Genomic DNA, 218,280 nt, shown 5'->3' with positions numbered 1-218,280 from the left:
TTTGTGAACGGGGCTAATAATTGATACAGCAGCGTTTTGTGTGCTTGCCCCAGTTCATCAGTGTAGGTCATTTGAAGCTTATAAACATAAGTAAGAGCTTAAAGGAAAGGAGGAAATAACATGTCATTCTATTTGAAGGACAACAGGGTATCTTTGGAAAAGCAGTCCCACTTGGGCTTTTCAGCTGTGTCAGACTTGAACCTATAAATCCCTGGAGTACGGACAATTGGTGACAGAGTTGGGAGGAAACAGTTACTACTCAGTGATGACTTCCATTTTTGTACTCACCCGTGATTTGTGTAGGCCATGTTCCAACTGGCTTTTTAGTAATAGAAATCCAGTGCAGTATAAAATGTATCACGTTTGAAGTTCTAATCTAGTCTGTTAATCTAACTGAAGTTGAATTTTTAAAAAGTAATAAAAAGTCAATGTTCTTCCCTTGGATGCTTGCTTTCTTTCCTTTTTGAAACAGATGATCCAAGCATAAAGGATAACCCATTATTATTGGCACGCATATGAAGAGATTACTAATAGCTTTCCACAATTAAATAAAGCAGGGGTCAGCAAGCTTTCTGTAAAAAGCCCAATAGGAAATATTTGAGGCTTTGAGAGCCATACAGTCTGTGTCACGACTGCTCTACCATTGTAGCACAACAGCCATGGGAGACAGTACATCAGCTAATGAGCATGGCTGTGTTCCAGTAAAACAACAGAAACAGCCAGCAGGTCATAGTGTGCTGACCCCTGAAACAAAGGATTTAAAATTTGAGATTTGGGTATTTTCCCCAACTTCATACTTTGAGGGAAAAAAATACACAGAAAATGGGAAGAATGGTATAATGAATAAGATCTGTCTTTTTAAGAAATGATTTTTTTCTCTCATTACCATTCTTTTGCCTTTCTTTGTATACAAACTCTGACACCAGCATTCAAACTCCTCTGTCCCTGTCATTCTCCTGATTGAGAATACTTTGTATTTGTCTAGTACTACTGTTGCACAACAGTTTCACTTGTGTCCTCTCACAACTGTCCTGTGAAGCTGATAGCATAGGCAGCTAGATTTTAAGAAACTAGAGCAGCTAAAGAGTTCCTTGTTTTTAGCCCAGAAGTAATCAAAATTAGGTCCTATTGTTTTGACGGCTGTAACTGTAAAATGGGGATGTCACTTTTCCAGCTTGTGGAAGAGGTATTCATAGAGGTCACGCTGGAAATGAGTGTTGTATAGCAATGGATGGGGTTATTTTTATTGTACTACTAATACATCAAAAGTAGCGGCGAACTTCTCCAAGTCTATTTGTAGTTTTTTTGGTCTTTAGTTTTAACTGGTTATTTAAATTCTTGTCAGCCTCCTTGACTCTTTTCTCCCCCTGATTTTATTACCAGCTCCAGTTGACACCTTACTTGAAAATTCCTGTTAGCTGCATAGTTTAAATTGCTGCAAATTTGAGTACTTTAAATATCTTTAGTGGGCACTTTTTTCTGGTTGGAGAACTAGGAGTTTAATAGAGGAAACTGTTACACAACCAACTTCTGAATTTCACAGTGAGAGCTTCTATTAAATAGCTAATCAATAGTTTAACATTAGAAGGGGAGGGAATAAATTTGTGTTGGGACACATGGAGTCAATGGTAATGCAGTCTAGAAATGTTTTTAAAGTTATGTTCAAGGTTTTGCATACTTAAGGTGGTAGCAGTTTCAAATTTTTTAAATGAAGGACACAGTTGTAGGGGGAATTTTGACATAAGTCATTTAAACTGGCCCATGTCACAGTTCTTATGGCTCTGGGTAAGCCACTAAATTATGGGACCTAACCGTGGAGGTCACTGAAGGGAAGAGAGAGTCCAAAGAGGGTCCAGAGAGTAAGACAGATCTGATACAGGTTAGAGACCCAGAAGGGTAGGACAGAAATACGTTAAATGTCATAGGTGTGGTAGCTGCTGTAATGTTGGCATGAAGATGCAGCCTGTGTAGTTACGAAGTTGTGCTCGGCAAAGACGTGGAGCAGCAAGGCCCTATTAGGATGAATGCAAGATGTTTAATGCAGTGTGAGTAGACATAATGGAGATGGCAAGAGCTCAAGGCTGGAATACACATGTAAGGACAGCCTGATGGTGGATGGAGGGCCTGATGTGCCACGCTTAAACGGGCTTAGGTAGGGATCCCAGCCACAGAAGGTTTTAAACAGCTGCTGAAAATCGTTAACAGTATGAAATAGTTTAAAAACTCAAATACTGTCTCAGTGGTCAGTTCATGTAACCAAAAATAAACCAGCAAATGAGAGTGCCCTCTACCCTGAAGGGTCTGCTCCCTGCCTTGGAGAAGGTGGTGTGTGGTAACCTGGAAAGGCATCAAGAGGAAGAAGGGACCTCTGCGGAGTAGTTATGGAAAACTCGGTAGGGGTGGAGGCGTTTGAGAGCTGCTGCAAGAGAGCCGTGGAACTCGGCATAGGGCGTAGCAGCAAAGAGTTGGGTGGATGACAGACATCTGACTGAAAAGGGACAGTTGTACGGACTTGCGATCATGAGCTGTGGAGGAGGAAACCCACAGATAACTAATGGAACTGAGTTGCGTGGCTTTAGATCCCAAAGCCTTTTATTCCAAATCTATCTCGTTTTTTTTTTTTTCCATGGAAATTAAAAAATACATTTATAAAATTTGAGCCCCGATTAGAGTTTAAAATATAAAAGTAGTAAGTGAAATCATAAAACATGAAGCTGAGAAAAAATATTAACCATCGCTTTCGATTGTTTCTAACTTTTCTGTACTATGACTCAGGTGGTTTGTTCATACTTGTTTGATAGCCTTTAAGATAGTATTCAAACAGGGCATCTGACGTAAAGATGCAGTCTGCTCATCCTAGAGCACGACTGTCTTCAAAATATTTGGGCAAAGAATGTTGGTGAGAAGCCTGGCAGCTACTCACGAGGTGGGGATTAGAGGCAATAAAAGCTCACAACCTCGGTGCTTGCACAAGAGGTCGCCTGTAATGTCTATTTTCCGGAGGAATTCCCTGCTAATGAGGCCAGTTGGCTGTTCGCCTAGTGCCATCTGGAGACCTGGAAGTGTCACAGAAGTTTGTTAGGCTTTTGAGATGTTGACGTTGTGGACTTGTCTACTGACAGGTGGTGACCTTCACTGGGTTAAATGCAGAGACCTATGGCGTTGGGTTTGACTCCTTCCAGTGTTAAGGCAGAAATGACATTCAACTCCTTCCCATACCTATTTAATGGCCACTTGGTCTTCCCTGCCATTTGGTGGCATCCATTCCCCTCCCGCCGTTCGCCTGCCCCAGATACTCCCTCCCCTGTCAGTTCTTGCCCAGTCTGGCTCCATCCTATATATATATGCCCATTTGATGAAGGCTCAGCATGAAACGGTCAGCTTACATTTCTAAGGGCCAAGACAAAACAGCCAGTAGTTAAACCTTTACTGGGTTGTAGGACTTGTCACCCTACTTATTAGATGATCATAATGCAAGAAATTCAGATTCCTGTGTAAAGCCCAGCTCTGGGCTCCCTGTCTGCTGTTTTGTCATTGGTGACTGTGAAACCATGTGGAAATCCCATAGGAAATCTTGTTCCTTTTTTCTGCTTGCAGTTTAAATGGAAAAAGGATTCTGCTGGGTGTGATGCTAACTACACATTGATGTATTTTACTTCTTAATGGGGCAATTTTGCTTTTGTAGAAAGGTTTTTGAAAAGCCTCTTGGTAATAGCATTTTTATGTCTATAAATCAAATTGGCTCAGTTTTAACAATTTTTACATTTAAGGTACAGCATAGGAGGGGGTTTCAAATATCTCTTGATTATTCTCACATTATTTGGGCATATGTTTTTAATTAGCAAAAAATTAACCAGACTTCAGAAATTGGTTGTTTTTATTCCATCAAGTTAATGGTGAATGGCTTATTTAATAAAACATGCCTGTAATTTAACACAAATAGTAGGTATAGCTGTTCGTTTGTCAGTCTTTTTGCCTGTATGAAGCGTCTTGCACTGTTTTCCTAAAGGATAGGGTCACGTAGAGGGGAAATCCGTCATTTTAAATCATTATTTTCTAAGCCACTCTATCACCAGCCATACCTTAGGTTAGGTGGTTACTGCAGCAAGCGCCAGTCACGGCTGGACGAGGGAATGTGGAGAAAGCTGAGAGGATCGTAATCGTCGGGTTTTTTCTGCGCCAAAAGCGACCCAAAGAGAAGATTCGCTTCATCCCTACAAGGAAATGATTCTCCGAAAAGCACATAGCGAGCTGGTCGTAGTGGGAATCGTTCGCATTGGGTTTCTGGTCCGGCGCCCAGAGCTTTAGCCACTGCCTCCTGTCTTCACCCATGTGTGCACCGGGGAGTTGTAAAGTGAATTTTGAGAATAAAGCAAGGCGGGAAATCCAGCCTTGATCTTCAGGAGCAGCGTTGAAGGGAGGGTGGGCCAGAGGCGCTGTAACACCCAGAGAAGGGCACCCTTTGCTCGGTGGGAGCTCGGCAGGCCCTGGGTCCTTGGCTTCAGCTTCTGCACCTCGCTCCCCTTCCTCCGAAGTTGCGGAGGTGCCGGGAAGAGGAGGGGCCTCGCTTCGGGCGCCCGAGTGATTGGCTGCCCAGGGCCCCTGGCGAGGGCTGTGCGGTCCAGCCCGGGTGGAGAGGGGCGGAGCGGCCACTGTTCCAACCACTGCCACAGTCGCAGCCGCCGCAGCCTCGGCCGACGAGCAAGTAGCTCCGAGCAGCGGCTTCCTAGGCGCGCGGACGCGGACCGGGACGCCGCGCTCTGGGGGTTCCGCGCCCGAGCCATGCCCGGCAGCCGCGCGTAATCGCCGTGACCGGTTGCCGCCGACCCGATTCTGTACGCGGTCCCTCGCCCCAGAGTCCAGCTTTTGGTGCACTCAGCTCCCTTGGTCTTGGCCGGCCGCTCGCAACCATGCCCCGTGTGACTGCGCTCGGGGCCCTTGTGCCATTGCTGCTGCCTCTCCTGCTACTGCTGCTGCCGCTGCCCCGCGACGCCGGGGGGCTCGGGGAGCGCTCGGACGCCACCTGGGACTCCTCGGCGCTGGAAGGCGAGGAGAGCGCGGAGCAGCAGCTGGAGCATTACCATGACCCGTGCAAAGCCGGTAGGTGCTGCCGCCGGGAAGTCCGGCACAAGTTTGCCTTTGAAATGCAAACGAGGTAGTGGGCAAGCCAGCGCGGCAGTCTGTGGGGGCGGGTCACCCTTCCCCTCCGCTGAGTTCTCCGGGCTCCCCGGGAAAACAATGCCCCAGAGGGACTGCTTAAATACCTCTCCGGCTGGGACGTCCTGGCCCCTGGTGTGCGGCGCGCACCGGGTGGCGGCCGCGGGAATGTTCCCAAAGTGTCCGAGGCCGAGAGGGCGCCCAGGAGCTGGGGCGGGTCCCGGGGTCTCCTGACAGCCAGGTGGTCAGCACGGGCCACCGCCGGACGCGCTGAGCTGGAGCAGAGGGGAGGGAACAGGGCTGGGCGCAGCGTTCCCAGGCTTAGACGGAGTCTCTGGTTCCGATTTCATGACATTTGTAAGTTTCACGCAAAGTTTCCCAAGATCTTGTGGTTACTCTTGGGAAGAGAGTTTAAAAAGGGAAAAGCTTCACAGCGGGCAAAAGGAAAGCGATAGCCGATGGAGAATGAGCATGACTCGAGTTGCTGCAGACTTCCGCGTAGCCTGCTCTGAGGTCGCGGCTGGGGGTCGTCCTGGGCGGGCAGAGATGGAAGCCGTCAGGTGTTCTAATCCGGACAGGAAGCCGCGCCCCGGGACGCGCGGGTGTTTCTGGCGCTAATCGCAGCCCGGGCGCTGCAGCTTGTTTCCCCCTAGGGGCTCGTGTGTCCCAAGGGTAGCGGCTTCAGCCGCTGCAAAGCCCGAGCGCATGTTCCAAAGAAAGCCTTGGGTCTGGGGCAGTTCCCAGCTGGAACCGAGGGGTGCTCACACTCCCCAAGGGGTGCTCATACTCCCGAGAGGGTTGGTCTGAAGCCCGCCGAGCAGCTCCTGGCCCGGGGCCGCGGGTAGCGGTGTTTATCTGTGGGCAGGGTCCGGCTGGTTCTGTGGGCGGCCCGCAGAGACGAGCGGACCGAAGGCAGCTCGCATCCTCCACGCGCAGAAGGGCAAGGTGCTTTACTTCTGTTGAATGAGGGCGTGCCGTGAGCCAGTGTGGGCCCCGTTCCCTCACTCCCTGAAGAGGCTCAGTCTCCCTCTAGTAGGCTCAGTTTTCTCTTCTGCATTGGGGAAGTAATAATTGTCGGAGGATTCAGATAATTTATGGGGAAATTCTCTGCACATGGAATAATGATGAAGACACTGCTTGTGGTGTTGTTACTGCAGCCAGTGTAGTCTAGGCTCTGAGTTGGACAGGTCAGAAGTCGGTGAAATCTGGGGCAGACCAGGTTACTCCGAGGCCAGAGAACCTAGGAGAGTGTGAGAATCTTGTGGAGGGTGCCGATCAAACCAGGCTTGAGGGCCTGGGCTTACCCTGAAGGAAGATTTCTCCAGAATAATAGTCCACTGCTGTACCTTGTGGGGTTTCTGAGTTAGGAAGGAGGACAAAGAGTTGATCCCTGGGTAATTTGAGAGAAAATCCACAGGTAGCATGTCCTGACTGAGGTGTCTCGGTTCCTCACTGGACCTAGGTCCCAACCAGGCTTGAAGAGCATCTGGAGCACTGAATGGTGGCCTTGCCTGAGAAGAAGGACACTGAGGATACAAAACTGGGGTGGGGGCTAAATGGAGTAGATCAGCCATCGGCCATCACCTGCACCTGTCAGAACCTGGATTTTACTGGATGTGAACCAGGGGCCTGTGGGAGGCAGTGTGGGCCTGGACTGGGGTAGCAGTCAGTGTGCCAGAGAATGTATCGAGCTCCTCTAGGACGCTGAGTGCTCATCTGGGCCCTGTGAATCTGGGTGAAAGAGATACAGGTCTTGTCTGGGAGCTCTCCAGTTGCTGATCTCAGCTTTGTGGAATAACACTAAGGCAGCTTGGGGCCTCATTTTTCTCCAATAATTTTGGAGAAATTGCTAGATAACCAGGGCATGCATGTTCTGCGACTCTTCCCAGATGGGATGGGAAGGGCGGGCAGGGCTGGAAAAGTAGGTGTAGGGTTTCAGCCAGCTCTGAGCATCCTCGACAGCGGTCGTCCATCCTCCCAACCCCCTGACCTCTCCATGCCAATGCTAAGAGTGTCCAGAAGAGGGCGATGGCAAGGGAGACATCAATAGGCTCAGACTTCTGGAAATTCCCTGAGCAAGGGAACAGCCTTCTAAGGACAATAAGCAGTTCACCAAGGACTGGCATCTCAGTGAAAGGACGTGCCTCTCGGCTTGTGAAGAACACTGCCTTTGCTGGTTTTATATTCAAACCAAACCTTAAAGGGTAGCCTGTCCCCCTATCCCAGTCACATGCTAACCCCTGACTCCTCTTGGCTAGAGCTCCTTGCCTAGGACCTGCCTTGGGTCTTCAAATCTGAAACACCTCCCACTTGCCCTTCTTGAGCCAGGGGTCTCCATTTTGTGGAGGATGCAGAGTGCAGACAGAGAGTCTGGGGTCTGTTCCTAGCCTCTCAGGAGCTGTGTTCCTTGGCATGTTCCTCTCTGAGTCTTAGTTCCTCATCCATAGAGTGAAACTGTTGGACTAGTTAGGGTGGCAGACTGCCAGGTCCAGGGAGCTGGCTCCCTTAGTCCACATCAGCCCCGTTCACACCTTGCGAGCCCTTGAGTTTGTGCCCCTGGCTCCTTCTTTCTGTATGGTTCGATGACCTTTGCTTCCAGCTCGGGCTCTCAGAGGCTGACCAAACTGGTCAGTGTTCTGTCATTTACACTTTTACCATTTGCTCATTTTACTATTTACTCTGTCATTTACAAACTGTGTGACCTTGGGCAAGTCACTTGATTTCTCTGTGCCTTAGTTTCCTCATTCCTACTAGGTTAGTGTGCTTAGGACAGTACCTGACTTATAGTGAAGTACTTAATAAACAGATTTCCTAGAAACTTGTTGAAAGAACATCTTCATGCTGATCTTTGGAGTACGTTTTGAATTGTGAAATTTAAATTTACTAATAGACAATCTAATTGAGGAACTTCACTGGTGGTCCGGTGGTTAAGAATCCATCTTCCAATGCAGGAAACTCAGGTTCAATCCCTGATCAGGGAACTAAGATCCCACATACCTATAATCGAACAAATAAATAAATATATTTTTTAAAACCAATCTATTTAATGCTGTAAAAAGGAATGCTTTCGAATCATATGATCTTGAAATAGGAGTGGACCTGAAAAGTGCTCCTGACCTGGGGCTGGTAAGATGTGTGGGGCTTCATGGGTGTGGTCTCTGTCTGGTGGCCCATGGGTGTGCTGTTTGCTTTTCATCTGACGCTGCAAATGAGGTCAAGAGTTCGACTGAGTAAATTTCAAGACATCCTTTCAACCACCATGTCCCTGAGAACAACTTCTGCAAAGCTTCTGAGAGCTTCTCCAGCCTGCTTGCCCTCACTCATAATTCCTTAGCTGCACCCAGAGCCAGAGGCCTGGATCCTTATCCTGACCCTGCCTCTTACTCTTCCTACAGCCTGGAGCAAGTCCTTCACCTCTCTGTGCCTCAGTTTTCTCATCTGCAAAATGGGGATGGGGACAAAACTGCTTCTAGGGCAGACATAAGGCTAGTTGTAGCTGTATTTCTGAGAGGGCAGGGTCTCAGGCAGGACTTCTGTGTCGATAGATTGTTTAGGAGGTGATCCCAAGCAGCAGGGTGAGGGAGCAGGGCACGTATGACCAGGAAAGAGGAAATCCAATGAAGGAAGAGGAATCCAGGTAACTGCCTTAAGTTAATAGAGCCGTGTTCCCACCTAGCCGTGTTCCCACCTAGCCCTTCCATAAGTCCTCCCAGAATTATCTGCCCAGGAAACAGGAGGCTGGAACATTTATACAAAAGCTGCTGTTCTTCGTTGTTTGCTCCCTTTTCCAGCTTCTATCCCTGTGTGAAAAACCACCCAAACTCTGTAGTATGGAACAAGCGCCATTTGACTCTGTAGGTGAGTCTGTAGATACGGAGTTTGGAAAGGGCACAGCCGAAATGATCTGCCTCTGCTCCACAGTGTCTGAGCCTCTGCTGGGTAGGCGTGCAGGCTGAGGGTGACTTGACAGCTGGGAGCTGGCATCATTGGAGGCTCACTGGTTCTCTCACATCTGGCAGCTGAGGCTGGCTATTGCCCAGGGCCTCAGTTGAACTGTTGGCCAGAACCTGCAGGTGGCCTCTCTGTGTGGTCTCTCCATGTGGGCTGGTTAGGCTTCCTCACAGCACAGCAACTGGATTCTAGGTGCATGCATCCCAAGGGAACCAGATGGCCTCTGTATTTCCTCATGACCTTGCCTCGGGAGCTACGTAACATCTCTTCTGCCATGGTTACAAGCTCTCCCAGGTTCAAGGGACATGAACATAGCCCACCTATCCAGGGGAGGAGTGTTAAAGTCACATTGTTAAAAGAACATGTGGAGTGACTTCCCTGGTGGTCCAGTGGCTAAGACTCCATGCTCCCAATGCGGGGGGTCCGAGTTCAAGCCCTGATTGCTGAACTAGGATCCCACATACTGCAACTAAGCACATACTCCACAAATACTGAGCCCAGGTGTGCTCTAGAGCCTGCGTGTAGCAACTAGAGAAGCGGGTACACTGCAGAGAAGAACCCAACACAGTCTAAATCGATAAATAAATATATAAAACACCTTAAAAAAAAAAAAAGAGCATGTGGAATGGAGGATGTTGTTGCTGCCAGTTTGGGAGAATGTGACACTCCTTGAGGCATGAACTTCCCTGCCCTTCTGTATATGGTTGCCATGGGCTCTAGATTCAGAAAAAGTTCTCAAGTAGAAAAGTGGGAAGCCGTGCAGCGGATGCATGGGACTGAGGATCTGGGACTCAGGTCACCAGCAGTGTCTACCTAAGGCTGAAACAATATGCAAATACCTTGTAAACTGTAAAGTGCTGCATAGCCTTTTGGGTTCATAAAAGTAAAGTTGACAGCCAGCTTTACTTTTCAGTTGGTGGCTTAATAAATGCCAGGCCTTCACATATGATAAACATATATATTCCTCCATGAATAAATACAGTCAGCAGTCCCTGACGGCTAATGGCAGCAGAGCTGGGGTAAGGAGCCTGGCCTGGGAACTAATTCATTTCCCAGGAGCAAGTTTGCAGGCCTTCCTCACACTTTGAGACCTGACTTCTGCCTGGAATTTGGGGCCCCACTCCGTCTTGTCATTCTCTCCCAGAGACAGTGACCTTACATTCAGTTCCTCATTTGGGGGTCACCAGAGCCCTCTTTAAGATGGCCCTCTCTGGGGCAGCTCCTACCTGCAAGCCCTCACGTTGCTGATGTGAGGCTGGAATGTCAGACTGTGTGAGGCCAGTGATGGTTGTCCGCCTCGGTCACTGCTGTAAGCCCAGAGCCCCGCAGCACATCGCAGGTACTTGTCAATATTCATTGAATGAGGGAAGGATGATTCTGCCTGGCCCTGTGTGGCCTGGGTCCGCGGCTGAAGGACCCTCCAAGCTTGCTGTCAGCCTGGAAAGGGAAGCGGAGCCAGCCGGATGGGCAGCAGCCCCTCCTGAGAGAGCTCCAGGTGGAGAGTGGAGTCCTGGGCAGCACTCCCAGGGTTCCCTTCCTTCGTGGCAGGGGCACGCACCCCAGATTCTTAAGCACAGGTGTGAGGTTCCCGTGGTGCCTCCTAGAAGCCTGTCTCCCTGGCATAGCCTGTCCCTAGTGCGGGACCATCTCCCTGGTGCCCACCATCTCCCTGGTGCCCACCATCTCCCTGGCGCCTTGTCTTTCCCCAGGTGGCCACACCCAGGTGAGGGCAGCTGGCAGTTTTACAACTTTGCTTTTATCCCTGCTTGTCTTGCTGTCCTTGCTGATTCAGGCAGGTGCTGATTTGATGGAGTCAAAATATTCCAGAGCTGCATGGAAATGAAATGTTGATCTTTCCCTCTTCTCCAGGCAGGAGCTGCATCTAGTCCACCTTAGTTTCCAATTTTTTACCCCTAAAGTGCCCCAGGGCAGGGCATGAGGTGGTTAAGAGCCCTGGCTTTGACAGTTGATGGACTGGGGTGCAAAATCTGCTGCCGGTGCAAGGCTTTGTGACCTTTAGAAAATTAGCCTCTCTGAGCCTCAATTTCCTCCCTTCAGAAGACTGTAAATATTCATTTCTCAGGGTTGCCAGGGATTGAGTGATGCAGTGTTTGTCACGTGTTCAGCACTGTTTCTGGACAAGGCAAGAGTTCAGGGATGGGTATGCACGTCCCTAGAGCACAGAGCAGGTGCTCCCAAGTACTTCCTGAACTTGTGGTGAAACACTCCAGAGGAATTTGAATTTTTGTGATATGTGAACAAGTGATTTCATGTAGTAGAGTTAGTTAGAGATTCTTAAATTCAGATCTGATAATTATTGGCAAACAGCGTCTCAAAAGTAAGTGAAGGGTGAATTTTAGGAAAAAGTTGAGGATGGGCCAAGGCAGAGCTAGGGTAGGAAACACACTGTTTTGGCTTCTGCAGAGAGACACAGCTGCCCACGCTGAGGATTCAGCTAACCGAGCCGGTAGAGAACAGGTGGCCTTCAGGTGCCCAACAGAGCCAAGAGGTCCCAGCCAGGGCCATGACTCAGGCTAGGGCACAGCATCTGGGGGAGGGGAGGTCAGAGGGGAAGGCATCAGCCCCTTTTGGGCGAGGATGTTCCGAGAGCTGAAAGATAGCAAGGACACCACCCCATTGACCTCCAGTCCAGGCCCCAGGGCAGACAAACAGCTGGGACTGTCCAGATCCATTTTGCATCTGGAGACACACCCTCAGGCCGAGACCTTCTGCCCAACATTGGTGCTCCTTTGAAAAGGAAAGATATAAACATCTGAATGCAGAGTTCCAAAGAATAGCAAGAAGAGATAAGAAAGCCTTCTTCAGCGATCAATGCAAAGAAATAGAGGAAAACAACAGAATGGGGAAGACTAGAGATCTCTTCAAGAAAATCAGAGATACCAAAGGAACATTTCATGCAAAGATGGGCTTGATAAAGGACAGAAACGGTATGGACCTAACAGAAGCAGAAGAGATTAAGAAGAGGTGGCAAGAATACACAAAATAACTGTACAAAAAAGATCTTCACGACCCAGATAATCAAGATGTGATCACTGACCTAGAGCCAGACATCCTGGAATGTGAAGTCAAGTGGGCCTTAGGAAGCATCACTACAAACAAAGCTAGTGGAGGTGATAGAATTCCAGTTGAGCTATTCTAAATCCTGAAAGATGATGCTGTGAAAGTGCTGCACTCAATATGCCAGCAAATTTGGAAAGCTCAGCAGTGGCCACAGGACTGGAAAAGGTCAGTTTTCATTCCGACCCCAAAGAAAGGCAATGCCAAAGAATGCTCAAACTACCACACAATTGCACTCATCTCACACGCTAGTAAAGTAATGCTCAAAATTCTCCAAGCCAGGCTTCAGCAATATGTGAACTGTGAACTTCCAGATGTTCAAGCTGGTTTTAGAAAAGGCAGAGGAACCAGAGATCAAATTGCCAACATCCGCTGGATCATGGAAAAAGCAAGAGAGTTCCAGAAAAACATCTCTTTCTGCTTTATTGACTATGCCAAAGCCTTTGACTGTGTGGGTCACAATAAACTGTGGAAAATTCTGAAAGAGATGGGAATACCAGACCACCTGATCTGCCTCTTGAGAAGTTTGTATGCAGGTCAGGAAGCAACAGTTAGAACTGGACATGGAACATCAGACTGGTTCCAAATAGGAAAAGGAGTACGTCAAGGCTGTATATTGTCACCCTGTTTATTCAGCTTATATGCAGAGTACATCATGAGAAACGCTGGACTGGAAGAAGCACAAGCTGGCATCAAGATTGCCGGGAGAAATATCAATAACCTCAGATATGCAGATGACACCACCCTTATGGCAGAAAGTGAAGAGGAACTCAAAAGCCTCTTGATGAAAGTGAAAGTGGAGAGTGAAAAAGTTGGCTTACAGCTCAACATTCAGAAAACGAAGATCATGGCATCCGGTCCCATCACTTCATGGAAAATAGATGGGGAAACAGTGGAAACAGTGTCAGACTTTATTTTTGGGGGCTCCAAAATCACTGCAGATGGTGACTGCAGCCATGAAATTAAAAGACGCTTACTCCTTGGAAGGAAAGTTATGACCAACCTAAATAGCATATTCAAAAGCAGAGACATTACTTTGCCCACAAAGGTTCGTCTAGTCAAGGCTATGGTTTTTCCAGTGGTCATGTATGGATGTGAGAGTTGGACTGTGAAGAAGGCTGAGTGCCGAAGAATTGATGCTTTTGAACTGTGGTGTTGGAGAAGACTCTTGGGAGTCCCTTGGACTGCAAGGAGATCCAACCAGTCCATTCTGAAGGAGATCAGCCCTGGGATTTCTTTGGAAGGACTGATGCTAAAGCTCAAAATCCAGTACTTTGGCCACCTCATGCCAAGAGTTGACTCATTGGAAAAGACTGATGCTGGGAGGGATTGGGGGCAAGAGGAGAAGGGGATGACAGAGGATGAGATGGCTGGATGGCATCACTGACTCGGTGGATGTGAGTCTGGGTGAACTCTGGGAGTTGGTGATGGACAGGGAGGCCTGGCGTGCTGCGATTCATGGGGTCGCAAAGAGTCGGACACGACTGAGCGACTGATCTGATCTGATCTGACTTATGATGCTGGCTCTGTAGGTAGAGCTCAACAGTGGAGGCAGAAAACTCCAAGAGTGTCCCCAACTCTCACGTCAGTGGGACCCGTGTTTCCATCTTTCTCCTGCCCAGTGATACTGTAGTCAGCATCTTGCAGCCTCTGCTGGGGGTGGCATGTGTGTGGGGGAGTGTCCATTATTCCTCTGTCCAGCATAGAGAGAGGAAAGGAGGAGCCATCACAACAGCCTTCCATCTGCAGGGTGCCTGGCACCTGCAGGGCTAGGTCCTGGGTGCTAAGGAGCTAACTGCCAATCAGACCTCAGAACTGTCCCAGGAGCTCCTGGGCATGGCCTCCTCAGCGGGAAGATGCTCCTGATGGAAGCCGAGTGCAGACGGGCAGCAGCCCCCCACCAGGCAGCGCCTCCTGTCAGACCTGGACCTCCCCTTACCACTGCTTTTCCTGCCACTCTCGGGGTTCTCCCCATCCTGGGTTGTGGTTGTTTGAGCACCTGGCTCCTCGCCTGATGTTTGACCACCTAGCCTGTTGCTTTGGTACCCAAGCTTCAGAGTCAGGCTGACTTGTCTTTCCCTTTTCAGCTCTGTCACTTACTAGCTGTGAGAGCTTGAGCAAGTCCTGCAGCTGTAAAGCCTCAGTTTCCTCTTCTACATAATGCAGTTAATAGAAACTCCTATTTCACAGGCAGTTGTTGAATGAAAGGCAGTTGATACTGTGCTTAGCAAATAGAAGCACTCAATATTGCTATCATTTTGTGGCCTCCGAAACACCTGTCATGCGCATTAAATTGAATTACATGAACCACATCACTTTCTATTCCTCTTGAGAGCTCTGAGAGATGAGCCGACTCTGGAGACAAATTGCCTGGGTTCAGATCCCAGCTCTTGCACTAAATGACTTTGGGACCCTAAGCGAGCTGCTTAAGCTTTCTGGGTCTCCATTTCTTCACCCATAAAATGTGATTACTAATACCTACCACAGAGGGTGATTATAAGGGTTAGATGAGTTAATATAGATAAAGCACTTAGAATAGTACTTGGAACATGGTAAACTGAATATTTAATATTCAATAAATATTATTGTTTTTATTATTATCATTCCATAGAAATCCAGCAAGTTTTCAAAGAGCAGGAAACAACTGGAGCAGATGATGATTTCAGAGTTTTATGTTTCCTAATGATGCTGATGGCAGTAATTCTATATCCAGACCTTGCCCTATAAACAAACCTTCGATGGCTCTCATTGGCTTCCTTGACGTTTGGCTGGGTTGGGAGGTAGTTCCCTGTGCAGCAAGCCAAACAGATGTCCAGGTCTCACTCTAGAAGCCAGCCCTTGACTGGAGATGTGTGATTGGTGTTAATCTGAGCCTCCGTTCAGTCCGTGGTTCTCCCAGCTACTCGTCTTTCCGAAAGCATTCCTCCAGGGTCCAAATAGCCAAGATGCAAGCTGGATTTGGGCTCACATTGCATTCGATGGCAGTGCACATCCTTCTGGCACACATGGTCGAGCAATCTAAATAGAGGCTGTAACTCCACTGGGCTCCAAACCTTTGCCTTCTCACCCTTCACTCTGTTTTTCAAGAGGAAGAATAACAGCATTAACCCCCACAGTGGTTACAGCATTGCCTTAGCATTGTTTATAAAGCTCTTTTCCTTCCACTTTCTCCAGTGGTCTTTCAAAGAGCCAGGAGATGATCCAGGCACTCATGAGAGGTGCTCCGAGATCTTACGATCTTGTGGGTATTGCAGGATAGGTGTCTGCCCAGAGAATGCTGGGCAAAATGCTAGGACCCACACAGGACACTGAACTTGTAATCTGTGAGACGAACACTGCAAACACCTGTTCTCCCCTTGAAACCATGGTCTCTCCAACCCTGGAACAGCTTCCCTTCTCCTGGCTCCCCCACCCCAAATCAACAAGCATCTCTCACTGCTCATTCTGATGGTCATATTTTCCACTTGTTCCCCAGAGCACCATAACCCTCCACCTTCTCCCTACCCTCTTCTCTGTCCTTGGCTAACAACCCAACAAGGATGAGACAGTTCTGGCCTTCAAAGTATTCTTAGTCCCAAAGCAGAGGGAAGAATAAATGAATAATACAGGGTGTTGAAATGTATCTTTCATCCTCTCTGTTGCCCCATCCCTTTCCTACCAGGCCCAGATAAGTGCCTGGGGGTCAGGTCAGTTGAGGACAATGGGTCCAGCCACTCACCCCTCCCCAGAAGGAGAGGACTTCGATGGCCCATGATTTCCAAAGAGGCTCTGGTTGAGTGGCAGCCTGGGTGGCGGAGCAGAGCAATGAAATATCCTGTATAAGAGACTACTTTTGGCATCAGGCAGCCCATGGCCTAAAGCCTGCCTATGTCCTCATTGCTTGTGTGGCTTTGACTAAGTTTCTTAACCTCTCTGAGCTTCGGTTTCCTTATTGGGAAAATGATATGAAAACCCGTCAACTAGATTTGTTTGCAGATCGAATGAGGTAGTGAACAAAAAGTGTTTAGCAAGTGGTCATTAATTGTTAGCTCTTCTCTTTGCTATTATGATTACACCTGTTATTGTTCCCCATTTAAGAATTTCCCTATAAGTGATAATCTCTCTGTGGCCTGTGCAGGCTTATCTCTCCCTCTGCAGAGAGTTCTCTTGGGATCCAGAGTGTGCGGCAAGTGATAATTTATTGCTCCACAGCTCGCTTGCTCTCATCCATGAAGCAGGGAGCGGATAACAGATAAACCAAATGCATAGAAGCAGGTTTCTCATGGTGTCCTCTTAGCCCGCTCGTAATACAGTTCTGCCTGGATGCAAACATAGCAACAGGAACTGAGCTTTCCTGCTGATTGGTTACAGACCTATCCGTGATCACGCCACCCTCTAACCACTTCTGTCAATTACCAATAAATATTCTCAAGCTCGCCTGCGCGGGCGCTTGAGTGTTGATGTTCAGCCCTGAGTCTTTGCCCGCTCCGCCAGCTGGGCCACTTATCTCGTGGCTCATCCTGCAATTTGCACTGAGCCTCCTCTCCTTCCTCCCACCTGGGTTTCTGGCCTTGAGTTGATATGAGTCCTGCCTGAGCCAGTTTCCCACAGGAGCAGGCTACCTTCCTCCCTGACTCTTTATTATCTCATGCCTGGGTCAATTCTCCTTCCCGCTGAGCCGGCACTGGTTCACCGTCCTCTCCCCCTGGGCTCAACCATGGCTTGCTGGGGTCTGGGCCCCGTGGTGGCACCTGGTGGTGATGCCCATCCTGGATATCGGTCTCTCCCTGCTTCTCTCAGGCGGTCCCACCCAAGTCCTGCCAATTCTGTTTCCAAATTTCAGCCCATCCACTTCTCTCCCTCTTTACTGCCCCCGTTTGATCTGAACCCCACTGACTCCCACGTGGGCTACTGTGATGGTACCTGCACCCACCTCCCTGCTGCCCCCTGGTCTCCCAGTCTGTTTAGGACCCTCGATTTAGGTGTCCTTTCCCCCTAATGCCTTCCCAGGCCTGATCTCAATCATGTCCCTTCTCTTAAATCTCTCATCACCTTTTTTCCCTTGTACCACAGGTTTTACAATCAGTAACTAGGTATGGTCATTGGAGTGACTTTATCTGCTCAGTGTCTGTCTCCATATCAGACAATGAACTTCAAGGAGGAGACTCGTTTGGTTCCCCACTTACCAGTGCAGTGCTTGGCACATGATGAGTGCTCAACCAATAATTGCCAAATGAAAAACTGAGCAAATGCGATACCATAGAGATTTGGAAAAGGTAGCAGTCACTGTAAGACAATCAAGGAAGGCTTCTGGTAAGGGAGGTGATGAGCCCTGAGTTTGGCCTGGAAGGATGGATGGGATTAAAAAAAAAAGGGGGATTCAGGGGAAAGCATTTCAGGTAAAATAAACATTATGAGTCAAGACTAGGTAGCAGGAATGCTTTGAAGTTTCCTGGAGCTGTGGCATTACCTGGCTTACTCTGCTGGATACTAGTGACAAGATTGAAAGAGGTTAGAAACAGTGAAGTCAACCTGAGACATTTAAAACATGCCCCTTAAGCAAGGGGGAGCTATTGATGTGTTTTAAGCAGACAACCCTTGTAAGACAAGTGATGTTTAGGATCTGTAGAAGCAGGAAATAGGAGGACCACCAGGAGTTCTAGGCTTGGGAGCATGGAGTCCAGACTTGGGCCCCAGGAATGGAAAGGAAGGGAAGGTGGGGGAGAGATCGTGGCTCTGTGTGTAGGACAGGTCCCAAGCTGAGTTCTGCCTCAAAGACGAGTGAAACATAAATGAGTTCATCCAGAGATGCTCAGCAAGCTTTGGGGTGCTCTTGAGATGGGCAGGAAAGGGAAATTATATATATATTTTTAACATAAAACAGTTTTCTTAATTATACAGCAAATACACATCCACTGGAGAACATTTAGAAAATATAGAGAGAGCCAGCAAGAGTAAAAACTTCAGGCAATTCCATTGCCTAGGAGTCACTGTTGTTAATATTTGCTGTATAGTCTCCCAAAGGTTTTCCATGCATGCTACATATATTGTTTTGGACTGCTTGTATTTCACTTTCCCTTAGTACCATGAACCTTCTTCCGTGACAATAAAGATGCTTAGGTAATAAATGTACTCGTATAGCATCTATTTTAAGTTGTTTCGTATAGATGCACTTAGCGGCGGCAGCAGCAGCAGCAGCACCATATTTAATTTAATCAATCCCCTATTGTTGGACATACAGATTTTTTTCCCAGTCTTTTCTTTTGCTTTTGTAAATAATCATGCTGGAGTTATCCTTATTGCCTGATTTATGTGTATGTTTTAAATTATTTTCTCAGAAAAAATTCTACCCATTGAATTGCTGGGTCAAAAGTATAGATCTTTTAGGGCTTCTGACTCTTATTTTCAAATTGCCCTTCAAATTATATATATATATATTTTTTACTCTTTGTATCTCATTAAGATTAACATTAACATTTTTATATTCTAGGTTTTAAAGTCTTTGTAGATTTGATAAGAGAAAAATAATTTACATGTTTTTCAATTTGCATTTATATTATAATTGTATTTCTTTTTCAAATAATTTTGAGACTTTGAAAATATATTTTGGTCATTTGTATTTATTTTTCTGTGTGCATTTCCTATTTATGGGCTTTTCCCCTCCTTATTTATGGACTTTCTTTTTTCTTTCTGTTTATGCTCATTTTTCTAATTAGATAGTCATTTTTTAAACATTTTGCAGGAACCATGAAAGATTAAGACTTCAACCTTTTATCTGTCATGTTTGTTGCAAATAATTTTTGGAGAGAAGATTTTTGAAAAGCAGAAAGCTTATCCCATCTTTATTACTCACTTGCTCCATGGCGATGACTGCATGGCTCAGTCAGTTAAGATTAGGTTGAACTGCTAGTAATGAACCCATGTTAATTGGCTGTGGCCATCAGGATCCAGTTGGGAGACTGAAACCACATCGGTAATTTCAGAAGTAATTCAAAAATTTAATATAAGGATTATTAACTCGCAAAAGGGGATGACTACTAAAAGAGGCAGAGAGAACTTTAAAGAAAACAGGGATGGTAGATATAGGGAGCAATTATTAGGGAAGGAATATATTTGACAGAGGTCCCTCCGCCCCCACAACCCTCCCAGGCTGTGACTTAATAGGAAATGATGTGGCTGTGGCCCCCTGACAGCTGGAGAAGTTTGTTGAGATACTGCAGGAAAAGGCTGACAAGTGGGGAATTGCCCTTTGGAGTTTGGTCAAAACTCTGAAGGTTGGGTGCCAGTGGGTCTCCTGAGCACTGCTGGTGACCACTTTATAGGAGCAAGAAAGATGAGACCCCCCAGAACGAGGAAATCCCTTCCTCTTGTCATGTCCCTCTAGTGCCCTCTACTGACAAAAAACGTTTTCAGGGTTCGGATCCAGCACAAAACATAACAAGGGTGGATCTAGAGCTGATAAGCAATATATTGATAGCCAGACCCCTGCCCTAAACAAGCCAGAAGTTGCTTTCTCACTTCAAAGTCGGGAGTTCTGCTATCTATGACCAGGATGGCGGTTCTGCTCCAGGAAGTCCCCCAGGGTCTGCTCCTCCACTCTCCCTAGGCTGACGCCCTTCATGGTCCATGACAGTAGCCCAAGCTAAAACCATCACAAACACAGTCTGGAGATGGAAGGCATGGAAAAGAAAAAGGACAAAGAATGCGAGAGAAGGTTCCCAGGAGATGCCATCTGTTTTCATCTCATTGGTTGAAAGTTAGTCACATGACCACAGGTGGCTATATGGGATTCTGGGAAATACTTCTTCTGGAAGGCCTGGAACTGAACATCAGAGGTTGTGTTATTTAGGGAAGAAGCGAGAAAATTGGTGGATAATAAACAGCCTCTGCCACTAGAGCCCACACTTGCTGTACCTTTATGAAGAAAATTTAGGCAAAATCATGATATGCTTATGACCATTAGTGAACATTAACTAGACACACAAGCTGAGATCTTAGGGTAAAATCTTTTAGAATGCTTGAGTTGGAAGTCACCATTGAGATTATTTATTCTGTCTTATGAGAACCCTTAGGGCCTAGAAGGGCAGTAATGTGTCCAAGGTCACATGGTAGCTCCTGGCATGCCTGGAGGTGGACCCCAGGTCCCCTTCACTTTCCGCCTAGTGTTATCTGCCCACTCTCTGCACTGCTCAGGCTCTCCAGTGGCTTTTGTCTTCAGAATGAGTCCTGCTTAATTGCACTGGTAACTTAAAGCTCGACAAGAGATCATTCCACAGTGGAGATATCAGGGCTTATGAGATATGCCTGGTCCTGAAATCAGGCACGTAAGATGCAAAATTAGAGTCCAGGAACCCTCTGGCTTTTAGAACCTAAACTGCACCCTTTTCTGCATGACTTATTGGAGGCCATGTGAGCTTAGGCTATGGGAACACAGCAGGTGTGAGACCGCAGTAAGTCCTTTGCTGCTGAAATTAAGCGGTAAGAAGTGTTATCTTAGGCTAAAGTAGCCATTCACCTTGCTGCTGCTGCTGCTGCTAAGTCACTTCAGTCATGTCCGACTCTGTGCAACCCCATAGACAGCAGCCCATCAGGCCCCGCCATTCCTGGGATTCTCCAGGCAAGAACGCTGGAGTGGGTTGCCATTTCCTCCTCCAATGCATGAAAGTGAAAAGTGAAAGTGAAGTCCCTCAGTCGTGTCCGACTCTTAGCGACCCCATGGACTGCAGCCTACCAGGCTCCTCCGTCCATGGCAGGAGGAGCATTTTCATTTCCTCCATCCATTTTCTAGGCAAGAATACTGGAGTGGGTTGCCATTGCCTTCTTCGAGCCATTCACCTTACCAGTCAGAATGCCATCTTCCTATTTAGCCATGGAAATAATGGGAGGACTTTCTTAGAACAGGATATAAGATGGCAGCAGGAAACAAACTTTACCCCAGATGTTTCAACTGAAGAGATTTTCACGAAGGGGCTACTGTCAGAGGCAGGGTTAGGGAACAGAGAAGAGCACAAGGGACCCAGAGACTACCAAGTCTCCCCTGGGGCTGAAGAAACGGGAAGTGAGCTGTGTTACAGGAGCTCCAGCTCCTGTGCAGGAGGGTAGGTGCCTGAGTCACTTAAAGTATAGCTGATTTCATTTATTGTGTTAGTTTCACGTACACAGCATAATGATTTAGGGTTTGTTTGTTTGTTTGTTTGTTTGTTTTGCAGGTTATATTCCAGTATAGATAGCTATCAGACAATGGGTATAATTCCTTATGCTATACGGTGTATCCTCCTTGCCTATCTATTTTATATATAGTAGTTTTAATCTGGCACCAAAGTAGGGAGAAAACAGGGAAGAAATGCCTGCAGCTCTCTCCCCTCTTCACTCTGATCAGCCAGGGTGTCCTCCTGATTGAATGCAACCAGAAGCCAGAGAGCAGGGAGATGTGGAGGAAGCAGTCCACAGGCTCTGCCTTCCTGGGCACAGAGCAGGGCAGAGAGGGTGGAAATAAGTATGAAAAGGATAGCTTGAGTCAGAGCTCAGGCCTTGCTGCAAGTGTTCTTTTCTGTGGATGGAACTGTTTTTAGTATCTTTACAATATACATTTGTAAATGGCCAGGTGTGGCACCTCCAATGCCACTCCTTCTTTTAGGCCAGTGGCAGACATGACTAATTGATCACGGCTCCTTTTCCTGTGGGTCCAAGAAGTCACCTGTGGGCATGTGAGGGGCTTCCCAGTGGTAAAGAGCCCACGTGCCAGTTCAGGAGACCTAAGAGACTGGGGTTCGATCCCTGTGTTGGGAAGATCCCCTGGAGGAGGAAGTGGCAACCCACTCCAGTATTCTTGCCTGGAGAATCCCATGGACAGAGGAGCCTGGTATGCTGTAGCCTATAGGGTCGCAAAGAGCCAGACACAGCTGAAGGGACAGCGCACACACACACATGCACAGACAAGTGAGGTGAAATAGATTCGGAGCTGTAAAACTTAACTAGCCTTGCAGATATGGCCTATCTGCTCATGCCAAACCGGTAGAGAATCTTTTTTTCTGGAGAATTAGCTGAGCAGGTATTTCTTAAGCCAAGTGAGTCCTGCTTGGAACATGGATCTAAAGTGCATTGGTGCAAACTTACGGTAATATAGATAAAGAGGCAAGACAGAAGGTAATGTCTGCCTTGAGCAAGGTAGCTTCTTGGCTCCTCTGGAAAGTAGGATGATGCCAACCAAGGCAGAAAGCAAAACTGGGTGTTCTTTTGAGATGGGATCAGCTTTCAGAGCGGAGTTGCTCTGTGGTACCCATCTGTTTGTGGTGCTCTCCTAGGTCCTGACTGACCTTAAAAAGATTTTTGTTTAGTATAGTTGATTTACAGTATTGTGTTGGTTTCAGGTTTACAGCACAATGATTCAGTTTTTTTGCGTATTATATTCATTATAGGTTATTACAAGATAATAGGTAAATTTCCATATCCTATACAGTATATCCTTGTTGCCTATTTTATATATAGTAGTTTGTATCTGTTATTCCTCAGAGAAGGCAATGGCACCCCACTCCAGTACTCTTGCCTGGAAAATCCCATGGACAGAGGAGCCTGGTGGGCTGCAGTCCATGGGGTCACGAAGAGTCTGACACAACTGAGCGATTTCACATTCACTTTTCACTTTCATGCATTGGAGAAGGAAATGGCAACCCACTCCAGTGTTCTTGCCTGGAGAATCCCATGGACGGGGGAGCCTGGTGGGCTGCCGTCTATGGGGTCGCACAGAGTCAGACACGACTGAAGCGACTTAGCAGCAGCAGCAGCAGCATTTGTTATTCCTATACCTCTCATCTGTCCTTCCCTCTCCCCTGTTTGTTTTGTAATGATCTTGTTTGTAACCACAAGTTTGTTTTCTCTGTCTGTGAGTCTGTTTCTGTTTTGTACATACATTCATTTCTACTATTTTTTAGATTCCGAATGTAAGTGATACCATATAGTATCTGTCTTTGACTTATTTCACTAAGCATAATATTCTCTGGGGCTACCTACATTGCTGCAAATGGCAGTATTTCATTCTTTTTATGGTTGAGTACTATTCCATTGTATATGTATAAAATGAAATATCTTCTTAATCCACTCATCTGTTGATAGGCACTTGAGTTGCTCCCATATCTTGGCTATTGTAAAACAGCACTGCTACAGACATTGTGATGCACGCACCTTTTTGAATTAGTGTTTTCATTTCCACCCAGAAGTGGAATTGTTGGATCATATGGTAGTTCTGAGCTTCCCAGGTTGCGCTAGTGGTAAAGAACCCACCTGCCAATACAGGAGACCTAAGAGACGTAGGTTTGATCCCTGGGTCAGGAAGACCCTCTGGAGGAGGGCATGACAACCCACTCCAATGTTCTTGCCTAGAGAATCCCACGGACAAAGGAGCTTGGCGGGCTATGAGCCATAGGGTCGCACAGAGTCGGACACAACTGAAGCAACTTAGCATGCATGGATGCATGATAGTTCTATTTTTGTTCTTATAAGGAACCTGCATACTGTTTTCCATAATGGCTGCACCAATTTACATTCCCAACAATGGTCAAGGGTTCCCATTTCTCGAACATTTCTTATTTGTAGATTTTTTGATGATAGCCATTCTGACAAGTGAGAAGGGATACCGTATTGTGATTTTTGATGTGCATTTCTCTGATAATTAGTGATGCTAAGCATTCTTTCATGATTGACCTTTAATACAGGAAGTCCTATGGATTCTCAGGTCCTGCTGCTTTTCTGGTGTGCATGCTCAGACCCCTGAGTTCAGACTATAAGTGGCTTCGAATAGAAAACTCTTGGCTGGAACAAATGGCCAATGGGTTATGGACGTTGCCAGCATGATTTAGGACATAGATGGCAAATAGGTCCCAACTCACCTGGCATCTCCATCCATTTGTGCTGGCTGTCTGTAGACTGTGTTGAGATGGATATGAAGGCTGTGGCCTCCTGTCCAGGGCAGTAGGGCTGTGATTAGCTAAGGATAATTGCCCTGGGATAGAGGGGCTAAGAGGGGTGCATGTTTGTCTCATATTTGCCATCACTGGTTGATAGTCAGCAGATGTGGCTTCTAGATGTGATATTTTAAGCAAGTCAATTAACCTTCCTGGATCTTAGTTTCCTCATATGGAAAACAAGGGCATTGCTTGGGTGACTTTTAAACTCTCTCCATCTTAGAAATGCCATGATTCAAACTTGTTTATGTGTGTGTGTGTTCATGTAGAACCTGCAGCAAATCTGCTTGATCCAATTAAACTGTTTCCTTTTCCCCACCCATCTCTACCATATGCTTGAGTAACTAAGTTCTCCATGCCTATGAAGGCTATTTCCCCAGGCTGGAGCAGCTGGAGACCCTGGAGACAAGAGGCCTCCCATACTAAACAGATTCTCTTTTTTAATCTCAACCAAAAGATCCAGGAGGCATGATTCACAGGTCCTCTGGTTTCCTCCCCTCTGTCCTCTGCCAGCCTGAACCTCTCCCTCCTGCTCTGCAAACATGCCTGAATGCAGAGTCCTGAAATTTAGGTTCATGGTTTCAAAGTTCATGGTCCTGAGAATAAACAAAAAAACTATTGTGGTTGCATAGAGCTGCGGACCCCATTAACACCACCCCATGAATATTTATGGCGTGGAACTACAAAAGAACATAGAGGCCATATTGTATTTCCTAGAACTTTCTTTCCACCAGGTCCTTTCTCCGTGGGTCACTTTCATGTAAGCTTTGCTTATTTAGTTGCACACTTTAAGCCGATTAACTTTTCACTAAAAAAAAAACCCTCCCTGTTTGTTTGTACATACACTCCCTTGACAAAGATTCACAGAAAACTGCTTTAAACCTGGTAAATCCCTCTGCTGGAAACTTGACGTGAACTAAATGTGTCTCTGGGTAGGATTTCCCTGTTACCCTCCCCGCCTCTGGCCCCTCCACCCCACCTCAGCCTGTTCCCTGAGATGAATTCCAATGGTCTGAAGGCTCTTCCAATGGTCTGAAGACTCTTCCGGGAGTCTCTGCTCCCCTCTAGGTGACCGTCTTGTGGAGCATTAGAAAGGTCCTTCCTGAGTGGCAGATTATTGGGATGGACAAACAGTAGGTCCTGGGTAGATGCCCTGTGCTTCTCTAATAGAAATTGGAGTGAAATCAACATGACAGCCAGAGGGACCTGGAGACATCACCTCCACTGCTCTCCAGACTTCAGTGAGTGAGTCCCCTGTGGGGCTGGGCAGGATATGAACTTAACACGCATATTCCTGGACCCTGTCCCTAGAGATTCTGATTCCATAAATGTGGGCAGGGCCTGGGAATCTGCATATCAACCCTCTCCTTAGAGACTTCTAACACAGTGGTCTGTGGCCCTGCCTCCAGAATCCCTGAGCTAGTTCACTTGTCTCATTGTATGAGTGAAACAAATCCCACCAAAGGGAAAAGTGGCCTGCTCAATGTCACACGCAGCCTCCCAGCGCCCTCTTCCCAGGGTAGACCATGCCTGTGGTTCCATTACTGCTTTAACTCTGGCCTTTTATGTCCTGAGAGGCAGCTGTACTGTGGAACATTTGTGATTAGGACTGTGAGTGGATAATTGAAAAATAAACTTCCTGCAAGGCCAGGCCGTAGGTGTAGAAATGAAAATCAAGGACTGGCCTGGTTGATGGAGGTGAGGTGAGATGAGGTCAGGCGAGTACTTGCTGGAGGTCACTCCTATGGGATAAATCCGGGACCCTGTTGGTTTTGGAGTGAACCCTGGGAGGGGGCAGGCCTGTGGTCAGGATGGACAGGAAGGTGGTGGGGAGCCGGGCAGGGAATGGGTATCCCCCAGCTGTGGCAGCCCTCCCCGGGCCTCCTGCTCTCTGGGTGGTGGGAAGCAGTCCTGGGAGGGTGTGGCTGGGGACAGAAGGCAACAGCAGAGTTGAAGGGGCCTCCCTCTGACTGGCTGGGCTTCTGCCTGCCTCACAGACTCCCCAGCTCTGTAGGCTTCAAGCCAAGGGCCACTTAACATCCCCTGAATCCTCCCTCGAGATTCTCTGGATCTCAGGGGGACCACTGGGGAGAGGGTTGTGAAGGACCCTCTGGCTAGCCTCTTCTGCTCTCTGTCTCCTCCATTCACCCCGACCAGACTGTCCAGTCCAGGCTGGCCAGCAGCTCCTCTGGGAACAGAGCTTTTACCGCTGACCATGAGATCATCTCCCACCTTGCATCTCAGTTCTAGAAATAGGTCCCATATGAGGCAGTGAACTGGGCTCCAAGTTCAGAGCTGAGAGGTCTGTGTTCCCCCTTTCTCACAGTTGTAAGCTAACAGGCTGGTCATGAACTCCCCTGAGCCTGGCTTTCCCCGTGAAATGGAGCTGATGGTCTGTGCCCTGCCTTTTCCTAGGACTTCGGCGAGGAGTGTTCATTCACTCACTGGTTCCATATTTATGACTACGGAAGGTCCTAGAACTGAAGGTCCTTGCCCTCAGCAGGGTGTTGGGGTGGGGAAGAATGTGTGGGTGGAGGGGATGCAAACTGGGAAGTGCTGCACCCAGTGAGGGACTCCTGTGCCCAGTTCCACCTTGGGTGTTCTAATAGCGCTGGAGCTGCATTCCCTGTGTCTGAGCCTTCCTTTCCGCCCTGCCCAGGCCTGCAGTTCCTGCAGCCCTATCTCCTATCTCACTATCGTTGATGGTCCACATGACTGGTCCTCACTTCAGCCAGGCCCTCTCACCTGGATCCTTCTGCTCCTGCCCTGACAGTGCTGTTTCTCCCCTCAGGGTCTTTGCACATGCTGACTCTTTGACCAGCATGCTCCTGTCCCTTGTTATCCACTTGCCAGACTTCTGCCTACGTGTCAACCTCCTGTTCAAGTGTCACCCCTTCTGTGAGGTCTGCCACAGACTCAGCCCACCCCCGAGGCTGAGCTGGTCCCTCTTCCTCTCCACACTTCCATCCCTGCCTGAGCAGCAGGGGTCACTTCAAAGCAAAGATGGGAGTTAGAACTGAGATGTGGCCTGGAAAGTGAAAGTGAAAAGTGAAAGTGAAGTCACTCAGTCGTGTCCGACTCTTTGCGACCCCATGGACTGTAGCCTATCAGGCTCCTCCCTCCATGGGATTCTCCAGGCAAGAGTACTGGAGTGGGGTGCCATTGCCTTCTCCAGGGGGTCTTCCTGACCCAGGGATTGAACCTGGGTCTCCTGAATTCCAGGCAGATGCTTTAACCTCTGAGCCACCAGTGGCCTGGAACACTTTGCCTAATCTCTCTCAGCCGACTTTCCTCATCTGGAAAAAGAGCATGGTGATGCTGATGGCACAGAGTTGCAGCTGTGAGAGTGTGGAGAGCTTGGTATGTGGCTGGTGCTCAGGAAGTATCAGTCCTGGGACTCTCTTGGCAGTCGGTGGTTAAGACTCCATGCTTTCACTGCCAGGAGTGCAGGTTCAATCCCTGGTCAGGAAATTCAGATCCTACATGCCACGCAGCAAGACCAAAAAAAAAAAAAAAAAAGTTGTCAGTCCCTTTCTTTTCTCTTGGTCCAGAGAGAACAATTAGAACACTAGATTTGGATGAAACAGACCTTGAGCTCCCTGTCACAGGAGGAGAGGTGTGAGGAGAGGCCACTCAGGCATCACATGGTGGGTTGGACCCGGTAGCCCCTTCTGGTCCTAGGATGATTGCTGAGCAGTGCAGCAGTATTCACAGGTGTTCCTTAGGATGGAAGATTTGGTGAGAAGGAATGCCAGGGCAACCGCATCGGCAAATGTTGCATTCTCTTTCCCCTGGAGGGTTGTGATAATTTTGGGGAGCTTGCTCCTTGGAAGAGAAGCTATAACAAACCTAGACCGTGTACTAAAAACATGGTCAGAGCAAAGGTCTAGTATAATGTTGCACCCAGTATAGTCAAACAGAGGTATAGTCAAAGCTATGTTTTTTTCCGGTGGTCATATACAGATGTGAGAGTTGGACCATAAAGAAGGCTGAGCACTGAAGAATTGATGCTTTCAAACTGTGGTGTTGGAGAAGACTCTTGAGAGTCCCTTGGACTGCAAGGAGATCCAACCAGTCCATCCTGAAGGAGATCAGTCCTGGGTGTTCATTGGAGGGACTGATGTTGAAGCTGAAACTCCAGTACTTTGGCCACCTGATGAGAAGAACTGACTCATTGGAAAAGACCCCAATGCTGGGAAGGACTGAAGGCAAAAAGAGAAGGGGACGACAGAGGACGAGATGGTTGGATGACATCACCAACTCAGTGGACGTGAATTTGAGCAAGCTCCAGGAGATGGTGAATGACAGAGAAGCCTGGCGTGCTGCAGTCCACGGAGTTGCAAAGAGTCAGACATGACTGAGAGGCTGAACAACAACAACAAAAGGCTTTGAGAAGTACTGCAGTAAAGAAAGCTATTCATCTTATTTCGCTTTACTTCATTTTCTTTATTGCGGTATAGCTGATTTACAATGTTACGTTTCAGGTGTACATCATAGTGATTAGCAATTTTTAAAGATTATGCTCCATTTATAGTTATTATAAAATTTGACTGTATTCCCTGTGCTGTACAATACGCCCTTGTAGCTTATTTATTTTATACATTGTAGTTTGTGCCTCTTAATTCCCTACCCCTATCTTGCCTTCCCCCACTCTCTCTCTCCACGGTAACCACCAGTTTGTTCTGTCTATCTGTTTCTGTTTTGTTATATCTACAAATGAAGAAAGCAGTTTAAATAGCGTTGCCGAAGTTTGACCGGTGCTGGCTTAAATCTCGGGGATGAATTTTGGGTGAAGTAGAAAAAAACAGTTTGAAATTTCATGGCGGTTCAGTGGTTAGGACTTAGAGTTTTCACTGCCAGGGATCTGGGTGTGATTCCTGATCAGAGAACTAAGATCCTGCAAGCCATGCAGTGTGGCCAAAAAACATAAAAGAACCTGCCTATGAAACAGAAACAGAATCAGGGATGTAGAGAATAGGCTGGTGGTTGTCAAGGAGGAAGCAGGTGGGAGAGGGCTAGATGCAGACTGGTATAGAACGGATAAACAATAAGGTTCTGCTCTACAGTGCAGGGAACTATATTCAATTTCCTGTGATAAACCATAATGGAAAAGCAGTAATTAATACAAAATTGCAACTTGATGACACTTCAATAAAAATAAATTTTAAAAAGTTTTATTGTTTTGCCAGGCAAAGTTGGCCATACCTGACTAATACCTTCAACACTGTGTGTCTCACCCTGGAGGGGTAGTGAGGAGTCTCACAGTGTTCAAGGAGCGGGGCGTGATCAGCTCATGGACATGCTTCTGATTGGTTGGTGGTGATGTAATTGGGAGTCAGCATCATCAACCTTCTGGGATCTGGGATCTACGTGCTTGTGGGCAGCATCAGTGAATACAGTCTTCCTCCTGGTGGGGGTTTCAGTATCTGCAAAACAGCTCAAAGGACGTGGCTCAGAATATTATCTATAGTCCTTGAGAAAGAACTAAAGGTCCTTGGCTTTGTTTAATGGCTAAAGTATTATTATTTTGTCTTGCTTGACTGTTTTCCTTTCTTTCTGCCTTTTCTTACGTCTCTGATGAAATTTATACTTTGACTAAAGTTTTTCTACAGACAAAAGGCAGGTGGAGGACATGGGTGGTGGTCTATTCTGAGAAAGCCTCGTAGGGTCTGCTTGTTTACAATAGTGTTTATTACTAACGTCTTAGAATGTGAAACTTTGGGAGAAGTTGACTTGGTGGAGGGGGCTGTGATTTGGGAATCAGGAAGGCATTTTTTACTTAAAACACCCATGAAGCCTCATCCTGCCTACATGACCTTGGCCAATTCCTACCTCCCCTCTGGGCCTTCCTTTGAAGGTAATGTATAGGAGGCATTTATCCTGATCCCTGGGACAGAGTGCTGTGTGCTTCAGTCAAGATGCTGTGCTATGGGGACCCTGAGATGGGACCTTCTGTGATGGGCCTTTCCCTGCAAGGATTAGTTCATGGTCATCTTTTGCAGCCTTGAGTTCAGGCTCGTGGAATCAGATGGGGAACATGACATAACTGTAGAAACTGAGAGACTTTACAGTTATTTATTGTTATTACAGAAGTGTGCTGAAGCTGGCTCTTACCTTCGTGTGAGAGCTGAATGTACACATATCCTCCATCTCCATGTTCTGTGACCATGAAGTCAGCCACAGTGGGTGTATTTATACCAGAGAAATAAGACTTTCTTCTCCCCCAGCCAGTTGTTAAATATCAGCACATCCTTGATTATTTATCATTAGAAAGTATTTCTTTAAAATGTCTCTTTTATTTTTAAATTTATTATATAATAGCTTTACATTTTTATTTGACTACTTTCAAGGTTTCTATTTTTGATTTCTGAAAGGCAGTTTTCCAGTTGAATTTCATAATCTTTTCCTGATAGTCAGTGTCCAGAGCTTCATAACCAAACTCCACCACCAGGTGACAACTCCCTGAATTGCAGGTTGGAGGTCCACTGGGGTCAGCCAGGACTGGAAAATATGGCATTTTCTTTTTTAAAAAATTAATTAATTAATTTTAATTAGAGGCTAATTACTTAACAATATTGTAGTGGTTTTTGCCATACATTGACATGAATCAGCCATGGTGTACATGTGTCCCCCATCCTGAACCCCCTCCCACGTCCCTCCCCATCCCATCCCTCAGGGTCATCCCAGTGCACCAGCCCTGAGCGCCCTGTCTCATGCATCGAACCTGGACTGGCGATCTCTTTCACATATGGTAATATACATGTTTCAATGTTATTCTCTCAAATCATCCCACCCTTGCCTTCTCCCACAGAGTCCAAAAGTCTGTTCTTTATCTCTGTGTCTCTTTTGCTGTCTCGCATATAGGGTCATCATTACCATCTTTCTAAATTCCATATATATGTGTTCCAGTTCCAGTTACAGTTCAGTCTCTCAGTCATATCTCACTCTTTGCAACCCCATGAATCGCAATACACCAGGCCTCCCTGTCCATCACCAACTCCCGGAGTTCACTCAAACTCACGTCCATCGAGTCGGTGATACCATCCAGCCATCTCATCCTCTGTCATCCCCTTCTCCTCCCGTCCCCAATCCCTCCAAGCATCAGAGTCTTTTCCAATGAGTCAACTCTTTGCATGAGGTGGCCAAAGTACTGGAGTTTCAGCTTTAGCATCAGTCCTTCCAATGAACACCTAGGACTGATCTCCTTCAGAATGGACTGGTTGGATCTCCTTGCAGTCCAAGGAACTCTTAAGAGTCTTCTCCAACACCACAGTTCAAAAGCATCAATTCTTCGGCGCTCAGCCTCCTTCACAGTCCAACTCTCACATCCATACATGACCACTGGAAAAACCATAGCCTTGACTAGACGAACCTTTGTTGGCAAAGAATGTCTCTGCTTTTTAATATGCTATCTAGGTTGGTCATTTCCTTCCAAGGAGTAAGCGTCTTTTAATTTCATGGCTGCAGTCACCATCTGCAGTGATTTTGGAGCCCAGAAAAATAAAGTCTGACACTATTTCCACTCTTTCCCTATCTATTTGCCATGAAGTGATGGGAATGTGAAGTCAAGTGGGCCTTAGAATACATCACTACGAACAAAGCTAGTGGAGGTGATAGAATTCCAGTTGAGCTATTCCAAATCCTGAAAGATGATGCTGTGAAAGTGCTGCACTCAATATGCCAGCAAATTTGGAAAACTCAGCAGTGGCCACAGGACTGCAAAAGGTCAGTTTTCATTCCAATCCCAAAGAAAGGCAATGCCAAGGAATGCTCAAACAACCACACAATTGCACTCATCTCACACTCTAGTAAAGTAATGCTCAAAATTCTCCAAGCCAGGCTTCAGCAATATGTGAACTGTGAACTTCCTGATGTTCAATCTGGTTTTAGAAAAGGCAGAGGAACCAGAGATCAAATTGCCAACATCTGCTGGATCATGGAAAAAGCAAGAGAGTTCCAGAAAAACATCTCTTTCTGCTTTATTGACTATGCCAAAGCCTTTGACTGTGTGGGTCACAATAAACTGTGGAAAATTCTGAAAGAGATGGGAATACCAGACCACCTGATCTGCCTCTTGAGAAATCTGTATGCAGGTCAGGAAGCAACAGTTAGAACTGGACGTGGAACAACAGTCTGGTTCCAAATAGGAAAAGGAGTACATCAAGGCTGTATATTGTCACCCTGCTTATTTAACTTATATGCAGAGTACATCATGAGAAACACTGGACTGGAAGAAACACAAGCTGGAATCAAGACTGCTGGGAGAAATATCGATAACCTCAGATATGCAGATGATACCACCCTTATGGCAGAAAGTGAAGAGGAACTAAAAAGCCTTTGATGAAAGTGAAAGTGGAGAGTGAAAAAGTTGGCTTACAGCTCAACATTCAGAAAACGAAGATCATGGTATCCGGTCCCATCGCTTCATGGGAAATAGATGGGGAAACAGTGGAAACAGTATCAGACTTTATTTTTCTGGGCTCCAAAATCACTGCAGATGGTGACTGCAGCCATGAAATTAAAAGACGCTTACTCCTTGGAAGGAAAGTTATGACCAACCTAGATAGTATATTCAAAAGCAGAGACATTACTCTGCCAACAAAGGTTCGTCTAGTCAAGGCTATGGTTTTTCCTGTGGTCATGTATGGATGTGAGAGTTGGACTGTGAAGAAGGCTGAGCGCCGAAGAATTGATGCTTTTGAACTGTGGTATTGGAGAAGACTCTTGAGAGTTCCTTGGACTGCAAGGATATCCAACCAGTCCGTTCTGAAGGAGATCAGCCCTGGGATTTCTTTGGAAGGAATGATGCTAAAGTTGAAACTCCAGTACTTTGGCCACCTCATGCAAAGAGTTGACTCATTGGAAAAGACTCTGATGCTGGGAGGGATTGGGGGCAAGAGGAGAAGGGGACGACAGAGGATGAGATGGCTGGATGGCATCACTGACTCGATGGACATGAGTCTCAGTGAACTCCAGGAGTTGGTGATGGACAGGGAGGCCTGGCATGCTGCGATTCATGGGGTCACAAAGAGTCGGACACAACTGAGCAACTGATCTGATCTGATGGGACCAGATGCCATGCTCTTAGTTTTCCTTTCTGACTTACTTCACTCTGTACAATAGGCCCCAGTTTCATCCACCTCATTAGAACTGATTCAAATGCATTCTTTTTAATAGCTGAGTAATATTCCATTGTGTATACGTACCACAGCTTTCTTATCCATTCGTCTGCCGATGGACATCTAGGTTGCTTCCATGTCCTGGCTATTATAAACAGTGCTGCAATGAACATTGGGGTACACATGTCTCTTTCAGTTCTGGTTTCCTCAGTGTGTATGCCCAGCAGTGGGATTGCTGGGTCATAAGGCAGTTCTATTTCCAGTTTTTTAAGGAATCTCCACACTGTTCTCCATAGTGGCTGTACTAGTTTGCATTCCCACCAACAGTATAAGAGGGTTCCCTTTTCTCCACACCCTCTCCAACATTTATTGTTTGTAGACTTTTTGATAGCAGCCATTCTGACCGGCATGAGATGGTACCTCATTGTGGTTTTGATTTGCATTTCTATGATAATGAGTGATGTTGAGCATCTTTTCATGTGTTTGTTAGCCAAAAAGATAGCATTTTCATTGGTGTACATTTTAGATCTTTCCTATGGCCTATACACCCATGTTCTACATTTCTGTGAAGAATTACCCTGCTTGACCTTTTCCTTACAGCCATGACAGGCACAGAGGGGTAGAGGAGAGCCCGTGGCCCCAGGGGCATGGTCGCTGGAGGCAAAGCCTCTGGTGCTTTGAGTCAGTGCTTCTCAGACTTCACAGTGTACATGTTCCACCTGGGGATCCAGTTAACATGCAGCCTCTGATTCAGCAGGTTTGGGACAGGCCCTGGGAGTGGGTGTTTCTATCAAGTTTCAAGATGAGGTCAGTGCTGCCCATCTAGTGTGTGTGTGCTCAGTCGCTCAGTCGTGTCCAACTCTTTATGATTCCTTGGACTGTAGCCTGCCAGGATCCTCTGACTGTGGGGATTCTCCAGGCAAGAACACTGGAATGGGTTGCCAGTAGCCAGGGGTCGGTGGTGGAAGAAGCAAGTTACTCAAATGGTAGGAATCCTTCCTTCAAGAGTCTTCTCCTAGGAGGCTGATGGGTCTTGCCTTTTGGTAACCATTCAATAGCTGTGTGTTTTGAATGTGTAGACTTAGCTCATTACATTGTAAATACTGTTCAGCTGATATGTTGATTTCAATTATTTATTTGTGATTTATTTTGGTGAGAGGTTCAAAACCAACTTGACTTTTCCTCAAAGAGCTAACCCATTGTCTCCATGTAATTTACTGATTTTGATTAATCCCCCTCTTTCCACAACTTTGTGAGACCTCTTTTGTCATATATACATTTTCTTATATAGACTAAGGATTGCTTCCAGACTATTCCATGTTGCAGGTTCGTCTAAGATTTATAACGTATTTTCTTGTTTTATGAGGCCAGTCATCCTTTGGTACTCTTCTCCTTGACTTTTATCACCTAATTCTGCAAATGAACTTTAATATTCTTTTGTAAAATAATAGGAAAAAATGTATTGAACTTTTGATTAAAATATATTAAACTTACACATTAGTTCAGAAAGAATGTTTCAGAAACAGAGTATGTCTTTCTTTTCATGTCACTGTTTATAAGTTTTAGTAGAATTTTACAGTGTCAGCGTGGTACTACTTTTTTTTTTGGCTTTACTTTTCAGCCTGGAGGATCTTAGTTCCCTGACCAAGGATTGATCCTGTGACCCCTGCATTGGGAGTTTGGAGTCCTAATCACTGGACCAAGGAAGTCCCAACATAGGACTACTAGTTATGTCAAGGTTTTTCCTAGATATATGATCCTTTTTTGCTGCTATTTTAAACAGAATTTGTTATTTTATATTACTATATTGTATGTTACACAATATTTTATTTTATATTATTTATATTGTATACTTAGGCTTCCTCGGTGGCTCAGTGGTGAAGACACTCCCTGCAATGCAAGAGACACAGGAGATGTGGGTTCAATCTCTGGGTTGGGAAGATCCCCTGGAGGAGGGCATGGCAACCCACTCCAGTATTCTTGCCTAGAGAATCCCATGGACAGAGAAACCTGGTGGGCTACAGTCCATAGGGTCGTAAAGAGTCAGACACAACGGGAGCAACTGAACATGCATGTAGACGTGCACATATTGTATACTTACAATGGCACCCCACTCCAGTACTCTTGCCTGGAAAATCCCATGGACGGAGGAGCCTGGTAGGCTGCAGTCCATGGGGTCGCTAAGAGTTGGACATGACTGAGCGACTTCACTTTCACTTTTCACTTTCCTGCATTGGAGAAGGAAATGGCAACCCACTCCAGTGTTCTTGCCTGGAGAATCCCAGGGATGGAGGAGCCTGGTGGGCTGCCATCTATGGGGTCGCACAGAGTTGGACACGACTGAAGTGACTTAGCAGCAGCAGCAGCAATTAGCCACATGTGGCAATTTAAATTAATTAAAATAATATAAAATACTGAGGGGTATCTGCTTAGCTCTAGCATTTCAGCCTGACATGCTGACCGCTGGTAAAGGCTATACTCTTGATCCTTTGGCTTTGGTTGTCAATCATCCTCTATGGCCTGTCATGTTGACCTCAGGCCTCTGCTGTTCCACTGGCCCTCTTGACACCCTTGCATCCTCCCTAGGCATGTGGGAGCACCCAGAGTCCCAGACACCAGGTGCTGGGACCAGATTTGGAAGCACCCTTGGCCAGGTCTCTGGACATTGCCCTCCGCTCCCATTGTCCCATTTCCCCTGTGTGTGGTGGGTGGGCGGCTTCTAGACTTGCAGCCACACTGGGCTATACCTTGGGGAACTTCCTAAGAGCCTTGTGTGCACAGGCTCCCTCACACCACATGGCCCATTCATATCCTCTGATGTGGAAGGCTTCTTCCTACTCACCCTTCTGCTGATGGGGACTCCCCAGGTCATATCCAACTCCTTCCCTGAAGTAGCCTTCACCTTCTTCCCTCCCTGGGGCCACAATGGCAGAATAGATGCAGGAAACAAGACTCACTATCTATTGAAAATTTAATGTTTTCAGATATGCCTGTCATTTCAAAAGGAAGGAGACCTGGTTACTTCCCAGGCAGGTGGTTGGAGAATAATTTAGCCAGGCTTTGGGCATTGAACTTACATAAATAGAATTTGGAACACACTTTCCTTTCATTAATTTATCAATAAATATTTTGTGAGCATATTCTCGATGTCAGACATTGTTCTGGGCACTAGGGATATTTGTAGCAAAAAAAGTAGACAAAAATCTTTGCCCGCATTAACAGAGCTTCTAGTGGTACCTTGGGTCCTGGTTTTATGGTGGGTAGTTATTCAACCTGAGTTTTATGCATAATACTTTTTGCTCATCTTGAGAGTGGCTTGGTGACTATCTCCTATGGGGTTTAGAGCTAATGGCCTGTCCTCATTTTCTGATATGCCTTAGTCCGTTGGATAGAGACATAGTGACCATCCCTATAGAAGAATGTGCACTTTCTATTTCACATATAAAAAACCCTTAAAGGAGGGTCGAGAAGCTCTTTCTGGGTCTCAGATTTCATCTTCGGGTGTAGAGACTCAGGCTAGAAGACAGTTTTCTGAAGTTCCTCAAGGCTTTCATTCAACAGATGTTTCCTGCTCTCTATGCTGAAGATGGACCTACAGGACAGGCAGACAATCTTTGCCTTCATGAAACTTCAAAGATAGAAGTTAATTAAATTCTGTTGTGATGAGACCCCTGGTGGCTCAGATGGTAAAGAATCTGCCTGCCAATGCAGAAGATGAGGGTTCAATCCCTGGGTCAGGAAGATCCCCTGGAGAGGGAAATGGCAACCCACTCCAGTATTCTTGCCTGGGAAAACTCATGGACAGAGGAGCCTGGAGAGCTACTCCATAGGGTCACAAAGAGTTGGACATGACTGAGCGACTGAACGTGATGAGACTGTAGAGGAGAATTTCCAGTAGAATGGCCTGGCCCTAGGACTCAGAGCAGCTCAGGTGTGGTAGAACGTCCTGTGACTCTTCTGGAACAAGAGGACTCTCCAGTCTATTCAAGAGAGACCCACAAGTTGTCTTGGAAAAAAAACAGGAGACAAAAGCTTTGTCTAGTTGAGAGGAGAGGCTATTTCAGAAATGGACTCCCTCTGTAACTCCATGGATGCAGCCCTCAGAGTCCCTGCAGTCAGATGGAGCCCACCTCTGAAGATGGGAGCCTGGCAGGAGGCTCTGGTGGCATCCTTCTCTTGCAGGCAGAGCCCGTCCTGTGTGCTTGGCTCAGTAAATGTGTACGCCCTGCCTTCCTTCCTCAGTCTGCTCTTTATCGTGCCTTTCTGCTGGAGGAGGAGCCATAAACCCACAGTAGATACTGTGTTGACATGAAGTTGTGACCTCTGGGTCACAGCACCTGCCTCCAAGCTGACTCCTGAGCATTCTTGAGTTCTCGTATGGGGCACTGGTTGAGATCGTTGAAAGAACTAGGTGCAGAAGACCATGCACGTTGTCACTGGAGTCTGGGGTGATGGCTCCCCACTGTTGCGTCAGGCTTATTTTGAATATCCAAAGCCCATGTCTTCCCCCTTTGGCATTGGGATTTTCACTCTTGGCTCCCAGATGCATGTGGACAGATTCTACTGTACTAGTTCAGATGACAGCATAATGAGAATCGTCCTGGACTGGAGCCTTGGCTCTGTGAAATGCCTTGTTTAGGGACCTTGAACAAATCACTCAGCCTCTCTCCACATCATGCTCATGTCTATGGAATGGGATCAGAGTAGGACTGGAGATGACAAGCTGATTCTGGACCTCTCTTCTGGGGTACCACTTACTCTGGTCTGAGGCCTGATGTTGGGGAGCTTCCAGAGCCTAGTGCAGTGCTGGTGAATCATTCTAGGAGAGGCATCTAGGTGACAGGCAGCAGCCTTCTCGGACTGTGTCTTTGAGGGACAGGTTTCAGTCACTCAGTCGTGTCTGACTCTTTGCGACCCCATGGACTGCAGCATGCCAGGCTTCCCTGTCCATCATCAACTCCCGGAGCTTACTCAAACTCAAGACCATCAGATCGGTGATGCCATCCAACTATCTCATCCTCTGTTGTCCCCTTCTCCTCCTGCCTTAAATCCTTCCCAGCATCAGGTCTTTTCTAAGGAGTCAGTTCTTCACACCAGGTGGCCAAAGTATTGGAGTTTCAGCTTCAGCATCAGTCCTTCCAATGAATATTCAGGACTGATTTCCCTTAGGAAGGACTGGTTTGATCTCCTTGAGGGACAAAGGAGCTGCCTTTAGGATTCCAAGACAGCATCCGTTAGACAGAAGGGCAGTGTGTGAGATCAGATTTGGTGTCAGGGACCCTCCAGGACCACAGGAGAGGAGGCTAGGCTGGTGTGGGAGGGGGCTCTCTGGGTCCTGAGATGGACAGTCCGGTGACAGACCCTGTGGTCTTCCCAGTGTGTGCTCCCAGGGGCAGGCTGGGCCAGCCGCTTCTGTGGGGCTGTGGGTAAGGGCTGCCTTGGGCTGGGTGCTAGTGGTAAGTCAATGACCCCCTTGTGGGCGTGGGAGAGGTCATACCTGTTACAGCCTCTCCTGATCTCACTGTCCATCACCATTAATGGGAGCCATTGCTGAGGATCTTCATGTCTGGAAGGTGCAGCTCAGCTGAGCATCTTATATTTACCCAGTGGTGCCTGGTGCCAACTTTACTCACAGTATCTGACTTGATGCTCACAACAACCTTGTGGGGAAGCTATTATAATTATTTATTCTCATGTGAAAGATGAGGTAACTGAGATTCAGAGGGGCTATTTGTTCACGGTTACACAGGCACAACTTGGACATTTTGTCTCATTCAGTACTTCACTCTGAGCCAGAGCACCTATATGATGGCTTTTCTTAGTATAAAGTGAGATTTGCTGTATGAAATATGTGTACAGCTGGAGCCTGTCCTCAAGGCACTTGGAATCTGGTAGAACGGGAAACTGAGGAAGGAAACGTGGGAACTGAAAAAAGCCCGGGTTTGGTTGTTTTGGCTCTGCCACTCGCTGGCTGTGTGACCCCAAACAAGTCATTCTCTTCTCGGAATTTCAGTTTCTTCATCTATAAAATGGGAATGAGAAAGGTCAAGAATTACTGCATATGGACAATCCAATATTAATTTAAAGCATTATAGAATACACTATTCCTCCCCACACCCCCAGCTTCACTTCCTCTACCCCCACCCTTGCATTTGTGGGCTCAGTAAATATTTGTTAGGTAGATGCACAGACACAATTTAGCTCCTGTGGTCTGGTTGATGTGGTCTGGTTGGGACTGTTTTTCCTAAAGGAACACAGAGAAAGGCTGGCATGTTTCAGGAGTGGGAGGAATACTTTCATTCAGAGATATGGCTGTTGGGAGCTCAGTGAGCTTCACAGGAAAGGGGCTTCTGGATGAAGACAGAGCAGAGTAAGAGAAAGACAGGGAACCCAGTGAAAATTACAGTGACATGACTCCTCACTGAATGCTCCCTGAGGGCCAGGACCTGTCGTACCGAGTGTTTAACACACTTACTTCATTTAGTTCTTGCCAACTCTGCAAGGTAGGTAATTCTATCTCAAGATGAGGAAACCGAGGCTCAGCAAGGTCAAATGATATGTTTAAGGTCACACAGCTATCAAATGGCCATAACAGGATTTGAACCCAGGACTCCTCTGGCTTAAAATTAATGTTTTTAATCAACCTACCTCCCCAGGTGAACAATACAACACATGCAGGCTGGAAGTGATTTCAGGAAGAATTCCTTATGTGGGAAGCAGCCTGGGACTCCTTCCCTTTGAAGCAGGACTCCTGAGTGCTGGGCCTTGAAGGGCTGGAAAACAGATGGAGACCAAGGCGGGCTGAGGAAGCCCAGGAGGAGTTTCTCGGCAGCCCTCTGACTTAGGAAGCTCCCTTGCCCTGACCTCTGTTACTCTCTGGTTTGCAAACTGGTGTGTGCAGGGGTACCAGAGACTTAGAAAGGGCTGCACTGTGCAGAGAATTTAAGGGAATGAATATCCAGATTCTAAAGCTTCCACACAAGATTCTGTATTAAAACTGCTGGAGGGTGCCCTGGTCACGGTGGTCCCTCCCCAGCTTTACTGAAGAAAGCATCACTCGTCACTCATCCTGGAGTACAAAAGCCTCTGAGCACTAAAGGGAAAATGAGAAATGACTGCTCACAGAGCAGCCTTCTCTGATGATGAGTCAAGGTATCTTGGAAAAGGAAATGGCAGCCCACTCCCATATTCTTGCCTGGAGAGTCCCATGGACAGAGGAGCCTGGCAGGCTACCATCCATGGGTCGCAAAGAGGTGAACACAACTAAAAACAAGGCACTTTAGACCTGGCATTCTCCTGTCTTTTCCTATCTGTATGAGTCTCTGTCTAGGGGGATGCATGGTGCTTAGTGGAATATTTTGAATTCAAAACAACTGAAATAAGAGTTAACGACAGTGATTCTTTTAAGTATAACTGAAATGGTTTCTGAACTTTCATTATTTCAAGATATGTTGATAAAACCCAAGATGAATATTTCCTTGTTTTCTTTCTGATGTAGCATGTGCTATTCAATAAGATGGTTAAATCTATTTTACCAAATCACGTTCTGAAACATTTATTATAATTATAGTCAATCTTCATCGTATAAAATGTTCACTATTGTTTTTTTTTTTTTACTTCTTGTGAACAAAATTAAAAATGTATTTAAACTCATGGGGGGAAATCTTAAATGTTAGGCTCACAATATACATAAGGATATGTGGCTTTTAAAAATTATTTTGGGGACTTCCCTGTGGTCCACTGGCTAAGACTACATGCTCCCAAGGCAAGGGCCTGGGATTCATGAGGTCGCAAAGAGTCAGACACGACTGAGCAACTGATCTGATCTGGTCTGATCAGGGAATTAGATCCCACATGCCCCAACTAAGACCTAACACAGTCAAAAAATAATTAATAAATAAAATATTTGAAAAATTATGTGGGCACAAAAGCTTGAACATCATTGTGCTACTTCCTTGGCTTGTTGAAGTCTTCCCAGGTCCTGTTATATCCTCCCTTTGCCTTCTGCCCTCTTGCTTCTCTGTCTGCTCTCAGAATGTGAGGGGTGCTCCTGACCACACTGTGAAGGCATCATTGACAAGGATGTTTTTCCTTGGAGGAAAAGATGGCCCTGTATTGTGGACCTGTGCTAAATCTTCAGAAAGGTGAGAGGGGCGCAGGACCCTCAGCTGGAAACCATCTTTTGCTGAGCCAACTTTGTTACACTTTTTAACAAGGTGAAAAGAAGTGCAAATTTCAAAGGGTTAAGCCAATCAGTAGTTGTGCAAACCATCACCACAGTCCAATTTTAGAACATTTCTACTACCTGGAAAAATTCCTTCATGGCAACTTATAGTCTGATCTCATCCACACCCCCAGCCATAAGCAATCACTATTCCTTCTAGCTCTATGAACTTGTCTTTCTAGATGCTTCATATAAATGGAATCGTATAAGATGTAGTCTTCTGCATCTGGTTTCTTTCACTTAGCATGATGTTTTTTAGAATCACGTATTGTAGCCTGTGTCAAGACTTCTTTTTTTTTTAAGTTTGTTCTTTTTAATTGCTAGATAGTTTTCCATCATATATATAGACCACATTTTGTTTATCCATTCAACAGTTGATAGACATTTAGGTTGTGTTCAAGTTTGGGGCAATTATTAATAAGGCTCCTAGAGCCTGGCGGGCTGCAGTCTATGAGGTTGCAAAGAGTTGGGCACAACTGAGCGACTAAGCACAGCACAGCACATTAATAAGGCTGCTGTTAACATTTGAGTACATGTCTTTATGTGGACCTATATTTTCATTTCCTTTGTGGAGATCTCTAGGAGTGAAATTGCTGGGTCTTGTGATAAATTTAACTTTGTAGAAAAATGCCAAACACCTTCCTTAGGGAGTATACCATTTTATACCTCTGCTGGCATTGACTGAGGGTTCCCAGTTCTCTACACCATGAGCCTGAGTTTTAATCAGTCTTTGTTACTCAAAGGCCTTCTCAGTTTTTCTTTTACTGTTTAGTGATAAGAATAGGCTGGCTCTTCCAACTCCCCAAGTTCCTGATTTTCCAGATTCTCTCCATTCCTTTTCATTCCCACTATGAATTGCTTGATTCTTTTTTTTTTTTAACTCAACTTATTTAAACAACAACAAAATAAAAACAATAAAAATAATTTACCTATTTCTCCCACACCTGCCCCACTCCCTGCCTCTGGCAACCATGTTTGTATATATATATACATATAAGCTTTCATGTGGAATATATATATTCTGCATGTAAAAGAGATCATGTGATGTTTGTCTTTCTCTGTCTGACTTATTTCACTTAGCCTAATGCCCTCCACATCCATCCATGTTGTTGCAGCTGGCAAGACTTTGTTCTTTTTTCATGGCTGACACTTAACGTTGTTTCCATATCTTGGCTATTGTAAATAACGCTGCAATGAACGTGGAGATACAGATATTGTTTCAAGTCAGTGTTTTCATTTTCTTTAGGTAAGTACTCAGAAGTGGAACCGCTAGGTCACATAGTAGTTCTGTTTTTCATTTTTGGGGGAAACTGCCATATTGTTTTCCATGGCTTTTGTCGTTTAGTCACTAAGTCATGTCTGATTCTTTTGCAACCCCATAGACTGTAGCCTGCCAGGCTCTGTTTTCAGTGGGATTTCCCAGGCAAGCATACTGGAGTGGGTTGGCATTTCTTTCTCCAGAGAATCTTCCTGACCCAGGGATTGAACCTGTGTCCTCAGCATTGGAAGGCGGGTTCTTTACCACTGAGCCACCAGGAAAGCTTGTTTTCCATAAGAGCTGTACCAATTTACATGCCCACCAACAGTGCACAAAGGTTTCTTTTTTTTAATATTTATTTATTTGGCTGTGCTGGGTCTTAGTTGTAGCATGTGGGATCTAGTTCCCTGACCAGGGATCAAACTCAGGACCCCTGCACTGGGAGCTCAGAGTCTTAGCCACTGGACCACCAGGGAAGTCTCCACAAAGGTTGCTTTTTCTCCACATCTTTGCCCACACTTCCTTTTCTAGTGTTTTTGATAACAGCCATTCTAACAGACGTGAGACAATATTTCACTCTGGTTTTGCATTTTCCTGACCTAGGCCTTTAATCTTCAGTTCAGTTGGCCCCAGCCCTGTGGCTTTGATGCACAGATTTATTATCTGTTGTTCTCTCTCTACCAGTCCTGTCTCTTAGGCTCAGGGAGAAATTTGATTGGATGGACTATCTTTTCTAGAGTTTGCTACTTAGCTTCCAATACCCTCTGGGCCACTAGTAAATTCATTCTTTGATCTCCAGCTTAAATTGATACACTTCTATTTTTCCTTCCCAGCTGTCTTTTGGGGAGACATTGCCTTAGATGAAGAGGACCTGAAGCTATTTCACATCGACAAAGCCCATGACTGGGTCAAGCAGTCAGTGGAGGACATGGGACACAGCACAGGTAAGTACAGTGTCCCCTCCACCCCTGCCCTGGAAGGAAGGGCCAGGGGCTTGGACCCAGGTAGGTGTCCCCTCCGCTCCTGCCCTGGAGGAAAGGGCGGGGACTCAGACGTGGGTAGATGTGGACCACAAATCATTGGTATTTGGCCTGTTGGTCCAGGGCCCACCTGTCAATGGAAAACCAGAGGGACCACTTCTTCTCCATTGCAGGCTGGGAAGCTGAAATTTACCTGTCCTTCTAAGAAGACCTCCATTTGCCTCTTTATCCAAAGGTTCAACCCTAAGCTCAGAGACTTGAACTCAACACACGTTCTCAGGACTCTGGCCTCAGGGTCTGGCACTTCCCAAATGGAGAGAATTCCTAGAGAGGCTCCACTGAGGGCATGTGGTGGTGATGCTGATGCTGATTAGTAGTGGGAAGATGCTTGTGGGGGGAGATGGCGAGGAAACAGGGGTATTGTGCACTTGCTTGGCCTACAAACCAGGTGGAAATCCCCCCTGGGCCAGGAAACACTGACAAGGCGTATAAAGCTTGGACAACACCTCTCCCACCCTCCTTGCATGCCTTCACCTTGGGGTAAGCAGTGACGAGACTGGTTTCCTGAGTTCTCCTCACCCCCCTGCCCCCTGTACTCAGACGCCTCCCCTCTGTGGAATCTCCAATCTCAGAAAGAAGCCCAGGGTTCTGCATTGTGGAGATGATAGGCTGTGTGGCTGACAGTGACCAAGGCTCCTGTGTGCCAGATGCTACACTTTCTGTCCTACCTGTGACCCCTCTACCCACTCTCCTTTCCTTTCTTTTGAGGCTTTAAAAAATTGTGGTAAGAACACTTAACGTGAGATCTATTGTCTTAACAAAATGTTAAATGTACAACACAATACTGGAAACTACAAGCTCGATGTGATACAGCAAATCTCCAGAGCATTCGTCTTGCATAACTGATGACACTCTGCTGCTGCTGCTGCTGCTGCTAAGTCGCTTCAGCCGTGTCCGACTCTGTGCGACCCCATAGACGGCAGCCCACCAGGCTCCTCTGTCCCTGGGATTCTCCAGGCAAGAACACTGGAGTGGGTTGCCATTTCCTTCTCCAATGCATGAAAGTGAAAAGTGAAAGTGAAGTCGCTCAGTCATGTCCAACTCTTAGCGACCCCATGGACTGCAGCCTACCAGGCTCCTCCGTCCATGGGATTTTCCAGGCAAGAGTACTGGAGTGGGGTGCCATTTCCTCTCCAATGACACTCTACTGTATTATAATACTGGATACTTCCCTTTTTAGACCTCTCATGGGTCTAGTGCAGTGCTGGTAAGAGAAAGAGGAATAGCGTGTGGCCTCCACCTTCAAGGAGAGCTTTCATGCCAGGCAGACAGAGCTTAGACCTGGTCGAGCTCACTAACATCTCAGAGTTCAGTCTTCCTGTCTCTAAAATGAGGATGAAACCAGCACACCGGTCAGTAGGGGTTGGGAGGATTTACTCCAAAAGGAATGGGCTAACCTGGTGCCTGGCACATGGCATGTTCTCAGGCAATGACAGATGGAATCACTAAGGCACCCAGTCCAGGGGAATGAAACTGAAGCGTAGATAGATAAACTGTCATTCCTCCGGGCAAGGGTTACAACGAATCAAGAGCAGTGGGGCCAAGAAAGTCATCATGGGAATGGTCTTGTGTCTGGAAGGATGAATAGGAGTTCATTAGGTGAAGAATCAAGAAGAGACATTTCAGCCAGAGGAGAGACTGTGTGCAGAGACAGGGAGTATGAAAGGGGCTGCCTTAAGGAACAGAGGAAGTTGTGCATCACTGGAGGGTGGCTCTTTGGGGAACTATTGAAGATAGAGGCACCTGGAGAAGTTGGGGTAGATGATCGAGGTGCCTGTTGACAGGGTGGGTGGGAATGTGCCCAGAGTGGAGGCAACTCCCATGGTACCCAGTGTCTGTGGCCTGAGAGAGCTGGGGCTTTCCTCTGTGGGTGGCAGGGGTCCTGCCTAATGTTTCTTAATGGAAATGTAATTTGCTTATCTATGGCTGGGGGAGCTTGATGGAGTCCCCTCTACCACTGCTCTCAACATCCCATCTGCAGCCCTGAGGTTGCTGGGTTCCTGGCTGGATGCTTGGGTAGCCTTACCATGCCACTCGCTGGTGGTGACGGTGGAAGAGGGGTTGTCAGGGCCACCCCTTCCCCTCTGCTTGGTGGCATTCAAGAACATCCCCAAAGCCCCCCCACCCCCCCCACAGCTCAAAGATTCCACTAGAACTAATTTACCAATTCTCCATTTCAGCATCTCCTGGCACAAAAGGCCCTGGGATCTGTATTCATTTGGGAGGGAAGGCGAATACACTGTATTCATATTTCTCGCTCACTCACTCAATTATTAATTGAAACCTCTACTGAGTGTTCATTTTGTGCCAGGTCTAGTGCCAAATCCTGAGAAGGTATAGACTGAGGTGTCTCTTAAGGGTTCACCAGCTCGCGGAGGAAATAGATGCAAAACGAATGAAGAGTTAGAGGCAGAGGTCCCAGGAAGCACAGGGGGAGTAGGGACACCGAGAAGGGTGCCATTGCTGGTGTGGGGGAGTCAGAAAGGCTTCCCAGAGGAGGAGGTCCTGGGGAGGTGGACGGGATTCCCAGATTGGAGAAGGAGTCGAAGAGTAGAGAAGGACATTCCATACCGAGGGAGGGGTCATTCTTGGGGTGGGAAATGGGATGGCAACCTCTGGTGAATTGGTGATAAGCTCCCTTCTTGTCCAAGATCTGCTCCTTCTTTATGTGGGGGGGTGGTGGTGCGGTAGGACTGTGCTCAGCAGAGTGGGGGGCAACATGCCATGGGGAACATGAGCAACTGCAAGAACTAGGCCAAGCTCCACACAGGATGTAGGGCTGAGAGGAAGGCAACAGGGCAAAGGTTGTCAGGAGGTCAGGGGTCCTCATCGCCTGTGGCCGGAAGAAGGGAGTAACAAGCTTCTTTTGGTGTCTGGCTTTATGATTATCACTTCTTTGGATTTGAGGGGACCTCTCCTGTACGGTTTGAAAAGTCCATTTGAATGTTAAATGGGATTTCAGAACCCAAATTATTTCTCACACTGTTATTTACATGGTGTGTAAATTGCACCATAATTGAGCTCCAACCAAAGGAAGCATCTCTTCATAATTCTCTCATTCCAGCCCCCCCATCCCCGCCCCCTGCCAGATTCTTACTGGTGTCCTAGAGAAGTTGATCAGATTGTAAGTTCTGTGTGATTAATTTTTTCTTAATTTTCTTTTTTGCTATATTGGGCTTCCCTGGTAGCTCAGCTCGTAAAGAATCCACCTGCAATGCAGGAGACCCTGGTTCAATTCCTCGGTCAGGAAGATCTGCTGGAGAAGGGATAGGTTACCCACTCCAGTATTCCTGGGCTTCCTTTGTGGCTCAGCTGGTAAAGAATCCGCCTGCAATATCGGAGACCTGGGTTTGATCCCTAGGTTGGGAAGATCCCCTGGAGAAGGGAATGGCTACCCACTCCAGTATTCTGGCCTGGAGAATTCCACAGACTGTATAGTCCACGGGGTTGCAAAGAGTTGGACACAACTGAGCAACTTTCACTCACTTCACTTTTGTTATATTATTTTAGTACTTAAAACTAGGGAACCTTGCTATGGCCTGGGTTCAATCCCTGGTCAGGGAATTGAGGTCCCGTGAGCCATGCAACGCGAACAAAAAATTAGTGAACTTCACATAGCTCAGACATGCAGTATGATGTAGTTTTCTGTGTCCAGACCAAGGGGTGGAATATTTCCAGAGCCCCGAGACTCCCTCTCATGCCCCCTCCCAGCCAGCACCCACCGCACGGCAGCCGTTCGTCTGACCTCTCTCCACACGGATGCATTTCGCCGACGTGAATGGACCCGGGCAGTGTGTGCTGTTTGTGTCTCCTCCCCCTCAGTTTTGTGACTGTGGAATTTCCCCCATGTTGTGTGTGAAGCTCTGGTTTGTCCTCTTTGGTTCTTGTGCTGTGTTCTTCTGCATGAAAATACCCTGGTGTATTCATTATTCCATTGAGAGCCATTTGGACATTTGACGGTTTAGGGATATGATAACTGAAACTACTACTCACAGTCTTGTATCTGCCTTTCGGTGGACATAAGCACTCATTTCTGTTTATGTACCCAGGAGTGGAATTGCTGGGTCACAGGGTATTTGTAAGTTATTAGTAGATGCAGTCAGATTTCCCAAGTGGTTGCACCAATTTACAGCTGTGTGGGTACGTGTTGATTTGGAAAGCAGGCGGAGGTGACCATGCAGGACCCAGGGAGACCTCTGGGTCTTGGTCTTTCCAGCTTGGGGACCCCACTCATCCCTCCAGAACTGCACAGCATCATCATCATGAATGCTCAGGGTGGGTCCTCTCAGCAATCCTCCTGCTGTCCTTGGGGGACCTGCCATGGCACAGCATGGGGACCCAGGCTTGCAAATGTAAGTAAAAGACCTCAAAGAGAGGCTGGGCTGTGACCAGCCACCATGCCAGCTGAATGACCAGCTGCCCGAGAGTTGCCTGTCTGGGAGGTTGCCTGAAGGATGTGCAGGGAAGGGAAGCCTAGCAGCCCTGCTGCTGACTCCTTCATGGTGCTCTAAGGCTACCATGGTGAGCATCATGCTCTAAAAACCTGAGAATCTGTCTTCTCGTTCCTTCTCCCCTGTGAGCTGAGAGAGAACAGAGTCCACACAGATTCGACTTTGGATCCCCCAGAGGTGGCCCAGCACTTTTGTATCTAGAAGGTTGGAGAGAGAAGGAAGAAGTAGATGGAGACTGGCAGGCCCTGAATCATCTCCCAGGGGCCTTAGGGGTGAAAAGCTCCCACAGGGCATTGCTCTCAGGAGTGTAGTCAAAGCACTGGTCACCATCACTAGCTTTGACCTCAGACTGTCTGGGCTTGAATCCTTGAGCGGGGCCTCAGTATCTTCATCTGTTAAATGGGTAGAGTAATACTCCTCACCTTGGAGTGATGTTGTGAGGACCAAAGGAAAGAATACATGCAGAGTGCTGAGCACAGTGCCTGGCACATGAGAAATGCTCAATAAATATCAGCCCTTCCTGTTCTTCCTCATTGTTAGTAGTGGCATTTGTAGAAAGAACACTGACCTAGGTGGGTTCAAGGTTAAAGTAGAGGATGATGGACATTTGTTATGTGCAGGAGGGAACTTTGGGGGCTCGGGCATGAGGCTTTTGAAACATAAACCTTCCTGATATTTCCTCCTTCCCAAGCTAGAGATATATAGTTTTTTCTGGTGTGTTTTTATGCAAGGTTATTTTTATCTTGATTACTTTTCTCTGAGGGCCTATAGGACTTTGCATCTATGTAAAACAGTTATTTTATTTTCATAATGGGAATATTTTAAATTGTTTTTGCTGATTAAACTAATACCACTGGTTGTTAAAAAAAAAAAAAGTCCAATAGCTCAAAACTGTAAAAAGTATAAAGTGAAAATCCCCTTTTCTCCCAGCTTTAGGGGTCCGCATCAGGATCTGTTTGCTGGACCCCTTCCAGCCTTACTGCTCTCAGGTCATGTGAAGATATTTTTTAAAGATAAAAGGAATTTCGCTTAACACCCTCTTGTGTAACTTGCATCTTTAACACCATACCCTGGGCATCTTTTCATGTGGTATTTTGAGGTTGATCACATTTCATGTACAACTTTGCCACCATTTATCGAATTAATCTATACAGATGGACATGATGGCTGTTTTTCTTCTTTTCTGTAATGTTTTTTTGTTGTTGTTTTCTATTAGAGACATTGCTACTGTGAACAACGCTGTGCATAGATCTTTAAACGTTTGCTTTGGTTAAAAAAAAATTTAAAAGGAACCACACCTTTATCCGCTCTTTATACTTCCAAATGTGTGAAAGGATGTATTCTTAGACATCGGTTATCTCATTTCCAAGTTTGGGTAATTACCCCTGAGTTTTTGGGAGGGTGGGGTGGGAACAGGGCTAAATTCCTGAAGGGGGATGGGATGCATTGTGGCCCCAGATCCCTCCTTTCCCTGCTCTCTCCTGTGAACTTGGAGCTGCTTTCCTGGTTGCTGAATGAAACAGTGTCCTTGTTCTAGAAATGATCTGGTCTGCCTCGTTCTCTAGATGTGCCCTGTGTCCCAAATTCAGCCAGTTGCAGTGTCAGGACTAGAACCCAAGGCTTCCAGTCTCCCAGGCTGTGTCCTCCGTGGTACCAGCCTGTCCGCCATGTTGCCAGAAGGAAGGAATGGAAACCAACAGGGTGCATGTAGCCATGCCTTTGCTAGCCCTGGGAAAGGAGCTGGAGTCTTTCTGGACCAGGCAGTGAGCCAAGACCTTGTACCTAGGTGGGTTTGAGAGCCCACTCAGTGTGCTGGGCTGGCCACAAAAATAGCTGCTGAGGGCTCTGGGTCCCCAGAAGGGAGCTCCCTTGCTGGTCATTTAGGATCCTAGGCTATTGGTAATTATTTCTGATTAGATCAGTCTCCCTGCCTCCAGTTTCTGCTTCCCCATCCTGCTTCCAAGTGATCTTCCTGGACCTGACCTTGCAACCCATGTGCTAGATTGAATAGTGTTCCCCTAGATTTATGTCCATCCAAACCCCAGAATACAACCTTGTTTGAAAAGAGTCTTTGCAGATCTAATTAGTTAAGCATCTTGAGATCATCCTTGATTTGGGGGGCCCTGAGTCCAGTGACTAGAATCTTTATAAGAAGAGAGGACACAGAAGAACACAGAGAGGAAGACCACATGAAGAGTGATATAGCTACAAGCCAATGGACACCAAGGATTGTGGAGAGGTAAAGAATCCGCCTGTGATGCAGGAGACCCCGGTTCGATTCCTGGATTCGGAAAATCCACTGGAGAAGGGATTGGCTACCCACTTCAGAATTCTTGGGCTTCCCTGGTGGCTCAGCTGGTAAAGAATCCACCTGCAATGTGGGAGACCTGGGTTTGATCCCTGGGTTGGGAAGATCCCTTGGAGAAGGGAAAGGCTACCCACTCCAGTATTCTGGCCTGGAGAATTCCATGGACTGTGTAGTCCATGGGGTTGCAAAGAGTCAGACATGACTGAGCAACTTTCGGTTAATCACTTAATCACCACAAGCTAGGACGAGGCAAGGAAGGATTCTCCCCTAGAGCCTAGAGCAGAGGGAGCATAGCCCTGCTGACCTCCTGATTTCAGACTGCTGTCCTTTAGAACTGGGAAAGAATAGATACCTGTTTGTAAGCCACCCACTCTGTGGTAACTTGTCATGGCAGCCTGAGAAAACTGATGCACTGCTTTTTAAAACCCTTCCATGACTCCCCATCCCTTATCAGAAACATTCCTTATCTGGTGCCACAGGTCCTCGATGCTTTATCCACAGCCCACACACTCATTCCCTTCCCTCTCTTCATCCTCCAGCGAAACACTATGGCATCGTGTCTGTACAGACCCCCAGTGTCCTTCCTTCCAGTCTTCTGTCCCAGCTATGCCCTCTGCTCCAAGTCCCCACACTACAGAAAAAGAAATGAAGGTCCACAGACAACCAATGGCTTGCCCAGGGCCCTGTGACTGGGGAGATTCATGACACCCTTTCAGCACAGATGCTGGCTTTAGTGGCCACCTGGGTTGACAGTGTTGTTAATATCAACCTGATTTTGTGCTTGAGACGGAGAGAGTACTGTTCTTCCCCTCTGCCCATTTTCAGACAGTCCCATTCCCCCCACCATGAGAAGTGGCAGCAGCCTTTCGGATGTGTGTGGGGGTAAGGAGGCGAGAGTGCATTCTTCAGGGAGAGAACGTCCTTCTGTGAGCGTTTTATGTGCAGTGAGAAGAATGGGAGTTCTGGGCAGGCATGGGCCAAGCTGTTCTATGAATGGGGCCCTTGAATTAACATTGCAGAGTTTCCTAAAGCTGCTAATCGGATTAGCTGTGTAGTGAAGGAAGTACTTAGCGGGACACACACACAGTCACACACGCAGGCACACACACATTCTCCCATCCTTTTGCATCCTCTCTGATGTGGGCGTGCAGAGCCTGACAACCCATTTCTGAATTCTGGGATATCTCTCCCCCTAACCACACAAGATGTGGAGAAAAGGCCTGTGCTCTTGACTTCTTGGGACTTTCTGGTTGTTTGTTTCTGTCCTAAAGCGTCCAGGAAGTGAAGTTGAACATTCTCATCTTTGCAAATGTTTAGAAACTTGGAGAGGAAATCTCATCTTGCCGTTCTCTCCATCCGGGTAATGGATCTGATTTCTTGCTCTTTGTAATGAAGACTCTGGAAGGGGAAATGCCTTTAATTACTTACTGGCTCTGATGGAAGCTGACGTTTCCCGCCTTGCCTATTTTTGAGCCACTGGGCCATGTCCATCTCTTTTTAAAGAACCAACCTAACTCTTAACTCCTGCCATCTGTGTAGAATGTCCACATAAGCCCAACAGTTTGGGCGTTTGAGTTCAAAACAATAAATCAGCTGGAGAGAGTCAAAGATTTAAGTTAGGGTAACTTGCCTCCTCTCCTTAGGCCTTATCTCTCACAGATGGACCCCACAGAGCCTTCGACTCCTTGAGTTCCTTCTCCTACTTTGTCTGTGACTCATAGGAGAATGTGCTACCATCACCTGGTCTCAGAGTCTCCTCTGAATAGAGGGTCTCATGAAACCACATCCTGACTTCCTTCAAGCCAGTTTGAACTCTGTATTTGAGCTCTGGTGCTTCAAGCTGGAGAAAAGAGAGGAAGCAGAGGCCATTGAGCATTGAGGGGCTAAATTTAGGCACAAAAGGCTAAAGCGTACCCATGAGAGACCCACACATACCACACGGGTTCCTGGGCCCTGCCTTCCAAGGGACCCAACATGTCTCTGTTCCTGGACACATTTTTAGCTGTGAGGCCCTTGAGAGAACTTGTGAGTGGGGGTTGCTTTGAGCAGTCCCATCAACAGGCTGTGGTTTTTTTGACTGTCCTCCCATGGAGACATTTCCCATGCTGGGTAGACGTAGCTTTAGCTTTTCATTAATCTTTATTGGCAGTGGGCATGCTTGCTACTAACTGACCAGCATCCAGGAAAGAAACAGGGGCAGTGATGGCTCCCTGTGACATCCTGTAGAAGGGACGGTGTCCTGAGCTTATGGATGAATGGCAGGTTAGGCTTGCTGAGATGGAGACGGTTGTGTTCAAAACTGTCTTCTGTCACATCAGAAAACATCATCTGGGTGAGATCACTCTTGCTGGGGCCACTGGTTTAGAGGAACAAGAAGCTGTCGGGAGCAATCTTATTCATCCTTTCCACTATCTCCTCCAGAGCTTGGGAATAAGGTCTTGGGGACTTCTTTTTCTCTCTTTATATTGGACTTGATATTTTGTGCTTCACAAATTCCTCTGAGAGTCTGATGAGTATTTTCAGCACTTCTTTGAGAAAAAGATACATACACAGTTTTGCTTGCAGTTTTAAGAAGTTTACTCTGTGAATTCCAAGTTATGAAACTCAGGTCCTGTCTGTTTCCACTCTGTCAGAGATGTTCTCACGGGGACATACTGGATCCTAGAGCTGCAGGATAGAAAGGCATGGATGCTGGGGTCAGGCGGGCCTCCCTGGCTCTGTACTGATTAACTGTAGGAGTTAGGGGATTCCTTCCTTATTTGGAAATTGGAAATGTGGGGGAATGGGAAAGTGTGGGAGGTAAAGCACTCAGCCTGGAGTCTGAGGAATAGTAGGCGCTCAAGGAATAATACCCATATGACTATCTGTATGCTGGCTCCTGCCTTCTCATCTCCCAGCCCACCTGTGTCCCAGACTCCACACTCCCTAGATGCCTTGGAGTCGTTTCCTTTGCAGTAGCCTGCCTGCATGCCGCTGGGGTTTCTGGAGCTGGGCCTGCACCAGTGTCATTTGATCAGATCCTTGGATTTAGATCCCACCAGTCATGGGGAATCTCTATCAATCTCCAACATAAAGCCTTCCCTAGTCCACCTGAGTCAAACTCTAGGTCATGAAGTTGGCCAAACAAAATCTGAGAATGGATTAGATGTTGGTTCTTCTTTGATGGCAACAGCCAAAAGAGTAACTACTGTTTGTGGTGTGCTAATTGTCTTGTTTAGTCGCTTAGTCACGTCCGACTCTTTGTGACCCCATGGACTGCAACCTGCCAGGCTCCTCTGTCCACAGGATTTTCCAGGCAAGAATACTGGAGTGGGCTGCTATTTCCTTCTCCAAATAATGTCTTAAATGATCTCATTTAATCTTCATACAACAGCTCTATGTGGCAGGTACTGTTGATAACCTACAGATATGTAAGCTAATGTTCAGAGAAGTGTGTAACCTTTCTTTGATCACACAACTATTGGTAGAGCCAAGATTAGGACTTAACTTTGTCTAATGTCAAAGGTTGCTTTTAGCCTCCACACTGCATCGCTTCTAGAAATAGTTGCTGGCTTCACCACTAACCCTGTTACCGTGAGCTGTGAAGGCTTGGTTTCCCCACCACTACCTTTGAGAGGTGAAGATAGAAGACAAGGGCGAGTTCTAGGCACTTATGGAGCTGCTCTTCATCCTGCCCCCTGCCATCTCAGGTTGCTGTGTTCATGTTCAGTGTGTGCCTTGCTTTGCCCACCAAACTGTCAACAGCTGTGACTTCTCTTTGTTTGCTTTTGGCGCTCTCTCTTTAGTTCCAGCATCAGCCTGGGCACAGGGACAGTAGCAGACAAACCCTTGTGAGTTGAAGATGGAGCCTCAGGATTGCATGGTGGCCTCCTTGCTCCTCTGCTCCCGCAGGCCACCTGGGGTTAGGACTGTTCATTTGAATGTGGGTGCCTGGCATGGGATCCAGCAATGAAGAAAGGTGCATGCTCAGGGGTGGTGCTCTCGGGCTGGGCAAGCCCAGATCACCCTGCAAGAGTATCTGAAGAAGGTATCCTTTGGCCACATGGTCAGTAGCTTACCTTTACTGATACCTTCGTACAGAGCCTTGGAGTGGTCCTTGGGTCTTTTCCAAGCCAGAGACAAAGTGCCAGCCTTTCTTCCCACTCCTCCAGAGCTCCTCTCAGCTCTTTTCTTTGCGGATCTGAGCTCACCCTTCGCTGATGGCTCTATTTCACCCCTTCTCTTCCAGAGAGAATTTGCCTCGGCTCCCACAGTCTAGAACTTGATCTTTATAGCTGCACTGTGACTTAGGCATGTCTTACACTCCCCTTGGGTCTGCCCACAGCTCTGCTGAACGCTGTGTTCTTGGTTAAGAGTCCCTTTCCCTCTCTCTCCCTCCACTCCCTCTCTTCTTCCTTTAAGGACCAGATGCTAACTGGGAACCTCTTCTGTGCTCAGCACCAAGGGTACAGCTGTATCCACTTTTTCTTCTGCCATTAAGGAGATGGAATTTTAATGATGGGCGTGATTATGGTCCTGCTTTGGCAGTACTGCAGGAATGGGGCAGGCTGAGGTGGGGAAGGACCTGGAACCAAAAGACCCCATGGGTTTGGGGGCCCTACTGACTTCCCAGAGGAGGTGAGGTCCAGTGGGCAGAACTCACCCCTGGAGAGGTGTGACAGCTGTCATCAGGCAGAAGTCGGTATTGGGCATCCAGCCTGGGACCCAAGACCTGATGGAGAAGGCAGGAATGTTCGTTTGAGGCCAGAGAGCCAGGCAGACAGCATCAGAGAGGCCTGTAATAAAACTCACAGAGGGTTCCAGTGCCATGCTGGAAGCTGGGAAGAAAAGGCAAGGACCCTGGTTCTTCCGCAAAGTGGGTACTAAGGAGGACAAGAAGTCAGAGCCTTGGCCTGAGAGAATAAGGTGGGGACGGGGGTCAGACATTAAGCAGAATTCCTTAGATCAAAATCGGAGCCAAAGGCGATGTGCCGCTGTGACCCTCAAGTGTGGAGCCCAAACTCCCTAAATCCCCCCGCTTGAGGACAGGGCTGGCTCTGCGTGCAGTCAGCAACTGGAGAGGACTGGGGCGAGGAACCGGGTGAGGCCTGGCAGTTATTCCGCCCATAAAGTTTTCAATTTAGTGAGATGATTTGAGATGAAAAAGAGGCATCTGATAGAGTGCACATCTGCTCTTTGGGAAGGAAAAAAGAACACAACATAAGGATTCTATCATCTCTCTCCCTGAGGCCTCGTTCAGAGGCTGACTTATACCTTGGACTGAAGCCAGAGTTCTCTGTGAATTTGAAGTGTTGGGAAAAGTTAATTCACCTTTGGATTGATTTTTGTTATGACTGCGTTTGTCAGAATTTGGAGAAACTGGGCCGGAAGGCTACTTGGAGTCACAACAGGGTGCAGACCAGGTTGGGGAGGGGCAGGGACCACCCTTGGGCATCCGTGCAGGGAGCCGCTATCCCAGCCCCGCCACCCCACCTCCCCCCCACCCGGCCCCTGCCAACAAAGGACCTTGAATCTGGGACCCCGAGTCAAAACTGAGAGATATAACTTGAGAAACCAGGACCAAGAGGAGTTTACTGCCTGACCTTCTAGGCAAGGTCCTTTCAGTTTAGAGATACAGAATCCTACTCAATATAGCTTGATAGAAGAGTTTATTTAGGAATATATTTTCTTGGCCATCTAAGGACAGAAGCACAAGAGCTGGGCTCTGGTGACTCGACGAGAGAGAAAAGAAGGCTGGCTTCTCTCAGGGGCCACAGAGAATCTCCTTCCTGCTTTTTCTCTTCTCCTTGCACCTGACCATCATGGCCACCGTGCCCGCGTCTGCATCATGATCCCTCTGCTTGAGTGTTCCCCACTGAATGCCTGCAGTACCCATCTATGTAGGGGTACTGGGGAAGCCCTCAGAGTGGAAGAAATCACCAAAGGAAGGAGTAAGAAGTGAACTGATCAGTGCCCCGGGGAGGCAGGAGGAAGAAACAAAGTGATGAGAGAAGCAGGTGGTGGGTGTGTTTCTGTGGCTTCAGAGAGGAGGGGAGGCTGGAGCCTCCTCTGGGTAGTGGAGGGGACAGATGAGTGAACTGATCCCCGGTGAGTGGAGATGCGGAAGGAGCTCCCTTTGGAGTTAACTTGGTCTTGGGGTCAAGCCTATTAACCTCACACCCTCTTTGCCATTTATACTATTTTCATGGGAAAATACAAGTTCCCATCAGTCATCTTAATACCTGGAATTCGGGAACAGGGCCTCATGAGAGCTGGGGATGGCTAGCCTCGGGTGAGGATGCAGCCTTTGCCACTCACTTTCGGCCAACAGAAAGATTGTGCCTCACCTGTCCAAGCATCACTCTTTGCTTCTCTTTAATCTGATTCTATTTTCATGCTCTGTTAACTGTGTATTTTTTTTTAATTTATTGAATAGAAATCTGTTTTCTGTTAATTTAAACAGTAGGTGATCCCTAAAGCAAAATGAAATTAAATAAATCTACTCTAAGGCTTTTTATTTATGCAGCTCTCCGATTGATTGTTCTAGCATCAGTGGCCTCAATATAAACAATATTCCCCACCCTGACCTAAGAGCACACTGTAGTGAATCCTTTTTGACAAAACAAAGGATGTGTTTATCCAATAATTCACCACCCTTAAAATTTTTTAGCCTAGCGTTTTTAGTTTTCTCGCACCCTTGCTTTTGTTTTTCTTGGCCTCTTTTGGGTGTGTACATTTTGTTACAGCTGAAACTGACCTTTGTTTCAAATGCATTTACTACTCAAATATTTTCTTGTTGGGCATGATAATGAACTAAACTGTCTTCAGACAAAACCGGTGCCACACCCCTTCAGTTATCCATTGCGTGGCAGACCTTGACATGTCAATTCGCCTCATGGGACCTCCTTGTCTGTAGAACGGAGGGTTGGACTTTAAGCTTCCTGAGGGCCAAGAATGATTCTCTCAGTTCTTTTGACAAAATAATCCATGAATGTATGTGGACTCAGTGATGGTGTCAGCAGTACTCATGGTTGATCAGGTATCTGTATGTTTCAGCTCCTCCATCATTGGCTGCCTCTTGGGATTTTAGAACATTGGCTGCCTCTTGGGATTTTAGAACGGTCTGCTCAAATTGGATCTAGCATGAGACCTTCTAGAGACCCTCCAATGGGCTCCCACAGGTGTTGACAGCAATGTGACTGTGGCCCCACTTTGCCAGTGGAATCTCATCCTGCGTTCAGGTCGACATATTTCTCTTTGGTATCCTTTACTGACCCTGTTTGCCCACAAACAGTGAGAGAAAAGCACCTCCTGACCCAGACACTGAGCCTCTGAACTTTGTTAGTCCCCATCCTGCTCCCTGCCTCTGCTTCAGAGATTCTCCATGACTCTCCTGCATCCCTGGACCTTGCTGCCGTGGCCTGAGGAATTACCATCTTGCCTGACACGGGCACCCCCTAGAGGCATTCCCATTTGCTCCACAGCCCAGAGGTCCTAAGCAGTCAGCCCACCAGCCAAATCTGGTCTGCAGATGTGCTTTGTTTGTTTTGTAGAGCTTACATTTTTTAAAAATTTACTGCCAAAATTTAAAAATCAAATTTCTCATAAAAACCCAGAACTCTGGCTTCTCATGAAAAGTTGGAAGTTCTGGCCCCACTGGTCCAGCAGTCCCACATGGCAACAAGAAAAGGGGTTGCGTAACGATGGACTGGACTGTGGAGGAGCAGGTGCTCTGCGGTTTGCTGCAGACCTCACTGCTCCCCAAGCATTTTTCACACCCTGATGTATTACTTGCCTTGGCCCCTAACTCTGGGCATTGGAGTTGGCACTTCAGGCCGGTGGGTAAGGGTCAACATCCTTGGGCCCTAATTCAGGTCCCATGACAACAGCCAGGGCTGCGCCTCTCTAGTCCATCAAGGGAGGAGGTCCTAAGTGTTAACTATTGCCTGGTAGTCTGGAAGACCAACCTTCTCCTGGAGTCTCTTTTCTTCCTTTCTTGGAACTTTCGATCAAAGTCCTCATCCTAGTCCTCATCCCATCCCCTCTTTACCCCCACAGCACAGCATGCCCTATCCCAGGCTCTGATTGGCATTAGGGTGCCAACAGGACAGTGTCCCGCAGCAGGTGGTTTATGGCCCAGCATGTGCTGCTTGGCATCAGAATACATTCTTTCTGGCCCAGGGAATCAGAGGAATGGGACCCTTAGGTATTAATCTTTCTGAAACAAAGGGCTCATTCCACATCACTGACATACACCATCACCCAGAAAAAACTAGTCACCCTAATCTCTATTCACCTAGGTTATCTCTTAAAGATGAAGTAATTGCTCTGTACTTTTTCTTGAACTAAGCTGACTTCGGTCCCAAAAGGTCAAAGATAGGCTGTGGAGCTCCATGGTCCTCTTTCTGCTTCTCTCCTCCAGTTCCCTGAAGAGGGCTTGGGCTGGTCTTCCTTTCCATGATTCCTGAGTTCCTTGCTACTCTTCCTGTGACTCACTTCATGGGGTTTGTCCTTTGAGACATCTATAGATCTGTAAATCTTTATCAGTCATTTGGTCACCTGTGAAAAGGTCACGTGCTAAAATTCTTCTAAGATGTTCAATGAGGACAAATGTGTGTCTCTTCCAAGGAACGTTATACGAGGTAGTGAGAAAGACTTAACCCTTGGATGTCAGTTACCTTTTCTTTATTGTCAGGGGTTTTAGGGACAGAGCAGTGAGGCAAAGAGTAAGAGTTGGACCCTCCCAGCTCTGCTACATACCAGGTGGTGACCACAGATCTAGTACTTTAACCTCCTTGAGCCTCAGTTTCCTTATCTGTAAAATGGGGGTAGCCATAATTTATCACACTCAGGTGCAGCGAGAATACACACAATTGAGATAATACATGCAGGTATCAGTCAGTCTTCTTCAGTCCAGTTCAAATGGACATACTTGTTAAGCCTCTTGTGAAACCACGCAGTGGAAATAGACAAGCTATTGTCTCGGTCCTCAGGAATTACATGTCTCATATTGAACAACAGACTTGGTCTGAAAACTGTTATACTCTGGAGATTGTATGATCAGGGCTGGGAGCTCCTTGAGAGGAGGGACTGTGTCTGATCTGGTTTTCTATCTCTGACACCTGGTACAGTGCCTGGCACTGAGAGGTGCCCCTTAGAAGCTTGCTGAATGAAAGAATGAATGAACGGGTGAATGAGTAAAGGGCCACTGGGGGTTTGTAGGTGAAACACAGAGACAAGAGATGGCTTCACAGAGCAGGCTGAGCTGAGCTGTGGAGGATTTTGATTAGGGTTGAGGTGGGGAGGGCATTGCAGGTGGAAGGCAGAGCCTGAACACAGTCATGGACTGGGGAGCTTGGGGTGAGAACTGAGCGGCTCAGGGTGGTTGGCAGGTGGGTGAGGAGGTAGGACTCAGGGGAGAAGGGAAGCTGGAAAGGCTTGTTGGGACCAGACTCCGGTGGGACTTGGGCTAAGGACTTAAACTCCCCTCCCTTTTCTGCCTCAGTGCCCAGAAAGCTGTGTGACTGTGGGTGAATTATTTAAAGTTTTCCATGCCTCAGTTCTTTCATTTGTAAGTAAAGTCAGTAATAGTCCTTACCTCACTGGACTATGCTGAGAATTAAATGAGAAAATACACATAAGGCAGCAAGCATAGTCCTTGGAAAACAAGGTCCCCAATAAATAATTTCTCTCAGCAAAGTTCTAACTTGTAATTTGGGACCCACTATTAAGTGAATGAGTAGATGGGGAAAAAAAGGATAGAAGGGGAAAAAATGGAAACAGTGGCAGATTTTATTTTCTTGGGCTCCATAATCACTGCAGATGGTGACTGCAGCCATGAAATTAGAAGACGCTTGCTCCTTGGGAAAAAAGCTATGACAAACCTAGACAGCATATTGAAAAGCAGAGACATCATTTTACCCACAAAAGTCTGTATAGTCAAAGCTATGGTTTTTCCAGTAGTCGTGTACAGATGTGAGTGCTGGACCATAAAGAAGGCTGAGTGCTGAAGAATTGATGCTTTCAAACTGTGGTGCTGGAGAAGACTCTTGAAAGCCCCTTAAAGAGTAAAGAGATCAAACCAGTCAATCCTAAAGAGAATCAACCATGAATATTCATTAGAAGGACTGATGCTTAAGCTGAGGTTCCAGTATTTTGGCCACCTGATGTCAAGAGCATTGGAAAAGACTCTAGTGCTGGGAAAGATTGAGGGCAGGAGGAGACGGGGACGACAGAGGATGAGATGGTTGGATGGCATCACTGACTAAATGGATATGAGTTTGAGCAAACTCCACGGAAGTCTGACGTGCTGCAGTCTCTGGGGTCGCAAAGAGTCAAACACAACTTAGCAACTGCACAACAACTCAGTGAATGACACTTACTTATCTTGGCCAATCCACTCTACTCTCCCAGGAATAACAGGATGATAACACAGAAGCTAGTCACCCGAGTCTTTTCTTAATGTATGTGTGCATCCTAAGTTACCTGAGTCGTATCCGACTCTTTGCGACCCAATGGACTGCAGCCCGCCAGGCTCCTCTGTCCATGGGATTCTCCAAGCAAGAATACTGGAATGGGTTGCCATGCCAGGGATCAAACCCAAGTCTCTTCTGCCTCCTGCATTGTCAGGCAGGTTCTTTACCACTAGCGCTACCTGGGAAGCCCACTCCAGTATTCCCATGGGCAGAGTGGCCTAATGGACTATAGTCCATGGGGTAATAGGATGTATATCTTCTTAATGTATATCTTTGGTTAATGTTTTAGTTATTTGATGCCTCAAGTTGTTATGGAGCAATGTTTAAAGAAATACCATGCTTACGTGCAGAGAAGATCTGGTTTTCACAGACTCCCATTGACTATTAATGGATCCTCAGCCTAAACTTGGTTCTCTTAAGTGCGTTTGAAGGAGAACTTGAACTTTTTACTTCATTTGGGGTATTTCTGGTATAAAATGTCTTGTATCCATGGCTTATTGTTTCACCCCATTTCAGACTTCAGAATAGTTTTAGAACCAATAGTAATAATAGCTAACTTTCAGTTCAGTTCAGTCGCTCAGTCGTGTCCGACTCTTTGCAACCCCATGAATTGCAGCATGCCAGGTCTCCCTGTCCATCACTAACTCTGGAGTTCACTCAAACTCACGTCCATCGAGTCGGTGATGCCATCCAACCATCTCATCCTCTGTCGTCCCCTTCCTCCAATCCCTCCCAGCATCAGAGTCTTTTCCAATGAGTCAACTCTTCACATGAGGTGGCCAAAGTATTGGAGTTTCAGCTTTAACATCAGTCCTTCCAATGAACACCCAGGACTGATCTCCTTTAGAATGAACTGGTTGGATCTCCTTGCAGTCCAAGAGACTCTCAAGAGTCTTCTCCAACACCACAGTTCAAAAGCATCAATTCTTTGGCACTCAGCTTTCTTCACAGTCCAGCTCTCACATCCATACATGACTACTGGAAAAACCATAGCCTTGACTAGATGGACCTTTGTTGGCAAAGTAATGTCTCTGCTTTTGAATATGCTATCTAGGTTGGTCATAACTTTCCTTCCAAGGAGTAAGCGTCTTTTAATTTCATGGCTGCAGTCACCATCTGCACTGATTTTGGAGCCCAGAAAAATAAAGTCTGACACTGTTTCCACTGTTTCCCCATCTATTTCCCATGAAGTGATGGGACCAGATGCCATGATCTTCGTTTTCTGAATGTTGAGCTTTAAGCCAACTTTTTCACTCTCCACTTTCACTTTCATCAAGAGGCTTTTTAGTTCCTCTTCACTTTCTGCCATAAGGGTGGTGTCATCTGCATATCTGAGGTTACTGATATTTCTCCCGGCAATCTTGATTCCAGCTTGTGCTTCTTCCAGCCCAGCGTTTCTCATGATGTACTCTGCATATAAGTTAAGTAAGCAGGGTGACAATATACAGCCTTGACGTACTCCTTTTCCTATTTGGAAGCAGTCTGTTGTTCTTAGTGAGTGCTGACTCTGAACCAGCCATTGCTCTATGGCTTACATACATCATCGCTTTTAATCTGGATGGTGACCCTATGAGGTGAATGCTCTCATTCTTATTTTATGGATGAGGAGACTGAAACATAGAGACATTAAGTGAGTTAAGATCACATGGCTAGTAAGTGACAGAGTAAAGGTTTAGCCTTGGACAGTCTGACTCCAGAGCTAGTCCTCTAGGTCCATCTTGCAAACCACCTGACTTGCTAGAACTTTCAGCATCTAGAGATCAGTCTAGGGGTAGGCTGTTCCATTTGCGGTCCCTGAGAAACGTCACCTGGCATAGTCATTCCTCGTGACTCTAGGCTTGGTTTTGACCGGCTTTGGCCAGCAGGACATTAGGAAGATTGCATTATGCTGTAAGCAGAAGGTGCAAAAACACCTGCACAGTGGGGCTCATCCTTTTGGAATGCTGCCTCCACGTGAGCCATCCCTCAACCTTTCATCCCAGCTCAGGCCACTGAGCAGAGACCAGTCAGCCCCATTTGTTCCTCACCCTAACTCCTGGCCCTCAAAGGAAGGATAGAATGGTGGTTGTTTTAACCCACTCTGTTTAGAGGAATAGTTTGTTGTGCAATAACACATCATGGAAATGGCCAAGAAGCCAAGGCCAGGCTTGTATGAAAGATATGGGCCAAGTGTACAAGAATACCTAGAGTCCAGGGCTCAGGAGAGCAATGGAGGTTTGAAGCCAGGTGAGCAACAAGTACTCCAAGAGCATCTTTAAGCAGCAGGCCTGACGTAGCTCAACCCACAGTCAGGGACTAGGAAAAATGCACTCACAGGCACTCACAGTGGGCGGAGGGCCCAATACCAGGCAAGATGGACATCTGGCTGGAGGCTCCGGGCAAGAGTAGCTCAAATTTGCACAATAAGAAGGCTCTCGTGAGCTTCTGCCTGGAGTCAGAGCAAATTCCGAGGCCTCTTCAGCCAATGCAAGGACACAGGTGGGAGTCAGTTAACAGAGTGGGGAAGGGCGGACTGGGTCTCCCCGGAGCCCATCCCACACTGTCTGAAGGAAGGTTTCAACGAGCCTTCTCTCATTCTCACCAATGAGCTTTCCTCTCTTCCATCTTGCCAGGGTGTGGGCTCATTATTTTCTCTTTCCATGATCAGAGCAGAAAATCAGAAAAAAAAAAAAAAAAATGGCTGGACCACAACTTTTCCATCTGCATAAACACAAGTATGTTTCTTTCTCATCAGAAAAGGGTTTCCCAGCAACTGTGTGTGTGTGTTTGTGTGTGTGTGTGTGTGTGTGTGCAGACATATACTACAAAGTGCAGAACACATGTTCTTAGGCAAAATATGTGATGTAATCTAGTTCTTCATTTGAAAATCTTTTTATTTCCTGATTATAAAAGTAAGATGTTGAACAAGATTTAGAAATTACAGAAAGTACATAAAAAAATTAACATTTGTCCAAAAATCACCCATCAGAGATCATCACCATGGACACTGTGGTGATTTCCTTCCAGTATTTTTTCCACATTGTTTTGTATTTCCTCTGTATCATAATTCCTTTGCTGCCCCCTCTGGGGGGTGTGATTGACACAGTCTGTCTTTAAAATGTTGGGGATGAACATCTGTTGTTTTTCATTGTTAGTTCCTTTGTACTGATATCTAGAAGTCATATTATTGGGTCAAAGTCATTATTATTGCTTGTTTTAAAAGACGTTGATGCATCTTGCTAAATTACCTCAAAACATGTTACTAATTTATATTTCTACTCCAACAGCAGTATCTAAGAATTCCTATTTTATTATACACTGGCCAGTAGTAAATCATTTCATTAACAAAAACTGGCAGTGATCTTTTAACTTATTCTCCCTTCCCCTTCTGTAGCATTTGAAATTTGGCATAGATATAAAATTGCTTGGCACCGAATTGCTTAGGATTACACATTGATTACTGCAGTGGTTGCCTAGCGCATTCCTAAATCAACCTGTTAAAGGGACTTTGCCTTGCTTTTTTTTCCCCTAATAAATAAATAAAAGCTCTGGTGAGTAGGTGTGCCTTGCCTGTAGTTTTCTGACAGAGGTATGTGGATACTTCATCCATTGGCCTTGCCTGCTTGCTCAGACCCTACCTGTACAGGTGTAGAGCAGGGTTAGGAACATGGATTCTGGAGTCACAAGGGCCTGCTTTGCAAGGCAAATTCCGTCACTTACCAGCTGGGTGACCTTGGACAACTTATTCACGAACCTCAGCTGTCTCTTCTGTAGAAGAGGAACGATGTTACTTATTCATAGCATTGCCTTGTGTGTTACATATGACCAAAGGGCATGGCGAGTTGACTCTAAGGCTAAGAGTCTAATGCCCTGCATGAACTGGCCTTGCATCTCTCAGGTGTTAGCCTCACTTCCAGCTCCATTGGACGCTTATTTTCCTCCCTCTGGACTTTTTTTACTTGCTGATTTTTTTTTTCCTTCTAGAATACTCTCCCCAGATAGATGTCTACCTCATCATTTAGGTGTCAGCTCAAATGTCACCAACTCAGATCTTCCCTGTGATCCCATCCCCCATTGTTCTTTGAAAAACTTTTAATTTCTTGAAAGTGCTGAATCCTTCCATGGAATGGTCTTTTTTGCTTTGTTTTGTTATTTGTTTTTTGGCCGTGCCATTCAGCTTGCGGGATCTTATTTCCCTGACCAGGGATCAAACCGAGGCCCATGGCATGAAAATGTCGGTCGAAACCACTGGACCGCCAGGGGAGTACGATGACCCCGTTGTCGACTGTGGATATTCTTCCCTCCACTGGCACCAGGAAGGCACCATGAAGAGAGGCGCTGCCTGTCTCTGTCTTCAGGAACCCAGCATGGTGCTGCCCAAAGCCGGCACTCAATCAGTGCTTAGGGAGTGGACTGGCAATAAAGTGATTTTTAAGATCTTGTGCTGGAGATTTTATTTTTTTTCCTTAGAGTGAGCAAAGTAGTTTTCTGCTAGATTTACCACTAATGGGTCAGAGCTGGAAATACAGGTATTAAAAAGTCAGTAAAAATGTGAGAGCTAAGGTTGTCCTGGCAGGGTTACTTGTGTTGTATCTTAAAAGTTTTGACTTTAGACTGATCTGGGAGACTCTCAGCCTCTTCATCCAGTGGCTGTGTCCACAGTGATGTCTTAACTGCCCTAAAACCTCAGTTACCCTGCATGTAAAGTGAGAATAACACCTACCTCAGAGGATTGGCTTGAGGATTAAATACAGGTAACATGTGAGTACCTGAAGATAATCAAGCACTTTTTTTTTTTTTTTTTGGCCTCATTGGCATGTGGCAGCTTAGTTCCCCAACCAGGGATTGAACCCACGCCCCCTGCACTGGATAGCAGTCTTAATCACTCCAGCAAAGTCCTAGTCAACGTTTTTTAAGTGGTAGTTATTTTTGTGTTTAAGAAAAGCAAGAACCAAGTAACGTTGGGCTCTGAGAATGATACAGAAGGAATAATTACTATGAGGTTCTGTTTATTAATTACCATATTCATGAATATTAATTCATAGTCCCAATCAGTGATCGTATATTCAAATAAACAATACTAATCTATGACTCTGTCCTCTTGGGCTTTGGAAAAGCCCATCCCTTTCTACCTAGATGTCTTTGGATGTATATGGTTAATATTTCGTTAATTATGGTGGAAGGGCGTTGTGTGTACATCAGTGTCTCATATGATGCATATAATTAAGCCACTTTTTGCTGGGAGCAGAAGAAAATTGGGCTTTCCCGAAGAAAAGCAGCTTGCTCCCAAAGTTGCTAACAGATTGCTTCTTAATTGAACTTGGGAGGTGAATTATATGGTGAATTAGAAAAAAGAACATCTCTGAATTTAGTGAATTGTTCCATAAAGGAAACTGTGGGATTGAATTGCAAATGCTGGATGGAAACATTTCAGCCTGGCCCCATGCATCACGGGCCGCTGACCTCTGCTGTGTTTCAGTGAGAGCGGTGAACAGGCCTGGAGCTCTCTTTTCAAGGCCTGGAGGGCATTCTTTCCCAGAGACCAGCTGTAAGCCTGGGTTTCTTATGCAAAGGAGACGTTTGAATAAACCACTGTGACTAATGAAATCTACAAGGTCTTTGCATAGCCTCTTACTGAGGAGGTAATTAACCAAAGATTAAATATGGGCATATATATGTATTTTTTCAAGTTTTTTTTTTTGTCTTGCAGTCACATGGAAGGAAAATATATCCACAGTCTCTGAATACTCCCTGTCCCCATTGCCCCCAATCTTTGTCTGCATCAGGCTGTATTTCTCTCTGCCTTGTTCTGTGTGCTTGTGGCTACAGTTATAGCCACAGCCACACCTGTCTCACTCATTCGATTGCTTTTACTGAAATAGATGTGAAAAATGACTTTCTTAGTACTCAGTGTCTGTCTCCAGCTCCACATTTTCCATTCCTGGTGAGCTTGGGAGGAAAAGAGATTGGTTATAAGAACACATCATGAGATGAGGCTACCTTTTACAGGGTTCTCTCAGTAGAGAATCTCAACTTTGGCTGCACCTTAGAATCACCTGGGGAGCTTTTTAAACTCCCAAGGCCTAGGCCATGCCTCAGACCAATCAAATAAGAATCTCTGGAGAGGGATGCATACATTGGTATTTTTCTAAAAGGCTTCCCAAGATGATCCCAAAGTGCAGCTAAGGTTGAAAGCCATTGTTCCAAGAATATCTATTCCCCTGTCTCTGTAAGCTGAAAAAGACAATGTTTTTCCATCAGTGATGCTGAGTTAGAAATGATTGGGGTTTTCTTTTTAAGCACTGTCTACCTGATTCATCCATCTACCTATGCATCCATCCATCAATCCATCCATCAGTCACATATTTTATTGAGTGTCCGCTATGATGTGCTAAGGGCAGTGCTGGGTGTTTATTATTGGGCAAGACAAGGTCCTCTCTTCAGGATGCTAAAAACTAGACAAGGGGATCAGCCAAATAGACGGGAGATGCCAATGACTTGTGGTGAGGGATGTGACTAAGCCCAGGGCGCTAGAGACAGAGAAGAGGGGGCTTCTATCTCAAGAGGAGCAACAGGGCTTCCCAGAGGAAGTGGTATTCAAGTTGAGCCTTGAAGATCCAGGATTTGGCCAGGCGAAGAGGTGGGTGTGACAGAGGAAGAAGCATCAGCAAGAAGAGAATGGAAATCCGAGCCACCACCGTGAGTAGCTGAGGTGACTGAGCACAGAGCAGGAAGCCCTGAGGTACCAGGTGGAAGAGGCCAGCAGAGCCACATCACAGGGGCCTCAGGGGTCCTGTCGGGGTTTGGAACTCATCCCAAGGGCAGTGGGAAACCTTGGGAGAGTTTTCCTCAGGGGAGTAGTCAAACCATATTCACTCCAAGTTGACCCTCAGGCTTAGCTGTAGTGGAAGCAGGAGTTTGGCTGCCCTTCTGAGAAAAGATTAGACCCGCCAATCTCTTACTGGTAAGGGTGACAGAGAAAGGATGTGTGTTCTTAACTGCTGTGACCCCCATCTCAGTGGTGACTTTGGATGTACCCTCAAGACCTCCTGGAAAATGCCCTAGGTCCCTCGGGAACAGCCAGCCACCCCTGCTAGATAACCCAACTTGTTCCTTGTTCTTTCTGGGTCTGAGGCAGAGGGGAAGGAGCTCAAATCTGGGGGCTCCGTCAGGACCCACCTTCAGCTTCTCCATTACTAACCATCTCTGTACCATCAGGGCAGACAATTCACACCTTTTGGAACCTTGTTTCCTCATCTGTGAGATGGGGATGTTTGTGGCTTTTTTGCCACTGAGTCTTCGTGAGGCTGGACTTCCAGGTGGCGCTCGTGGTAAAGAACCCGCCTGCTAACGCAAGAGATATAAGAGACACAGTTTTGATCCCTAGGTCTGGAAGATCGCCTGGCGGAGGGCATGACAACTCATTCCAGTATTCTTGCCTGGAGAATCTCATGCACAGAGGAGCCTGGGGGGGTCGCAAAGAGTCGGACAGGACTGAAGCGACTTAGTGCACACACATGCAAATAGCGATGCTTTCCCTGCCTTCATCTTCTGGGGCACCTGGTCTCCTCCTCCTCGACTCCAGGGCTTTGCTTCTATTGTAACACCAAGGACCAAGGGGCCAAAGGAATCAGAAGTCCTCAACCTCCACCTCCTTGGCCTCCTACAAAACGGAATAGCAATCTCTCCCAACCATCGCTTCCTCAGCCACAGCCTCCAGCTAACCTTGAACCAGGCTGTGCCCAGCTATCCTTAAAGGACTATATATATATTATATACATATATATAGTATGCTATTATATATAGTGTGTATATATATATATATGTTTGTAGGAACCGAGCAGGTCTAATTATTCTAACTCTGCATGCTAGACTGGAACTACATGGAAATCTTTCAAATCCCAGAGTCTCTGCCCCCTACTGCCCACTACTAATACCCCTGATTATATTCAGAGCCAGTGCAGTTACAGAATCCTTTCATGCCCTCTGGCTCCCATTTAGATCTCTCAGAATAAAAGCCCTTATTTTGAAAATGGCCTGCACGGTCCCCCACAGCTCCAGACCCTGCACTGCTCACTGACCTCAGAGCCTGCTGTTCTTTGCCTAGCTCATTCCATTACAGTCACACCCACCTCCCTGCTGCCAAGCACACTCTCACCCCAGGGCCTTTGCATCTGCTGTTCCTTCAGTTGGAATGCTCTTCCCCAAATATCTGCAGACCCTTTCCCTCACTTTCTCCAGGGTCCTGCTTTTCTACCTTGTGTGAAATGGTAACCCTCACCCCCAGCATTCCCTATTCCCCTCCACTCTTTTCTTCATAGAGCTTATCAACAACCGACACATATTGAGTCTTCTATTTGTTATCTCCTCTACTATCCACTGGAATATAATTTCCATGAGGTCAGAGTAGAGATTGTTCAGTCATATCCTGAGCAGCAGAAACAGCATCTGGCATGTAGCAGGTGTTGGATAAATATCTGTTGAATGAGTGAATGCCTAAACAAACCATTACCTCATTCGAAACACGCAATGGCCCATTTGACAGATGAAAAGTCCTAGCGCTCAAGGTCCCATCCATGCTCACACAGGGAGTAAAGACGAAGCTGGCCTTGGCCTCAGGCTCTCCTTCAGTCCGCTCACCGGCACATTCCTCTGCTGGCCAGAGATTTTCATACCATCGGGATTTCCCCTGACCTTTAGCCCAAGAGAAAATGATATTGCAACTGGAAGAATACCCAGAGGGCTGGGAGCTGGCAGCGAAGTCCCCAGCAGCTGCAGGGAGCGTGTGATTGGATTCGGAGTTGGCCAGAAAGGCAGCGGACAGCAGAATGAAGGCACGCAAAAATATCCGCGTGCGCCTGGGCCGCCGCCCGCGTCAGTCACCAGAGGGAAAGAGGTGGTCTGCGAGTCAGGAGTTGAGATTCTGGAACAGCCGAGCAGTCTATCGGGGTTGTCCGGGGCCAGGGCATTAGGTTCCATGTTTAGGACCCTTCTTCAGGCAGCACTGGAAGCCTGTGACCTCTGGGACACAGGAAACATCATTGAGCTTGTGACCAGGAAACTGTCTTGAGCCCTCGGCTTCCCTTATGGGCTGGCAACCCCAGGCTGATCATTTTGTGTCTCAGTTTTCTCCTCTGTAAAATGGGGTTACACTTCTGCCATGGAGTTTTTTAAGCAAAGTCAAAGGGGAGATGGGGAAACTTCTTTGTAAGCTGAACTTTTCTAAACAAATGCAAGAAGAAATAATTTTGCACCAGTAGCTTGTTCTGTAGAGGTTTTGATGTGGTTTCATAGTCTCCTGGACACAGGATTTGTCCTTAAATCTGCTTTGGGGTATCCTGACCCACCCAACTGCTCAACCACTGAATGCGGGAGACACTGGGGGCCCCTCTCAGCCCCTCATGTCTAAGCCATCAGCCTCTCCTGTTGCTCTGCCTCCAACTCTTAATGTATTCCTGATATCCCTGTGGATCCAGCCTCCCTGCCTGCCTAACACGGTCAACACCTCGACACCACATGCCCATTCCCAAACTAGTGTCTTTTCCAGATCCTCCTTCTGCTGGGATGCGCTGGCCCGGATCTCCATGTGGCCGGCTCCTTGTCTTCCAAGTCTCAACCCAAATGTCATCTCCCTGAAGGGCCTTCTCTAACCACTTTCTAAGGCTGCTCCAGTCCACTTTATCACATGCTGCATTTGGTCTTCAGAGCATTTTCTGAACCTGCAATCATATCCTTTATTTTCTTACCTACCATGTATCGTCCAGCCGCCCATTTGGAACTGATGCACCACCTGTCTTGTTCACTGCTGGATTCCTGCTCCCTGGGGCTGTATCTGGTTCACAGTAGGTCTAATAGTGGACAATGATAGACCTTCTTCCTGGTGGGTCAGGTGGGAACCTGGTTTCCAGATGATACTAGCAAATGAGATTGTGCATCACTGCTCTTGACTGAGGCAGTGTCTGCAGAGTCTGATTTATAAAGTAAACAGGGAAATTTCTTTTTTTTTTTTTAATAAAGTAAACAGGGAAATTTCTAAAAGGAGACTCATCCCAAAGAGGAAGCCAGGTTACCTAAGTTTAAGCCGAGGCAGCAGCCACTGTCACATCACACAGTCAGGAGCAGCGCTGGTGATGTTTCCCTGCATCCCACACCAGGGGCTTTAGAAGCAGAGAGCATACTTTGTGTACTGGGCTTTCTCAGGGAGGCGAGGGTGAAGAAGCTGTCGATAGTATTCATCTGTTCACTTTGTATATTTCACTCCAAGTACCCTGAACTGATTGAGGAAAGGCTACTTTATTAATAATCTGTGTTCTATGTGCATGGTTATAAGAAAGCAAGTTCTTTTTTAGCTTCAGCATTGAGAACAGCACCAACCTCCCCCTCCCACCCCCCTCCTCCGCAAGTGGTAGGAGCCTGGATATCCTTTGTTAAACAAATCTTTGGGGACTTCCCCTGGTGGTCTTGTGGTTAAGAATTTGCCTTGTAATGCATGAGTCAGGGCACTAAGATCCCCACATGCCACGCAGCAACTAAGCCTAAGCACTCCGGAGCCCTTGCACCACACCTAGACAGTCCATGCACCACAATGAAAGATCCCACACGACTCGAATAAGACCAGAAGCATCTGAATGAATAAATATTTAAAAGAAAAAAAAACCAAAAAACCCCCCACATACCTTTACTGATCCACTGGTGATTCCGATTGTTACCCAGGAGACCAGGTTTGTCCCCTCATTCATGGTGCTGATGCAAAGGCCAGTATGTCCTCACGTGTCTCTTCTTTGTTCCTTTAGGTGGGCTTGGAGAGCAGCCATCTGGGACCTGGCCCAATGCTACAGCCACGAATGCCAGCAACGAGGAAGCCAGAGAGGGTAATGTGAGACCCCACCAGGCCTGGGGGTACTTTTTCTTTCAGTTGTTGTAAATTTCACATAACGTAAGATTTTTAGCCATTTTAACGTGTCCCATTTCATGGCATTAATTACCTATACAGTGCTGTGCCACCGTCACCACTATCTGGTTCCTGCCACTCCCCGTGTCTCTCCTGCCTCCCTGATGCCAGCTTTGGGAACCTCATGTGTGTTAGTGGCTGTGCCACATCTGACCCTTTGTGACCCCATGGACTGTACCCGCCAGCCTCCTCTGTCCATGGAATTCTCCAGGCAAGAATACTGGAGTGGGTAGCCATTCCCTTCTCCAGGGGATCTTCCTAACCCAGGGATCGAACCCGGGTCTCCTGCCTTGCAAGTGGATTCTTTACCATCTGAGCCACCAGGGAAGCCCTTTGGGAACCTTGTCTTGTACCTTTTACTTTCAACCTTAGTGGACTAGAAGCAGCAAAGGCTGTGGGTGAGAGAGCGAGTCCTCTGGTTGAGTGAGGTGGGCCGGTTGCCAGAGAAAGGTATAAGGATGGTTTGGTTGCTCGGGGACTGGATGACCTCCAGTTAAACCCTACAGTCTGGACTTGATTTTTCTCTTTGGTGCTTGGCTGGTGGGCTGAGGGCCCCAAGAATCAAGAGGTGGCATGATGAGGCTATGGGCACTGGAGGTCTTACAGAATGAATGGGCCGGAGAGGCAAGGAAGGAAAATAAAGCTGGAGTTGGGGCTGGGGAGGCAGGTGTAGAGACCCCTGTGGGCTTCTCTGGGGGCAGGGGTGCTGTGGGAGTGGCTGGCTGTGGGCAGGGCCACTGTCAGCAGGGGTCTGCCTGGAGGTACCACCTCCACCTGTCTGCACACCAGCGCCCAGATGTGCATGTGCTTTAAGAGATTCTAGCCTGGAGATTACAGGAGGCGCCTCACTGCAAGCATCTCACTTTGGATGAAGGTTTTCCTGTTCAGAAAGTGTGCTGGAGGAGAAAGGCTGCTGGGCTTGTTTCTGGCCTGCATCCTGCAGGAATCAGGGCTGTTGTCGAGAGTAGCATGTCTTCTACATAAAATCAACACAGAGCAAAGGGAATCATTTAAAATGATAGAATCCTATGTTTTAGGGATGCCTCTGTAGAGATGACTGCAGCCATGAGATTAAAAGACGCTTACTCCTTGGAAGGAAAGTTATGACCAGTCTAGATAGCATATTCAAAAGCAGAGACATTACTTTGCCAACAAAGGTCTGTCTAGTCAAGGCTATGGTTTTTCCAGTGGTCATGTATGGATGTGAGAGTTGGACTGTGAAGAAGGCTGAGTGCCGAAGAATTGATGCTTTTGAACTGTGGTGTTGGAGAAGAGTCTTGAGAGTCCCTTGGACTGCAAGGAGATCCAACCAGTCCATTCTGAAGGAGATCAGTCCTGGGATTTCTTTGGAAGGAATGATACTAAAGCTGAAACTCCAGTACTTTGGCCACCTCATGCGAAGAGTTGACTCATTGGAAAAGACTCTGATGTTGGGAGGGATTGGGGGCAGGAGAAGAAGGGGACGACAGAGGATGAGATGGCTGGATGGCATCACTGACTCGATGGACGTGAATCTGGGTGAACTCCGGGAGTTGGTGATGGACAGGGAGGCCTGGCGTGCTGCGATTCATGGAGTCGCAAAGAGTCGGACACGACTGAGCGACTTAACTGAACTGAACTGTAGAGATGAAATACAAATCATTATTTGCTTTATTTTATGTTTTTTCTTTAATGTTATTTTATAGTTTACACATACACATATATATGTATAATTTCACGCTAATGTATATAAGTATATGATAGCATCATATACTTCCATTAGTTGTGGATTTTTTCTTTTCCCTTCAATTTGACTACCTTCTTCACTTCTTTTTTCCCACGTATTACCACTCTCTCTTCCCCAGGTAAGGCATGCTAATAACTTTGTATGCACCCTTCCATGTGTTTCTCAATGCACATATATTCACATATACATTGATACAGAGATACACACATATATAAACATACATATAAACCCATAAACATATATACAGATATATTTTATCACTTAAAAATGGGATCATATTTGATACATCTTTTTATGCATTATGTTTTTCTCACTCATCAATACTTCATGGCAAACCTAAGACCCTTATTACACTTTCAATTTATTCGTTTTTTAAATGTTATTTATTCACTTACTTTTGCCACTGCTGGATCTTCATTGCTGCGCTCAGGTTTTCTCTGGTTGCATCAAGCGGAGGCTACTCTCCAGTCGTGCTGCGTGGGCTTCTCATTGTGATGGCTTTTCTTGTTGCAGAGCACAGGCTCTAGAGCAAGTGGGCTTCAACTGCTGTGGCCCACGGGCTTAGTGGCCCTGCCACAAATGAAATTTTCTGGGAGCAGGGATCAAACCCATGTCCCTTGCACCAACAGGTGGATTCCCAACTCCTGGACCACCAAGCAAGTCCTCAATTTATTTTTGTTGTTGTTGTTGTTCAGTCACTCAGTTGTGTCTGACTCTTTACGACCTCATGGTTTGCAGCACTCCAGGCTTCCCTGTCCTTTACCGTCTCCAGAGCTTGCTCAAACTCATGTCCATTGAGTCGGTGATGCCATCCAACCATCTCAACCTCTGTCGTCCCCTTCTCCTCCTGTCTTCAAATCTTTCCCCAGCATCAGGGTCTTTTCTAATGAGTCAACTCTTTGCATCAAGTGGCCAAAGTATTAAAGCTTCAGCTTCAACAGCATTCCTTCTAATGAATATTCAGGACTGATTTCCTTTAGGGTTGACTGGTTTGATTCCTTGCAGTCCAAGGGACTCTATTCTTTAAATAGTTGCAAAATATTCCTGGTATGTATGGACCATGATTTGTTCAATCTTTCCTTTATCAGTTAATACTCACTTTATGTTTTTGCCGTCATAAACAGTGCTGCAGTACAGTTCCTGAATACAGATCCTTACAGAGTACGTCTTTAATAGATGTTGCTAGAATGCGTTTCAAAAGGTATAATCGTTCACATTTCCATAGCAGTTCATAAGTGTGTTCCTTTCATCATATCCTCCCTGGCACTAGGATTATTGATGTTTTCAATAATACAAACAGTAGTTATTATTCAGTTCAGTTCAGTCGCTCAGTTGTGTCCGACTCTTTGCGACCCTGTGAACCACAGCATGCCAGGCCTCCCTGTCCATCACCAACTCCTGGAGTTTACCCAAACTCATGTCCATTGAATTGGTGATGCCATCCAACCATCTCATCCTCTATCGTCCCCTTCTCCTCCTGCCTTCAATCTTTCCCAACATCAGGGTCTTTTCAAATGAGTCAGCTCTTCGCATCAGGTGGCCAAAATATTGGAGTTTCAGCTTCAACATCCGTCCTTCCAATGAACACCCAGGACTGGTTTCCTTTAGGATGGACTGGTTGGATCTCCCTGCAGTCCAAGGGACTCTCAAGAGTCTTCTCCAACACCACAGTTCAAAAGCATAGTAGTTATTATTATTTAATTTCTCTTATTCCTGGTGACTTTCAGTGTCTTTTATCTTCACCAGTGACTTGGGCGTGCGCTTCTGTGAATCACCTCTTGCTGTCCTTGGGTCATTTTTCTCTTGGCTTGCTGATCCCTCTTATCCATCTGACCTCATTCAGAGAGAGGCAGAGTCTTCTCCCACCCCCCACCACCACCATTTGACAAACGTACATCTTATTCTTAGTCATGTGAAAAATCTGCATTTTTCTGCTTTGCTTTCTTGAAGGTATTTTGACTTAGGCATTTTCAGGCTCCTAGACACCTGATAAACTCAGTGTCACTTCATTTTGGCCACAGATGACCAGCCCTTAATGGTAAAAATGATGCACAGGGTATGAGGGTGAAATCAGAGGGACTTGCCATTACTCTTTGCTGATAGCGCAGATGGTTAAGAATCTGCCTGTAATGTAGGAGACCTAGGTTTGATCCCTGGTTTGGGAAGATCCCCTGGAGAAGGGAACGGCTTACCCACTCCAGTATCCTTGCCTGGAGAATTCTGTGGAACGAGGAGCCTGGCAGGCTATAATCCTGTGGTCACAAAGAGTTGGACACGACTGAGCAACTAACACTTTCACTTTTCACTTTCAGTGATGTAGACACCATACCTAATTTAAGTGATTTATTTTTGCATTAAAAACTACCCCCAAACGTAGTGACTTCAAACTGTGATTCATTATCTTGCATGATTCTGTGTGTTGACTAGGCTTCATGGGGTGGGTCTTTGGCTGACATCATTCAGCCAAAGTCGTTCACTTGACTACATTCATCTAGTAGCTGAGTTGGGTTGATAGGTCTAGAAAAAGCTTTAGTCACATATTTAGCACCTCAGCTTGCCCCAACATGGCTCCTCTCCCTGAGTGGACCTTTGCCACGGAGTTGTATGTGCTGTGCTTAGTCTCTCAGTCATGTCCAACTCTTTGGGACCCCATGGACTGTAGCCCGCCAGGCTCCTCTGTCCATGAGCTTCTCCAGGCAAGAATACTGGAATGGTTGCCATGCCCTCCTCCAGAGGATCTTCTCACCCTGGGATCAAACCCAGGCCTGCCACATTGCAGGCAGATTCTTTACCTTCTGAGCCACCAGGGAAGCCCAAGAATACTGGAGTGGGTAGTCTATCCCTTCTCCAGGGGAACTTCCCAACCCAGGAATCGAACTTGGATCTTCTGCCTTGTAGGCAGATTCTTTACCAGCTGAGCTACCAGAGAAGCCCTAACTTAGGTGGTCTAACTAAGTTGTTAACTAGTTGTCTAACTAAGATTTTTTACAGGTGGCAGCTGGCTTCCCAGAGAAAGGAAGCAGAAGCCACCAGTCCACTTGAGGCTGGGACTCAGAACTTTCAGAAAGCTACTTCTGCCACATCGTATTGGTCAAAAAAAGCCAAAGGGCCAGCTTAGCCTCAAGAAGAAAATAGATTCCTCCTTAGTGTGAGAAGTGGTGTGAGCTTACAGAAATGAGAGCTATGGCCATATTTAGAGACCATCTACTGTTCTTCCCTCACTGTATCTTGTCTGCTCACCAGCAATAGTTATTGTCAGGATTTTTAATATTTGCTAGTTTGTTACGTATAAAATGACCCAACCAAATAAACTTGAACAGTCAGGCACACTTGGGTTTGCATCCCAGCTCAGCCACTTTGTAGCTATGACCTTGGATAAGTTATCCAGTTAACCTCATCTAAGGTTTGGCAAGGATTAGAAACAATATTTATACAAAGCACATAGCCATGTGTCTGGAACATAAGAGGGACTCAATGAGTGTAGCCCTTCCACTTCTTTCTCTCCACCTTCACTTCCAAGAATTATATGATCCAACACTGGAAGTGCGTTGTCCACCTCTGGACTGGGATTTCACAGCTGTTCAGCAGCTGTACAGAAACACAATTAAGGAGGACAGGAAGGAATAAAGCTGCCGAAACCCATTAAAATTCTGCCTCTGGCTGGGTTGTACACGGTATTCACATTGTGATGAGAGATCTTCTTGGGTGTTTTAGGGAGGATGACAGCACTGCCCCATCCATGCCCCACGCCCCTGCAGCTGGCTACATCCACAGTCTGCAGCCCCTTAGATGACCCTGGTGTGTTTGAAGAGGGTAACGTCAAGGTTAGGCCAATCCTTCCAGTCTGAATCCCTCCAGTATTACCCCAACAGATGAGTAAATCTTTAAGCATCCAGGGCGAGCTGGAGGAGGAAGGAGACCCCCAGGGTGAGTTGAGGATGGTCCCTTCTAGCTTGTTCCTCCAGCCCTCCCATCTGTCCCTCCAGGACACTGTCAGGCACCAAACTGGGTACCTCTTGTTTTGTTTGAATTAAAGATAAGACAAGTTGTGTCAATCTCAGATTCCCCTTTAATCACAACCGGTGCCCCCTTCTGCCACCCCCCAGAAAAAGAGACCGCTCAAGCAGGATAAAGGATCTGAAGGGAGCCTCTGGTTGGCCGGCTGCAGCAGCAGGTTTATTTCCTGGCATTATGTGGCTCCCCTCAGCCTTGACGACGGGGATTTGTGCTTCCAGCCTTGGGGAGTGCTGGGGGGCTTGGGGAACTACTCACTTGGCGCCCCCCAGCAGACCCTTTGGTCTGAGAGCCTTCCTTCTCTGGAGATGAGAGCTCAGCATGCATTTGGGGGCTGATAATGGGATTAATGAAATGAAGTGTGTAACTGTTCCTCAGATAAAGCTGTGACTATTTTGATAGAGGCTGATTTCCAGAACCATATTCATAAAACAGAAGGGACTTTTCCCTTTCTGTAGCAGTCCCTTAAGGGCTTTGGTCTGAACAACCTGATTCGGTTGTCCCAGAGAATAGGGATCCCTCAAACTTGGGCACAGAGCATCCAGACCCTTAAATGTCTCTCAGGTCAGCGTATCTGGGTGTAAACTGAACCTGACTTTGGACGTTCTTTTTAGCCTATCCCCAAATGCAGACATGATGGTGATGATTGCAGCTCATGCTGAGCTCTTACTGTAGCAGGCGTTTTTTTGTTCACCGCCTGGCTCCACACCCATGACACCACCACACAGCAGGCAGGAGGGCTCAGGGGACAGTGGCTTGTCTAAAGCAACACAGGTAGTGAATGGCAGCATTTATCTTCAGCCTGAGTGCCCCAGACCCCAGGCCTCTTGCTCCTAATCTCTGGGCTACCTCATTGATTCTCAAGCTTCCTTTTGTGTCCAAATCACCTGGGGAGCTTGAAAAAGCACAGACATCTTGACAGTCCTCTAGGTTAATTGAGTCCCAGTCTCCCAATCTCAAGGCAGGGGTGCGGACACCAGAATTTTTAAAAAGCTCCTTGATCAAACCATTGTGCAGAAGCCACAGTCTCTGCTCTCACCCAGCCTTTCGGAATCACCGCAGGCAAGGTGTGAGTTTGCCCATCACCCTCGAGAAGAGGGTTATACAGATGGCTGGACCGTCGGCATGTTTCCTTCCAGTGTGGGAGGGACCGGTTGACTAATCGAAAATATGCAGTTCCTCGGGTGAGAAGTCTGGGTCAGGCCTGGTTCTGTTTATGACGTGGCTGTGCCTTCAGCTGGAAACGGAACATTGAATAGCTGGAGCCGCTCTGCTTTTTCAGAGAGGAGAGGGTACACTCTCAGAGCCAGGGAATTTAAATGGACTTTATCCCCCAGCCCACCCCACCCCACCCCCAGCGTGTTAAATCCTTTCAGACACCCCTGTGCTCCTCTTCAAATGCAAGACTCTTGGACCATAATAAATAATTACATCCTTCTATTTGGACTCCGATTCCAGATAGTAGTAATCCAAGAAAATCCAATAATGACAGTTGCATTAAGATCCTTCTTCCAGGCTAAGCAGAACATCTGTTTAGACATATTTTTAATCGGCAAATGCTTCCTGTGTTGAGTCCTCAGCAAATTAAATTTCTCACTGGACCGAGAGGGAAGCTGTCATTCAATAACCCATCTCTGGAAATTACACTCCAGCCTCTTTCCAGGTGCACTTAAGATTTTCCCATGCTGACTCGGCTGCACATAGGCCCTTATAACACCAGGTCACAAGTATGGATAAGTGCAGCTTCTCTGAGAAACATCGGATTCCTTAGTGTTAGTCCCTCAAACAGAGAAGTATTTTTGCCCATTCTCCAAGGGGGAGTTTGCGGCAGAAGAAAATTAAGAGACTTGTTGAAAACCATATGGGGAATGAATAACAAACTTCCACTTGCTACATCACTGCCTGTGATTACTTAAGACAGGATGATTCTCAGGATTTAAACATTAAGGACTTCAGGGCTGCCAACATTTTGGAGAGGTTTCCACCGCAGAATTGTTTGGACTGTTGGTTGTTTGTTTTTAGAATAACTCATCCATTCTTTAATTAATTAATTGAAAACCTAAAAGCACCCCCATGCTTACCACCAGCCAGACACTGTGCTGGGTGTGAATAGAGTGGTAAATGAGCCAGCCACAGTCCCTGCCCCCATGGAGCTTCCAGTCTACTGGGGCAACTCACATTTGAAGCTTTCCCAATGGCTCAGCGGGAAAGAATCAGCCTGAAATGCAGGAGACGTGGGTCTGATCCCTGGGTCTGGAAGATCTCCTGGAGGAGGAAAGAGCCATCACTCCAGTGTTCTCGCTGGGAAAGTCCCATTGACAGAGGAGCCTGGTGGGCTGTAGTCCACAGGGTTGCAAAGAGTCCGACACTACTGAGCACATACGCATTTGGAATCTGGATGCAATCTGTAGTCCTGGGCTGGGATAGCACGTTAAAATATCTGTAGAGGCCCAGCAGGTAATGTCAGTGGGTGAAGTGGCCGGAGGGAACCGTGCGTGTGAAGGTGGGAGATAGATTCTAGCAACCAGGAAAACGTGTGCCTTGACTGTGCGGAGCAGATGCTACTTAACTGCTGTGGCTTGAAGATGGGCCACTGTTGCCACATCTTTCCATTTTTGAAGAAAAACTAGAAAATTGGGATTTCTATGTGAAAGTCCTTGATTTTTAAAAGTTGGCTTCTCAAGTGAGATTTAAGAAAAAACAAAACAAAGTGTGATCCAAAAGCATCCAGGCCAAACAAATCACATCTGTGGGTTGGGTTTATCCCAAGAGCTGCAAGTGTGTGACTCCCGATCTAGAAATTCTAGCAGTAAAACAATTATGTTCAGGCTGAAAAATGTGTTACACGCCAACTTTCTGATTCTAGTGACTGAACTGGCATGGACCTCTTTTACAAACGGAGAACTACTAGGAAAAAAAATAAAATCTTCCCCTTACCCCAAATTAAAAATACAGAGTTACACTCAGAGAAAAGAAAGGGAAATTGTCATGATCAGGAAGGAATAGCTATTTGCTTTTAATGATGGATGCCTAAAGCTAACTACACTTAGATACGGAGGGCTGATGGTATATAATTACAGTACTAAGACAGTGTTATATTAGCAGAGGGATAAGCAATGGAACAGGATAGAGAATGCAGCAATAAACCCAACTGCTGTATGACCCAGAAGTTCCACTCTTCAGTATTTATTACAGAGAAATAAAAATCTTCATGCAAATACCTGCACATTAATGTTCATAACAGCTTTCTTTGTAAGAGCTGGAAACAACTCATGTGTCCTTCAATCAGTGAATGATTAAACAAACCGTGGTGCATACATACCATGAAGTACTACTGCTGCTGCTGCTAAGTCGCTTCAGTCGTGTCCGACTCTGTGCGACCCCACAGACGGCAGCCCACCAGGCTCCCCTGTCCCTGGGATTCTCCAGGCAAGAACACTGGAGTGGGTTGCCATTTCCTTCTTCAATGCATGAAGGTGAAAAGTGAACGTGAAGTCGCTCAGTCGTGTCCGAGTCTGAGCGACCCCGTGGACTGCAGCCTACCGGGCTCCTCCATCCATGGGGTTTTCCAGGCAAGAGTACTGGAGTGGGGTGCCATACTCAGCAATAAAAAGGAACTACTGATACATGCAACAGCTTGAATGAATCTCCAGGGAATGGCACTGAGTGAGAAAAGCCAATTCCCAAAGGTTATACACTGTAGGATTCCATTTAAATAATATTCTTCAAATGAAAACATTTTTGAAATAGAGAACAGATTAGTGGTTGAGAGTTTAGGAGTGGGTTGGGAGGGAGGGGGAAGGAAGTTGGATGTGATTGTAAAATGGCAACATGAGGGATCCTTATGGTGATGGCACTATTTAGTATCATGAATGTGATGGTGGATACACAAACCTGTACACATAATAAATTGTGTAGAACTGTACACACACACACATGAGTATATATAATGCTGGGTAAATCTGAACGAGATCCCCTGAGTAGATGTCCATATCCCAGTAGTGATGTTGTACTATAGTTTTATAAAATGTTGGGGGAAGCCATCAAGGATACACAAAATCTGTCTGTATTATTTCTTGAAACTGCATATGGATCTATCATTATTTCCAAAATATTTTCAATTTACAAAAACTATTTCATATACTTCCTGGTAAAGAAGCTCCTGGCAATGCAGGAGACGTAAGAGATGTGGGTTCGATCCCTGGGTCAGGAAGATTCCCTGGAGGAGGGCATGGCAACCCATTCCAGTATTCTTGCCTGGAGAATCCCATGGACAGAGGAGCCTGGTGGGCTACAGTCCATAGAGTAACAAAGAATCGGACATGACTGGAGTGACTTAGCACACATTTCTTATACAACAAAAAGAATATTCAACCTCAATAGTATGACTATTGCAAAGCTTGTATTATTGTTTGTGGTGGGAAATGTATTGCTCACAGAAAACACCTGTTGAATGACTCATTTAAAGCAAAAAACATAATTACACAAAAAGATTGAAAGTAAGTGATGAAGGAAAACTATACGAGGCAAACACTAATCAAAATAAAATTAACAGCAATATTAATATCAGTCAAAATAATCTTTATTATGGATGAACATTATTACAGATAAAGAGGGTATTTATTGATAAAAGATACAGTTTAGCTGGAACATTTAACAATCCTTACCTTGTATTACTTAACCAACATAGCCTTGAAAAATATAAAGCAAAAATTAAAAATAAAGATGACATTCACAATCTTAGTTCTCAAGGTTGTTTAAAGCACTTTTCTTGATAGCAGATATACCAAGAGGTCAAAAATATTTGTAAGGAAAATATTTGAACAACATATGTAGCACCCTTCAACCATCAGTTTTGGAAACTGATGCACTTTATTTCAAGGATATATGAAACATTTATAAAAAGCGATCATGTTGTTGTTCAGTCATTCAGTTGTGTCCAACGCTTTGCAACCCCATGGACTGCAGCACTCCAGGCTTCCCTGTCCATCACCAACTCTCGGAGCTTGCTCAAACTCTTGTCCATTGAGTCAGTGATGCCATCCAACTATCTCATCCTCTGTCATCCCTTCCCCTTCTCCTTCTGCCCTCAATCTTTCCCAGCATCAGTCTTTTCCAATGAGTCAGCTCTTTGCACCAGGTGGCCAAAGTATTGGATCTGCAGCTTTAGCATCTGTCCTTCAAATGGATATTTAGGATTAATTTCCTTTAGGATTGACTGCTTTGATCTCCTCGCAGTCCAAGGGACCCTCAAGAGTTTTCTCCAACACCACAGTTCAAAAGCATTTGGCATTCAGCCTTCTTTATGGTTCAACTCTCACATTCATACATGACTACTGGAAAAACCATAGCTATGACTATATGGACAGCTATGACTATATGGACCTTTGTTGGTAAAGTAATGTCTCTGCTTTTTAATATGCTGTCTAGGTTTATCATAGCTTTTCTTCCAAGAAGCAAGCATCTTTTAATTTCATGGCTACAGTCATTGTCTGCAGTGATTTTGGAGCCCAAGAAAATAAAGTCTGTCACTGTTTCCATAAAGCAAGGCTCAAGACACCAAAGAATTGATACCTTGAAGCACAGGCCAGCATCCATGGCCAGAAGGCCAAATCTAGCCTGCCATCTGTTTTTGGAAATGCAGCGTTATGGGAACACACCCACTCATTTACATAGTGTCTATGGCTGATTTCACACTACAGTAGCAGAGTTAGGTAGTTGCAACAGAGAAGGTATTAACCTCAAAATGTAAAAATATTTACTATATGGCTTTTTACAGAAAAAGTTTACTGACCCCTGCCTTGGAGAATAAGTCCTTGGAACGCAAAGCGATGTTGGAGATCAATAACACACACACACAGAGACAAGTATTTTAGATATTAAAAATCACACCTCTAAATAATTCAAGAACCAAAGAAGAAAGTCCAGAAGGAACTTACAGAATGTATCAAGGTCTAACATTGAAATGTACATGTCAGACTTCACTGGGGGTCCAGGGGTTGAGACTTCACCCTCCAATGCAGGGGGTGCGGGTTTGATCCCTGGTCAGGGGGTTAAGATACCACATACATCTTGGCCAAAAAAACCAAAACATAAAACAGAAGCAATAGTGTAACAAATTTAATGAAAAAAAAATTTTTTTAAGAAATGTACATGTCAAAAGATGGGATGTAGATAAAAAGGAACTCAGCGAAATTTCAGTGTTAAAATGGTAATATTAGAATATGAGAACAATTGAAAATTAACGTGCCAAACATTTAACTTAAGAAGCTGGAAAGGCAAGGCCAATTGATTTTTTTATATGTTGCCAAGACAATCCCATGGAGGGAAAACTAATCTTTTCACCAAATGGTGCTAGTATAACAAGATATTGCATACAAAAGAATGAAATTAGACCCCTACCTCACACTATATACAAAAATTAACTTAAAATGTTTGGAGATCTAAATACAAGAGAGTAAACTATAGAACTCTAAAAGAAAATATGGATGTGAATTGTTATGAGGTTGGATTATGCTGCACCTTGGAATATCATGACTTTGATGTCTCGTGGCTCCAGACTACTGCAATAAAGTGAGTTGCACACATTTTTTGGTTTCCTTCTGTGTATAAAAGTTTTGTCTATACTATACTGTAGTCCATTAAGTTTGCAGAAGCATTACATTTGAAAAAAATTTTACATAATTTTAAAATACTGCTAAAAAATGCTAACCATTGTCTGACAACTCAGGGTTACCACAAACCTTCCATTTGTAAAAAACACTCAATAAAGTGAAGTACAATTAAACAAGGTATGTTTGTAATTTATTATGTATGACACAAAAAGCAACAAAAGAAAAAAATGAATAAATTGGACTGCATCAAAGTTAAAAACTTCTGTGCTTCAAAGGATACTATCATAAAAATGAGAAGACAACCTACAAAATAGGAAAATACTCGAATTTATCTGATAAGGATATGGTCTCCAGAATATACAAAGAGTAACTATAATGCAACAATAAAAAGAAAACCCAGTTGAGAAATGGACAAAGGATTTGAATAGACATTTCTCCAAAGAAGATATGTTGTTGTTGTTAGTTGGTAAGTCATGTCTGACTTTTTTGACCCCATGGACTGTAGCCTGCCAGGCTCCTCTGTCCATGGGATTTCCCAGGCAAGAATACTAAAGTGGGTTACCGTTTCCTTTTCCAGGGGATCTTCCCAACCTAGGGATCGAACACAAGTCTCCTGCATTAGAAAGTGGATTCTTTACCACTGAGCCACCAGGGAAGACCCCAGAGAGGATATACAAATAACTAACAAGCACACAAAGATATATTCAACATCATTAGTCATTCAGTTCAGTCGCTCAGTCCTGTCCGACTCTTTGCGACCTCATGAATTGCAGCACGCCAGGCCTCCCTGTCCATCACCAACTCCTGGAGTTCACCCAGACTCACGTCCATCGAGTCTGTGATGCCATCCAGCCATCTCATCCTCTGTCGTCCCCTTCTCCTCCTGCTCCCAATCCCTCCCAGCATCAGAGTCTTTTCCAATGAGTCAACTCTTTGCATGAGGTGGCCAAAGTACTGGAGTTTCAGCTTTAGCATCATTCCTCCGAAGAAATCCCAGGGCTGCTCTCCTTCAGAATGGACTGGTTGGATCTCCTTGCAGTCCAAGGGACTCTCAAGACTCTTCTCCAACACCACAGTTTAAAAGCATCAATTCTTCGGCACTCAGCTTTCTTCACAGTCCAACTCTCACATCCATACACGACCACTGGAAAAACCATAGCCTTGACTAGACGGACCTTTGGTGGCAAAGTAATGTCTCTGCTTTTCAATATGCTATCTAGTCATTAGGGAAATGTAAATCAGAACCACAGTGAGATGCCACTGCACAGCCTTAGGATAGCTATAACAAAAAAGATTGATGTTGACAAGGGTATGGAGATACTGGGACCCTGATACTTTGCTGGTGGCAACATAGTGCAGCTCCTTTGGAAAACAGTCTGGTGGTTCTCTAAAAGGTTAAACATAGAGTTATTATGCGCATTGGGATGCTTCCACTCTTTGGCATATACCCAAAAGAACTGAAAAATATATCTCCACACCAAAATGTGTACATTAATGTTCAGACCAGCATTATTCATAATAGCCAAAAAAGTGGAAACAACCCAGATATCCACCAACTAAAGGACAGGTAAACAAAATGTGGTGTACCTACACAGCGGATTATTATTTAGCCATAAAATGTAGTGAAGTGCTAACACATGCTACAACACAAATGAGCCTTGAAAACATGCTAAGTGAAAAAGGCTAGACACAAAAAGCCACATATTGCATGATTCCATTTATATGAAATGTCTAGAGTAGGCAAATCCATAGAAACAGAAAGAAGATTACTGATTACCAAGGGCTGGAGGGATTGACTGATAATGGATACAGGGTTTCTTTTGGAGGTGATGAAAATGTGGAATTCTATAGAGGTGGTGGTTGTACAAGTTTGTGAATATACAAAACCAGTAAACTCTACACTTTAAAGTGGTGGCTATTATGATGTGTGAACTGTATCTCAATTTTTTTTTTTTAAAGAGAGAAAAGAAGCTAGAAAGGAAACATCAGAATAAAATAAGTGAAACTAGAAGGATGTAAATAAAAGTAATGAAATAATGAAAACAAAAAGAATAAACAAAACCAAGTCTAATTTTTAGGGGAAAAAATATAAAAACGAAAGAGAAAATGCCCCAAAGTGAGCTTAGTGAGTATAAGCAAGTAGATTGAAAACAAAACCTTAAACTCTGAATGATGAATGAAACAAATGTGGATTCAATTATTCAGTTGCCTCAAGGTTAAGCGATTCTACCCACCCATCTATCTCTACTGTTTTTAGGGATCATAACTTGAATTCAGAGCCTTAAATAGAGTCCCCGTTTCTTTCCCATAGTCTTCCCTCAAAGGTCCAGATGTACAGACAGATCCAGAAGAGCTGGGGGATTCTACAGGGCTCTGCATTTTACAGGGGTTTATCTTGCAAATAATTTATTTTCCCAGCATCACAGACTGGTTCACTTTGTCACACTGGCCAAATTATTTCCAGTATTTGCAGCATTGACAATATTTGGTCAAGAGAGGGGACCGATGCAGCTTGTTCTCCCCAATGTCTGTGGCTCTGAGAAGAGAGTACATCCCCAACTTGGCTTTAAAGGGCTGTGAGTTGTCCCAGTTGCTTAATTCTGTGGCCCACAGTCTGCCCTTGAGTCCCATGGGGCTTCTTTCAAGACCTCCTACAAGCCAGACCCACTTCCATCCTAGGCCTGGGATACTTACTACACTTACTCTTAAAAAAAATAATAATAATATTTTTTCTTTTTTTTTGGCTGCGCTAGGTCTTCACTGCTGTGTGGGCTTTTCTCGAGCTTTTCTCTAGTTGTGGCAAGTGGGGTCTACTCTTCATTGCAGTGCACGGTCTTCTCATTGCAATGGCTTCTCTCTTGTTGTGGAGCACGCACTCTAGGGCATGGGGGCTTCAGTGGTTGCAGCACGTGGGCTCAGTAGTTTGCAGCTCCCTGGCTCTAGAGCACAGGTTCAACAGGCACATGGGTTTACTTGCTCCAAGGCACGTGGCATCTTCCTGGATCAAGGATAGAACCAGTCCGTGTCTCCTGCACTGGCAGGTGAATTCTTTACCACTGAGCCCCAGCGAAGCCCTATACTTTCTCTTGCTCCACTCAGTTTTAAAACCCTGAACAGATCCAATATCCCCTTTAGAATACATGTTCTGAATTTCTCCTTTTGTGGATTCATGGGTGATATAATCTTCACTATATGCCCAGGAGGAATTAAAAGCAAAGTAAATGGCAGCCCAACTCTCTTGCAGATGGAAAGGAGAACGCCCTGCTTCCACAGAGCCCTGGGACCTTGCATGCTGGAGCTGAGACCTTCTCTCCCCGGGTCCGAAGAGCCACAACCTCAAGGACAGAGAGGATATGGCCGGGAGGGGTCATCCCGTACGTCATTGGCGGGAACTTCACTGGTCAGTAGCTCCAGATGAGGCTTGCTTGGGGCTGGGGGCTTTGTCTTCCCTGGTGGGCAAAGTCCTCCCTGCAAGGACTCAGGTGGGATGGAACAGATGCTGGGGTCATAGCAGTCACCGTGCTTCAGGCTTCCTTATGACCAGTGGGTCTCATGCACTCAGCCTGGAGAAACTGCAGTCTCATTTGGGGCTATGTCCTCAGAGGTGGTCACCTGGTCCCTGAGGCATTATCCCAGAGCCTCCAGTAAGATGCCACTCTGCCCCTCAAGGAGTCCCCAGTTCTAATAAGAGAGAGAAAGAGATGTGTGTTCTTAAGAACTAAAATGTAGGAATTGTCATCAGCTACTAACTTTTGTTCCTTGGTATCTTTTTTGTTTTTGTTTTCTTTTTTTTGACCTTGCCATGCGGCTCATGGGGTCTTAGTTCCCTGACCAGGGATCAAATCCATATCCAGTGCCGTGAATGCTCAGAGTCTTAACCACTGGACTGTCAGGGAAGTCCCTGTTTCTTGGCATCTTAACCGTGTTCTTTCAGATCTAGTGTGCTTATCTTGCCAAAGATTTATATAACTTTCATCAAAAATTAACTAATTTTATAGAGAAAACTTTCTTTACAAAGAGATTTTTTATTCTATAATTAGTAGGATTGCTGTTTTGGTGAATCACTGTTCTATAAACAATTTTAACTTAAAAGTGTCAAGATGGCTCCCCCAAAATGGACAGCTAAGTTACTCTTTATTCTGTATATATGTTTTAGGGGGGCAATGAAATGACACTACACCCACATCTTCTAGATCATCATGGGACCCTTCCAGTGGTTTGTTGGTTTTCTGAAACAAAGTCATTCCAGAATTCAGATCCCATCTGCAACCTTCCTGTGTACTTCCCAAACGACTCTTTTTTTCTAGATCTTTCTCATTCCTTCTACCAAAATCAAAATACAGTTGTCTTATTTATTTCAGACTGATAGATTTTGAAAAGAATACTTATTGAGTGGATGAAACTATCAGCCTAGAGTTTGCAACTACTTTATTCTTGCTCCCAATTTACTTCTTGCTTTATTTTCAATGTCTAATCAAGGAAATATGAAAAGTTCGGAGGAAGTATGAAATTCATCTGTTCTCAAAGGCCTTGTAGAACATTAGACTCAAGGATCCCCCAGCACACACTGAATCCTGATTGAAAAACATCATGAGTGTACCTACAAATAGAATTTTTAGAGCATGTGGGAATATACTCTCCCATAGGTAGAAAGTAAAACTAAAGGGTGGAATGCAGTGCTGCGATTTACTTGAAAGGCCAGAAATTTCCAAATTGAATAACCTAAGTAACATTTTTTTAAAGTTTAGGAAAGTACTTTCAATGCAAAGGAAAAGTTGGGAGGCTGGGGACATTTGAAAATCTATTTTTACCCTCTCTTCCAATTCAAAAACTCCTACTCTCTAGTTTTGGTTATTTGGGAAAGTTATACTGTATTCTTAGCCAGGGAAATCCTTAGTCCTAGTTCACTTTAATTCTGGGTCACTGAAACAAGCTTTTTTTTTTTTGATCATTGGAACAAGCTTTGTTAATGAACCAGCATGCTCTAGAACATCTAAGGAAGCTATGGACCCACGAGTGAGTTGATGAGCACCTGTCCTGTCGTTTCAGGAAGCCAGAGGGCCATTTTTAAGCAGGCCATGAGACACTGGGAGAAGCACACCTGCGTGACCTTTATAGAGAGGACAGATGAAGAAAGCTTCATTGTGTTCAGTTACAGAACGTGTGGGTAAGTCAAAGTGAGTTCACCTCAATGGAGATTGAGGCAGACAAGTCAGATGGCCCAGGAGCCTTGAATTTTTTCTCTAAAACAATATGTGTTCTAATATGCTGTAATATATAGGAGTCCAGAATTTGTCAGAAACTCTTCTTGCCCTCAACGAACTCACAGTCCAGGGACAAAGTAGGTAGGTCAAGAGGAAGACTCCAGAATGACAAGGTGTCTGTATTTCCTGTCATGGGAGCAAGCTGAAGGAATTGGGAATGTTTCATACAGAGAAGTGATTCTGAACCAACTTGGGGCCGGTGATCCCACTGAGAATCTGATGGAGCTATGTGCTCCCTCTGGATGGATGTACATTTATGCAAAATTCTGTATATAATTTTGTGAGCTCCATGGGCTTACAGACTTCCTCCAGAAAACATAATAAATAATAAGATGATTGGATTATAACTAAACTTATCTGTTATGCCAATAAATATAACTGTGGTGTATTTTCCTGAAAGGAAAACGTTCTCATATTAGTTCAAAATCTTAAACCCAACTACATGCTATATATGTGAGAGGACTACTGAAGAAAATGATCCAGAAATGTTTAAAAGTAAAAGGTAAGAAGGCATACAGGCAAATACTAACAAAAATAAAGCTGAGATCACAATTCTAGTTGTAGACAACACTTTTTTGTTGTTTCTTCAATTAATTTTTAAAGTAAGAAAGTGCAAAAAAAAAAAAGTGAGACACTTTATAATGAGAAAGAGTACAAGCTACGGTGAGAATATAACAGTCATAAATCTTTATGCACAAAATAGCATAGCATTAAGAGTCATAAAACAAGCCCCGAGGGTTTCAAGGGGAAATCAACAGAAATACCAACGGCAGAAGATTTTATTTCATTGCTGTCAACCCAAGTAGATCAATGTCAAGTTAACCAAAAAATAAGTAGAGATTTGTAGAGGACTGGAAAAAATGTAATTAATAGAGTTGAACCTGTGGGTCCACCAGATTCTATAATCTGTAACACATTTTAAAAATGCCTCTTAAACATTTATAGACATGGTTCATTTACTAAGTATTAAGAACACCTCATTGTATTCTAAAAGTCCAAAATAAAATATTCTCTGATTGTAAACCAATGAAACTGGACATAATAACAACAACAAAAATAGAATAAATACTCCTGCATTACCTGTTAAGACCTCTCTCCCCTCCCTTTTTTTTACAACTCTTAGATTTTAAAGAAATCAGGATAAAATTATAAGACATCTAGATAGCAAAAGCCCCACAGTTCAAAATTGAAGAGAGCTACAAATCTGAGAATTACGAATGACAGTGAAATATTCAATTTGAAGAAGTTAGCAAAACAAATGAATACATAAAACCCTCCACCACAACAAAGTAAACTTCAAGAGAGCAAGAAAATGGACAAGGTAACACATTATAGAACTGATAAATTGGAGAGTGACTTCTTTGAATAAACAAACAATAAACTATAGATAAACTAATTACTTGTTAGTCTAAGACAAAAAGGTGACTGCGGAAACATACAAAATCAGGCATGCAAAAGGGAGACGTAACCACAGAGTCAGCAGCATCATAAAAAAGAGCTGTATAAACTCTTCGGGAAAGAAGTGTTGAAACCTGGATGATGTGATTGACTTCAAGGTAGATATAAAGGACTGGCACAGACCAGTAACTTTGAAAGAAACTGGAAAATTGATGGAAAAACTTTCTCCTCCATACCACCAACCTAGAGTTTCACAGATGAATTCTTTCAAAACTTCAAGAAACAGATTATTCTGGTACTATTTAAGTTTTTTAGAGCATAGAAAAACACATTCTTCCAATTTACTTTTAACAAACTGTCACGGTGTTGCTACCTCAAAATGAAAAAGATGGCACTAAAAAAGAGAAAATTATAAACTCATCTAACTTATGAATAGCCATGCAAAACCCTAACTAAAATGTTGGCACATAGAACACAGCAGTAAAAGAATAGAAGGGTGGCCTGCCAAAAAGGTTTATCTAAGGAATACAGGAGTAGTTCAACATTAAGAAATCTATCTGCATGATTCAACATATTGATAGCTCAGAGGAGAGAAGCCATATTCGTGTCTCAATAGATGCTAAAAAGGCATCTGCACATTTCAATACCTTCATGATAGATCCTTGACTTAACACACACACATATACACATTAACATAACACACACAAATCAAATATATATATATATATATATCCTCAAAGCCCACATCATGTTTATCAATAATAATTCTAGAAGCATTTCTATTAGAATCAGTAACAAAAGATATTTATGATCACCATAGTTATTTCATTTTTTTTTTTTCTGGAAATACTAGCTAATGTAATTTGACACAAGAAAGACAAACACAATGAATATTGGCAAGAACAAGTATTGTTTGAAGTTAATGTGACACGTGGTGAAAAAACCCAGAAAATCAATAGGAAAACTGTCAGAAACAAAAGGAGACTCTATTAAGGTAACTGACTACAAAATTAATCAACAGGAAATAACTTTTGCCTTAATGAAATAATTTGATAAAGTAATACTTTCATAATGGGGGACATCACAACTTTAGTAGAAACATAGTAGATAATATATCTAAGAATAAACCATAACAAAAATGCAAAAATATGCCAGCCATATAGGAAGAAAACAACAAAATTCTAAGGAAACTTTTAAAAAAGAAGTAAAAATGGAAATACATACTGTTTCCTCGTATGGAAATGCCCAACATAGTAAAGATGTCAGGACTTCCTAAAATAACCTATAAATTCATGCCATTCTGATTTAAACAGCAACTTCATATATGTATTTGTGGGTGTGTATGTACACATATTTTAAGAGCTTGAACAAATGATATTAGAGTTTTTCATGTAAAAATAACAGAACAAACAGCAGTGATAGGGACAGAGGTAGGGGAGGAGAAGAGGTCTGATATTCTGTCCCAACATATGTGATATCAAATGCAAATGAAGGGCTTCCCTGGTGGCTCAGTGGTAATGAATCTGTCTGCCAATGCAGGAGACATGGGTTCGATCCCTGACAAGACCCCACATGCCAAAGAGCAGCTAAGCCAGTGTACAACTATTGAGCTGTGCTCTAGAGCCTGGGAACCACAAGAGAAGCTACCACAATGAGAAGCCCACATACCACAGTTAGAAAGAAGCCCGTGCAGCAACGTAGACCCAGCAGAGCCAAAGATAGATAAATACAATTATTTTAAAAATGCAAATGAAGATAATAATTAAAACCATTTGGAACTCAAGAAAAAAATAGATATATGGAACGAAAGAGCTTAAAATGAATATGTTTATACACTAATTTAGGTAGCATTTTAAATGAGAGAAAGATGGATTAGTCAGGGATATGTGAATATTGGAATAATTCAGTAGCTCATTTTAAAGAAAATAAAGCTGGGATACTACCACACTTCACATACCAAAAATGATTTTGGCCAGATCAAAGATGTAGGCATTTTAAACATTTTACTTATGTATTTGTTTTTGGCTTTGCTGGGTCTCCATTGCTGTGCAGCCTTTTCTTGGTTGCAGCAAGCAGGGGCTGCTCTCTAGTTGCGGTGCACAGGCTCCTCGTTGCAGTGGCTCCTCTGGTTGCCGAGCACTGGCTCTAGGCACATAGGCTCAGTAGCCACAGCTCTCACTCTCTACAGCACAAGCTCAATAGTTGTGGCGCACAGGCTTAGTTGCTCCACGGCATGTGGGATCTTCCCAGACCAGGGACTGAATCCATGGCTCCTGATTCTTTACTACTGAGCCACCAGGGAAGTCCAAAGATGTAAGGATTTTTAAAAGAAAAAAAAGAAAAAGAAATGTGAAATGTACTAGAAAGAAGCAAGATTGCATATTAATTATAATCTTGCAGTGTAGATGGCCTTTCTAAATAACACATAAGAAAATAAAGACATCGCATTAAAATTTTAAACCTTTATACGGCTAAAACAGAAATAACAAAGGGAGAAAAACATTTGTAATGCATTTAATAGTCAAAGATTTAATCCCCTAATTTTCAAAAGGTTCTTCAGTTCAGTTCAGTTCAGTTCAGTCGCTCAGTCATGTCCGACTCTTTGCGACCCCATGAATCACAGCACGCCAGGCCTCCCTGTCCATCACCAACTCCCGGAGTTCATTCAAACTCACATCCATCGAATTGGTGATGCCATCCAGCCATCTCATCCTCTGTCGTCCCCTTTTCCTCCTGCCCCCAATCCCTCCCAACATCAGAGTCTTTTCCAATGAGTCAACTCTTCGCATGAGGTGGCCAAAGTACTGGAGTTTCAGCTTTAGCATCATTCCTTCCAAAGAAATCCCAGGGCTGATCTCCTTCAGAATGGACTGGTTCTTACCAAATCAGTAATAAAAAGATGGACAACCCTCCCCGCTCCCCAACTGGGGGGACATGTGATCTCATAGTTGAAAAGAAAAAATATAAATATCACATAAAACATGGAAAACTATCCAACTTCAGTGAAATACCACTTTTCATCTATCAAATTGGCAAAAGTAGTTTGGCAAAACCAGGGCTGGCCCGGTTGTGGGGAAATAGGGCTACTTAACATACTATTAATGGACATATAAAAAGACACAACATTTTGGGATTGCAATTTGATAGTATCTATCAAAATATCAAATGCACATATCCTTTTATCCATTTATTCCATTGCTTGGAATTTACCCTACCAAAAGCAAGTAAGACCTCAATGGTTTCTTTGTTTTGTATTTTGTTGTTTGTCTCCCTCTTTCCTGAGGCTTCGGTTCAATAGAAAAAACTGAAGTCAGTCTAAATGTGTGTTAGTAAGAGACTGATTAAATAAATTTTAATACTATGTCGCTTTGAAAAAAATTAGGTTAACATTTACTGTTATGAAAATATCTATGAATTAAGGAGGAAAACAGGCAAGATGAAGGACAATGTACATGATGTATTTTGTAATTAAAATTATATGTGTATATACAGATGTATTACATTTTTTGGACTAGAATTCAAGAAGCTGTCAACAATAGTTATCTTTGGAACCTTAATACTGTACTTAAATCTTTTGTGACATGGGCATGTATTTTTAAAACATTTTATAGAAGTTATCTGAGTGGTGGGATTATGGGCCATTTTAATTTACTTTTTACAGCTTTCTATATTAGGAACAATGAATATATATTTTAAAAAATAATTGTGCCCAGAAGGGAAGTCATCTCTAAGGCTCCTCTGATAATAGCAAAAAGACTCATGCTTTACAGAAACTCAGGGGCTCCTTCCTTTGTCTCTTCCTTGTCATCAGAGACTTAGGGGTAAAAGGGTGGGGGAAGGTATGTACTTTTTTCCTGGAGGAGAGGCTGTATCTTTCTAAGGATTCTCCAGGCCACCAAAAAGGTCAAGAGCCATTTTTGGAGGGAATTCCTGCCTTGGGAGGGAAGTTGGACACTGAGATTGTTTTCAAGCTTCATTCCCTGATCTGCTGACCTGGGTATTTCTGCAATTGTCCAGCTGTTGTTCCTATGTTGGGCGCCGAGGTGGAGGCCCACAGGCCATATCCATTGGAAAAAACTGTGACAAGTTTGGCATTGTGGCCCACGAGCTGGGCCATGTGGTTGGGTTCTGGCATGAACACACCCGGCCAGACAGAGACCAGCATGTAACCATCATCAGAGAAAACATCCAGCCAGGTAAGGAGTCTGTATGGAGCCTAGAAGCCAGCGGTCAGGCAGGTAGCATCATGGGGTCAGGAGGGAGGAAACAGAGGGGTTGCTGGGGGGCAGACTGACACTCATTTGTAAGCATGGAGGCCTTGTCACCAGCACTTTGTCCTTCATCCATGCGTGGTCCTTCTTGGGAGGTCATCTGCTAGAGCTTTCAGGTTAGAGCAGAAGCAAAATGATTCCATGTTGTAAAGGACAGTGAACTCCAACTCCATTTCCTAACAGGAACAGAATCGACCAGAACACTGTTGCAGCATCAAAGCTACTCATCCAAAAAAAGAATTCTCCCAGTTGCTTTTCGAAGACTCATTTTTGCTGATGTAGGCAACACATATTTTTGAAACTGAAATATAATTAGGACACAAGTACATGAAAAACCGTATTTCTGCCTATCCCAAGGCAGATAAAGTGTCTAGATTTCTTAAAAATACCTCCCCGTGTTAAGCAGTTTTATACAGAAATTCATAATGAACATGAAAGTCACTGATTGAATAATATATTTGCCTTAAAAATGCTTTCAAGAGTCTGAATAGTGAATTTGAGATTGAACCTAAATATTGGATTTCTTTTCTTTGTTCCTTCAATAACAAGACTAGAGATTTAAAGGCAATTTTTTCCCATAACTAACCTATTAACTTACTTTAATTTTGAGAGGCATTTTGGGAGGGGTGTTGGGTGGTGGGGTTGGGACCACATAGAGCTGTTCTAAGTTTCAAATTTCTAATCTGTCAAAAACAACAAGAAGAACCACCACCAAGCCTGTCATTTGACTGACTGACAGAGCTCTCAGAAGTCGCTATGGGCCCTCCTTCTCCCCTCCTCTGCCTCCTTTCAGGTGCCTGCCTTGGTTTTCAAAGACGTTAACAGAGTGTTGTGTCACAGGTCAGGAGTATAATTTCTTAAAAATGGAAGCTGGGGAAGTGAGCTCTCTGGGAGAGATGTACGACTTTGACAGCATCATGCACTACGCCCGGAACACCTTCTCAAGGTCGGAATCTATGGTTACGCCTCATCTGTGTTGTACTGTGCCTGCCGCAGGCGGGGGTCGGATTCCAGGAGGTCTGCGGAGAGCAGGTCTCTGCATGTTCCTAGCACAGTTGGCATGTCTGTCCTTGAAATACGGTGGCCTCTGGGCTGCAGTGAAATATAATCTAATCAGGTTCCTGCTAATAAGATTGAATCCCATAGTGAAGCTGGCGTTTCATCATGCCCTCATGTCACAAGCAGCAAACTGGAAAAGGGAAATTATTGAGGGGTTGGCTGGAATCATAACTTAGAGGCTCTGTATAAAATTTCCTCTTCTAAAGTATATCCAACCAGGTCTCCTAGAAGAGGTGTGGTTTATTGGAAGCTAGACCGTGTCAGAGTTGGGAGGGTGGTAAATCAGGGGTTCATTTTAGGAGAAAGTGGGGCTCTAGCCAGTTGGGGGGCTCACAGGTAGCGGAGGTTGGAATGAGAACAAAAATCCAGGTCTCCTGCCTGCTGGCCACACGTGATGGTAGCTGGTGTCCTCAAGCCTGGGCAGGCCAGTTATTTATGGCTGGCCTCAGCAAGATCGGTTTTGATGAGCTCAGGCTGTGCTGGGCCCAGTGTTAAGTATTTTGCATATTACCCTTGCTTCTGTATTACCGTATTACTTTACCCTTATCATGTAAGTATTTTGTATAGAGAAGTGTTTCACTGCTCATCCCAGTTTTGTAGATCTTTCCACTCGAGTTATTTTTCTGTCTTGGCATTTTTTTCCCCCTAGTTTCAGCCTAAAATCAGCTTTTTATTTATTTATTGAATCATTAAATAAGATTTAAGGTGATTCCCAATATAGACAAGAAAAAAAAATTACGTGAGGAGACTCGGAGATGTGAAGAGGGAAAAAATAAGGGTAGACAGCTAAGTTGAAGCTTGGAATCTATTTGGTATTCAGAATATATGCCACAAAGTCATGTACCCTTTGTTAGGGTTGGCAGCAAATCCTGCCCCATGCTTCCTAGCAGGTCATAGCAAAGAGGGAAACAGTTCATTTCATGAGTCTCTATGTCCATCAAGATCAAAGGAAACCATTGGTTCAAGAGACACACAGATCTTGGGAGTGGAAAGGACACTGTTTACCCAGGCTGCTTGGCCCTTGGGTACAGCTTCTGAAACTATCCTGTCGATAAGGTAATACTACCATGGGTGACGTCCTCTACATCTCAGCATCCCAAGTTCCAAGGGGCACTGGGCCTCTGGCCACACAACTGAGTTAGTTATGATCGGCATCCTGCACCCAGGCAGGAGCTCGCCAGTGCTTTAATGGGTGGAGTTTGTCAGCATCTTGGAACACCTGGGATGGGAGTGACCTACCCAGTTCTCTTTACTCTTCTTCTGGCTCTTTATCAGAAGATACAAAAGGCAATATGATGTAATGAAAAGACCACTGACCTGAGAGTCGAAGGCTGAATTCTAGCCCTCGTTCACCCATGCACCTTGCTGTTGAAGGAGGTATAGATAGTAATTAGGGGCAGCTTTGTGTGGGATCAGATCTCCACCTTCCTGGGCCTCAGTTCCCTCATGAGAGAGTTGGAGCAGATGTTTTCTGAGCCCTTCCAGCTCTAACATTTCATGTTGTAATTTATTAACCAGAATGGGTGAAGGATTGACACATTGATCTCACACATTGCCATATGGGAATCTGAGGCTTCCTCTTCCACACTGGGAAATGGAGACTTTGAAGGACCTAACCTGGGGGTCTGAGAGGCAGGATGAGTGCCCCCTCTGCAGATGTTGGAGGTGGGATGCTTGGATGTGGGGATGGGACCGACTCACAGGGTTGGGAAGTGGTGCAGGGAATAGCCAACTTGCACCTCATTAGCTCTTGGGGTTGCTAAGTGGAGTCAAAGTATTGATTTTTTCAGGGAATCAAGGTCAAGTTGGTCCAAGGGAGAAGCTTGTACCTTATTGTTGAGTTGCTCAGTCATGTCCTACTCTTTGCGGCCCCATGGACTGAAGCATGCTAGGCTTCCCTGTCCTTCACCATCTCCTGGAGCTTGCTCAAACTCATGTCCATTGAGTCAGTGATCCCATCCATCCATCTTGTCCTCTGTATGCCTTTCTCCTCCTGCCTTCAATCTTCCCCAGCATCAGGGTCTTTTCCAATGAGTCAGCTCTTGGCATCAGGTGGCCAAAGTATTGAAGCTTCAGCATCAGTCCTTCCCATGAATCTTCAGGGTTGATTTCCTTTAAGATTGACTGGTTTGTTCTTCTTGCAGTCCAAGGGACTCGCAAGAGTCTTCTCCAACACCACAGTTCAAAAGCATCAGTTCTTCGGCATTCAGCTTTCTTTATGGTTCAACTCTCACATCCATACATGACTACTGGAAAAATGATTGCTTTGACTAGATGGACCTTTGTTGGCAAAGTAATGTCTCTACCTTTTAATACACTGTCTAGGTTGGTCATAGCTTTTCTTCCAAGAAGCAAGTGTCTTTTAATTTCATGGCTGTGGTCACCATCTGCAGTGATTTTGGAGCCCCCCAAAAATAAAATATCTCACTGTTTCCATTGTTTCCCCATCTATTGGCATGAAATGATGGGACTGGATGCCATGATCTTCAGTTTTTGAATGTTGAGTTTTAAGCCAGCTTTTTCACTCTCCTCTTTCACTTTCATCAAGAGGTTCTTTAGTTCTTCTTCACTTTCTGCCATAAGGGTGGTGTCATCTGCATGTCTGAGGTTATTGATATTTATTCTGGCAATCTTGATTCCAGCTTGTGCTTTATCCAGCCCAGCATTTCACATGATGTACTCTGCATATAAGTTAAACAAGCAGGGTGACAATATACAGCCTTGATTTTCTCCTTTCCCAATTTGGAACCAATCCATTGTTCCATGTCTTTGTACCTTGGGTCTTGTTTTTATAGATGCCAAAACTCTTCATATTGCTTTATAACTTATCTATTAATTATTCATATAAATTTATTATTATTTGTTGGGACTTCCCTGGTGGTCCACTGGTTAAGACTTCACCTTCCAATACAGAGGGTGCAGATTTGATCCTTGGTTGAGAAACAAGGATCCCACATGCCTCATGGCTAGAAAACCAAAGCATAAAACAGAAACAGCATCAAAACAAATTCAATAAAGACTTTCAAAATAATCCACATCAAAAAAAAATTTATCTGTTGTATTCCTCTCTCCCTCACTGAACTGAGGTCTTTATGGATAGAGACCACCTCGTTCTCTTCAACTTCCCAGCACTCAAGACAGTGCCTGACACAGAGTTCAATAAATATTTGTCAAATGAACAAATTAATGAATGAGTCCAAGGAGACAGGAAATCTGTAGTGCTGGGGACTAGGTGAGGGAATAAATGTCCATCATCTCACTACAATTCTTCCCATATACAGATACCACGGTCACTTCATTAAGAAGAATCTACACGTTTCTATTATGTAGGAAATTTCAGATAGATTACTACTAATGGGTTGTAGAAGCTTAACTGCCTTCCCCATGCCTGCAATGTACCAGTTACTATGCAAAGTTCTGTAACTAGAGCCCATGGCAAGAATGCAGACAAATCTTCTCTTCTGGCACCAACATTTCTTTTCTTGTCTTTTCAGAAAAAAAAATTCTGTCTTTTTTTTCTTATTTCTAACCCAGCAGGGAAGCCCACCCCTCCTGTTACCATGATGTTACCTATTGTCACTGTGCCTTGCGTGCATGCTAAGTCCCTTCAGTTGTGTCCAACTTTTTGCAAACCTATGCACCATAGCCTGCCAGGCTTCTCTGTCCATGGCTTCAGGCAAGAATATTGGAGTGAGTTGCCATGCCCTCCTCCGGGACTCTTCCCGACCCAGGGACTGAACCCAAGTCTCTTCCTTCTTCTGCACTGGCAGACAGGTTCTTTACCACTAGTGCCACCTGGGAAACCCTGTCACAGCACCATCTACCCCCAAACTTGGCAGTTTATAACAGCTTATTTTTTTTTATGACACTGTGTGGGTCATCCTGATTCATTCCTTGCTGGGCTTGCCTGGGATTGCTGCCACAGAAATAACCATTAAAACTCCCAAGACCCAGGCTTTAGAATGTGCATGACATTACCTCTGTCACATTTTATTGACCAGAGCAAGGCACAAGTCTAGCCCGGATTCAAGTGATGATGAAAGACATCCTACTCCTAATGGGAGTACTTGCAACTTCACACTGCCAAGAGATATGGCTGTTAGGAGGCACAATTTGTTATTTTAACAATCCACTGTAGTTACCTTCACACCCTGCCCCAGAACTGAGAATGGTCCCAGCAAATCTATTTTGTTGCTGTGTCTTCTATGCTAATTTTCTTTATGGATTTTCAGAAAACTACTTTGTTCAATGGGGATATTTATCAATGGAGTCTTTAACTGGGGGTCTTTCCTGGTCTACTTTTTGTTAAATTCCCCACCCCCTGCTTCTTAACCCTCTGTCATTACTCTTGGTCAGGTGTCCCCTGGATCTAGCCTGCCTATCATCTTTGATTCTGCCAAAGAGCAGAAAATGCCTACAGAACATTCGCTCATCTCTGGGGCAAATGCTATTCTTGCTGTTGGGAAACTCAGTCTTCATGTGTCTTTACAACTGAGCTGTCTGCTTCCAACTTCATTCCCTCTAGTTTATTGCAGTTCTTGCCTCCTCCCCTTGGTTGGACCGAGGCTGTGGGGAGTGATATCTTTGGAGGTTTTCGTGGGCAAGAGTCCAGGAGATGAGGAGACAGTTCTCTGGTACAGGAGCGTCTTTGTTTGGAGAACTCTGAGCTGACAGTTTTATACCCTAAGGGCATCTGCCAAAGCTGTTCTTAGTTTAGCAGAGTGTCAATGCTAAGGGTTGTCCTACATAAAAGGGGGGATGTGACTGCAGCAGTTTACACAGGGACGTCTCTTGTGGTAAACATCTTCCGGAGCCCACCGCAGTGCTGCCCGCCCCAGGATGTGCTTGGGGGGAGGTGGGAAGGGGCCCTCAGCCTGCAGAGCCATCTGACTGTGAGCCGTGGTTGTTCCTGCTGCTTTGGTTTTTGAAGTCTCCACACTTCCTAACTTTATCGGGCATCTAACGCACCTTAAGATCTGTTTCTTGGGTGGTGGGAAACACTGGCTGGAGAGACGACGATGTCAGGAGGGGTGTCCAGGCCTGCCTGCGTTCGGGTCCAGGGTTGGCTCCCCATCACTAGCTTTATACTCGGGTGAGTCTCTGAGGCTCTGCAGGTTGGTATTCTCACCTGTAGAGAGGACCCCGCATAACAACAGCACCTGCTTCTTCGGGTGTTTCGATGATTAAATGAGATGGTGCGTTTAAAGGGTTCAGCCAGGTCCTGGCACGTAGGCAGTTCCCATGAATGGACAGCGTGTGTGAGCGCACACTGCCCTCACAGCAGGCTGCTGGCCGAGTCGCCTGCACCGTGTGAGTTTCCACAGTGTCAGTTAGTCTGAGTTGCCAAGAGATTATACAGAGCCCTGCATTTTGTGCAGCAAAATGTCTTTCTCCAGGGGAATCAAGACAACAACTACAAGTGAAAACGTTTTATATTGGAGCAGAAGCACCCACTTTTAGATTCGTAGGTGATTGGATTTAGAATTTTATGTAGTCAGCCTTTGTGGTTTCACTGTTGGTGAAACCGGCGAGGTCAGTGAGGGAGACCAGGGATTCCACAAAAGTGTCTCTAAAGGACCCAGAGACGAACCAATGGTGAGAGACAGGCCAGGTGGTGAAATGTTGGGGCAAGCGCTCGTGAAACAGACATCGGCAGACAATCTGGTTCACAGTGAAAAGAAAGGGAGCTTGAAATCTGATTTAGAAAAAAAAGGAAGTATACACAAAAACAAAAAGGAAGAAACAGGGGCTAATAAATATTTTCGAAGGTAGTGCTGACCTTAGGGAAAAGGAAACATTTGAAAGTGAGAGAGAAGAGAAAGGAGAGAGCAGCTAATAACTAGGTAACAAGCATTTTTTGCATTCCCTTTTGAGTCTAAATAGCTGTTTTGCAAAACCTTTTGATGCCAGTGTCCTGTCTTGGCTGTGGGATTTAATTCAAGAAGCCTTTGTTGAGGTCTGCTCTGCTATATTTCCCCTGAGGGCAGAGATGAAGGACCTGGTCTCTCTGCTGGAGGAACTTACTGTTTAGCACAGAAGATAATTATCATCAATCCCAAAAGATAATACAGTTTGATAAGAAGAATCATATCAAATTAGACAAGAAAGGCCCAGAGGAGGGAACGACTCACTCAGGATGGGAGGGACAGAACTTCTAAAAGGGATAGCCATCTGACAGAGTTTTGAAGATATGAACAAGAGTTTGGTAGTGGTCAAGAAGATGGGTGGTGGGCAGCCTTGGCAGAGGACAGCTTGCTTAAGGGCATGTTTGGGGCAAGAAGGAGGATGAAGTTGTTTATGGTAAAGGTGGAAGAGTTAGGAGAGGAAGGCTGAAGCCAGTGAGCCCTGGGTCTGGAGCTTCAGGTGATGGTTGGAAGTGGGTGAAGGCCTCCAAGCGGAGCGGGCACATGCATGCCCTTATATTCAGGATGATCACATTGCTGCACTGGGTGGGGAGAGAAGAGTGGCTCAGCCTACAGTGGGGTGACTACTGGAAAAAGTTGAGGAAGGGAATGCTGATAGCTAAGGCAGTAGTCTGGAATGAGGAGGACGGCATAGATTCAAGGGATGGATAAAGGGTGCTACAGACAGGCCCTGGTTCCTGGTTTCAACAAGGGAGTGAGAAGGAGAAGACAAAGCCAAGGGCACCTTCAAATTCAGTCTCAGGTTCATGGAAAGAGCAGAAAAATGGAGTGCATTAGGTTTTGAATGAATTGGATTTAAGAACTCCATAGGACAGTGCAGTGGAGGGGTCACTAGACATGTCTCTTAGCAGATGGTTTTAGAACTGGAATCAGAGAATTAGCTGTCAGCCTATAGGTGTTCCCTGGTGGCTTAGACAGTAAAGAATCTGCCTGTGTTGTGAGAGACCTGGGTTCGATCCCTGGGTCGGGAAGATCCCCTGGAAAAAAGAAATGGCAACCCACTCCAGTATTCTTGCCTGGAAAATTCCATGGACAGAGACTGGTGGACTACAATCCATGGAGTTGCAAAAAGTCAGACATGACTGAGCGACTAACACTATAGGTGTTGGTTAAAACCCAGAGAGCAGGTGGAGCGGAGCAGTAGAGAGGAGAGAAGAAGGAGAGGGCAGAATTCTAGAAATAGCATTTCCAGGAGGCAGGAGAAATAGATCCTAACTTGAGAGAGCTGTGTCTGGGGAACCAGGGAGAGGAGAGTCCAAGAGGGGAGGGCCCGGCAAAGGTGACCATGCCGCAGAGAGAGCCGCTGAGCATTGACAAGGGTTCACCCAACTTGTTTGGTCACTGGCTGGTGACTGGTGACCATTGCTGGGGTAGTCAGACCACAATTGGATTGAGGACTAAAGGAACAGTAGGCAGCCGGACTTAGTATGGTGATGATTCTTTCCAGATTTTTGGTTAAGAAGGGATGGAAAGGAACAGGGTGGTAACTGGAGAAGGCCCTGCCCTCCAGGAGAGGTCCCTGATCAGGGTCTGGAAGCAGAGTGGGAGGGTCAGGCAAGGGGTTAACCACGCCCATGACTGGGAGATGTGGAGAAAGCCGGTGTCAGCCAGGCAGCCTAGTGGGCTTTTGTCTGCTTTGCTCCTCTTGATTTCATTCCCACTGGAGCAGAGCGAGATGGTTAAGTTCAAAGAGGCTGCCACGACCATCTAAACCAACCTCTCACCGTCCAGAAGGGCGAACTGAGGCTCAGAGAGGGAAGGGACTTGTCTGAGCTTACCAGGTGGCAGTCAGGCCTTAGACAGAGGTCTCTAGGCCAGAGCTCTCCTGACTACATCCTGTCCTCTGTATTCAGCCCATTTTCCATCTGATTATCCCTCCTGCCAGCAAGGCCCCCAAACCCTGAACGCCTTCTTTCACCAACCCGTCAACCAGCTCTTGCTGACCAGCCCCTCCCTGAGAACCTCTCACTGTACTGGTTCCCAAGCTCTCTCTGGAGCCTCTCCAAGACCTATCCACGTTGGGAGCTGCCCGTCGCACAACTCCAGAGGGCGCCACTCACACGGTCGTCTCTGAATGGTGCTCCATGCAACTGTGCAGTGGGGGTGGGCGGGGGGACCCTGGGGCCTGGACCTGTCCGGGAATATGTGGAGATGCTCAGGACACTTCGGTAAGGAAGCCCTCAGGGCCACTGGGCTAGGGCATATTTTTAAACTTGGCAGAGTCATTTTCCCATTGGAAAGGGAGCTGGCAGCTGAGGAAATGGAATGCTAACATGCCAGCGCCAGGCAAGGCAGCCCCGTGAGTCACACCACCAGGGGTGGGCAGGCCAGGGGGTAGGAATGTGCATGGGGTGTGGACAAGGACAGGAAGACTCTAAACCCCCACAAGGACAGCCTGGCAGCCTTGACTTTTCATTCTCCTTTCTCCCTCTCTCCTTTCTTCCTGTAGAGGAGTTTTCTTGGACACCATCCTCCCCCGACGAGACGACAACGGTGTCAGGCCAACCATCGGCCAGCGCGTGCGGCTCAGTCAGGGAGACATAGCTCAAGCCAGGAAGCTGTACAAATGCCCAGGTAACTGTAAATCACTGGGTTCCAGGGCCTCCGGAGCACCACAGAGACCTCTCAACCACTGTTTGCCAGCATCCCCGGGGCTGGGAAGACACCTCGGGGAGTGTGAAGAGTCTCTCCCTGGGCAGCTGTCATTCCCAGTGTGCTGCTGGTAGGAGGTGGTAGACAGTGCGGAAAGTCCAACTGGTGGAGTGGTTGCAGGCAGTGAAGCAGATGGTGGCTCTTAGAGGCCACAACTTAACTTGTGGGAAGCTTTGGAACTCTCTGGCAAAGCCCTGATGGTCAGAAGAGGAAGAAGTCGTAGTGGAACGACAGTGAATGGGGGTCCAACATGGTGTGCGTGCCACAGGGGGAAAGTGCTCTCCTTGCTAAGGGAGTAGGGGAGTGGGTTTAATAAAACAATAACCCAGGGTTTTGTAGAAAGGCAGAGTGAGGGAGCATGTTTTTGGAAGGGTGGAAGCCAGCTTCCCAAACACTGGAAGGCAGAGGGTATCTCCGTGCGGTAAATGAAGTCACTTCTGTGATCTCGGGCTCTCCTAACCATCCAAGGTGCTGGACAGTGGCCAATATTCTGCCCTTGGAGGCTGGACAGGACACTGGATCCCAGCAGATGTCTGTTTCTCTTCCCGTTCAGAAGCCCCGCCCCTTGAGTTTGCCCTCTTTGCTTCCATCTCATCGGCTTCAGCATCATCACCTCCCGCCCCCCCACCCGCTTGCCACCCTAGGAGAAACTCACGTCAGTCCCTTTAAGTTGCTGAGCTTCAGTGGAAAGTACTACTTTACAGCAGGCACGTTTTCACCAGTGATAGGAGAAAAGGCAGTTTGGTGGCTTGGAGAGGAAAAAGGAAATTCCACTCCCAAAAGGTCTGGTTATCTTTTCCAAACTCTTAGACCAAACCTGCATATGATCATAGGACAGAATATTTGATATAGGGGCAATCTTAGAAAATTGGCCTATCACTTTTTTTTTTAACCACACTGCCGGCAGGATGCACTTACTCATAAAGCCACAACCGTGCTCGGTCCCCGTAGGACGGCCGTGCTGGCGCTGCTCCCCTCCCAGGCCACCGTTCTGGGAGACTCGCTTCCTCCTACAACCCACTTCCCGACCATCTGTGTCCTGAACCTGCCCAGGAAAGCCCTCTGGCTGCCCCAGCTTGTGTGCAGAGGACCGTGTGGGACTGCTCCATCATGAAACTCTAGGAAATGTGTCCATCCAGCTATTAGTCGTCTGGGGGTGTGTTAGGGCTGAATTACAGGACACGTGTATCATATAACCCTGCTGCATTGAAAGAGAAATCTTATAGCATTCCCTGGGAAATGCCTCAGTATTTATTTAGTTATAATGTATATATGTATGCCTCTTACTTCCCCCCGAAGGATTGGAAGCAGCTGGTAAATACCATGGAGCCATACAGTAATGTGTCTGTCCCTGCAGAATGTTGATGATTATTCTAAAATAATTTCCACAGAGCCCTCAGGGGTGTTGACTGCTGGGCGTAATCCTCACGATGCCTGGCAGTTGTTCAGTAACATGATATCGGAGCCCCGATATCCAGGATTTCCTGAGGTCAAGGATGGGCCGTTCTCCAGCCATCCCTTCCTGCAGCTCCCCAAAATGCATCTTCAAGTAGTTTCAAGCAGTCACTGAAAGTAAAGGTGGTTGCCACACAGAGGCCACGTTGAGTGGAGGAAAAGAAGCGTAAGGAAGTATGTGTCCCACACTTTGGAGGTGGCCCCACGAGTCGAGGGGCGCTCAGCAAACCAACGCTCTTGTCTTTGAGTTCTGAATCCCTCGAGGTGAAGGGATATGAAACCCACAGCTTCCAAGTTTATGCCTACAGACATTGTTTCTTTTGAGAACAGATTAGGGGAAATACTGCTCACATGCATAGGACTAGGTTCCAGACTCCAGGCAACCCTCAAACATTCAAGGGAAGAATATCCCACTGTAGAATGAGCCAGCTTCCTGCCCCGCTGGTCATTTTCCTTCCTTTTCTTGACTATTCCATGCTCTTTCAGAGGTGGGTAGCAGAAAAAGAAGAGACAAGATCTCACTTAACAGCTGATGTACATTGCAAAGTATTTTGTTTTCTCTTTCTTTTTGCTCCGCATGCTTGCCCTTTCATATTCTCTCTGCCACAGATGTTATTAGCAGTAATTATAATGGCTGTTATGCAGGGGGTACTCATGGTATGTCAAGCACTGTGCTGGGCTGTTTCATGTAAAGCAGATGGTTTCATTAACACTCTAAGCAGGTCCCACCCATTTCACAGATAAAGAAAACTGAGGCCCAGCAAAGCTGGGACATGTGCCCACCACCCAACAGCCAGCTGGAGAGCTGAATTCAAAGCCAGCTCTAGGCTGTGCTCAATCCTGAGAGCCTCAGGGGAGACACTTAGGGTGTTACTTTTTGGCACCCAGGCCTAATTTTTGCTTTTATTGGTCAGAAAAATGTCCATCTGCCTGCCATGCTTTTCAGCAAGGTGTTCCTGGGGCTTTGGCTGGTTAACAGTGAATTTGCTTAGCAGCCCTGTCCATGGGCGGGAAGCGTGTGCACATGCCCGAATCACGTGTGTTGTTTTGCTTGTGCAGCATGTGGGGAGACCCTGCAGGACACGATGGGGAACTTTTCTGCACCTGGTTTCCCGAACGGCTACCCTTCTTACTCCCACTGTGTCTGGAGGATATCAGTCACTCCAGGGGAAAAGGTAGGTATGAAACCACCTCGGGAAATGATGTTGCATTCTTTGAGTTGGGCGAGGCATGAGGAATTAGTGTTATTATTCATAGTAGTAATGGTATCTGTTATGTTATGTTATGAGCACCTACTATGTGCCAGTTACTGGGCAAGCTTGCTGAACGTTCATGATTTCTGGACTTTCTCACCACCCCCCCAGCCCTGCCCCCGCCCATATAAATGGAGGCCTATGTGCTACATGTCCACTGGAGTTCTAACTCAAGCTCACGTCTGGTCAAACAAAGTAGGCGCTATCCTCCTACCTTGATAAAGACACCAGCAGGATGCTCTGGAAGGCAAGAGACCAACTTAGAATTTCTGGACACCTCAGAGTGCTGTGTATCAAAGTGGTACTATAAGGAAAGTTAGCCCCCAACCATGGCTGTCCCCTCCTCCTCTTCCCAGCCCCAGTTCCATCTAGGAGCAACTAGGGCACCCCCCAGCCCACAGTCCCAAGCATTCTCCACACCTACCTTGCAAACAGCTGTTGCTGGGCTCCCCTTCTAGTGGAAGTGGACTGGCCGTCTGTGTTGTCCACCTTTGGGAGGGTGGATCCGAGGCAGAGATCATTGCACACCCTGGATTCCTGTCCTGGGTGCAGTTTAAGGTGTAGGACCTGGGAAAATCCTGGGTAGGCACATTCCTTTGGTTCTGAAAATTCCACAGCCCTCTAAAGTTGAGCCCGGGGCAGGTCTCTTTTGCCCTGGTGCAGGGGTGGTGTATTCTGAACCCTTCTGCCGGGTTCATCTTCTTGTTTCCCTCATATGAAAAAGGATCTGAGTCTCAGACATTAAAAAATTGCCCCTTATCCACTATAGGATATAGAACTGGGAACTGGGGCTTCTGCACCTCGAAGTTTGGTTTTTTCCCCTACACCTCTCTACAAAACCAAAGGTCCTTCAGGTCCTCTTGTTGCAGGAAGGAGGACCCCTTCCAGGGCCCGAAACTGGGCTCTTGTCTAACACTCGGAAATGAATTGTCCGAGGAGACACATGTGCTGACAAAGCCAGAGATTTTATTGGGCAAGGGCACCCGGGTGGAGAGCAGTAGGGTAAGGGAACCCAGGAGAACTGCTCTGCCGCGTGGCTTGCAGTCTCGGGTTTTATGGTGATGGGTTTAGTTTCCGGGTGGTCTGTGACCAATCACTCTAACTCAGAGTCTTTCCTGGAGACACTGCGTGTCCGTCCACTTCCCAGAATCCCTCTCGCTAGCATTCGTTTTGGCTGAGCGATGCGTGCGCCACCAGGAAAGACTCTGAATTACAGTGATTGGCCAAAGACCACCGGAAACTAATCCCATCACCGTAAAACCCGAGACTGCGAGCCACGCGGCAGAGCTGTTCTCCTGGGTTCCCTTACCCTACTGCTCTCCACCCGGGTGCCCTTGCCCAATAAAATCTCTGGCTTTGTCAGCACATGTGTCTCCTCGGACAATTCATTTCCGAGTGTTAGACAAGAGCCCAGTTTCGGGCCCTGGAAGGGGTTCTCCTTCCTGCAACACTCTCAACCTAGACGCAGCTACCTGTGAAATGTCCTCTCTGCCCCTTGAGTCTAGCTTCCTACAGTTATACCTGTCGTGACTTGTCTCACAGTATCTTGACTGCTGACTTGTATGGCTCTTCCCTTTCTAGACCCTAAATTCCTTGACCATAGACATGGTCCACCCCCAACACTCAATGCAGCCCATGGTACAGAGTCACACAATAAGTATTTGTGGACGTGTAGATAGATGAGTGGCCGAATGGAAAAAATTATAGTTGGGGGTGCAGTGGGGGGGGGTGTTAGATTTTCAGGTACCTGTAGCCATTCTTCAGAATATTCCTAATTCATCAATTCAAAAAAATGTCCACTTAAATGTTAAGTTAAAAATATTGTGATAACTAGAGAGAAGTGATGGCTCGGAACCACTGTGAGCACTTTCTACGGGCTAGGCATTGTTCTCTGCATAGCATGTGGAGTCTCTCATTTAATCCTCACTTCCTGTGACTATTACCACACTCATTTTGCAGGTAAGGAAATGAACTTGCCTAAGGCTATTCCTTTGTTGTAGAGCTGGGATTTGACCCCAGGCAATTTGATTTGGAGAGCCTGGATAGTTAATCATCCTAAATTATTCCACAAAGGGGACAGGCTAGACATTTAAACATGCATTCATACACACAGACTCACATGCACACACACACAGCAGCCACATGCTCACATCCTTCCTTTGGCTCTAGGCATTTATAACAGCATGGTTATCATCTTGAACCTAAGAGACTTCAGACCAGTCTGCCTTGAGCAGGTTTGCTGTCCTTGTGCCTGCAGGAGGCTTCAGGGGAGGGAGGCAGGAAGGAGGAGGAGGAGGAAGAGGAAGGGATGTGGTAATCCCTAAATTGTTGAATTGCCCTGAATAGCAGAGGCTATGTGATATGTGTGAACAGCAGAAGAGTCACCAAGCCCTAATTATAAATTCTGACTGGGGCAGGGAGAATATATATGCTGACTGGAGCAGGGAGAATATATCATTGAAATTCCAGCCCCAGTTATTTCAACTTTGGCTTCATCCAGCCTTCTCCAGAGGTGTTAGTAATCAGCAAACTTGATTGATTTGAGTTTCGCCTCCTGTGCATCAACCTCTTCCCCTGTGGTCTTTGTGGTTCACTAATATACCTAAATAATTAGCCTGAATAATTATCCATTCATTTACATTGTGAACATGTTGCTGAGGAGGTTGCAATAACATTTCCGTTCTGAAATTTTTCAAAGCAAAGGCTAAAGAATTATATTGCAACCAATTAGCAAGGATTACCGAGCCCTTCCTTCCTGAATTCCAGCACTATGAGAGAGATGAAAGAAATCTAAGGTATAACCTCTGTCTTCAAGAGACAGAGTTGAGAGTCCTTTCTTCACCTCTAGGGAGTCTGATTTAATTGAAGGAGGGGCATTTGCTCAGCACCAGTACTTTTTTTAACTTCTGAAGTGAGTTCAATCCACAGGCAGGTTGAAAGAAGAGTAACATCACACACACACACACACACACACACACACACACACACATGCACACATGCACACACACAGCACAGGAGGTGAGCTGGCCAGTTATTTTCCGGTACTGACTTCACTTCCTAGGAGATTATAGGGCTTTGTCGAAGATGGTGCTGCTTGTCCTGAGACCTGAACTGTGGCGCTGTGGGCACTCTCAAGATAGGCTACAAAGAGCCCTTAGTACACCATGTACACGCAGTGTGGCTTGATTTTTTTAAATCGCCCTTTATCAAGTGTCTGTTATGTCCAGGCATGGCACTATATATACCATATACAGTTTCTCATGCAGTCCCGTCAAAAACCCAGTGGTGGGCATGTTGTTTTACAGGTGAGAAAGCTAAAGGTCCAAGGGGAAAGTATTTTCCCAAGATTTCAGAGCTGGAAAGAAATCCAGATCTTCCTGCCCCTAAAAACACCTGCTCTAGAATCACTCTAAGAGAGACGGGGGGAGTTCACTTGCTCTAGAATCACTCTAAGAGAGGGGGGGGAGTTCACTTGCTCTAGAATCACTCTAAGAGGGGGAAAGCTCCAAAGAGGGAAAGTCAGGTTTATCTGGGCAATCAGGGAAGGCCTCAGGGAGGAGGGAGGGGCCCCTGATCTGGGTCTGGGAAGGACCCATTAGCACAGATACATCAGGGTGTACCTGGAAAACAAGGTCAGGTAGGCTGGGTGCTGGAGGCTCTGAAAAGTAAGCCAAGTTTAGTTTATGAGACAGGTGTATAGGTAGCCACTGAAGTTTTCTGAGCACAGGAGGGAGCTGGTAAACATGAGCTGTAAGTGCAGGACTGATCCAGAAGACCTTGTGTGCAGAATGGATGGGGGTGCAGCAGGCCTGGTGAAGGGGAGCGAGATGGCTCATAGCAGGGACTCCGACATCTCAAAGGAAGAAAGTCCATCAGCGCTGGCATAAACAGTGGAGGCCGAGGAGAACTAACTCCGAGGTAGAGCACCTCAGTGACTGGGGTGAAGGTGTCCCCTACAGACAGGGAAGCTGGGAGGACGATGTTTTTCTTTTGAGGTGCCCTCTAGTTATTGGCATCACCGATTCAATGGATATGAGTTTGAGCAAACTCTGGGAGATGGTGAGGGACAGGGAAGCATGTGTGCTGCAGTCCATGGGGTCGCGAAGAGTCAGACACGACTCGGTGACTGAACAACACAGTGAATGGGCCAGCAGAAGAGAGAGAACAGTGGACAGAGCACAGGCTGCCATGGCAAAAACCAGAGAGGAGAGATTCCAAGCAGAGAGGCCAGGGAATGAGGACAAGACCCAAGTGCTTTCCATGTGGCCAGGAGAGCACCGCAAAGCCTCCAGCCCAAAGTTTTACTTAGAGATGTAAGACCCAGGGCTATAAGAACAGAAAAGAAAGTGGTCAGTGGAGGCAGGAGAGTGAAGATGCTAGAAAAAGATGAACTGACTGTGAGCAAACCCCCCACCGCCCTGGGTGGGAAAACTTCAGGGGTGCACGGGCTGGGGCATTGGCCTTATGCAGGACTCTAGAGAGAAGAAGAGCTGAGAGGTGACAGGTGAGGACACGTCAAGCACAACAGACAAGGAGCCCACCGGAGAGCTGCAGCCAGACAGTCCTGGGCACCATGCAAGGTGGGGTCCAAGCAGGGGTGAGGGGAGAGAGCAAACTTGACCTCGGTCTGGGCTGGAAGGGGCGCAGGGCCCACGTGCTGAGCCTGCAGGGCCACCCAGCCCCTTCCATCACTTGTGGACTAAGGCACCGACTGAATGGCCTCAGGGGGGTCTGAGGATTGTCCAAAGGAACTGAAGCCTCCCTCCTCGCCTCTCCTGCCCCTTCACTCCAGACGTGCACACAATGACCTCTACTGAACACTCAGCACAGTTCCCTAGGTGTCTCCTTGGTCTGCTCCTGTCAAGGCCTCGCACCAAAATTCCATCTGGCCCTCCTCTACCCCTTCGTCCCCGTTCCCCTTAGGTTAAATGCCACCTCCTCCAAGAAACCTTCTCCTTGTCCCCAGGGCAGAATCTAGTTCTCCTTCCTCGAAGCTCCAGAATGCCTTTCTGTCCATCCCTGTCTTCAGCATTTCTTCCATAGTGTTCTAATTGATTTAGCACATCTGTCCTCCTTCTCTGAGTTTTGGCAGAGAACTTACAGGCAAGAGCTTACAGGCAAGAACTCTGTCTTACTGACCTTTCTATCTTGATTGGCCGACACAGACTGGCACACAGTAGGCGGTCAGCTAACAATGGTGGAATGAATGAATGAATGAACGAAACTATAGGAAGGTTATTAACACACCACACCTCAGAAGAGTGAGGTCACAACCAGGGGAACATTGATCACAGAGATGCTCGGATGCACTCAGGCTCACCCCGGGCCCTTTAGAATGATTGATGATGTTTTAAGATCTTTTCGTATCTCTAAACTTCACTGACCCCTTACCTCCTCCCAAATCCCCAGTCTCAACGCATCCTGGCCTGTGTTTTTAATGCGTCTTGCTTTCTGTAAACCACTAAGCGACTTCAAAAGCTCAAGTTATTCCCCAGACAGAACCATAGAACCCATCTCCTCTGTTTACTCCTCATCCTGTTTAAGGTTTATTATTTAATGTCACGAGGTTTCCTGTGAATGCATTTTTGAGAGGACACTCCTACTGTGGTCTGAGAGCTCTGTATGCTAAAGGGTAACGTGAGAACACCGCTATGCAAGATGTATCTTCAAAACTCCTCAGACTTGGCTGCCAAAACTCACTTTACGGTAACTCTTTACAGATCGTCTTAAACTTCACATCCATGGATTTGTTTAAAAGCCGCCTGTGCTGGTACGACTACGTGGAGGTCCGGGATGGTTACTGGAGAAAAGCCCCCCTGTTGGGTGAGTTGACTTCAGAGAGCCTCAAGAGGGGCGTGCTCAGATGCTCTCTGGGATGCTCTTAAATGTTTGGAAGGGGCCATCCACCAGTCACAGGAAGCTCTCACGGGTTGGTGTCGTTGTAAAACTCTGAACACTCCATTTGGCCGCACATGTTAAAAGCTTTTAAAACTGCGAATACTCTTTGACCCAGCCGTTCCACTTCTTGGAGTTTATCCTAGGGAACTAATTAAGGAAGTGTGCAAAGCTCTCGCTACAGGGACATTCATTGAAGCAGGAAACATTGAAAACAATTTAAATATTCAACAGTAGGGGTTAGATGAATAAATTATAATACATCTTTTCCATGGAAAACTATCCAGCCATTAAAAACAAAGTTGGACTATTTATTGATACAGAGAGATGTTTGTTGTACGTTGCTATGCAAAAAGTGTTGCAAAATGGATATGCAGTAAGATTCTGTTTTAACAAAAGCATATATATTATGAAGCATTGCAAAATCAGACGCCTTCAGGGCTGCTTTCCATAGGGTTGCACAGAGTTGGACATGACTGAAGCAACTTAGCATGCATCCATGCATTGGAGAAGGAAATGGCCACCCACTCCAGTATTCTTGCCTGGAGAATCCCAGGGACAGAGGAGCCTGGTGGGCTGCCGTCTATGGGGTCGCACAGAGTCAGACACGACTGAAGCGACTTAGCAGCAGCAGTGGGAGTAAGGTATAAATGAGAGAGATGGCATTGGTATAATAAAGTAAGGAGTGGTGGGGAGTGTGGCAAACTAAACAGAAAATATTCTGACTCGAGTTACCCAAAGCAAAATTACTTAAAACAATCATGCAGGCTGGATTCAACTGAAAGGAACCATTTTATGACCTACAATATAAATATTAAGTAAAGTTAGAAATGTAAATAAATAACAGTGGTTATTTCAGGATGATGGATATAAAAATTTATTCTCTGTTCCTGGTTTAGCTGTATTTTCTAATTCTTCTCTGATAAACATGTATTCTTTTGAGAAGATGAACAGTACATGAACTCATCGATGAAAAGGCAGGTGGGCCTTTGAGTGAGAGGCAGTGGGCAGGTGGCATAAAGAGAAAGGTCGGTTCACTCAGGATTGATCACCAGAAGAGAGATCTCTAAGGGTGACCAGGGAAAGTTAAGGTCATATAGAGGCTTGATGGCATTGGTGTCAGGACAGTGGACATGGGGGCTCATTTGGCCCAGGAATGTCAACCATGGTGGAACCAGAAAGAGGAGCAGAGCCTAAGGAGTCAGTTGGGAGGGTCTCTACTGACAGCGGGCTGTTTATAGATGGCAGTTCAGGGTGGGCTTCTGAGGTGGACCACTCTAAGTTCTCTCTGCAAACTTTGTCCCTGGCAGATCTTCACGTGGGCAAAAAGCCATACTTGTGATGCTTCTAGTGACTGGGCCGAGTATGACAGCTGGCTAAAGATGGAAGCAGGAAAGAGTGGAGAGCGCTAAGGTGGGGAGTTTCCCTGCCAGACCAAGCCCAGCTTCCTGTCAGATTTCAGAATAGCTCAGGAGAGACAGGGATGGAAGGTCTGGCTGGACCCAGGGGGCCTGGCAGATACTAAGCTTCCATATGGCCAAAGGGTCTCAGCCAGGTCAGCTACTGCTGGGAAGGGCACACAAGTCCTCTCAGTCCAGAGGGCCATGAGCTTAACTTCCTAGAGGTACAAATAGGTAGGTATTTGTGTCCTCTGGGGTGGGAACATAGCCAGAGCCGGCTTTGAGTGGAGGGTGCCAGGTTATCACTGGTAGGGGGGTCAGTCAGGTAGTCGGTGGTCCAGGAAAGCAGGGCAAGAAACTGATTCCCAGGCCAGGCACAGACAGACAGGAGTGTGTGCAGTTCGGGACAGATGGGCTATGCCCCCCGATGGCAGGGTGGAGGCTGTCTGCCCTGGGTTTCTGCTTCCTGTCCAGCGTGAGCAGACGCAGTGTGTTTGGGGAGGCATGGGTTTGTAGGTAGCACCGACTGGGTGCAACAAAATAAAAACAGGACTGCTGTCCTGGTCGCAGAGGTTCCAAACCTGACTGCACCCTAGCGTCAGTGGGGAAGATTCCTATGAGATTCCTGGGAAACTGTTGAATCAGGATCTCCACGTGGTGGGTCAGGGAATGATCTCACTTACCGATAAATATTTGTGCATGTGTACTTGTCTAGTACCAAATACACAGAAACGGGGCTGCAAGGGCTCTCAGCAAACTAAAGAAGGTGGTTGCCTTGGAGAAAGAAAGCTGGGGAGGGGGCAACCTCATGGTTTGGTTTGTGTACTTCTGGATTATTTGGCTTTTTTATAAGAATGCAACCAAATATTTCATAATTGAATTTTTTAAAATGCTGTGTGGGAGGAGTTTCTTGAGAATGTGGAATCGTGTGGACCTTTGAGTCCCTTCATCACACACCCTCATGAGAAACCCACACTCCCCAGAGCGGGCTGACTCACCAGGGCCACACAGCCTGCCAGTGGCTTGAGATCAGTTCAGAACTTAGAAGTCCCGCTGATGGGGTGAGGGGACTGTGAATCTAGAAGGGACTCCCCATAGGACTGCCAGATAAAAATGCGTGATTCGTTGTTTATCTGAAATTCAAATTGAACTGGGCTTCCTGTATTTTTGTTAAATCTGGCACCCCATACCCCCTAGGGAACGTGATAGACTTGAAAAGCTCTGGAGGGGGGACGCTCTCCGTTCCTAAAGTTCCCTGGAGAGGGCCAAGGCACGCTCCTGAAAATGGGCACAGACAGAGGGATTTTCCAGCCACCCCTTGAACTTGAAATAAGAATTTTCTCACTACAGATCCTGGGAACTCTGACCACACGTTCATTGATTCGATGGGGCTTTTGCTGTTCGTCTTTGTCAGTGATGGTTTTTGTGTGTGGGTTTTTTGTTTTGCTCAGATTTTACACTTTTGCAGTGAGTGTGTGTAGGTATTTGTGTGTGTGCGTCTGTGTGTGTGTGTGCCAAGTGTGCTGCAGCCAAGGCATGGCCCAGCGCCTGTAACCGTCATTCTTCATTTGCAGGAGTTCTCCTTTGCCAACTATTTGGCCTGCTCTGATGTTTCCAAATGCAGTTGTTAGTGAACTTTTGTGTTTGGAACAAGTGCATTGTGTAGGCCGAGCTGGTCCCTGGGAGGGGTCAGTGCCATGAAATCTGCCGCGAGGAGGCAGGTCAATGCCCCTTTGGCAGGAGGGAGAGCGGATTAGAGCGGATTGTGAAAGTATGCATCTTGCTCTGAAAAACTGTGCATTGCATATTTTCCCAGGGCAGTGTGTGAAACTCCAGGCATAATGGACGCATAACTTTTTATGAATGAACCCTTTATGACTCCCCATGGAGTCCTCTTGTAGTGTCCTCATCTGCATTTCCTCTTCTTGATATCCTTATTAAACTCCTCCTCCAAAGGCGGGAATCAGAGTTCAGTTTAGGAATTTGACACCTTTCTCTCGTCCAATTTCTGTCCAGCCTTTTAGTCTCCCTGGGAGGAGGCTGTTTGGGACCCGGCTTTTCACATCCTGATTAAAGGGAAATGTAAGTAGATTGAGAACATTTCACGCCTGCTTAAAGGTAGCAGATTCATTTTTTCAGTTGCGAGGGTCACTGATGAGTTTGCACCTAGAGAGGGGAGAAAGATGGCTGCACAGAACTCATCCAGTAACCTGAAATGCTGGCCTATTAATTGGATTCTCCTCCCTTCTTTCTGCTAGAGGCATTACTCTAACAATGCACTTTTGTATGCAGAACCATCCTTGGGCATTCTGTACCACCACAGTGCGCACAAAAGCCTTTTTCCCCCCCTTTCCCTGAAGTGGGGAGGGAAGTTCAGAAAGGCCAGGCCGGCCAATCAGTGTCGCGTGGCCCCACTACTGGGGGCTCCCTGGGCCGGGGGCAGCCTCCCAAATGAGCAGAACCCATGGCATGAGGCAAGTTGGCATGCCCGGCATTGCCACAGGCTTGCTCTATGGTTTGAGTCTTTGACCATCATTCCAATGTGTCTGTTTCCAAATTGGGAAATGGAAATAGTGATTACATTCCCAGAGAACAGATTTGATGTCTATTGATCCAAAAATGTACAGTATTTAGAACCGAGTCCTAAACAGAGACGTTCCTTTGGATGGTGGGCGGCACTAATGGTGAGCATGATGAAGAGGGTTAGACTGGGGCTGAAGGTCAAGATCTCAGGCTGCTTAGGTTCGAATCCTGCTGCACTTACAATCTTGAATGTGCACCAGTGTGCTCAGTCGCTCAGTCATGTCTGACTCTTTGTGACCCCATGGACTGCAGCCTGCAAGGTCCTCTGTCCATGTAATTTTCCAGGCAAGAATACTGGAGTGGGTTGCCATTTCCTACTCCAGGGTTACAATCTTGAGCATAACTTGAGTATGGTGGTAGTGGTTTAGTCGCTCAGTCATGTCTGACTCTGGTGACCCCATGGACTGTAGCCTTCCAGGCTCCTCTGTCCATGGGATTCTCCAGGCAAGAATACTGGAGTGGGTTGCCATTTCCTCCTCTATAAATTGAATATAATTCAACTCAAATTCTCCAAGGCTCAGTTTTTTTTCCAGAAACGAGATTAATAATAGCACCTACTTCAAAAGGTAGTAGGGAGACAAATAGATAATCTATATAAAGTGCATAGGACAGTGTCTGGTATAGAGTAGCTCAGTTTAAAAGGGGGCTTTTATTAGAACCATTACTGTGAAGGTAAGAGTCTGGTGACACCAGTCTAGGGACAGTGCAGGAGGTTCAGATTAAGAATTGCAAGGTGATTTGGGGAGATTTTGCTTAGAAATAATTTGTGATTTATTCTACCAAGTCTAGCTCTGCCAAGGCAGTAAAGGGGCTTCCCTGGTGTCTCAGACAGTAAAGAATCTGCAATGCAGGAGGCTTGGTTTCAGCCTCTGGTTTGGGAAGATCCTTTGGAGGGGAGGGCATGGCAACCCACTCCAGTATTCTTGCCTGGAGAATCCCCATGGACAGAGGAGCCTGGCGGGCTACAGTCCACGGGGCTGTGAAGAGCCAGCACGAGTGAGCGACTGAGCACACGAGCACAAGGCAGTAAATCCAGCTGAGCTGCTCATTTCTACCTCCTCCCAGATAGTGGAGCGGAGGCAGGTGTCCTGTGGCCCCAGGGTGGGTGGTTCAGTCTCATCTGGTTGGGTTCTTAAGCAACAAGGCAGTGGAAGTCCCTCTCTCTTTTGGAAACATCCCCAGCAGCTGTGACAGCTGGGATTTTAAAAGGAGGAATTTGGACTTGAAACTGGGTTTGGCTGAGAAACCGTTCCTTTTGTGAACCAGCATTCAGCGGCTCTGTCTCCTCACTGGTGAGAAATACCTCCCCAGGTTTACATGTTGTTTTCCAAAAACTAATTGGTACTAACTGGTGATGCTGAAGGAGCTGTTACTGGAAGTGTAGAAGCATCTGATGGATTTTTCCCTGCTCGATTCTCAACAACAGTTTCAGCTCATCTTATTAAGCTCTCCAGATCCAAAAGGCTACAGGCAGCCAGAATTGGAAGGTTAGGAGCCTTCCAAGATACTTGCTCCTTGGAAGAAAAGCTATGACCAACCTGGACAGCATATTAAAAAGCAGAGACGTTACTTTGCCAACAAAGGTCCGTCTAGTCAAAGCTATGGTTTTCCCAGTGGTCATGTATGGATGTGAGAGTTGGACTATAATGAAAGCTGAGCACCAAAGAATTGATGCTTTTGAACGTGGTGTTGGAGAAGACTCTTGAGAGTCCCTTGGACTGCAAGGAGATCCAACCAGTCCATCCTAAAGGAGGCTGAAACTCCAATACTTTGGCCACCTGTTGTGAAGAATTGACTCACTGGAAAAGACCCCGATGCTGGGCAAGATTGAAGGCAGGAGGAGAAGGTGACAACAGAGGATGAGGTGGTTGGATGGCATCACTGACTCGATGGACATGAGTTTGAGCAAGCTCCGGGAGTTGGTGATGGACAGGGTAGCCTGGCGTGCTGCGGTCCATGGGATCGCAAAGTCAGACACGACTGAGCGACTGAACTGAGCTGAACTAGGAGCCTCTACCCTCTGTGTCACCCTTAACACCTGTGTTGACCCCCGTTGGCCAATAGCAAGTGTCTTTTATTATATAGTGGCTTTTATTCCTCCCCATCTCATTCCTGCATTTCTCAGAAGGGCAATAGAAGGATACCCATTAACTACCTGTCAAATGAACTTTAAAATGGTTTTTGGAGATGAAATTCACGCACCATACAACTCTGCATTTAAAGCACGCATGTCAGCAGTGTTAGCATGCTCACAGATTTGTACAGCCGTCACCACAGATGTAGAACATCTTCATCAGCCCTCAGAGAAGACCCATACCCATTCACAGTCATTCCCCATTCCCCCACAATGTTAAATGGACTTTTGAGTGACTCATACTGTTAGCACTTGGCAGAACCATGGGCTTTCCATCCAAATAGACCTTGGCTGGTCTGTGTTGTGAGCTGATCAGTGTGACTCAGCCCACCTCCCGCCCCACCCCCATCTCTGTTCTTGCTGTGCTGCTATCCTTATGTGGCATTGGAAGTGATAATAGTCAAGGATGACCGTGCTCTGGGAAGGCCTGACCTTCCCCCTTTTCCTCTGTAAAAGGTCCGGATTTCATAGAATGTATTCATAAGCTTAAGTAATACACATTTATTTGTATATTCAATAACACAAGTTCAATAGCAATTATGAGCCCCTTTGCATCAGATAGTGGGAACTTAATTGAATTCAATTTGTGTCCCCCCACCAGAGTGCCAGTAGGGGGCACACTTTGTGCCAGAGCCTGGTGTCCCAGGGGCATCTGCATTGCTATCCCGACTGGCATTCCTGGTTCGGCCTCATCCCCCTCTAGTCTCCAGTCCTCTGGCATCTAAGTGGCTGTTGTGCCTTATCCTGTCTCAACTTCTCCAGGCCCATGTAGATCAGTGCCGAGTCTGTATCTCCCTAGAAGACGTTCTATGGGAGACAGTCAATGACTGTCCAGGCCCTCTGGGCCATGGGAAGGTTCCTTCTATCCCCTTCCCAGGAGTCCTGTTGCTGCCATCCTGTCCTGCTTTTCCTGAAGAACTCTGCCTGCCTGTCTCCTGCCCTAATGTCTTAAGAAACCATATAGACACTCCTGTTCTGAGCTCAGGTGGGACATGGGGGATCCAGGGTCTTGTTGCCCTCAAGGCTCTGCCAGGAACTGCTCCCGGGGTTACAGATCTCTGCTCCTCCCAACTCCTTAAACCTCCCTGGGGCATCGATCACCCTTGTCCACCTGGGGCACCAGGTCCTTTCGGAGGTCCCATGGTGCCCTCTCCAATTCTCTGCCCCCTAGCCCCTTGCTTCTCCATCCCAGGAATCTTTCTAAGACAACAAGGGGAAGGCAATGTGCTCTTATTTACTGAGTACTTCCCTAAATTTTTGGTGTTGTGACCAGACTCGTGGAATTCAAAAGCCAAGAAGATCTGATCACGTCATCTTGTGTCCTCTGGCAACCCTTCCTGGGGCAAGGAAGGTATAAGGCATGCCCCTCAAATAGAAGGCTATGTATGTAGTAGAAATACAATGGGGGACCCTCATCACTCGCTCAGACCACCACCCCACCCCTGGCCTTGCTGAGATGTCCTCCTACCCCTTAGCACTCATCATGACCCCCTGGCAGGGGAGGGGCCACATGCTGGGTATTCGTTGATTGGCGTCTGAGACTCTCCGGAAGGAGGCACACCAGCAGTCACTGTTTCCATTCCAGCTTTTCATCCTTCAGTGCTACAGGATGAGTCCTCCAGTGAGGACTGCTCCCCTTGAACCTCATCTGAAGCAGCACCGCCCTCTCTCTCTCTCTGCTTGTGCTGAGCCCCTCCTTGCCATCTGCCAGCAGCCTGACAGTTCTTTTCCCTTTCCCAGGTAGGTTTTGTGGCGACAAAGTCCCAGAGCCCCTCACCTCCACGGACAGCCGCCTCTGGGTGGAATTCCGAAGCAGCAGCAACATCCTGGGCAAGGGCTTCTTCGCGGTATATGAAGGTTTGTTCAGGAGGGGAGAGGCCGCCAGTATGGCTCCTGACGTACCTCTGTTCTTCCCGTGCAGCCCTTCCCACCCTGGCCCGGGAAGCAGCTGCCGGTGCCATGAGGGTAGGGTAGCCACCACCCCCTCTCTCCATGTCTGGAAGCAGAGAGGCCAGATGGGCTCCTTTCAGCACAGGCAGTCTACCTGTCACTACACTGCTCAACGCCCATTAGAGTCCAGCGGGGACAGTGCTGGGGGCTTAGAGAACCTGTGGAAATGCAAGCCACCTCTGAGTAGCTTTGAGTTGGATTCTGAGCAAAGAATCCAACCTCCCTGAGTTTCATTTGTGAAACAAGGACTTTGGACAATGTCCAGGAATTTCCAACTAATTTCTTGGAAGGGCCTGTGAAGCCACCATGGTGGTTGAAGAAACCAAGAGGTCTGGGCTCTAGGCAGCAGCGACCAGGGCAATTCTGCTTCTGTCTATTCTATATATTGGGTCTCTCTGGCTACAAAACCCTGTGCCCTCCCTCCCCCAGAGGAAAAGTCCCTTGGGGACTTAGATTGTGATTTTGGAGAGGCCCACGTTTTTGTTTTTTAATATTTACTTATTTGGATGCACCGGGTCTTAGTTACAGCATGTGGGACATTTTTAGTTGTGGCATGTGGGGTCTACTTCCCCGACTAGGGTATCAAACCTGAGCCCCTTGCATTAGGAGCTCAGAGTCTTAGCCACTGGACCACCAGGGAAGTCCCAAGTTGTGTTTTTATAAAGGAAATAGCACGAGTGTGCGTATGTATACATCAGTCTCTACCCGTGGCCCTCCTTCCTCTGCATCAGGGTCACGAGGGAAGTCAGACATCACTGCTTCTGGGACCCCTCCCTCAACACCACCCCCCCATACCTGCACACTTGATTGGAACTTCTGGAGGTGTGGCCCCTGTTCCCAGAGCTTGAAAAAATCTCCCAGGTGATTGTGATGCCCAGCAAAGGTAGAGAGCCACTACTCTCCATGGTTATTTTCTTTATATGAGAAAAATTCAGAGTTGTAAACACAGGGAACTATGCCTTTCTGGAGGCATCAGTCCATTGGAAATGAAAATGTTGGCAAGTGGAGCCACCTAGCGGTGTACTCCCTTAATAAGCTCTGACGGGGAACCCCCTTCCTCCTGGCTCTTTTTCTAAAGCTACCTGTGGGGGAGAGATTAACAAAGACGCCGGTCAGATTCAATCTCCTAACTACCCGGATGATTACAGACCTTCCAAGGAATGTGTTTGGAGGATTACCGTTTCTGAGGGGTATCACGTGGGGCTTACCTTCCAAGCTTTTGAGGTGAGTACTGCTGGTCGACAATGGCACCCCACTCCAGTACTCTTGCCTGGAAAATCCCATGAACGGAGGAGCCTGGAAGGCTGCAGTCCATGGGGGTTGCTGAGGGTCAGACACGACTGAGCAACTTCACTTTCACTTTTCACTTTCATGCATTGGAGAAGGAAATGGCAAGCCACTCCAGTGTTCTTGCCTGGAGAATCCCAGGGATGGGGGAGCCTGGTGGGCTGCTGTCTATGGGGTCGCACAGAGTCGGACACCACTGAAGTGACTTAGCAGCAGCAACTGCTGGTCTTAGACACTGCTCTACACAGACGAGTTTCCAGTTTGGGGTTGAAAACAGGAACCCAAGAGGCTATTTCAAGTCCAAGGCGCATTTTGCCAGGACATCTGGCATCAAAACCTCTGCAGGTTTTGAAATTGCATCTGCCTTCTTTCTGAAGGCTGCTGCTGGAGAGCCTTCAGAAGCAAAAGCCTTCATTGAAGCAAAAGTCTAGAATGGGATCCCAGGGCATTTTATTGACTCTTTTTTCCCAGTTTATCATGACTTAATGTCTTTGCAGCTTGATTCATCCTTGCCTTAAGCAAGTAGGAGACAGCTTGGAAAAGTTTCAGGACACACTTGGGCCCTTTGGCCTCCTGGTTAGGTTTTTAAGAGTGATATTTATTAGATTGAAAACCTTGAGGCCGAGCTGCTATCTTCCACGTTGCCTCTGTTTCTCCATTTAGATCGAAAGGCATGACAGCTGTGCATATGACTACCTGGAAATCCGTGACGGCTTCACGGAAGACAGCGCCCTGATCGGCCACTTCTGTGGCTATGAGAAGCCAGACGATGTGAAGTCCAGCTCCAATAGAATGTGGATGAAGTTCGTGTCCGACGGCTCTATCAATAAAGCTGGCTTTGCAGCCAATTTTTTCAAGGGTATGAATTAGCAGTTGTTTCCATTTTAGACACAGGAAGAGGTATTGCCCCCCGGCCTAAGAATCACTAAACTCACAAACCTTAGCACCAAACAAAGCTCCCTGCAGTGGGGAGGCAGCGAGCCGTTTATGCAAAGAGCTGTGCATAGATTCCCCAATAGAGAGAGTTCTCCACTGACTCAGGAACAGGCTTAGCCTTGGCTTCTGTCTTTGTGGCAGAAAGTTTTGCTGCTGCACTTGGAAATTAGGTTTATTAGTTTACAAGTTCAGCTTCATGAACCTTAGTGAAACTGAGCATTGATAACAATTTTTGCTTGTGTGGTCACTATCATTAATAGAGCACCTATTGTGTCAGGAACTGTGCAAGGTACTTGATTTACACTATGTCATTTAATGCCCTCAATCAAGATTTAAAAAGGCAGGCTCAGGGCTGTTCAGATAGTTAAGCGGCAGACCAAGAATCCAGTCACAGTCTGACTCCTAAACAAACTCTCTCCAAAACACTGCCTTGCATTCCCTGATATGGGGTAGAGAGGCAGCCCAGGTCTTTGGCTCCTGAAGCATCACGTCCCAGCTTGCAAGTCTACGCTCAAGTGGGCAGGGCTTGTTGGGGAGATTGAGAGGGTTTGGTGCTCAGGAAATGAATATCTGTGCTGCATTAGGGACTGACTGCTCTGCAAGTTCTTGATAAAATCAGACCCAGAGTGGTATGGGAAGACCATCATTCCTGGCCCCAGCAGAACAGCTTCCTAAGACACTTTTCAATGGACAGGTCTGCCTTCTCCACTCTCAGCACCCTGGAATTCCTCAGACCACTTGCTAAGAAGGAATATAGGCTATTCCGCAATGCATTTGGGTTGGGCGCCCACGAGCACACCAGTAGCCACTGAACGGATATATCCAGTCTGTAACTGGAGTGACAGATCAGTAACTCCCTCCCTCTTCCCTCCTTTCCCGGGCTCCTGGCTGTGCTGACCCAGAAATCTTGGTCCCTTCCTTACTCCGTCTCTCCATCTGCCCCCTTTCTATCCCATTCTCCCAGGTTTTAGGTGAGCAGATGGTGTCAGAAGAGCCCATTTCCAGCTGTGTGACCTGAGCCGGCATCCCTTTATCCTTGCTGAAGCCTCAGTGTTCCTCTCTGTAAAACAAGGAGAAGGAGATCTGCCCATTTTCCCCAACCAGCAGTGAAGCCCCAGTGAACTAATGGCTGTGGAGACACTTCATAAGCTGAGAAGCGCCACACGAGTGTGTGGGAATGTTATTTTTTCCTGCTTTGAGGCGTCTGACGACAGCAAACCAAAACAGAGCAAGAAGCATACCATTCTGAATAACTGGAGACAAAGTCTCCAGTTACTTTCCCAGGCAAATCGAAGCAAAAAAACAGAAAACCAAGCCACAGCACGTGTATTGCAGATGCAGTTAGGTTAGTGATCGTAGTGGAAAGAAGAACGTGGGGGTCTTAGTAGAGATCCCAGGAAAGTCACAGCCCCCTCCCCACCCTAGCCCAGACTGCACGTGCGTCTCCCAGCCTGGGGAAGCCCCCGTCTGACTTAGCAGCCACGGCGGCTGGATGGTCTTAAGCAAGTTACAAATCCTGAGTCCCAGTCTCTCCACCCGTAGAAATGACAGTACTACTTTATCTCAGAGTTATTGTCAGGAAGAAATGAAATAGCGTTACGTGAGTAGACGTGGTATCCTGTCTAGTCCTGTTAATTTCTTTGCTGAGGAAGGGATCTCTGAAGTAGTTATTTTCTTCTCTGGAAAAAATGCTGTGACAGTTTCTTCTTGCTGTCACCATGTATCAGTTTTTTATCGATGCTGTAACAAATCAGCACAAATGTGATCACCTTCCAGTTCTCGAGCTCAGACATCCTTGCCTTTTCCAGCTTCTGGGAGGAGGCGCCTGCACTTCTTGACTGGTGGTGTTTTTGGTCTTCAGGCCAGCAAGGGTGGCTGGGACCTTCTCAGGCTGCATCATAGACCTCGATCTCCATCGTTATGTTTCCTTTTCTGACCCTGATCCTCCTCTTGCTGCTTTCAGTTGGAAGGACCCTTGTTACTGTGGGCCCACCAAGCTGATCCAGCATAACCTCCCATTTTAAGAACCCGAATCTAATCACATCTGCAAAGTCCTTTTGCCATGTAAGGGTAAGGTGAAGATTCTAGGTTCCAGGACTGTGATATAAATGACTTTGTTAACCTGTTAACTTAGTTAACCTGTTTAACTTAGTTAATCTGTCACCCATAATCATGAGGTTTTATTCTAATTCTCTTTGTCCTAATTCTCCTGTCCTCCTCCTTCCCTGTTTTCCACCCCCAGGTCTTAGGTGTTGGGACTTCTTTGCAGTAAGATAACTGGTAACCAGTTGGCACTGGCCCACTCACATCTCATTCCTGGTTCTACTGATGATCAGCATTATAATTTTTGAGAAGACCAGCTAAAATTGAAGGGTTTCCAAATTGAACAAGTTAAAATAGTTTGCCCAGTTAAATTCAAAATGCCGATAAGAATGATCTTTTTAGTGTGTGTCCCAAATATTGCATACTGTACTAAGAAATAATTGTTCATCTGAAATTCAACTTTAACTGAACCTTCTGCTTTTTTTGTGGCAGCCCTAGTGGAGATAGCAGGCATTGCGATGGGGTGGGGGAAGTTTCTCTCTGTGATGCTAAACTGGTTTGTAAAGGACTGAGTCGAGAGCCTTGACCTGCTCTGACCAGCTGTGATAACTGGCTCTGTTTTGCTGGTTACAAAATACCATCTTCTCCCCACTCCACATTTAACGTTTATTCAGCAGTCATCAAACTGTGTGTCAGGGGCTGTGGGACAGAGGAAAACATGGTCATTGTCTTCAAGAGCTCAAGCTGACCAAGGGGACCTGTAAGCCAATGGGCAGTGATGTTGTGTGAAGTGTGGACGTTGGAGGAGGGTCTCACTCAGTGTGGGGTTGGGGTGAGTGAGTACCCAGACAAGGTTCAAAGACCTTTCAGTTGGCAGACATCCTTTTAGATGCTCGTCAAGGTGTTGAGGCCCATGTATACTAACTGCACAGTTAAGACATCTTTTTTGAGCTTGTCTTTATGTCAAGAAGGGCTGCAGAGAACCACATTTAGAAAAGGAGAACTATACAGCATTGACCTTGACCCTGAGTCTTCAAAGAGGAGCCAGGTCTGGTGGAAGCCTCTTTGGGACCTATCTATTAAAGGAGAAAGAAAAGACATTTATTGAGTGCCAGAAGCTGCATTAATTACCTCCCTTTGTCTTCGGAAAAACTCCTTGCTTTGTGTTATTACCCCCATTTTAAAACAGAAGAAACTGAAGCTCTAAGGCGGCTGAGCTAGAACTAGACCCCAGACATGTAGGATTCCACAGCTCACTGTCTTTCCTCTACAGAGACCTGAAAGCCACAGGGAAGTAAAGTGAAGGGATTTGAATTTTTCATCTGATTCTGACGCTCATCATCTTTCTACCTTCTCTACACATGAGAGAATAGGGAAAAGGGCCCTGGCTTCAGCCTCTGCAGTGTGGGGTCTAGTCCTGCCCACGCCCCTTGCCAGCTCCCTGCTCTCAGGCAGGTCAGTTTTCCTTTCTGAGACTCAATCCTGCCTGCTTTGTCCTCCACCGTATTCCTAGTGCCAGACCCACAGTGAGTTCAGTAAATACTTATGGGGCAAAGGATGAATGAATAAGGCTCAGATTCTCATTTGTGGATTGGGCTTCTTGCTCCCTGCTCTGCCTACCTTTCAGGGTTCCCACGAGGATGAATGAAGCCAGAGAACACAGTGCAGAGCAGTGCTGTCCAACAGAAATAGGAGGCGAGTCACAAATGCAAGCCGTGCATGTAACTTTAAACCTTCTAGCAGCTACCTTATAAAACAGATAGAAGAAGAAGAGGAAAGAAAGAGGCAAAATTAGTTTTAATACCATGTTTTATTTAACCCACTGTATCAAACCTACTGTCATGTTAATCTGTAATCAACACACACAGTATTTTTTAAAGTTTTTAAATTTTTTATATGTTTTTATTTATTTATTTTTGGCTGCACTGGGTCTTTGCTGCTAAACACAGGCTTTTTTTTCCAGGGGCGATGAGTGAGAGCTACTCTCTAGTTGGGGTGCAGAAGCTTCTCATTGCAGTGGCTCCTCGTTTCGGAGCACAGGCTCCAGGTGCACGGGCTCAGTAGTGGTGGTTACACAGGCTTAGTTGCCCCGTGGCATGTGGGATCATCCCAGACCAGGGATCAAACCCTTGTCCACTGCATTGGCAGCCAATCTTTAACCACTGGACCGGACCACCAGGTAGGATCCAATATACAAATATTGGGAGAGATTTTATGGCTTTTTTCCCCCCACACTAAGTGGACATCCAGCGTGTCTTACCCTCGCAGCAGGTCTGAACTTAGACTAGCTGTGTTTCAAGGGCTCTGCAGTTATGTGCAGTCTAGCACAGTTTGGTAGAGGTCTGGACACAGCCAGCTTCTTTGCCAGCCTTTTCCCTACAAGGCCATCAGTAGGATGTCCTGTGAGCACACAGGGGCCAGCGCATGTGTCAGGAACTCTCCAATGCAAGAAACTAGAAGAGCAACTACAGAGGCCATGCAGAGGAGTTGGACCAGCCACCGAAGCTCTGGCCTTGGTGCCAGTTGGCAGGAATCTCTGCCCAGGGCCCAGCTGGCACATGGCTCTGTCCAGGGTGCCAGTTGGCCTCTGCATCCCTCCTCTGGTGCCAGATGGCTTTCCTGCTCAGAGCCTGCTGGCTGGGCAGCAGGCAGAGCACCTCACGTCCCTGCTTACTTGGGGAGATAGTGAGTGCATTTGCAGGTTGGCAGGGTCAGTTTGGTGATACATTCCCCACATCAAAGGTAGGAGGATCTCCCACCTTGATCCCCATATTCCCGGTCCCAGTGCTGCGGGCCCACCACAGAGTGTTTGATGTGGGGGGCGGGGGCTGGCTTTCTTCAAGGTGCCTTAGAAGCTTAGGGATGTGCCCTGCCTTCCCTTTCCTTAACTCTCTCTGAAATAGCTTTGGGATCCTACCTGAGTCATCTCATTATCTAACCTCAGAATGGTTCCTTCTGTCACTGGTACCACTTGGAGAAGGCAAAAAAGAGTCAGAATCCCACTCTGTGAAGCTGGTCTCTGGTTCAGCCTCTTTTCCCACCACCCTTCCCTACTCCCCAACTTTTCCTGGGGTACTTAGTCTTGACCACTGTAGCCTAGAGCAAGCACAAGCCTGTTGACTTCAAGTAGGTGCTACTTCAGTCCAGTGGGAGGTGACGCAGAGTACACCCAGGCCCACCCCTTCAGGGCCAGGGCCCTAGTACACTTCCATGCCGCCCACCCGAGCTGGAGCAGGGGTGGAAATGGCCAAACATCCCATCACCCTTCTAGTCTTCAGGGGAACTATACTCCCTCCGGTTAAGTACAAACCTAACCCACCAGCCTCTTGCCCTCCACATGGCTAAGGATGCCAGGAGACTTAACAGTGGTCCTCCTTTCTTGCCTATGTGTGTCCTGTCCATGGCCATAGCATATTCTGGCATAGGTCTCCCCCCACCCCGGCCACCCATCTGGGCCCTTCACCTTGTTCTAGGTTGATGGGCTCTTTCCACGGTTCCTTTTATCCCTCCTCCTATGCCCTCCAGCCAGTTTCTTGACTCTGCTGTGCTGCCTTCTTGCCCATCTAGTCTTCCTTCACTGGCCCATCCTTGCTGCCTTTTTCTTCTTTCTGTCCCTATCTCCCTCCCTTCCCCAGGCCCACACTACTCCACTCGGCCCTGACTCAGGGATGTCTGGTTACCTTATCCTTTTCACTACTCCCATCATTGTGTCTCCACCCACTGAAATTTCAAAAGCAACCCTGCTCTTGTCTAGAGCAATAACTACTGTGTACCTAGAGTCTATATGCTGGGTATTTCACAGGCATCATTTTCAATCCCCACAACCCTGAAAGCAGGTATTATCCTCATGTTAAAGCCGGAGGAAGGCTCAGAGAGGGCAAATCACCCAGTTTATTGAAGGATGATTCACCTGGTGAATCCAACCTGGGTCTGTTTGGCTCATGCTAAAGACTGGACTCTTTCTATTTCTCATTATTAATGCTTCTCCTCATTTTATACTTTTTAGCAAATGTATAGGAAAGTGCTTTGCCTATTTTAAAGTAGTAAATAATTGTAGGGTTGTTACTCCTTTAGCATACTTAGTACGTATGTTTGTTTGTGACTATGGGGCTTCCCCGATAGCTCAGTTAGTAAACAATCTGCCTGCAATGCAGGAGACCCTAGTTTGATTCCTGGGTCGGGAAGATCCGTTAGAGGAGGGATAGGATCCTCCAGCACATCCTGGAGGGGGGATAGGCTACCCACTCCAGTATTCTTGGGCTTCCCTTGTGGCTCAGCTGGTAAAGAATCTGCCTGCAGCATGGGAGACCTGGGTTTGATCCCTGGGTTGGGAAGATCCCCTGGAGAAGGGAAAGGCTACCCACTCCAGTATTCTGGCCTGGAGAATTCCATGGACTGTATAGTCCATGGGGTTGCAAAGAATCAAACACAACTGAGCCACTTTCACTTCACAAGGACAACTTCAACCCCTTGCCTACAGGGTGTTCCCTAAACCCAGTTCTCCCTACTGACCAACTTATTTGAGCTTTTGTTGAACCCAAGGACACATCACTGTTAGAGCCACCATCTAAATCTGCTTCCCACTATAGGAAACGATGGGGGATTTACAAACTGTCCTTTACCCAGTGATGAGCCACCAGGTTGATGAGTGTTTTGTGCATCGTGGATCAGGGAGATTGGAAGGCAGTGAGTTTATTTGAGTTGAAATTTTTGAATTGAAAAAAGGAGAATTGACGGTGAAAAGTTTTGCATTTTCTGCAGGACCACTATGTTAGAAGTTGCCAGGAGTCAGAGTTGTTAACAATTCAAATTTCAAAGAACAAGAAATACTTTTAAAAACAGTGAGAGTTGTATCTCTGGGTGTTTTCCAGCCGGGTCTGAAAAGCTCTCGACCAGAAATCTTATTAAGTGGATCCGTGCTGAGGTGGCGGGACTGGGAATCTTTTCAAGTTTTTATCAACTTGAAAATGTCCTCATTCTTTTTATTTTATGTATGATGTGAGGTCTGGTGAGATTTTGTGAACTCCGTCCTTGCTCTGTTCTTACCTTCCCTGGTATTAGGAAACCAACACTTCTACCCACTCCCCAACCCTTCCTTTCCTAGAGTGGGCTCTTGTTGTTTGAAGATCTCTCTGTGTCTCATTGTCCTTTCACTAGACTGCAGCTCTGTTAGGCCACAATCTGCATGCTCTTTTTTTTTTTGTAATCTGCATGCTCTTTAGGGCACAAATTGATTACAGAAAATAATGTTTTTTTCCTTTTACGTCTGACACTCTTTTTGGAGACATCCGGTGCCTGAGGTTTTTCTTTCCTCATTGGTGCAGGGCTGACAGTCTGGGTGATTCTCCAGTGAGTTCTGTGTTCTCTCTCTGCACAGCATCCTGCTTGCTGCTCTTTAATTGCCCCAGACACATCAATGGACACTTGACGGAACTGAACCCCATCTAACTCCCCTGCTAACTCAGTCTCACTGTGGCCTCTTCCTGCAGTTTCTCCTGGGAGCATCGGCTCACCTCAGAGCCAGTGTTTTCTGTAAATTTGACGATCACCCAGGACACATCTTCAAATTAGTAATAAAAGTTTAACTCATAGCTTCCAGCTCTCTCCCTAAAGAATAATTATATCTTAATCTAGGAGTGTGTTTCTTTGTCCCTGTGTGTGTGTATGTGTGTATGTGTGTGCATACTCATGCCCACATGCGTGCATGGCCCGTTGTGTCTAACTATTTGTGACCCCATGAACTGTAGCCCACCAGGCTCCTCTGTCCATGGAATTCTCCAAGCAGGAATACTGGAGTGGTTTGCCATTTCCTTCTCCAGGGGATCTTCCCAACCCAGGGTTTGAACTCGTGTCTCTCGCATTGGCAGGTGGATTCTTTACCACTGCTCCACCTTGCTCTTGGTCCTTACCCTTTGCTTAACGTCCTGAGAAGTTCACATTTATGGAGGGAGCCCCAGTTTTATGGCATTGAAGTCGATCATCTTTGGTATGGAAGCTTTGAGATTTATTAAGGTCACAAACGAACACTGCTGATTAAACTCTTCAAAGAGCACAGTTATCCAAGTTATCCAGGCCCGATCATCTCTCAGAGGAGTCCTGTTTCCTGCTAACAGGTTACTCGCGTGTGCTGTCAAGACTCACTCGCTGCTGTAGCTGCTGCCAGTTTCTGTGGACGGGGGACTCCTTGGAAGGCGGGCACCAGGAGTTGTTCTTGTTCTTAGAGGGAATCCTGGGATGTGGACCACAATGGGGAACAGACCTGACGGCTGTTTGATGACTTAACCAGGGTCACCTTCCTCCCCAACAGAGGTGGATGAGTGTTCCTGGCCAGATCACGGCGGGTGCGAGCAGCGCTGCATGAACACTCTGGGCAGCTACAAGTGCGTGTGTGACCCTGGCTATGAGCTGGCTGCTGACAAGAAGGCCTGTGAAGGTTAGTACTGGACCTGCCGAGCTGGAGTGAGAGGGGACGGGGGACAAGTCTTAGGAGAAGGGGAACAGATGGAGATGGGGCAGCTGGTCGGCTGTGAAGAAACAATTGTGGGGGATGATTCACCTCCTTCCTGGAGGGAAAAACAACTCGATAAGGCCACAAACACGAGATGACTTTATCGGACTCCACCCCAGCAACTGAGCAAATGGAATCATGGAATTTCATTTTCTTCTGTGACCATGTGAAATTCACATGATTATAAAGATGGAAAATGAAAACAAAAGAATAAATGTGAGCGCTTTGGTGTGACACGACAAAGAGCGCATTTCATTCATTTCATTCCAACCTGGCTGGCGGTGTCTCCCTTGCCTGCCTGCATGACTCTGCCTATTCATGGAAGCCAGGGACATCACATAGCTTGGTGCAAACATTTCTTGGCCCAAGTCATGTGAAGTCCCCAACTATGCCCCTGAGTGAGAGGTAAGCACAAACGCCTCGTCTTCTTTTTAAAAAAGCAGTAAAAAATTGTCCTCAACTCCATCCCTCCAAAGCCTCAGTTGAAACAGACCAGAAGAAAGGACGTGAATTAATCAGTTCAGATTGTCTATTTTTTGTTGTTGTTGATGTTATTAAAGAACAGCAGGGCTTATTGCTGCTTGGGGGAAATCGCAGTCACTTGGAACTAAAACCAAATGAATCTTGCTTCTTTTCCTCCCGTGCAGTGGCCTGTGGCGGTTTCATTACCAAGCTGAATGGAACCATCACCAGTCCCGGGTGGCCAAAGGAGTACCCTACGAACAAAAACTGTGTCTGGCAAGTGGTGGCCCCCGCCCAGTACCGGATCTCCCTTCAGTTTGAAGTGTTTGAACTGGAAGGCAATGATGTATGTGTCCAGGCTCTGATTGACTGGGGATGCTGTTGGGATGTGATCCAGGGCTGGGAACTGGGGAGGGGATCAGCAGGCAGGGAGGTGGCCTCCAATGGTCGTGGGGTTGTAGCTGGGCAGAATCTAGGGTGTTTGTCAAGGTGATTTCAACTGCACACCCTCGGCAGATGGAGTGCTCTGGTCCTCTCATCACTGATAAATCCAAGGAGAAGCAGGACAAGAGAGGAGGAGGGGGGTCTTGGGAGTGGGAGGTGGTCAGGACAGGTACATCCCCTGGGGTTAGAATCTGGGGCTTAGTGTCCAGCTGGGAAGAATGGAGGGAGTGAGATGCATCTGGGGACCAGGGTAGCATAAACAGCCCATTCCTTCCCTTGGGCAGTGGTCATGGGATGACTGCATCAGCCAGCCAAGGCCCAGGCAGAGCCCACTGCTGGACAGCAGGTCCAACGTGCCCCTGTCTGCATCTTGGGCTGGAGGGATCCCAGTGAGAGTCGAGAGGACCCTCCTGCCAGACCCGGTCAAACCCATCTGCTCACCTGGAGGGTGCAGCTCTTAGGAAGGGGCCCCTGCAGGGTGCCAGGATCTGGGGGGAGGGAAGTGGGAGCCCCCGACGGCTCCCCATGGTGCTCCCTTGCTTGGTGCTCCCCAGGTGTGTAAGTATGACTTCGTGGAGGTGCGCAGTGGCCTGTCCCCTGATGCCAGGCTGCACGGCAAGTTCTGCGGCTCTGAGACGCCCGAGGTCATTACCTCACAGAGCAACAACATGCGTGTGGAGTTCAAGTCCGACAACACGGTCTCCAAACGCGGCTTCAGGGCCCACTTCTTCTCAGGTGTGCGGGTTTGGGGGCAAGACTACAGACTGAGGGAGACAGGGTTTTGCAGGCTCCCAGCCTCAGGGCAGCCACCTACCCCTCTCTGTCCGTTGTCCCTGCCCTCACAGTGTCTCTGCCTCGGTCTGGGTTTTATATAGTGGTAGCTATTTCACTTTCACTTTTCCCTTTCATGCATTGGAGAAGGAAATGGCAACCCACTCCAGTGTTCTTGCCTGGAGAATCCCAGGGACGGTGGAGCCTAGTGGGCTGCTGTCTGTGGGGTCACACAGAGTCGGACACGACTGACGCGACTTAGCAGCAGCAGCAGCGGCAGCTATATTATTATAGGACTGCCAAAACAAACGACCACACACTAAGTGGCCTAAAACAACAGAAATGTTGTCTCTCACAGCTCTGGGGGCCAGAGGTCTGAAATTGAGGTGTGGGAAAGGCTGGACTCCCCCAAAGGACTTGAAGAAGAGCCTGGCTTGTCTCTTTGTAGTCCCTGGTTTTAGTAGTGAGGTGCTGGGTGGTCTTCAGTTCTTTATTTGTTAAGGGTCCTTGAAGGATACTTGGTTGTCCTCATGGAATCAGAGGCTAAAACACTGAGTGTCTGGTGACCCATTATGGGCAGCAGGCAGAGGGTCCAGAGCGAAGGGAGACATCTGAGCCCTGAGGTCATCCTGGGGGGAGGGCTGGGAGTGGAGGCTGACCCTCGGTAGGCTGGCTTAGGCAAGGGCTGCACACTACTGGCTTGAGGCACAGGAACCACAGTGACGACAGCAGCTGACGCTTGAGTCCATCCATGATAGTAAATGAAAACTAACAGGGACGTGGGGGCTGGACACTGTTCTAAGTGTTTTTTCTTATACTACTTCATTTTTCTCCTCTCAGCAACCCTATGAGGTAAGGACACCATGACTGACTCCATTTTACAGGCGAGGTAACTGAGGCACAAAGGTCAAGGACTCCCCAAGGTCACAACAGCTGGAAGCAGAGGAGCGGGGCTGCCACTGGGCTGTCTGGCTCACGGCTCACATGCTTATCTGCTCCACAGGCAGGAGGAGGCGTGGAGTCGTGGAATAAGAGCCCGGCCTCCAGGTCACACCGGCTGCTTGCTCACTGAGTAACCTTGGGCACGTTAGCGGTCTCAGCCTCAGTTTCCCTACCTGTAAAATGGGGACACAGGCCCCTCCCTCCTAAGGTTGTGTGACAATTAAGTGAGGTAATATAGAGAGTATGTGCCAAGTTGCTTTAGTTGTGTCCAGCTGTTTGCAATCCTATGGACTGTAGTCCACCAGGCTTCTCTGTCCAAGGGGTTCTCCAGGCAAGAATACTGGAGTGGGTTGCCATGCCCTTCTCCAGGGGATCTTCCCAACCCAGGGATCGAACCCACATCTCCTGTCTCCTGCACTGGATGCAGATTCTTCACCACTAGCACCACCTCAGAGGCCCAGAGAGTATAGTATAGAGTGATTAGTGTCCACCACATAGTAAATAATTCATGGTAGCTGTTTTTTTATTGTTAATTTTATTACTAATATTAGCCTATCCTTTAGGGAGCTCCTTGGTTTGGGTGGGGAGCAGGGGTGGAGACACATGTACACATGAAGCGCTTTAGGAGCATGGGGAATTCAGAATATATAGGGCCAGGTCATGCCCAAGGAATGCTGCCCCACCCTCCCCCTCGGGGAGGAAGAATCAGCGTTGGCGATGATCAGGGAGGCTCCCTGGCAGAGGCTCCTTTTGAGCGGGGTCCTGGGCTGTGAGGAGCGCTCCCATGTCGGTGGTTCCCCTTAGGATAGTCCGTTGATCCCCACAGACAAGGACGAGTGCGCCAAGGACAACGGCGGCTGCCAGCACGAGTGTGTCAACACCTTTGGGAGCTACCTATGCAGGTGCAGGAACGGCTACCGGCTCCATGAGAACGGGCAGGACTGCAAAGAGGGTGAGGCTGGACCGTGGCCGGGGCCAGGGGTGGGCGGTCACCTTGGCTGCCCGAGTATACCCATGCTCAAGAGCCAGGGGCGCTTCTTCCCCGGTTGCCCAAGCCCGGAAACGAGGCTCAGCTTCTGCCTGCCTTCCCTTCTCCCAGCCTCCTGCTCATGAGTGAATTCCCCCAGGGTAGTCACTCCTTCAGGGGGCTTGTAGGGGCCCTCAAGTGCTCTTCTACACATATTGTTGGAAAGAAGTTAAACCCCAGGTTCCAGAATCAGACCCCCAAGGTTTAAATCTTGGCTCCGCTACTTACTAGCTATGTGACCTTGGGCGAGTCACTTAACCTCTCTGAGCCTCAGTTTCCACTTCTGTTTAAAAAGGACTAAACATACCTCCTTCTTAATGTTTTTATGAGGGTTAAATGAGAGAATGCTTAGCAAGTATTTCATATAGGCTGACACATAGTAAGCACTTGAAATGTCCATAGATATCAGCTATCTCTGTTGTAATCTTATTTGCCATGCACGAGTCTAGTAAAATAGAATTTGGGAAAGACTTTGTTCCCTGCTCCATTTGCTCCTGAGAGTCCTTCAGAGCCAGATGGCTTTTGATGTCCAGCCACTCTGAGAAAGGCCTTCCCTGTGTTCCTACTCCACCCTGCAAAGGGGGTTTGAGCATCTCGATAAACACACAAGCCTGCTGGCCTTGGCCCCACCACAAAGCCCTGCATGCATGCACAGCAGGGAAGGGAAGAGGTGAAGACTTCACGCCCCATCTGGGACAAGCACTTCAGACTTAGGGGATTCGGGCTGGCCAGGGCCTCCCTGGAAAATGAGCTAAATAAAGAATTAAAAAATGAGCTCAGACATCTTCCGAAGCCCACCCTCAAGGCCCACGTTCTGACCTGGACACGGGGAGTCACAGGTTGGGTTGAAAGGTGGGTTGGAAGAACTTGGAAGGACTGTCATTCTGAAACTTAAGAAAACTAAAAAAAAACCCCACCTTCCTCTAGCCCCTGTGGTGCAGGGGAGGCCAGGAGCATTATAAAGTCAGCTAAGGTTCCATCAGGTGAACGGGATGGGTCCCCATCGGTGGGTGGGGTGTCCAGAAGCAGACACCCTGTGTCTGAACTGTTGCCCTGCTGGCACCTGTTCTCCTCATGGCTACAGGGCAGAGGCAGCAAGGAGGTGGAACCTCCACACAGCCGCCCCCAACCCTGACCTGCCCTCAACTGCCCCCTCCAGCTGCCTCAGCCTGAAGCACCCACAACCTACAGCCTAGGAGACAGCAGCGGTACCTCCTCGGGGGTCCTCTCCTTCCTAATCAGCAATAGCAAAGGCAGTCCTGGCTCCACCCCTGACCAACAGGTCGCTTGCCTTCTCTCAGCTTATTTTCTCAATTAGAAGGTGGAAAGGATTAAATGAGAGGATGCAATCAAAGTGCTTACCACAGCGCTCAACACAGAGGGAGACATATTCTAGCTATTGGCCAAAACGGTACTTACTGAGCAAGTCGTGGCACCACTCTTTGCAAATTGCACGGTAACCAGGGCAACATCTGTAGCCTCCGATTGAAACTACTTTGGAAACTAAAAGACAGAGGGCGTGGTGATGGAGACCTTTGTTAGCACTCGCTGCACCTTTCACATGCATTATCTCATTTAATCCAGGCACTCACCCCCCTCCAAAGGTTGGCACTCCTTTTACAAACAAGGACACCAAGGCTTACAGAAGTCCCCAAAGTCCCCCAGCTTGTATGCAGTGGAACCAGGACTTGAGATGAGGCCCATCTGACCCCAGGGCCTGTGGTCTTAACCAACTCTACCATATTTCCAATGACAACTGCAAAGCAAATAGCAATAGTTAAAAAGCTAACTCCAGGAAGGTAGCAAAGAAAAATACATCGGCAGATCTCTGAGCCGGGGAACCCTTGATTCAGGCCAGCCTCTGCCCCCACGTTCAATGACCATGTGACACGAGCTCGGGGAGGAGACTCTTCCAGAACACCTCTTCTGCTGTCTGCTACCTCTCTCTCTCTCACTCTCTCTCTCTGCCTGTCCCCAGCCGGCTGTGTACACAAGATCAGCAGCACAGAGGGGTCCCTGGTGAGCCCCAACTGGCCTGACAAATACCCAAGCCGGAGGGAGTGCACCTGGAACATCTCTTCAACCGCGGGCCACAGGGTGAAACTCGTGAGTTATTTTCAAAGTCTGTGAACAACCCAGATTTCAGTATCAGACCGACATGGGTCTGGGTCTCTGCCCTGCCTCTTCCCAGCTCTGAAACCTGGTGATGTTAATCAACATTTCTAGGACTCACTTTTGTATTCCGGAAAATGGGGCTGCTGGCAAAACCTACCTCAAGTAGCTGTTGTGCAGATTAAAAAAGAGGGTGTACCTGAAGCCATCAGCACAGGGCGGTGGGTGAGCAGCACTGTGTAAACAGCATCTGTTCACGGTGGTGTCACTCTGAACTGGCACCCTTTACACAGACCTGAAGTGTTGTTTGTGATTCCATTGTTTGCAGTTATAACATTTTACCAAATGATACATTCTCGAGATATAAAAAAAATATAGTCAGAGGGTTGGAAAGTGAAAACCAAATTTCCAGACACCCATGCTCACTCTAGAAATTACTTTTCTGAACATTTTTTTGTGAATTCTTCCAGAAATTTCTGTGTTTGTATGCACAGGACAAAAACATATATCCTTTTCTTGCTCACATTTCTCAAAAGTACTCTATTATTCATATTCCTCTACAACTTACATTTTTCCCATTAACAAAGAGTTGGACATGGCTGAGCAACTAAGCACTTCGCACCTCACTGTTGTTAGCCAATTAACAATGGATTAAGTTATGTATGCTAATTCTCTCTTGCATTAAACATATATGTCTTCCAAGCCTCTCTTTGAGCTTCCCTGGTGGCTCAGATGGTAAAGAATCTGCCTGCAATGCAGGCGACCCGGGTTCGATCCCTGGGTTGGAAAGATTCCCTGGAGAAGGAAATGGCAGCCCACTCCAGTATTCTTGCCTGGAAAATCCCATGGATCGCAGAGCCCGGTAGGTTACCGTCCATGGGGCCGCAAAGAGCCGGACACGACTGAGCGACTTCACTTTCACTTGGATTAATATATATGAGTGTCCCCTTGACTGGGGCATCGGGGGTAAAGGCAGGTTCCCTGACCAAGGGTGCTCATGTGGGCACCTCCTATGCGTGGCTGTCTCTGTAGTAAGCACTTTCAGTTGCTCTCCTGCGTCAATCAGAAGCCTTGAATCTGGGCGAGGGCGAATTAAAGCGAGTGCGTTGGAGAAAGGCTGCCATCTGCTGGACGATGTTCGTCATGGCAACAGGAATCTCTGAAGCGGCAGGGGAATGGCTCCCCCCGGGGTTGGGAACGCGCAATATACACTCTTGGAACCGGTGCTTCCGTGGAAGGGTCACAAGATTTCAGTAATTGCCCCCAAAGTCTTATCCTGTTCTCTGCAGTGCTGAAGAACTAAAACAACAGATCACAGTGGCCAGGGTGAGCCCAGACCTCCAGTTTATCTGAGGCTCATACATACGTGCTAGCTCTTAAATATTTCCTTGGGAAGTGGATAGTGGGTGTTGATCACACTCTACCGTTTTGCTGCCACAGAGTGTGAGCTGAATGCTTACCAGGAAGCTGGTGTCTGACTGCATGGGGGCAGCCATAGGGCATCCCATGAACTTTGGGGAGCTCACTGGCCCGCTATCCACCTCCCATTGCCATGCCTTCCCTGTTACCACCGGCCTCCCCTGCCTACTCCTGCCCACATGCCTAGCCCCACTCTCTGGCCCCACCTCCCTGTCTGTAAGTGTGAAGAATCTTTCCCGTGTCAAGTGTGTTTAACATCCTTACAAAAGCCAGTGGCCCCTCTATTTCTACCTCTCTACCTCCATCTCTGACCTGTTGCCCCCCCTTCGTGTGAACTGAGACGCCTTCCCAACCCCTCCTGGTAATGTTCTCTCTCCCTCTCTGTCATTTGGTCCAAGTCTTCATTTAAAGTGTCCCCTCTCACCTTGTCCCATTCCCCTGATAGCCACGGGCAGGCCATCATCTGCCCAGAGCCTGAGAAGTCCTACATGTGGAGCTGCAGAGCCTGGCACACAGCCTGAAATTATGAGGTTGCCCTGGCCTGCTTTGGGGGACAGACTTGGGGGGACAAGAAGAAGAGAGGCGGTACAGGCTAGTGATGGTTCAAGTGTGGTCTGGAGTCAGGCTGCCTGGGAGTCAAGTTCAGCTCCGTCCTCTAGCTGTGGGAGCGTGCACAGATCCCTTAACCTCCCTAAGACTCATTTTCCCCTTCTGCACACTGGGGCTAATCATAGCCCTTCCCTGACAGCATCATCAGAATTAAGTAACAAAATGCAGGGCTCTGCATGGAAAGCAAACACTCAACTCAGGCCAGCCTTTCTGACCATGAGCATGTGGAGCAGCGGGCACTTCATAAAAGCGCCGTTCACGTCATCTGTGCTCAGGGGGCTGCGCAGTGCAGTGCAGAGGTTGAGGGCAGGGGCTCCGGACCTCCTGGTCCTGGCCCAGCCAGTGGGTGGCCCTTGGGCAAGTTATGCGACAGCTCTGTGCCGCAGTTTCCTCATCTGTAAAGTGGTGGTTATCACGGCAGACACCTCACAAGGTCGTGAGGACTGCTACTTACAAAACACTGAGAACAGTGCCTGGCTCAGAGGAAGCACTTTGGTCTCATGGTTAAGCAAGGGAGACGCCGTGAGACATAACAGAGGAGCACAGACACCAACACGCGTTGACACTCTCCAACCCCAGCTGTCTTATCCGCCAAGGGGCCGTGGTGGCAGTAGTTCTCAGGGCTGCTCTGGAGACCAAAAGAGGCCAGGTGGTGACCCTCACCACAAGTGTGACCATCATCACCATGGGCGCCACGCCCCCCGCACAGCTGGCTGGGCAGATGTGTGTCCTTGTGTTCCCAGAGAGGGGGCCTGCACCCACCTCAGCTGAAAGGACCTGGGCTCACTCGCTGCTCTTTCACCCCCAGACATTTAATGAATTCGAGATCGAGCAGCACCAGGAATGTGCCTACGACCACCTGGAACTGTACGACGGGCCTGACAGCCAGGCCCCCATCCTCGGCCGTTTCTGTGGCAGCAAGAAGCCGGACCCTGTGGTGGCCTCGGGCAGCAGCCTGTTTCTCCGGTTTTATTCGGACGCCTCGGTGCAGAGGAGAGGATTCCAGGCTGTGCACAGCACAGGTGCGTGGGCTGGGGCCCTGGCCTTCAGCTTATCCCCATGTGGACCCGAGATAGATGAGTGATGAAGGCAGGGAAAGGATCACCTTTAATTCTGATTATTGTGGGGACGGGAGGTGTGTGATGACGTGTCCCTTTTAAAATGAAACATGAACAGCCATGGGGGGAGGGTTATAGCAACCTATTAAGTGAGCAACCCTTTTTCGGTGCCAAACTTCCTACATCTCTTCCTTTCTTCCTCCTTCCCTCCTTTTAAACTTTTATTTGTAATTTTGCTGTTTTGTGAAACCCTGGGTCTGGGTGCTGAATGGTGGAAAGAAGTCCTCTGTACCCTCCCAAGAAGCAGTTACAAAAAACGAAAAGTGTTTCTGCTTCCCATTATTTTTCTCACTTGAAATAAACAGTCTTAATCAGCCCTTTGGAGGAAAATGTTTATGCTTATAACTTACATTATTTACCATGCTAAACAGAAGAAAGTCAGTAAGAACACTGGCTCTGTTGTTTAGCCACTTAAAGGATACAGCCTGGGACTTGTTGTTCAGTCACTAAGTCGTGTCCGACTCTTTGCGACTCCTCTTTGCAGCACCACAGGCTTCCCTGTCCCTCACCATCTCCGGGAGCTTGCTCAAACTCACGTCCATGGAGTTGGTGATGCCATCAACCATCTCATCCTCTGTCGCCCCCTTCTCCTGCCCTCATACAGTCTGGGACTAGAATCCATGAAGCAACCTTGACTTTCTGATCCCCGCCCTCTGACAAAGCAATGGCAGTGAGGCTCACTCAGAGCCTGCGATCATGATCGTGATCTCTGTGAGGTTTTCTGATCCCTTTAACAGCCCCTCCTACCAGTTTTTTCCTAGAGTCAGAAAATATGAATCACACGAGACAAAGCAACAGCCAGCATCTTGGAAGCCTGGCTGACCCTGGCCGCAAATTCCCCACTGTTCACGGCTGCATCACCACTTCCCTGGTGACGTTTAAAAGCCACTCACTAGTGACTTCACCCTCTTGTCCCTGCAGACTGAGTGTGGGTGCTCAGGGTGGGTCAGGGTCCTGCAGGAAACAGGGGCACACTCAGGTGGAGTCATTATTTGAGAAGCTACTAAGGGACCGTTTACAGAGGGGTGGACAAGATGTGGGGACTCCACAGGGGCTGTGCAGCAACCATGGCTAAGATGCAAGGCTGTCACTCCCCTCGGTCTCAACGACAGAGGCGGGGGATCAGTTCCTGAAGCCTAGAGACAAAAGCTGGCAAGCAGAGGGCCCCCAAACAGGAGCTGTGACATGCAATCAAAGGACACAGTCTGTGGTGACCAGGCAAGGAGGGGCCTGGGACTAGTGCCCTGACCTCTCTCTTCCCTGATCTGCTAGTGCTGGCTGTGGCCGGATCAGGGAGCCAAGGGGCTGGTCCAAGTAGACCCAGAGGTCTGCCTCCAGGGGCCAGGGCAGGTGGGAAGAGGAGAGGAGATCTGGCAGGATGGGTGGGAGGCATCCTACCCTGCTCAGCCCTCATTTCATTGCCAGCCACATCTCAAGAATTTGAAATTTTCCAAAGACAGCTCAGACCTGGAAGAAAATCTAAGCCAGAGCACACTCGGGACTGAGAGTTGGCAGTTGGACAGGACTGGGGCCAGGCTGGATGTGGAGGTCCAGCCGGGGGTGGGTGGGGAAGAGGGGCAGGGACCTCAGGGCAAAGTGAACGTTACCGCACAGTGTGGAAGGCACACCATGGGGAGGAGGCTGGGAGCACACTAAGAACTGTGGTGGGGGAATTTACCTGCAAAATTCCATCGCTCTCTAATGGCCCATCACTCTCATGTACATGTTTTTATCATGTGTTATGTAGGATGGGCTCAGGCCAACCAGAGTTACCATCCTAGTAAAAAATAGGAGCTAAAGCTACAGAATGCAAGTCCAAAGTTTGGAGGCATAGCTCACCTGTAACACCCGCAGAGGGTTTTTGAAAGCTAGCCTGTAGCCAGGCTCTCAAATGCAGGTGCTGCTGCTGCTGCTTGGTCGCGTCCAACTCTTTGGGACCCTATGGGCTGTAGCTCACCAGGTTCCTCTGTCCATGGTGATTCTCCAGGCAGGAACACTGGAGAAGGTTGCCATGCCCTCCTCCACCGTCTGGACCATCAGGAAAGCCCAGAAATACTGGAGTGGGTAGACTATCCCTTCTCCAGGGGATGGGGATCTTCCAGGAATCGACCCAGGAACAGAACCGGGGTCTCCCGCTTTGGGGGCAGATACTTTACCAGCGGAACTATCAGGGAAGCCCAGATACAGGTGCAATCCAGATCTATTCTGAGGTTTCAGGTTTAAGCCCTCACCAGCAGTTTTGAACCCACTCCAGTGTTCTTGCCTGGAGAATCCCAGGGACAGCGGAGCCTGGTGGGCTGCCGTCAATGGGGTCGCACAGAGTCAGACACGACTGAAGCGACTTAGCAGCAGCAGCAGTTTTGATGCGCTTTGGGCGCCCTCTGCTGGCAAAAATAACAGATTACGGTAAGTCTGTCGGCAGGAGTGAGCCCTTTTCAGATGCTTCCAGACAACAAAGTGGTAAAGATCCAACCACATCCCGGCGACCAGTAGGACAAACCATCCCTTGGCCCCATATATCCATAACTGGAGAGAAGGAAAGGCTTTTATTATGGCATCTCTGGTGTTCCCCGAGGCTCCCTATAGCCCAATCTGGGAACATAGGTCCTGGGTGTGTATGTAAGGGCTAATTTGGATTCCCCAGCGAATCCTAGAAACTCCTGGATCTCTTTTATTTCTCTGTAAAATGGGTTTTTTTGGAGGAGGAAATGGCAACCCACTCCAGTATTCTTGCCTGGAAAATTCCATGGACAGAGGAACCTGACAGGCTACAGTCCATGGGTTGCAAAGAGTTGGACACGACTGAGCGACTAACAAAGTGGGGTGATGAAACTTGCCTGGCCTTTCGCACAGAGCAAACACTAGGCTTTGTAGAGAAAACGGGCCTGTACAGAGGGTGTGAAGAGAGACAGGGTTGCTGGGGGTGGGGTGCGCAGTGCGGAGCGTGCCCTCTCTGTGCCGAGGGAGCATCGCGCTTCTCTCTCTGCTCCAGAGTGTGGGGGCAGGCTGAAGGCCGAAGTGCAGACCAAAGAGCTCTATTCCCATGCCCAGTTTGGGGACAACAACTACCCGAGCCAAGCCCGCTGCGACTGGGTGATCGTGGCGGAGGACGGCTACGGCGTGGAGTTGATCTTCCGCACGTTTGAGGTCGAGGAGGAAGCCGACTGCGGCTACGACTACATGGAGGCGTTCGACGGCTATGACAGCACGGCGCCCAGGCTCGGCCGCTTCTGCGGCTCCGGGGTGAGTCCTGGGGATGCTGGGGTGGTGGTAGGCGGTCACTGCGGGGACCCAGAGCATGAACTGAATGGTCAGACACACATGGGTCACAGCCCTGGTGGCCCCTGCGGCTGCTTAGGGCACCAGGCAAGAGGCCCGTCCTGCTGGAGCAGAGGGAAACCCGGAGGGTAGCTGGAGAGGAGGTTGGGAAGTAACGGGGACCAGGTCAGGAAGGCCTAATGCAGAGGCCAGCTAGGGAAGAGCATCTTCCTTTTAGGGCTGCCTTTTTGCAGACTGGGCTTCCCTGGTAGCTCAGCTGGTAAAGAATCCGCCTGTAGTGCAGGAGACCCTGGTTTGATTCTTAGGTGGGAAAGATCCCCTGGAGAAGGGATAGGCTACCCATTCCAGTATTCTGGTGGCTCAGCTACCCACTCCATTATTCTGGCCTGGAGAATGTCATGGATTGTATAGTCCATAGGGTCACAAAGAGACCCAAGCAACTTTCACTTCAATTCACTTTTGCAGAGGGTTTGTCTTACTTTTGCAGAGGATTTGTCTCCCCACACCCCCATTTTTATTTAGCCTCCAGGCCTTTTTATTATCCTCTTGTGTATTCCATATACTCCCAGTTCTCTCTCCCAGTAGAAACCAAATGCTTATACAAATTACGAATCACTCTTTTAACTATAAACATTAGTTATGTTCAAGGTCATTGTGATTGTTTTCATTATCATCTTTTTCCTGGGCCACCTCCTCAGGACAGGGCAGGCCTGTTTTCATCACTATTTCCCCAGCACCTGCCACAGGGCCTGGCACTGAGTTGGCGCTCAGTGAGAGCATAGGCCAGTTCAGTGTCCTGGTCCTCCTCCATCTGCATCACACTCCCCACACTGGGCTCCCAGCTCTGTCTTTTCCTTCACCTGCAGAGCTGATCACTCAAGGCTCTGCAACTGGCCCAATTTACAATAAATCATTTTGGAGTCATTATTAGTGCATGTGGTAAATGAACCTCAAACTGGCCTTTGTATGGATCTTTGAATAATTTCCCTTCATCTTCTCTCACCCTCCAAAAGAGAAAGGATGACACAGTGTGGCTTAGCTGATGCAGTGCCTTTGAGAGATAAAGGGTCCAGAGGAGAACTTTGAAGGGTCCTGAGCAGTGAAATATACAGGAAGCCCAGTTTGGTTCCATTAGAATCTGGCAGATGGCAGTCTGGGATCCTGGCTCCCTTTCACCTACCACCTGGCGAAACCTTTCTGTCAAACGTAACAACTCCATCCCACGTTTTGTCCTTGGACAAGGCAGAGGCCTCAATGATGGTCTTTGTCTTAGATCTCCTGGGAGAACATCACAGCGGTGACCCTAGTGCTGGGTGATTCATGATATACACTTTATAGTCAGAAGACCTGAGATTGGGGACTATTGAGTTGTGAACTAGATTTTCAACTAGATTTTCAAGCATAGAATGCAGATAGTGCCTGCCTTATAAAGCGGCTGTAACTTTACATGAGATGAAATCTGAAAATGCTTCAGCATGTGTGTGTGTTAATCACTCAGTCATGTCCAACTCGTTGCTACCCCGTGGACTGTAGCCCGCCAGGCTCCTCTGTCCATGGGATTCTCCAGGCAAGAGTACTGTAGTGGGTTGCCATTCCCTTCTCCAGGGGATCTTGGAGGGATCAAACCCAGGTCCCCTGCATTGCAGGAGATTCTTTACTATCTGAGCCACCAGGGAAGCCCTGAAAGTGCTTAGGTGCACTTAATTAACTGATGCACTTAATAATAATAGATTCTATAAGAGTTGTGCATTTAGAATTGTCTTTGGAAAAGTAGAGCTGGGGCAGGGGGCTGGGGGTGCTCTTGGGAGCAGAATTTGAAAAGCTTTTCTTTGAAAAAACAGCTTGTTTTGATGCCCTTCAGCATCTCTCTTGTGTCTTTGTCTCATCCTCCTTATTTTAATACTACAACCACAGCCAACTGGCTTAAAGTCCCCCTGGTTTTCCTTTCTCCCCGCCTCAGCCATTGGAAGAAATCTACTCTGCAGGGGATTCTCTGATGATTCGATTCCACACTGATGACACCATTAACAAGAAAGGCTTTCATGCCCGGTATACCAGTACCAAGTTCCAGGATGCCCTACACATGAAGAAATAATGTTGTTCTTGAAAAACAGGAACTGAGAATGTTTTTATAACAATAGCACCTTGTGAATCTGCCCTAAAGCAGTGTACAGTATTATTCTCAAACAAAAACTCAAAATCTAGCCTTGGAATTGTGTGTATCGGATGAATTTGGCTGATCTGGCCAGAACAAGGAGGGGAGAAGATATTTCTTTGATTCCAGCCTCGGTGTTACCAATCATGCAGTTTTAAAGATTAAGATTTGATGTCACTGGCTATTTAAGCGTTGCCTGTTTGTCTCCTTGCCCTTTGCCCCTGTGAGGCAGAAGCCTACCCTTGGGTGGCTCTGTTTCTGGATGTGCTTCCGTAGGTGTAAGGCAGGCTGACCGTGTCTTGGGAGTCGGGGCATCTTCCATCAGCGCTAGGCAATGAGGATAAAAGACTGGCCATAGCTCACGTGTTCCTCACAGCTTTGGCTGGAGACATTAACTCTCTGCCAGGGACACATCACCCAAGAAGCCCAAGAATATGGGCACTGGGACTAAAACAGGCATCGCAGCAAGCATCACGCAGAGGAAGCTGGTGTTTGAGGATCACTGTCACATAGCAAGGAGACCCCCAACTTGTCCTCTGTGTCTTCAGCTCTCCTTGCTCATGTTGGGTTTTCCCCATTCCTAATTGCATTAAGGATCCAAGGCATCTGCTGTGACTTCAGCAGAACAGTTGCTGGTGAGAGTCCCTAGTCTTCCGAAAAGAAGACGTCCTGACTTGTCCTCCTGCCCTCGCTGACTTGGAGAAGATTCCACGTGGCCTTGGGATTCCATGGGCCAATATTATCTCTTTCTCCAGCTTTGGAGGCCCTTGCTGTGGTTGACTTCCACTCTTGACAACCAATACCAACTGTATTTGCAAAACGTGCAAAGACATCTTATGGGGGACCATTCAGGTCCCTCATGAACATCATTGAAAACTGGTTAATTATAAGTTATGTAAGAATCAACACTTTGTGGAACAAGTCTACCTGTGACTAACTTCCTGAAGCTGGTTGGGTTAAAGAGTGCATTGGTGACTTACTCAGACTAACCAGCATTCAGTCACCAACTTTCAATTAGAATTCATCACATTGGGCACTCGCTTTGAAGAAGTGGAGAGGATGTTGTTTACATAATTTTAGAACCTCCAGGTGTACTTTAAAGTTTTGAATGGCATTTCATTAAGGCATCTATGGGCATTATGAGCTAAAAGCTGTGGTATGTTAGCTTTAAAAAAGAGTATTTATGTTGGAATAATTTTAAAATAATGTTTACATAGCCGTAAGTCCTGTGTGGTTGGTACTGAACACAGGATCGCACACGAGAAGATTTTTGGTGAGAGTTGAAATTGCTCCCAAGCACCAGAATTCTTGGGGATGAATCAACATCATTTGAAACAAAATATTTGCAAAACATTTAAAGGTGATATTTTTGAAAATCACAATATGGCCCCAGAGGACTATGTTTAGTTAAAAAGATTGCTGGGAGTTAAAATAAAAAGACATAAAAAAATAAGAATACAAGAAAGGTAGAAAAAAATGCATGGGAATATTTTTTCCTTAAAATAGAAAAAAATCAAAGTATTATTATTAATAATATATGTCTGTATATATGTATGTATGTAAAGGATCAACTGTCAGAGCCTTAATCAGTGCAGTGTGATAAATGCTGACCCACAGACTTGACTGAATAGGCCCTCCTGGACCGGCCTTGTGTTTTATGGTTCTACTTTTACCAAGCCTCTCTTGGCCTTTCTTGGCCCTGGAGGGAGGTTCAACCTACATTCTTATATTGTGATCTTTCACAGCCCCTGTCTTGGAAGATCTTTGTTTCAGCACATGGAACAGCTTGTCATGTGGTTCGGGTCTTACCCGCCTCACAGGGTGGATTCCATTTCTCTGATTTTTTGTTTGGGGGCTTTTATTTTGTCCCATCTGATCTTCAAAGTTGACACCAAAATCAGGATGCAGAAGGTGGCTGTTAAGGGTCTCTCGCTGAGAACTTGAAAATTCTGTAGTTTCAGCCTTTAGAAGTCTGAATAAGATTGATGAATTCCCTGGAAAAGTGAGAGGGAGTCAGAAACAGAGTCAGCTCTGCCTCTGTCTTTGCTGCTCTCGTGAAACAATGGTACTTGTTTTTCTCTCTCTAGTATGATTTTCAAAAACACACAGCTTCAACCATTATCAACCTGTGGCCAGTTGGAAACAATGAGACGCTTATGAAAACCTTTCTTTAGGCCTTCTGTGAGTGACGTATTCCCAGAAAAGACAAGCTCTGATTCAGCTGGGGCTGGCCAGACAGCTCCCCTGGAAGCTCAGACTCACGGGACATAAACACAATGTGGGTTCTGCAAAGAACTGAACAGATGGCTTCACGAGAGAAAGTCCACTCAGCAGAAAGACCCAGGCCCCTGCCTTCGCTCTTCCAAATGCTCAGTGACCTTTCTGTACACATCCCACAGGACGTTACCCCTGCCTGCTTTGTCCTTGGGGCTGTTGCAAAGCTCCAAGCAGGTTGACTTCAACTCAGAGAATTCTCTTGATGACCTGGTGAAACATTTGGGGTCCAGGTCTTCAGCCTGATCGAATTCTAGTGTCATCTGGTCTAGCAAATGCTAGAACCTGGATCCCAGGGCAGGGTGAAGATCTGGAATTAACTTCAGCCTGTGGAATTTCTCCAATCAGAGAAGGAGGCTGTGCATTGATTCACCATAAGATGGTTTTCCTCTAAAGTTAAGTTTTATGTTACTCATGAAATGCTCAACCTGGTTACATCATTTGTAAAATCTTGTTAACTAGCAAATCACCCTGGGGTTTGCCGTCAATCTGGTCCATTTGATAAATCTCAGATAATTCGTGGTATTGTCACTGTTCAGTGTGTGAACAAGTATTCCCTAGGCTTTGGCAGATGGTTTTCAAGTTTCCTTTGTAGACTGAACTTCTGAAAAATAATCCCAAATGCCTAGAAGATTTCTTTAAAAAAAAAAAGAAGAAAAACCGTTTAGAGGATTATCTATAAATATACTGTATTTTTTATCTTGTGTAATTGTACGTTTCATGAAATGTCAGTTTCAAAAAGAAAGTGGAAAGGAGCTAACATATGTCTAGAAAGAATTGTTTCATTAAAGAATGTGGATTTATCGACATGTCCTGGGTTTGTATGACAAGCTCAGTCCTCTTGGCGATCTTTTTCTCCAATATCACAGGAACTTGGGAAGCATGTACAAAAAGGGGGGCCTTCTCTCTGGCCTTCTATGATCTGGTGAATACCCAGAGCCTGGCTCCAGAACAGGGCTCCTATTGGACCCAGAAAGTCACGAGCAAAGCTGAAGAGGGCTTCAAAGTCGCGCCCCTTCTTGGACCCAGACAGGCTGGAAATCTAACAACATGAACATCGAGGAGATGGTTTCTGCTGTAACCACGCTAGCTTAGGCGTGGTAGCCACCTTCCCTTTGTCCCCCAGCAATTCTCCATCTGGCTTTGAGCCTGAGGACCACATGTGGCCTCTAAAACTGAAGGTCACAGTTCTTATAAGGGGGCTTGCTTACAAGTGGCAATTGTGGTTTTGGTCTTTTGGGATCTTGTTGTTCATGATTTGCCCCAGCTGCCCATGCACACGGTCGTTTTTAGTTCCTTATAGTTTCTTTGTGTTTGGTTGCGTTTGGTTTCTCAAGGAGACATTTGTCCAGGTGCAAGCACGCAGTGTAACAAGGGGTCCCAGGTCCCAGACCCCAGCCTGGCTCAAGACACATCAGATTCTCCTCCTGAAACTAGAGTCCTGTCAAGGGGCGAGAGGGCTGAGCTTCTTCAGGGCTGGTTTTCCCTGGGAGGATGTCCTGAGAGCACCATCTAGGAGTTCTTGCTGCTGAAGCCTCAGGAGTGACCCAGAGCCGGGGTCCCCGACCTCTCTTCTTTCTGTTGGCATCCCTACACCCACCCAACCAATTTCATTTCTTCTTAAATTAAAGGTTAGGCAACTGAAAAAAAAATTCGACGTCTCTTTTGATGCTATGACTGGAAAACCATGACTGACCCAGACTCTTAGGCCAGAGCACCCGTTTACTGACTTTCTTAGCAATTCTTCCAAAGGAGTAACATGTCCATTGGAGAATGAGTTGGTGATCAGTGGATGCAAAGCAAAGACAGAGTTAAAAAGGCCCTCGCTGGCCTTGTCCATCCGCAGACAGCTTAGCCAGAGGGGGCAGGGCCACCAAGGCCAGTTCCTTGGTCCAGATCTCTGGTCCGGGTGTGATTTCATGCCTACCAAGCAAAGATAGAACACACTTTGTACCAGTTGTGCTGATTTAAATAGTAACCTGTATCGTAAACATGTTGTCTCTACTTTATAGATTGAGCCGGAGGTTGGAAGAAGTTACTTCACTTGCCTAAGACCACACAGGGTCCAGAAGTGTGGTTAAGGCGTTACAAACAGGCGTCTCTGAGCTGCGTTGTCCCCCTGACTTCTGGGCGCCAGTGGATTCAGTTTAAGCCTCACTGAGTCTTGGGGACCTGAAGCCCCATGAGGCAAAGGCCATGCTGGTCTTGTTAAGCAAGGCATCCAATGCCTGGATCCTGACACCCCATTTTCCAGGATCATCTGCCTGAACAGATGGTGTCTCCACCCCCGTTAGTTATATCCCAACCCCAGGCATTGGCTTTCTTCCCATCTCCCCCTCCTTTTCTTCCCTCCCCGCCGCCCCCCGCACGTTTCTTCCATCAAGTCTCACTGCCTCTGCTTCCTCAGTAAGCCACAGCCCCCTTCACTGCTCTCCATTGCCACTGCTCTCATCCCAGGGCAGCCAGTGTCACCGCTCACGTCGACTCTGCTAACCAGAGTCTGGGTTAACCCTTGTATCCCTTGGAATCCAGGCAGTGCAGGTAATCATTGTCAGCCCCACTTAGGTCATCCTCTCCTCAAAACCCCGAAAGTCTTTCCTTTGCTGCACCGTGGAAATCTTACCATGCCCTGCTGCTCACATCACAGGCCCCAAACTCGCTCTGCTTTTAACCTCCAGGTTTTCCAGGTCCCTCCCACCAGGTTCACTGGCCTCCCTCCTATCCCAGCACACTAAGCCTGCTTTAGAACCAGGCCTTTGAATTTCCTGTTCCCTCTGCCTGGAACCCTCTTCTTATTTTTCATATGCATCTTAAATGTCATGTCTCAGAGACCGCTGCTTCCCCATCACTCCAGGCCCCCTTCCCTTATACACCCCACTTGCTCCTCCATAATGATTTTCCCTGTGCTGTCCTGACTGGTGTCCATCTGCCTCACTGGAACATACATTCCCTTAGAGTTGAAGTCTCATTTGTCTTTATCACCAAGCCCAGAACAGAGCCCAGAATAATGCTTGACAGAGAAGTTAAAGATTTGTTGAATGAATGAATAAATGCACTCATTGTAATGACCAAATTATTGGTTTTAATTTTGTTGTTTTGTTGACATGAGATTCCAACCCCTTCATTGTTTTAAAGAAGTGAACTTCTAACAGAGAACTAACTCATAAGAAATATAAGGCAGTCCATGTCAACAGCTTGGACTCCAGCTCTGTGAGGCTCTGCATCAAAATGTGAGAAAAGAATGAGGGTGAGGCTCAACTCATGCTCATCACCTAAAGCAGGTACAGCCCTGCCTCCAACACGGAGCAGGCTCCAGCCCCCATCCCCAGGCACCCCCTCCATCGATGCTGGTGATGTGTTGACTCCCTCATTTGCTGGGACGGTGATCAATGCCACTGTGGGGCCGCTGGGGGTGGAGTGGCCAGCCTCACTCAGCCTGTGTGTAACCCATTGTTTCTAAAGAGCTGCTGGCTGCAGGAGTCACTGAGGTCTCGGGCCAGCTCTGAGTTCTTTGCTGAGATGAAGATGTAACCAAGGAAGGAGCTTGAAAGTGAAAAGGACAGAAAATGAAAGCAGAGAGCATAGGTGACCCGGGCCATACACGTGGCCACGGAGAGGGGAGCATCTCCCCTGAGGGATGGGCCAACCACTCGGCTACTCCCCTGACCATAAACGGCTTGGCCTGAGGGATGGGCCAACCACTCGGCTACTCCCCTGACCATAAACGGCTTGGCCAGAGCTCTGGTGGAGCCATCTCTTCTCTTGGCACCCTAACTCTCCCAGTTGGATGTTCCTACAAATGCAAGACACAAGCCAATAACACCAGCAAAAAGTCGAGGTTGCCAAGGGCAGCGTTCGGAGAAGGCTCTTGGGAAGCTGTTGGAAATGGTGAGTGAAACTGAGCATCTTTCCTGTGCCTAGCCTTCATTTCTTTCTATAAACAACAATACCCAGGCTTTTAAAGCTCACATCTTCTAATTCAAATATAATTACCTTCAGTGAAAGGAAGTTAAGGAGCTTGGCTTTTAATTATTTTCCTATTAGTATGAAATTATTTTCCTGTTAGTACGAAATACTAATCATTAAAATATGAAATTATTTTCCTACTGGTATGAAATACTAATCATTAAAAATTCTCATCTGATATTTGCTGATGCCGCCTATATTTTAATATAAGGTTTTGTTTTTAAAACCCCACCTACAAGGGTGCAGAGTAAATGTTTCAGCTAAACTCATTTCCCAGTTGGAGCAATGAGTCCTTTATCCTTATTTGTTTAGTCTGCCTTTTGCTGTGTGATCCAAAACAGAGAGACTCATAAGTTGCATCAGAAACCGTCCACCTTTCTTACTGACTTGTGGTACATGTTTGGTTGTGACTCAGTCAAATGAAGTTTGCTGAGTTAGAAGGGGCTTCTGTGATTCCTTTATTAAAGAGATTAGTAAAAGGGGCTGTTCAGATTTGGAGTTAGGAAGATCTGTGAAATAAGATTTTTTATTTAGACGATCCAGCCTCTTCTTATCCAGCCTCTCCCACTGACCAGCTGGGGACCTTGAGAAGCCTGTCTTGGTCTCTTGGTTCCCTCACCCATGATGTAGGGGTGAGAGTGTGCCCCTTGTGGGGATGCATACAGTGTGTGACACATGGGGTATCCTCAGTCAACGTGAGTAGTTAGCCCATCTCCCCTCATTCCCATCACAAACAGCAGACTCATAATGAGTGACACTCAACCACTGAGATCCTGATGTCCCTTTGGAACCACTATGTAGATATCAACACAGTGCTTAGACTAGCGATGAGTGTCTTGTACCAAATTCCTGTACTTTGAATATTGTAAATTCATGCAGACAATTGCACCCAACAAGATTGTCCTAGTGACTTCCCTGTGCCTTGCTCCATGCTGGTCAGGCCATGAAGAATATGACACCATGGGATCCCCCACCTGGAATAATTTATAGTTTTGAAGGAGCTGCCACAGACATTAGTTCCTTTGAGTTTATCCCATGAGATAGGCAGGGCAAGTTAACAGTATCCCAGTTTTGAGGATGGAATAACTGCCTGGGAGAATAGATTTGTTATGAAGAAAAGGAAACCAGAGAGCCTGAGTCACTTTCCCCAGGCCACACAGCTACTAAGTGGCAAAGTGGACTTAAATCCAGATCAGGGGACTCCAAGGTCAGAGTTGCCTCGCCCCAATCAGCTTTCTCTCTAAAGGACACTGAGTCAGATTCTTCTCCACCCACATTTACGTGATGTTGTTTTCTCCGTGAGAGTACTGTAGTGTGTTTCTACAAAATAGAAATGTCTTTCTGAAGTTGGCCAAAATCTTCGTCATCCAAATGTTGATAAACAGCACGTGCAGTGGCCCTCTTGTTGCTGCTCCTCCCTTCTGTTGTCCCCCAAAGAAAGCTTTGTCCTGGGCCTGCTGACATCAGTAGCTAGTGTTTGCTGATGAGATAAGGCTCTGGGCAGCTGCATTTGATGCCATGACCAGCCAGCATCCTCTGTGGGCTTGGTCGATGTTAGCATGAAGGTAGGTCCCTTGAGCGAAAAGACCTAAGTAGCTCAGATGTCTTTCTAATACTGTCTTGGAAGAGGAGGTGCAAAGTGCTGTGAGCCTGGGGGCTCCAATTATTCTGAAGAAACTCCAGGAGTCCTGAGGAAGCCTGTGACCTGGGAGAAAGAGGCTGCTGGGACTTCCCTGATGGTCCATTGGCTAACACTCTGCACTCCCAAAGCAGGGGTCCTGGGTTCTATCCCTGGTCAGGAAACTAGATCCCACATACCGCAACCAAGAGTTTGAATGCCCCAACTTAAAGATCCTGCATGCTATAACTAAGACCCAGCATTTTTTTCTAAAAAAAGAAAGAAATAGGCTGTCACCAAAAGACCCAAGTCCTAGTGACAGCCAACGGATCATGTGAACTTGGGCAATCCATTCAAATTCTCATCTCAATTTTCTTTTCTATAAAGTAAGGGTTTCCTGTTGCTAAAAGACAGGGAAGTGAACAGTTGCCACTGAAGGGTGCTGGCCTGCTGGGGCCATCCTGATTGAAAGACAATCTCTGGGGCAGGCGACAGTGGGAACTATACCTTGTAGGTGCTTGAAACATTTTTAGTTGACAAAAGAGTTTCTCATTCATTGACCTCTCTGAATTCCAACCTACCTGAAAGCTAGCTAGAGTAGGTGTTTCATCAATTTTGTATATATTGGTGCTATCGTCTCTAGACCCATCTTCCAGGTTGGATTTGAGTCACATGGACCAATCTCATTTGTCTGTTTTAAGAGATAAGCCCTAACTCTTCTCATTTATCCATGAGGGAATTTCTGAGAAGTTCCTGGGCCTCAGCTTCCTCTTCTGTAAAATGAAGGTCTGAGGTAGACAATCTTGGAGGCACTTCAGTTCTGAAATCTTAGGATTCTCTAATCCATCCCAATCTTCTCATTATTGGCTAACATTTCATTTTAAATCTTAGTAAGCACATTGCTTCTAGAATGACAAAACCAGGTTTCAGAGGCTTCAGGAAGATCAGGAGCTGGAGTTTAAGCCAAGTTGTCAGGGACTGGGGAGGCTGGGGCTGAATGAGAGAGAGCCCGGCCAGGGGGCATGATTCAAGGGTGACTGGACACGGAGAGGGGCCAATCAGGTAGAAACAAGACCACTCCAGCCCCTTGAGCCAGGGGCAGAAACTGTCACCAGCTGAGTTGGAGCAGAGTCCACCCATTTTTCACATCCAGGCAGGAAAGGCACTGGGTAAAGAGCAGCTGGAAGAAACTGACATGAAAGAGTCCAAACTGGAAGGATGGAAGATGGGAACAGGAAGAGGCACCAGAGGCCCTGGGCAGGACCTGATCCTGGAAAGTGGACACCTGGGTAGGCTAACAAGTTGGTGCCCTATTGAGTCCATGATCTTTTTTTTAATTTTTATTGGAGTATAGTTGCTTTACAATGTTGGTTAGTTTCTGGCAAAGTGAATCAAATATATATATATCCCCTCTTTTTCTATTTGATTCCCGTTTAGGTCACCTCAGAGCATTGAGTAGAGTTCTCTGTGCTATACAGCAGGTTCTTATTAATTACCTATTTGATACATGCGCTCAGTCACTGAGTCATGTCCAGCTCTTTGCAACTCCGTGGACTGTAGCCTGCCAGGCTCCTCGGTCCATGGAATTTTTCAGGCAAAAATACTGCAGTGGGTTGCCATTTCCTACTTCTGGGGATCTTCCCAATCCAGGGAGCGAACCCATATCTCTTGCGTCTCCTGCATTGGCAGATGGATTCTTTACCACTAGCACCACGTGCAAAGGTCATTTTATACTTGGTAGTGTGTATAAAGCCCACGATCTTTAAATATTGACCCCATATTTGAGGGAGACGTGAGGCTGGGTTCTACGTGAGGGGAGGTCACAGAGCATTAGCCCCTTTCCTCTGTCATCCCAACCAGCTCAGCTCCAGCCTGAAACCCCTGCCTTGGACTCAGTAAAAAGGGAAACTTAGCTTTCTCAAATTCTCCTCCAGTGAGGGAGTTGAAGTGGGAGCCCCTGGGATCTTACTTCCCACCCCAAGAAGAAGTGGCATCAGTCTACACAGTTTGCTTCCTGAGGGGAGTTCCAGGGAGAGAAAGGAAAAAACAAAACAACTTTCAGCACTCGGCTGAACGTTTCTATTAATGTTTTTGCTGCCCTTTTGAGTCAGGACCTCTCAGGAAGTAGCTTGACTGGCTGGTCCCTTAAACTGGCCCTGGTGCGGGCCTGGGAGGGGAGGAAGGGGAGGACTGCCTTGATGCTGAGGCGGGATCTCATGACCCCTGACTCACCTGCTCCCCTCTTCAGGGGCCAAGATTGGGAGGGGAGGCTGGAGCTGACTGAGCCTGTGGGGTCAGCACATTCTCCTCACTTGGTGGAGGGGTCAGACAATGGCCTGGCTGACCATTACTGGAACCTTTAAGGTTTCCTTCTCTCTTGCAGAGTTTTTCACTGAACTTCACACTGCCGGCCAACACGGTGAGTACAGCGGCCCCCGCTTACCAGGTAGGTGAGCAGAGATCAGTGCAGAGTTGACATTGGGCCTCCGGGACACCATCACATAAACCTCATGTAAAGCTGTAATGTTACACAGGTTTCAAAGCACTACAAAGAGCTGGGGGTGCTGAGAGACATATTCTCAATGATAAGAATTATAAATACACGTTTTGAAAAGGAATATAGCAAGAAACCAAAAAACACTTAAATTGCCATCAGCAGAAAACACGGGGGTCACTCCTTCCAGTCCTGTTTGGCCCTACATAAATTTTGACTTCTGTTGTCTTCATACCATGATCTTCTCACCTGTAATTTTATATAACAAATGTTTTCTATCAGCCTTTATAAAAGTAACTGAGGATGGTCTCATGACATTTCTTCAAGCGAATTATTTAACTAAATGACCAATCACAATTAAGAATTCTTTTGTGGTAAGCATAGGTATAAATAAATCCTTGTTGGCACTTAACCTGATTTCCTTAGAATGAAGTCTAGAAGGGAAATCATTGGGTCAAGATGAATGAACATCTTATGGCTCTGGGTTATGACAGTTCCAAGTCCACATGGAGATTTTCAGTTGATGATGGCGGACAGTTTCAATCCAGAATTGACCCTCCGTCTTTTGTTCTCCTGTTGTTTAGAAGATAACATGCCAGGATTGTTTTCTGACCAGAATTGCTGCTCTGATGGAACTAGGCATTTCCCTGGCCCAGGTTTTTAGTGGTTTGGGCTATGCCAAGTTTTTCTAAGTCACATAGTTATTCAAAGAAAATAGACTGAGACTGCCAGGAAAGAGGACGCCTAAGCTGGTGCTCACGTGTACTGTAACATGAGGGCAGCGTCCTGGAGAGCACTGGAAATGCAGACCCTCGTGACCCACTGCTGCCTCCTCTGCCCACACTGGCGACCCTGACCCTATCCCTGACTTCCCGGCCCCTGCTCCACCCTCCTGGTGAAGGCCCTGTCTTCTGAACCTCCCTGACTCACTCAGCTCCCTGCTTCAGCCTCTGCCTATTGTCTGCAGAGGCTGACAGTAGCCTATTGTCAATATTGTCAATAGCCTATCCCCCTGTCCTTGTCCTTCCCTGTCCAAATCTTTCAATATGCAACTGGTGGCACTTCCTACCTGGCTACCGAAGCCAGCCGGTCTGTAGAGATCCCAGGTTCTGTCTTATCCTGGCTTGGCTCAGCCTAGGAAGGTAACTCAGAGAAGCAAGGAGCCGTTGCTTAGGGCCGTGAGGGTGAGGGGGTTAGAGGGAGGCACTAATGCTGCAAGTCAGCGCCTTTTGGAGTGTCTTCTTGGTTAACAGCCTATTTCTCTGAGAACTGTCCCTCCTCCCTTTGAATCTATGTAGGACAACAGCCACCCCAGTCTGCCTGGGACTGTCTGGTTTTAGCACTGAATGTGTTGCAACCTAGGCAACTTTTCTGAACAACCAGGACATCTGGCCACCCTATCTGTGATTATATTTCTGCCACATAATCCTTCCCTTTTGGTGTAGCTGGATGCCCTGGAAAGTGGGGGGAGGTGGATGCCAGGTGTGTCAGAGCCTCTCTGCAGGGAGTGGGGAACAGGGCCACATATGCAAGTCAGCCCCTGCTGGGCCACACTGAACTGTCTAGTATGAAAATTAGGGATGGGGTACTGCATTTGTCATGGAAGGCAGAGCCTGGACCCTGAAGTCAGACCACTTGGCATCTACCACTGAGGGCTGTGTGACTCACACAAGTTACTTCACTTCTTTGTGCCTCACTCTTCTCTACTGTAAAATGGGGATCATTTTAGTCCTGCTTCACTGGCTGTTGTGAAGAATAAATGAGCTGATAGAGGGAAAGTATTTGAACAGCCTGGCACATAATAAGTGTTTCATATGCATTTGCTGGTACACTTAGCAGGTGTTCATGAGGGCAGAAAAATCCATCCAGGGAGAGAAAGAAGGAAGCAAACAGGCAGAGAAGAGCACAAGTCAAAGGCCATGCTGTCCAGGAGTGACAGAGCGATCCCAGGAAGAAGGGATCTTTGGTCATGACAGAGTCTCAGGCCCCAGCTCCAGTGCCTGGAGAAGCCAGATTCCCACCACCTGTGGGATCCACGAAGAACCCCTGAATCATTAGAGTTAACTCATTCTGGGAGCGGGGCAAAGGCAGCTCAAATGAATTTCTGTAACCTGAAAGCAGAACATCTTACCTGAAACAATATCTAAGTCTCCCCATCACCCTGAGAAACAGAACACTTTAGGCAAACACAGCATTAAGGTCATATTGTGGGGTGGTGGTGAGATTGTGTTTCAGTAAAACTAAAACCATTTAAGTACCAAGTGTCAATACCAAGTTAAGCAAATATTTCTTTGATCGGCGCTCTCTGGGAAAGAGGTCTAGGCTTGAATGCAAACATCCAAGTTCAGGTTAAATTTATCTGTGAAACCTGGGAGAAGACCCATAACTTCTCTGAGATCTGGATCATTTTTTTTTTTTTTTTTTTTTGTAAAATAGAGGAAACTATCAAAAAGACAAAGCCACTGAAATTCCAATGTACTCACTGAAGTTGATGAGTGAAAGTGAAGTCCCTCTGCTGTGTCCTACTCTTTGTGACCCCCTGGACTGTAGCCCTCCAGGCTCCTCTGTCTATGGGATTTTCCAGGCAAGAATACTAGAGTAGTTTGCCATTTCCTTCTCCAGGAGATCTTCCCAACCCAGGGGTCGAACCTGGGTCTACTGCAGAGCAGGCAGACTTTTCACTATCTGAGCCACTGGGGAAGCCCATGGTTGATGAGAATATTCAATAAATAACAGGTCTGGCCAGAGCTTTGCCAAGTTTAAAGGAATGATCAAAGCTTCTACTCCTGGTGCACATTTGGTCCTCCAAACAACCCTAGAGGTAGGTGCTCACAGCCCTATTTTATGAATGAAGAAATGAGGCCCATGAGCTTGTGAGTGGAGAAATCAACACCCCATTCCAGAAGGAGACTTAACCCCACACTCCACCACCTAGCATAGCTTACATGAGTTAGTTGCTAACGTGGAACTTTGTGCCCTGAGATTTATCCATCCAGGTAAGACTCTCATCTGAAATATCTCATAAATGGGTAAAATTCAGTGCCCCTCTTTGAGTGGAGCCGTGAACTAGAAACATGTATTCATTCAACATGGAATTATGCCGGGAATATGGATAATTCACAGCTTCAGAGACCTGCCCAAGCCATCTGCTTCACTGTGGTAAGGGAACAAGTAAGGCCTTCTTAGAAACAAGTTGTCTTCCCTTATGGCTCAGATGGTAAAGAATCTGCCTGCAATGCAGGAGACCTGGGTTTAATTCCTGGGTTGGGAAGATACTCTGGAGGAGGATGTGGCAACCCACACCATGATTCTTGCCTGGACAGAGGAGCCTAGTGAGCTACAGTCCATGGGGTCACAAAGAGTTGGACACGACGGAGCAACTCAGACTTCCTTCCTCCAAGGTCTTCTTAAAGAGCCTGGCTCCACCGGTATTTATATTTTTTCCTTTCTAGCAATGGGGACAAGTAGGCCCAAAGTGTGCTGGGAAGGGTGTGGGAACTTGGGACAGGATAAAGCCTTTTTGAGTTATAAAATGTATTATGGCAAATCCACAGGGTGAATAACGAAGCTCTCACCTGAATTTCTGATTTCTCATGCCTTGTAACCGATCGTATTCCTTCTTACCTGGGAAGGATTGAGGAAGGTTCTAGTCCACAGTTGTTGTCTTCTGTTGTTTTTAATAGAAATTTTAGCAAAGGGATATACTTTAGGCATTTACAGCTTAACCTTGGGCAGACTATCTTATATGATGTGCATGCTATAGATTTTGTTATCTTAAGATGTATGTTCTTTTTCTACGCAGACTTCCTCTCCAGTTGTGACTGATGGAAAAGGAACCGTAAGTATGCCACTTAAATTATGGAGCCTTGGTTCAGTCGCTTAGAAACAGGATAATGCTGTACCCATCTTGTGCATTCATTTTGAAGATTAGATGACGTTTGCTATGTGACCTGTCACCAAGCACATAATCTGCTCAACTGTGTTTCTTACAACCAACTCAGTTCGAAAGGGAAGGAGAACGTGAACAATCATAGATGGTTCCACAAAGTCTGGAACAAAAGAAGCTAGACGTGAGAGTACATACTTTCTACTTTCATCAAGATAACACTACTGTTCTTGATAGAAAGATAACACTATCTTTCTACTGTTCAAGATAACACTGAAAAATAGACCAAGCTAAACTACAGTGATAGATTTCGGGATGCACATGCAGTGGCTGGATAGGAGCCCAAGAGGGCTTCTCAGGGGCTCGCAACGTTCTGTTTCCTCATCTAGGGGCAGGTTACCTGGATGGGTTCATCACATGACGTCATCAAGCCACATATTTGTAATTTATATACTTTTCTGTGTTTTGTCATGCTTTAACAAAATCACCCCCTCAAAAGTGACGAAGACTCCAGTGTCATATGATCATTGCACATTTACAGGGCTTCTCAATACTCTCTGCAAGTAATTACAAATATGAAAACTTATGGGGCTACGAGCATGGCTACTTCCACTCGGATCAAAGCAAATGTGAATTTGGAAATTAATCAGTTCATGCATTTATTGTACATAAATTTTAAAAGTTCATATCAAAATGGTGTGGTATACAGTAAAACTTTTTGGTATATATTTTACTTTTTGCTGAACTAACAGATAAGAATGCTAATTTTTGCTTTGAACTGTTTTTCAGCTTTTCCTGTATTGATACGACACACATTTCTGTTTCTAGGAATGGCCTGTTCATATGTTTGTCCAATTTTCTACTGAATTATTATCCTTTTCCTATCAATTTAAACAACGTGAATTAAGTATAATGAAAATCAGCCATTTGTCATGTACATTGGAAAGAATTTTTCACTGTATTTCATTCTCCCTTTGATTTTGTGTAGGACACTGAGAATCCATGCAGAGTTTTGTTTTAATTTTAATCTTTTGAACTCTTCCCTTTTTTTCCGGGAGAACCTGACTGTTTTCTCTGTGCAGGACTGTGGGCCTTCTCTTGGGTTAGCAGCAAGCATCCCGTCCCTGGTGGCCACGGCCCTGCTGGTAGCCTTACTGTTTACTCTGATTCACCGAAGAAGAAGCAGCAGTGAGTCCACTGAGGTGACTGGCAGTTTCTTTGGGTCTCGACATGTTGGCGGGAATCAGTATTCAATGAACTGGCTTTGGGCTGGGGGTGTCAGGACTTGTGTCTGTTTTCTGAGGACACAAGGGTGGATGTTTCTGAGCCTCAGTTTCTGCCTCAGACTCAGACCCTCCCGGCAGAGCTGATATATCATCCAATCCTCAGGTCCCTTGACAGTACTGGGGTGGCACAAGTAGGAGCAGAGAGGGATGCTTGTTGCCATGGAAACCCGTCTGTGCAGTGAGTGTGTTTTCTAACCTTGAGAAACAAGGACACAAGCTTCTCAAAGAAAATGGAGGTGAACTTACCAAAGACGAGAGACAGTTGCTGAGCTGTCCATCACAAGGATATGTCCAGGAGCATGTGACTCTATTTATCTTTGTACTTTTTCTACATCCTAACACACATCGGTCACACACGTCTGACCCCACCCGTTACAAATACCAGAGTTCTCTGGAGACCAGGCTCAGAATTCAAGGGCCACTCTGACCCATATCCAACCAGAGGCCATGGTTGTAATACAGTGGTATTGTGTGGTCTCTGTGTTCTAATTCCATCCTTATTTATAAGCATTTCTGATTGTTCTCACACTGGTGTTGCTGCTGCTGCTGCTGCTAAGTCGCTTCAGTCATGTCTGACTCTGTGCGACCCCATAGACGGCAGCCCACCAGGCTCCCCCGTCCCTGGGATTCTCCAGGCAAGAACACTGGAGTGGGTTGCCATTTCCTTCTCCAATGCAGGAAAGTGAAAAGTGAAAGTGAACTCGCTCAGTCATGTCCGACTCTAGCGACCCCATGGACTGCAGCCCACCAGGCTCCTCCATCCATGGGATTTCCAGGCAAGAGTACTGGAGTGGGGTGCCATTGGGAGTAAAAAACCTAGGTATTATCCCTGAGTCTGCCACTTTACAATTTATATGTGAACCTGGGCAAGTGATAGAACATTTTCTGTTTATTGGTTATTTCAACTCCAAAATAACTCCAATTAAATCAGAATCTCTGGATGATAGAGCTGTGGCACTGGTATCAAAAAACCTTCAACAAACAGATACTAAAGTAGCTGCTATTGCTGCTAAGTCGCTTCAGTCGTGTCTGACTCTGTGCGACCCCATAGACGGCAGCCCACCAGGCTCCCCCGTCCCTGGGATTCTCCAGGCAAGAACACTGGAGTGGGTTGCCATTTCCTTCTCCAATGCATGAAAGTGAAAAGTGAAAGTGAAGTCGAGTCTGACTCGTAGCGACCCCATGAACTGCAGCCTACCAGGCTCCTCCATCCATGGTATTTTCCAGGCAAGAGTACTGGAGACTAAAGTAGAGGGGATAGTATAAAGAATCTAGTTATCCACAGCGGCCAATCTCGTTTCATTTCTACTCCCACCCACTTCTCCACAGTGTCAACCTATATTATTTCTCAAGTAACTCACAATGGTATCTTGTTTGTGGTTTTTTAGGGGCCAGTTATTATCCTTTTGTTTATTTTGGTTTTTTTGTTTGTTTTTTCTAATTTTTATTTTTAAACTTTACATAATTGTATTAGTTTTGCCAAATATCAAAATGAATCCACCACAGGTATACATGTGTTCCCCATCCCGAACCCTCCTCCCTCCTCCCTCCCCATACCATCCCTCTGGGCCGTCCCAGTGCACCAGCCCCAAGCATCCAGCATCGTGCATCGAACCTGGACTGGTAACTCGTTTCCTACATGATATTTTACATGTTTCATTGCCATTTTCCCAAATCTTCCCACCCTCTCCCTCTCCCACAGAGTCCATAAGACTGTTCTATACATCAGTGTCTCTTTTGCTGTCTCGTACACCGGGTTATTGTTACCATCTTTCTAAATTCCATATATATGCGTTAGTATACTGTATTTATGTTTTTCCTTCTGGCTTACTTCACTCTGTATAATAGGCTCCAGTTTCATCCACCTCATTAGAACTGATTCAAATGTATTCTTTTTAATGGCTGAGTAATACTCCATTGTGTATATGTACCACAGCTTTCTTATCCATTCATCTGCTGATGGACATCTAGGTTGCTTCCATGTCTTGGCTATTATAAACAGTGCTGCGATGAACATTGGGGTACACGTGTCTCTTTCCCTTCTGGTTTCCTCAGTGTGTATGCCCAGCAGTGGGATTGCTGGATCATAAGGCAGTTCTATTTCCAGTTTTTTAAGGAATCTCCACACTGTTCTCCATAGTGGCTGTACTAGTTTGCATTCCCACCAACAGTGTAAGAGGGTTCCCTTTTCTCCACACCCTCTCCAGCATTTATTATTTGTAGACTTTTGGATCGCAGCCATTCTGACTGGTGTGAAATGGTACCTCATAGTGGTTTTGATTTGCATTTCTCTGATAATGAGTGATGTTGAGCATCTTTTCATGTGTTTGTTAGCCATCTGTATGTCTTCTTTGGAGAAATGTCTATTTAGTTCTTTGGCCCATTTTTTGATTGGGTCGTTTATTTTTATGGAGTTGAGCTGTAGGAGTTGCTTGTATATTTTTGAGATTAGTTGTTTGTCGGTTGCTTCATTTGCTATTATTTTCTCCCATTCTGAAGGCTGTCTTTTCACCTTGCTAATAGTTTCCTTTGATGTGCAGAAGCTTTTAAGGTTAATTAGGTCCCATTTGTTTATTTTTGCTTTTATTTCCAATATTCTGGGAGGTGGGTCATAGAGGATCCTGCTGTGATGTATGTCGGAGAGTGTTTTGCCTATGTTCTCCTCTAGGAGTTTTATAGTTTCTGGTCTTACGTTGAGATCTTTAATCCATTTTGAGTTTATTTTTGTGTCTGGTGTTAGAAAGTGGTCCAGTTTCATTCTTTTACAAGTGGTTGACCAGATTTCCCAGCACCACTTGTTAAAGAGATTGTCTTTAATCCATTGTATATTCTTGCCTCCTTTGTCAAAGATAAGGTGTCCATATGTGCGTGGATTTATCTCTGGGCTTTCTATTTTATTCCATTGATCAATATTTCTGTCTTTGTGCCAGTACCATACTGTCTTGATAACTGGCTTTGTAGTAGAGCCTGAAGTCAGGTAGGTTGATTCCTCCAGTTCCATTCTTCTTTCTCAAGATCACTTTGGCTATTCGAGGTTTTTTGTATTTCCATACCAATTGTGAAATTATTTGTTCTAGCTCTGTGAAGAATACTGTTGGTAGTTTGATAGGGATTGCGTTGAATCTATAAATTGCTTTGGGTAGTATACTCATTTTCACTATATTGATTCTTCCAATCCATGAACATGGTATATTTCTCCATCTATTAGTGTCCTCTTTGATTTCTTTCACCAGTGTTTTATAGTTTTCTATATATAGGTCTTTAGTTTCTTTAGGTAGATATATTCCTAAGTATTTTATTCTTTCCGTTGCAATGGTGAATGGAATTGTTTCCTTAATTTCTCTTTCTGTTTTCTCATTATTAGTGTATAGGAATGCAAGGGATTTCTGTATGTTGATTTTATATCCTGCAACTTTACTATAGTCATTGATTATTTCTAGTAATTTTCTGGTGGAATCTTTAGGGTTTTCTATATAGAGGATCATGTCATCTGCAAATAGTGAGAGTTTTACTTCTTCTTTTCCAATTTGGATTCCTTTTATTTTGTTTTTAAAGCACTCTACTGATCCTAATGTGTGGCTAGGTTTAAGAACCACTGATTTTAATCATGGTCATAGGCAAATGTTGTAACCTTTCATTTCTTCTTCTTTTTTATTTTATTCTTAACCAACTTAGGAAAGTGAGAGGCCTTGTGAAATTACAGAAATCTATGACAGTCCCCAGATAGCTGAGGTAAGAACTCTTGGTTATAGTCACTATACATCATTCACACAACAAACAAGCTAAGGGTCTTCAGGCCTGTTGTGTACAGGAGCACAGTGTGAGCACAGAGGAGGTTCTCATTATACTTTTATTGGCTGGACAGGAATTTAAGGTTGAATTCCTATTAGAAAACTAATTTACTATTATTTGTTCCACTGACAAAAGAGAAAACCGTGTGATCATTTCCAGAGGAGATGAGAGTTCGAAAACATTAAACAGCCATTTGTGATATGAATTCCGAGCAAACTAAAAATTTTAAAGGAATTTTTTTAACTTGAAACAAGACATCTTTTTTTAAAAAAAATCACAGCAAATATTCACCTAAAGGTGAAATGTTAATGATTCTCTTTCAGATCAGAAATGAAACAAGGATGCTCACTGTTTCCATTTCTACTGAGATATTACATTTTGGTCCTAGCCAGGGCAGCATGTTGAGAAAAAAAAGTAGAAATTAACTCAATGAAGTGGAATTCTTTCACAGTGTATACGTATGTCAAATAATCACACTGTACTCTTTAAATATCCTTCATTTGTCAAGTATACCTCAACAAAGAGGAAAAGAAAAAAGAAGCAGAAAGCATAAAACTGTAAAAGAAGAAAGAAAAGTGTCATTATTTGCAGATAATATGATTATCTACATAAAAAGCCAAATTATCTACAGATATATCGCTAGAATTAGCAAGATATTTTAACAAGTTTACTGGAGGTAAAAGTCAATATTAAAGAGTAATTTTTTTTCTAAAAATCAGTAACAATTAATTTTAAAAAGTAATTTTTTAAAAATACAATTTTATAGTGGTAATAAAAATATATAGAATGATGAGGAATCAATCTAACAAAAACATATAATCCTTTCATGGAGAATAATAAAATTTCAGTAAAAGATATTTAAATAAAACCTCAATAATGGGAGTTTATATACAATGCTCCTGGATTGAAGAACTCAATAGTATATAGATATCAAACAACTTCAAATTGATCTGTATATTACAATATAAATTTTAACAGGTATTTTTCACAGAACTCAATAGGGTGCTTCTAAAATTCATATAGAAAAAAAGACAGGAAAAAATTTAAGTACCAAAACAACAGATAGAACAAATAGCATACAAATAGGAAGATAATAGATTAAAACCCATCCAGTGATGATGTTCAATGTCTTTAAAACTATGTTTCAAATGTTTTGTCTGAAGGTTGGTTGTTTCAGGTGGGAGGGTAAATCTGGTTGCTGTTACTCCAACTTGGCCAGAAGCAAAAGTCTTTGATGTATTTTTTTTTTTTTTTTTTAAACCTGTTTGTTTTCTAAAGAATCCTAGGAGGTTTCCTACCCAGGAGAAGAATATGATGGGAGGAGGAGAAGCCCACATATATGTGAAGACAGTATCAGGAAGTGAGGAGTCCATGCGTGACACTTACCGCCCTCCTGTTGAAGTGGAGAGAAGGAGGGGCCTGTGGTGGCTTATTCCAAGACTGAGCCTGGAGTGATGAAGCGAGCCAAGGAGCAGAGCTGGAGCTGGAAGCAAGCTAAACACACAGGGATCGATCGTGCCTGGAGCGAGTAGAGAAGCCAAGCTGCTTCTTAACCACTCCAAACTTCATTTGCAGATCTGAAAAACTTAGGGGTTGATTTTATTCTTTAAGCGACTGATCTGATACAGTACATTCTGACTCTCAGACCTTGTGGTTTAATAATCAGTGAAGTCGCTGTGCATTCAAAGGAGCCCTTGAACCCTGCTCCTGACCCCACATGGGGATTTGCTTTTCTTTATGATTTGGGGAAAAGAGTTTGATTTCTCAGTGGCTCACCTTTTCATCTTTTTTCACATCCATTTTCTCAAAAATGCCATTAGACCTGGCTTCCATGGACAGGTTGGCCAAGGCTAACATGGTGCAGGTTGGGATAAATAATATAATATAATATAATACAAATAATATAAATGATACTCAAGGGGGACATGTGAGAAGGAGCAGTTCTTTATCTCTGAACACCTCAGGGTAGAAATCAGGGGGAGCCACATGTTCCCTGACCACAGGGTCATTCATCACTCTCTCTTGTGATCAGAGAGTATTCAAAGTTTGTGAGCACATGTGTGTGCTGAGGATAAAGAAGGTGGAAGGAAGGCAGAGATTACTTCAAAAGATTATTAGAAAGAGGGGCTGTACCTATTTTGTGGGAATAGAGAGAAAGGTCCAAGTCCTTGGACCATCAATGGGGAAAAACTCATGAGCAGGAAGAGAGGTCAAGAGTACTCTGGGTGGGTGAACACAGGACCAAAGGGATGATCCAGGCACCAGCCTGACTGTCATCTGAGGGGAGCCCATGAACAGCGGCAGCTGGATCAGGTGAGGTGTTCACCATCGCTCCTGGGAGGAGGCTTCTGGGAACCCTGGTTCCTCTAGCGCAGGTTCATTGTTCCCTGATGGGAGAACCTGGGTCCAGGAGATCCCGGGTCTGCCCACCAGCTGCACGGGCCCCCTTGAAGAGCTGTGGAGATACTCCTTTCTCACATGGGGCCCCTAAATGCTCAAACACGGCTCCTCTGATTCAAACAACCCAGGACAGGTTCCGAACACCCCATCACTGCCATGCCAGCACGTGCTCTTCAGAGTTCCTTGTGAAATTCATTTTGTGCTAAGTCCCCTGAGTCTAGACCTGTTAACAAGCAGATCTGGCTGTGTTTAAGCAGACCTGCCGAGTGATCCAGGTGCTACTTCTCTTACCTGTTGAGAAGGACCTTGAATTTGCTGAGAACATGATTGTGGCCCTGGCCTTGACACTCATAAGTGTGAGCTCTGGGGCAGATCATGGACCTTAGCTCTGTAGGCACAAAATGGAGACTGTTCTTCCTTTTACCCTTAGGAGTGTTGTGAGGGTGAACAGAAACATGACTTATAGTCTATAAAGTAAGGTGTGACTTATATTTTGGACCACTTATTTTATGTAATTCTGCTTACAATCCATTGCTTATTTCCTTATTTTAAATGGTTTCTACTAAACTATCAAGGTTCAATATTTCTTTCACCTTTTTTCTGCTGTGATGCACAAGGGCTTATTTTGGAATAAAGTGAAAAGCAAAAATGAGCATTCTTGTGGCCCTCCAACATGTCTGTGGTTTTTCTTTGCCTATATTAAAGCATATGACATTGGCCCTAGAGTTGGAATCAAGGTCATCTCCAGGATATAGCTGGTGCTAGCACTTTGTCGGCTCGGCTGATGATGGAGATAAGCTGTTTACAGAGGGCAGCCCAGGTTGTGAGCAAAATGCTGAGACTGGAAGTCAGAAGCTCTGGCTCCCCAACCTAGGGCCTGTGCTAGCATTGGGATGGCCTCGGCCAGTCACGTTCTAGAAAATGTAAATGAATTAATAGTGACAGAAAGTGTATCAACCATTGCCTGGGGATGGTGGGGTGAGGAAAGGTGGAGGGAGAGATTCCAAAGGGCCACAGAGAAACTCTAAGGGGTAATGGATGTCTTCTCCATCTTGATTGTGGTGATAACTTTATGGGTGTGTCACATGTCAACACTTTTTAATGGTACACTTTAAACATACAATTATTGTACCTCAGTTATACCACTATAAAGCTGTTTTTAAAAAAATAGCATCCAAAGCACACAGAGCGATAATCTCTGCCCTCTGGGTTTTGCTTTGTTTTTTTTATTTGACCAGATGGGGTCACAGAGAAGGCAATGGCAACCCACTCCAGTACTCTTGCCTGGAAAATCCCATGGACGGAGGAGCCTGGTGGGCTGCAGTCCATGGGGTCGTGAAGAGTCGGACACAACTGAACGACTTCACTTTCACTTTTCACTTTCATGCATTGGAGAAGGAAATGGCAACCCATGTTGGGGTCCTTTAATGGACCAGAACCTGGTGGTCCAGAGTCGATGATAAGAAAGTGAAAGAGGGAAAGAGGCTAATATTCCCTGGGTTATGCAGGGAGCCTTCGTGCTCCAGGGGATCAGCCAATAGAGAGATAGAAGGAAGGCTACAGGGACCCAAGTCTCTGGTGGAGCAAGCGTGCTTTATTGAATTCTGTGTGAGTATATATACCATATTACAAGGTGGCTTCTTCAGATAAAGATCAGAAGACCAGACTACAAGTTACCAAGGAGACAAGGAGCAATAGAGGCCATAAGGCCAAAAGGCAATCCATATCAAAAGAGGGTCATAGATAGTCCCTTTCACCGTATGGAAAGGCTAATGAAGGGAATCCTATGCAAGCATCCCATCTCTATGATCTCAGTCCTGGGACTGGCTTGCCACTCCTCTCGCTCCTGACAGGAACTGATAAGGAACAGAGGGCTCAAGAGAGATAGGAAACAGCACACAGGAATCCTACTGTTAAACATTCCCTGACAAACCCACTCCAGTGTTCTTGCCTGGAGAATCCCAGGGATGGCAGAGCCTGGTGGGCTGCCATCTATGGGGTCGCACAGAGTCGGACACGACTGAAGCGACTTAGCAGCAGACGGGGTTAGGATCTTCATTGCTTAGGGCAAGCTCTTGGTTGTGGCATGCAGGATCTAAGTTCCCTGATCAGGGATCGAACCCAAACCTCTTGGGTTGGGAGCTCAGAGTCTTAACCACTAGACCACCAGGGAAACCCAACCTCTCTTTTTTCAGTCTGCATTTTGCCAGGAGAACAAGAGGATATGGGAATGTGGTTGGTGTCCTTTCTAGGACAAGCACAGTCTTCCTCTGGAGAAGTTGGAATTACACAAAAATAGATTCACATACTTGGTGCCTAAAAGGGGGAATGAAATCCACTCTCAAGAGCTCTCAGTGTCATCCTGAACTGAGGACCCGAAAACCTCCCCAAACCACGCACACTGTAGAAGCACTTTACCTGAAGGAATGATGGGTGAATTACCCAAAGTTGAGGCAAAATTAGAATTCCTTTAAACCTAGGTTTAAGAAGATATGAATTCCCTGAAGTTGTATGCAAATTTTATATGAATAATCATTACTCATGGGATGAGATTCCATTAATCTCTTCAGATTCTCAAAGCAATCTGCACTACCCCTACCAACAGTTAAATATAAACAGTGATAATTACAGCTGAAGGTTAGTGACAAAGATATCAAATTCAACCTTTCTTAAGTGACTTGTTGCCACACTTTTAATACAAACTGACTTGAAATTAGTAATGGTTGTGCCTTTTTAGTTTTATAGAAAAAGGAAAACGGAGTGAAAAAAATTAAACTTTCCTATATAGATGCCTGTTTACATGAAGTCATGGAGATTATTTGTTAAGAATACCTCATAAGAATTATAGACAAGAAGGCTGAGTGTGGGTTTTAGTGTACTTCACACTAGATGCGTCATGTTGGAAACTCCATCAGCCTCCAAGGGGGATCCTGTCCATTATCATCTTCATCATTAATTTTGCAGCAAGAAGGTAGAGATGGTAAAAGTAACCTCACGTCATTCTGCTTCCTGCTCCTGGGTTAGGGAAGGCTAAACACATTTTTGGACTTGTTTCTTGTGAGAATGTTATACTCTACATACCAGCGACATGTAGGATGTAAAATGCATTGCAGTTTTGTTCAAAAGGCCATGAAGAGTCTTTTTCATTTCCAGCTGCAGTATAGGAGCTGGGTTTCTCTAAAGAATAGAATATTTTTGTCCTTGGATTTACAACACCAGTCCATGAGAGACTGATTTGGGTTCTTATATCATATGCCTGCTTTTCTGGGAAGTAGTCCTCAGGTTCCTGAACTACGCCCAGATTATATGAAAAAGACTAATTCCTATTACATTTATAGCACTTTTTAGTTTTCAAAGCACTTTTCATGCATTATTTTGTTTGATTTTTTATACCAAATCCAGGAGGTAATGTAGTGTGGGTGTTACTCATGCCTGTTTTACAGATGAGAAAACTGAAACTCTACAAAGATAATTTTATTGGTCCTCAAGATTGTAAAGCAAATTGGTTTCAGAGATGATTTAACTTTGCAAAAAGAGTTAAGAATAATGAATTTAATTGATGATGGAGACAGGTTTCTGTACTGTTCTGGGTCCTTTGATATACACATTGCAAGGAAAGGTTTAAAACATGATAGTGTGAATTAATTGATAAAAAGTGCATTCAAAACAGATAAAATTGACTCCCACTATGGCCCCCATCTGTCCCTAAGAGATGAAGGTCAGGGAGTACCCGAAAGTCCCTGTAAAGTAGCCTTTGACTTCCAAGAAACTACCAAAGTCATGGGACAGGGCCCTTGCCCCTATCACCGTCAGGCTCGTGGGTAGAGAGTTTCAGCTGGTGTAGCTGGTCCCGGCCAGATCCAGACAGTCTCAGGTCTGGGAGTCCAAGAACCAGCACACTGGTCCTAATCTTTACTACCTCCCGTTCTGGCTTCAGGGGCTTGGTACTTACTGGTACAAACCACCGCATGTGAAGTACTGGCAGTGTACAGACAGGTCACTTTCCAAGGGAAGTAACTTGCTCTTTGTTGTTGCTGCTGTTGTCATCTAGTGGCCTGGTCGTGTCCAACTCTGTCTCTTTTGCAACCCTGTGGACTGTAGCCCGCCAGCCTCCTCTGTCCATGGGATTTCCCAGGCAAGAATACTGGAGTGGGTTGCCATTTCCTTCTCCAGGGGATCTTCCCCACCCAGGGATTGAACCTGTGTCTCCCCGCTGAGCCACTAGATGTCCTTCCGAGTCCAAGGGATCACAGATGAAGCACTTTACAGTGTTAGCTCACCTATCCTCCAGCAGAGGCAAAGGGAGGAGCCATTACCATCTTGATTTCACAAAAGAGGAAATCGAGAATCAGAGAGGTTAGGTAACTTGTTCAAGGTCACACAGCTAGTAATTAGGAAGCCTGGCCTATGTGCATATTTTCTGCTGAATCAACAGAAACTCTGGCATTAACTGTATGACGTTGGGCAGGCCAAGTCTTCTTTCCAGACCTTTGTTCGTCACCTGCACAGCAAGAAGGGTAGACTAGGATGTTTCCGAGTTCCTGCTCAATAATCTTGGGCTTCTGACTTGTGTTTTTATTGTAGTAATACTTGCTGTTGACGGTTCTTTTTTTCTGCCACCAGAGGGTGCTCTGCTCCCAAAGCAGGAGGCACTGGGGAAGGCTGAGTTCCAATTAATAGTTGACACCCTGATTGATAAAATTCTGATCAAAAACAAAAATTCCTGTGTAGCTTTAAGAATTTGTGGAATTCTTAACAAGCCTTTCCAACTAAGAAAATTAGCTCAAGAAACCCCTTAGAATTTTTTGCTGTTCTCACGGGGTAACTCCTCCCTCATGGACCTCCTGGGGCTTTTGTATGATGAGGACCTTGAGAGCCTCAGCACAGGGCAGTTGGTGTGTTAAAGCAAGCAGCCCACCTGCACGTTTCCCAGGCATCAGCTCCTCCTTCCTGTGCTCCTCTCTCCTCTCTCCCAGTTCTTGCCATGTCCCCATCCCACTGGTAATATTTATTACATGTTTTCCCTTACACTGATTTTCTTTTTTTACTTACGTGTACTCAAAAGGGAAGCTTTCTGCCACTACCATAAATGGAAAAGCATTACTTTTGTAACACATATGAAAATAAATAGCTTTCTAGAATATAAGTCCCATACTTATAATCAGAGAGGTTTTTAAGTTCTATCCCATGTCCTATGTCTAGATGAATGAGTTACCTAGCAGGCACTCAATGAATATATAATAAATAGGTCATATATATATTAATCTACATGCTACCTAAATGATCTCAAATATCATATGTGGGCAATACTGGGGCAGTGGAAGAGACTACAAGAAAACCTGGTAGATTTGGGGAGTTGAGGCTGATGAACATGACCTGCCATGTGATCAGACCATGAGCCCTTTCTCAGGGGGAGTGGCTGCGTCCACTCCCCACCCCACCCCCGTTTCCCCAGCTCACCTTTGCCAGAAACCCCAGGTACATATACCCGAAGCCTGGTCCAGTGTACAACTGTGTTCAACCTGAACCATCAGGAGAGGCAAAAAGTCTTCATCTGCCACTTCACATCCTCTAGAATCACTCTCATCAAAAACAAGCAAATCAAAAAACAACAGAAAACCAAAAGAGAAAATAAATCTTGGCAAGGATGTGGAGAAACTAGAAACCTTGTATACCGCTGGTAGAAAGGCAAAATGGTGCAGCCACTACAGAAAAGAGTAAGTGGTTCCTCCGTAAAGTATAGATTTACCCTGTGATCCAGCAACTCCCCTTCTGGGTTTACATTTAAAAGCAAGCAGGGTCTTAAAGAGATACTGTATAGCAGTGTTCACAGAGCACGATTCACAATAGCCAAAAGGTGGAAAGAACCCAAATGCCCATCAACTGATGAGTGAATAAATAAAATGTGGCATATTAGATATACAATGGACTATTACTTGGCCTTCTAAAGGGATGATAGGCTTCCGTGGTAGCTCGGTCAGTAAAGAATCTGCCTTCTCTGTGCAGGAGATCCAGGTTCCATCCCTGGACCAGGAAGATCCCCTGGAGAAGGAAATGGCAACCCACCCCAGTATTCTTGCCTGGAAAAATCCTATGGAGAGAGGAGCCTGGGGGGATACAGTCAATGGGGTCACATAGAGTAGGACACGACTTAGTGACTAAACCACCACCAAAGGGATGATGGCTACACCTAGATGAACCTTGAAAACATTATGCTAAGCAAAATAAGCCAGAAACAAAACAGGTACTGTATGATTCACTTACATGAGGTACCCAGAAGAGGCAAATTCACACAGAAAGAAAGTAGAACTGAGGTTACCAGGGGCCCAGGGGAAGGGGAATTGGGGAGTTATTGTTTAATGAACACAGAGTTTCCGTTTAGGGTGGTGAGGCATTTCTGGAAACGAATGGTGACAACAGTTGCACAACTTGAAAAGCACTTGCCCGCTGGGGTTTGCTTGCTCCCTTGTCTCGCTGGCATGGTGAGAAGGAGAGGGCTGGGTTACCCCAAGGGTCCCAGGGGCAGGAGGAGGATGAATCAGAGAAGCAGAAGCCTGCCTAGCTCAGCCAAACACCCAGCTCGTGTGCAGAGCTGTGCTGTGTTACGCAACCGAGTTTGGGGATAGTTTGCTTTGGGGGCAATACTAGCTGATACACACCCCACGCCCAGGCTCCAGCACCAGGAAGGGAAGGAGGCTCTTCGCCTGTGCCCAGGGCAGGGGATCATGCTTCTCTAGGAGGTCCCGAATCTCGCCATCCTCTCTTCTGAGGGAGCTAGAAGGAAGGGGCTGGGACCACGGGGAGGCTTCCCAGTCCTCTAGCAGGCTGCGGACACAGAAGCAGCTGGAACAGATGGCCTTTAGGGTCCTTTCCAGTCACAGAGTCGATGCCCTCCTAGAGGAGGCCGGCATTCCGAATGGGTCTGCAACCTTGCAGTTCCAAAGGCTGCCTCCCTTCCCATGGGTACCATAAGGTGAAGAGGGCAAGAGAGATCAGCTCCTTGGAAAGACTCAGAGATGGCCATTTGGGAGATTGTGCTTCCTTCTGTGTGAAGGCAGTGAGAATACATTCCACACGTGGCCTCCTGCCAGGACTCCTAGGGGCACAGCTGCTTTGAGAAGCAGGCTTTGACCTCAGCTGAGAGTCAGTCCCTCTCCTCCAGAAACCCCCCTTAGAATCTCTGACCTTCTAATGAAACCTGTTCCTCCTCTCAAGGTAAACCTTACATCGTTATTCTTTCATTTTGTTACATTTTTGCTTAAGGATATTTTAAAATATGTGAGAGAATAAAAAGACTCAACCATCTTGTTTTTTCCTATTTTTATTGGAAGTATACACTATTTCAGCTACACTGTGGGCAAAGTGGGCTTTGATGAACTTCCCTGGAAATGAGCCACCAATTCCAACACCGTTTCTGTGGAAAATGTATTGCGAGTTCTACACAACAGTCCTACAAATGGCTTGCCAGAGCATAACCCAGGTGGTGCCTGATCACGTTTCCAAAACTATTTATTTCTAGAAGCAATCTACATCTTGGTAAAATGTAAAGAATCCCAAACTTGACTAAGGCATCTTTCATTATAATATGAAGCATAATTTGTCTAACCTGAAAAAAAGAACAGAAAAGAAAAAAGTTGACAGCTTTCTCCTAAGCATTTCTTTCCCATGGTTCAATGTAGTCCAATCCCAGATGTGCAAAGATTTCTTCTTCACTTTCCGCTTTGAGAAATACCCTCTGAAAGCATAAGAAGACATATGTGCACTATGATATTTTTGTTAAGTATCTCCGAGCTGACATAGTAAAAACGTTACTTGTAAAATTGTCTTGTCAGAATGAATTACTGCCAAAACACAGTTCCCTGATTCTGAGGATAAAAATTCATTTTACCTGACTTCTGTAATTTTTATATTTTCACCCCCAAAAAACTTAATGAATTAAGGTAAAATTATGACAGCCTTATATATTCAACTAGAAGCATTTGATACTTTTCCTATTGGTCTGTAGTGTTCATTGGAACTACCTGAAGGAGCCTTTTAAAAGAATGTTGAAAACGGAGCTGTAACCCAGCCCAAGGAAATCAGAAGATCCAGAGAGTTCTTGTTATTCATCTGTTTAAGGGGTCTGGGAAATTCTCACGTGCAGCCAGAATTACATACTGCTGCCATTGGTAAGGAGGAAGGGCGATCATGGGATGCTTGGAGATGCCGGATTCTCCTCCTGGCCTTCCACCCTGCCCCACTCCCACCAGGCTCCCAACCCCACGGTCTGTTACATCAAACAGCACTTCCCCTCCAGTGCTTCTTGTCTATAGCACAACGTTGGGCACATAGGAGGCACTCTCTTACTTTGAACTATTTGTTACATGTCAGTTTGTAAGTTTCCTAGATCATGTTAGGTGACGATGCCTCCACTCATATGCTACATAACTGAGGCTTTCTTGCCAGCATCCACAGCCCTCTCTTATGACAGCAGCACCTTGATTTCTCTTTGGAAAACCACACCTCCCTATTCTCAGTCTCTGAGGGTCACCTCCAAGGAGGGGCACATGACACAAGCCTGATCAATCAGAGCCATGGAAAGGGGTTCAAGGATGGCTACATGGCCCAGGTCTGGCCTGTGAGCATTAGCTAGGGCTTGCTGGAACTATTAGGAAAGAAGTTCTTTTCTGTTGGCATAGCTAAGCTAGAAGGATAGGATTCACAGGAAAACCTGCCTGAGAGTGACACGGACACTGAGGGAAAATTGCATGAGCACCTAGATACAGGTGCTTGAAGTCCACCACACCTGAAGTCCATGTTACCCCGGATGCCACAGTACATAAGCCAAATTTTTTTTTTTTTTGCCACTGCCATTTTGTATTGGGTTTCTGATTTTTTGTGAGATGGGCTCTAACTAAATACACTTCATTTAGACTAAACTCCTAGAGGATAAAAACCATTACTTCTACTTATTTTGTATCTTCTTCCTACTCAGAGCTTCCTACAGTGTCCTTGATCACTGTAAGTGCAGTTGAATATTTATAATAACTCTTCCTAATTCATGCAGCAATCATTTTGCTGAAGCAGCGTTTGGATCATGACACTGTAGGAACAGCACACCAAGCGAACCTCTATGATGTGTGAGTCCAGCTGACCGCACATCTCCCTCTCAGGACAGCTCTGTTGCTCTCCTTCTTGCAGCTGACTCTCATTAATGACCCATGTGGTCACTCAGAATTCTACTTGCCACTGCATTTGAGGGATACTTGAGTGACATTTGTGATTTGGGGGGATCTTTGGTTTGCTTTGGAGTTACACAATGCAAACACCAAGGATATACCAAGCTCAATTCAAATTCATTGCTGGCCTGGTTCTGGAGACCCAACTAGCTCAGCATCATTGAGCTCAAAACCTCCAAGGTGCATTGTGGGCCCTGTGGGGGTTGTGTTCCTGTCAGGATCTTTCCAGCTGCCCTCACCTGTGATCTGTGGGAACGGGACACCTGGGGCAAAGGAAGCTGAACCTGGAAACTAGAATCAGTTCAGGAAAAGTGCTCAGGGAGCCAGACTTGGGGATAAGGATTAAAGTGGCCCATCTCAGGGAGACAGCGCTCCCTACCTTGGTCTTGTCATATAAAGCGTGGTTATCCAGCATCATCTTCCGCTCGTGTGTGGCATAGCGCCGGATGTCTCTCTCAAACTGCTGGATAAGAAAGAGATCATTAAAATAAATCACTATCAAGTCTAGAATGTCTTCAGTATTATCTGTTTAAAGATATTTAAATCCCTATGATGAAACATCTTAGGGCTTCCCTGGTGGCTCAGTGGTAAAGAATCTACCTGCCAATGCTGGAAATGTGGGTTTGATCCCTAGGTTGGAAAGATCCCCTGGAGAAGGAAATGGCAACCCACTCCAGTATTCTTGCCTGGAAAACCCCATGGAGACAGGAGCCTGGCAGGCCGCAGTCCATGGGGTCGTAAAAGAGTCGGACACAACTTAACAACTAAACAACAACAACAATGAAATATCTATCTCCACTAAACACTCTCCAAGTGAATTTCCGCCCCACCAGGGCAACATTCCACCATGACAAAGCTCCATGCTCACACGTGAGCATTGGATTGTAAGCTCCATGAAAACAGGAACCTGATTTGTTCTGTTCACAACCATATTCCTTCCTAATGATGCCTGGCACACAGATGGTGTACAGTAAATGTTGCTCAGTGAATAAACAGGTATTATGAGGATTGTGTCCAGAATAATTCCTGATCCAGAGTAAACACTACATAAATAATAGTTTGGTGTTGTTTTCTATTTGGAATACAACTACTGTAAAAGAGGATGAGGAGTCAGGAGACCAGGTTCCAGCCTGGATTTTGTCCCTATCTGGCTCTGTATCTTTCGGCAAGTCACCCAACCTCTCTGAATCTTGGTTGGTCAAATAGGAGGGTGGAGGAAGTGTGTGAGTAAGGTCCTCTGGCTGTAACATCCTCTCATGTGAACTTCTATAAAACTGATGGTCTGGGCCAGCTGCTTCAGAGTAGCATCTCCTATGATCAGCATGGGCTCTGAGGCTCCAGGGAGAAAAACTTGAAGCCTTAGATGGATGACAGGAAAACCTTGGGAAAAGAACGACAATGAATGGAGTTGTTGAGATTAATTTTCCTGAGAGAAGCATAGATCTAGAAATGTCCTTTACATGTAGGATTAGGGAGCAAACTTGGAATCATTGAACATGAACTTGGGCAAACTTTGGGAGATGGTGAGGGACATGGAGGATGGCATGCTACAATCCATTGGGTCGCAAAGAATCAGACACGACTGGGCAACTGAACAACAACACCATGGAATAATTGCACTAAAGTGAAAGAGGAGAGTGAAAAATTTGGCTTAAAACTCAACGTGCAGAAAACTAAGATCATGGCATCTGGTCCCTTTCACTTCATGGCAAATAGATGGGGAAATAGTGGAAACAGTGACAGACTTTATTTTTGGACTCCAAAATCACTGCAGATGGTGACTGTAGCCATGAAATTAAAAGATGCTTACTCCTTGGAAGCAAAGTTATTACCAACCTAGACAGCATATTAAAAAGCAGAGACATTACTTTGCCAACAAAGGTCCATCTAGTCAAGGCTATGGTTTTTCCAGTGGTCACGCATGGATGTGAGAGTTGGACTATAAAGAGAGCTGAGCACCCAAGAATTGATGCTTTTGAACTGTGGCGTTGGAGAAGAATCTTGAGAGTCCCTTGGACAGCAAGGAGATCCAACCAGTCCATCCTAAAGGAAATCAGTCCTGAATGTTCATTGGAAGGACTGATGATGAAGCTGAAGCTCCAATACTTTGTTTACCTGATGCGAAGAACTGACCCATTTGAAAAGACCCTGATGCTGGGAAAGACTGAGGGTAGGAGGAGAAGGGGACGTCAGAGGATGAGATGGTTTGATGGCATCACCGACTCGATGGACATGGATTTGAGTTAATTCCAGGAGTTGGTGATGGACAGGGAGGCCTGGCGTGCTGCAGTCATCGGGATCTCAAAGAGTCAGACAGACCGAGTGACTGAACTGAACTGAACTGAAGTGGTGAGTATGGGAAAGCTGGCAAAGACTGGGACCTGCCCTTCCTGACTTGGATGTGTGAAGACACACTTTCCAACCCGAAGTCCTTTATAAGGCAGTGGGGTGGGGGGGCGGAGCTAGGGCTGTGGAAGAGTCAGGGTGAAGCAGATTCTGGGTGTAGTAGCTGCTGGTCTGTGAAAGTATGGGGGTGCTGCTTAGTACATGGCCTCCACAGCCCAGGGCTTCAAGTTCCCCCAGCACTTAGGGCAATGGCTGCTCACACTGGGCATGGGGAGGCTGGAGAGGATTGGGTAACTGGAGCAGTGAAAGGCTGCCCCGGGATCCTCAGTTCTGTGTGCTGAGAGACCTATTCCTGGACTCCTCTGCCAAACCCCCTGAAGCATTTTTGTTTGGATTGTTAGGAATTATCATGATGTCTTCCATTTGGAGAGTAATAATATTGATTAAATCAACACTTATTGAGCACCTACTGTGTACCAGGTGTGTTCTGGGTGCTTGGAATATAACAGTGAAGAAAACAATGATGTCTGCCCTGGTGGGGCTTGGATTCAAGCAGGGGACACAGATAAGACGCGGTAACAGCATAAGTAAAGTACATGATGGACATGAGTTTGAGCAAGCTCTGGGAGTTGGTGATGGAAAGGGAAGCCTGGTATGCTGCAGTTCATGGAGTCATAGAGTCGGCCATGACTGAGTGACTGAACTGACCAAAAGTACATGATGTGTTAACAGGTAATGCTGGGTACAGGGCAGGCCTCATGAAGGAGACAGGATCTGAGGAGAGACTTGCCCAAGGTGAAGGAGTTAGCCAGGTGGACTCAGGAAGGACACTCCATGCAGAGGGAACAGCTAGAACATAGGCCTTAGGGAGGGGTGAGCCTGGCCCGGGTAGGGAGAGCAGTGGGAGGAGTCCAGAGAGATGAGGGGGTGAGAAGACCACGCAGGGCCTTGTGACCACCGGAAGGCTTTTACAGTGAGTTGAATGGGGAACCCCTGCCAGGTTTTGAGCAGGGGAGTGATGGTCTGACTTATGATGACAGGATCACTCAGGGGGCAATCGACCAGTTCGAATGGCCACAGCTATAATCCAGGCGATGATATCCTAGTTAATGTTTACAGAGTGCTCACCCTGTGCTGGGCACGGGGCTGATTTCTTGCTTTATATTAATTTCTGATTTGCTCTATTATTACTAGTACTTAACAACTTCTAAAAGAGTCTAACATTATCTCTAAAAGAACAGTACTACATATACAATTAGCCTCAGAATTGTGTTAAGATGAAGGCACTGTCTCATTCAGTTCTCATGACAATCCCATGAGGTTGGTACTGTTATCAGCTCTATTTTTCAAATGAAGAAAGGAAGCCCAGAGAGCCTCAGCAATTTACCCAAGGCCACACAGCCAAAGATAGAGCTAGGATTCAGACTCCTGAATCCCAGACTCTTTACCCGGGATGTTTCTGCCTTCTGCTTTACAAGCTCTTTGGTTTCTCTCAACAACCTGTGAAATAGGAAGGGTAAGGAAGTTGTCTTTTGTTTCAGATAAAGAAGGGCAGTGCCACTAAGCCTGGCTGTATCATTCTCCGGTCACAACAGACTTCAGAGCTTTGCCTACTGCTGCTGCATGCAGCTGTGCAAGTTGTGTGCTGCAGAACTCGAGAGGGCGCGATTCACATGTGTAGCCTTTGTAAATATGCAGGTTTCTTCTGACAATTTTCTGGGAAATGGCAATTAGGTGTTTTAAGGAGGATTTGCTTTTTAAAGTTGGTGAAAGGGAGCCATCTGGGCTAGTAAAGAGGCTGGGTTAGCCTGGGCACCTGGGCACCATCGTTCATGTGTTTCCAAAGCAGAGTATGCCTCCTCTCAGCATCTGACACAAACATGGACAATACTCTTGAAGGAACCTCAGCCAATAAAGCCATGCTGGCAAACAGTTCGAGTTTGAAGAAATAAGATTCAGAGGAAAACAGAAGCTTCTTTAAAAAAAAAACAAGCAACAAACTAATGAACTCTGGACCTAGTCCAGAAATTGTACCATACTTGGATGGCTCTAGAAAAGTCTCAGCTTAATGTATCCCTCCGGATATATTCAGCTCTGGAAATCTTTAGTGCACAAAGGTACGAAGGAAGCTTTGTCAGCTTAGTAGACGAGACAACCTGGTAAATTAATGAACCCAAACTGGGGTGAGATTAACAGATTAATTGGCTTGAGGACATTTCCCAGGCTCTGAAATCTTTGGGTAAAAAGGCGAAATTAAATTTCCCAAGCCGCATATATGATGTATTGTTTCATCAGCTTTCCTACTTTTTATGAATGAAAGATGCCAGCCAACATTTTTGATTAGGGTAAGAAGTTCTAGTGCCGAGATTGTGCGCTGAAATAATTCCAGCCCAAGGCAAACACACTTGACATTTAATTCAAGGTTGCTGCTGCTGCTACTGCTGCTAAGTCACTTCAGTCGTGTCTGACTCTGTTCGACCCCAGAGACGGCAGCCCACCAGGCTCTGCCGTCCCTGGGATTCTCCAGGCAAGAACACTGGAGTGGGTTGCCATTGCCTTCTCCATTGTGTGAAAGTGAAAAGTCAAAGTGAAGTCGCTTAATCTCGTCCGACTCCTAGTGACCCCATGGACTGCAGCCTACCAGGCTCCTCCATCCATGGGATTTTCTAGGCAAGAGTACTGGAGTGGCTTGCCATTGCCTTCTCCGAATTCAAGGTTAAGGACAATGAATTTCTAAGTCGTTTATCATACAAAATCCTCTAATGACGTTGTGCCACTCAAAGCAACAGCTAGCTACATGGGAAAACAGAGTGGGGTGTTGGTAGGAGGGTAGAGTACAAGCTAATGGCACAGAACACGGGTACCATGTCTGTGAATATCACATGGTGGGAGCTGGGGACTGCCGCTTGGCCAGCACTGGTCCCAAGGGGCTTTGCCAGCTTCATCTCACTGGATCCCTGCAACCCAGGGGGGTAGCGCTGTCTTTGCCCTAACTTTCCAGATGGAAAACTGAGTCTTAAAGGCTATGGGGAACTTGACGAAGATCACCTAGCTGGTCAGAGACAGAGCAAGGGCTTGTGACCAGGTCTGGCATGAGCCAAACCTGTGCCCTTAGCCACCAGGCTGCTTTCTCTGCTTCAGTGGTTCTCATACCTGCAGGGTTCTTTCAAACACAAATTGCTAGGCTCCACCCCCAGAGTTCCTGATTCAGTAGGTCTGGGGTGGGGTGGAGTGTTCACATGTCTAACCTGGTAAGCAGGTAAGGCTGATGCTGCTGGTCAGGGTATTACATTTTGAAAATACCTATTCTAAAGGCATCTGTCTCAGTTGACCGTGCGCAAGTGGAATGCCCTGATTCAGAGATTTCTGGGCACTTTCTTCTCTCCTGCCCACCATCTCCTCCTTCCCTGTCCATCCTCTCGCCACCACTACCCCTGCCATTGTCTCTCCCCTGGCCCCAGGTAGACCTAGTCTACCTCTTATGAAAGCTAAGGCCATCCCAGGGATGAAGGCTGCACTTACCCGGGAGCCAGTCCAGCCTAGCAGGGCAAAGGCACGGTTCTCGTAGGGGCACATAACCAGGTCCACACGGATGGCCTTCCAGGTCTTTCCTTCCTGCTGCTTGGACTTGCTACTGTCTACTCTCTGATGGTGCAATTTTAAAATCAGAAAGCATTTTTGAAAATGATCTAAAGTATCCACCTGCCTGCTTGGCAACTTGAACTTTTCAAATGTCGACTCCACGAGGTCATAATATAAAAGTAATCCCTGAAAATAAACAAAAAGACGTCAGGAAGAGTCCCTGATGAAGAGTCCCTGAGACAGAAGGTCAGAGACTTTATATTGGGCTCTTAACAAATGCTTTTAAAGAAAGCTTTGCACATTTGAGAAATTGGGTACGTCTGTCCTTGCATTGTGAGCCCACTTGGTGACTCTAGCAGGGGAAGGCAAGGAGTGGGTGCATTACCCTCCTTCTACAGCAGAGGAATTTAACGATTAGAGGGGCCACGCCAAGGCCACTTCATGGCAAAGCTGCCAGAAGATCCACTCCCTGAACACCTGATCGCAGACAGTGCTCAGAAACTTGCCTCACTCCCTTAAGTACAAACCAACCTTGAACAAAAACCCGAGACCTTGTATGCAGTTGTTTTGACTTAGTGTCCCTCCATATTATCCTAGTCGACCATAGTAGGTCGACTTGGGCCCAGAGGATTGTGGCTGGAGGCTCAGCCTGCTTTGGGGCCTGATGACTCACTCTTTCTAGCAAGCACTTTGGGATTGTTACTCTGCCTCCCTTGGAGACAGGGACAAAATTAGTGGTACATCACCAAACGCTGCCTAGTCAGAAGGTCACACCCAGCGATCTGCCATCCTCCAATTTATCTGCTCCATGGGAATTTCTCACCACCAGGGCAGATGTGGGGTAGGGAGAAGCAGAAATACACAATTAACTGCTAAATCTGAGTTGCAACTAAAAGAACAAATAGCCTTAAAACAATCTAATCACAGCCATTAGGATGTAGGATTTGTTCTTGGGTTCTTTAGGTCTGATGTTCTCAAATATTATCATCAGGAGCATTTGAAAGGTTTGTTTCAGCACAGTTTTGGAGGCCCTGTCCCCAGAGTGATTCATGGGCGGTGGGGGTGGGGGAACTTCCCAGGTGGTGCTCTTGGTAAAGAACACACCCACCAGTGCAGGACACACAAAGAAAGCAAGTTTGATCCCTGGGTCTGGAAGATCCCCTGGAAAGGGGCATGGCAACCCACTCCAGTATTCTTGCCTGGAGAATCCCCATGGACCGAGAAGCCTGGTGGGTTACAGTTCAGGGGGTTGCAGAGTCAGAGAGACTAAAGCGACTTAGCACACACGGGGGTGGGGTGGGGTGGGGTGGGGTCGGGGTGGTGCATTTCTGGTAAATTCCCAGGTGTTGCTGATGCTTCTGATCCAGGGACCACACTTGGAGCAGGCCTGGTTCCCTTTACTATTATTATTAGACACGTTTCCATTTCTTCTGCAATCCACCCCCACCCCCAAGAGACATTGTTTCAACCGGACTCAACACTTGGAGGAGGGGGTACTTTTGTGGATCTCAGAAGAGGGAGCACTCTGCCCTCAGGGCCTATCCCAGAAAAGGTGAGAGGAAGAATCTACCCCACCTGCAGGGCGGAACACTAATGTCAGGAAGAGCCTCTGGTGCAGGAGGTAACTCTTGCCCTAAACAGATCTGATAACCAGCTGGGGGAAGACACAATCCTGCTTTCTAATGAAACTTACTAAGATTAGTTAGTATAGCAGCCTTTCATGGCCATTTGAATTATGTAAATTTGAAAAGGAAGCTATTAAAATATCAACCAGTCTTACCTTGAAGCCAAATTTATAAAACAACCTTTCCCCCTTAAAAAAAAATTCACAAAGCTGGCTTCCTAAAAGTCGTAAACTGTGTGTGCACTGTGGCCACACAATAGTCACACTTTGGCTGGTCATAGACAGAAGGGCCACCCACCAGGCATGAACCTGGACCACACTCAGTCAGCCCTCCCCTTTGGGTTGAATTGCTGGCAGCCAGTGGAGCTTTCTGGATGATGCCCTCCCGCCAGGATCCGTTTCTCCAAACTCTTTTCCTCCCACAAGAAGTCTTTCAACTGGTAGAAGACTCAAACTCATACCCATCCTTGGCTGTTCATTAGTTCTTCAGGTGTTTTAAGACATTGGTTGTGTATATGTGTGTTGTGTGAGTATGTGCTCGAGTGTGCCTGTGAGACAGGCTGGGACCGGGACCCTTTGCTGTACAGCTTGCACCTGGACATACCTCTCCTTGAGCAACAAAATACAAAGAAACTATACAGGACTAAAACTAATTGCGTGCATGCACAGTTGGGCAAATTCTGGATCCAAAAGATACAAAGAGACCAAAAAAACCCAACTGCCACTTTTGAGGAGCCTGGAGCTAAAGAGCACAAGTAGGATACTGCTCAAGCCCGCTGCACACACCACCACCTAAGAGGTGAGCAAGCCGCCTAAACCACCCCTTGAGCTCGACCTGGACACACCCCTACCCTCGCACCACAGAAGGAACAAGCTCACGCCCCCCTCCCCACCCCCCACTCAGGGAGTGAGCAAGTAAGGGAATTTGTTGTTTGTTCCTGATCCCCTGTGCTGCTGCAGGGCCCCCAGTAAAGCCTGGTCTAGATTTCTTGTTTGCTGCTGCTGCTGCTGCTAAGTCGCTTTAGTCATGTCCGACTCTGTGCGACCCCATAGATGGCAGCCCACCAGGCTCCCCCGTCCCTGGGATTCTCCAGGCAAGAACACTGGAGTGGGTTGCCATTTCCTTCTCCAATGCATAAAAGTGAAAAGTGAAAGTGAAGTCGCTCAGTCGAGTCCGACTCTTAGCAACCCCATGGACTGCGGCCCACCAGGGTCCTCCGTCCACGGGATTTTCCAGGCAAGAGTACTGGAGTGGGGTGTCATTGCCTTCTCCAAGATTTCTTGTTTGGCGTTAATCAATTTCTATGTGTTGGGGAATGCCAAGAACCCTGGTCGGTAACACCTGCATGAGATAGAATCATTTTAATCTGGAAAGTACAGATTCTTGTAAGAAAGGCAGGGGTGGGAGGTATTGGGAACAGGGAGTGAGGCAGAGGTGGAAATTAACCACCATGATTCACAGCTGAGGCGCTGGGGGCAGCCGGGCCACAGTGGGGCAAGCAGGTAGTGCTGAGACACAGACTGCCCCAGCCGGTTTCCTCCCTGAGGTCCTGTTTGTCAGAGAGCAAAGGGGAGCAGCTAGCTGCCTGTGCTCTCGCCTGGGTCCCCAGGCAAGGTCTGGCCCTCTGCAGAATTCAATATGCGACTATGCAGGAGAGATCACAACAGCCACAGTTTTGCTGTTCAGTTGTTCAGTCGTGTCTGCCTCTTTGCGACCCCATGGACTGCAGCACGCCAGGCTTCCCTGTCCTTCACCATCTCCTGAAGCTTGCTCAAACTCCGGCCACTGTTTAAGCCACTGTTTAATAGACATTTATCAGGCGCTGCGCCAAGGGCCTTATCTAATGCCCTCAGTTAATCCTCTGACTAATGACAGAAGCTTGCTATCCTGGTTTCACAGATAAGGAAAGAGAAACTTGGAAAAATTAAAAGCATAGTCCCAGGTCATATAGCCAGTCAGTGGCAGGGCTGTGCTTGGAGAATCCCAAATCTAAACCCCCGCCATGCCTAATGCCCATCTCCTCCCTCACTTGCCCATCTCTTTGCTTGGTGACCAGCAGGATGGCTGCCTGGTGACTAAAGAAAGACCAATGAAAAGGAGGCTCCTTGTCCCCGTCTCCCAACCCCACCGCATCTTGGGTCGGGACAGTCTCAGAGCATATGGTGGGGCCTCTATACCTAGGTCAAATCGGCCCACCCCTGCCGGCTGAGAAGCCAGGCAGCCCCCTCTCAGCCCAGGCCATGGCTGCCGGGGTGCATCAGAGTGATGTCTGTCCACCAAAGTTTCTCAGCTTTCCTGGTTGAGCGGAGCAGGGGGGCCAGCCTCAGTGGAGCTGACACTTCCCCATTCAGCCTTTCCCTGGCTCAGCCTATGATGTTCATTTTCAGGGCTCTTGGCCACCTGGATCCACTCTCCCGACAGATGGTGGGGTGGGTGGGGGAGGGTGGGGGTGGCTCATGGCTGAATTTGGATCTGGTTCCAAAGCTGGGTCTTTATTAGTAATTCTAGTGTTCCCGGCACCAGGGTTGTGTGTTTCTTATTCTCACTGTATCTGAGGTCTTCTCTCTCTGGTATATCAGAGAGCTTTGTCCACACCCAGAAGATGCTAGATCACTCAGGAAAAATAAAGCTATGCCAGAAAAACACCAGCCTCCTCAACCCACCCAGGCCTGTAGTTCTTTGGATAAGGGCCCTCTGGTCTTGGGAAGCGGAGCTCTCACTGGAGTGGGGCAGGAGTCAGGGCCCTGCAGGCGGCTGTGGCCACAGGGTCATCCCTAGCTTTCTCCACTGGGCAATAGGTGGCCCGTGGCAAGTCTGATCTTAGTGGGTGGGGGGCCCTGAGCCATGACCTCTGCTGGACCCAGCCTACCCTCATTAGCTTCCTTCTTCCCATCTCAGCACAAAATCAAGGTGGTTATCAACCAAGATATTGTTCAAGGCAGCAGGGGCACCTCTTAGACTGCTTTTATCCCAGTCTGATCCCCACCCCTTAGCTTGCTCTGCCCCGGCTCACCCCTCCCAGATCTTTGTAGCACATGCTGTTCACATTGTTTAGGGCTCCAAGCTGTCTGAATGGCCTGCACAGAGAGTTGCCCTCGGCCCTTTTGGTAACAGAACGCATGCATATACACAAGTTCATAACCTGGATTCTAGGACCCAAAGCAGGGAAGTCTCACCTCATGTCACTGGCACTGTGCAAACTATTGTAACCATTGAGACTGCGTTAGATGCTCATGGCACAATTACACGGAGAAGGCAATGGCACCCCACTCCAGTACTCTTGCCTGGAAAATCCCATGGGCGGAGGAGCCCCGTAGGCTGCAGTCCATGGGGTCACTAAGAGTCGGACACAACTGACCAACTTCACCTTCACTTTTCACTTTCATGCATTGGAGAAGGAAATGGCAACCCACTCCAGTGTTCTTGCCTGGAGAATCCCAGGGACGGGGGAGCCTGGTGGGCTGCTGTCTATGGAGTCACACAGAGTCAGACACGACTGAAGTGACTTAGCAGCAGCACAATTACAAGGTCGATAAGTGTGTCAAATTCAGCATTACTCCTATAATGCCTGAGTGTCCAAACATCTTTCTTCTTACCTTTTTTTCCCATAAGTTTATCACTTTAGGCAAAAGTTGCTCTTCATCCTCTGCTGATCCTGGACTGGTAATTAAAAAATCTACATCATGCCCAATCTTCTTACCCCTGATTTTAAAAAATAAGATAAGATGGAAATAAATTAGATTTTTAGCTCTCAATTTTTAAAAGTCACCTGTGTTTCTATGCCCCATACTTAAGGTTTGTGACACAAAATGCTCATGACATGCTTTTTAAACAAAAGATCCTTGTTTACACAAGTCTACCCCTTGCAAAATAAATTTATGACACAGAAAAATTTAAGATCATAACATGGTATGTATGTGATTATATTGTTGTTTAGTGCTGAGTCCTGTCTGTCTCTTTGAGACCCTAAGGACTATAGCCTGCCAGTGGGATTTCCCAGGCAAGAATACTGGAGTGGGTTGCCATTTCCTCCTCTAGGAGATCTTTCCAACCCAGGGATTGAACCCATGTCTCTTGCGTCTCCTCATTGGCAGGTGCATTCTTTACCACTGAGCCACCAGGGGAGCCCATATGATTATATATGGGTGGCTAAAAACTAACAAAGGTTATTTCTTCTCCATGCCCACATGTGCACACACACTCACACAGAGACAAGTGTGGCAACAAGCAAACCAAGAACTATACTTGCATAATACAAGATAGGACTCTTGAAATTATGACCTAGACTAAAGGCATCTTCTTGGATTCTGTGTTCTCTTCTCACTTTCTCTGTCACCTCCCACAGCCAACAGCCCCCATGTAACAGGACCACAAGGAGAGATGGAAGAGGGTGTGGGAGGGAAAGAGGCTCTGAAATGGAGGCTTCAATATCCAACAATTGCATACATCTCTGTGAAGAGTTCATGCATTCACTGACTTCACCAATATTTCTCACATGCCTATTTTGTGCCAGGCACCACGCACTGGCTCTCATCAAGCACTAAGTTCTGAAAACTTAGTGGGGAAAACATGCGTGGAAGCAATACAAACAAATTACTTGACAGCTGTCCAAGGAGTGCTGAGGAGGGGTGTCTCACCCAGTATGGGGAGAAGGAAGTCAAGGAAGGCTTTCTGGAGGAGGTGGCATCTGAATTGAAGCTTAAAGGATGAGGTGAAGTGAGCCAGGTGACAAATTGAGGAAAACCAGTCCAAGCAGAAAGGTAGGACTGAGCAAAATCGCAGAGGAAAGAAAGCTCTGTGTGTGCAGAGAATGACAAGCCACTTGGGGTTGCTGGAGTGAAACATGAGCAGCAGGAGATGAGGCTGCAGAGAGAGACCTCCGTAGGCCTTTTGTGCCACAACTCCTGAGCATGGGAAGGCCCTGAAGGGGAGGCAAAAGCAGCTTTTATCATCATTTACCTGCGGAATCCTCCTGTCATGGTGACAAAGGCATCCGGCAGAAATGCCCACACAGCCTCTTTAACCAGCACGCCAACCGCCTCTGCTTCGGCCCTGGTCACGCAGCTGACAAGGTCTTCATAATAGAGAAATCCTGAGAGGCCATAGACAGGTGAGTGGGGAAAGGGACATGTCCCATGTGAAATGACCAGCCCTCAGGGCGGGGATTTGGCCCTCACACATAGCTAACGGGGCCACAGACATCAACCCCAAACTGTTCCACAGAGACTGGGTGATCTGTGTTCTCTTGGCTGTGAATTTTTCATGTTAACCATGGCTCCTATTTTCCTACAAATTCCTGACTGAGCAAGAGGCAATATTATATCCTAGAACAATGCCATTCCAATCTGGCTTCCTACTGAAGAACCAGCCCTCTTGATCAATAAGCTGCAGATTTGGGATAGGAAGTTTTGGGGTTGGAACGTGATAGATGAATTAAAGAAGTGAAGTCAAGAATAGGAAGAGAGTTGATTTGCATCTGAGGAGAGTTAGGAAATGTCACTGGTGGTCTGGTTTGCTTCTTTGCCTGACCATCACGGATTAATGAGAGCTCCAACAGCGTGGTTATGATAAAGAGTTGTTTTAATGACTTGTTTATTCCCACAGATCCACAGAGGAAGGCATAGAGTGGAAGAGTAATGGAGATGGGAGCTCTATCTCCAAGAACTGGGATGAAGCATAGGAGGGGTGGGGAGCAGGGCGCAGGGGAGATCCATAGAGCCTGAGGGCCAGCTAATGGTCCTTCCATACAAGGCTCTGGTCTCTTCTCTAGGATCCCCAGAGGGAGTGTTCCAACTCTGCCGGAATCTTTCTAATAATGAGAGGCTTTGGATACCTACAGAGGCTGCCCATTTCCTAATTGAAAGGTCTCTCGGGGGCAGTTCTTTATCTTTTTTCCAGCTTTATTGAGGTATAGTTGACAAAAATTGTATAAATTTAAGGTGTACAACCTGAAGTTTTGATATATGTGAAATGGTTAACTGTCGACTAATTAGCCCACAATGGACCAACCTTAAAAAAGAAGACAGTCTTGTCATTTGCAACAACAAGGATGAACCCCAGCTATTTGCTAAGTGAAATAAACCAGAATGAAAGACAAGCAGGCTACAGTCCATAGGGTTGCAAAGAGTCGGACATGACTGAAGTGACTTAGCGCGCGCGCGCACACACACACACACACACACACACACACACACACACACACAGTCTCTTAGAAGCAGAGAGTAGAATTGTGACTACTAGGGGCTGGAAGGTGGGGAAAATGGATAGATGTGTGTCAAAGGGCACAGGATGAATAAGTTCTGCAAATCTGACGTACAGCATAGTGACTACAGTTAATAACACTGTATAGTATACGTCAACACAGTCATAGAATTCCCTAGTCATCTTTCATGGGAGAAGGCAATGGCATCCCGCTCCAGTGATCTTGCCTGGAGAATCCCATGGACGGAGAAGCCTGGTAGGCTGCAGTCCATGGGTCACACAGAGTCGGACATGACTGAAGCGACTTAGCAACAGCAGCAGCAGCAGTCATCTTTCATAAAGTTGCTAACTTCTGAAAGACTGCTAATAAGTTTTATAAGATGCCACATAAGAACTAGAAGAATCTAAAGGAAAAAAGACCCATATTCTTATTCTGGACTCCTGAAGATTCATGCTTAATAAGCATTGATGTGAACCACCAAGAAATGCTTTCTTTGTCTCATCCTGCTGTTTCTTTCCATCACTTAAACAGAAGATAGCAGGTTTTCTTTGCGTTGTTGTTGTTTTCTGGCCTTCTCTTATAGAAGATCCCCTTTTTTTCATATTATTAAAAATGTTGATGACTCCCTCATTCTTTATAACTCAGAAGCCACAGTGCTCAGAACTGTGGCTATGACTTCCTTTCAAATCCCAGTAATATTATGTTCTACTGCATATTAAAAATAAATGTTTTTAAAAGGTAAATGTTTAAAAGATATACATTTTTTGACCTTGTTTCCAGGAATTTGGTCATTAAAAAAAATGACAAGTACCCTGTATAAATGGAAGTAACCAAGCCATCTTCAACCTCCTGGAAGCCTTGTCAGTCTTTCAGATGTCTGTCTCTACTCTCTTCTAGGTTAACAAGTCCTGATTGCGTAGACAAACCCCATGTCTAGGTTTCCACAATTTCCCCTATATGTCTTGGTATTTTACAGTTTCTAAAGCTGATCCATATTTGTGCCAAGCAACACCTCCACTTTGTTCAAATATTATTTACTCCAAAGTTCTCTATGTCAACTTTCTGACCTGGATTCCTTCCTTACCCACTCCTTTTACCCAGCTGGGACCCAAATACCTGGAAGGGTCAGTCCAGTAAGAACAGATCAATGGTGCAGCCAGTTTTGACGTCTAGATAAAGGAATGACAACAGCCATCAGGCAGGGCCTATTTGCTCTGTGCCAAGCTAATTGTTTTGCCTCCAAGATCTGATCTATTCCCTACTTACATACTGATGTATAGATGAGGTAAATAAGGCTCAAAGATTTTAAGTAACTGTCTCAAGATCACACAGCTGGAGAGTGCAAGAGCCAGGATTTGGATCCAGGTCTATCTGATTTCAAAAGCTTGGGCTTTTAGCCATAGCACGAAGAGAGGCCAAGGAAGTGACCAGATCACCAAGACTGGAGGTGACATTTGAAGTACAGCGGACAGATCCTTACCAAAACCTGACCAGCCCATGGCAATTATGGGAATCTTTAGGAGAGACAATTCACCTGCTTTCTGCATTTTTGTGAATTTCAGGGTTTTGTCTGACATTATTTTACTCAGAGATCTGAACCCCATCCTGAACCATTTCTCAGATGTCTTCAGTCCCACTCCAAAAACAGAAGTAAAGAGCTGAAACAAAGGGAAAGACATGTCTTTAGTTTTTAAAACATTCATTATGACAACAAAGTGATACTTTTCAAGGTCAAGCAATTAAGAAAAAGCATAAGCAAATCTCTGACCTAGTGTCTCTTGAATATGACAAGCAGGGGGCAGTGGTAATTTTTCAGAGGCGTTTCTGTTTCAGGACATATGGTATAACTAAATGAAGCAGAAGTCAGGAGGCAGCTTCTGGAACTGCCCAGGGATTCTGTGTAACCAATAAGGATTGCCTTCACTGTCAGTGCATGACAACAGGTATCCATACCCACACCCCTCCTCTGCCAAAGGTCTGTCACACACTCATGCACATTCACCCTCACAATTTAATGAGGGATGCACATGTAGGTTGCATAAATTCCTCACCATCACACACCTGGTAAGCGGCAGAGCCCAGACTCAACTCAGTCTGTCTGTACTCTGAGCCTGGGCTTCTGCCCTCAACTACCTTTGAGGCCTGAGCATCACTTCTGATCCAAAGGGATTGGTAGAAGTCTCTGCCTACTGCAACTCAGAGATAGGGAACACTGGGAGGTAATAAATCCTGCTTCAGAGTAGACAAGATGCAGTGAGGAGCTTTCCAGCACAGGTTGATTCTCTGAGAACAGGTTTGTTTTGTCTCATAGTCCTAGTGTACCCAGGAGTGACAACCTCTGGGAGGTAAGGTCATTTGTATCTCACCATAGCATGGCAATAAGCTCAAGCACCTGTATTTATTCAGGCATTTGCTTCCTAGATCACTGCTATAGACTGAGTTGTGACCCTTCCTCCCAAATTCATATGTTGAAATCCTAACCTCCAGTATGATGATATCTGGAGATGGGGTTTGGGGAAGATAATCAGGTTAAATGAGGTCATGAGGATGGGGTCCTCGTGGTGGGATTAGTGCCTTTATAGGAAGAGACCAGAGAATTTGCTCTCTCCTTGTGTGTGTCATATGAGGGGATGTTGAGAAGGAGGCTGTCTGCAAACCAAGAAGAGAGCCCTAACCAGAGCGCAGTCATGCCAACACCTTGATCTCAGAATTCCAGGCTTTAAAACTGAAAAAATAATCATGTGCTAAGTCACTCAGTCTGTGGCTTTGTGTTATGGCACCCCAAGCTGATCAGTACAACTACTTAGAATAATGGGATCAACTGAAAACCTATTTTTGATAAATACATGTACAAATCACTTACTTTGAAGGACTGATATCGTTCATCATTTAACACAGCTTTAACTTCAGAACTTTCTCCATCTTCAATAATTTCCTGCATGGACATTTGAAAAGCATTTTACACTAGTGATGTTAATCACAATCTGAGATTTTCAAATCCCCAGATATAGTAGCTTAATTTTTCACTAAATACACCTACGCCATAAAGGATGTTTCCTTAGCTGATCTAGAGAAAACAAGACAGTTCTTGCTTGAAAATCTCAGGTTATTATATTTCCAAGGGCCCCTTTATAATCCTCGGGGAGGAAGGTACAGAATGATTGGAACACCAGACCAAAATGTTCACTGACAAAGGGGTGTCTAAATATTTGAGATAATTTTCTTTTTAATGGATATGAACTAGCTGAAACAAAAGGACTTTTCATCTGATTGGGTTAGTTCCGGACCTATTGAAAAGCTAATTCAAGTCCTTATGATGTCTAGCTCAGAGCCACCCGTGCATGCTAAGCCACTTCAGTCATGTCCAACTCTTTGCGACCCCATCAACTGTAGCCTGCCCAGCTCCACTGTCCATGGAATTTTCCAGGCAAGAATATTGGAGCGGGTTGCCATTTCCTTCTCCAAGGAATCTTCCCAACCCAGGAATCAAATCCATGTTTCCTTTGTCTTCTACATTGGCAGGTGGATTCTTTACTATTGCGCCACCTGGGAAGCCCCTGGGAAACCCCACCAGAGCCATCCAACCTCCTTTAAATAGAGTTGGGATTAATTTCCCTCCCTTGAATAATTTGCCTTGCATCTGACTATACTGAAACTTCCTCTTGGATGACTAATTTGCCTTGCCAGGAACCCTTAAACATTATTTAATAAATAACTAACCATCCTTGGCTCTCCTCTTAGAACACACAGGCGGGGATGTGGAGTCAGCTCCACTGTCCCTCATACCCACCACCATTCTGGAGGGCACTGTCTGCTGAATGGTACTGAGGTTCTTCACACAGCCTGGGTTTTAACTCATAGCATCCCCTCCTGTTGAGCTTTTAGGTCATTAGAGACTTTCACTGTGATTAATAATACAGGAGAGTTATTTTCTCACTAGCTGGCCCCACATAGCTCCAAGTGAGATAATATTGGGGTATGAATGACACATCTACATGTGTAGCTATCTATGTAATATATATATATATATATGTGATATAATATATATCCATATAATATAAATCAAAGATAAATGAAAATAAGTAATGAATACCACATCTATATAGTTAACAGGAAAATTTATTAATTGCATCTCTCTCCCTCCCTCAGTAGCTACCTATTAGGAGCTGAAATGAATCACCTTTCACCCTTACCTCTATGATACACTTCACCTTGTCCCCCAGGCAGGGAATTCCTTCTGTATCCTTCATACTGATGATTGTGAATGGCAGAGATTTAAGTACAGAAGCTGCTCTCATAAATGTCACATAAGAGACTTCATTTTCTTTAAACTCAGAATTTTCAGCCAGTATCTCAAAGGCATCCTAAAGAATAAAACCAGATGAGCAAAACACAGTCTGTTTCCTAGCCCCTAACCCCCAAGCCAGCAGTCCCTTGCAAATGCCTCTTGTTCTCTGTTAAATATTAGAATGCCTCGTGACTGTTCCCTCAGAGGTCAGGATTGGGTGTCCTGTACGTTTTCACTTCTCCCTGGTTGGATGAGCGGAGTTGAGTTGAAAAGACAGGCCACAGCATGCTTTGTAAGGAAACTTGGAATTCTCTGCCATTAGATATTTAGGAATGATTTAACTAAAAAATGACTTCTTGCTCATTGCATCTTCCTAGTCATTACTTGGCATGATCCTTCCCTGTTTGCTGACTTTCCCACCAGCCTGTGGCCAGGATTCTGCCTTGATCACTGGAAAATCCTCTCTCTTAGCTTGTTGGTGAAACAGAGTCAGCACTTAGTATAGCCTTGTTGAATGAATGGGTATGATCAGAAGTGCCACAAACCCGAAGGCAGGGTTATTTAAGGTAGGGCATGTCTGCATTTCTGGCAGAGGAGGAAGTAGCTACAGCTGTGTGGCATGATCCTCAGGGTGCTCAGTAGCTGCAATTTCCTGGTCTTCCTTGGACACCTGGGGCTAGAATTTTAGAAAGAAGAAGTTCTGTATTCAATCTACTAATGCATGTTTTATCCATTTGACTACTGATTGTAGGCTGAGGATAAGCAGTTATGGTTTTGTTCGGGTCATTTTGAAGCATAATTATGAAACTTCAAGGCTAAATGGGGCTTTAGAGATGATCAACCTAATTGTTTATTAAGCAGATGAGGAAACAGGCTCAGAGAGAGAAAATGACTTGCCCAAGATAGTTACTACCAGGCTGAACCCAGGTCTACTGATTCTCAATCTTATGTCTTCCCAACAAAGCTGTTTATGCACAATTGCCATTTCTATGCAATTTGCTCTTACTATGTAGTGGACTAATTACAGTATGTATTTAGTTATTCAGAATATTTGCCTTTGATAAGTGTTGCATCCATTAATAACAACTCCCAATAAATCATTAAGTTACTTTGTCTAAAGACTATGCTCTAAATATATTGTCTATTTCCGTAATAGAAGGAGACCCATTCTTGACAGAAAGAGGAACCAGAGATCATGTTAGGGGAGTGAGTAAGAATGGGGAAAACCTTCCTAGATTTTCAAGAGAGCTCATAGTTTAATCGGAGATCCACAGAAAGAAGCAGCAAGCCTTACGTTTGCTATAGTTGTTGTTGTAAAGCTCCATTACCGTGAATATGTGGTTATAGTTGTTCAAAGTGGTTTTTCTTTGACACGCGTACTGGGAGATCTTTTTTACAGCAAGTGGTGGAGTCTTCTGGAAGCCTGGGTTTGGGGTAGCTGAATAGTCTGTTCTCACCTAAACAAATGTATAAGCATCTATTTTAAATAAAAAAATTAGTAGTAATAGATGTATATGAAGAAAAATAAGAGGCAGTTCAATGGTAATTGTCTCTGGAAAGAGAATAATACTATAGGAGGCTCAAGTTTTATGTTATATGCATTTCTAATATTTGAAATTGCTATAATTAACATGTATTATTTTTGTGATCTGAAAAAGTAACATGAAAAAGAACTACCGATTAAATATTATTTTCCTTTTCTGTGAACTTACATAGTTAGGATCCATTGGTGAAGGGTTTGGAACTAAGAATTTAATTTTTTTCTTTATAAATTATCATGGTAAGAAAAAAATAAGAACCTTCTACTTTTCTGGCTGCTAGAACATCAAGACTTCAATATTTTGAAATATTTGTGTATAGACTTGTTTGTAAAAATAGCTACCATTTATTAAGTGCATATATAGATCAGGCTCAGTCTTAAGCACTTTCCATGTGTGTTATTCTAATCCTCATAAGCCATCTTACAAGATAGGCAGACACTACTGTTCTCATAATGTAAAGGAAGAAACTGAAGCTCGGAGAAGCTAAGTGACTTGCCAAAGTTCACACAGGGAGCAAGCAGAGAACCTGGGGTTTAACTCAAGTCTGTTGAGTCTATAGCCCACATACAACCACTTTCAGGACACTTACAACAAGCTGGTGTTTTCCTGTAATCTCCACTGGTTTTCCTGCTCCCATACTTTCGATCAGCCAGGAGACATCAAGGAGTTCTAGCTGCGAGCTGGCTCTTATGTTCTGTACCTGAAGCCACTCGAGAACCTCTGAACCAGAGTTGTTTTCTGCTACAATGTGGGTGACAGAATCACTGCAGAATAAGACAGAGACTTTCAAAATGAGAACCTCTCCTCTTTTCCCTGAGGTGTTCAGAGCATTCCATCTGATGGAGAAAGATGCACAGTAGACCTGACCATAGGCATGGAGAACCTAGGCGTCCATGCCAGAGAATTCAACTTCAATTAGCATAGCGACATGGTCTATGTTACATATCAGATGCAAGAAAACTTAAGAAAACATTAGTAAGATTGTGATGTTAGTGGAAAACAAAGGTCCAGAACGGATAGAGTATGAGATCGTTCTTAAATTAGCACCTTGAACTCTGCCTGTGGCTTTGGTGTGCCGTTTCATTTTTATTTTGCAGAGGGTTTTAATCTGGTGCCTTTCAAACTTGTATGTGATCCACAGTTAGAAACACATTTTATATCATGACCCAAAATAGATATAGATGTAGATGCTGATATAGATGTAACATCCCACTAAATTCATCTCACAAGCCATTAATAGGTGGTGGCCAGCCTTTGGGAAATAGTGCTTTTCATGTTTTTCAAAGCACAACTCTGTGTTGTAAGACCCTGTATCTTTTCCCTAAAAAAGTACTGAGCACTTAGCATGCTTCAGCACTGTCCAAGTACTTCACATACATCATCTCTTTTAATACTCACATAGCTTTTAAGTAAATATTATACTAGCCACACTTCAAAAATGAGGAAACTGAAGAACAGAGAGGTTAAGGACACCCTGAAGGTCACACAGCTGGTAAATGACATTTATCCTTTTTGATTGTCTTTTCTGGTCAATATGTTGTTTCTATTTTTAAACAAATCTTCGAAATCAGCATTATATCACTGGAACTAATAATTTTTAGGGCTCCTTCAGTTCAAATTGTCTACAAATCTGGGAAATAGCAAAAGCAAATAGCGTATATAGGCATTGAAGAGAAAAACATAGAATTGTTTTTTCTTCTTTTCCCCACTTCTCTTGCTTGACTTCTTCTTCCTCCTTCTCCTTTTCTTGATTGACTCTTAGATTCACTAAGTATTTCTTGGTTCACTGTTCTAGTCACAGCCCTAGGTTCCCTGTGGTGGTGATGGGAAGGGGTTGGGTACCAAACAAGAAAAGGAATGTTTCTGGGCATCAGCATCTTCTGTGAAACAGCTGGTTAATACGTTACGGCATAGGCAGGACCTGCAAGTGGTATACAAAGAGGGAAAATAATTTAGTGTGGGCTGGGAGAGGTGGATGGCTTTGTAGAAAAGCAGGATTTGTTTGTGCCTAGTCTGGATGCATGGGAGGGATAAGGTATCAAGAAAGTAGCACTATAGATCCTCCTGGAAGAAAAGGTTCAAAGGTCAGAGGAAAGGAAGGAGAGTGGCCTGGATTGGAATGAAGAATTTCTGTTGGGAAGTAGTTGTAGATGTGACTGAGCAAGTGGGTTAACCACATTACAGAGGGTCTTAGAAGCCTGGCTGAGAAAGCTGGATCTTATGTTCTAGGATTATGGAGCCACTGAAGTTTTTTGTGAGCAGGACATGGATAGCATTCCAGTGTTATTTTAAAAGACTAATCTGGTATACACAATGATTTGGAGGGGGAGTCATGGGTTGGGGAGCTTTGAGGAGCTACTTAAGAAGATGAATCACTGGACCAGATATAAGATGATTTAAACCTCAGTCTGGTTCCTACAGTGCTAGAAAGGAAGGCAAAGGAGACATATGACGGACAGCTGGCATCACCTATAAAAGGTGAAGTGGGGAACAGACTCAACTATTACTCCAGCTTATCTATCACACTCAAGTGTTATCACTTTTGGTAGAAATAGGGATTTAGGAAGTTCCATCTCTTTGGAGGAAGGGGTGGGGGAACAAAATTGAAGTTTATTTCAAGCTGCCTTGAAAGGATGGCTGGAGATCCAAATAAAAATACTTGGCTGACAGTTGGGTTCTGGGGCTGGTGCTAGGAGGGAAGTGGGACTGGAGACCAGAGCTGAGACCATCTAGATGGCAGGATGTGCAGCAGGCCCAGGCAGAAAATAGTCGAGATAAAACCACCTTTTAAAAGGGCCAAGGGAAGACAGCTAGCTGCTGCCCTATTCCAGGTGCATATGATTCCAAAGACTACTTATAGTCAACTTCTTGGAAGATTGTCTATCTCAAGACTTGAAGAAAACCACAGAAGAATCAATAGGGTTAGACAGTATTATTCTTTCTATGTTTCTGCCCTTTGAAGAGAAACGTTATTAATATATTTTTTATTATGCTTATTAGTACTATTATTCTTCTAAATAGGGTTTTGTCTAAACCTCAGAGAGAGATGAGAGCGCTGAGGAAGAGCTCTGGGGCTCAACTTCTAAATTTAGGCCCCTCATCATCCAGTCATGTACCACCACCCACAGTGCCTCCTCACCTGGGACTCCCCAGGACAGTGTGGGGGTGTCTGAGCTCACCCTATTGATGAGGACCATGTGCATCTCCTATTGAATTCATATAAGCTTATTCAGGAATATAAGCTATGCAGCATATGAAAGAAGATTCTGATTTGGATTTCCAACCCCTGCTCATTAAGCAACCAGCAAACAAAACAACAACAACAATTATCAAGTACATACAAAAACAAACAAAAAAAATCAAACAAACCACACATTGTGCTATTCAGAGTTCATTACTGTTTGTCACCGGTTCCCACAAAGTAAGAGATTGAAAGTCAGTCTTAGAAACTTTGACATCATAGTACAGGCACATCTCAGAGATATTGTGGGTTCCATTGCAGACCATGACAATAAAGCATTTGTTCACTGTCTATGCTGAGCCATTAGCAGACAGGATTACCAAGGAGGGTCACCCGCTTTGGTGTGTTCTGCACACAATGTCTTACTGCTGTGTTGTGACAGCTGTTTGCTGATATAATGGTTTTCTCTCTGCCCTGAGCACTCTGGTATTGAAGATACTAATAGAACATCACCATGTGCCAGAATCATTGTAGATCAATTTCATACACTACTTCATTTAATTGTAAATAATTCTATGAGATAGGTAGGTATGATTGTCTCTAATAATAAGAAAAGAGAGCTTGGGAGACATTAAAAATTCACCCAGCTAATAACTGGTGGAGCAAGGATTTAATCTGAGGTCCATTTTAATCTAGAACCTGTGTTCTGGGGGCTTCCCTCATGGTCCATGGTTAAGACTAGTAGGGGGCATGGGTTCAGTCCCTGGTCAGGAACTAAGATCTCACATCCTGTGTGGCGTGGCCAAAAAATAAAATAAAACCCGTGTGCTGGGCCACACTTAGCTACCCCTCTGTGACTCTGTGCTTTTTCCAATGAGAACATTTCCTTTTCTCAAAAGGAATAACATCAGAATGAATATCATCATCATCAACATCACCATCATTATCACAATGAAGATGAGAAAACCAAGGCCTGCAGAGGTCACATGGAGGCAAGATTCAAACCCAGGTGTGCAATCTCCTAACGTTCTGCTAGACTGTGGTTAGACCCCTGTGTGAGGTTTTGTTTGTTTGCTTTAAGTATTTTTCTATATTTTCTCACTTTCTGTCATGAATTGTTTACTGTCAGTTTTCTGTGTAAGGGAACAAATATGCATGAATGTCATTTTCAAAGACAAATAAACCTGGGATTGCGGCAGAGGTCTGTGCCTTGCCCTTGAAGGCCTGGGCTTTCTTCCTAAGATAAAAGGTGGCAGCAAGCTTCAGGCAGCCATCTTCAACATCTTCTAAAGACCCCAAGGCCCTGCTGAGATGGCCATTCCTGAAATATCAGTGGATTCCCTTCTCTAAGTCACCTGGTTTCTTAGCCATGACAAATTAATAGTGCCTTGGACGAGGTTTGGGAAGTTGTGAACCAATTACAAACATTCTGAACTAGGCTTTGGCCTTCAGCTTCCCCCAGGGAAAACCATGCAGGGCCCTCTTTTTTAAGTGGTGCTGAATTGAAATGTACTTGGCTTGGTCCTTGGCATCCTTGAGGGCAGGGACAGTGTTATAACCTGCCTGGTGATAATCATGTCTGGTGCCCAGCTCATGGCAATATTCATAGTAATGGTCAACAAAGAGACCACTGGTACAATGAATTGATCATGCGTGAATGTGAGAGTTGGACTAGAAAGAAAGCTTAGCACCGAAGAATTGATGCTTTTGAACTGTGGTGTTGGAGAAGACTCTTGAGAGTCCCTTGGATTGCAAGGAGATCCAACCAGTCAATCCTAAAGGAAATCAGTCCTGAATATTCATTAGAAGGACTGATGCTTAAGCTGAAGCGCCAATACTTTGGCTACCTAATGTGAAGAACTGACTCATTGGAAAAGACCCTGATGCTGGGAAAGATTGAAAGCAGGAGGAGAAGGGGACAACAGAGGATAAGATGGTTGGATGGCATCACCGACTCCACAGACATGAGTTTGAGCAAGCTCTGGGAGTTGGTGATGGACAGGGAAGCCTGGTGTGCTACAGTCCATGGGGTTGCAAAGAGTTGGACACAATTGAGTGACTGAAATGAACTGAACTGAACTGAATAGCTCTGAAAGAATGTTTCTAAAATTGTAGTGTCTGCTAGAGGCACCAAGGATGCTGGCCTAAAATTCAGATGCCTGGGTCCTATTACCAAAGATTCAGATTCAGTAAATCTCACCTAGGGCCCAGAAATACACATTTTGACAAGTTCCCTTGGTGATTCTGACATATGGTAGTCAGTCACTTCTAGTTATCTACTGGTGCAACACCAACTATCCCCAAATGTAATAGCTTTTAAAATGCAATGCCTCACAATTTGTGGGTCAGGAATTCAGGCAGCTCAGTTGGGGCCATCCTTCTGTTCCATACGCAGCTGATGGAGGCACTGATGTTCCATGCAGCCCAAGAGTCTGGCACCTTGGTGAGGGTGGCTGGGAGCCTGGGCTCAGCAGCATCTGCCACCTGAGGATCTTTAAGTGGCCTCTCTCAGGGGCAACTCAGACTTCTTACCTGAGGCTCTGGGTCCAAGGAACAGCAGAAGCCTCGAGGCCTTTTATGACCCAGCCCCTAAAAGTCACATGGTGCCATTTCTGCTGGGTCCACCAGCCCTCCCAAGGCAAGGGAAGGGAAAGTAGTCCTTGTCGCTCCATGGGGTCTGCCGTATTTCAAAACCATCTCACAGCCCAATAACTCCACCTTGTGAAATAGTGCTGGAGGAAGATCAGTCTTTACCTGCCCCAGCTTAGGTGGGATCCCCATGCTGGACTGGGGGCTCAGTTATAGCAATGTTTCCCCATCCAGTACTCATTTCTCTGCAGGTACCTGAGACAATTTTAGGGAGTACACAACAGATCATCTTAGAAGTTTATGTGTTAATTAAATCTATATTTTTAAGTTATGTATATCAGACCCATGATTTTTATGGCTATTATTCCTTAAGCTAGAGATAAATTATAATGACTCAGACTAAGGGCAGTTAAAAGAAACACAGTAGTTATATAATAATACACATGATAAAAGATAATACAAGAATCATGAGTATGACCCTCAGATGTTAGAAAGCTCTAAGTTTGAGAGATTATTAACTCACAAATCTCAGTTTTGATTTTTTTTTCTGAGATACCAATATCCCTGATTTTTCTTTTTTCTTACCCGAGTTTCTCTTGCCTCTTGACACAATTAGAAAAAGTCTTCATGAAGAAATAGGCAGCCATCTTTTTGTGTGTGTGTGAGAAGCCAGACTGATGATATCTCTGATTCCCCCAGTTCTCATGGATGGTCATCTGCTTTTTTCTTTGTCTTTAAAACTGTTTTCTTTCCCTGGAGAAGTCATTCTTAATTCTTTCCACCTGACACAGGACTTATTTTATCAACAATAACTTTAAAAATAGTTATTTACAGTTGAACTTGGATGTTTACAGTTTAAAAAAAAATCCTCTTGCCAATTTCCCTAGCAACTAATCTGTTTCAGAATCCCTGACACTGAAAAATCAAGGTAGTTTTATTTGATTTTATCCCACACTCTTATGGGGCTTCCCTGGTGGCTCAGATGGTAAAAAAAAAAAAAAAAAAAATCTGCCTGCAATATAGGAGACCTGGGTTCTATTCCTGGGTCAGGAAGATTCCTGGAGAAGAGAATGGCAACCCACTCCAGTATCCCAGAATCTTGCCTGGAGAATTCCACGGACAGAGGAGCCTGGCAGGCTACAGTCCATGGAGTTGCAAAGAGTCGGACATGACTGAGTGACTAACACCAGCAACAGTGAAAACAAGCTTTTATTTCCAGCCCTTGATATACTGAAGACTGAGAGGGTCTTGCCCTGATTTTTTGGCCCATATTAAATGAGACCGTGAACATTTACCTTAATTTAAAGTTCACAAATTTTGAAATAAGTAATTTGAACCAAAGCAGGACAAACTCCGGGAGATAGTGAAAGACAGGGAAGCCTGGCATGCTGCAGTTCATGGGGTCACAAAGAGTCAGACACAATTAGTGACTGAAGAACAACAACAGGACTCGAGTCTACTCTGCATGCTCTTGAACTTACAAAAATAAAATCTTCATCATTTCACTGATTACAAAGGTAATACTGTAACCAAAAGGTAACCAAACATTGTAAAAAAATTTCAGTGACAAAAATTACTCTTGGTAGTCATAAGTTCCTTTGGTTGGTTTTATATTCTCCAGATAAAGTATTCTTTGAGCAAATATTTCCTGAAGCCTACTCTGTGTAAGAAAATTGTCAAAAGTATGAAGCTGAGGTATACACAGTGGCCGAGATGACACCCTTTCCCTTGTGGAGTTGGGGAGGAATAAGGAGAAAAGCCAAGTGGAAGAGTCAGGGGCCAACCCTAAGCCATGGCTCACCCCGTGTCCAGGAAGGAAGTTCCCTCCCCTAGGAAGGCTTCCATGGGTCTTAGGTCTTACATGCAGAGAAGTGTAAGGAGAAGCCATTCAAAGTTGGAGGAGAAAAAGTGAGGGAAAAAACATAATGAGAAACCAGTGAAGATGTGTTTGGACACTGAACTTAGAAGAAGCCTAGAGAAAGACTAGTTCACTATCATATTTTCTGGAGCAGATAATAGCTCTTTGATTTGGTGTTCAGTTTCTTTTCCAAACAATGACTTTTAATATTTTTATTTCAAACACCAAAAATCTGAAGTGATAAGGCATTGTCAAAGATAAACAAAGCTGGACACTCATTAAGGCAGTAAGAATAGAGTTTATTCAGTAATGACTATTGCAAAAGGGAAGAGGGTTCAGCATGAAAGACACAAGGAGGCCCGAAGTAAAGTGTTGGGTAGGAAAATTCTAATTTTTTTAAAAAGAGGAAAATGAGTACATGCCAAGGAAATACATTATGCTATCTTTTCATGCTAAGTGAAAACAAAGGCACAATTCCTGGCTCTCTTGTCTGATTTTAAACTCTTTGCTCACAAGGTGCAAGCCTTCTACTTGGGTCCTAACAGAACCCTTAACTTGTGATGGCATGGTGGTATATTTTGCTTTCATTCAAACAATGCCTTTCAAAGACAGCCTTGTAGACAAACTATGGAGGTGCAAGCAGGGGAAATGTATCCTCTGATGGGTTTCTTCTGCTTAAACAGTGGAACTCAGAAAAAGTGATCATCTGCTGGCTGATGTAACCATGGAAAGCCACCCTTCCTATCCGGCTCTTTCTTTTTCAGCATCAACAATTTAGGTCAAGACAGGAATGGTAAGCTTAGCGAGTATGCAAAAAGAGGAGAGTTGACGCTGATAAAGTTTTAAAACAGCTCAAAGTACTGGAATCAAGGATAAAAGAAGAACGTGACAAACACTAGATTCTGACCCTTCTCTAACTTGTCCCAGAGAACTGGAATATTATGAAATTGCTCTAAAATTTAGGATGTTGGCCATGGAATAAAATTCAGTAACCTTTATAATGAATGTGCAAAAATGCCTCAAAGAACTTGACACCTCCCTTTATTTATATTTTAAGAACCAGCTTCCTATGGTACTTGGAATAGCATGTCTTTTGCAATATAACATAAATATTAATGAAGTCCAATCCAACTATAAAGATACAGTATACATATGCTGGAAAATTAAGTAGTTCCAGATAGCTCAATACATTCAGGCACACCAATTCTAAGCTGTGTGTTCAGGTTCAGGTAAAGTAGGGATCAGATTTTTCCTCATATTTAAACCCTCCTGGCAGCCAAAGAATGCACTAGAAATTATGGAGATTACTGTCTACTTTCAGAACTTTTTTTAGCTCCTCTTTCTCTGAATCTTTTATATCAAAAGGTGAGGTCTAGCTGTTCCTCTTAAGAAGTATCCTTTCTTTTAAAATAACAATTTCCTTTATTTTCACTTAAAAAATATGTTCATTGTAAAAAAATTGGAAAACATAGAGCATAAAAGCAGCCATAATCTCTCACTACTACCCTCATGCCCACAAATAACCAATTTGATGGGTTTCCTTCCTGTCTTTGTTCTATCGGTTTGTGTCACTCGACCTCGTTCATATTGTGGAGAGAAAGCCCTCTTCTTAGGATTTTACTAGAAGGGTCAATGGATTCAGCTAAGTAACGAGAAAACAGCCACACTACAATTATATAGCTGTTCTAATTTATCCAAGTACACTGATATCCATCATGGCATCTGGTATCACATCAGGCAGACTAGACGATTTATCAAGAATCTAAGGTCAGAGAGGAGAGAGGGGGTCTTCCCCGCATCACATGGCTGGGAAGGGTCAGAGTCAGACTCTGAGGTCTAGAGATTTTTTTATCTAGAGATTTTCCCCTGTAATAATCTTCATTGTCCTTTCCAATTAAAGTCTATATAGCTAACTATGGAAATTCCGTTTGAGAGCTAGAACTTCTGCTTCCTGTGGTTTATATTTGTGTCATAAAACACATTTGCATTTAATGTGTCTTCTGAGCAGCCAGCCTGGGAACTTTGCCACAGTCACATCGCAGCAGCAGTTGGCTTGCTGTGCACCAGTTTCCTCTGTCGCCCGAGCAGCTGGGCTCAGTCCCTGGCAGCAGAGCTGCCTCTTGGGTTTTCTTGTCAAAAGAAGAAACTTGCCTCTAGTCATCTCTTCACCTACCTGCCTCAGCCACTGTGTGCATTACTCGTAGCTGTGCTGTAACTAAACCAGTCAGCTCTTGCTGGAAGTGTAGAGAAATTGGGTGAGGAAATCCATGGGATACTCAGGAATTTCTGAATGGGGCATTTTAGTAAAAAAAATTAAATGTTTCTATGAGATTTGACTCATATTTGATGATTGACTTTTGACATATGTTTCTCTAGCAATTTGTAACTGACACTTCATCAGGATATGCTTGTCAGTTTTACTTATTTTTTTCAAGACAAAAATTTATTTTCACATAGAATTCTTATACATTTTCCTGAAAAAAAAAATATGATCAACCTATTCCTTGGACAATCAAGGCCAGGCAATTGCATCAATTATCATTGTTTATTCACTACAAGCCCTCTGGCAATTCTGTTTGGAATTATTTATGCCAAGCTTCTAATACCATTTGTGTCTGGATTTTGTTTGGTTTTCTCTTCCATCTATTTGAGACCCATGAAGAGCTTACATAACTGTTAGAAAAAGAGCAAGGCCAGGCTGGGATGTGAGTGGGTGAACATTCGAGGCACCCTGCATGGTTGCTTCAGTTGCCTTCTTATTTGGGCTCTGAGCTCATCACTCTCAGCAAGGCGTCTTTCACCCCTGGACAGAGCCACCCGTGAATCTTTAACCAGCATCCCTCTCTCTATGAATCCCACTCAGACTGCAGTTCAGAAAAACATGATCAAAGCCACATTTGGGTGCCTGTGGTGAGCCAACTACAGTCCTAGCCCATCACAGACACTCCCCACTTCCGCCCAGCCAGATGTGCAGCTTACTGGCCAACCAACCAAACTATTCTTTCTGCCTCCAAGCAGCTGCCAGTTTTTGTTTGGACTCAGTGACGCTTTTGTTCAGCTCAGTCAAGAGTAAACCTCAGTGGTTTCAGCATTGAACTTTCCAACTGGGTTTCTGTTTATCATTCCTTGATACTTCATCTCATAATAATGAAAGGCAAAAAAAAAAATTACTTTATCTTTTGGTGCCAACTGGTTTCAATATAATTGTATCAAATTCCCACTGATCTTATTTTCCTTAAGTAACTGCCTCAGATTTGTTCTTTGATCTCATACCTGTTCTCCCAGTGGGAGCATCACCTCTTCTGTTTGCAGAGGAAAACACAGATTCCTTGGGTTCCAAAGAAGTTGTTCACAAAAACCCTGCTTATTCACAAGCTGAAATTCATGTCTTACCTGAGCTCATTTTCAACCCTGAAACCTTTCCTTCGAGCCAGCTCCATGAGGAAGTTTCTGCGGGTGGTTCCCATTTTCTTCTCCAAAATGAAGACGACCAAATTTTGAAACTTGATGTCATGAGGAGGGGAGGCCATTGAGGCACCCACCTGCCTGGGTCTCTTCTTCCGAGGGCCTGAGGAGGCTGTGCACAGCGGATCCATGGGAAGACGTTGATGCTGCCTCTGGCTGTGCCATCAAGTGGTATCTCCAGAAGAGAGGGAGAGCTTGCCCCTCCTTCATGAGGAGCCCTGATGTCATCTCACCATCCCACCCAGCCCTGCCCTGCTCATAGCTTCCTGCCCAAGATCCAGGGGGAACTGCTATCTCTGTTCATCTGTCCAGTCTGGGGATCATAATGGGAATGGTAAATTAACTTTGGCTTTCCTATGCATAATCTCATCAGACCCTAAGAATAACTTTGTGAGGAAGGTAGGGAAGCATCATTCTTCCCATGTTATTAATTAATTAATCAATTTCCTGGTTACAAATTTCTTTAGACCCCTCTTGTCTTTATTTTTGATGCTTTTTTAAATCTCCTGAATAGTTTGCATTCTCTGCTCTCACTGCAATACATTGGATTTCTATAGCTTGCATGGGTGTTATTCGTTGTGTGTGGTTGTTTTGATTTTACATAAATGGCAATGTTATATTTCCCACCCTGCTGATTACTTTTTTTTTTTTTTAACTCAGAACTCTGCTTTCAGGTCCATTCACTCTGCTCTGTGTTCTAATCTGTTGCCTCTGATTGTTTCATTGTATTTCATGGTGGGCATTTTAGCTATGCTGGTGCATTTATAAGTGATAAAACAAAGGCTCAGTGTACTAAATATCATAGAACAAGAGGCAGAACAAGATCTTGACTTAAGTCTTCAGGTTCCAAATGATATATATCTCAGGTTTTTCAGTAGACTGAGGTTGTCTGTTCAGGAGATTGAGTAATCTGTTACATAAGCCTAAAATCAATGGGATGAAATGGGATGGTCTTTAGGTGAGAATTACTTCCATAAAGAGACATTTTCACAACTTTATGGGAAAATAAAATTAGTGTCTTTCATCAATACACTTCATGGATCTCATTTTCTGAGCACCTACAAGCTTAGCTGATTGAATCCCACAGCAACACTGTCTAGCATCCCCACTGGGTTTAACAACTTGCTAAGGGTCACAGAACTAGTCAACAGGAAATTATTGAATTTAATCTCATTATAAAACCTGGGCTTTAACTACCAAGAAGCCATCCTCTACACATGTCTCCCCCATTGGCAAATCTAAACTCTGCTCACGCTTGCTCCTTGGAAGAAAAGCTATGACAAACCTAGACAGTGTATTAAAAAACAGAGACATTACTTTGCCGAAAAAGGTCCGTATAGTCAAAGCTATGGTTTTTCCGGTAGTCATGTATGGATGTGAGAGCTGGACCATAAAGAAGCCTGAGTGCTGAACAACTGATGTTTTCAAATTGTGGTGTTGGAAAAGAGTCCCTTGGACAGCAAAGAGATCATACCAGTCTATCCTAAAGGAAACCAATCCTGAATATTCATTGAAGGACTGAAGTTAAAGCTGAAGCTCCAATACTTTGGCTACCTGATGCAAAAAGCAGACTCACTGGAAAAGACCCTGATGCTGGGAAAGATTGAATGCAGGAGGAGAAGGGGACGACAGAGGACCAGATGGTTGGATGGTATCACTGACTCAATGAACATGAGTTTGAGCAAGCTCCGGGAATAGGTAAAGGACAGAGAAGCCTGGCATGCTGCAGTCCATGGGGTCCCAAAGAGTCGTACACGACTGAGTGACTGAACAACCACAAGATTCACTCTGCCATGTTTGAGACTGTTGCTATCTTCAAGTACATGAGCTCCTCACCATAATACCAGGGAAAAGGGATGTAACATCTTCCTTCAAACATCTGCAAAACTGCGTTGCTTAAGAGAGAAAGATAAAACATCTTCAGGTTGAATTTGCAGAGTAATAGCTTTTAACTCTCTGCAAGTAAGAACTTTTTATTTACTGCTGCTGCTGCTAAGTCACTTCAGTCATGTCCGACTCTGTGCGATCTCATAGATGGCAGCCCACCAGGCTCCATCGTCCCTGGGATTCTCCAGGCAAGAACACTGGAGTGGGTTGCCATTTCCCTCTCCAATGCAGGAAAGTGAAAAGTGAATGTGAAGCCACTTAGTCATGTTCGACCCTCAGCGACCCCATGGACTGCAGCCTACCAGGCTCCTCTGTCCATAGGATTTTCCAGGGCTGGCTAAAAATAGAGAGGCCACATTGCACAGTGAAATATTACTAGTCATGAAATTTGTTTCAGTAGAGTCTAGACAAGCACTTGTTGAAATGTTACAGAAGGGATTCGTGCATCTGGTAAAACCATCACTTCAGTTCTGCTGTTCCTGTGTGCTGTGACTGCTCAACCGAGGATGAGAGTCCACTGTGGTCCTCACTGGTGGGTGTTTGGTCACTGAAGTGCTGAACGCTTCACGTGAGAATGCCAACTTCCCCCAAGGCATGGCATAAGCAAAAGATTCTGGCAATAGTCTGGGACTGATATGTTCACCCCAAGGAGATGGCGAAAGAAGGAACCAGTATGTCATCTAAATGGTAAAGGGGATGGAGAAGTATAGAGACATGGCTCTGACCTCGGGCTGCCAATACAAATCTCATCATCTCCATTGCTTTGAAGCTGTGACCTTGAGGATGGTGTTTCACTTCTCTAAGCCTCAGATTTTCCAATCCATAAAATAAAGAGTAACTGAGATAGCCACAGAACAGCTGAGTGAAGTGCTTGGCACAGTGGAAGCACTTTAAATAAAGGTCAGTTGATAGTGATTTGATGTTTTGTTTTTAGGGAAGTGCCAGTTTGATCTGAAATCAGAACTATATGTTTTATAAAGCTATTAAATCATCAAAATATTATTTGAACCAATGTCTTGTTTAATTTGCTTTGAATCACTAGTATGCTGAAGACATAAGACACGCAGATTCGATCCCTGAGTTAGAAAGATCCCCTGGAGGAGGTCATGGCAATCCACTCCAGTATTTTTGCCTGGAAATCCCATAGACAGAGGAGCCAGGTGGCCTATAGTCTATAGGATCGCAAAAAGTCAGACACTACTGAAGTGACTTAGCATGCATCAAAAATTAAAAATATGATGATGCTTATCTAGTCAGTCTCTCAGCCAAGAAACCTATCTTTCTATGATCTGCTCTATGAGGTTGGGGATGGGACTGTCAGATCAGATCAGATCAGATCAGTCGCTCAGTTGTGTCCGACTCTTTGTGACCCATGAATCGCAGCACGCCAGGCCTCCCTGTCCATCACCAACTCCCGGAGTTCACTGAGACTCACATCCATCGAGTCAGTGATGCCATCCAGCCATCTCATCCTCTGCCCCTTCTCCTCTTGCCCCCAATCCCTCCCAGCATCAGAGTCTTTTCCAATGAGTCAACTCTTCGCATGAGGTGGCCAAAGTACTGGAGTTTCAGCTTTAGCATCATTCCTTCCAGAGAAATCCCAGGGCTGATCTCCTTCAGAATGCACTGGTTGGATCTCCTTGCAGTCCAAGGGACTCTCAAGAGTCTTCTTCAGTACCACAGCTCAAAAGCATCAATTCTTCGGCACTCAGCCTTCTTCACAGTCCAACTCTCACATCCATACATGACCACAGGAAAAACCATAGCCTTGACTAGACGGACCTTTGTTGGCAAAGTAAAGTCTCTGCTTTAGAATATGCTATCTAGGTTGGTCATAACTTTCCTTCCAAGGAGTAAGCGTCTTTTAATTTCATGGCTTCAGTCACCATCTGCAGTGATTTTGGAGCCCAGAAAAATAAAGTCTGACATTGTTTCCACTGTTTCCCCATCTATTTCCCCTGAAGTGATGGGACCGGATGCCATGATCTTCGTTTTCTGAATGTTGAGCTTTAAGCCAACTTTTTCACTCTCCACTTTCACTTTCATCAAGAGGCTTTCGAGCTCCTCTTCACTTTCTGCCATAAGGGTGATGTCATCTGCATATCTGAGGTTATTGATATTTCTCCCGGCAATCTTGATGCCAGCTTGTGTTTCTTCCAGTCCAGCGTTTCTCATGATGTACTCTGCATATAAGTTAAATAAACAGGGTGACAATATACAGCCTTGACGTACTCCTTTTCCTATTTGGAACCAGTCTGTTGTCCCATGTCCAGTTCAAACTGTTGCTTCCTGACCTGCATACAAATTTCTCAAGAGGCAGATCAGGTGGTCTGGTATTCCCATCTCTTTCAGAACTTTCCACAGACTGTACAAACTCTTAATCTATCAGTTGGCTAATGTTGGGACCTGCCAGTAGGGGGCACTAGAGAGAGAAAGACTGGAAGGCTGGAGTGAGAAGCACTCGACCCTTTTGATTTGCTTGTTGATACTTTCAGAGTCTTCTCAGTGACGGGTCTTCATTCTGGCATCTCCAGCATTTTTTTTTTTTTAACCTCTCTCTTTTCTTTTTTTTGCATAACCAGACAAAGCTTCAACATACCTTTCAGGGGCACCAACACTAGCCAGGAACATCTACTTCTCAGAGGTCTGAATTCCAGCTCTGCAAGGATTTTCCTATGAATTCTCACAGCATCACCAGCAACAAGCAGCTCCCTCTTCTCATAGATCTATGTTCCAGCACCATGGGAATCTCCTGCTCCAAACTTGCAGATTTCAACTATATCCACTCTGTCCCTGTGTTCTTACAGCCCTAGGGGTGGGACACACTTCCTATTGTTACTCTCTCTGAGTTATCTCAATGTTCTCATTTTGCTTTGGAGCCCTCTGATGCCTGTTAAACCAATCCCCTGTATTAAATTCTCTCTGTCGAAATAACTGGCACGCTTTCCTTTTTCCTAATTGAACCCTGACTGATAAATATATTGTCCAATGAAAGTGAGGGTGTAGGAAATGGGGACTGACCTACACTGCTGGAGGCATACTCATTTCTCTAAGGGTAAATTTGTCTCATAAAAGATACACATATTACGGCTGGTTATAACCCCTTGGCTAGAATCAGTCACATTGTTCCACTAACTTCAGCAGGGCTTGGAAATGCAGGGAAGTACATAGGATTTATGGGGAGTGTTCCTGTTCCTGCCATGTCCAGGATCAAGCTAAGTGCTGGCTGATGAGTGTGGAGACTGTCAGTCAAGGAGATATGACTGCATCTGCACCAAGCCTGGGGCAGAGACTAGGGAGGACAGGAGCCCGTAATTCCTGGAGGAGAAGCTCTTGGGACCACACGGTGCAGTGGTCAGGCCATTCCCAACCTTGCTAGAATTTCAAATCATGAGTTTGGCTTGGAATAAAACACAAGAATATGTGATCCCTCTGAAATAACTTCATACCAATTGCTCCTTCTTTAAAGCATCACATAGAGGTGAAATGTCCAAGGGCTATCCTGAGTTTAGGTCAGGGGTCTCCCTGCTCTCACAGTCTTCTGTGCCTCCTTGCCCGGAAGAGCACATTATTCTATGCTGCTGCTGCTGCTGCTGCTGCTGCTAAGTCGCTTCAGTCGTGTCTGACTCTGTGCGACCCCATAGACAGCAGCCCACCAGGCTCCCCCATCCCTGAGATTCTCCAGGCAAGAACACTGGAGTAGGTTGCCATTTCCTTCTCCAATGCAGGAAAGTGAAAAGTGAAAGTGAAGTCGCTCAGTCGTGTCTGACTCTTCACGACCCCATGGACTGCAGCCCACCAGGCTCCTCCATCCATGGGATTTTCCAGGCAAGAGTACTGGAGTGGGGTGCCATTGCCTTCTCCGTATTCTATGTTAAAATACACTAACCCCTTCTGCGTTCCTTCCACTGGACTGTAAGTCCTGCTTACAGTCCTGCTTACAGGAATCATGTAAGTTGTATTGTTAACATCTGAATCCCCAGCATCTAACACAGCTCCTTGTACAGTAGGCACCGGTATAAACTATAAATCAAATCTAAATTGGTGTTTTTAACTTTTTATGCTGTTTGGGTAACTATGATATAATCTTACACATATACGCATTTAAAGATTGAAGGCAGGAGGAGAAGAGGTTGACAAAGGTTGAGATAGTTGGATGGCATCACTGACTCAATGGACATGAGTTTGAGCAAACTCAGGGAGATAGTGAAGGACAGGAAAGCCTGGCGTGCTGCAGTCCATGGGGTGGCAAAGAGTCAGACACGACTTAGTGACTGAAAAACAGCAACAATCTTCTATCTCTGCCCTTCTCATGCTACAAATTCCCACCTAAATGTGAGCAAGTACAACGCAATTGTAAAGGAGCCAGACTACCTGAATTCAACACTCAGACATTTATGAGCTGTGTGGCTGTGGGTAAGTTGTAACACCTCTCTGTGTAATTCCCTCATGTGTACAATGGAGGTTATAATGATTTGTATCTTATAGGTGGTTATAAGGAAGAGTCCTGGTAGGCAGCAAGTGATAAAAAGCGTTCATTGTTCACTGTAATAGCTCAGCTTTCTCGCCCTCTGTCCTCCTCTGTCCCCTTGTGGTATTCCCACATAACTGAGAAGTATTTCTACCGGAGAACTTCTCACTGGACTTTTGATTTCCCTAGATTCTACAAAAGTGGTGTGAGGCCCAGTTAGAACCAGGATCAACGAGACTGGAAGGGTGTCCTGCCATGATTCCCAACATGGGTGCTGGGCGACACTAGTTCTATGAAGTGTTCCATGCAAAACAAAAAGTTCTGTGATGTCTTAAGGGAAACCAGACAAACTTTATGTGTGTTAGCGCACCAAAGACTTCGCGAAGCCTTGCAGTAAAGAAACCTGTTTAGTTTTGGTTTGTCCAGTGTATTCCCGACTTGCTTGTTTGGTTTGCTTGTTTTCTAGAACGCCCTGTTGAACACCGCAGGTGCTGACAGCTACATACACACCGTCTCAGGGCTTGGAGTTAGGTCTGGCAACCACCGGCCACTCACCACACTCACCAGGTATGTGGTGTTGGGCAAGTCACTTAACCTGTGGGCGCCTCAGCTTCCAATCAGTAAAATGGCGATCATGGTGCTGACTTCATGGCATCGTAAGTGATGAAGAAGATAACACGAACATAGCCACTGGCTTCCTGTGGGTGCTTGGTCCCTATTCTACCTTAACCTTCGTCCTGCCAGTCCTGTGTGCCAGGGACACGACCTGCGGTCCTATGTGCTGGGGACACGACCTGTGGTCCTGGCTTGGGTGGACGATGGCCGCTGTGAGGAAGCAGAGAGTATTCCTAGCCATTGGCTACCACTCCTTGGCCCCTATGCAGTTGTTGCTCTTCTTCATTTAACCTTGATTTGTTTTTCCATCTGGGGTAATCCTTGGTATCTGCATGATTGATCTTAGAGACCTTTATTGAGTGTGAGTTTCTGGCACAGAAAAGAAGGGAGAGGGTTTCAGTTTCTCCCTGGTTGGCTGGAGAAGTGGGCTTCTTCTAGCGAAAAACAAAACAAAAAAAAACATTATTTTTATCCCGAAAAGTCGTGTTGTTCTAACGTTTCTGTGCATTAGAAGAAGTCAGTTTGAGACAGAAAACTTCTGCTTCCGGCAGTTTTATTTTCTTTTATATAAAAAATCTGGTATCATGTACTCACTTCAAGCTGTTGATCTGGGAACTCTGCCATCCCCAAATGTGTGGGCAGGGTTTTGTTTTGGTTTGGTTTCTTACCAAGCACCAGTTTCCTCTGCTGCCTGAACAGCTGTGTTTGGTTCTTGGCAGTGAGTGTTTTCTGGAGCTTCGAACTGCCTCCTTGGGAAAACTCGTAGAGTTTCTTGAGTGGTAAAAATCTTGGAAAATTTGCTTCTCGCTGCTGAGAAGCAATCTGTAGCGATGTATCCTTCATGCCAATAAACACAAGAAAATCCTATATTTTAGTTAGAACTTGAGATTTCCCCTTTGTCCACAGGGTGAGAAATGATGGCAAGAATAAGGAAATCAATGGAAACAGCAGCTTATTTGTGACTTCTGGTGTTCATTCAAAAATATTTACTAAACTCTATGACGCAAATGAACTTAACTACGAAACAAAAACAGATTCACAGACATAGAGAACAGACTGATGGTTGCCAAGAGGACAGGGGAGGGATGGAGTAGGAGGTTGGGATTAGCAGATGTAAGCTTTTATATATAGAATGGATACACAACAAGATCCTTCTGTAAAGCACAGGGAACCATATTCAATATCCAGTGATAAACCATAATGGGAAAGAATATTTAAAAAGAATGTATCCATCTATATATTTCTGAATCCCCTTGGTGTACAGCAGAAATCAACACAATATTTTAAGTCAACCATACTTCGATTTAAAAAAAAATCTATATATTTATTAAACTGCAGCTGACCACAAAATAGCGGGAGAAAGCATGGGTGTTGAGCCTGGAGGTAAGAAAGTACAGGTATTTGTCTTAAAGAAGAGTTTGAAGAGGAGAGTTGGGATTTTATTTGCAAAGAATTGCTCAAAAGTGTTTGAGCAAAGGCAGAAGGTGATGAAAGGGAGCCTCAGGAAAATCAACCAGTCAGGCATGAATGGGAAGAACTGGAGAGAGAGAGAGAGAAGGGAAGACATTAGGAGATAGTTGGAATAGTCTAGGCATGATGTACTCAAAGGTTGACCTGGGACAGCTGGAGGGAATTGAACAGTTTGAAGTGACAGAGGCAGGTCCTGGGGGCTGTGCTGTGGCCGTGGGTGGGACAGAACTGGGTCAGCAAGGGCGGCTGGATGCCTGAGGCGAGTCCTCCAGTGCTGCCAGAATGGGGGGCACTTCCTCCAGCTCATTCCTCCCCCTTGAATGTCCAGCCCATTTAGGCTCCTCTTATAGGTCTTACTCAAAATGCCTAAAACAGAACTCCTTACTTCCCAAACGTCTCCTTCACCTCTCTCCCCAGACCCTTTGACTCCTTCTCACTTGTTGGTGTTTCTGAGGTAACTAGTAACACCTCTGTTCCCCCTGGATTGCAAACCAGAAATAAGCACAGGAGTCAGATAGGTGCCCGGGAACATGAGCATGTTTAACAGTCAGCTCCCAAAGTTCCAGAATGTTTAACATTTAGATCTTGTTAACTGGCACTAGCCGGCTCCAGTACACCACTGTGACCTGAATCACTAGATCAGCTTTGTTTCTAGTAAACTGGAGAAGCTGACTTGACTTTCAGCTTCAGGACATGAATAATTTAATTGAGAGGTTGATGACAGAATCATACGGCGATGATGGCAAAGTAGTTGTGGTCATCTGTGAAGATGTTAGGCTCTAGGAAGTACATTATCATTTAGCCTCATGATCACTCTTCAGAGCACCCAGAAGGATGTTTTAACTTACCTCTCTTATAGCCTCCTGCTGGAGGAATTCAGGGCAGAGAGGGGTTGGGGAGAGGCAAGGATGATTCTCACAGAGAAGGGAGCCTGTCCAGGGCCGGGAGGCATGCTCTAGGTCTCAGAGAGCGCTGAAAGCCTGAGTTGGCATTGGGAAGCCATGGAGACCTTCTGAGCAGAGAAGTGTCAAAAACAATTCAGCCTAGTAGTGATGTGTGTTATAGTCTAGAAAGGGGGCACCTCAGAGATGTGGAGACAGAGAAGAGAGCATTGGTGGGAGCCTTAACTAAGGTTATTCATTCATTTGTTCATTCATTCATTCACAAGTATTTGTTGTGTGGTTACTATGTTATAGGCACTATCCTATACAATAAGAATACAGAATGAACAGTAAGAAATTAACACAACATTTTAAAGCGATTATACTCCAGTAAAAAATAAATAAAATAAAGATGTACAGATGCTAGAAGAGAAAAAAAAAGAATACAGAGTGAATAATACAGACTATCCTTGCCCTCATGGAATTTACATTCTATTCAGTGGAGAAAAAAATCAATAAATACAGTTAATACGCTTTAACCTCTGAGCCAGCAGGGAAGCCCCCAGTAAAAGAACTAGAGTAGGCTAGATGGTGGTAAGTACTAGGGAAAGAATAAAGAAGATAGGGTGGCATGGGGATGGCATCTTAACTAAGGCGATCAGAAGGCCTCACTGAGGAGGGGACGTTTGAGCAAAGACTTGAAAGAAGCTAATGACAGCAGGAATGGAGACG

The 218,280-nt window shown here is 45.9% G+C and overlaps 3 protein-coding genes across 9 annotated transcripts; 2 read left to right on the top strand and 1 right to left on the bottom strand.

Moving 5' to 3' along the window:
* Positions 1–4,856: 4,856 nt before the first annotated feature.
* Positions 4,857–149,547, top strand: TLL2 (tolloid like 2). 4 transcript variants are annotated; one of them, XM_061402947.1, is made up of 21 exons: positions 4,857–5,100; positions 43,560–43,670; positions 71,752–71,829; positions 87,508–87,663; positions 89,313–89,430; positions 94,943–95,121; positions 96,037–96,142; positions 104,629–104,753; positions 107,346–107,461; positions 113,260–113,362; positions 121,292–121,408; positions 122,580–122,725; positions 123,452–123,647; positions 132,075–132,200; positions 132,923–133,083; positions 133,736–133,916; positions 135,721–135,846; positions 137,900–138,027; positions 140,870–141,083; positions 144,172–144,422; positions 146,419–149,547. In XM_061402947.1, exons 1-21 carry the CDS (start codon positions 4,911–4,913, stop codon positions 146,551–146,553), a joined length of 3,063 nt encoding a protein of 1,020 aa, XP_061258931.1. In that variant the 5' UTR covers positions 4,857–4,910; the 3' UTR covers positions 146,554–149,547. The 4 variants fall into 4 exon arrangements, with proteins under 4 accessions (XP_061258931.1, XP_061258933.1, XP_061258934.1 ...); XM_061402948.1 differs by lacking the exon at positions 4,857–5,100 and adding an exon at positions 36,718–40,497; XM_061402949.1 differs by lacking the exon at positions 146,419–149,547 and having other exon boundaries at positions 144,231–144,412.
* A 2,740-nt stretch (positions 149,548–152,287) lies between these two features.
* On the top strand, positions 152,288–168,981 carry OPALIN (oligodendrocytic myelin paranodal and inner loop protein). 4 transcript variants are annotated; one of them, XM_061402954.1, is made up of 7 exons: positions 152,288–152,775; positions 156,855–156,917; positions 160,289–160,393; positions 160,768–160,803; positions 161,934–162,053; positions 165,813–165,869; positions 167,208–168,981. In XM_061402954.1, the coding sequence occupies exons 1-7, from the start codon at positions 152,773–152,775 to the stop codon at positions 167,382–167,384; spliced, it is 561 nt and encodes a 186-aa protein (XP_061258938.1). In that variant the 5' UTR covers positions 152,288–152,772; the 3' UTR covers positions 167,385–168,981. The 4 variants fall into 4 exon arrangements, with proteins under 4 accessions (XP_061258938.1, XP_061258939.1, XP_061258940.1 ...); XM_061402955.1 differs by having other exon boundaries at positions 152,290–152,775; positions 156,855–156,890; XM_061402956.1 differs by lacking the exon at positions 160,289–160,393 and having other exon boundaries at positions 152,307–152,775.
* Positions 168,982–175,536: 6,555 nt separating this feature from the next.
* DNTT (DNA nucleotidylexotransferase) lies at positions 175,537–208,452 on the bottom strand. Its single transcript, XM_061402946.1, has 11 exons — positions 208,153–208,452; positions 197,721–197,895; positions 196,919–197,047; positions 195,496–195,666; positions 194,166–194,237; positions 192,837–192,960; positions 190,060–190,192; positions 188,697–188,802; positions 183,416–183,661; positions 177,927–178,010; positions 175,537–176,064 (listed from the first exon to the last, which is right to left on the bottom strand). Exons 1-11 carry the CDS (start codon positions 208,353–208,355, stop codon positions 175,978–175,980), a joined length of 1,530 nt encoding a protein of 509 aa, XP_061258930.1. The 5' UTR covers positions 208,356–208,452; the 3' UTR covers positions 175,537–175,977.
* Between the last annotated feature and the right edge of the window lie 9,828 nt (positions 208,453–218,280).

The sequence above is a fragment of the Bos javanicus genome, chromosome 26 (assembly GCF_032452875.1).
Source record: "Bos javanicus breed banteng chromosome 26, ARS-OSU_banteng_1.0, whole genome shotgun sequence".
In the NCBI taxonomy this organism is placed as follows: domain Eukaryota; kingdom Metazoa; phylum Chordata; class Mammalia; order Artiodactyla; family Bovidae; genus Bos; species Bos javanicus.
This window is presented reverse-complemented; position numbering and strand designations above follow the sequence as displayed.

What these genes read in the sequence shown, in the direction of transcription:
- DNTT (XM_061402946.1), bottom strand. Translation starts at nt 208,355, where the DNA reads ATGGATCCGCTGTGCACAGCCTCCTCAGGCCCTCGGAAGAAGAGACCC. An exon ending in TAGGCTGGACTGGCTCCCGG is followed by an intron (nt 178,011 to 183,415) that starts GTAAGTGCAGCC and finishes TTTCTTATCCAG; the next exon opens with CAGTTTGAGAGAGACATCCG. An exon ending in CTTTATATGACAAGACCAAG is followed by an intron (nt 176,065 to 177,926) that starts GTAGGGAGCGCT and finishes TTATGCTTTCAG; the next exon opens with AGGGTATTTCTCAAAGCGGA.
- TLL2 (XM_061402947.1), top strand. Translation starts at nt 4,911, where the DNA reads ATGCCCCGTGTGACTGCGCTCGGGGCCCTTGTGCCATTGCTGCTGCCT. An exon ending in GCCCGGAACACCTTCTCAAG is followed by an intron (nt 96,143 to 104,628) that starts GTCGGAATCTAT and finishes TTCTTCCTGTAG; the next exon opens with AGGAGTTTTCTTGGACACCA. An exon ending in GAAGCTGTACAAATGCCCAG is followed by an intron (nt 104,754 to 107,345) that starts GTAACTGTAAAT and finishes TTGCTTGTGCAG; the next exon opens with CATGTGGGGAGACCCTGCAG.
- OPALIN (XM_061402954.1), top strand. An exon ending in CAGCGGCCCCCGCTTACCAG is followed by an intron (nt 156,918 to 160,288) that starts GTAGGTGAGCAG and finishes TTGCCTGGACAG; the next exon opens with AGGAGCCTAGTGAGCTACAG. An exon ending in TAAAGAGCCTGGCTCCACCG is followed by an intron (nt 160,394 to 160,767) that starts GTATTTATATTT and finishes TTTTCTACGCAG; the next exon opens with ACTTCCTCTCCAGTTGTGAC.